Source organism: Rhinoderma darwinii, chromosome 2 (genome assembly GCF_050947455.1).
Source record: "Rhinoderma darwinii isolate aRhiDar2 chromosome 2, aRhiDar2.hap1, whole genome shotgun sequence".
Taxonomy (NCBI): domain Eukaryota; kingdom Metazoa; phylum Chordata; class Amphibia; order Anura; family Rhinodermatidae; genus Rhinoderma; species Rhinoderma darwinii.
This window is the reverse complement of record NC_134688.1, coordinates 177,669,048-177,957,405: the sequence shown is the minus strand read 5'-3', so window position 1 is coordinate 177,957,405 and position 288,358 is coordinate 177,669,048. Positions and strand designations below refer to the sequence as shown.

The window sequence follows — 288,358 nt, the reverse complement described above, 5'->3', positions numbered from 1 at the left end:
TTTTACAATTTATAATTTTGTAATATTATATAGTTTTGTTTTTGTTTGATGACACTGTTTTGTGCAAAGAATAAAAGAAGTTTATAGTTAATTATGTGTTTGTATTTATTAATATTGAAAAACATAATGAGGTATTGGTTTGCATTTCTGCCAAATGCAAAGAATCAAATATTTTTTTTTTTTAAATAAATAATTTTAAAAAAAAAGACAGAAATACATTAGCTCGCAACCCGCGTCAAGGGTCCTCATTCTCTTGCGAGTCCCTACTCTACTACTGCAACTTTAACTACTAACATTTGTAACATAAACAGGAAATACAACAGTTCATATTAAATTTTAAGGTGTTGGACCAAGCTTTTGACATCCAGCTTAAGTTTTTCTTTTTTTTTCATCCGCATTTTGCGGATTACATACGGATGAACTGCGGATGACATTTCACGGAACACGGTCCTGGAATTTGCGGACCGGAAAAACACTACGGTCGTGTGCATAAGGCCTTACTCCCAAACAACTGGGAGCCCTGCTATGGGTCAGGAAACCCTATTGAAGATACTCGTCTTCACATAGTCACAGCAAGTCTTTGCGAGTGATAAACAGATGAACTCTGGCCTGACGATCTCGTAACCAGATGAGTATATTATATGCTTATCTTCAACTCCTGCTTGCTGGCTATAACCTGGCTCCTCTACTTCATTACCCCTCCATATGTCAGACAGGCTTAGTGTGCTTACGTCCTCCTTGTTCTAAAAGGGTGATATTTACTCTTCAATTGTGCACTGCATATGTTTTCATTGGAAATGTTTATATAAAATTATGTGACCTTGTTTCCATGTATTTTTGGGTGATTACATTTACTGGTCACATTTGCATGAATTGTTATTATTTGTAATACCAATGTTCTCTTGTGCTTTATAGAATATTTTTCCTGGCCAGGTAGCTTTTTTTTATTGTGTCTTCTTAATCTAACTTTTTGGTATTTCCTCAAGGGAATTGGTCTGTGACATGACTATTTCCCTTTAACTACTTAATTAATAAAATTATTTATTTTTACTACATACCCATGTGAGTGCCGATATATCCTGGATGGTTTTTTTTTTGGGGGGGTTTTTCTTTTCTGCTTTAATTACTAGGATAGCACCGTGTGGCTTTTGGTCCACAACATTTCTTGGGTTATTGGATATCAAAACTTTTCTTTTTTTTCAAATTTTATTTGTGTTCTACTTTTTCATTTCTTCTCTGTATGTGTCGTTTAACGACACATACAGAGATGGAATACGGCACATACATCCCCATAGAGAATGCGAACGGGAGCCGTTCCATTCTCTGCAGCGTATGCCGTCTGTGTGGGAACGGCGCATGTGCCGCTCACACACAGACCAAAACGAAGCTAGTTAGCAGAGCGAAATCCGGCACCATTTTCATGTGGACCGGGAGCCCCTGCCCGACAGTAAGATGACGACTTCCGGCCGCGGCTTCCGGCCATATGTTGAAGGAAGCGAAGACGCAAGGAACAGGAGCGGAGGCGGCAGCAGGTAATTTATGTTTGTGTATGTGATGTGTGTATTATGTTCGTGTAATACTGTCTGATTAGCACTGTATCTAATCCTCCTACACTGTGCAGTCACTCAGAAAATGGCGGCACACAGTGTAGGAGGTTTGAAGATTCAAACCCCTCCTTCTCCTGGCACTAGTCGGAGTAAGGGAAGGGGGGATTGTGTGAGGACACTAAAGTGAGTGTGTCTACCCCAAATTTGCAGTATAAAGCAATGAGGTTGCTTTACCACATTGACCATGCTGCAATTTTGGGAACTGCTCCCTCTAGTGTCTAGTGACCAGCACATGGAAATTTTATATATTAGAATCTAATTTATAATATTTCCTGACTTGTGAAAAAATTAAAACAATGTGTAATCATTTAAATAATAACTGTTAAAAAAAAAATTAAAAAAAAATTCTAGTGACACATTCCCTTTAAGAGAAAGCAACCGTCAGTAAGAATCTGCTAGAAGGTCTGCAAGCCAGGGAGTAGTGCTTTTTCCAACAGGACAATCCCAACCAGAGGACAGGAAAACTGACTGGGTGTGTGGAGAGGCGTGTCCTTTTTTTTAGATCGGGCTTCCTGTCCAGCTAATGGGATGTTTCTCCAGGGGTGCGGTCATTGGTTGAAAGAGTAAAAAAACCCAAACAAGCCTTTTCAAATCCTGAACAACCCTCCTTTAGGTATTAACATAAAAAGCTTAATAAAAAAACTCACTAATCATCATTGCTTAGGCAAAGCATATTTTTGGATGTGCAGGAAGAATCACATAAGAAAAACGTAAAGAAAACTCTTTATTAGCATTGTTAAGGCAATGCAAACATTTCTTAAGTGTACAACCCCAACCAGGCATCAAGCAAGGCGTTTCGCATTTACATATCTATACTGTACACATGTGCAGAAAAATATCATCCAATCTAATTTCAAACTAAAAAGACAACATCCATTTTCCATTTTATTTTTTTTAGAAAATTAATAGCTCTGAAAAAGCAAACAAGATTTAAAAGAATTTAAATAGTGCATTGTTAATGCCCTGCCTGGCATTTACGGTCTCTAGCTGGCAGAGAAAATTAGGATCACAAACCAATAAACAAAAACACTACATACCTTTAGATAGATGTAAGTCATTCAGCTTTAAATCACAACCGCAGGAAGATGGGCAATACTTAGTAAAAGTAGAAATGAACAATTTCCCTTTGTGTATGAAGAGTTTAAGTAAGAAGTACTGGGTGCAGAAGTGGCGCATCCACATTAAAGAACTTTTTTTTTTTGCGCTGTTTAAAAGAACTGTGTTTCTCCTATTCTGATAATGACCCGCTTCCAATGGAAAGACATAATTGAGACCAATTTCTGGAAACGATACTCAGTGCAGTCGGTATATGCTTTTTAAATGGTAGTTTACATTAAAAACAGCAGAATCTCATGAAGCAATTTGTGTGAAATCTTTCCCACACAATAGAATCTCCCTAATCAGAACGGTCGGCTCACTGCAATTCAGTACTGAGCTAGTGGTAAATTAACAGAACACTAGAAGTTACAATTATATGGTTTGATATCCGGCATGACTTCTCTTCCTTCCGATGAGATAGGCGATCAGAACAATTAGAACCAGTCCAGCAAGCGCAGCTCCGACGACAATGGGCACCAACATGCCATTCTGATCCTCTGCACACGCCACAGCTACGAGAGAAAACATAGAATCAGATAATGTGAATGTCGCTGCAATACAAGTCACGGTCAGGTAATAGTCCGGGTTGTTGCTGAAGACAACATTTACTTCCCATTCTCAAAGATATTTATTTGCAGTTTTGTCAAAAAGGCCACTGAGGCGCTGTTTAACCTGGTCTCAAGATCACAGCGAGTGTCAATAAAATGGCCACACCGAGCATCTTCATGTGAGGTGGTGTAATATCCGGGGCATATTCTAGAGAGCCATGTCCGATATACGTACCACCGCCCTCTGCTACCACAATCTGTATAAATATATGCTTTCTGAATAGCTTTTATCAATTCTCTGAGCATATAACTAAGGCATAAGACAGTAGTGTCCAATAACTCAATCAATGGGGGAGCAGTTACTGGCACCTCAGGATCTTGTGAGCCAGCTCCATGCTGCTTCACCCTATAAATACGGCGGATGTCAGGAAGAGGTTCAAAGGGTTGACCTGTTTGGGGTGGTTTTTCATCGTTCTGATCTATCCACAGGATAGGTCATTGGTATATGATCGGTGGGGATCAGACATCCAGACCCCACACCAATCAGCAGCCTGTAGGCACAAGATGTTGGTGCCAGAAGCAGATGGCTCCGGTCACAGTATAGCTGCCACGCTGCCCCCTTTCAAGTGAATAGAAGAGCTGCAGTAGTCACTATACAGTGTACGGAGCCTTCTGCTTCTGACTACTGCATAAAACCTGGTGCCCGGACGGAACAGCTGATCGGTGCAGGGTCCGGGTGTCAGACCCCCAACGATCATATACTGATGACCTATCCCATGCCTGGACAACCACTTGAATATTAATCAATCTTACATCTAAGGACAGTCTGTTTATAAATAAAATGTGTTCTCTAAGTTAAGCCAAATTCATGAAAGCAAAAAGGTATTAACCATTTTTTAAATAAACTGCAGTCACCATAGTTTCTATTTGTATTATTTAAGAATACAATTTTATACGACAGGAATAGCAACATAAAAAAGGCAGATACTCTGCCACTGAACTTGAGATGTACATTAACTTTCGGCTTTTTGTGTAGCAAGCTGACATACATAGGTATGCAAACTATCTCTACAAACATTAGGGCCATCTGTTTGTAACAAAGTGCTACAAAGGGTTAACAAATGAGATGTTAACCCCTGGAGGATTAGGACAATTTTTATCTTGTGACTTTCACACAAGTGTAATACAGGTGTTTTTTGCCGCTGTATTACGGGAGCAACACCAGGACCTCCAGCGGTTCATCGAAAAACAGGTGTTAGTGCACCATAAAGCGCAAAACAGCACCCATATGAAAGCAGCACAGGGTCCAGAAAGACGTTCCTCTTTCCATTCTGGAAGTCAAAACTTTATGGTTTTTTCATCTTTGTTGTATGAGGCTTTGTTTTTTTGGGGAACAAGTACTTTATGTAGGTGCCATTTTTACTGCTACTTATACATTAGCATTTAATTTGTCATTTTTATTTCGGTAAAAATTCAGAAAAAAAAACCCCAGTCCTGTTTTTTTTTTTTTTTACAGCATACACCAATCATAAATGAGGCTTTGAATTTATTGTGCAGGTTGCAACGGTATGGACGGCAGCAAATGTGTATATTATTTTATGTTTTGGGACTTTTTAAATAAAGTTTTAAAATGCGCAATTGAGGATTTTTGCTACCAATTTTTAATCTTAGAGGGATTTTTCACTTAGCTTCTTTAACTATAAAATGTACTGCCATATATCTATTATGGAAGACCGCATTAGGGTCCTTCAATTTTTTGAAATACAGAATGGTTATGTGCATTGAAGTCACCAGGTGGCGCTCATGAACATGTATGAATGTTTGCCTATTCAATACAGACTAGATGGTTTCTAAACTTTTGGCCCAAAAAATTTTTTAAATAAATTTAAAAATATATATATAAAAAAAAAAAAAAAAAGTGAGGAGTAAAAATAAATAATAATTTCTTGGAAGTGCCCAATAAAAATAAAATACAGCGAATTCTATAAAAAAAAAAAAAAAAAAAAACTACAAACAATGAGTGCATAGCAATGCCCTTCTAGAAATGTAATACACAATAATGACAATGCAAATATAAGCTGATGTACAATACACATCGGCTTCTTACCAGGACCGAATTTCTTCCCGTCTATATCAAAGGCCTGAACTTGAAGGCTGTAGGTGTCAATGGAAAACTTGTCTGTAATCTGAAGAGTCTGCTTCGAGTTGCATTTGTAGGACTTGTGTGTTGTAGTCTGCAGGTAGGAAAGGTTGCCGCTATCTACATTAAAGATGGGATCTACAGAAACAGGTAAATTAACATACAATTAATGATAGCCTGAGCAGCCGAACAACGACAGAAAGGAGAATTATTGCCAGAAGTTCACCTTTTGCATCTGGGACAGTGGTGTTTACATGGACATGACCAAGGTAAAATTTGCTTTCTGTGACGTTCTGAAAAACAGAAAGAAATTGGTGCGATGAAACCCCAAGAACACATACATGTTAGTACTGTATGTCATGTGTACAAATATTAGGAAGATGCCCCTCATTCAGTGGGTGCGCTATACTCCGATACATTACCTATTAGGCCACACACACACACGGCGGGTTTTATCCATTGAATAGCCATGAAAAAAAAAAGTGGCAAATCCAGAAGAAATCCATAACAGACAGACCAGTCATACTGCAAGTTTTCAAATCCGCAGCATTCCCTGAAATACGGGTAGTTTTTTGTTTTTTTTTAGACCGCAGTTGAATAGAGTTTTGGATAACCTCAATTTTTGGTATGGTATTCCAGAACGAATATGATACGTGTGAACGAGGCCTTAGGCTTACCAGTGTGAAGTTGAACAGAAGAACGACTTTATCGGACGAGAGCTGCAGGACTGAATAATTGCTAGAGCAGATGCCACTGACTTTGACCTGTTGTGGATCAATGTTAAACAGATAAGATGTATCCTGGAGAAAAAAAATAAATATATATAAGCCAGAATGTGGGTAAATGAATGAATGGATCTTAAAAAGGTCATCTCCAGCTAAAACCATTTTTTTTAGGTCGTACAAGAGTTAAAATTATAAATAATTTATTCAACTCCATTAAATTCCAGGTAAACAGAGCCAGATTACTGGGAATCCCTCGGCTGAACCCCCGAACAGGTTGGATTGAGAGGAGAGGTGGCCCTGCATGTATCTCCAGTGAAAGAACATGTGGATTTCAGTAACTGCCATTCATTTCAATGGAGTAAAAACTTCCACGTACTACAATCTTTCTAATGAGAACAAGACCACCACTAAACCCAAACATAAGACATAAATGTAAAAGACCGACTAGAAAGCGCTAGAACGACGTGAAACACAAACCTTGTCATCCTTTTTCTTGTAGGTAACGTTTAGCTGCAAACCCATATTGGCCAAAATACAAACCCCCGTGGTTCCATTAACTATATAATTCCCAATATCAGGTGTTTTGGGGTTAACCGGTGCAGTAGTTGGAGCAGCAGTAGGAGCAGCAGTAGGGGCAACATCTTCTTTGCAAAGAGTAGCTACAAAAATACATTTAAAAAAAAAAAAGCTATTAATACACAGATTCTGTAAAATGACTAAGTGACAACGTTTTGGAACCCCCACTCCCTAAAAGTAAAGACAGATACATTCTGGAATTCAGTATAAAACAGTTTCATGAATCCGAACAATGAGCAAGGCACAATCTGGGCCGATGTAAAAGGTTTTTGCTACTCAAAACATGAGGCATCACTGCTTGGTAATGAGAGTAATAATAATAATCATCTTTATTTATATTTATAGTCAGCAGCTGGCGCTTTTCCTGTGATTGGAGGAAGAGCTGACCATTGAAGTGTCTATGTAAACGCTAAAGTGAAAAACAATGAATACTCACGGAGGGATTCTTAAATCCAAATAGTGCAATATGTAAAGCATCTAGCTATAATAGAATGATTAGACTGTATAGATGCATTTGCCGTAACGCGCGTCGGGTGCGGGTGTCTTCTCTATGTGCGACCGTGTCTCTTGGTATGTAACTTTATCTTATACTTGTCATTTACCCTACACCGGTATTTCCAACATGATTGAGCTTTTTTGCAGCACACTAATATGAATCTCCCTATTGTGCTATATTTGGCACAGTTACTAAACACAGTTTTGTACTATTAGATTTATTGCCATCCTCTACTAAATAACAATTTTTATGACACACTTGTGATACACAGTCTGATTGTCCGTATAAGATGTTTGTGTGTATATCCGGTCTGCAACTTGCTCCATAATATGTGTAAATAATCCATTTTTGGTCTAGCATAGGCTGACGCCTATCCATTGTGTGACTCATCTCTGTATTCCATATTTTTCAGAAGTTATGCCCCGTGCGGTCTGGTCCAGATGGCGCTCCCTTTCATAGAATGATTGCAGATGGAGGGGCATGTGACGAGACATCATTCAGCCTCCTCCATAGAAACACACAGGAATCTAGCACAGGTGAGGTGGAGGAGACAGAATGGCACGTCTCGTCACATGCCCCTCCATCTCTACCCATCTTTTGTCCGGAAGGCACTCACGTCTATATCAGAAGGCTGGACGAGAAAAGGGGCGTGACTTCGGAAATACGTATAACCAGAAAAACCTGGGAACTTAAATATATAGGCTACTTAAAAAGAAAAAAAAAAAAAAAAAAAAGTATATATAATTTGTATCAGTAACATACATTGGTTTACATTAACAATAAAGTGGTCAACCCCTTTCATTTTCCGATCTGTTACAAGTATTTCTTCATCTCTGAAAACTTTTTAGGGTGAATTCATCTGCTGCAGAAATACTGTGGATTTCCAGCGCAGTTTCTGTACTGAAAATCCGCAGCAGTTTACAGTTCCATATATGTGACTGGGGTTTTAAAAACCCTGTCCACACGTAGTGGGCAAACTCCACGCAGAATTGAGGGCATGCTGCAGATTTTCTAAAAAGCAGCATGTCAATTTCCTATGCATAAAGTAAAATCAGCACCAAAATCCACATGTAACAGAAGCAGATTTCAGCGTGGATTTGCTGTGAAAACCTAAACAGATAATAGCTTCAGCACCTAAAGATTACAGTCTTTCCAATTTGAGGTCCGATCAATAGGATTTACTGAAAGTTAGTTTTTTTTTTTCTACTATGGCCTTTATTAGATCTGCTAGCAGAGCCCCCTATAAAATAGGCATAAAATACAGTAAATTAAGTCTCCCGTACCATTTGTGCTGTAATTGTTTCCATTTAAATAAGCTTCCAATTTAACATTATGAAATGTTACATTTACATTTCCCATTCTGATGAGGTGTGAGCTGGAGCACTGATAAAATCGGTTGATTTGAGCGGATATTTCCGTTTGGCTTGATGACGCACGCTTTGTACCTGGAATGCAAAGAATAAAGTATGTAAGGCCGATATATATTTCTAGATTCTTTACTACTGGTGACTAATAGAATCTCACTCACCGTTTTCAGTTGATTTTGGGAAGAAAACCACGTCTGAAAGATTGTAAGTAAACATTAGTTCGTCAACTTGGTATTTTGCATCAGATTTGGTAAAATTTATGCTGAGGGAGTTGTTAGATCCAAATGCAATGACCAAAAGCGGTGTTGGGCCACAAGAACTTATCTTGTCGACTACTGCAGTATCGGGTAATGAAAATTGGCTTTCACCCTAGAAAAGTAAAAATAAAATATTAAATACATGTAAACATTTCACAGCAATATTACCAAAGACAAAACTAAAAAGTTCCAGTTAGGGACTCGCAAGTGTGGGGATCCGTGATGAGGATTGCGAGCGTGCGTTCTTTTGGCCAAAATTACCACCAATGCCCCAAGTATTTTCCATGGTTACTTGCATTATATTTATTACTTTTTGGACGCAGCCAGGTCTTCAATGCTAGGAGAGCATGGTGGTGTTGCCGTCTGGCATAGCAAGCAGGGCAGCCCGCTCTATGTACTATCATGGCGTTACAAATAGGCGGTTACCTGGCCATATAGGCTGTGCCTCATGATTTACGCATTATCCCTCCATGTTTTACACACTGCACCCACACTTCATGCATCACTCACATTCCTGACCCTTATGCACTATACTCAGTACTGCCCCCTATATTTTACACGTTATTCACCACTCACTATACTCAGTACTGCCCCCTATATTTCACACATATTATTACTACTTGCACATTATACACAATTCATTTATTTTTACTACACATCCCATGCACCACACGCCACTCCCCTCAAGGCTAGTGGGATTGGCTATTATTATGTAACACACCTGAGCACTTTCCTTCAGCAGCGTTTTTGACCTGGCTGCGTCCTGCTGGGATTATACCTGCACAATTTATGAGTATGGCCATTTTTGTGTTTTTAATGTTACCAAAGAGACAACTACAATGCAAATGGATCGTACCACACTATTCACATTGAGCTAATTTAAAGGATTTTTTGGGGGTTTCCATGTTCTATTATTGTGCTGTCTATACTACAGGATATGCCATGAATGTCCGACAGATGCAGGTTCCAGTTATCTCTAGAATGGGGCATCCTGACCGCCATTCTACCTTCTCTTCAACGACTTTCTGGCCACTGACTGAGGAGGTGATGAATGCGAGTTCCGGAAAACGTGTAGAATAGGGAGCTCGGATGTTTCCATAACACCTGGTCAGTCAGTGGCCGGAGAGCCAAACTAGGTAGGACAGGGGACAAGGGGTCCCGTTCTATAGATAGATGCAGGTCCCAGAGGTGGGACCTACATCTGTCAGACATTTATGGCATATTCTGTGGATTATTGAAAGAACACTGAAATGCATGATAAAAGTATTTTTTGTGTATGAACACCAAGGAACAACGGCACAGAACCTGTGTGTACATTTGGGTGCCCGTCTTATCAACCTTTCCCCGCAGTCAGGTAATAATTCAGCTTCCAATAAAAACAGAACTCCAAACTCAAACGCTGGCATACATTTATTCCAGGCATGTCGCCCCCCCCCCCCCCCCATAATATCAAAATGCAACATTTCGGGTAAGTACGGAAAGGACCTTTATGGGGCACATACAAGTTGAATAAATGTACACTACCATTTGATTTTGGAGTGTCGTCATTAGAAGCCCAAAAGCATTTTCTGCAGCTCCTGAAATAAACAGTCTCGTAGAAGATGTGGAGAGAATAGAGTGGTTACAGAGGTCTGATATTGGGTGTGGGGGAGACGCTAGTCCGCGGTGGGAAGTGCAGTTGCCAGGGCAATAATATGTCCCCTGAAGTGTATCATGCAGGGGTCCTATTAATTAGAACAGGGACACCAAGTTTCTCCAGATTCCTTCCTTTTTCAGCAGACAGAAAGGTTGTGTTTTAGTAAAGGGGAGGGGCTTAGAATTCCTAATGCGGGCTGAGCACTGGGGAAAGGCTTCTCCTGCCGCCAGTTGCCTTAAACCTTGTAATACGTCCTGACTTTAAACTCTTTCCATTTTGAGAATATGAGGACTAGAGATCAGATGTTGGTATCATATTAAAAAGGGGTTATTCAGGTTCTTTAAAATTTGCCAGGAATACGATTAGTCACAGCTAAACCCTCTGATTGGCTGTAGCAGTCACATGCGGCCCGTATGTAAACAGTCACCGGGAGGGCGGAAAGGGCATCAGCGCTGGATCGCCGGGGGAAAGGATAGGGGAGTACTGCTTGTGTTTTGTTTCAAGACATTTGCAAAAATTAAGAACCCTGATAACTCCTTTAAAGACCAAAATCTTAGCTTTCAAATACTACCAGAAACTAGGTGCAATATTTGGGACACAGCAGAAGAAAAGTTTTACTTCCTGGTTTTGTATCTGCGTAGGGGAGGGGGCTGCAAGTGAGAGCAAGAAGAAAGACCACAGCCTGAAAGTCATCTCTCTCTCTCTCTGTAAAGCCCCCCAGTGACCCCAGGGGGCTGATACAGGAACGTTTCTTCATGTTATCCCCCCGCTTACCAGAGAGGATATGTGCTCTCTGGTGGTCATATTTCTGGAGTCTTTTTCTTACTTATAGGGGTAAGAAGATGAAGTTACACATTTAATCATCCGCTGCGTCTAAACAGGTAATTTGTCGACTTCATGACTCCGTTGTTTACAGTCATCTGGATCACAGATTTTGGGTTTATTCAATTCATGGGATTTTGTGGAGATATGTGAATGTAGACACTGGTATTAGGCCAGGTACTTATTTCAGACTTGATCTTTCCCAGCAAAAAGTGCTGCAATGTATCGCTCTGGTTCCTTATTATTTTCGGTATGAAAAGTAGTTTACAAAATAGGTAACTTGTAATGGAAAGTTACAGTATGCATCACATAGTAGACCTGAGGGAGAATATTTCTAAAGCACAATATATCAAGATCTGCAACACCAGAACGATGTAAGATTATCTGTGGTCATTACCAGTTTGTCACCAATTTTATATTCAACTGCGAAATTAATGGAGAGGTCCGCCAATATACAGGTTTTATTACTGCCATCTTTCACGTCAAATCTTAAAGAGCAGCCAGACTGAAGAATGCCTAAGAAAAAAATAAAATACAGAATTACATTAAACATAAAGTGGAGCTCCAACATGTCAATATTAGGCTAGTTCACACGTTTGTTCACACTGTTGAAAGGCCCTATTTTTTATTTTATTTTTAAATCAGCCTTTCCTGTAACATCCTGTTGCTGTAAACTTGCATTAAAAAAAATGGATCGGTTGGGATCCTGTTTAAGGCCCCATGCACATGAACATGTTTTTGCGGCAGCAATTCACCCGCAAATCTGTGGGTGAATTGCGGTCCCATTCATTTCTATGGGCCCAAGCACACGACCGTGGTTTCCACGGTATGTGCATTGCCCAGGAGCCTGGACCGCAAAAAGATAGGACATGTCTTATTACGGCCGTGTTTTGCAGTCCAGGCTCATAGAAATGAATGCGCACTACGTTCGTGTGCATGGGGCCTTACAGGACAGAAAAATTATAGTGTCTCCGTTTGTCTGTCAAGTTGAGAAAATAGATACTAGCGGAAACTTGTCAAAGAGAGACCAACCATGACAACTTAACCAGAACAGAAAACCCATTGAAAACCTATTGAACCGTTAACTAATGTTTTAAGAAAAATAAACAAAAACCAAAGACGTTTGAACAGGATAGCCAAAACGTGAGGTGAACCTAGCCTTACTTGGTGATTTAATAGCATCAATACAGGCTACGAATTCAACCACCACTCATACCAGGCACGACTGAGTTTTTCAGTTTTGTGAGAGCTTGCATTAAATCGTAGAATTTCACACTTACCAATTGATTTGAGGGGCTTTGAATAGTAAAATATAAGCAGAAAGAAAAAAATCCAATAACCGCACTAAGACAGATCTTAGAAATACACTCACTTACATACTCTACTGTAGAGGCTCATTCACATAAGTCTTAGGGCTCATGCATATGGCTGTATTAAATTAAAAACACCTACTGGATGGGTACTTGTCTTTGAATCCCTTCCAGACATCCACCGTATGTGTGGCAGAAGTCGGAAGGGAAATTATGGAGCGGGCTCATGGGCTGAGCCCGCTCCATACACTGCGGGTGTTAGATGTGTATTATAACGGACATCCTTCAAGCAGGATCAGAGAGTACTTCGATACAGGTCGTTTGACCACCTAAATGTCAACAGTGACCACGGCATTTAAGCTATAATATAGAGGGACCCCCCAAGTCTGCCATATTAGTACTCCTAAAATAGGGCTTAACTGAGTGGGAAAAACGGCTGCGGTATTGCTGCGTCTGTAAATGTCCAAACTATTACAATATACATTTAACCCGCAAGGGTGAATGCACTAAAAAAACAAACATTAAATTAACACGCCAGAATTGCTGTTTTATTGGTCATCTTACCTCCCCCCAAAAAATGGACTATAAAGTGATCAAAAAGTCATCGTACCAATAAATACTGCAGCTTGCCCTGCAAAAAACAAGCCCCGACACCGCTCCATTCACAAAAAAAAATAGTTATGGGTCTCAGAATATGAAGTACAATTTGTTTTAATTTTGTAGAAGTAGTGAAAAAAAAAAAATATATAAAACAAGATATTACTGGAATCATATTGACCCAAATAATAAAGCTGAGGCCTCATGCACACGACCGTAAAAACTCCCGTTATTACGGGTCGTAATTACGACCCGTAATAACGGGCTCATAGACTTCTATTGGCGACGGGTGCCTTCCCGTTTTCTCACGGGAAGGTGCCCGTGCCGTTGAAAAAGATAGAACATGTCCTATTTCAGGCCGTAATAACGGCACGGACAAGTCCATAGAAGTCTATGGAGCTCTCGTAATGACGGGTGGCTACATGTGTGCACCCGTCATTACGGCAGCGTTGCTAAGCGGCGTCAGTAAATAGTCACTGTCCAGGGAGCTGAAAGAGTTAACTGATCGGCAGTAACTCTTTCAGCACCCTGGACAGTGACTACCGATCAGTATAAACCTGTAAAAAATAAAAGACGTTCATACTTACCGACAACTTCCTGCTTCCTCCAGTCCGGTCTCCTGCCCGTTGCCTTGGTGACGCGTCCCTCTCGACATCCGGGCCGACGTCCTGGATGACGTTTCAGGCCATGTGACCGCTGCAGCCAATCACAGGTCAATCACAGGCTGCAGCGGTCACATGGACTGCCGCGTCATCCAGGGATGTCGGGCTGGATGTGAAGAGAGGGACGCGTCACCAAGACAACGGCCGGGTAAGTATGAATTTCTTTAACTTTTATTACAGAAAAGGCTGTCCCTTCTCTCTATCCTGCACTGATAGAGAGAAGGGGCTGCCGATTAGTGCAGTGCTATTTTGCCGCCAAAAACGTGCTCGTAAATACGGGTGGAATACGTGTGGAATACGTGTGACACCGGACCCATATTTACGGGCACGGGTTCGTAAATACTGGTGCAAAACGGGTGGAATACGTGTGACACCGAACCCGTATTTACGGGTGGGAAAAAATACGGTCGTGTGCATGAGGCCTAACAGGTCATTTTTATTACTCGGTAATTGCCGTAAAAAAACAAACAATGGCGGAATTGCTGTTTTTTTCCCCTTTGAACCCCACAAAATATTTTTTTTAGAGGGGGAAAAAAAAAAAAAAAAAAAAAAAAAAACGGCAGCAGCAGGAAAAGGGCTAGAGGTGGAAGTAACAGTTCCCTCCTGATAAATGTGAACAAGTTCTTAAAGGGAACCTGTCACCAGCATTTCACCATTGAACTTTACTTAACGCTCACTAGCCGCTACTATAAAAAGTTCATTACCGTTATCCCCTCTCCTAAACTACTCCTCCGACTGTAAATAACGGTCTGCAAACATTTTGCTCTTTTTATCGTAATAATCCGGTGTCCCTTTGTGCGCACACCCCAGAAGACATCAAGGCGAGGAGCTGTCAATCAAAAGTAAGGAGGCGGGGTAAACTCAAAGACTTTATTTGACTCTTCTCAAACGAAGACATGACTCTTCTCAAACGAAGACATGACTCTTCTCAAACGAAGACATGACTCTTCTCAAACGAAGACATGACTCTTCTCAAACGAAGACATGACTCTTCTCAAACGAAGACATGACTCTTCTCAAACGAAGACATGACTCTTCTCAAACGAAGACATGACTCTTCTCAAACGAAGACATGACTCTTCTCAAACGAAGACATGACTCTTCTCAAACGAAGACATGACTCTTCTCAAACGAAGACATGACTCTTCTCAAACGAAGACATGACTCTTCTCAAACGAAGACATGACTCTTCTCAAACGAAGACATGACTCTTCTCAAACGAAGACATGACTCTTCTCAAACGAAGACATGACTCTTCTCAAACGAAGACATGACTCTTCTCAAACGAAGACATGACTCTTCTCAAACGAAGACATGACTCTTCTCAAACGAAGACATGACTTATGCTCATTAGCATACGGTGTGGGAACACTGAATACTAAAGCTACAGAGCCGACTAAGAAGATAATTATAGGTTATATAGAAATGATTTTTCACCCACTACCCCCAGGTATTGCTGGTTTAATAGGTGAAATGCTGGTGACAGTTTCCCTTTAAATCTTACTAAATCAATGTGATTATTTTTGAAGCTATATAACCAATTATGGCAATGGACTTAGAAAAAAACGCATAAAAGTCTGATACATTTTTATTGCAAATGTGAAAACATCATAGAAGTGAGATATTTTAAATCCTAAGAAAGGATTATTTGAAGTTAAGGGTTGTGCCACAATGGACATTTATCACCCTTCCACAGGACAGGTGGTAAATGTCTGATCGCTGGGACCCCCACTGATCGACAATGGGGTTGCCAATTGCACAACCGCAGCGAGGAAGGAGGAGTTGGAGTGGAGCGGTGGTCACGCATGCGCCCTGCCGCTTCATTCAATATCTATGGAGCTGATGGAAACAGCCGAGTGCTTTAGTGAAGAGGTGCTATGGCGGGCTGCCAGGGTCCATAGATGCATTACACAGCACCCATAGATCATGCATCGGGGAGGTGCAGATGAGAGGTAATTCTTTCTAAATGACGGTTACATTAAGCAAACGTAATAAACTAATCACGAGGCAACAAGTTTCCATTAAACACCAAATCTTCTTTACATGCCAACACCATTCATTGTTCTCGGACAAGGCTATTATGCTTCAAGTATTCTGTTACCACGTGATGCGAATCCTCCAGGCAAACCGGTTTTCCCGTTTATGAACAAGAGGGAAATAAAAAATAAATAAACTTTCTGAACATTACACAACTATTGGTTATGTTTGTTGCAGATAGAAGGGAGATTCCACTGAGCAATAAGGAAAAGCAAGTAAATAGCACGACAAGAACATGGCTGCAGGTGTGGAAAAGACAGAACGCGCCGTTCACTCCGCAATACATTCTATCAGCCGCTTCTTCTTCAGGTCTCTGGATCTGTGCTGTGCAATGCTGAAGAAGATTTCATATGCTGTACAGGAGCCTTGTAAAACTCCCACCGACTTGATGTTATTGGTAGAAAAACCCATTTAAAGTGTAACTAATCTTTTAAACTTTTGACATGTCACAGTGCCATCAAAAGTGTTGATCGGTGGGGGGGGGGGTGTCAGAGCACTGAGACCCCCACCGATCGCCAAAATGAGCGCTGTGCCGCTTAGTTTCTAATTGGCTTGCTCGTCTTTCTGAGGAGAGCCGATCAGAGAAGAAGCAGCACAGCACTCACACGAGAGCTTCTGCTGCTTTGTTTTAGCAATCAGTGGGGCCCCCAGTGCCCGGCCCCCCACCGATTAAAATCTCTAACATGTCACTATGACATGTAACTAAACTTTTAAAGCGTAACTAAACGTTTGATCAACTTTTTATTTTCTAGCAGCTTGTGTAATATAAATATATTTTGTAATTTACTTTATTAATGAATTTGGGCTCCTTTTTGTTAGAAATGGCCACTGACACTTTTCTACTGCATTTTAGTTCTTGTATTTCTCCTGTTGCTAGCAGAAATCCGTACACTGTGAATGTATCGGTGTACGGACTCGGCTGCCTGTGAGTACGGGTGGGTGGTGACATCAGATGTGCACGCCCCCATCTCTGCCTCTATGTACTATACAGTTCTCTATGGAGTAACTGGCAGCAGCAGAGCGCAGGGAAGAGATTGTGATGAGCTCTGCTGCTGTCCAGTCTCTAGTAAGTGAAAGGCGCTTCACTAGAAGCAGGGCAGGTCTGGCGGCAGCTCCTTTGTACCCCCGCTAGACCTGCGCTTCGTCTGCTACTGCCTCTCACACATACTAGAGACCGGACAGCAGCAGAGCTCATCAGTCTCTTCCCTGTATCTGCTGCTGCCGGTGACAGTACTGTAGACAGGGTAGTACTGGTTGCACTGCTGTCAGGGACCTGCCACATGCATGAAAAAAAAAAAAAAAGGGAGCCCGCCCAACTGCACCCCCTCCCTCCCCCCTCGCCGACCTGCTGTAACCTCTTTCTTTCCTGGCAGGCTGTCAGGAGAGGGAAAGCAGTATGTAATAATAGAACACTTTTTTTTCTCCAATATCTAGTGAAAACTGACCAGACTCTCCAACATGTCCTATCTTTCCACGGATCACGGATGGGACTCGTGCAGCACACACAGTCGTGTGCATTAGGGCTAAGGCTGAACGCACACATTACGTATTACGTGCGGACTTGCCGTGTGTATTTTCATGCAGAAAATCTGCAGCGTAATACAGTAGCAGCAAAGTAAAAGAGATTAAGAAATCTCAGCTACACGGTGTAGATTTTTTCTGCATGTAAATTGACCTCCAGAGCGTATTTTGAGGCTCAGTGCACACGATGCGTATTACGTGCGGGTTTTCCACGCATATTTGCGTGCGGCAAATCCGCAGTGTAATACAGTACCAGCATAGCCAATAAGATTCCAGGAAATGTACACACTGCGGTATTTTTCAGGAAGGAAATTGACCTGTGGTGCGTTTTTTAGAATCTACAGCATGTAAATTTATCTTGCGTTTCCGCTTGCGAATTGCATCTGCCTAGAGCTGTGGAAAAAGAAAAAACGCACCAGAATCCGCGCCGAAAAACTCATTTAAATGTAAAAACCGCACGATCCAGTGCAGTTTTTACCTGCAAACTTCATGCGCACTGCTGCGGTTTGGGTGCGGATTCTCCACAGCAAAATACACGTGTGTATGTAGCCTAAAGGGTACCTACACACATAGTGGATTTAGATGCGGAGAATCCACAGGTATACACACTGAAATCAGCTCAGAAAATTTGCCGGACTCTTGCATATTTCAGTTAGGATTTTAGTGGGTTGATATGAGTTTTTTGTGTTTGTTTGATCGAGTTTCACCCCTCGCATTGAGGTTCAATGCACGCAAAGCGTATAACGTGCGGCTTTGAAGCACGTATTTGTGTGCAGCAAAACCACATCGTAATACAGTACCAGCATAGTCCATGAGATTCCAGGAAATCTCATTACACGCTGCAGTATTTTTCCGCACATCTTAAAATCTGCAGCATGTCCATTTATCCTGTGTTTCTGCTGCGAATTGTGTATGCCTAGTGCTAAGGAAAATCACAAAAAAACCCGCAGCATAAAAATGCGATGAAAAACGCACAATTAGGTGCGGTTTTTACCTGCGAATTTATGTGGTTTTGGTGCGTATTTTCCCCAGCAAAATACGCATCGTATGCATGTAGCCTGAGAGAGGGGAAATACCCAGGGAACATCTGCACAAAAAAATAGGCATGCTGCAGATTGCAAAATCCACAGCTTGTCAATGTACCAGCGGACAAAACAGCAACGTGTACAGGAGATTTTGAAAAGCTCATTGTCTAAAATGCTACTATATGATATGTATCATATGATAAATCCAAGATGTCAGATGCAAAAGAACCTCTGGTTTTCCTGATTGGCTGGCTGTTTAGGAGCATGATGGGAACCATGGGCAGATTGAACATGGCACACAGTACTGGCAAACCCCACACACTGTAAGACACGCCCCTAGCAACAGGCCACAATCAGGAAGTGTGAGAATAGATGTGGACTTTCACTAGAAAAACAAAAGTAAAAAAGAAAGGTACTTTGAAGTGAGAAAAAATGCTGTAGAGGGACATAATAGCATTTTAAATATCTTCTTTTTTTTTAACAAAACTTGTTACGTTTTGACACTTTAAAGCTCCTATGGCGGCTTCCAAGTCCACACAGTTGTGTAATGTTTCTGTGAACTTCATTTTTTTCTTTTTATACTGTTCTGGTATTATGTCCCCAGACAACACTGCAGCCCCCTCCCCATGGACAATGCATTTAGCTTATATGGCTGCACTCACTATTTCCTGTGTATGTGACAACTAGCCTTGGTCAGTACTCCATGATATTCTCGATTATGGCTTCTCTCATAAGAGGTTTTGTTTCAGCTGAATTTTGTGGCCTTGGATGTTTTCCCGATGGCAATGTCCTGTATGTAGAAAGTCTCCCCATGACATGACTGGAAAAGAAGATGTGCATGACTGCTGCTTTCTTCCTCCATGATACAGAATTGGTGGGGAAGACCCCGTCAACATTAACTATCTTTTCATTCCGTTTTCGGGTTTCAGAATGTATAGTATTCAGTCAAAACCTGTCAAAATTCATTGTAAGTTCATGGGATCGGATTGGAAAAAAAAAAAAAAAAAAAAAAAAAAAACAAAAAAAAAAAAACAGCAGTGTAAACTGAGCCTAATATTTCAACAGGAGACCATGGAAGCGGACAGCTGAAAACTCAGCCTGAGCGATCCCTGAGGGACTGATCAGCTCTCAAAGACCTGGCCCACCCACGTATTATACGGTAACCCATTCATTTGAATGGGTCGCCAAATAACACCCCAATTCACCCGCAATGTCCACTCCAAGCGAAACATGTAGCCTGAAAAAACTTCCCCCAGTAAAATCAGCTGTTTGTCAGGGATTACGGAAGGCAGACCCAGATGGTCATCAAAGCCCTTTGTCAATCCATCCTCTTCTCCCACAGTGGTCTGGGAGTGTATTATAAGGAATGGTCTACCTCTACAATTAAAGGCTATATACATCTTTAAGCCATTTATGGAAAACAATAAAAAATGCCCTCAGTGTGTTTAGTGTAACTGTAATTCGTTTTTATAAAAAAATAGTTTTACTTTTGCAGATACAGCTGTTCTGTATTCTCTATATAGAACTGCTGTATCGTTCGCTTTACACTGAACCCGTCAGGTCCGCGGGACAGACGGGTTCAGTGTCGGCGGGTCCTTCGTCTGACACGCAGGACCCGCCAACACAGAACCAGTCAGTCCCGCGTTCCTGACAGGTTCAGTGTAAAGCGAACGACACAGCTGCTCTGTATGGAGAATACAGAACAGCTGTATCTGCAAAAGTAAAACTATTTTTTAATAAAAACGAATTACACTAAAACACACTAACTATAAAAAAAAGTCGTCAAAGGTGTCGATAGTCTTTAACCCGTTAGTGACAGCCAATACGCCTTTTCACGGCGGTCACTAATGGGCTTTATTCTGGTCAATACGCCTTTTCACAGCGCTGCATCAGAATAAATAAACAGAGCGGGGAGCCATTAAATCTCCCTACTCTCAGCGGTAGCTGGGGGCGTCCCTGCTCGAACGTGTGAGATCGATATAAGTATCAATCTCAACCGTTTAACCCCTCAGATGCGGTGCTCAATAGCGAGTGCCGCATCGGAGCGGTTTTGGAGAGAGGGAGGGAGCTCCCTCTCTCTCCAGACGATAACATCGCCGACTGCCTGTGTCTCCTATGGCAGCCGGGGGCCTAATAAAGGCCCCCAGGTCTGCCTGTAGTGAATGCCTGCTAGGTCATGACAGAGGCATGGCCTAGCAGATGCCGGTCCATACAAAAGTATTGCAGTGTATTCTAAAAGCAACCGGATGATCGCATATTAAAGTCCCCTAGTAGGACTAGTAAAAAAAAGTTTAATAAAAGTTAAGAAAAAAAATTTAAAAAAAGTGGAAGGAAAAAAAAACACAAAAACACTTTTTCCCCTTACAAACTGCTTTACTATTAAAAAGCCAAAACGGTGAATGAGCGAAATCCCGCTTGTTTTAGTGAAGCGTCGGCTGTAACAAACAGCCGATACAATGAAGTTACGGAGCGGGCTCAGCTCGATACTTTCCCTCCTGGCCTCCGCCACATATACACAGCGGATGTTAGGAAGGGGTTAAACAGGACCTGGTCACATGATCTATTAGGGCACATTGTGCCCATTGGTGGTTGGAGCCCTCTGTTTTACATAAAACCAAGGTGTACGGCTCGTTACAGAGCTGTGTCTTCTAACGATTCCAGCACCTGCGTGTCCATCACATGACCACAGACAGAATTACATCCACTGGAAGTAAACCATTTAACGTTGCTATTGAAATGGCAGCAAGCAGAGATCTTGAAAACCGTGAGGAAAAACAAAACAAAAAAGTATATTGTAAAATTGTATAACTTAAAATTATACAACAAAAAAAACTAAAACTTTCATTTGAGGAAACAGGACAACTCTTTAAAACCCGGATTTCACTGCAATATCTGCCAAGAAAACCAGCGCTCACACAGCAGTCCCGCCACAGACAACAGGAAGGGACCAATCCAGAGAAATCTTTAGAGCTAGTGCTTTTTAAGATATGAACCTTGTAAACCGCCCTGGTATTGGAGTCCTAATAGTACAGCACAGAAACAGCTGAATGAAAGCTATTATTCCCTGCCATCAGCCATGTCATGCTGGGGAGGGGGTGACCGGAAGGTGTCCTTCAACAGGGCAATGCCTGGCTCCACGATCACGATATACGGAGAACCCGTAGACGGCTGTCCGTACATATTCGGTAACAATGAAGACGTCGTGTGCAGCTCTGACTGAATAGAAATGGAGGAGGACAATGGGCTGAAAGCCCGGGCCGGGCAAACAACCAAAGAGTGCCCATCAAGCTGAAGTCTCCGGTCCCTGCGGGAACACGACCATCACGAGCCCGCCTCACTCCCCAGATACCGACCACTTACCAAACAGTAGCGCAATCCCCAGCGCGGCCTCCCCGAGCTTTCCCATCTTGCTGCCTGTTATTGTGTTTGCACACGAGTGACTCGTCCGCCCTGTGTATTCAGCGTGAGCTCCACTCTCCACCAAAGAATACTCGCGGCACCGGCTTTGCGGGATTCAGCAGGAGAGACCGCACAGTCCGGTACGAGAAAGCTCTCACACAGAAGTCATATGAAGTGACGTCATGCTATCACAAGACGAAGGCCCTTTTCTGTTTACAAGAGAGATGGCGTCGGCTTTGGGGATGTCTTAGCGACAGCGGTCGCCATTTTACCGTAGACTACTCTGCGCAGAACTGTACGTCTTGAGAGCACCCAAAATGGCCCTTATGTGAAGACACAAGAGAATGTGTTTAACCTGTTATGAGCCCCCGCCCCTTTCTAGCTCTTGAAACCTCCCCAGACAAGTCTACAATACAATTATTGACGGTTGTTTGTATTCATTGTATTTGTAAAAAGTGAACTGCAGATTCTATGCGAGTGTAACCTGACAGAGCAGTGTGCACGGTGTCACACAACGGGCGTGTCATAACAGAGGGTGTGGCTGTGGAATATTGGTTGACTGGAAGGGGGAGGGGTAGAAGAATAATAAGGAAGTAAGAAATACAACGCTGTCCAATATGCTTATCTACAGAATCCTTCTCTATCCCCCACTACCAGCCACCTTTGTCTGGTATTACCCCTCATGCACATGACCGTTGTGCCACTCGGGCTGTTTTTAACTGCATCTGAGTGGCACCCGATAGTCTTCACGGACCCATTCACTTTAGCGGGTGAATCGGGTCCGTGACAAAGGACCCAATTCTCTGATCCGAGGAAAGATAGGACGTGTTCTATCTTTCCTCGGATCACTGACTGGACTCGGGCGGTGCACACGGTCTTGTGCATTAGGCATTAGACTAGGCCACAGTGACGTTTCATCCAGAGTGACGTGACTTTGGACAGGAGGAGCCATTGGACGGTGCGATCAGTTGACTCACATGACCACATTACTATAGATGAGACGTCACTTCAACCTAATAATAGCACAGGGCCGTGGGATATTAGTGACAGGAAACTGACGAAAAATTCTAACATTAATATTAGTAGAATAAATTCCCTACAGCCTTATGGTTGCCTTCAAAGGGCCGATTGTAATTGTAAGGGTATGTGCACACGATAACTGCATTTATGTCTGAAATTACGGAGCTGTTTTCAGGAGGAGTTTTGCATGTACTGGCGTTTTTCGCCGCGTCTTTTACGGACGTAATTTGGAGCTGTTCTTCATTGAAGTCAATGAAAAACGGCACCAATTACGTCCCAAGAAGTGTCCTGTATATAAGTGTCCTGCACTTCTTTTGACGAGGCTGTAATTTTACGTGCCGTCTTTTGACAGCGACGCGTAAAATGACAGGTCGTCGGCACAGTACATTGTAAAGCCCATTGAAAGTAATGGGCAGATGTTTGCTGACGTATTGGAGGCGTTTTTTCAGACGTAATTCGAGGCGTAAAACGCCTCCATTACTTCTGAAAATAGGTCGTGTGAACCCAGCCTATGGCCTCATGCACACGACCGTAAAAACTCCCGTTATTACGGGTCGTAATTACGACCCGTAATAACGGGCTCATAGACTTCTATTGGCGACGGGTGCCTTCCCGTTTTCTCAGGGGAAGGTGCCCGTGCCGTTGAAAAAGATAGAACATGTCCTATTTCAGGCCGTAATAACGGCACGGACAGTCCATAGAAGTCTATGGAGCTCTCGTAATGACGGGTGGCTACATGTGTGCACCCGTCATTACGGCAGCGTTGCTAAGCGACGTCAGTAAATAGTCACTGTCCAGTGAGCTGAAAGAGTTAACTGATCGGCAGTAACTCTTTCAGCACCCTGGACAGTGACTACCGATCAGTATAAACCTGTAAAAAATAAAAATAAAAGACGTTCATACTTACCGACAACTTCCTGCTTCCTCCAGTCCGGTCTCCCGCCCGTTGCCTTGGTGACGCGTCTCTCTCGACATCCGGCCCGACGTCCTGGATGACGTTTCAGGCCATGTGACCGCTGCAGCCAATCACAGGTCAATCACAGGCTGCAGCGGTCACATGGACTGCTGCGTCATCCAGGGATGTCGGGCTGGATGTGAAGAGAGGGACGCGTCACCAAGACAACGGCCGGGTAAGTATGAATTTCTTTAACTTTTATTACAGAAAAGGCTGTCCCTTCTCTCTATCCTGCACTGATAGAGAGAAGGGGCTGCCGATTAGTGCAGTGCTATTTTGCCGCCAAAAACGTGCTCGTAAATACGGGTGGAATACGTGTGACACCGGACCCATATTTACGAGCACGGGTTCGTAAATACTGGTGCAAAACGGGTGGAATACGTGTGACACCGGACCCGTATTTACGCCAGTATTTACGGGTGGGAAAAAATACGGTCGTGTGCATGAGGCCTAAGACTGTATAAATGTAACGGCTCGCTTAAAGGGGTTTTCCCATCAGGGACATTTATGACACATCCACAGGATATGCCATAAATGTCAGATAGATGCAGGTCCCACCTCTGGGACCTGCACGTATCTCTAGAACGGGGCCCTCTAAACCCGATTCTACCGCTCTGCTCTCGCTGACATGTGTGATTCCTGACCATTAAGAAGAAATCAGCGTAGCTCTCTGAGCTATGCTGTTTCCGTAAGTCCCATAGTAGTGAATGGCAGTTCCGGAAACATCGTAGCATGCGAGCTAAGCTGTTTCCGTAACTACCATTCAGTTTTATGTGGGAGCACACCAGGGTTGCCAATCTCCACTTCAGTCATTTCTGAACGACTGAGCTAAAAATCACGGACAGACCAAAATTTTTATGGACACATTACAAAATCATTGCCTGTGCACTGTGCAGTGTGCTAGGAGTGACTCACCAATCACAGCTCCACTTGTAGCTTTCCCACGCTAACTTAGGTGATGTTTTCTCTAATTAGAGTCATTCACTTTTCCTTTTTTTCTCCATCCGGCCCAGACCACTGTGACGACTTATTCCCAATTAGTAGACCAATCAGTGACCAATCAGCGTCATACATTTCTCTCCATTCATTTACACTGCACATAGCGATATCGCTATGCGCAGCCACATACACAAACAAAATTATCAGTGTAGGAGGTATACGTTTAAATATATAATATACAATTTCACTGCCTGTCTAAGCGTTTAAAATAATTTTATTGACAAAACTTTATTAAAAATAGTAGGGCACTAAATGCCAAAGATCTGGGTACAGGCGTTGGCAACACAGATCATAGATGCACGGTGGAGCGTAAGCGATATGCACAGTCAAAGTGCACCAAGTATCAAGTGCCTAGGATAGCTGATATTAATTAACACATCGCCTCACTCCATACACGTGCTACCAAATATTAGTTGGTCTGATTGCCACAGGTAGACAAAATTCCCAACGCGTTTCTGCGCCTCTAAAACATAGGGGAGCGTCCTCAGGGGTATAAATTGCCTGATTGTACTAAAATGCCGTTCAGCACATATTATGCTGTTTATTTGATTTTACTGCTTGCACTAGACACTGATATTGGTCTAGCGCGCGCCGGGAAAACCCTAGAGCCTTATACAGCAAAGGCCCCACCTTCAATGATCGCGTCACAGAGGGCTGAGCAAATCGGTAAGTAACACGTCAAAACTGACGACCACCAAATGAGACGGCCCTATGGTGACGACGCGACCAATCAGGTTTGTCTTTTGTCCCCACCAATAGGTTTGATCTCTTCTCTTGGGTCAAAGACCTTAATTTATTCATCAGTAAATGAAAATGGAAAAAGTTCTTCAGTACACATGATAAGAGACAATGTGCTGAACTGGGGATTCAGGAGGAACATCTTCCTCATGTTAGGGTACTTCAGGAATTGTGGGATGAGGGGCAGAGAGGATTGGGTGAGGGCCCCTTCACTGATCTGAGGGCTCCCTCAACCACTAATCCACCTCTCAATGACAATACACTATTGGACGTTTTTTTGAAAGTTGTTACTAATCAACTGAAAAAATTTCAGGTTGATAAACATCTGCACTACAATTTGTCCCGGGAGGAATTGCTGGCGCTCAAGGCACTGGAGAATGACTCTGACATCATAATTAAACCCTCTTACAAGGGGGGAAACGTGGTCATTATGGAACGTATACAATATGTCACCATGTGTATGAGCATTTTGAAGGATAAACTTTGTTATCACATTATGGCAGACAATCCCACGCAAAACTATTTGACCGAGCTTAAAGTTGGTGGAGGCCAAGCGTGACAGGATTATTGATGCTAGAGAACTGGCATTTATTTTGGGAAACTGTCCACAGATGGCAACTTTTTACAGTCTACCCAAAATCCATAAGGGACTTAGACCATTGGAGGGCCGACCAATTGTCTCCGGGATTGGCAGTGTGTCACATAATGCCAGTATCTATGTGGATAGGATCCTTAGACCATTTGTCACGGCGCTTCCATCGTATGTGAGAGACACGATGGAGGTGCTGAGAAAGTTGGAAGGTATTCGAGTCGAATCCTATGTTCTCTTAGCGAGCCTTGATGTGGAGGCTCTCTACAGCTCCATTCCTCATTCTCTTGGGTGTGGAGCTGTGGAGTACTTTCTGAGTGGGAGAGGGACTCATTTTAGTGCACATAACCAATTTGTACTAACACTGCTCCGATTTGTATTGGAGCATAATTGTTTTGTCTTTGATCACAACTTCTTTCACCAGCTCAGGGGGGTGGCCATGGGCAGCCCGTGTGCCCCTACCTATGCCAACCTCTACCTGGGCTGGTGGGAGAAAGAATTTCTGTTCTGTGAGAAAATGGAGAAGTACACTTCTTTCATTTTAATGTGGCTAAGATTCATTGATGATGTTGTGGTCAGGCACAGCAATTGAATTCAAGGAATTTGTATCTATTGTTAGGGATCTGCCAGGTACTTCATCTAGGTATACTCCTGGGATTAATCAATCCACACCTGAGGCCAGACCTGTTCGACTGACACCATCTCCCACCAACCAGGGTGGCAGGCTCAGGAGTGGGAGAGCCTATCGCGGCCTGGTCTGTCGGAGTTAGCTCCGCCCCCTGTCCTTTATTACCTGCCCTGTTCTCTCCCTCAGTGCTTGTAATTCTTTTGGATTCCTGGCCCCACTGCTGCTTGCTCCAGCCTGCTTCTGCCGTGCTTCTGCCTTGCTGCAGTTCTGCTTGACCTGCCTTGCTTTGCCCCTGGCTTGCTTCTGTCTCCTTGCCCGCTTGGGTGTACTCACTTCGTCCTGGTCCTGACTGTCCGTTCGCCGCTCTGTTTCCTCGTGGCGTTCCGTGGCTACTGCCCCTTCCCTTGCATGTTCCCTGTTTGTTTTCCTGTGCACTTAGACAGCGTAGGGACCGCCGCCCAGTTGTACCTCGTCGCCTAGGGCGAGTCGTTGCAAGTAGGCAGGGACAGGGCGGTGGGTAGATTAGGGCTCACTTTCCCTTCACCTCCTTCCGGCCATTACATAATTACAAGCCCTTACCTAGTCTACCATTTCTCCTACGCTGACGCTATCATGGACCCCCTTGAGACCCTGGCCCAGCAGATGCAGGGCCTCTCCCTACAGGTCCAGGCCCTGGCCCAAAGGGTCAATCAGGGTGACGCTGCTTTAGTAGTACCCCTCACCTCACCTCTAGAACCCGACCTCAAGTTACCTGACCGGTTCTCAGGGGACCGTAAGACGTTTCTCTCCTTCCGGGAGAGTTGCAGACTGTATTTCCGCTTAAAGCCCCACTCCTCAGGTTCCGAGAACCAGCGGGTGGGTATCATCATATCCCGACTCCAGGAAGGGCCCCAAGAGTGGGCCTTCTCCTTGGCTCCTGACGCCCCTGAACTTTCCTCTGTTGATCGTTTTTTCTCTGCCCTCGGACTCATTTACGACGAGACTGACAGGACTGCCTTAGCCGAGAGTCAGCTGGTGACCTTACGTCAGGGTAGGAGACCGGTTGAGGAATACTGTTCTGATTTTAGGAAGTGGTGCGTAGCTTCTCAGTGGAACGATCCGGCCCTAAGGTGCCAGTTTAGGTTAGGATTATCTGACGCCCTGAAGGATCTGCTGGTTAGCTACCCCTCGTCTGACTCCCTTGACCAGGTTATGGCCCTAGCAGTACGACTTGACCGACGTCTCAGGGAACGTCAGCTAGAACGCTTCAGTGTGCTCCCCTCTGACTTTTCTGCGATCCCCCCCGAGGTCCCGTCTCCTCGCCCCTCCACGGAGGACTCGGAGGTACCTATGCAACTCGGGGCCTCCATGTCCCCTCGACAACGTAGGGAGTTTCGCAGAATGAATGGTCTCTGCTTCTACTGTGGGGACGACAAGCATCTACTGAACACCTGTCCCAGGCGCAAGAATAAGAAGCCGGAAAACTTCCGCGCCTAAGTGATCATCGGGGAGGTCACTTGGGCGCACAGGTATTTCCCGTTAATGTGAAACGCAATAAAATTTTGCTTCCCTTTCAGGTCTCGTTTGCTGGCCGGGCTGCCACGGGCAGTGCTTTCGTGGATTCAGGGTCATCTGCTAATATCATGTCTGCGGAATTTGCTATGTCTCTAAAGATGCCTTGTATTGATTTACCTTATCCTATCCCTGTAGTAGGAATCGACTCAACTCCCCTTGCTAATGGTTATTTTACTCAGCATACTCCTGTTTTTGAACTCCTTGTTGGCTCCATGCATTTGGAGCAGTGCTCTGTACTGGTGATGCAGGGATTATCGTCTGATCTGGTATTAGGTCTTCCCTGGTTGCAGTTGCATAATCCCACGTTTGATTGGAATACTGGGGATCTCACCAAATGGGGTAATGAATGTCTTATGTCATGTCTTTCTGTTAACTCTATTTCTCCCCGGGAGGAGGTAAACACGCTTCCTGAGTTTGTTCAGGACTTCGCCGATGTGTTTTCTAAGGAGGCCTCCGAGGTGTTGCCCCCCCATAGAGATTACGATTGCGCTATCGATTTGGTGCCTGGTGCCAAGCTTCCTAAGGGTAGGATATTTAATCTTTCATGTCCTGAACGTGAAGCCATGAGGGTGTATATCCAAGAATGCCTGGCCAAGGGTTTCATTCGCCCCTCGACTTCTCCTGTAGGTGCTGGCTTCTTCTTCGTGGGGAAGAAGGATGGTGGTCTTAGGCCGTGCATTGATTATCGTAACCTGAATAAGGTCACCGTAAGGAACCAGTACCCACTTCCTTTGATTCCGGATCTTTTTAATCAGGTTCAGGGAGCCCAATGGTTTTCTAAGTTCGATCTACGGGGGGCATATAACCTTATCCGCATCAAAGAGGGGGATGAGTGGAAAACTGCGTTCAACACACCCGAGGGTCATTTCGAATACCTGGTCATGCCCTTTGGGTTGTGTAATGCCCCTGCTGTCTTCCAGAATTTTATTAATGAAATCCTGAGAGAGTACCTGGGTAATTTTCTTGTTGTGTACCTTGATGACATACTGGTGTTTTCCAAGGACTGGTCCTCCCACGTGGAGCATGTCAGGAAGGTGCTCCAGGTCCTTCGGGAGAATAATCTGTTTGCTAAGACTGAAAAATGTGTCTTTGGGGTACAGGAGATACCATTTTTAGGGCAAATCCTCACTCCTCATGAATTCCGCATGGACCCTGCCAAGGTTCAGGCTGTGGCGGAATGGGTCCAACCTGCCTCCCTTAAGGCGTTACAGTGTTTTTTAGGGTTCGCCAACTATTACAGGAGATTTATTGCCAACTTCTCGGTCGTCGCTAAGCCTCTTACGGACCTTACCCGCAAGGGTACTGATGTCCTCCATTGGCCCCCTGAGGCCGTCCAGGCCTTTGAGACCCTCAAGAAGTGCTTTATCTCGGCCCCCGTGCTGATTCAGCCCAACCAAGAGGAGCCATTTATTGTGGAGGTTGACGCTTCCGAGGTGGGAGTGGGGGCCGTCTTGTCCCAGGGTACCAGCTCCCTCACCCATCTCCGCCCCTGTGCTTACTTCTCTAGGAAGTTTTCGCCCACGGAGAGTAACTATGATATTGGCAACCGCGAACTTCTAGCCATTAAATGGGCTTTTGAGGAGTGGCGGCACTTCCTGGAGGGGGCCAGACACCAGGTAACGGTCCTTACGGATCACAAGAATCTGGTTTTCCTAGAATCGGCCCGGAGGCTTAATCCTAGACAAGCTCGGTGGGCACTATTCTTTACCAGATTTAATTTCTTGGTTACCTATAGGGCTGGGTCCAAGAATATTAAGGCTGATGCTCTGTCACGTAGTTTCATGGCCAATCCTCCTTCTGAGAAGGATCCTGCTTGTATTTTACCCCCTGGTATAATCGTCTCTGCCACGGATTCTGATTTAGCTTCTGATATCGCGGCTGATCAGGGTGCAGCTCCCGGGAACGTCCCTGGGGACAAACTGTTTGTTCCCCTGCAATACCGGCTGAGGGTACTCAGGGAAAACCATGACTCCGCTCTATCTGGTCATCCTGGCATCTTGGGCACCAAACACCTCATTACCAGAAACTATTGGTGGCCTGGGTTGCCTAAAGACGTTAGGGCTTACGTCGCCGCTTGTGAGGTTTGCGCTAGGTCCAAAACCCCTAGGTCCCGACCTGCGGGCCTACTACATTCCTTGCCCATTCCCCAGAGACCTTGGACCCATATCTCCATGGATTTTATCACCGATTTGCCTCCATCTCAGGGCAAGTCAGTGGTGTGGGTGGTAGTCGACCGCTTCAGCAAGATGTGCCACTTTGTGCCCCTTAAGAAGCTACCTAACGCCAAGACGTTAGCTTCTTTGTTTGTGAAACACATCCTGCGTCTCCATGGGGCCCCAGTCAATATCGTTTCTGACAGAGGGGTACAATTTGTTTCCTTGTTTTGGAGAGCTTTTTGTAAAAAGTTGGAGATTGATCTGTCCTTCTCCTCCGCCTTCCATCCCGAAACTAATGGCCAAACGGAAAGGACCAACCAATCCCTGGAACAATATTTAAGGTGTTTCATCTCTGACTGTCAATTCGATTGGGTCTCATTCCTTCCCCTTGCTGAATTTTCCTTGAATAACCGGGTCAGTAACTCGTCAGGGGTCTCCCCGTTTTTCTGTAATTTCGGGTTTAACCCAAGATTCTCCTCCGTCTCCCCTGGTTGTTCCAATAATCCTGAGGTAGAGGAGGTTCATCGGGAACTGTGCACTGTCTGGGCCCAGGTTCAGAAGAACCTAGAGGCGTCCCAGAGCGCACAAAAGATTCAGGCGGATAGTAGACGTTCTGCTAACCCCCGGTTTGTCGTCGGGGATTTGGTCTGGTTGTCGTCCAGGAACTTGCGCCTTAAGGTCCCGTCCAGGAAGTTTGCTCCCCGATTTATTGGACCTTATAAGATCATTGAAGTCCTCAACCCTGTATCCTTCCGTCTGGAGCTCCCCCCATCATTTCGCATACATGACGTCTTCCATGCCTCCCTCCTTAAACGCTGCTCCCCGTCCTGGTCCCCCTCGAGGATACCTCCTGTTCCCGTTCTCACCCCTGAGGGGGTGGAATTCGAGGTGGCCAAGATTATGGACAGTAGGATGGTCCAGGGCTCCCTCCAGTACCTGGTCCATTGGAGAGGATACGGGCCGGAGGAGAGGACTTGGGTACCTGCCCGTGATGTTCACGCTGGGGTATTGATCAGGAGGTTCCACCTTCTCTTCCCCACTAAACCGGGTCCCCTTAGTAAGGGTCCGGTGGCCCCTCATAAAAGGGGGAGTACTGTTAGGGATCTGCCAGGTACTTCATCTAGGTATACTCCTGGGATTAATCAATCCACACCTGAGGCCAGACCTGTTCGACTGACACCATCTCCCACCAACCAGGGTGGCAGGCTCAGGAGTGGGAGAGCCTATCGCGGCCTGGTCTGTCGGAGTTAGCTCCGCCCCCTGTCCTTTATTACCTGCCCTGTTCTCTCCCTCAGTGCTTGTAATTCTTTTGGATTCCTGGCCCCACTGCTGCTTGCTCCAGCCTGCTTCTGCCGTGCTTCTGCCTTGCTGCAGTTCTGCTTGACCTGCCTTGCTTTGCCCCTGGCTTGCTTCTGTCTCCTTGCCCGCTTGGGTGTACTCACTTCGTCCTGGTCCTGACTGTCCGTTCGCCGCTCTGTTTCCTCGTGGCGTTCCGTGGCTACTGCCCCTTCCCTTGCATGTTCCCTGTTTGTTTTCCTGTGCACTTAGACAGCGTAGGGACCGCCGCCCAGTTGTACCTCGTCGCCTAGGGCGAGTCGTTGCAAGTAGGCAGGGACAGGGCGGTGGGTAGATTAGGGCTCACTTTCCCTTCACCTCCTTCCGGCCATTACATCTATCTTGAACATCAATGACCTGGGTCTGTATTTTACTTTTGAAATCAAGGATAAAGTGATAACATTCCTTGACATTAAAATAGAGAAAACGGACCAGGGCCACATTCAGACAGAAATGTTTAGGAAGAGCACCGCCACTAATAGCCTATTAAGTTGGGATAGTTGGTACCCTAAACCCCTGAAAATTGGCATATCGAAGGGCCAATACATCAGAGCCAGGCGAAACTGCACTACAATGTCAGACTTTTAGACGTCAGCCAGAGGTCTGACAGAGAGGTTTGAACGTAGGGGATACCCAAGTGGTGTTTTAAAATCAGCATATCAACATGCCCTGGTGGCGGATAGGAATTCTCTACTTAATCCTAGGATACGTCCAGAGAAGGACAACACCATCAGAGTAATAGGGACATATGATGCTGCACACCATGAAGTTAGGAAAATCCTTACCTCTTATTGGGATATTCTTAAAACAGACCCGGATGTAGGCAATTTCGTCGGAGATTGGCCCCAAATTACCTTCAGAAGAGGCCGAAATATCAAGGACCGACTGGTACACAGTCATCTGGAGGTTGGGAACACTACTACCTGGTTATCATCCAACATTTTAGGCTCATATCAATGTGGCAGATGCAAATCTTATATGTCCATTTGTAAAAGTAAAACTTTCAAGAGTAATGTAACCGGAGATGTCTTCCATAATAGATCTTTCATCAATTGCATCACCAATTGCGTGGTGTATTTGATTACTTGTGTTTACAAGACACAATATGTTGGTAAAACGAAGAGAGTTTAGGCGCAGAATCAGGGAGCATATATGCGACATCACTAGGAAAGTGGATACAACTGTCTCCAGGCATGTTTGGGAGTGCCACTATGGGGACCCATCGGTCATAAAATTCCAGGGGATGGAACATGTCAAACCACTAGTGAGGGGAGGGGATTGGGATAGGCGGATTCTGCAGAAGGAGGCCCAGTGGATTATCAGGATGCAAACCATCAAACCACTGGGCCTTAATGAATCAATATACTACCTTCCCTTCCTCTAATGACTCGGTGTAATAGACTCTATTCCATGGTGTTTCATTTTAAGCAGTGCCTTGATTCTAGGTAATACGGGTCCTTCATTCATCTATACACTGTTCCCGGTTTTAGGGATAAATCTCTCTTTAGTATCAGCATATTTGAGGTTTGTACTTTAGTGACCTATCTCCCCAAACTTTATCTTCCTACTTACAGCATTCGTGACAGTGTTGATCAAGCGTTTTATGTCCGGCCACCTGGTAACCATTAGGCACTTGTTACTTGGTGCACTTTGACTGTGCATATCGCTTACGCTCCACCGTGCATCTATGATCTGTGTTGCCAACGCCTGTACCCAGATCTTTGGCATTTAGTGCCCTACTATTTTTAATAAAGTTTTATCAATAAAATTATTTTAAGCGTTTAGACAGGCAGTGAAATTGCACATACACAAACACTAACATTACTGCAGTGTCCTGACAATGAATATACATTACCTCCAGCCGGGACGGGATGTGTATTCAGAATCCTGACCACTTCTGTAGCGTCTCTGTGATATTTACAGCAAGGCAAGGATAATCTCGTTTGAAATGACAGGTTACATCGTAATCTCGCGAGATTACGCTTGCTGTGCTGTAGTGTCGGGATTGTATTAGCGAAGTGTCAGGATTCTGAATACACATCACGTCCTGGCTGGAGGTAATGTTTGGACACTGCAGTAACGTTATAGTGTGTTTATGTGGCTGCACATAACGATATAGCTATATCGCTATGTGCAGTGTAAATGAATGGAGAGAAGTGCATGACGCTGATTGGTCACTGATTGGTCAGCGTCATACACTCCTCTGTACAACGCCCACTTGGCCAAAAAGGAAAACACGCCCAGTTGTCCATTGAGAAACTCATTAGCATAAAGCTGATATAGGTCATAACTCCGTCAAAAATGATCGTTTTCTAAATAAAAAACACTGCTGTAATCTACATTACAGCGCCGATCACATCATGTACAATATAGGCCACTTATAATGTGGTGACAGAGCCTCTTTAAGTCCCCTGTAGATAGCCCAACACAGACAGCCCCCTGTAGATAACACCACACACCCCTTATTGTAGATAGTGCCACACAGCCCCCCTTGTGCAGAGTGCCCAACAGCCCCCCCTTGTACAGAGTTCTCAACAGTCCCCCCTTGTACAGAGTTTCACACAGCCCCCCCTTGTACAGAGTGCCACAAACAGCCCCCCTTGTACAGAGAGCCACACAGCCCCCCCTGTACAGAGTATCACACAGCACCCCTTGTAGAGTGCCACACAGCCCGCTTTGTAGACGGTGCCACACAGCCCACCTTGTAGAGAGTGCCACACAGCCCCCCCTTGGTAGAGAGTTCCACACAGCCCCCCTTGTAGAGAATGCCACACAGCCACCCCCTGTAGATAGTGCCACACAGCCCCCGCCTGTAGACATTGCCACACAGTCTACCCCTTGTAGGTATTCCCACACATAGGGCCCAGTACGCCCCAGGCCATGTAGGCCCCAGAACGGGGAGCGGTAGCTTACCGCTACCACTTTCTGCCTGACGTGACTCGCATTAAGACCTTATTTACACGAGCGTATTTCACGTCCGTGATACGCGCGTGAAAATCACGCATGTTGCACGGACCTATGTAAGTCAATGGGGCCATTCAGAAACTCCGTTTTTTTCACGCAGCGTGTCCGCTGCGTGAAACTCACTGCATGTCCTATTCTTGAGTGTTTTTAGCGCATCACGCACCCATTGAAGTCAATGGGTGCGTGAAAATCACGGACATCACACGGACGCACATCCGTGTGCTGTGCGTGATTCACGCAACAGTAGCTCAAAAAATGATGAGAAAAAGAAAACCATCTCCTTCATTTCACTTTGCATACGAAAAAACCACTTGACATAAGGATGCCAAACACGCGAAAATAACAAAGACACGCACCAAACACTGATGACACACGGAACTGCAACGCACACAAAACGCGGCGTTTTTATACGCGCGCAAAACGCACACGCTCGTGTAAATAAGGCTTCAGGGTATGTTTACGGCTTATTTTCTGACATTTTTCGGGCCGTAAATGGACGAAAAATCGGAAGCAGAACGCCTCCCAACATCTGCCCATTGATTTCAATGTGGGAAAACACCTGCGAAAAAGAAGTGCATGTCACTTCTTGAGCCGTTTTTCATAGACTCGATAGAAAAACTGCTCCAAAAACGGCTGTGAAAAATGCGACTGAATAAAAAACGGCTAAAAATCAGGAGCTGTTTTCCCTTCAAAACAGCTCCGTATTTTCAGATGTTTTTGATTTTGTGTGTGCAGATACCCTGACATTAGCAGCAGGTCACACGGCGGTGGTTTGAGTGAGGTCAGTGTCAGCCCTGGAATGAACCAGTCCAGTCACCTGACCTCACGTCACTGACGTCAGGACAGGTGACTCAGGTCAGGTGACTGGAGTGGTCCACTCACGTCACCGACCTCACTCAGACTTACTCACTTGGCCTCGGCCTGCATATTTTCAGATTGAAAATATGCCCGCGGCCACCTACTCTTCCCTTTGCACTGCGCATGTCCTTTTTGGCGCATGCGAAGTGCAATGTTCCGGGAGAACGAAATCCTGGAGGGTGCTTTTTTCCGAACGGCAGAAAAAACTCTTGTTTTTGCGAACTTAGAAGTCCTGCTGTTGTGGCGCTGCATGTAAAACCTGATTCGGGTTTTTACATGCAGCGGACCTCGCGGGCCACATAAAATTAGGTTTTGCCCCGCGGGCCTTGTGTTTGACATGTGTGCCCTATAGGTTCCCTTAAAACCCCCACTTTTCTAATATTGTTGTCACGCTAGAGATTTTGTGCTGCTTTTATTCTTGTGGTTTGTCACTTATGTGGGAATGTAGGCATGCAGCTTGAAGCGGCGAGCGATGTGTTGCAGGAATCTGGCGTATTCATGAGCTACCGCTCCCCCCACCGATTAACAGCTTTCACCCTATGTACAGTAAGGCTTTCTCCCCACAGTGCAGATTTTGCTTCTTTCATGCCAAAACCAGGAGCAGAACCTAAATAGAAGATATACAGGGTGGGCCATTTATATGGATACACCTAAATAAAATGGGAATGGTTGGTGATATTAACTTCCTGTTTGTGGCACATTAGTATATGGGAGGGGGGAAACTTTTCAAGCTGGGTGTTGACCATGGTGGCCATTTTGAAGTTGGCCATTTTGTATCCAACTTTAGTTTTTTCAATGGGAAGAGGGTCATGTGACACCATTTTTTGAGCTAACACACAGTGTAGTAGGTTTACATACAGTAGTAATCACACACTAAAACACGTACATACACAGACCTAACTTACCTGCTCCTGCCGCTGCCGCTCCCCCCGGTCCGTCCGCTCGGTCTGCTCCCTCTGCTCCAAGTGCACAAGTCCGGAAGCCGCGACCAGAAGTAGTAGTCTTACTGTCCGGCCGCGGCTTCCGGTCCACAAGAAAATGGCGCCGGACGTCGCTCGGACGAAGACCTTCAATTCGGACTGTGTGGGAGCGGCGCATGCGCCGTTCCCACACAGACGGCGTACAGCATAGTGGATGGAACGGGCCCCGTTCGCATTCACTATGGGACTGTATGTGCCGTATTCCATGTCTGTATGTGTCGTTAATCGACACATACAGAGATGGAAAAAAAATGACAGCCCCCATAGACAAGAATAAGTTAAAAAATAAAAAAAAGTTAAACACAAACACACAAATAAATAAAACATTTTTTAATAAAACTCTAAAAGCAAATTGATATAAAAAAAAAATAATTTCGCGACACTCGTCCTTTAAAGGTCTGCTCTCCTGGATCTAATTCTGCTTTGGCAGCTTATGAATATGCCGTACTCCTTCCTCACAACACTCTCATCACACTGGAATGTTTAAACTGTAAGTTAACAAAAATCACATAACATTCCCACATAAGTGACAGCACGCTGAAATCTGAGTGACTGCCACACTTTATGCTGCCCTCAGAGAGTCACTGACAGGTTTTATTTAACATTGTAGGCAGATAAAATGCTCACACTATGTATAATGCTACAGAGTATCGGGGGAGAGGAAGAAAGACTAAGGCCCTATTCACACAGAGTATTTTGCAGGCAGAAAAAATCTGCCTTAAAATTCCTTTAGGAATTTTAAGGCAGATTTTGACCTGCCTGTGCTTTTTTGCTGTTTTTCGCGGTTTGCTGTTTACATTGCTGCTAATGCAAGGACAGCGGGCAAAAAAACACTGCTAAAAAAGCTCGGAAACTAGCACCGCAAGTTTTTTCTGCCTCCCATTGATTTTAATGGGAGGTCAGAGATGGAACCGCGGCAAGAAAGGGCATGCCACTTTTTATTCCCCAGAGTGGCCGAGAGTCGCCCATGAAAAAAAAAAAACGCCTCTGCTTTCCATTGAAATCAATGGGGGACGATTTTGGCACTCCACTGCCTCTGTCATTAGCAGGATTACCTCCCCATTTCTCTCAGTTTGCGGACGTCTTCACCAAGAAGGAGGCTGAGATGCTTCCTTCACACCGGTCTTACGACTCTCCAATTGAACTGGTTCAAAATGTTTCCCCTCCTCGTGGACGGGTATATCACGGGTATGCATTGACTACCGTGATCTCAACCAGATCACGGTCAAGAACAAATATAGCACGGGATACAGGTAGCAGGGCACGGGAACAACAGGAACAGGATAACACTAAGGGACCATTTGCAAAGACTAACATGGGTAAACACAACAACGCTCAGGCAATGATAAAAGGGCAGAGCACTTTTTATAGTCCAGGGTGATCATGGGCTAATTAGTGATTTTTTACATCCCCCCGTAGAGAGCATTACACACAGCCCCCTATAGATAGCGCCATACAGCTCCCCCGGTAGAGAGCACCACACAGCCCTCCCCCTCTTGTAAATAGCGCCACACAGCCCCCCCCTGTAAGGAGAGCCACACACATACGGCTGTGGATAGCGCCACACAGCCCCCCTTGTATATAGTGCTACACAGACCTCCCCTTTGTACATAGTGTCACACAGCGCTCCCCCCTTGTATATAGTGTCACACAGCGCTCCCCCTTTGTATATAGGGCCACACAGCGCTCCCCCTTGCATATAGGGCCACTTAGCGCTCCCCCTTGTATATAGGGCCAAATAGCGCTCCCCCTTGTATATAGTGCACAAAGTGCTCACCCCTTTGTATATAGTGCCATACAGCGCTCCCCCCTTGTATATAGGGTCACACAGCACTTCCCCCCTTGTATATAGGGCTACACAGTGCTTCCCCCTTGTATATAGGGCCACATAGCGCCCCCCCTTGTATATAGTGCACACAGCGCTCCCCCCTTTGTATATAGTGCCACACAGCGCTCCCCTCCCCCTTGTATATAGGGTCACACAGCACTTCCCTTGTATATAGGTCTACACAGCACTTCCCCCTTGTATATAGGGCCACATAGCGCTCCCCCTTGTATATAGTGCACACAGCGCTCCCCCTTTGTATATAGTGCACACAGCGCTCCCCTTTGTATATAATGCCATACAGCGCTCCCCTCCTTGTATAGAGGGTCACACAGTACTTCCCCCCTTGTATAAAGGGCTACACAGTGCTTCCCCCTTGTATATAGGGCCACACAGCACTCCCCCCTTGTATATAGTGTCACACAGCACTCCACTCCCCCTTGTATATAGGCCCACACAGCGCTACCCTCCCCCTTGTATATAGGGCCACCCAGCAATCCCCCTTGTATATAGTGTAACAGAGCACTCCCCCCCTCCTTGAATATATACACAGCGCTACCCCCACCTAAAAAAATAAATATATATTTAACTTAATTTGCCCCGTGGCGGCCGCTCCAGCTGGACGCATGTGAATCCTCCGGACTAGACGCATCCGCAGACTGGCGTGATGCAGTACCTCATCACGCCGGCCTGCGCAGGGAGTCTTCCCAGCACCTTATAGGCTGCAGGCCTAACGTGCCCTGCAGCCTATAATATTCATTTGTATCTGAGTCCTGATGACTCAGATACAAATGAATGTGGCTGCCGCTAGCACCGGGGCCCCCTCCGGTGCTAGAGATGCCATCGGGCATGAGGGGCGCATGCGATCATGTGCGGTTCGGGCGGCCTTGGGCCCCGGGCTGCCGCCCAAACCGCCCGAATGATGATCCGCCACTGCTTTTACCCAGTTCCAAACTGCCTCTGGAAGTGATATCAGCACAAGAACTGTGTGTCAGGAGCTTCATGAAATGGGTTTCCATGGTCGATCAGATGTACACAAGTCTAAGATCACTATGGCTGAATGGATGCAAATTCCAACAAACACACTAAAAATTCTGGTAAAGCCTTACCGGAGTGGAGGCTGTTATAGACACAAAAGGGGACCTAACGCCATATTAACACCCATGGGAATGGGAAGTCGAGCAAGCCCATATTGGTGTGAGAGTCAGGTGTCCACATACTTTTGGCCATATAGAGCAATACAGTTGCCAGAAACTGCCCTAAAACACACTGCAGCCTGCAGAGTGTGGTACCACATACAGTGCAGCTACCCTGGTCCTAAGTTTTAACTGATACTCTGCTGTGTCGTATCAGACTTTCTGATAGGACACTCTAAACAGTGTGTCTTGTCAGATTATACTGCCCCCATTACTGGGGCTCACTAATCTCCATTGTAAGGGTTACCCCGACATTCCGGGTGCCTGGAGTCCCAGGTCCGGGCATACAGCTGCCCGCACAGGTCAGCATGGAGTCTGGTGTAGAACACTATGGACGCAATGTCACTGGGGCCTAGCCGTTGCACTGGAGCACAGTATATCTGGTTAGCAATTACTAGAATAACAACATTTCTTCCTGACATGTCATTAATCACAATAAGGTTTGCATTGAATTCAAATGTTACATAATCACATTGTATGTGTGTATTTTATAAAAAAAATTGCAGTTTGATAAGAAAAAAAAACCACACAACACATCCGCCAATAACATATGGTACAACTATGTCTTTATCATTGCATGGTCAGTATGGCATGGATGGAGGGCCTCAGATAGCACAGCCCCACTAGGTAAACATTTGCTGGAATGTAAGACATTTTAGGTATTTGCTCCTAACACCTGTGTATAAAATTCTGAAAACATAAGCTATATAAATAAGAATTGTTTACACGAGATGTAAGTAAATTGGTTTCCCTAACCCTTGTTAAAACTCATTATTTTACATATTAATTGGTGCAAATACATAGCAGTGCCGTATAAAATATTTACCAGTGAGAAGAGCAGATTATTTCAGTGTACGTTCTTTGGAGTTAATTCATATAGTTTGTAGAGCTTTTATAATGATCAATATATGGTGTTACATAGGTTGAATCTCAAGTTTAGTATTATTGATGTAATTATTAATATACATATGTTTCTAGCAGGGGCGTAGCTAAAGGCTCATGGGCCCCAGTGCAAAAGTCCCTCTTGGTCACCACCCCAAGTTCTTCTCATGGCCGACGGCCACTGCTTTCAGCTGCATCACTGGGTCCAGTGGCGTAACTAACGCTGTAGCAGCCGTAGCGGCTGCTACGGGGCCCGCGGCATGAGGGGGCCTGTGTCGCCCGCAGGCACGGGCCCCCACCATGGCCGGAGGCTCCGCTAGCAGCCGCTATGGCTGCTACAGCGGGACGCCACTGAGCACTACGGCAGAGCATGGAGGTATCTCCCCGCTCTGCCATTAAACAAAAGACATTTATCCCCTATCCACAGGATAGGGGATACATGTGTGATCGCTGGCATTGATAGGGAGAACGGGGGACTGAAAGTCCCCTGAAGTTCTCCATCACAAACCTCGGACTTCTACAAAGGGGGCTGTATGGCGTTATCTACAGGGGGGGCTGTATGGCGTTATCTACAGGGGGGGCTCTATGGCGTTATCTACAGGGGGGGCTGTATGGCTTTATCTACAGGGGGGGCTGTATGGCGTTATCTACAGGGGGACGTATGGCGCTATCTACAGGGGGGGCTGTATGGCGTTATCTACAGGGGGGCTGTATGGCTTTATCTACAGGGGGGGCTGTATGGCGTTATCTACAGGGGGACGTATGGCGCTATCTACAGGGGGGGCTGTATGGCGTTATCTACAGGGGGAACTGTATGGCGTTATCTACAGGGGGGGCTGTAAAAAAGGCACTAACTACAAAGGGGGGGGGGGGTTGTGTGACACCCAGGGGAGGGGGGGCCCCAGTCAAAAGTTTGCTATGGGGCCCAGTCTTTCCTAGTTACGCCCCTGACTGGGTCTCCTAAGTGACCCAACAATGCAGCATTAACAGCCAGGGGCATAGTTATGTTTTTAAAATTTCAGGGGCAATAGCCCCAATATATATGTCCCCCCCCAAAAAAAATGTGTGTATATATATATATATATACACTACCGTTCAAAAGTTTGGGGTCACCCAGACAATTTTGTGTTTTCCATGAAAACTCACACTTATATTTATCAAATGAGTTGCAAAATGACTAGAAAATATAGGCAAGACATTGACAAGGTTAGAAATAATGATTTTTATTTGAAATAATAATTTTCTCCTTCAAACTTTGCTTTCGTCAAAGAATGCTCCATTTGCAGCAATTACAGCATTGCAGACCTTTGGCATTCTAGCTGTTAATTTGCTGAGGTAATCGGGAGAAATTTCACCCCATGCTTCCAGAAGGCCCTCCCACAAGTTGGATTGGCATGATGGGCACTTCTTGCGTACCATACGGTCAAGCTGCTCCCACAACAGCTCTATGGGGTTGAGATCTGGTGACTGCGCTGGCCACTCCATTACTGATAGAATACCAGCTGCCTGCTTCTTCCCTAAATAGTTCTTGCATAATTTGGAGGTGTGCTTTGGGTCATTGTCCTGTTGTAGGATGAAATTGGCTCCAATCAAGCGCTGTCCACAGGGTATGGCATGGCGTTGCAAAATGGAGTGATAGCCTTCCTTATTCAAAATCCCTTTTACCTTGTACAAATCTCCCACTTTACCAGCACCAAAGCAACCCCAGACCATCACATTACCTCCACCATGCTTGACAGATGGCGTCAGGCACTCTTCCAGCATCTTTTCAGTTGTTCTGCATCTCACAAATGTTCTTCTGTGTGATCCAAACACCTCAAACTTCGATTCGTCTGTCCACACTTTTTTCCAATCTTCCTCTGTCCAATGTCTGTGTGCTTTTGCCCATATTAATCTTTTCCTTTTATTAGCCAGTCTCAGATACAGTGAAGGAAATAAGTATTTGATCCCTTGCTGATTTTGTAAGTTTGACCACTGTCAAAGACATGAACAGTCTAGAATTTTTAGGCTAGGTTAATTTTACCAGTGAGAGATAGATTTTATATATAAAAAAAAAAAAAAGAAAAAAGAAAATCACATAGTCAAAATTATATATATTTATTTGCATTGTGCACAGAGAAATAAGTATTTGATCCCTTTGGCAAACAAGACTTAATACTTGGTGGCAAAGCCCTTGTTGGCAAGCACAGCAGTCAGACATTTTTTGTAGTTGATGATTAGGTTTGCACACATGTTAGATGGAATTTTGGCCCACTCCTCTTTGCAGATCATCTGTAAATCATTAAGATTTCGAGGCTGTCGCTTGGCAACTCGGATATTCAGCTCCCTCCATACGTTTTCGATGGGATTTAGGTCTGGAGACTGGCTAGGCCACTTCATGACCTTAATGTGCTTCATTTTGAGCCACTTCTTTGTTGCCTTGGCTGTATGTTTCGGGTCATTGTCGTGCTGGAAGACCAAGCCCCGAGCCATTTTTAATGTCCTGGTGGAGGGAAGGAGGTTGTCACTCAGGATTTGACGCAGTGGCATAACTACCGCCGGAGCGGCTGCTACGGGGTCCGCGGCATGAGGGGGCCCGTGTCGCCCGCCGGCACGGGCCCCCACCATGGCCGGAGGCTCCGCTAGCAGCCGCTATGGCTACTATAGCGGGACGCCACTGAACACTACGGCAGAGCAGGGAGGTATCTCCCCGCTCTGCCATTAAACAAAAGACATGTATCCCCTCTCCACAGGATAGGGGATACATGTGTGATCGCTGGCAGCGATAGGGAGAATGGGGGACTGAAAGTCCCCTGAAGTTCTCCATCACAAACCTCGGACTTCCGGGGTCTGTGTCGGCAGCTCCGTAAAATGAATGGAGCGCCGGTCGCGCTTGTGCGTATGCGTGACCAGCGCTCCTTTCATTTTTATTGAGCTGCGCAGACGCCAGAAGTCAGAGGTTAGTCATGGAGAACTTCGGGGGACTTTCAGTCCCCCGTTCTCCCTATCGCTGCCAGCGATCACACATGTATCCCCTAGGGGATGCATGTTATTTGTAGCACACACTGTAGTTCGCATTTTTTTGGGGGGTTGGGGACGCTGTATGGCGTTCCCTACAGGGGGGGCTGTATGGTGTTCCCTGCAAGGGGGGGCTGTATGGTGTTCCCTAAAGGGGGGGGGCTGTATGGCGTTCCCTACAGGGGGGGGGCTGTATGGCGTTCCCTACAGGGGGGGCGCTGTATGGCGTTCCCTACAGGGGGGGCTGTATGGCGTACCCTACAGGGGGGACTGTATGGCGTTCCCTACAGGGGGGACTGTATGGCGTTAGTGCCATACAGTCCCCCCTGTAGATAACGCCATACAGTCCCCCTTGTAGGTGACGCCATACAGCCCCCCCTGTAGATAACGCCATACATCCCCCTGTAGATAACGCCATACATCCCCCTCTGTAGATAACTCCATACAGCCCCCCCCTGTAGATAACGCCATACAGCCCCCTCTGTAGATAACGCCATACATCCCCCTCTGTAGATAACTCCATACAGCCCCCCCTGTAGATAACGCCATACAGCCCCCTCTGTAGATAACGCCATACAGCCCCCTCTGTAGATATCTACAAAGGGGGCTGTATGGTGTTATCTACAAAGGGGGCTGTATGGCGTTATCTACAGGGGGGCTGTATGGCGTTATCTACAGAGGGGGCTGTATGGCGTTATCTACAGGGGGGGCTGTCTGGCGTTATCTACAGAGGGGGCTGTATGGCGTTATCTACAGAGGGGGCTGTATGGCGCTATCTACAGGGGGGGGGCTGTATGGCGTTATCTACAGGGGGGCTGTATGGCGATATCTACAGGGGGGCTGTATGGCGCTATCTACAGAGGGGGATGTATGGCGTTATCTACAGGGGGGGCTGTATGGCGTTATCTACAGGGGGGACTGTATGGCGTTATCTACAGGGGGACTGTATGGCGTTATCTACAGGGGGGACTGTATGGCGTTATCTACAGGGGGGACTGTATGGCGTTATCTACAGCGGGGACTGTATGGCGTTATCTACAGGGGGGACTGTATGGCGTTATCTACAGAGGGGGCTGTATGGCGTTATCTACAGGGGGCTGTATGTCGTTATATACAGGGGGGCTGTATGGCGTTATCTACAGGGGGGCCGTATGGCGTTATCTACAGGGGGGCTGTATGGCGTTATCTACAGTGGGGCTGTATGGCGTTATCTACAGGGGGGGCTGTAAAATAGGCACTATCTACAAGGGGGGGGGGGTTGTGTGACACCCAGGGGAGGGGGGGCCCCAGTCAAAAGTTTGCTATGGGGCCCAGTCTTTCCTAGTTACGCCCCTGATTTGACGGTACATGGCTCCATCCATTCTTCCCATTGATGCGGTGAAGTAGTCCTGTGCCCTTAGCAGAGAAACACCCCCAAAACATAATGTTTCCACCTCCATGCTTGACAGTGGGGACGGTGTTCTTTGGGTCATAGGGAGCATTTCTCTTCCTCCAAACACGGTGAGTTGAGTTAATGCCAAAGAGCTCAATTTTAGTCTCATCTGACCACAGCACCTTCTCCCAATCACTCTCAGAATCATCCAGATGTTCATTTGCAAACTTCAGACGGGCCTGTACATGTGCCTTCTTGAGCAGGGGGACCTTGCGGGCACTGCAGGATTTTAATCCATTACGGCGTAATGTGTTACCAATGGTTTTCTTGGTGACTGTGGTCCCAGCTGCCTTGAGATCATTAACAAGTTCCCCCCATGTAGTTTTCGGCTGAGCTCTCACCTTCCTCAGGATCAAGGATACCCCACGAGGTGAGATTTTGCATGGAGCCCCAGATCGATGTCGATTGACAGTCATTTTGTATGTCTTCCATTTTCTTACTATTGCACCAACAGTTGTCTCCTTCTCACCCAGCGTCTTACTTATGGTTTTGTAGCCCATTCCAGTCTTGTGCAGGTCTATGATCTTGTCCCTGACATCCTTAGAAAGCTCTTTGGTCTTGCCCATGTTGTGGAGGTTAGAGTTAGACTGATTAATTGAGTCTGTGGACAGGAGTCTTTTATACAGGTGACCATTTAAGACAGCTGTCTTTAATGCAGGCACCAAGATGATTTGGAGCGTGTAACTGGTCTGGAGGAGGCTGAACTCTTAATGGTTGGGATCAAATACTTATTTCTCTGTGCACAATGCAAATAAATATATATAATTTGACTATGTGATTTTCAGTTGTTTTTTTTAAATATAATCTATCTCTCACTGGTAAAATTAACCTAGCCTAAAAATTCTAGACTGTTCATGTCTTTGACAATGGGCAAACTTACAAAATCAGCAAGGGATCAAATACTTATTTCCTTCACTGTATGTCTTTTTCTTTGCCACTCTGCCCTGAAGGCCAGCATCCCGGAGTCGCCTCTTCACTGTAGACTTTGACGCTGGCGTTTTGCGGGTACTATTTAATGAAGCTGCCAGTTGAGGACCTGTGAGGCGTCTATTTCTCAAACTAGAGACTCTAATGTACTTGTCTTGTTGCTCAGTTGTGCAGCGGGGCCTCCCACTTCTCTTTCTACTCTGGTTAGAGCCTGTTTGTGCTGTCCTTTGAAGGGAGTAGTACACACCGTTGTAGGAAATCTTCAGTTTCTTGGCAATTTCTCGCATGGAATAGCCTTAATTTCTAAGAACAGGAATAGACTGTCGAGTTTCACATGAAAGCTCTCTTTTTCTAGCCATTTTGAGAGTTTAATCGAACCCACAAATGTAATGCTCCAGATTCTCAACTAGCTCAAAAGAAAGGTCAGTGTTATAGCTCCTCTAAACAGCAAAACTGTTTACAGCGGTGCTAACATAATTGCACAAGGGGTTTCAAGTGTTTTCTAATCATCCATTAGCCTTCTAACACAGTTAGCAAACACAATGTACCATTAGAACACTGGAGTGATGGTTGCTGGAAATGGGCCTCTATACACCTATGTAGATATTGCATTAAAAACCAGACGTTTGTAGCTGGAATAGTCATTTAGCACATTAACAATGTATAGAGTGTATTTCTGATTAATTTAATGTTATCTTCATTGAAAAAAACTATGCTTTTCTTTCAAAAATAAGGAAATTTCTAAGTGGCCCTAAACTTTTGAACGGTATTCAAAAGAAGATCTTGCAGCACTCCAATAGGTGATAAAAAATTGTAGTTTATTCAGGCAACATCAGGCAGTGCAATGTTTCGGTCCTGCAATAGGACCTTTCTCAAGCTTAGTGATACACAGGCTCATAATGATTTATATAACATGTAATCAATTAGTATCATCAGCCTCATTATAATAAATATAAAACTTGTAAAGTGCAAATGCAGAAAATAAACAAAGATTAAGGTATCATATCTATTGTATTTTTTAGATGAATTTACTATGAAATGTTTGCACTTTATATAAAACACAAATATAGATATGAATTCCAACCCATATCAAAAGCTGGTTATTTAAACGGTACATTAAATAGGTTCTTGTGAATTGTTGTATGTACTTCCTAATTATACTTGACACTGTGTGTAGTGTGCTATAGCTTAGAAAGGTTCTGTGACGAACCGAAACGTCGCTCACTTGAGGTGAGAGAGAGAGAGCCCAGCTCGCTGACATTTCGGCTCCAGCGCTGGACCCAGGAAAGGTAAGTATATTAATTGTTTTGCTTTTTCATGTGATACTATTTTTTTTTAGTGTTCTTTTTACAGGTTCGGTTGTTGGGCTACTTCGGATTCGAGGACTACTTCGATGACAGCGTGTTTTTTTTTATTCTCATTAAAATGGTTAACTAGGGTTGTGAGTTTTTTTTTTAATTTCAATAAAATTATTTTTCTATGTCCTTGTATTTTCTTAAACTTTATTACTACCGCCTTAGTAATGGCCGTTGTCGGATTGACAGCATCCATTACTAAGGTGGGGCTTAATGTTAGCCAGTGAAAAGGCTAACACTAACCCCCATTATTACCCCGGTACCCACCACCACCTGGGGTACCAGGAAGAGCCGAGTGCAATCCAGTACCCAACCATCTGTAGTGATGGTCAGGAACTGGGGCGTCCGCAGGCTGGTATTATTAAATTGGGATAGGCCAGAAACCATGGCCCTTCCCACCCTGGTAATGCTAGCCTGATGCTGCTATGTTCTATCTGGTAGGCTTAGATACATGGCCCATGTGTGATCCTCTCTGTTGGGCCCTGTATCTAAGCCTACCACCTGGCCACAGACAGGGCTTAACAGAGTGTCAGATTGGGTGCGTGGACCCGCTGGGCCATACACCTTGACGGTATGGCAGCTGACCAATAGGGCGCAGGTCACAGTCTATAGTTCGTATAGTGTATCTGTGGCAGCTCAGACAGAAGCAATGACAGGCTCGGTTGTGACTTAGGCAGCAGGCAGACAGGCGTGGTGTAGCAGGACAGGCGTGGAATACAGTACGACTACAGCTCAGCACAGCACTTGACCAGGTAGCACGGGAGGAAGGGGCTGGGCCCTTATAGGCCAGAGTACTCATGGGCTAATTTTAACATTAACTTCAGGTGCACGCGCTGGCCCTTTAATGTATTACTATAAAGTACAGATCAATTATGTGTATGTGCCAAGGGCCCACCATCAGTCTGTTAAGAACAAGTGTACTTTTGCCCCCTTCCTGCCAAAGCTATTTTTTGTTTTTTCCTCCCCACATTTCAAGAACCATAACTTTTTTTATTTTTTCCGTTGTCATATCTGTATGAGGGCTTGTTTTTTTTTTTTTCCGTGACAAGTTGTAGTTTTTAATGGCAAAATTTAACGTACCATATAATGTACTGAGTTTTGCTTTTATAGTATCCACCGTGCGGAAAAAAAATGACATGTCAAATTTATTCTGCAGGTCAATATGATTACGGCGATACCAAATCTATATATATTTTTTTTGTTTTACCACTTTAATAACCATTTGTTGAAAAAAACATTCGCTTTGTGTCTCAAAAAAACAGCTATTCTGGCTTTTTTATGCTGTTCACTGTGCAGGATAAATAACGCTATATTGTAATCATTTTAACTTTTACAGACGACTTGATACTAATTATGTATTTGTTTTATTTTTTACATTACTATAGGTAAAAATATGGATTTTAATATTTTTTCCTCGTCTTAGTAATAACTTTATTTAAAGCCTATGGACACCTTGGCACTAATTTTATTTTTTTATTGTTTATTTGCTTCCTAAATGGAAAATTCATGAACTTTCTAAATAGTCTTCATTAAAAACGTCCTACCATTTGGCTTTTGCAGAGTCCGTGTAAAGCTTCATGCACACGACCGTGCCCGTAATTACGGGCACGGCCGGCGGTTTTTACGGGCCGTGCTCCCATTATATAGTATAGGAGCATGGTCCGTAAAATAAAAAAATAGGACTTCCTATTTTATTTTTTTCGTCAGGTTTCAATGACACGGACACCCTCCCGTAGACATACGGGAAGGTGTCCGTCAGCCATAGAAATGAATGGGGGCCCATAATTACGGGCGATTTTACAGGCGTGTGCATGGGGCCTAATTCAGCAGGGAGGAGGAGGCTGTACATGACAGATCAGAGAGTGGATAGGGGGGAAAGCATCAAACTAATATCCTGGGGGATCTCTTCCCCCTGCAGACTGCTGTACCTGTGCTTTTCTCCATATCTCCACTCTGGTACTGACAGCTTGTGTCATCTGCCCTCTCTGTGAACTTGTACGCTTTGCCCCTCTTCACATTCTGATCTGCTGTATACAACCTTCTTCCCATCAGGAGGATTTGAATCAGAATCAGCAGCACAGCCAGTTATCTAAAGGTGCTGCACAGACTCTACAGCAACAAAATAGTAGTACATTTTTAATGAAGACTATTTAGAAAGTTGCTTAATTTTGCATTTAAAAAGCAAATGAACATTCCAAAAAAATGTCAGTGAAAAGGTGTACATAGCCTTTAACTAGTTTTTACATTTTTAGTCCCACTAGGGGTCTTACACATGGGATTGTTCAATTGCTTATACAATACACTGCAGTACTAATGCCTCTGGAGGACCAAGGTGGCAGACCTGGGGCCCTTCAATAGGTACCCAGGCTGCCATGACAACCATCTGCACCCTACAATATCGAGGGGGCTTCCCGCTTTCTAACAGCTTTGATGTCACAGTTGCTATTGACCGCAGCATCTAAGTGGTTAAATGACTGGGATCGAAGTTATCTCCAATCCCAGCTCTTAGGGCTTATGTAGACGAACGTGTAATACGTCCGTGCAACGCGCGTGATTTTCACGCGCCTCGACGGACCTATGTTAGTCTATGGGGCCGTGCAGACTGTCCGTGAGTTTCACGCAGAGTGTCCGCTGCATAAAACTCAAGACATGTCTGATATTTGTGCGTTGCTCGTGCATCACGCTCCCATTGAAGTAAATTGGTGAGTGAAAATCACGCGCAGCACACGGAAGCACTTCCGTGTGACGCGCGTGATTCGCGCAACAGCAGTAAAAAGTATGAATGAAAACAGAAAAGCACCACGTGCTTTTCTGTTTACAAACATACAGTGTTATAATGATGGCGGCTGCGCGAAAATCAAGCAGCCACTCATCATACGCGGCTGACACATGGAGCTGTTAAGTACCTTTTGCGCACGCAAAACAGCGCTTTTTTGCGCGCGCAAAACGCACACGCTCGTGTAAATCCGGCCTTACGGCTTATTCAGATGAACGTGATATACGTCCGTGCAACGCGCGTGATTTTCATATACCTCGCACGTACCTATATTAGTCTATGGGGCCGTGCAGACAGCCAGTGATTTTTTTCGTATTGTGAGTCCGCTGCGTAAAACTCACGACATGTCCTACATTTGTGCGTTTTTCGCGCATCACGCACCCATTGAAGTCAATGGATGCGTGAAAATCACGCGCAGCACATGGAAGCACTTCCGTTGGACACGCGTGATTCGCGCAACAGCAGTGAAAAGTATGAATGAAAACAGAAAAGCACCACGTGCTTTTCTGTTTACAAACATAGTGTCATAATGATGGCGGCTGCGCGAAAAGAACGCAGCCGCGCACCATATGATCATGACACACGGAGCTGTTAAGTGCCTTTGGCGCATGCAAAACGCCACGTTTTTTGCGTGCGCAAAACGCACACGTTTGTGTGAATCCGGCCTTAGAGTGAGGTGTCAGTTGTAGCATATTGCAGACACCTGCTGGGTATGGAGCGGGCTGATTCCATGAGTCTGCTACATACTCCCTCTTTCCGGCTATCATAGCACTCCCAACTGGTTTGTCCCTGAAGCCCCAGTGTGTTGTCACTGATATCTTTCATTTTACATGGGGTTTCACTGTAACGGTTTCTTAAACCATCTAGTTATCATTGCACACAGTTCATATCATTAATATATTCTAATAGGTTATTTGTAAATCAACCCGTAAGCGAATGATTGGCTACAAATCAGTTTCAAATGGTATTGTTATCTACTGGAACGTTGCAGCCCATTAGGCCAGATTCACACAAACAAGTTTTTTTTACATCAGAGCTGCACCCGTTTTCACGGATCCCCATAGACTGGAGTCTATCGAGGCATCCGTGAAAACTGAAGAAAATAGGACAGGTTCTATTTTTCAATGGACCCTTTACACAGCACGTTGAAGCAACGGCCATGTGAACTTCCCCATTGAAATACATGCGTCCGTGTGACAGCCATCACACGGACATATACTATGGTCGTCTGAATTCGGCCTTAATGTGCTAGAACTTGGTACCGGAGCTAATCCTTCACGGTACGCAGACCAGTGGCTACAGATACTAGGTTAGGTCTAAGAGTAACTTCTGTTTTCAATCCTTACACTTTGTAAATTTGCAGACAGGTCTACAAACCTGCAAAACTAGATGTAGATTGAGCACACTTTTGAAATGATTTTGGCTTGTAAATAAGGAATACATTGCAATAGTAACAGCAAGATATGCAACAGTGTGTAGTGATTATCCAATTCCTTTAAGGGAATTTGTCGCTAGAGAAAAATTTTTTTCACAAGTCAGGAAATATTATAAATTAGATTCTAATTTATAACATTTACATGTGCTGGTCACTAGAGGGAGCAATTCCCAAAATTGCAGCTTTGGCATGTGGTAAAGCAACCTCATTGCTTTATGCTGCAAAATTGGAGACGACACACTCGCTCTAGTGTGCTCAAACAATCCCCCCTCCTTTATCCTAGCTAGCGCCAGGAGAAAGGAGGGGGTTGAATGTTCAAACCTCCTACACTGTGTGCCGCCATTTTTTGAGCGAATGCACAGTGTAGGAGGATTACAGTGGTAATCAGACAGTATAACACGAACATACACACACATCACATACACAAAGATAACTTACCTGCTCCTGCTGCCGCCGCCTCTGCTCTTAGTCCTTGCTTCTGAACATATGGACGGAAGCCGCGACCGGAAGTAGTCATCTTACTGTCTGGCTGCGGCTTCCGGTCCACATGAAAATGGCGCCGGATGTCTCTCTGCCGAAGACCTTCCTTTTGGACTGTGTGGGAGTGGTGCATGCGCCATTCCCACACAAACGGCGTACGCGATAGTGAATGGAACGGCTCCTGTTCGCATTCTCTATGGGGATGTATGTGCCGTACTCCATCTCTGTATGTGTCGTTAATCGACACAGAGATGAAAAAAAATAATGGCAGCCCCCATAGAGAAGTAAAGGAAAGAAAAAACTACAACACAAATAAATAAAATGTATTTGAATGACACTAAAAGCAATAACATATATAAAAAAAATTTTTTTTCGTGACACCTTCCCTTTAAATTGACATCCATCTACCACAGTTGTAGAGCCCAGTCCGCCTTGGCTCACAGTATAAGGATTATAATCATTGTTACCATGGTATAACCTGGAGCAAAGTCCAAGTTCTGTCAGCAGAAGTAAACATCAAATGAATTATCCCGGTTATATTAAATACACGCTCTTACATCGGGAATGGGAGGATCTCTTCTAGCGAACGTTCAATTAGGTATATACTACATTTAGCTTGGGAAGCCGATATCAAAGCATCCAAGTTGGCAGAACAAGACAAGATTGTTTTTAAAGGACACGTTTTACTCGCTTGAAGTAAATTGCATCAGGTCATAAAATGTTTTTGACATTAAAGCCTGTAAAATAATCATGATAAAATGTATAAAGGCAAACTAAAACCAGGAGTGATGTCGCAAAGAAGCCTTGAGACTACAGCGCCACTTCATTACAAAACCATCTTGATTGTAAGCACCAAGTTAAAAGAATCTAGTAGTTGTTACTGTAGGACTTCGGTATTAAGAAGCTGTTCTATAAAGTTTATCATCTATATTACAGGGTGTGCAGTCAGGAAGTAGGCCACCATTGTATAATAAAAATGGATCCCTTCCGTGGTGTAGGCTCTACACCAGTAGAACCAACACTCTGCGGCCTTTACGTTCACCATGCATGCCATCCGTTAGTAACGCTCCAAAATCTGCGTAGTGGAACATTGTATGCATGAGGCAGGAGAATGGTTGTAGTGAAGGGCTGCTCTTCTATGAGCAGACATTAGAAGCTGAGGGATGTTCTGACCCTCCTACAGCTCTGGCTCCTAAGGCTACATTCACACGAGCGTATCAGATTTACACGCGTGAATCTGGTCCGTGTGTGTTGCGTTATGCATCAGTGTGCTTTGCAAGTGGCATGCGTTTTTCACGCACTCGCAAAGCATTTTTTTTTTCTTCAAACGAATTGATGCGCAAATCATGCACCACGTGGTGCGGGGTTTTCACGCACCCATTGACTTCAATGGCCGCGTAGGTGCGTGAAAACGCACCAATATAGGACATGTAGTGAGTTTCAGCCAGTGGACTCTCGCTGCATGAAAAGTGACGCATGTGTGAACGGCCCCATTGAAATCAATGGGTACATGTGCTGTGCGTGATTTCCATGCGCAGCACACAGACGTTATTCACGCTCGTGTGAATGGGCCCTAATGAATGATGTGTCTTTGCCTCTGTGACAGGTACACCACTGTAACTGCTCAACTGTAAAATTGGAATTTCATGTGCCTGGTGTATTGCCCATGAAGGAATAGGTTCTTGTTCTAGATATTCCGTGACCTCTAGACCTTTTTTCTAGATGTTTTTGGAGCCGTTTTCTATTGACACAATGAAAAACCGCTCCAAAAGTGACATGCTCCTTTTTACGGGGCGTTTCTTTTTTTTTTTTTTAAACGGTAGCGTAAAAAAATCCCCGTTTGAATTCAATGGGAAAAACTGCGTTACGTTCAAAGGGCAGATGTTTGTAGGCGTTTTGCTACTGTTGTTTCAGCCATATTTTGAGGCGTTTACGCACTGAAATATGCCATCAGTGAGTACAGTATGATGCTTTCTGGCTGACAGACAGGAAATGAAGCAATGCATGCAGTCAAACTGGAATGTGGAGAGAAAATTATGAATCTTAGACCCCATGCACACGTCTGTAAAAATTCTCCGTAATTGAGAACCGTAATACGGTCCGCAATTACGGACCCATTCGTTTGCTACAGATAGGCGTTCGTGGCGTAGAAGTGTACCGCAAAAAATAGGACGCGTCCTATCTTCTGCTTTTCACGGGCCCTGCTACCATACAAAGTGCCGAAAATGCGGGTGGCCGTGCCTGCAAGCGCGGCCCGTAATTACGGGCACGGCCGTGTGCATGGGGCCTTAAGCTGGGTTTACACACACAAATTTCCCATCGATCAACTTGATCTTACAGATGTTGAAATTGGACTGAATCAGTCATATACACACTTTCTCATTTTAGATTCCTAAAATAAAACCTTCCTATTCGCTATGATGTGGTTTACACGGTAGAATTATGGTGACTGGTAGATTTGTAATCATTTCAGATCAGTTTCTGGAATAGACAGATTTCAAATCAGATCAATTGGCCATTTACGCACATCAATTTAGATTACTAGTCTGATTGGATAGAAATCTGCATATGCAAAGGCCTTTTATCTTTTTGTTGTTTTTAGGTCCAATATTCTATTTCAATTAATTTCTTAATATAGCTTTATAGGTGTTGGAGGTCTAAATCCCTAGCATAGATATATAGATTTAAAGGGGTATTCCCATTTTAGGCATTTATAGAAAATCCACAGAATGTGCCATAAATGTGTGATCGATGCGGGTCCCACCTTCGTGACCCGCACCTATTTTCAGAATGGTAGCCACTGCCTGGAATCACATATAGGTATCATATATAGGTAATCACGCTTATTTTTCTACTAGATAAAAATGTAGTCCCAGAAAACTCTTTAAAATGAAATGCCAGGTGAAAACTTGAGAGTAATTTATAAGCCCAGACAAAGCCCATGGGCCCAGTCTCCAAAATGGAACTTATCTTGGTCTTTTGATACAGAAAACTCAATTTCTTAGTTTCTTCCATTTTGTGCAGATGCCGTGGATGGCTCATGACAATGCAGCTCCGTAGTCATGAGCGGCAGGAAAGATGTTGAGAGCACCCGAGCTCTGCATATCTCTCTAATACACAAGATGAGACTAAACAGGGAATGGGAGAACAATCCCGTCCAATTTGGGAATTTGAAGGTTTTGCCCAGTTCTAACATTGTCACAGCCATTCTTGTCCCTCTCTTGTATCAGTAATAAAACCTCTTAAAATGCAAGTAGTACTTTGAGTTTTGCATATCTGGAATAGATGTTGGGACTATTGATGTTGTGTATTGTAGGGGTTGTTCCACCATATAGGTGGGTCCCCTGCTTGGGACTCCCTTCAATGAGCCAGAGGGGAGAGACGCGAATAAGCAGCGGCTCTCACTCTGGCAGTCTCAGGCATCCATACATTACATGGTCATTCAACTCGGTTGCGGCCATGTAATGCTACAATGTATGGTTGATAGCAGACTGGCAGCCGTCATCCGAGAGCTGTGGCGAATTTCACAATAAAGGACTTTACAAAACAGTGTCCCAATCTTTTTTTTTTTTTTAGCTTCACAAATTTAGAAATAATAGGCGTAGCTTTATGTAAAATAAAGTATATCAAATACTAATAAATGTACTAACAATTTACAACACAAGCCCAACTAAACAGAAAATGTCAAATTGTAATGATGCTGAGCTAATGCAATGTCAGGTTCTACAACATTGACAGTCATCCAGTGCCTGTTCTTCTGACCCAGTGACAGTGGGAAGGTAACTGCCAATGATCTAGTTATTACCCTAGTGTTGAGCTCAGTGATCCATTGACATCTTGGTAGTAGGACTCCATAACTACGGACTGTTGCTGGTAACAAATATCTGCACCTTCCTACGGCCTGGGAGCCACATGCAAGGGGGCCCACTGGTTGACAAACTGGGAATACTATTTTATCTTTCCACTTGAACACAATACTCACGCAATTGCATATTGTACATGGTATAAATCTTAATTTACATTCTAAACAAATGCAAACAGACATTTGTGCCTTAAATAATTTTATTAGCAAATGCAAATACCCATATCTTTTTACATTGTTTACAGTGTACAAATGTCCTCATTCAAATGTCATTTACGCTTAGAAATTGCATATTGAAAGCTCTTCTGAAAACGGCAGCAATAACTTATTTGTGATGAGGATTTTCTTTCAAAAACCCACCTAAGTGCTCCAACAGGAATGATTAATGAAGGTCAATTACATCTCAAGGCGGCAATAACGTTCACTACATTTTATGTGCAATGGTAAGAGACCTGTTAAAAGAGCACCCAGAATGCTCTAGTGCAGTAATATGAGTGACCTTGATTAATCACCCGGGTGAAGTAGACTTAAAGAGGCTCTGTCACTAGATTCTCAAATCCCTATCTCCTATTGCATGTGATCGGCGCTGCAATGTAGATAACAGTAATGTTTTTGTGTTTTTTAAAAACGTTCATTTTTGGCCAAGTTATGAGCTATTATATATATATATATATATATATATATATATATATATATATATGCAAATGAGCTTTGAAATGGACAACTGGGCGGTTTTTTTCCGTCATGTCCAACTGGGCGTGTATTGTGTTTTTAACTGGGCGTGTTTATGTGTATGACGCTGACCAATCCGTGACCAGTCAGCGTCATACACTCCTCTCCATTCATTTACAAGCAGACAGCGTTCTTACTAGAACGATGTGCAGCCACATACACAAGTGTCCTGATAATGAATACACATGATCATCCAGCCTGGACGTCATGTGTATTCAGAATCCTGACACTTCTGAATCTTTTCTGTGAGATTCCAGCTAGCCACTCGTAATCTCGCGAGATTACGGAGGTAAACGAGATTTCATTTCTCTTGCTGGAAATCTCAGAGAAAAGAGTCAGAAGTGTCAGGATTCTGAGTACACATGACGTCCAGGCTGGAGGTCATGTGTATTCATTATCAGGACACTTGTGTATGTGGCTGCACATCGTTCTAGTAAGAACGCTGTGCTGCTTGTAAATGAATGGAGAGGAGTGTATGACGCTGACTGGTCACGGATTGGTCAGCGTCATACACATAAACACGCCCAGTTAAAAACACAATACACGCCCAGTTGGACATAACGGAAAAAAAACGCCCAGTTGTCCATTTCAAAGCTCATTTGCATATATATATATAAAATAGCTCGTAACTTGGCCAAAAATGAACGTTTTAAAAAATAAAAAAAAAAACACCACGTTACTGTTCTCTACATTGCAGCGCCGATCACATGCAATAGGAGATAGGGATTTGAGAATCTGGTGACAGAGCCTCTAACTGAATTCTAGTAATCTTCACCAATGGCTACTTGCAGTGTTATGACATCAGAACGAGACAATGGCAAGTCAGTCAGTCCGGGATAAAGATGTCCTGATTCTAGAGAAGGGGGTCATTACACAGGTGAAAGTTGGGCAAAATCACTGGGTTATACGTTAATCAGCGGATAGACATGGAGAAGCTGTTAGGCACGTCACAGATTGTCCAAAAATAGAGTAAATGATACTGAACGCAGAAATGGTTCACCCTACATTACAGATGTAGACACCAGCAGCATTCCCCCACACTACATCTTCACTTATGCCGACATTCTCCCATGATCACATATACATTAAGGATGAGACTGTAAAGTAGGTGGCCAGTAAAAGAGCTAAGATATACAGTTGTTAGTTTAGTTGTAGGTCTATATTTAGAAGAACTCCGTATATAATTGCTGGGTCTCCTGTATTGTAATTCATCTCTCAGACAATAATAAGGATTGCAGCATTAAGGGCATATTTGTTGTTGCAATGGTGATGTGTGTGACAAGCCAAAACAATATGAAAGAATTCGAGGAAAAAGAAGATATATGCCACTGCAGATTGGGGAAACAGAAGTTTACATGTTATTACGCGTTTATGCCAAAACAACTAAAAAAACATTCTTTAAACAGTCACACATTAACAAAAAAAAGTTACCTAAAACGCTAATTGAATATTACTAAGTCTTATGGATGCTGTGATGTCAAACAACTGCTGCATTATTCTTGCCAATAAACCTTAGGTGAGCACTTATTGATGTTTATCTACTTCTTCATTGCACTACAACAGCTGTAGCAAGTTCCTCATGCCAGATAATGGTACTGCTTTGAGTTTTCTTTGTCCCTTTCCATGTAGTCTCTATCTATTAATGATTCAATTCTCTTCTTCAGGTCTCCAGGCTGGAAAATGACAAATTCATTTAGTTACTGAGAAATATAAATGGAAAAATAACGGTTACAATTTCTCCCCCAAAAAATGGACGTTGCTGCAGATTGCAGCAGAAGACTGAATGTATACCCTATAAACATTTGAAAGTATAATTATAAAAAAAAAACAACCCTTTTTGAGTAGTCCCCATAACAAAAGTGCCAGTCACAGATATTCCATACCAGTATACTTAAATATTTCAAAAGTATAGAATGAAGAAATTTGATAGTTCACTGTTGAAGATGGTACACTTGGCCTAATATAGACCTATTTCCATAAACTTTTAGAACCATACCCTCAAAATACAATGCATTTTCACTACTCTTTATCTTCATTCTATCAGGGCTTTACAAAAACAAGCTTTTTGCACTCACTGTGAAATCCATTTCTCGTTGAGTTCATTGGGGACACGGCACCATGGGTATAGACTCCTGGAACTAGGAGGGGACACTAGGTAGAAAAGAGTCTTGGCTACGCCCAGGCAGGCTATACCCATCTCACAGACACTGGCGAATTCAGTTTGTAAAGGAGTAAGAGGAGAAAAAACAAACATGGCCACGAACCCAAGAGAAAACTTAAGAAGAACAACAGGTCCCTGGTTTAGAACAAACAAAATCAAGATGATGTGATCTGTGTCCCCAAAGAAATAGATTTTACGGTAAGTACAAAAATCTTGTTTTCTCGTTAAGATCATTGGGGGACACAGCCCAATGGGACGTCCTAAAGCAATCCCAGAAGGTGGGAAGAATAAAGTAAAAGTACAACCATGCAACACGCCTAATACACAGCTGCCTGCAACCCATAGTTGATGAAATACTTCTGGGTAAAAATACCACTCTTGGATTTAGTCTTTTTCGGCTGAGAAAATATGCAACCAATTATCCACTCCTGGTATGTGGACCCCTGACCGTGCTGGAATATGCTGCTCCACCAACAGTAGGATTTGAGACGACTGCAACAAAATTGCCCAACTCCTGGTGCCGCCCTGGTGATCCAGAAAAGTAACTGCCGTGGAGTTGTTGGTCTGGATCATAATCGCCAACCTTGAAGAAAAAGAGTCTAATGGGAGTAAATTGCCCTCAATTCCATAAGGTTGATTTTTAAGTACGTCTTCTTCTGCGACCAAGTGCACTGAACCATGTCGTGACCAAAAACGACACCCCACCCGGACAGACTGGTATCCGTTGAGATGACCAGCCACTGGAGAGGAGGAAAACAGCCGGTGAGGGTTCCCACCATCGCAACTCCTGACGGACTTGGAGAGGGCAGGAGATTCAACTTGTCCAGTGAGTCCTGAGAATTGTCCCAGTGTGAGAGGATTGCCCCCTGGAGGGACCCGAAGAGGAATTGCGCATATGGAACTACCTGGAAGAGGGAGTATTCTGGTGAAGGGCCACCTTGGCTCGAATGAAGCCTACCTGGTCCACTAGAAGGAGGACTCTTGCTGCTCTGGTATTGAGGATCATTACCAAAAACACCATGATCTGAGTTGGGACAAATGAGGATTTCTCTTCGTTGATGATCTACCCGAACCTCTTCAAGAGTGATGCGGAGACTGGAATGATTGTCCTCTCTGGAGGGGGCCTTCACCAAGAGGTTGCCAGGTAAAGGACGCCTGCGACTGCACTGGTGTAGAGAAGCGCCATGAGAGTCACAAGGACCTTGGTGAAGGCCCGAGAAAACGTGGTCAGCCTAAAAGGAAGGGGGAAAAATTGGAAATGCAGAAAACATTGGGTCTTTCAGATGGGGATATGGAGGTATAAATCGCAAATGTCGATGGAGGACAAGAATTCTCTCTGTTCCAGCAATGCCAACAATTAAAGATTCCAAGCGAAGAATGCAAACAAAGAAGTTCAGCCTCCTCAAGTCCAGTAAGGTGCGAAGAGATCTGTCTCTGGGGACTGTGAAAAGATTTGAGTAGAACCCGTGAGGGACTGAGGCAATAACTTCCCGTAGAAGAATCTGGTGGGTGAGGAAAAACCTTCCAAGAGAAAGCTTTATAAACTCTATCTTGTATCCGGTTGACACCACCTGCCAAACCTCCAAAAAGGCTGCATACAGTGAGGGCGACTCTGAAGCAAAAGAGCGCGCTTAGCCTCAGAAAAAATCCCATCCAGATATTTACCAAAAAGCCTGCCACCAACAAAAGGAAGACCAACCAAAGCTGTCTGGGAAGCCAGATCGACCACGTAAGATTACAGCCAAATAGAATGCCGAATATCAGTCAAATGAACGGATGCCCAGGCATTGAAGTGGGCTGACTTATGGGAAGCCTCAAATATAAATTTTAAAGCGTGGAACACCAGAGAGACAAGCTCGGCTAAATCCTCCTGCGGCGCACCCACCAGGATACGAAATCCTCCTGCAGCTGCTTCCCCCACGCCGTACAGGCCTACTCACCAAGGTGCAAAGCAGGACCCTGCGGCCATAAACTTAGACTTAGTTTGGGAATCCGAGTAAGAGGATACATAGGAGGAAGGAGACTGCTCTATATTGGAAGCGATATCACCTTTGAAAACGTTAATGGGAGAGCCTGACAAGGAATGGGAGCTATCTCTGGCACTTCTACGTCTCTTATGGGATCTACCATGAGAGGTAGACTGAGCATTGCTCAAAGGAGGGCCCAAAAGCTCGGTCACAATTTGGAAAAGCAAATGCTCCAAAAGACTGGGCCATGAACTTGGGTAGTCTGGAAATGTCCCAGACGATGCCAGCTCCTGAGGGGGCGAAGCCCTCTGGGGGGTCCTGGATTGCAAGTTCTGTGGGCAGAATGGGGTAGACTGGCTGCAGGAAAACCTTAGATTACAACCGCCACAGGCATAGTATGTAGCCACACCACCCTTTATAGGCTGCTTGGTAGAATCCTCCCGAGGAGAAGTCATGACAGAAGGGAGGAAGAAAGAAGAAAACAAGCAGCAAGTTCTAAATTAAAGTAAACCCCTGGGGAAAGTTGCACAAAAAACAAAAAAATACAGCGAAAAGGCTGGTCTACCAGACCCCTGGAGCGGTGTACTATCTTTAGACCAAAGCAGGTGAAGATAGTTCCAAAAGACAAGCTGAATAACAGATATCAACTCAGATTGTTTGAAAATGGTGCTGGCTCCATGAGATCACAGTCCTCTCTAAATGTCCGCCTGCCCCCAATTAACTAGGAAAACCTCTCTCCAATCAAAGTTTGACGCAGAAGAGGGAGGTGATCGGTCAAAACCCAACATGTGACAGGCAAGCAGTTGAAAGGGGAATGGGAAATAAGCTACTCATTCTCTGGAGTCTTTTGGTGTACACCGGATCACCTCATCAGTAACCTCACACGTAGAGAGGGGTTGCTGGCAGTCTATCTGCAGATGCAGAAAAAACAAGTTAGGTGCCCGGTGGAGAGGGCAAAGGGTGCTTGGAACCCGCAGGGTATGACTAGGCTAAGAACATGCTGACAACCAACCTGCAGCTAAGCAGAGAATATAAATAAAACTAAAATAAAATTGAAAAAAGCAACAGACCTGACCATCATGCTATTATGCTAAAAACTAAATTAGCCAGTGTCTGTGGGAAAGGTATGGCCTGCCTAGGCGGAGCCGAGACTCTTTCCTACCTAGTGTCGCCTCTTAGTGGCAGGGGCCTATACCCATGGTGCTGTGTTCCAAAATGATATTAACGAGAAAGCAGGGCTCTCATTTTTAGTAGGTTCAATAGTACCAATACAGAACTGACACAGTAAATCAATGTTGTGGCAACTTACTAATTCCAGGTTTGTTTTGCCATAAATATTAGTGATAATGTGTGTTCGTCTGCTGATCACTGTGATTGCAAGGTTTTAATACATTTATAATTTGAAAACTTTATTAACCCCTTCCTGCCCACACCGCATATATTAATGGGCTGCAGCCACGTCATACATTACACAATGTACACACGTTTGACATCACAATGTGCGGGTGAATTAGAGGAGTAAATATCACTCACTAAACAAACCTTAAAAATAGCGTGACATTTTTATTTTAAAAAAAACACAGTATTTTCTTTCCTGTTTCTGACAATTTTTTCAATACAAAAGACCTCCAAAATTAATTGATAGCGTCTCCAGTTTTAAATTCTAACAAAGCCCTGTTGTCCCACAAAAAAAACAAACAAAAAGTTTGGGGTAGACTAAGAAATCAAAAACATTTTCACCTTTAGAATGCAGCATTCAAAAAGGTGAAAATTTAGCTCTGGTCAAGTAGGCCCAAAAACACCCCCGATCATGAAAGGGTTAAACTTTTTTGCACCGTTTTTTTAGTCCCACTAAGGGATTTGAACACGTGATCGTTTGATTGATTGTATAATACATTGCAGTGTAGTGTCTTTTTAACGTTATCCTATTCGGCCACTAGAGCAGGGAGCCCGCACCATACATACACGGACGATATCTGCTCTACATATACGGCAGAGGTTACCAAGGAGGTGTCCCATAAAGGATAGGTGATAAAATGTCTGATCGCTGGGACCACCAGTGATCACTAGAATGGGGTTCCCGATTTTGAATGTGGTGGTGGTCACGCATGTGCTTTGATGCTAAAAATTCTTAACCCCTTCCCGTCGTAAACAACTTTCAGATTTAAATTTTTTCCTCCCCACTTTCCAACAGCCATAACTTTTTTTATTTTTCCGTCGATATAGTCCTATGAGGGTTTGATTTTTGTGGGACAGGTTGTAGTTTTTCGTAGCACCATTTATTGTGCAATATAATGTACTAGGAAACAGGGGAAAAATTATTTGTGGGGTAGAAAATGAAAAAACAGCGATTCCTCCATTGTTTTTTGCGCTTCGTTTTTACGGAATTCACTGTGCAATTAAAACAACATGTGAACTTTCTTCTGTGGGTCAATACGATTACGGCGATACCAAATCTATATCGTTTTTTTTCTATATTTTACTACTTTTACAAGTAAAAAATGTAATTTATTTTGGGTCGCCAAATTCTGAGAGCCATAACTTTTTAATTTTTCCATCGATTAAGTGGTATGAGGGCTTATATTTTGCGGGATAAGCTGTAGTTTTTAAGGTTACCATTTTGATCACTTTTTATTCCAATTTTTGTGGGAGATGAGGTGACCAAAAAATAGCGATTCTGGCGTTAATTTTTTTTTTTTATGGCGTACACCGTGCAGGATAAATAATGATATATTGTGATTGTTTTTTTTACTATGCTCTAGGGGGAAAATGTTTTTTTGTTTAACTTTAAATTTATTTATTTTTTACATAAAAAACAACAAATTTATTTGACTAATTTTTACTTTTTTTATATTAGTCCCCCAAGGGGACTTCAACCAGTGATCGTTGGATCGCTTGCACGATATACTGAAATACCAATGTATTGCAGTATATCGTCTTTCTGACAGGCTTCTATTAAGCCAGAGGCAGGGCTTAATAGGTGTACAAAGATGGCAGACCTGGGGGCCTTCATTAGGCCCCCAGGCAGCCATAGCAACCATCGCCACCTCACGATTGCATTGCGAGGGGCACATTGTGCTGCTAGGGGGGGCGGGTCACCTGGCTCTTTCTAACGATTTAAATGCCGCGGTCGTTATTGACCGCGGGTTTTAAACGGGTTAAACGAGCGGGATTTAACGGGTTTAACGAGCAGGATTTAACGAGCAGGATTTAACGAGCGGGATCGCGCTCGAGTGCGATTTCGCTTGTTACTGTGAAGTGTCGGCTGTAACATACAGTCGACACCCGCATCGTATAAAGCGGGTTCACTCCGTGAGCCCGTTCCATACTTCCCCCTACCCAGCTATGACGTATGGATATGTCAAATGTCGGGAAGGGGTTAATCTGAGGGCCTGAGGGAAACAGCTTTGCTGTGGATAGGTTATAAATGTCCTCCATGGGACAACACCTTGAATGATGGAAGAATAAAGCATTGCTAAGTTCCTGACCATTCTAAGTGTCAATTGTGCAGTGTCCTTAATATTTGAATAAACAGAAACAGGGGGGTTTCTCGGGACAAACTGCCCCACAATCCAACTTGCTGCTAGTCATGGTAAACCTAGGACCCGGGCCGAAATGACCAGTGATCAGCTAACGGCTGGATTGCCACGGACAGCATATTGTACTGACAATACTAAACATCTCTTCTCTGAACTGCATAGTATCGAGACAGAACAAACAAGCTCTAACCATTTTGTACGTTAACTAAAACAAAAAAAAATTCTTACATGAAATATAACAAAAGCCGATGGAAACTACACACGCAGCTTTATTTACCTTTACAGGGAATTTCAGCTGATTATATAGTTCTGAGACCAGGAGGTTATGTGTAAGGGTTTTTCTCATTTTCATAATGCGTACAATTGCTGCATCTATCTGGTACTGTCTGTCTTGGAAAACTCTTTCGGTCGTGGTAACCTGTTCTTCCACCTGCAAAGACAATATAGTTATTAACAATCTGCCAGACCTGTTAAAAGAAAAATGGAGGCAAAAAAAACCAGATAAATAAAAACCACTAAAGCATCTCACCGTTTCCTTCATCTGAATTTGGTTGATCTTAATTCGATATAATTTGTGCTTAAAGTCCTCGTTAAAGTTAAACTTGTCTCCATCTTCAACGTCCTTACTCTTTGGTGTTTTGTTTAGCACTCTTGCTTTTCCACACGCGAGTGACTGTAGAGTCCGTCTCAGCTCACTGTCCTCTGTTGAGGAAACAAAATTGCCACAACATGATCATAATAGAAACTAGTAACCTTGTAAGGTCTAGAAAAGGGAAGACCCTATTTACAACTGCGCTTGCCATTCTGTTCTATTGCTCCGTCAGAGGAGCAGAACAACAAAAATACCGGTTCTGTTGAACAACGGAGCCAACCGGCGCCCAACAGAACACAATGACTTTAATGGGTTCTGTCGAGGGGTCTGATTTTACCAGAAACAATAGCGCAGTTTTTGGTATTTTCGGCGGAAACTGTAACGGGGGCCCTAACAGAGCCTCCAATGCAGATGTAAACAGGAACTAACTCTGTAGTATCAATAATGGTGGTACTGCTCATCTTTATGACATCTGAGGTTTACTCATTTATTTCTCGACATGATGTGTTTGTATTGTATCACAAGGGGTTGTAAAATCTTGGTCACTTTCCCCTGTGAGGTCAAATGAAATAACAATTTTTCCCTTGAATCCTAGCTGCACAAGAATGCGTATACCTTAACCCTTTCATGACCAGGGGGGTTTTGGGCCTTCAAAGCCAAAGCAAAATTTCACCTTTTGGAATGCTGCATTGTTAAGGATGGGGCCAATTTTAGTTTTTTCCTCCCAGCCTTCCAAAAGCCATAGCTTTTATTTTTTTGTCGACACAAGTGCTCGTTTTTCAAGGCATCCTAATGTGCCACATAATGTACTGGGAAACGTCAAAAAAATATTTGTGGGGTGAAATGGGGGAAAGAAAAAGCGATTGTGGCATTCTTTGGGGAGTTTCGTTTTTACGGCATCCATCAGGCGGTAAAACGACATGTTCTCTTTATTCTACGAGTTTATACGATTATGGCGATACAAAAGTTATGTTTTTTTTAAATGTTTTATCACTTTCATAAAAAAAACTTTTTTGCAAAATAAAAAAAACTTTTTGTGTCGCCACATCCTGAGAGCCATAACTTTTTTTTATCTTTCTGTATATTTTGAGGTGCATGAGACTTTTTGATCACTTTTAATAAAAATATTTTGGTGACCAATTTAACAGTTTTTTTTATGGCGTTCACTGAGCGGATTACACAATGTCATATTGTAATAGTTCAGACTTTTACAGATGCGTCGATACCCGTTACGCTAACTTTCATTTCTTTTTTTTCTTTACATTACTTTAGGGAAAAATTAGAAGGTTTTAATATTTTTTTTTGGAATATTAAACTTTTTTTTAATTAGTCCACCTAGGGAACTTGAACAAGCGATCGTTGGATCGCTTACACGATCTACTTCAATACTAATGTATTGCAGTATATAGTTTGTCTCCTATGAAGCCCTGCTGGACGCCATTAGCCCGTTAATTTACGCAGGGAGGAGGGGAAAAGGGGTTAACAGAACATATAGCAACGCTTCTGTAAAGCTTCTATATTCCCTATGAAAATAACTATGTACTTGTTCCTGACGATTTCATTTGACTATGTAGACAACCAAACGTGTCCAACCCATATTTTTAAGCATAACCATTACTATCTGTTTTCAATTACGATTTGCGAATGAATAAACTTTTGAATGAATTCATAGTGGATTCCGCAGAGCAAAGCGTAAACACTATGGGGGTACCTTAAACACTTGGTTAAGATATGTAGTCATTCTTAAAATAATCCATAATAAAGGTTCTCTCACCTATTCCTGTAGCCAGTTTAATTTCTTCAAAGCTGAACTCCTCTCCCTCATTGAACATGAGTAGCACCAGTGTCTGAAACAAAGATACCTGAAGTTCTTTCTTCTCCTAGAGATCCGCAAAAAAAAAAAAAAGGAAAAAACACTAGATCAAGAAATAGAAGTAATGAAATCCCCGGCTGTTGTTTGTCTAAAGAACTGCCGATAACCAAATGGAATATTCTTATCTACCCTTAAAGGATTGTGTGAAGAACCGGATGTTGTAAAAAACACAAAAAACCTTGTACCAGTATAAAATACAAAAAACAGCAATTTACTTATAAGTCCTTTTATCCACTGCTGGTCTTTGTTCTGCATTTTGATGTAAATGCAACATTACTGCGGCCTAGTAAAAGCACGTGGCCAACGGAGACAAGTGGTGGGGGAATAAAATGCATATGGTAAATACATTACTATCATATTTTACGGGTTTTATTTTTTATTTATTTTTTTAAAGACCACACACTCACCAGATTTCTGTCACTGTCACGATGCGCATGTTAGATTCTATCCTTTATATATTCTAATAAAGGAAATCTCTAAGTTACGGTTCTTTACAGAGCCTATTGGGAATCAATAGGGGTTATTTTTATCCCTATCAAAAGTTGATTCTTGTCCAGTAAACAGCAGAGCAGATCTTAAAATGAAGGGTTGTTCAGTCCTATGGAAATAAATCTCAAGGCTTCAGTCACATGGAACAGAAGGACAAAAAAAGGAAGTGCCGGGGCCATTGTCAGAACCCGTTCACTTTACCCATTGGGTTTTCGTGAGGTTTACCAGAAGTAATTTTTTGGGCCATTTTTCACCGGAACTGTGATGGAACATCCGCGGCAGATGTGAACAGAGCCTAACTCTAAAGCTGCACGTGAGAGCACGAACATAGAACAGTCTGTTACTTCCATCTCTCTCTAGTCCGTTTTTGCGGACCCGGCGCCCATTGAAGTCTATGGGTGCGTGAAAAATCACAGACAGCACACGATTGTTATCTTTGCACTTTCCGTGTTTCACGCAACAGTTGTGAAAGAAAGGCTGAGGAAAAAAATGTGCATCAACACGGACATAAAAAACGGACGCCACACGGAACAAACACGGATGGCACACGGAACTGAAACGCATGAAAAACTGTGCATTTTTTGCGGACACAAAACGGACATGTTCGTGTAAATCTGGCCTTATAGTGTTAACGGCAAATTTCAGGAAGGGCATTTGCTAGCTGCTAAACCTCTAATACAAATGTATTTTTAGACATTAGCTTGAGAAACTAGTTTGACCAATCTGGTATGACTAAGCAGTGGTTAAAGCAACGAGATGCAATCCCTATCACATGACAGGGTGTTCAGAGGTTGGCAAGGGCTGAAACAAAAAACAAAACAGAAAAGGCGGCCAGGAGCAGCGAGCATTAAAACACATGCTTATGTCTTATCAGATGGCAAGGTACACAAGACTGAATATTTCAGACTTTGGACTCCTAGAAAAAGGTTAAAAGCAGCAATAAATATTTTATTAAAAGGGACACTTCCATCGATATTTTTTTATTATTATTAACAAGCTATATGTGACTATTAGGGCCTGTTCACATCAGCGTTGCCCTTCCGTTGAGGGGCACCGTCGGGTTAACCCCTCAATGGAAAGGCTAAGGCCTCGTGCAGACGACCGTAGTGGTGTGCAAGGCCCGTGATTTGCGGCTCGGACGGCCGCAGGGTGTCACGCACGGCCGCCCGCAAATCACGGGCCATGCACATTGCCATGTGCATTAATTTCAACAAGCGTGGACCGAAATATGCGGCCGTAATCAGACATATCCTATCTTTTTGCGGTCCAGGCACCCGGGCAATGTAAACTGTAAACCAGTCGTGTGCATGGGCCCATTGAAATGAATGGGACCGCAATTCACCCGCAGATTTGTGGCCGCTTTCTCATGTGCGGGGCCTAACTGAAACCTTAGCTTCTGTTTCCCTCAACATTGATCTCAATCGTGCCGGAAACATTGCTAAAGGTTTCCGTTTGTCACCTTTGTGACAGTTTCGTTGTTTTGACGGAATCAATAGTGCAGTAGACAGAAGGGCAACGCTGATGTGAACACAGCCTAATATGTATTTTCTCTTAAAACAAAATTGGTGCTAGGTTTTCTGGATATAATTTTTTTTATTTACTCCATTTTAACGACTTCCTGCCCTGTCCCTTTTTGCGTGGACTATTGGCACGCAGACAACGTTACCACTCTGGTCGACCAGCAGTTTGACGAGGGAGGAGTTAAAGGTGGTGACAATATTTGGTGGCCACACCTTCCCTGTGTATAATGCTTCTTACATTATACCTCGGGGGGCGCCGTGTTATACACAGGAGTTCCCAAAGATAGCGCGCATTAGAGTAGTATAATTTAAGACGCACTTAACGCCTCTGTACCAATGTCTCCTATGCTTTATAATGTATTTGAACGAGCCGCTAGAGAATGACTTTCCCTTGGACTTAGTTTCATTCAATATTTTTGTGGAGGTGGAGACGCCGCTGTGGATACCGGCTGCTGGTGAAGTGGGAGACGCCGAGCTTAGTGTAGTCGGGAAATAGAGCGTGTAGTGGTCTAGCAGAAAGGGGCATGGCTTAAACACGCAGTCATGCCCCAATTTCGGCACAGAAAACTGGCATAAACTAAGCCGACAAAGATGTAGTATAAGGACGAGAACAATGTCTAATGTGTCTAGCAAAATGCGCCACTTTGAGATGTTTGGCAGCATTAGTAAATTTGCCCCACTGTGTGCACAGAGCCTGAGACTCAAATAGCCCTATTTCCAATGTATATTAGTATACTTATTAATATTGGTTAACCTGAAAGCAGGTCTGCCAGTCAAAATGGACAATATAATGTGAGACATATTCCTCATCTAGGTACAGGCCTATTGGAACATATGGAACACAGTACTAAACAGCGCCAGTACTATTTCTTGTGTTTAGAATAGAAAAGTGGCATGAAAGCTTTAAAGGGACATTTCTGTCAAACATTAACAAGCTATATGTAACAATTAGGTGTTATTTTTGCGTTTCATTTTTTTTTAAATTGTTGGTTGGATTTCTGGATATAATTTATTTTACAAAGTTGCCATGTAAACGGCTTCCTGTCCAGTGTCTTGAACTTCTGCTAGGTGTGTCTAGTTTTAACATCCTCGGGTTCCTTTTACATGGGCAGATAAATTGCCCGTAACGAGCACCGATAAAAGACATAGCCCGTCGTTTAGACCTGCAAGCCTCGTATTCTACATAGCCCTGCCCATACATGAAACAATCGTGAGGTTCCTTGTTACATGCAATCGTTCTTGCGCTCCAAGTCTCCTCCTCTCCCCCTGCCTGCACTACAAATACAGGCAGATGCCTTTTTACACGCATGCATGCCCTGCCAACAAACTAGGATTTTTAGGACATCCTAAAAGATGCGATCAGCAACAAACTAACAAAGTATCGAAGCTGATTCTATACTTGGTCTCTTTTTTTTTTCTCTAGTCATTGTCCCTGTCTGTCTAGGCCAAGTTTATCTAGACCTATAAACAGAACAACACGGCTGTCATTCTAATCCTCCACCTACTATTATAATGAGATTACAATGATAAACTCGTTCCTGTGAAGGAAATTGAGAAAGGAGATTAGTCTGCACTGCCAGTCAGAAGTTTTAAAGAGGCCCTGTCACCAGATTCTCAAACCCCTATCTCCTATTGCATGTGATCGGCGCTGCAATGTAGATAACAGTAACGTGTTTTTTTTTAAAAAAAAACGTTCATTTTTGGCCAAGTTATGAGCTATTTTATATATATATATATATATATATATATATATATATATATATATATGCAAATGAGCTTTGAAATGGACAACTGGGCGTTTTTTTTTTTCGTATTAACAACTGGGCGTGTATTGTGTTTGTAACATCTGGGCGTGTTTACTTGTTTTACTAACTGGGCATTGTGAATAGAAGTGTAAGATGCTGACCAATCAGTGACCAATCAGCATCATGCACTCCTCTCCATTCATTTACTCAGCACATAGTGTTCTTACTAGAACGATGTGCAGCCAGATACACAAGTGTCCTGATAATGAATACACATGACCTCCAGCCTGGACGTCATGTGTACTCAGAATCCTGACACTTCTGAAGCTTTTCTGTGAGATTACAGCAAGCCACACGTAATCTCGCGAGATTACAAGGTAAACAAGATTTCGTTTCCCTTGCTGGAAATCTCACAGAAAAGATTCAGAAGTGTCAGGATTCTGAATACACATGACGTCCAGGCTGGAGGTCATGTGTATTCATTATCAGGACACTTGATTCTGTGTATGTGGCTGCACATCGCGTTCTAGTAAGAACGTGATGCTGCAGTGTAAATGAATGGAGAGGAGTGCATGATGCTGACTGGTCACGGATTCGTCAGCATCATCCACTGCTATTCACAACGCCCAGTTAGTAAAACAAGTAAACACGCCCAGTTAAAAACACAATACACGCCCAGTTGGACATACGAACAAAAACACGCCCAGTTGGACATTTCAAAGCTCATTTGCATATATATAAAATAGCTCATAACTTGGCCAGAAATGAACGTTTTTAAAAAAAAACAAAACGTTACTGTTATCTACATTGCAGGGCCGATCACATGCAATAGGAGATAGGGATTTGAGAATCTGGTGACAGAGCCTCTTTAAGACAATACTTTGTATTAAATTTGTAATACTAAGTTTTTAAAAAAAAAACACCCTTTTCTGACATAAGTGTCCCTGTAAAATCAGCGGTGGTCAACAATTTGTTTTCATATGGGTAGCTACGTTATATTAAAACAAGGACACTGAAGTCCCCTTGTTTTCTACTGGCTAAGGGGTTTCAAGTGAGTGTTCCTTGCTGCGGCTTTATTTTTAAACAGTTATGTCAGGTGACAGACGCTCTTTAATTTCAAGCGGAACATCTTCATTTTTATACTATGAATATTTTTTTAAATATTGCGCAGACGTGTAAAAAGGCGTAACAAAACCCAATAATATTTTCAAATGTCATTGGAACAATTCTATATTTCTGATGAACATACTGCAGGCTAAATAATCATATAATAAAACATCCAGACAAATAACTGGTAACTAGATCTCTGCAGGAAGACATGAAAACTGATAACAAAGCACATGACGGTAAAACGCAAACATGGGTAAGATAAGCAGTCAGTCACTTACTTGTTTAAACTCTGCTTTTAAAACGGCATGACCCAGTGTTGACTGCCACTGTAGTCTTCTGCCACTGTGTTTACCAAGATAAAACGACTTAAATATTTCCTGAAGTTTCACCATCTGAAAGGGAAGAAAAAGACAAATGATAAAATATAGACTTGACCATGTGAGTAAAGAATGATTAGTAATGGAAACAAACTGGAGGCTGAAACAGACCTATATAGTACTATAAATAGAATTCGAACAACAAAAGCAACCATGGCTATGTCTACAAAAGAGGAAAAAACAGATTGATATTAGTCAGTAAATACAGGCATGGCTATGTAGATTGTGGTCAATGTACAACACACATCCGTACTGTCACGATCTGTGGGTATGTGGGACCCACTGGGCCGTACCGCCGTAGCGGGATAGCAGCTGGCCAAACAGTGTACCGAGTCAATGTAAATATAGTCCAAGCACAAGGGTACCTGTAGTAGTTCAGACAGTAGCAACGGCTAGGCTCAGATGGGACCTTGGCAGCAGACACCAGGCGTGGTGTAACACATCAGGCGGGACCGGTGGCACAACAGGACTCCAACTTTCTGAGGCAGAGGAACAAGGTAGCACGGGGATACAGGTAGCAGGTACGGGAGCACTGGGAACAGGTTAACACTAAGGGACCATTTGCAAGACTAACACGGGTAAACAGAACACTCAGGCGAGGAGTAAATGGACAGGGCCCGTCGTATAGTCGAGGGTGATCATGGGCTAACAGATGATTATGTGCGCGCGCTGGCCCTTTAAGACTGGGCACGAGCGTGCGTGCACACCCTACGGGACACAGCAGAACGGAACGGAAGTGAGCGCTGGTGTCTCCTAGGGAGGAGATGCGGACCATCGCTCACAGATCCATTGCGGCGGCTGTCGGGGGTTGAGTAATCCCGACGGTCTGCGGCCGTGGACGCTACAGTATCCCCCCTCTTACGCCCCCTCTTCTTGGGACCAGAGCGAGAGAGGAACTTCTTAATGAGGGTAGGAGCATTGAGGTTCTCTTCTGGCTCCCAGGACCTCTCCTCTAGACTAAACCAATTCCAATCCACCAAATCAAAAATGTAAGAGGAAGAACTTTTTAAGTCCAGTAACTTCTTAACTTCGAACACGTCAGATGAATCGCTGGGAGCCACTGCAGGACCACAAATCTTACTACAGAGGTTCAGGACCACAGGCTTCAGGAGGGACACATGAAAGGAGTTCGGGATTCTGAGGGTAGGAGGCAGATGAAGTTTATAGGAGACCGGGTTTATTTGTTGTAGTATCTCAAAGGGTCAGAGGAACCTGGGAGCAAACTTGTAGGAAGGTACCTTTAGACGGATATTCCTAGGGGACAGCCAGACTTTGGTACCCGGCAGATACTGAGGCGGCTCTCTTCTCCTAGTATCCGCTTTTCGCTTCATGCGATCGACTGCCTGCAGAATAGAGGACTGGTCTGCTGCCGGACCTGTACAAAGTCTCCAAATGCAGAGTCTGCTGCGGGCACCTGTGACGCAGCTGAAACAGGAATTCGTGGATGTTGGCCGTACACAATGAAGAACAGTGTAGAGGCAGTGGACTCACTTGTGTGGTTGTTGTATGAGAACTCGGACCAAGAAAGAAGCTGTACCCAGTCATCATGCTGCATGTAGATGAAGTGTCTTAGATAATTCTCCATGATTTGGTTAATACTCTCGACTTAGCCATTGGACTGGGGATGGTAGGCTGAGAAAAAGTCTAACTTCACATCTAGGAGTTTACAGAGGGCTCCCCAGAATTTCGAGGTAAACTGAAACCCCCCGAGATCAGACACAATATGAAGGGGCAGGCCATGTAAATGGAAGATATGCTGGATGAAGGGCTTTGCTAGTTGAGGAGCAGAAGGTAGGCCAGTCAGTGGAATAAAATATGTCATCTTAGAGAACCGGTCCACCACCACCCAGACCGTATTGCATCCTGCTGAGGAAGGAAGGTCTATGACAAAGTCCATTGCTATATGCTGCCAGGGAGCGTTGGGACAGGCAGAGGCTGGAGCAGGCCAGCAGGCTTGGAGTGAGCAACTTTGTTGGAAGCGCAAACACAGTGTAGGAAGCGACAAAGTCCACAACATCTTTTGGCAGCGTGGGCCACCAGAAATGACGAGCAATCAGATCTCGCGTTTTACGAACCCTCGCCAGTTTGGAGCTGTGTCCCCAAAGAATTCTCCTCTGTCTGCCAACCGCACAAACGTCCTCCACGGAGGGATGTCTCTAACTTGCAGAGGGTTAGCAGGAATAATTTGGATCAAATTGTAAGCCCCACACAAGCCTAATTTAGAAAGAATCTTGGCTTCTCGTATGTGGTCAAATAATTCGGAAATTAGTGGCAACGGATATTTGTTCTTGACCGTGATTTGATTGAGACCACGGTAGACAAAGGGGAGGAGGATTTTTGTATGAAACCCCTCTCCAGATTCTCCTTGATATAGGCCGACATAGACAGTCTCTGGCAAGGAGAGAGGGTACACCCATCCATGGGGAGGGGACCTATTTGGAACCAGTTCAATGGGGGCAGTCATAAGCCCAATGTGGACGAAGCGTCTCAGCCACCTTCTTGCTGAAGACATCCGCAAACTGAGAGAAATGAGGGGGTAATCCTGCCAATGACTGCGGCAGAGGAGGCTGGACAGGATGGATCTGTAACAGACATCGACTGCAACATTTGGAGCCCCATTGGAGAAACTCTCCGGAATTCCAGTTCAGGACTGGGGCATGTAGTCGGAGCCAAGGCAGGCCCAGTAGGACAAGATTGACGGATTTAGGCAAAACAAGAAACTAAATTAGTTCAGAATGAAGGGCTCCAACTTGAAGCTTCAGCGGCTTGGTTTCAGATACGATCGGGTCGGGCAGAGGCAGTCCATTCACCGAGGCAACAGCCAAAAGAAGTCTCCAGAGGGACTGCCGGCAACTGGAGAATATCCACTAGGTCTTTTTGGATGAAGTTTGCTGCGGACCCCGAGTCCAGATAGGCAGAGACCCGGTGCGTCTTTTCACCAGACACTATGGTCACGGGAATGGACAGTTTAGAGGAGAACTTTCTATTTTGCGCCGTTCCATCTAGAGTTGTCTCTCCAACCAATGCTAGGCATTGTAGTTTTTTTAGACTCCTGAAGGCACAAACGCACAACATGCCCTCCGAGGCCGCAATACAGACAAAGTCCCAAAGTGCGTCTGCGGTGTTTCTCCTGGGCAGACAGTTTGAGCCGGTCCACCTGCATAGGCTCCTCTGGTGGAACAACTGGTGAGGGCAACAGAGATTGCTGGAAGGTAGGAGCCAGTTTAGGGAATCTTCTCTCCCAACGAACCTCTTGGGATCGCTCCCGGATCCTCATGTCAATCCGGGTGGCTAGAAGAATGAGATCATCCAAGGTAGGTGGCAGATCACAAGCGGCAAGCTCGTCCTCAATTTTAGACGACAGTCCCTGCCAGAATGTAGCCACCAAAGCATCGTTGTTCCAGGACAGCTCTGCCGCCAGGGTGCGGAACTGAATGGCGTACTCGCCCACGGAGGTGTCCCCCTGGCGAAGGATCAGAAGAGATGCAGCTGCTGAGGAGACTCATCCAGATTCCTCAAATACCGTGTGAAAAGTCTGTAGTAAACACTGTAAGTCATGGGTCTCCGGTCCCGGACGTTCCCAGATAGGATTCGCACGTGCTAGGGCCCTGCCAGTAAGGAGTGAGACTATAAATACGATCCTTGCACCATCAGAAGAAAGTGCTCTGGCATGTAGACTAAAGTGGATCTGTTTCAGAAATCCCCTGCAGGTCCTTGCGTCTCCGTTCTAGCGAAGAGGTAGTGGCAGCGAGAATCAGGAGTCAGCACTGGTACTGACAGAAGGTGTAGCAGGAAGAACAGTCGGAGCAACAGGAACGGGTGCTGTGATGACTGCAGCTTGCGCATCCAGTCGATGTGTAATGGCGTTCACCGCCTGGAGGAGTTGGTCCTGTCATAATTGGCAAACTAGCATATCCGCCTGCATGTCTTGTGATGTCGTCAAGGTCTTGGGTTGACCCAGCGGGGTCCATGGCCTAAGCGTACGGTCACGATCTGTGGGTATGTGGACCCACTGGGCCGTACCGACGTAGCGCGATAGCAGCTGGCCAAACAGTGTACCAACTCAATGTATATATAGTCCAAGCACAAAGGTACCTGTTGTAGTTCAGACAGAACAAAGGCTAGGCTCAGATGGGACCTTGGCAGCAGATACCAGGCGTGATGTAACACAGCAGGCGTGACCGATGGCACAACAGGACTCCAACTTTCTAAGGCACAAGAACAACGGTAGCACGGGATACAGGTAGCAGGTACAGGAACACTGGGAACAGGATAACACTAAGGGACCATTTGCAAGACTAACACGGATAAAAACAAAAATGCTCAGGCGAGGAGTAAAGGGGCAGGGCCCTTCTTGTAGTCCAGGGTGATCATGGGCTAATAGATGACACAGCAAAACGGAGCGGAAGTGAGCGCTGGCATCTCCTAGGGAGATACGGGCTAGCGCTCACAGATCCATGGCTGCGGCCGTCAAAGGGGGGTGTGTGCGTGTGTGTGTGAGAAATCCCGATGGTCCGTGGCCGTGGACGCTACACGTATAAAGGCTTGGGTGTCAAAACATAGGCACAGTACAGCAGTGTGAACACTGGGTTGGGTGTGCTCAATGCTTTTCTCTAACAGTATAGAACCCCTTCATTATACTACCAAAAATTAACAGGCCGGCTTGGATTTTGCAGATGAATACACATACAAAAGAACTTATACAATCTTTGTATGCTACCTTTTGTTTACTGGACAGCACATAAAAGTAGTATTCTTTCTAATATACAGTATATGCATTTAAAATTCAGCAGACCTACCTTTTTTATACCAGTGTACCTCTGTCGCAGCACAATGTAATGGTATAGTATAGTACAGCGCTTGGCTGTTTCCGTCAGTCCCATAGACATTAACCCCTTAGTGACCAGCCCATTTTAGGCCTTAATGACCAAGCTATTTTATTCGTTTTTCTATAGTCGCATTCAAAGAGCTATAACGTTTTTATTTTTTCGTCTACATAGCTGTATGAGGACTTGTTTTTTGCGGGATTAGTTGTGCTTTTTAATGGCACCATTTTTGGGTACATATAATTTTTATATTAACTTTTATTAACCTTTTTGGGGGGGATTATAAAAAAAACCTGAAATTCCGCCATTGTTCTATGCGTTTTTAAATTGACGCCGTTCACTGTGCGACGTAATTAACATGTGACCTTTATTCTATGGGTCGGTACGATTACGGCGATACCACATATGTGGAGGTTTTTTTATGTTTTACGACTTTTGCACAATAAAAACACTTTTGAACTAAAATTATTTGTTTTTGCATCGTCGCTTTCCAAGAGCCGTAATTTTTTTATTTTTCCATCAATGTAGTGATTTTTTGGGCTTGTTTTCTGCGGGACAAGACGTAGTTTTGAATGGTACTGTTTTGGGGTACATGGGACTTATTGATTCATTTTTATTATGACTTTTTTAGGGGGCAATGGAAAAAAATTGCAATTTCGCCATAGTTTTTTGCGTTTTTTTTTTTACGGTGTTCACTTTGCAGTTTAAATTACATATTAACTTTATTAATGGAGTCATTACGGTCGCGGCGATACCACATATGTGTACTTTTTTTTTTTTTTTACACTTTTACTAAATAAAACCACTTTTTATGGAAAAAAATGGTTATTTATTTTTTTACTGTACTTTTTATTAATAATCTTTATTTCACTTTGATGACTGATTTTATTAGTCCCACTAGGGGACTTTACTGTGCGATGTTCCGATCGCTGCTATAATGCTCTGGTATACTTCGTATACCAGAGCATTATTGCCTGTCAGTGTAAATCTGACAGGCAATCTGTTAGGACGTGCCTCCGGCGCGTCCTAACAGGCATATGTCCAGGGCAGACCTGGGGGCTTTTATCAGTCCCCCGGCTGCCATGACACCCCATCGGAGACCCGCGATTGAATTCGCGGGCCGCCGATGGGTGACAGAGGGAGCGCACTCCCTCTGTAAACAAAGTTAAATGCCGCGGTCGCTATTGACGGCGGCATTTAACGGGTTAAACGGCCGCGATCGAAGTAAACTTCGATCGCGGGCGTTGGAGCAGGAGCTCAGCTGTCATCAGACAGCAGAGCCCCGGCTCCTGCCTGCACGGGAGACCCGTGCAGGACTTAGACTAGGCTGACATGAAAAGGCGTCAGCTTAGCCTAAAGCCCAGTAGTGAATCACGTAAAAAGGCGTATTAGTGGTCACTAAGGGGTTAAATAGAGCGGCAGGCACATGCTCAACCGCCAGTCCATTCAAGCTTTTTCTCACTGTGTTGAGGAGGAATAAGGGGTCCAGGACCCCCGTTTTCACAATCCGTAAGGGGTTCCAGTGGTGGGGTCCCCAGCGATCAGACAATTATCCTGTGGACAGGTGATAATTGTCGATTCTAGTACAACCCTAAAGGACATATGATGTGTGCTGCTAACTGAATTCCTGAGGTGAATTGGCATGTGTGGGTCAAGTAACTGTAACCATATTTACTCTGTTTACGTCCTTTAGAATGGTATAGCCCATAGATCTGTCCTTTGTAGTATATACATGCGCTATACTATTCGACAAACAAGAGTCTATTACACTGGTATAAGAAAGGTGTATTAGCAGTACTGTGAAATAAATACGTTAATTCAATAAAAATGTAATACCCCTTCAACCTTACACGTGAAAATAAATGTATAGCACTAGACACAAGGTTATTTGCAATGGAAAAATCTTTACGCTTGCCTACCTCTGCTGTTAAGTGGACATCCATTGGTGTATAGGTTGGCCAGTAACCCATTGTCAGTATATTGACTGTCAAGTCTATGTTGCCAGGGTCACTGTGATTCTGCATAAACTGTATAAAAAAAAAACCAAGCATATAATTTATTATAGTGTAATATGTTGTTGATATACTGTATCTTATGTTTCTATGTAGCACTTGTACGCAATCGATAGAGCGAATAAAATTAAAGCCATAAAAAGATTTCTTAGCACCAGCCGATAGTCCCCTTGTTAAACGTTTCCAGGTAGCAACAGATACACCGCACACATGCTAAACGCAGATACTGGATTTCACATTTGCTTACAGTGTAGACTATGTTAACTAATGTTAGACCTTCACTTGAAAGATAGAAAAGAATGAACGTGGGAAGATTACAAGGCTGAATCAGGCATGAAATAATGCCTATTATTGTAAAATTGAGATTATCCAGGTTCCCCAGAATAGCTAGATTTCTGAACGACTGGACATTTGGAAGTCATGGCAGCAGTCCGTGATGCCCAGAGCGGATTCGCTTGCAATGACCGTTGATGTAGACTCGCTACATGAAGCATTGGACTATCAAGTAGATTTTTTCTAACCCAGAATGGGGCTATTTTTATCAGGTTCTAGGCAAATGGAATCAGTAAAAATGTATTGAACGTTAAAGAAGCACTCCCTCGATGAGGTTTATCTTTGTCTGCGTTTGTACTGAGGCTGATAAATGGGGACTAAAGCAACCAGTAGGATTTTCAACTGAACAACTATGTAGCCGATGTCCATTACAAACGGGGGAAGAGAGAAAAAAAGATTTGACAAGCGTGCTTCTTCATTCTTTTATCCTGTATTAGAAGTGCTACAGGAAATGTAAAGATTTACTAGATTGCAACAATATAGAACTTTGCCATGATTTATTTGAGCACATATCACAACAAAATCAAAAGCACAAATAATTCGTTTTAAAAAATGCAGACCGTTTATATTTATAAACATTTCAGGACTTGGGTGCTTTTTAGGCTCTTTTTACATTTGCTTTTTTTCAGCTGTCGGGAGTTCTGTTGCTTTTTAATGCCAAGAACAACAAAGTGTACTGTGTTATTTTTGCCATAAAAGAAACAGGAACATCAACCGACCCATTAGAAGTCAATGGGATCCATTGGGATATGTTTGAAAACGGACCCATCATGGCTGTCATGAGGAAACCATAAGGGTAGTGTGAACAGAACCCTAAACAAAAACATACATGACATTACAATGAAATACACATGACCCGACAAGATATAAAATCAATATATTTAAAGGTGTTTTCCGAGCTTATGAAAAAAAACACAGAAAAGTACCTATGTGTATGTGAATGATCACCAGATAATGCCACCGTAACTCTGAAGTATTTATTTTATAGTTTCATTATGCTGCCCAGCTCAGTTTTCTTGTTTTCGTTTTTGCTAGGGCTTGCTATGAGAAAGATAATCATGTAAAGGACTAGTTTCCATGATTCCTCTTCTCTCCCACAGACAGTGTCTATATTTACAGCTTCCTCTATAAGGCTGTGTTATCACCGTTGCCCTTCCGTTGAGGGGTTCCGTCTGAGGTTTCCGTCGGGTAAACCCCTCAACGGAAAGGCAACCAGAAACCTAAGCTTCCGTTTGCATTACCATTGATATCCATGGTGATAAAGGTTGCTAAAGGTTTCCGTTTATCACCGTTGTGACAGGGTTCTGTCGTTTTTGAAGGAATCAATAGCGCAGTCGGCTGCCCAGCTTTTGAAACACAATCCCTCCAGTTACAGGAAGGGATGGGGAGAGCAGTAGTGATACTAGGCATGTGATGTGTGACATCATGTACTACAGGGAGGAGTAAGAGGGGAGATAACGAGGGGGCGTGTCCTGGGAGCCGATGGAGTGAGTCGCATAGTCCGGAGCTCCTCTGATCATCAGCCGTAACACAGCGTTTTTTACTCGGTGTAGCCTCCCGAGAATCTAATAAAGACTTACCGATGATGGTGAGACGGTCAGCCAAGAGGATGGAGTCCAAGCAGGTACTCCCCGGAGCCCCGAGGAGCGGCACTTTGGATGCCTTCTTCTCTGATGCGCCGACAGGACAGGCGCCATTACTGCCGGCCTCACACGAGGAGGCGTCGCAGTCCTCCAGATCCCCATCGGTCATAGAGGATCAAGATGTGGTCAGATCACAGCCGCTGACCGACGGAGAGACACTACAGCCGGAGGAGGATCTGCAGGAGGAGCAAAGAGAGGGATGGCCGCCATCTTCGGAGCCAGCCTCACACGTGGCTGGTGAGGAGTTGGAGACGCCATACACTGCGGAGTCACCCTCCCCCACAAGAAGGAACATGCAGGTTAGTGGCTCAACATTAAGGGTTGGGAAACACCTATTACCCCCTCAGCCACCCTTACCCTGCAGACTGGACACTGCTATGTCAAAACGACCTAGGGACATAATAACAGCAGGGAAAAATTCTGAGATGGAAACGCTCCCTATAGCAGGCCATATACAGCCATATGCTCAAGGAGAGGATGCACAGCCGTGGCTTTCTTCCTCTGACTCTGAGAGCCCCGCTCCTAAACGTCAGGAATGGAAGTCTTTTTTGCAGCAGCTCCCCACCCGAGAGGACTTTAAGTCGCTTATAGCGGAGGTGAAAGATACCTGCAACACGGCTATTGCAACAGTCAGGCAAGACATACAAAAAATGTCCCACAGAATAGAGTCACTGGAAGATGACCATGATTGCACTCGCCAATATGTATCACGACTACAAACCACAGTAGTGGCACAGCATGCTGCTCTTTCTGATTATCAAAAGCATTTGGAGGACCTAGATAATAGAGGCAGAAGACATAATATCAGAGTTCGGGGTGTCCCTGAAGCTACCCAGGACGAAAACTTAAAGGAGCTATTGGCGACCATTTTTAATGAAATCCTAGATGCTCCACCTGATCATCCTATCAAGTTAGATAGAGCCCATAGAGCTCTCAGACCTAAAGGAGCTTCGCCGTTACCTCGTGATATTATTTGCTGTGTGACGGATTACGAGCTGAAAGAAGCCATTATGAATAAAGCCAGAGCTCATAGAGTCATTCAACACAAAGGAACCACTGTCCAACTGCTACCGGACTTATCCTGGATCACACTTCATAGGCGCAGACAATTGCGCCCTTTACTTGCTTCTCTGAGAGAAAATAATATCCTCTACAGATGGGGATTCCCGTTTAGCCTTACAGCCAGACGAGATGGTCGCTCGGCGGTTCTGAGAACATCGTCGGATATTCGAGCTTTTTGTGACACTATGGACATTCCAGTCCCGAAACTGCCTGAGTGGGAACTCACCCCGCCTCCACCCCCTCCGTCACCTGTCTGGCAAAAGGTCCCTTCACAAAGGAAGACCGGGAATCAGCGAGGGTCCATGTCTGAACATGGACCTAAGCCAACATTTCAGCGTTAATGTATTGAATAAGGGAGGCTCATAATCTTTCTTACATGTTTATATGCTTAGATCGCATTAATAGTTCATTGTATGGAAAAAAGAAAAAAAAAAAAAGGGGGATTTTTATGCCCTGGATTATTTTTTATAGGCTGCAGAGGAGTTTTGTTTGTACGGAATGTACAGAATTGGCCTGTCTCAGTTATTGGGTCTGTTGGCTATGTTCCTGACGGAATTGGCTCTCGGTGATTCTTCTCCCTTATGGAGACAGTATACCCTCCTAGTGCAGTCGAGGCATCTAGGGGTTGACGCGATATCTAAATGTGTAAATTGTTCTAATATACTAGTCTCCACATGGAATCTAGATTCCATTCATTGTCGTTCGACCGACTTTATGCTTCAAGTATGTTTTTTGATTTATTTTCTGTCTGTAGTTGTCTGTTTATGTCTTCCCCCTCCCTCCCCCTCTTTCCCTCCCCTTACTTCCGTGAATAGGAAACCAGGTGTGTGGACTGAGAACATATCACCGAAATGGCGACGTCCTTCCTGGACAACACGAGCTATGCCCAACTTGATAGATCATCTGGGTACGTTGTACATACTTGCTTTCAGGCCTAAAGAATTGTCATGGCGCGCATAGTATCTTTGAATGCTAAGGGATTAAATTCCAATGTTAAGAGGCGGCTAGCACTTAGAGAGTTGAGACACCTGAGAGCAGATATCGCCTTTCTACAAGAAACGCACCATGACAGTTCGGGGTCTTTCAAATTTGCACTACCCCATTTTCCTAAAGCATATGCAGCTATACACTCTAAGAAAAGCGCAGGGGTGGCTATTCTAATTTCAAGGGATTGTCCACTACAAATAACAAGATCAATAGTAGACCCACAGGGGAGATATGTCATCCTCGCAGGGACCCTGAAAGGTGTCCCGATTACTTTATGCAACCTATATGCACCAAATACATTACAAATTGCTTTTTTGGAAAAAGTCTTCTCCAAAATTTCCCGCCTGCCGCCAACTACTTTGTTCATAGGGGGGGATTTTAACCTCCCTTTTTCAGAAAGCATGGACAGACACTCGCTTAGTGCTCCCTCTCCGCCCACGGAATTGCGACAACGCGCTTCGGCATTTCGACGCTTGATTCGCAAGCACAATCTTTATGACCTATGGCGTATCTCAAATCCGTCGGCTAAACAATATACCTTTTACTCACACCCACATAAAACACATACTCGGATAGATCTATTCCTTGGCAACGTACCAGGACTTCGTTCAACCTCATCGGCTGAAATAGGGGCTATTACATGGTCAGACCATGCTCCAATTATGTTGGACCTGCTTTCTGACTTACGAACGACCCGGATATGTCACTGGAGGTTGAATGAACGACTGATTAAATCTCCGGAGCATAGGGACACACTTAAAACACACATTGAATCCTACTTTGCCCTTAATAAAGACTCAGTTCCTTCGTTGGCCACAATTTGGGAGGCGCACAAAGCGGTAATTAGAGGGCAATGTATCTCTCTCGCCTCACATATTAAGAGGGATAAAGCTCAGCAGAGATTAGAGCTGTCGGCGGCCCTTACTAAATTAGAACGTAAAATGAATCTATACCCCTCGACGTCTACTCTTCGACAAATCATTGCCACGCGGGGAAAATTAAAGGATCTTTCTATTGCTAATGTAGAGAAGATGCTTCTATATACCAAACAAAGATATTATGAGAGAGGGAATAAAGCGCATTCTTTACTTGCTGCTCAGCTAAGAGATAAAAAGGCTCAGTCGACCCCATCTGCTCTCCGTGATACAGGAGGTCAATTGATCTATGATCCCAATTTGCAGGCGGACATGTTTTACCAATATTACTCAAAATTATACTCTCTCACATCCCAACTTTCTACAGATCCTTCCATTCGGGAACAACAAATATTGGAATACTTAAAGTCCTGCCCACTTCCCACTATCATGCCGGATGATGGCCTTATGCTCAATGCCCCCATCACGGAAGAGGAATTACAGAACACCATACAAGACTTGCCTAATGGAAAATCTCCAGGGCCCGATGGATTTCCATATTTATATTATAAGGTCTTTAAAGATGTATTAACACCACATTTAGTAACCCTTTTTAATTCCTTTCTATCGGGAGCTGGCATCCCCCCTTCCATGCTTCATTCTTTCATCACGGTTATTCCCAAACCAGGGAAGGACCAGTCTGATTGTTCTAATTATCGGCCAATTTCTCTGTTGAATGCAGATCTCAAAATATTCACTAAAATACTGGCCGATAGACTTGGCTCATTGCTCCCGGGCCTGATTCACAAAGATCAGGTGGGCTTTGTCATGCATAGGCAGGCAGGAGACAATACTAGACGGACTATTGATCTGATCGAAGTTCTTAACAAAACAGAGTCTCCTGGCCTGCTCCTCAGTTTAGACGCTGAAAAAGCCTTTGACCGATTGGACTGGTCCTTCCTCTTTGCCACACTAAAAACAATAGGTATTTCAGGGCCCTTCCTCACCGCTTTACATTCATTGTATACCTTACCAAATGCTGTAGTTAAATTACCACATGCGATTTCTAAACGATTTGATATTTTTAATGGGACTCGTCAGGGCTGCCCCCTCTCCCCCCTGCTTTACGTCCTATGCATAGAACCTCTAGCGGCCCGTATCAGGAGTAATCCAGATATCCAAGGTTTTTTAGTGCGAGATAGGGAATTTAAGATCTCTCTATTTGCAGATGATGTTCTTTTGACTTTACGCAACCCGCAAGTTACCCTACCAAACTTACATACAGTATTGAAAGAATATAGTCTGTACTCGGGATATAAGCTTAATAACTCTAAGACGGAAGCTCTGCCACTTAATATTTCCCCGCAGCTCATTTCGACACTACAAACAACATTTAAATATACATGGAAAGAGGAAGGGATCAAATATCTAGGTGTCCAGATCACCCGCACATATGCCTCCCTCTATAAAAATAACTTCTCCCCATTTTTTCAAGAAATAAATACGCTACTGTCTAAATGGTCTTCCCTCCCGCTGTCCTTCTTTGGTAGAATATCTGCAGTGAAAATGACTATTCTACCAAAGTATTTATACCTTTTGGAAACTCTCCCGGTGCCTATACCACGTAGCGAAATTCGTAGGTTCCAAACAGCCTTATTGAAATACATCTGGGCAGGGAAGCGTCATAGAATACCAAAAGCAGTCCTACTTTCTACTATGACAGTAGGAGGCCTGGCTGTCCCTGATGTGTATCGGTACTATTTAGCAGTACATCTTCGTAGAATTCCTGGCTGGACTTCAAGGTGGGCATATACTAAATGGGCAGAGATTGAGAAGCTGTGGGTAGCTCCTATTCACCCGAATTCGCTACTGTGGTCTGGAAAGGTGGAGACTTGCCCAAAATCCCTATTAGGTCCCATGTTGTTCACCAAAAACATATGGAAGCTAGCTAACACCTTATACCCCCTGTCTTCTCCCAAATCTCCCATGACTTCTTTTCTATTTAACCCGGCTCTACCGGATGGGCTCACTGCGAGGATGACTAGACCGTGGGCAGAAGCTGGATTGTTCTACTTTGCAGACATAATAGACCCCTGTTTGAGAACGGTTTTGCCATTCTCGACGCTGCAGTCTAAATATAAGTTACCGCCCAATGCACATTTTAGTTACCTACAGATCACCCACTTTGCCAATTCTCTCCCTGGAGATGGCAGCTTTACTAAACCTACGCACTTTGAAGTTCTCTGCAGGAATACTGCCTCCACTAGGGGATTAATTTCGGATATATACAGTATCCTCTCATCTCCAGGGGGAAATGAGATCCCAAAACATAACTATATGACCAAATGGGAGACGTACATGGAGAGGGAGATACCCCTATCGCTGTGGCAAATTATATGGTCGCAAGCCGCGAAATCTTCTCTTTGCGCTGCATATAGAGAGAACCAATATAAAATTTTGATGTATTGGTATCATACCCCAGACTTTCTCCATCATATATATCCCCTTGTTTCGGATAGATGTTGGAGGTGCTGCAGCGAGAGGGGGACACTTCCTCACATTTTTTGGGACTGTCGGTTAATTCGCCCCTTCTGGAGAGAGGTTGCGGGTTTACTCCAGACACTGCTGGGGGTCAGGGTTCCATTGTCTGTGCTAACTTTCCTGCTTAATGTACCGCCGAAAGGGCTCAGTAAGGTCTCCTCTAGATTATTATTACATGTGCTCACAGCAGCTAAGTGTCTCATTTCGGCGCGATGGAAGAGAACTGATCCCCCTGTAGTTGCTGACTTATATTTAAGAATAAGGGAGGTCAGAAGAATGGAGTCTTTGACAGCCTCTATGAATAATAGCTTAACACGATTCAAAGAAGTCTGGTCACCATGGGATACATTTGATTCATCTAGACCACCCTGAACGCATAACACTAGTTCATAACTGCGCTAGTGCACCCAGATCAAACCAGGATACTGTTCTGTTTTTTTTTTTTCTTTCTTTCCCTTCCCTACAAGTGCAGTGTACGGGCCGTCACACAAGCAGGAGATAAACACCAGGAGAATGGTCATGTGACTGCATGTAAGAATGGCCTACAGGGGGATTTTAGCTACAGACAGCACATTAGGAAGACTAATCCTACTGCAGTTAAACCACCTGCATACAATTTTTAAAGACTGCAAAACTCCTTAAAATGTCACATGCAGGTTATGGCTTTGCTAAAAAATAAATTCAGATGAAGAGATGAAAAAAAACAGACAAGATGATTTTACCTGCTTGAATTGAATCATTACATCTTTTGATAGCTCCATGTCTTTAAACATTCCCTCCAGTTTACTGGTAAACGCTGCACCACACTCTGCAAGTAGCAAAACAAGAAGTCAGAAAATAAACGAGAGATTTCTAGGACTTCTAGAATAAAACAACTTTTTACTAAAACTTGAAGTTAAATATTACTAATAATGTGCCTTATCCATTCTTTTAAAAGGTTTGGATTTCAGGAATCAGAACTTTTTATTCAAAGAGAAGTTCCACCTTGGAGCTTCTATAACTAATCTATTGAAGAGAATCTCCAGCAAACATATAGAATGTTTCCCACCACATCATAACTTTGTTCTTTTTTCCCCCATGACACCTTTAACTTTCTTTCTGGAAGAGAATAATCCGCCTTTTCTCAGAAATCTTGACTGTAGAACTCACTCTTTGCAGCCAGTATCTCTGGTAACTACATTTCACATGCTACATTCCCCAGGCACCACATAGGAAGGAGCTGCAGTTCTATAGATCATTCCAAATCGTAAGCAGGATGCTGGAGAGCCACAGAAACAGGTCTAAAGCATTGCAGATCATGCCCTATGCAGCAGCATTCAGGTCAAAGGAAGTGTGCCAATCCCAGCCCACTGCATGGAGCGACAGAGAAGATTGGTTGGCAATAGCCTTAGGACCCTTGTACGCGGGCCAATTATCGGGCACACGAGCGTTCACAGAACACTCGTTCATCGGCTGATTGTATCATTTATGCTGCAGAAAATATTATCGTTGTCGACAGCATATCTCCCTGTGTGAACAGGGAGAGGTGCTGCCGACATGATAAATATATGAGGACGTCCCCATGCATTGCTCCTTGTGAAAGGAGCAAACGAGTGCCGATCAACGAGCTGTCTCATTGATCGGTGCTCGTTTACACGGCCCATGTCGGGCAAAGTAAGAGGACCCTTCCTTGCACGATCTACAGGGAAAAGGCTGGAAAATGTTCAGTGATGAATTCAGAATACACAGAGCTAAGCAGACTCATGGTTGTCGCTATGCAACAAAGCCATACTGCCGGATAGATTTTTGCTCAAAAATGTATAAAAAAAAAATATATAAAAAGGACAGCTGTGACATCATGATTACAGGCAAGAATTTACATGGGAAACTGATATACTGATTGTCTAAGAAAAAAAGTGAAACGCCAATGGGCCAATTTACACAGTCGTTTCAAAGACTGGGTTCCCTTTATTTTTGTAAAAAAATAATTTCAGCAGAAAGAAGGGAAAGATAACTTCCTATTAAAAGAAACACGTAGCAGCTTATTGATGAGCTCAGCTAAACCGTTACACACAGGATATTCCTATCGTTCAGTAAAATGTTTCACATGACAATCGTGAGACACGGTGATCTACAAGTTTACTCTTACAACGGAAAATGTAATGGTCCTAGGAGTAGTTCATGGTAGCGAATGACATCTGTATTAGAAACATAGGACAAAGGGCATGTAGCCAAATGGTCATTGAAAAGTTTAATTTCGTATCTGTATGGTGCAAGTCCAGAATACAGGATGCAGAACTCGTACTGCGAATATGGATCATACACGTTTGCGTGTGAAAAGCAAAAAATAGAACCAACCACATCCTTTATAGTCACACATCTGGGGTGTGTCCCACTACAAGCCTTAGTACATACCATGTTTAAGTTTAGATAACATTGATTTCTCCGAATCAACAGATGCACTTTTTCCCACCAACAGTCTTTTAGCAAGGTCTTTTTTATAAAATGCCTCAAACACATCTTTACCTGCAAGAAAAATGAAAATAAACTGTACTTAAATGATAGGATGAAATCAGAAAGAAATAGTTGGAGTTCAGATATTTTCATATTTGTCATATGCATCGCATATCTGTTTATGAAAAGATTTCCCATACCAAAACCAGCTTCTGAAAATCTGCATTGTGGTACTACATAAAAAACGGCACTCTCAATTTTTCCATGCAGTTTTACAGATCTGCAGTTTTTCTCATTGAAGTTAAGGGTGTTAAACCAAGACATGACCAATAGGGCTTGCTGTGGCTCATAAAAAAAATGAAGAAAATCTAAAAGATGAGTGGTTACACAGTTATTTAGGTTTAAAAAAGTTCAACCTTTCGCAGACATAGATGTTTGACCCATAGAAAGGCAAAACACTAATTTTAGTCCAACTGTTGCCAACTTTGAGTGTGTTCACACCAGCCTTAGGGTTCCGTTGATGGGTTCTGTCAGACCTTTCCTTCGGAGGAACCCATCAACGGAAAGGCAAACCATAGCTTCCATTTGCAATACCATTCATTTCAATGGTAATGCTTCCGATGCAAATGGTTTCAGTTTGTCTCCATTCCTCAGCTTTCCTGAGGCAGAAACAATAGCGCAGTCGTAATTCTTCCTACCCCATCCTACCACTCTAGACTGTCATGTCTCCTCAGTCACTGCAGCCTGCTGTGTGACATCTTAGAGAAGATGCAGCTGTAGGATCAATAGCTAGACAGAACAATCTGGGACGTCCCTTTAGAATGAATAAAGCATGCTTAGTAGAAGTGCTGGGAAGCCCAAGGGTACCTTCTACTGATAGAATCTGACTACAGAAGAGACTATTTGTGGTCAGGATCCACTAGTTAACCATAGAATTCTACACACCTTTACAATTTATTAAAAGATGAGCTTATTAAAGCAGAAATTAGCATAGCTTATAGCTTACTTCCATTACATGGTAGATCAGGACAAGAATTAATCAATGAGTAATACAGAAGTGTCTTAATATTTTATGAGCAAGCAAAATAAAGGAGAGAATCTGTTCAGCTTGTTAATAAAGAGTAGAACAATGTTTATTGTGTATAGTAACCAACATACCATGGATGAATCTAAAAATTATCATAATTTTATCAAGACATCGCTCCAGTTCTTCATCGGTCGCTTCTTTATTTCCAGAACGTAGTTTAGAATCAACGTATTTGGCTGTAATGAAAATGAATTGGACATGTAAAACATGAAGTCAAGCAGATGAAACATTGCGAGTTTATTATGTTCATGATACCGTATATAGTAGCTTTATGGCTACGTGCGAGGTATATATTTATATGGTAACATTTTTGAAACAAAAAATATTTAGCAAAGAAAAAAAAACCCTGTTAGCATACACTACTTTTACAAAAGAAATAGTATGTCTGGATGTTTTTTGACAGGACAAAAAAATTGTAAACCTGCAGCAATTTTTTGTCCTAAAAAAACAGAATCCGGACAGGTTTACAATGGAAGACCATGTCAGTATACGTTTTTTATTGCAGTATAAGTTTTTCTTTATGGCAAACACCTGAACTGTTAGGTAAAAGCATTGATGTGAACTATAAAAAAAAAAAAGACAACAACCCTAAACTGCATGACAAAAGCATGATGTGAACCTAGCTTTAGGCATTAAAAGGTTTGGCCAACCTCGGTTTAGAATTGAGGTTGGTGTAAATAATGTTGAACTCCTCTAAGCCCCCACTGTCATCTTGGTGTGGGTAAAGTTGCAGTAGATCGAACAGATATCGTCCCTAAATGTATACTGCCCCTCATACTCATCATCAGCACAGCACAAGTCTCCATCCAAATGTGAATAGAGAAGTGGCAGAGGAACCTCAAATCTGACCCCTGTCTAGTATATGGTGTGTGCTGCATCGCTACACCGCTGGGAAGTATTTCAGAGATTCAGGGGAAAGCAGTCAGATCTTATTTTTTTCTCTCTCAAGTAAACATGTACATAAGTGATATTGATCTGTCCAGTAACAGCTTCAATTTCAATACTAAAGATATTTAGCAAATGTATCCATCTTTTCTTTCTGAATGGAAATAAGAACGACCATTAAATAAAGAACGCGTTGAGTACCTATCAGTTCTGCCGGCTTATTTGCTCTCCTGTTAATAAACGTTTCAAATGATTCCTTCATAACATTGACAAACTTCTCATTTTTCTGGAAGCAAACGTCAATGATATGGTCCACTTTATCCTTGAAATCCAGCAACTCTTGCACCATGTCCTTGTCTTTTTCTGGATTTACAACGATCGCGCTCCCAAAAGTCTATAAGAGAGAGAAATACATAAGACATTAATCTCAATAAAAGGCAAGCATCAAACATGACAAATTATATAAACATGGTTTATCTAGCCGATTAGCATTTAGTTTCCCATCACAAAGTATAGACTGCTAAAAGAGAACCTGTCACTTTGAAAATTCAGTCCAATCTGCAGGCAGAACACTATAGAGCAGGAGGAGCTGATTGATATAGATTTATTGTGAAAAAGATTCAGTATAACCTGTAATTTTTCCATTTAACTCCCTGCACATTCTGGGCTTAGGAGTCAAGCAGGCGGTCCTTCTCATTGATTGACAGCCTTCCCTCTATAATTGAAATATATCAAGTCCAGAGTCAGCGCAGCCGTCCACCAGGAAATTTTAGAGCACTTCATGCTTCCCTCTGCTGACAAGCTTTATGGAGATGCGGATTTCATTTTCCAGCAGAACTTGGCACCTGCCCACACTGCCAAAAGTACTAATACCTGGTTTAATAATCACAGTATCGCTCTGCTTGATTGGCCAGCAAACTCGCCTGACCTAAACCCTATAGAGAATCTATGGGGTATTGTCAAGAGGAAGATGAGACACACCAGACCCAACAATGCAGACGAGCTGAAGGCCGCGATCAAAGCAACTGGGGTTTCCATAACACCTCAGCAGTGCCACAGGCTGATCGCCCCCATGCCACACCGCATTGATGCAGTAATTCATGCAAAAGGAGCCCGACCAAGTATTGAGGGCATATACTGTACAAACGTTTCAGTAGGCCTACATTTCCGTATTAAAAATCAGTTTAGAAATTGGGCTTATTTAATATTCTAATTTTCTAAGAGACGATGTTTTGGCTTTTCATTAATTGTTACCATAATCATCAACATTAAAATAAAAAAAAGCTGGAAATAGATCACTCTGTGTGTAATGAATATATATAATATAGGAGTTTCACTTTTTGAATTGAATGACTAAATAAATGAGCTTATTGATGACATTCTAATTCATTGAAAAGGACTAGTATATCAGGCACGGTTATTTTTAATATTACTGTGGATCGAATACAAAGTAAAATTACACAAAACTGTGTAGAACACTTAGAAGTCAGCTTGATTGTAAAATATATAACAAAAATACATAACAAAAATACCTTTTTACAAACTGGCAGGCCTCAGGCGCTTTACACGCTGGCAGACCATACAGTGCATAGAACTATCCACTTGTAGAAATATATTTAGATGCATGAATAGAAGATGACATGTAGATCAGGTGGTATTTTGCTTTACAATTGTGCAAATATGATAAAATAATTGGTTTCATACTTTAATGTACTCCCCCCAGTGCTGCAGCAGGATCAACTGACCACCTCGGACCCGACTGAAGAGTTGATACATAAGAGTCAGGTCTGGAACTCTGTTCTCATCCAGCATGTTCTTTAGACCTGCGTGTAGAAAACCATGCACAGCTATTACAATCAAGCCCGTGTACACAGGTACAATTTTCTAACAAGAAGGTCTGTGTTCATAATTTACTATATATATATATATATATATATATGTGTATAAATATATAAAATGGCAAGATAATACACTCAGGATACAACTTAAGAGGCCTGTTGTGTAGGGTGAACAAGAGAAGCGTTACAACATAGAAAAGGTGCTGTCTCATGACATCCCCTTTCCATTTAGCCTATTAGGGCATATGGATGTCATAAAGTGAAGTTCCTGCTTCGAAAATGCCCTGCGTGAGCCAGAACATAAAGCCGCAATATAAGAGCTGCTCCCGCTCTGGCAGACCCAGTGCATTCATGCAATACATGGTTGGCATTTATTTGAATGGCCAGAATGTAATAACGCACACATTTCCTCTGCAGCGAAAATGCATGTCCAGAAGAGACTTTCCCTGGCGACAACAGCTAATCGACATGAGACTTTAAGGCCCCATGCACACGAACGTGCGGCCGCAAGTCCCCCGAAAATCCACGGGACAATTGCGGCCCCATTCATTTCTATGGGGCCATGCACACGATCGTAGTTTTTACGGTCCGTGCATGGCCCGGGAGCCCGCACCGCAGAAAGAATGGACATGTCTTTTTACGGCCGTCTTCTGCGGTCCGGGCTCATTGAAAATAATGGCCGCGGCCAAGTGCATTGCGGGCGGCTTGCGGCTGACAGTCTGCTGCCGGCCGACCCGAAAATCACGGCCGTGCACATGGCTACGGTCGTGTGCATGAGGCCTAACACCTTCCCGACCGCCCACTGTCTTTTGACATCAGGCGGTGCAGGTGCTTAGTCTGCAGCGACGTCTTTTGGCGTCACTGTAGGAGAGGCTGATGAGCACTCGTGTGAGCGCTCATCCTCTAAGCAGGAGCTGTTACTAACAGCTCCTGATCTTAGAACAGCCTCCTGAACAACGCTGGGGTCGGAAAACATTCGGACTCCAGCTGTTTAACCCTTTGTCGCGGTCCGTGACCGCGGCATGATCAAAGAGAATTCCCCTCTTTGATCGCATCACCGGGATTCCAGTGATGCAATCAAACACCAGGGAATCCCTCTGCAGTCAGTCCTGGGGACCTACAAAGGACCCCAGGGCTGTCTGTTCCGTTTGCCTACTGTTCGGGCACACTATGTGCTGCCCGATCAGCAGCCTGTGTCATAGTGACACAGTGTAATGCATTAGCATACAGAAGTATGCTAATACATTGCAAGTAAAAAATAAAAGTTATCCCTTGATGAGATAAAAAAAAAAAAGTAACAAAAAAATAAAGAAATAAAAAAGTCCCATAAAAAAGTCATTATTTTGCATAAAATACATTTTATTGCCCCTACACTAAATAAAAACAAAAAAACTACACATATTAGGTATCTACACGGCCGTAATAACCTGAATAATTAATCTAATGGGTTATTTAGCGTGAAACGTGAACGGGATAAAAAATAAACAAGAAAAGCAATGTCGAGAATCGCTTTTTCCTATATTCACACCGTAAAAAAAGATTTTTTTTACCCCCCAAACTGTGGAAAAAAAAAAATACTATTTCTCTCGCATAAAACAAGGCCTCATACAGCCACGTCAATGAAAAAATAAAAAAGTTATGGCTGCTAAAAGGCAGAGAGGCAAAAACAGAAACATTTAGCTGGTCATTAAGGTATTTTCAGGCCCGGTCATTAAGGGGTTAAATAAGGACATTTCGAGGATGCACATTAAGAGTTAAACCAGTGGCACAGCCACCTTGAAATCTAACTGCATGCCACTTCCGATTTGTGAACTGGATGGGCCAGCAGTGGATCCTGTAGAGAGCCCAGTCACTAGCTCTCCTCAGATCAGAATTGCTAAGAGGACCTTGTGTAAAGTCTCACACTCTCATGACAGTATCACTTTAAGATCATCTTGCCGATTACTTTTACTCTTGAAAATCTTATAAACAAATATTTATTTGCTTAGTCAGGAGACTACCGCTATCCAAATGCCCTATTAGGACCCCCCTCTATGAGCCAGAATGGAGAGCCGCTCTGTAAGAATGGGCGCCATTTAATACTACATTCCCCCTGCATCAACCAGAGAAGGTTCCAACAGGCAAAATCAGCGGTTTGCTGGGGCTGCCATCAGGAGGGTGTAGTTTATTTATTTTGGTGTTTCTGTGCATCGCCTCGTGGAACATGCCAGTACGACCGCACACAGCCCACTTCCAGCCTCTGCTCTGCTTCAGTCCCAGTCATTGGGGATTACAATACAGTTGCTGATGCTTCTGTCTGAGTAATACAGCTACTGATACAGCAAATAGAAAAGTTTTCTGCCCCATTGTTGTCGCAGGTACTGTACCCGGGGGCTCAGCATTTATATTTATGAGAATGTTTGCAGCTTAAAAAGGGGTATTCCACTCTCTTGCATTTTCAACGATCCATTGGATAGGTGAAAAATGCTAGACTGGTGGGGGTCCGACCACTGGGACCCCCACCGTTTGCCAGAACATGGGAACCCTTTCTTCATCCCCCTCCCAGCCGCAACCTGCATGAAGGAGGCAAACAATTTTGTTATACCACTTTAATACTCCGAATTTGAGCCAATGAAAACTGGAAGAGGGCTATGTTGTTGTTGTTGTCAGGCTGTCCTAGCACATGTAGTACTTCAAAAGAGGACAATTCAAATTTATAACAGGTGTATGTTAATAGTTTTATTATTATATCATTTCCAACCACTTTGAACTTGATGGACCTGTATCTTTTTTCAACCTATGTAAGTATTGCATTACCCCAGGAGGTAGTAATGGCAGATGCCACGTCAGCACTTTAAAAAGAGTCATTCATTTACAATGTTACCACTTTTAATATACTTCTTATTTTTTCTTTAGTATTTTAAGCAAAGTGAAATATTTTATCTAATAGGAATCTAATGATTTTACTTAATTGGTTGATAGAAAAGAAGATTACATAAAAATGCGTTACAAAACGTCACAACTATTTCATGTACCCTCACTTAGTATAAACAGGATAATGAAGAGGTAAAATAAACACACCGCTAGATGGACAGAACATCCACATATAGCATGTAAAGAGTTCTTGAGAAAGCTATTTTTACATATGTTGTGTTATATTCTGTCTAGACTCTTCTGCTATATTCCAGCACCTAAGGGCGATGACTACGGGCGACAGGATCCTCCTCTACACAGCCCACAGGATATCTGGACATAGAATGTTCTCATATTTACTATAGCAGAGCAAAATGGAAAATAAGCAGAGTTTATGTGACAATTTTAGGAAGAACAAGGAGTAGAAAAGTAGGATTTGGGGCGCTCTCATCATCGTTTGTTTTGCAAGGTGGCTATTGAATAGTACACCGTCTATTTAAGGGGGCTTTTTGAACTTTAATAATTTACCAATAAAGTTGCACTTCAGTTTACTTTGTCAAAAGACACCAGGGGGGGGGGGGAGGGGGCTGTAGTTCGAGCAGCTTGGGTGATAGCGCCCCTTCCAAACTGCATATTCCAGAATAGGGGCACAAGCACAGCCTCTGTCTCGATGTGAGGACACAGAGTACAAGGTGGTGCAGTTACGAGATAAAGTGTTGTGATGTGGGTGCTGGCAGTAACCCAACCTCTTCACCCACAAACACAGTGACGTCAGTGGAGGAAACCACAAAAACCAGCCAGCAAAACTATTTGTTTATGTGCCAGGAAAAAAGTTATGGATTAGAGAAATTTTGCAGACATGAAACACAAGATATATGAGAAAGTAGTTTAACTTTATTTTATGGTAATAGAGATTCATTTCCTAAATCCCGGACAAGCGTTAAAAAAAGAGCAGGTCAAGAACCACCACATTTCTTTATTGATTTTACCATTGATCAAGATCTTCCTCTGAATATACGAATGCACTTGAGAAATGAAATATAAAATAGGCAATCTTACATTTGCTGAAATAAGTAGGGCTTACCTTTTTGTAAGATGGCAACCAAGTGTTCTCCCAGTAGCTGTTTCTCCACACAAGCGATCAAAGGTTTACTGCGTGATAGAATATAGGACGTTACTTCTTGTAGCATATACAAATGATTTCATACAAGCCGTTTAAAAGAATATCTGATAATCCTATTTTAACTGCATCTGTTCCCCACATATAGTATATAAGAGCCCCACACCTACCACGTACAATCATTATTCAAGGGGTACACAGCCGTTTTACTCACAATTGCACATGGTTAATGTTAGAAGTTCTGTAGCATTTTATGCAAAGTAACTCAAAGGCGTAGCTTGGGCAATCCATTTGCTTGAATTTTACCCTGAAGATGTATTGATCATGGGAGCAGGGAGAGGGGTAGATCATCTAGCGGTCCGCTACTGTCCATTTCTCCACAGTATCACTGCATAAAGCAATGCACGGTGCACACGGACATTAATGCAAGGAAAAGGCGAGTCCTCCAGATGGAAAACAGCTTTATGTAGCAGCTCTTGACTTTGGCTAATAAGGGATCTATCCTATATTACATTCAGAAGTCCTAACAGGGTATATAAACACGGGATGTCTTGGGGAGACAACCCTTTTAATAATAATAATAATAATAATAATAATAAGACAATACTTTATAAAACTTACTGCGTCCCATGGTCCAAATATGTAATGACTCTGTCAGCCTCTTCTTCTAAGCGCCTATTCACATGATGTAAGTACTCAGGAATCTAAATATTGTGGCATGAAAGCAAATGACAGTTTATGTCAAAATTGTTACAACAGGTATATATTACCACGCATTATTGGCATCCAGGCTCGTTTTCTAGCGTACACTCTCAGGCCTCATGTACACGACCGAAAGGATTTTTACTGTCCGCAAACACGGATCTACAAATACAGGTGCACATTTGTAGCCGTCCGCAGTTGTGGAAGCGACCTCAGACTTCTATGGGTGAACCCGTGCCGCAATTGTGGACAAGAATAAGACATGTTCCATAGTTTGCGGATCATTTCTTACGGCCCGGACACACATTCGTAAATATACGGGAGGGTGTCTGTGGCCTATAGAAATGAATGGGTCCGCAATTTCATCCGTAATTACCTGATCCAGAATTACGGGTGAAAACTACGGTTGTGGCCCTCATAGTAACAACCAGCACAATACCATATTAACAGGAAAACCCAAAGCATACTTAGAAATAAAATTGCTACTTGCTAGTATGTTCAAAATTCAACTTCATTCAGATGAGCTGCTCTTTAAAGGTGTTTTCTGCTTTTAATAATCTTTTTTTGTTAAAAGGGCCCCCTGGACACGGTGTCTTGTACCGAGTCCTCCAGAGACAGGGATGCTCTTTATAGCCAGTTTCTACTCTATAGAGGTGAGAGTCCAGAATGTGGGACCTCCCTCTATTAACTAACAATTCCTCAATACTGTATCGGGAAATAGGTTTTGTAAACCAGACAATCCAATGAAGCCCATCATTAATTATTCTCCATCACAAAATCAGGTCAGTCACCGAACACATCTTTATACGTCATATTGGTAACTACACTTCTGAAAATGCAATGCATTTAAGACGCCATTTTTAAAACTTCTGCACAAAGAAAACCCATCAATCCACAAGGTTACCATCTAGCCATACCCACCTCTCTCTCTTGCATTAACCTCTGCCCTTCAGCCGCATACAAGCAACTTGTATCCTCCAAAAACCTTCCTTCAAATGAATCTTTATAGACCTGCACAAATGAAGTAAAACCAGAAGAAGTACAGAAAAGAAAATAATCAATGCACAAATTGGCTCCACAACAAAATAAGGTTTAAGCTTACATAAAAAGGATATAAAAGTTCTCCATTAGACCATGTTTACAAGGCACAGGTTTGTCATAGGCTGCTGAAACTTGGACTTCTGCTACGGATTGAACAGCGGATCCCTACGCGAATTAGCCTCATTATAATTCAATGGAGCGAATCTGCAGCTTTTTGTATCACTGCGCGGATATTTTCCAGATTGTGTGTACAATTGAAATACCCCATTTATATTCATTGCTGGCGTAATATTAGCGGATTCTGTCGGAATTTAGGTGCAGAATCTTCGCCTAAAGTGTGACAGAATCCTCAATGTGTCTATATGAACTTATTGTATTATTCATGCTTCACCGGTTGTAACTTGGTCCACCAAGCGAACACACTAAGTGCCTGTTCACATCAGCGCTGGCTTCTGTTCATCTGTTCCATTCAACCTATCTGTACAGGAGCAGATGAATGGAAAGCCAGGTCGCTTCTGTTTGCATTACCATTGATTTCAATTGTATTTTTTCTCTATTAGTTAGTATCAGTTTGCTTCCACTAGTCGACTACGCTATTGTTTCCGTGGAAAAAAAATAGAAACCTAGCGGAACGGGGGCAAACTGATACCAACTGAAAGAGAATAAAATACCATTGAAATCAACGGTAATGCATACGAAAGCGACAGTTTACGTTTGGATTTCCGCTCATCTGTTCCTCTGAGCTGAGACGTCACTCCAGCACACTGACAGATTCGGCTGAAAGCGCCGTGATGCAGCTTCTATGTAAAGTGGATGCAGAAAAGCTGCAACTCTAGCGCCCCTTTCAAACTGCATTTTCTGCCTTCTGTCGGAGGTATGCGTCAGGGACTCCCGATGTATACCTTCAACAGAAGGCTGCAACGGGGACTCCTGCCTAGTAGATAGCACCCCTCCATGTAAATAGCATCCCCCTGCCTGTAGATAGCAACCTCCCCATCCCCCGTAGATAGCACCACTGTAGCTCCCCATAGGACCCCGCTCTGGCCGGATTCCGCTCCTGGAGGAGCCCCTGGCATCACTATCTATACATGGACAGTTACGTCAAGGGGTTACTCCTGGAGCGGAATCCCCGACCCACTCTGGCAGGGGATTTCGCTCCTGGAGAAATCCCTGGCGTCACTATTCATATATGGACAGTGACGTCAAAGCGTTACTCCTGAGGCGGAATCCCCGGCCCGCTCTGGCAGAGGATTCCGATCTCCTGACGTCACTGTCCATATATGGACAGAGACGTCATAGGCTCCGTCTATGAGCGGAATCCCCGGCCCGCTCTGGCAGAGGATTCCACGCTCTGTCCATATATGGACAGAGGAGTCCGAGGCTCCGTCTATGAGCGGAATCCCCATCCAGAGGGATTCCGCTCCTACAGAAACAGTGGACATATCTACAGGGGAGGCGGGTGATGCTATCTACAAGCAGGGGAGGTGCCATCTAAAGGGGGGTGCTAATTACAGGGTGGGTGGTGCGCCACTATCTGCAGGGGACACTGTGGCACTATCTACGTGGGCACTGTGGCGCTATCTACATGGGCACTGTGTGGGCTCTGGCACTTCGTATGTGGGCACCATGTCATTTAATATGTAGGCACTGTGGCACTATCTGCATTGGGCACTGAGGCACTATGTGGGCACTGTGGTACTATGTGTATCCTGGCCCAATGTTTGCATTATCTACAGCACTGTGGCACTATATACAGGGACATTGCGGCACTATCTATATGGGCACTGTGGTGTTTTCAAGGGGGTTGGGACCAAAAAAAACCCTGACAAATGAAATCCATCCTTTTTTTTTTAATGGCCATGAAATACGCATGGCAAACGGGTGACAAACGCCCATTAAAAGCGGACAGACGGATTAGAAATGGATGAAATTTTGAGAACACACTGTTGCAAAATGGCCATGAAAAACTGACAGTTGATCAGTTTTTAAAGGCCATTTTTTTCACTGTTGTGTGAATGTAGTCTAAGGCTTCGTTCACATCTGCAGCAGGGCTTTGTTCCAACGTTCCGTCTGAGCTTTTCGTCGGAACGGAGCCCTGACTGACACAAACTGAAACCACAGGTTTCCATCACCATTGAATTCAATGGTGACGGATCTGGTGCCAATGGTTTCAGCTTGTCTACATTGTGCAAGGGTTCCGTCGTTTTGACCGGATGAATGCCGTAGTCGACTATGTTGGAACGGAGCCCTAACGCAGATGTGAACATAGCCTAAGAATGTAAAAAAACCTAGTGATGTATTCAGCCAACATTTTGCAGTGCGACGTTTCAATTCCACACTGGGATTTTTTTTCTCAGCTTGTCGCACTGCACGATGTTGGCTGAATAAATCACAGTTTTTCTCTTGTTTGAATAATCTTTGGATCGGGATTACTTGCAGGGCACCCGCCTTTTCTCTACACTTTTGTTTGCTGATATATATATATATATATATATAGCTAGATATAGAAATAATGTATTGCGTGATACACTGTATTCTTCTGGCAGCGATTCTCTCTTCTTCTCCTCCTCACACTGAAAGAAAGTGTAAGGAGAAGAAAAGAGGCAGGAGATTCCCTGCTAGAAATTTTACAAACAAATATATATGGGATTGCTGTGATAGGTTCTCACAGCAATCACAGGATCAGGGACCACACAGATTAGTCCCTGATCACTGCCCAGTGCTCTTGGCAACAACCAGGGCACAGGTCTGAGTGTACGTGATCGCGCATGCATAGTGCCTGAAGCGCAGCCATAATTATGCTATACGGCGAGCTCCAGAGGCCAGGGCCGTCCGCCATAAATCTACAGCAGGTGGTCCGGAACCAGTAAAAATCAATGTCCTATTGCCAGGGTTAAATTTCTCTGTAAGATCACTCAAAACATTAGACGTTTTCAATTAGGATCATTTTAAAGAAATGCTTCTGTGTCTATATGTTGCTGATACATACGTCTAATGGCGCCTTCTGCGGTTCTTTTGATTAACTCTCAGAACGTCCACCTAATATGTCCAGTGCCGGTGGACACAAATGGCCGGTAGCTCAGTCTCACCATCCAAATCCTGCTATTATGCCAGCCAGCCAATAAGAATCAGCGCACTAGAAGTGGCGTCTTCTCACCAGAACTAGGCGGACTCTGAGATAAAATCAGAAGATCACCAGGCAGCGCCATAACAAATATATAACAGCAATATCTAGACACAGGAGATTATTTTATTTTTTTTAAAGGATTCTACTTCAATAAATGGTTATGTTTTGTGTGAACTAACAGAGAAAGTTTTAATCATGGAAAATTCCCTCTAACCAAAACCAGGATAGAATTCAAATAAATAGGAGAAACATAAAGCGTCCATTTATAGTTTTCTCTTCGGGATCCACCTTTGAAAATGGTTAAAAACAAGCCTGGCCTATACAATCCATCGATACCTCCATAGATAGACTTCTATTTAACTCTCCTTTTCACAGTGATACATATGTGGTATCGCCGTAATCGTACCGACTAAAATAAAAGGTAACATGTTATTTACGCCGCACTGTGTCCATTTAAAATGCATAGAACAATGGCGGAATTGCTGTTTTTTTTATTCCCCTCCCAAAAAAAGTTAATAAAAGTTGGTGCCATTAAAAAATACAACTCATCGGGCAAAAAAACAAGTCTTCATATCGCTATGTCGATGGAAAAATAAAAAAGTTAGAGCTCTTTAAATGCAACGATGAAAAAACAAAAAACATTGCTTGTCATTAAGGCCTAAAATAGACCGGTCACGAAGGGATTAAGATACTTACTTGTAAGTCAGAGAGCATGCCAAGTAAACTTCTCAACAGGCTTCGGTCCACAGCCTCTCCGGAGCGCTCTTTCTCAATCAGAAGGAGGATGCCATCTATTGTTTTTGTCTGAACCAACTTGTCACTTACAACATGACAACGGAACAACTCCAAGCCCATATCCCTACACAGAAAGAGGGAACAAAAGATAGGACTGTCTTTTAAACGTCTGGTTTACTACTCAAGCAAGCCCTGCTTTATAGAGGAGCATGATCACATGAACTGGATTTGGAGTTGAGAATAAGGGCGGATTCACACGAACGTGAGCGTTTTGCACGCGCAAAAAACGCTGCGTTTTGCACGCGTGGCAGCAGCGTGACAGCTCCGTGTGTCATGTTCATATGGTGCGCGGCTGTGTGCTTTTCGCACAGCTGCCACGTGGTGCTTTTCTGTTTACATTCATTCTTTTACTGCTGTTGCGCAAATCACGCGCGTCCCACAGAAGTGCTTCCGTGTGGTGCGCGTGATTTTCACGCACCTATTGACTTTAATGTGTGCGTGATGCGTGAAAAATGCCGAAATATAGAACATGTCGTGAGTTTTACGCAGCGGACTCACGGACAGTCTGCACTGCCCCATAGACTTGCATAGGTCTGTGCGACCCGCGTGAAAAGCACGCGGGCTGCATGGACGCAAATCACGTTTGTGTGAATCCCCCCTAACAGTGTAGTAAATGGTGTGCATGTATAAAAATATAAACTGAAAATGGAAGCATAACCGTAAAACAATAGTGAAATATTTAAATTCAAGTGAAATACATAAAGAGAATGCAAATAGTTTCGTTCTGGTCCGGTGGCCACCAATACATCCAGAATCATTTATGTACGGTACATGGAAACCATGGTTTCTGAGTTGTAGGGCTAGTGATGTACCAGTGCAGGTTATCATCTAATCCTACATTGATCACGACATAAAGGAAGCATGTCATGTCCCTCGACTTAGGTTTCTATTCATTGTCATGTTATGTTATATGCTCCTATTGCAGTTGCTTTGCTTTATTTAGTTTGTCCCTGCTATCTCCCTGTAGCTAGGCTCTGAGGTAATAGCTCCTCCCTTCTTTCTGTGCTTAGTTGTCTTTCCTCATGGTTCCCATACTGTGTAGTCATCTCCTGCTCAACTCTGGCAAAATATCATCTTTTCACCTGCTGGTTTGTGTACATTACAAGTATTTCAGCCTGAAAATAAACTTCTCTGGAAACTTCCCACGTGCCTCTTCAGCTGAGTTGACGCTATCTGACAGTGTCTTGGTGTGAGTACCGGTTCAATACAGACATATACAGTGAGATTGTCTCAAGGGCCCTACAACTTACAGCCTGGTCATGGAGTCAGAATAGTGAAAAGATGCTTAATATATCTGCCAGATCCTGCTGTATAGTCAGTGTGCAGCTCCTGCAGAGATAGTCACAGACAAGCAACTGCCTGCAGAAGAAATCATCAGTGTGTGTGACCCCACAGCATAGACCCTTCTAGCAAGCTAGCACCCCCACCTCTGTATTATCCACATCCTGTCTGTGAGGTGTCATGTCTGAAGAGAACATTGCACAGTCTTCTCAAGGTGAACAGTACCTACAGTCCGAAGAAAGTATGGATCCTAGTCTGCAGTACAGTGAGAGAGCTAAACGCTCTGCTAAGCCTACATGGAAGGTTACAGAGAATCTAGAAGGTGCAAAACATGAACTTTCTTCTGCTGTCTCAAACTTCTGGCAAAGATTGCTGAGTCACATCTCCACCATCTCACAGCCTGCTCACAATGTTTCACCACTAGAGGGAGCTCTAGAACAGCTTTGTACAGCATATGAACATTATTCACTGAAAAGCCAGGAATATGTTGGCATTTTGAAGAAACTTAATACAAAGGATTCTTTAGAAGAATTTGAAAGCTTCCAGAAACTTAATTTGGAACGAGACAGCCTAGTATGCAAAATTAAGTCTAACACAGAGGCAAGAATCGCGCAATTACAGGAAACGTCGTCTCGCATTTCTAAGTTTACCAGTCGTTCAAAACTATCTTCTAAGTCAAGATCTTCAAAATATTCCACGCTCAGCGAACAGCTCATAAGAGCGCGGGCTGAAGCAGAGGCTACTAAAATACAGGCCGTCTTTGCGCAAAAAAAGGCAGATATGGAAGCCGATGCAGCGCGCCAAAAGGCGGAAATAGAAACTTTAAACAAACAATGCGAGCATGCCACAGCTATGGCAAGGTTAAAGGTTTTAGAAGAAGCTGCCAGGGGAAGTGAAAGAGACAGCATCAGTGTATGTGAAGTGGAGGTAGAAGATCCTCTTAAGCGCACAAGAGACTACGTACTAAGCCAAAACAGTGAACCTGTGATTGCTGCTAATGATCCTGACAGCGCAAATATTTCTCCAGAGCAACGGGGCACAGATTCTTCTGCAGCATTCTGCATCCAAGGTCAGTACAATGCATTACCAATTTGTCATCCTTACCTTTCTCCACATACCACATTGCACCAGAACCCTGCACCTCAGCAAGCTCATTACACAGACGCCCAGGTGAAATCCAATATGCTAGCAAGTCACCAGACTCCTGACAACCACATAGTTCCAGTTCCATGTGTAGCTAAACCTATGGACTTTAAACTATCTCCTGGATTGAACGCCCGTGCAGACCCGTATTTCCCTATGTCTCTTAGCCAGAACACCGCAAATAATATGATCAGCACTACTCAGCCAGCAATACTCTGCCCAAAGTCAGAGAGAACTGACATGACAGAGTTTGCAAGATACATGGTTCGCCGCGAACTTACTAAAACCGGCCTCACAAGGTTTGACGACCAGCCTGAGAACTACAGGGGCTGGAAATGTGCCTTCAGAACCGTTATTAGTGACATTGGCATTACTGCTGCTGAAGAACTAGATCTGCTGATCAGGTGGCTCGGTCCACAGTCTACAGAACGTGTCAAGAGATTGAGATCTGTCCACATTGAGAATCCAACTGCAGGCCTCATCGCTGCTTGGGAGAGACTGGAACAAAGCTTTGGCAGTCCTGAAGCCATAGAGAATGCTCTGTTTAAACGGCTGCAAGGTTTTCCAAAAATATCTGGCAAAGACAATGAAAAATTCCAAGAGCTCAGCGACCTACTCTTAGAGCTCCAGCTGGCCAAGGCAGACCCACACCTACCTGGCCTCAGTTACCTAGACACAGCTCGTGGGGTAAACCCAATAGTTTCCAAGCTGCCGTACAATATTCAAGAAAGGTGGACTACACTTGGGTCGAGATACAAAAAAGAAAAGCAAGTCTCCTTTCCTCCATTTTCTTACTTCTGTGAATTTATCAGGAACATTGCAGAATCCAAGAATGACCCAAGCTTTACCTCCAGTGAGTCCAGTGGTCCTGGTTCACCCCATCCTAAGTACGACAGCCCACGTTCTAACTATAGAAACCACAGAGGTCCAGTGTCAGTGAAAAAGACTGATGTCCTTCCCACACCCTCATCAGCTCCAGACAAGTACAACCAAGGTGAAAAGATTGAAAATCCTAATCGCCTATGTCCTATTCATAAGAAGCCACATCCTCTCAAGAAATGCATTGGCTTCAGAAAGAAACCGCTCCAGGAACGCAAAGAGCTTCTAAAGAAATTTAGGGTATGTTACAGATGTTGTGCGTCTACTGAACATTTCGCTAAAGACTGTAAAACTACTATTAAATGCATAGAGTGCGGCTGTGAGGACCATGTGCAAGCGCTCCATCCATCTCAATTCAGTCCTGCACCACCTGCACATTCCACTCCTGCGATAAATCATGGCGGGGAGAATGCAGAGCAAGCAGCAAATCTTACTACTGTATCTTCTTCATGCACAGAAGTCTGCGGAGACGACCTTTGCGACAAGTCCTGCGCAAAGATATGTCTAGTCAACGTATACCCCAAGGGTCAACCGGAAAGGGCCGTAAAGGTGTATACCATCCTGGACGATCAGAGCAACCGTTCACTCGCAAGATCAGAACTCTTTGACCTGTTCAACTTAAAAGGAGATGCTTACCCTTACACCTTGGGTACTTGTAGTGGCATTACAGAGGTCTCCGGAAGAAGAGCCAGTGGACTTATAGTGGCTTCTCTCAACAATCAGGAGATACCCTTACCCACACTTGTTGAGTGCAACCAGATACCATCCAACAAAGATGAGATTCCTACGTCAGAGGCTGCTCTTCATCACACTCATCTAAGGGCTATAGCGAAAGAAATACCAGCCCTTGACAAGAGTGCAGAGATCCTACTTCTGCTCGGTAGAGACATTCTCAGGGTACATAAGGTACGCCAGCAAATCAACGGACCACATGATGCTCCGTTTGCCCAACGCCTTGATTTAGGTTGGGTTATCATAGGCAACGTCTGTATAGACAAGATGAAGAAGCCTACCAAGATTTCCTCATTTAAAACTCACATTTTGCCAAATGGTCGCAACACTTATTTTCAGCCATGCCCACACCATTACTGGGTGAAAGAGAAGCTGAGCAACAGTAAGTGGCAGCTTGACCACCAAGATAATATGAACACATTCCTGTCCTGGGATGACAGTCTTGGAGCAACAGTGTTCAATTCTACAAGTGAAGACAATAAGTTGGCACTTGCAAGAGAGGATAAAGAATTTCTCAAGGTTATGGACAAAGAATTTGCTCAGGATGAGTCTAACAGCTGGGTAGCACCTTTGCCTTTCCGTTCCCCAAGACCAAAATTACCAAACAATCTACAGCAAGCAGTTTCGAGATTTTCCTCTTTAAAACGCACCCTAAAGAGGAAACCAGAGATGGAAAAACATTTTGTAGACTTCATGCAAAATATATTTGATAGAGATCATGCAGAACCTGCACCACCACTAAAGGAAGGAGAAGAATGCTGGTACCTTCCATCCTTTGGCGTGTATCACCCTCGCAAGCCTAATCAAATCAGAGTGGTGTTTGATTCCAGCGCTCAGCATGAAGGCGTTTCTCTAAACAACCTGCTCCTCACTGGGCCTAACCTAAACAACAACCTCATAGGAGTACTCATCCGCTTCAGACAAGAACCTGTTGCAGTAATGGCTGACATCCAGCAAATGTTCCACTGCTTCATTGTCAAGGAAGACAACAGGAACTACCTCAGGTTTCTATGGCACAAAGACAATGATGTCAACAACAAGGTCACAGATTACCGGATGAAGGTACATGTCTTCGGCAACAGCCCCTCTCCTGCTGTAGCAATCTATGGATTGAGAAGGACAGCCCAGGAAGGTGAGAAGGGGTATGGATCTGATGCTCGTCAATTTGTTGAGAAGAACTTCTATGTAGACGATGGACTTAAATCCTTACCCACAAGTGAAGAGGCAATCGATCTCCTCACCAGAACGCAGGCAATGCTGTCTGTAGTAAATCTCAGACTTCACAAGATTATCTCTAACAGCCAGAAGGTAATGAAAGCGTTCCCCTCTGAAGATCATGCAACCAACTTGAAAGACCTCGATCTTGGTTCTGATGTTCCTCCTATACAACGAAGCCTAGGTTTGCTGTGGGACATTAAGCAAGACACGTTCACCTTCCAAGTGTCAGCCAGTGACAAACCTTTTACCAAGCGAGGAGTTTTATCTGTTGTGAACAGCATCTATGATCCTCTTGGCTTCATAGCCCCCGTCACCATTCAAGGCAAGAAATTGCTGAGACAGTTTACCACTGAGAACATAGACTGGGATACTTCTCTGCCTATTGAGAAACAACAAAGGTGGAAGATATGGAAGGAGTCTCTGAAAATATTAGAACAACTCCAAGTCTCACGTTGTTACGTTCCCAGCTCTCTTTCAGCTGCCATCAGAAGAGAAATACACATTTTCTCTGATGCGTCTATCGAAGCCATAGCTGCAGTAGCCTATCTGAGAATCCCAGGAACCAACAAGCCTCACTGTGGATTTGTCCTGGGTAAGGCCAAACTAACCCCAAAACCCGCACACTCTGTGCCAAGACTTGAGCTTTGTGCAGCTGTGCTAGCAGTAGAGATTGCTGAAGTTATTAAAAACGAAATGGACATTGCAATTGATTCATTTGCTTTCTACACAGATAGTAAAGTTGTGCTTGGTTATATATACAACCAAACAAAACAATTCTATGTATATGTCAGCAACAGAGTAGAACGCATTAGAAGTTTTTCTACTCCTGGGCAGTGGCAGTACATCTCCACTGACCTTAACCCAGCTGATCGTGGAACAAGACCTGAACCGGCAGCAGGCCTATGTGACATGTGGTTGTCACCTCCAAGATTCTTGTATGAGGATCCCTGTTTAATTCCTACCAACACCACCTATGAGATGGTGGATCCCGAGTCTGACAAGGAAATCAGGCCTACAAATACCACGCTCTTCACTTCTGTAATTCCAAAATTGAAGCTGAAGTCACATCGCTTTGAGCGCTTCTCAAATTGGTCATCTATTGTGCGAGCTGTTGCTCACCTAATTCATATCGCTCACTGCTTTGCTAAGGACACATCAGAGTGTCATGGCTGGCATATCTGTAAAGAACACCCTACTGTCGCAGACATCGAACATGCTGAAGAAGTCATTACCCGTTGTGTGCAACAAGAAGTATACAGTCAGGAGATTGACAATATTACAAAGGGTATCAATCTTTCCAAGAGCAGTGCACTCTTTGAACTGAATCCAGTGCTTGATCATCACAAATTGCTGAGAGTGGGCGGCCGTATAGTGAGATCTGATCTAAGTAGCAAGGAACAAAATCCTGTCATTATACCAGGTCGGCATCATATTGCTACACTATTGGTCCGACACCATCATGAAAGAGTGCAGCACCAAGGCAGACAGTTTACGGAAGGTGCCATCAGGTCAGCCGGCTTGTGGATCGTAGGGATGAAGAGATGCATCTCTTCCGTGCTCCATAAATGTGTCAAGTGTCATAAGTTAAGAGGAAGACACCATCAACAACAAATGGCAAATCTCCCAGCAGACCGACTAAGTACGGAACCGCCCTTTACTTATGTTGGGGTGGATGTCTTTGGCCCATGGTCAGTTGTTACACGAAGGACCCGTGGTGGAGTCGCAAACAGCAAACGGTGGGCTGTGCTGTTTACATGTCTCAGCATCCGAGCAGTACACATCGAAGTGATTGAGTCTATGGATTCTTCTTGCTTCATCAATGCCCTCCGAAGATTCTTCTCTATCCGAGGACCCGTCAAGCAACTGAGGTCTGACTGCGGCACTAACTTCGTGGGAGCCAGCAAAGAACTGCAGTTAGACAATTTCTTGTCTAACAATGGGTGTTTAACCCTCCACATTCGTCTCACATGGGAGGATCATGGGAACGCATGATTGGAATTGCACGCAAAATCCTTGACTCCATGTTGCTGGATCACAAGTCTTTGCTTACTCATGAGATCTTGGTCACCTTTCTTGCAGAGGTGTCCGCCATAATCAATGCAAGGCCACTAGTCCCAGTATCCTCGGACCCTGATTCCCCAGTTATTCTTACCCCAGCTACGCTTCTTACCCAGAAGATCGGGACTGCTGCAATCCCTCCGGGAATCTTTGACCACAGCGACATTTACCGACGCCAATGGAAACAGGTACAATACCTGTCCAACGTGTTCTGGCACCGCTGGAAGACAGAGTATTTGCACATACTTCAAAGCCGTCACAAATGGCAGACGTCGAGACCTAACCTCCAGGAAGGTGACCTTGTTCTTCTAAAGGATAAGGAAGCCCATCGCAATGAATGGCCAATGGGTCTTGTTACCAAGGTTATGCCTAGTGATGATGGAAAGACTCGAAAGGTAGAGGTCAAGGTGACCAAAGGAGGCTCAGTGCGAGTTTTCTTCCGCCCAATCACTGAACTAGTGCTTCTTCTTCCAAAGAAAGAAGGCACATAAAGGACACAGCCCCCAGCTGGCTGCTAGCTGTGTTATATTTGGAACACCTTACCATTTGGAATATACAGTGGGTTGGTGGAAGTATTGGCAAGTTGCGGCTTCCCCGATCCGAAGATGGGTTTCTTACTTGGAACTTGTACAAGCGGATACCTACTGTTGTGGACTATCGGCAACAGACTTGGACTATAACTATTGTCATTGTTTGCATGTTCCTTTTGTCTTTCAGGTTCCAGGATCCACTACTGGACATTATTCAAGGACATTCTTTCAAGTTTGATTTTATTGTGAAATCTAAAGATTTCAGACGGGGAGTGTCATGTCCCTCGACTTAGGTTTCTATTCACTGTCATGTTATGTTATATGCTCCTATTGCAGTTGCTTTGCTTTATTTAGTTTGTCCCTGCTATCTCCCTGTAGCTAGGCTCTGAGGTAATAGCTCCTCCCTTCTTTCTGTGCTTAGTTGTCTTTCCTCATGGTTCCCATACTGTGTAGTCATCTCCTGCTCAACTCTGGCAAAATATCATCTTTTCACCTGCTGGTTTGTGTACATTACAAGTATTTCAGCCTGAAAATAAACTTCTCTGGAAACTTCCCACGTGCCTCTTCAGCTGAGTTGACGCTATCTGACAGTGTCTTGGTGTGAGTACCGGTTCAATACAGACATATACAGTGAGATTGTCTCAAGGGCCCTACAACTTACAGCCTGGTCATGGAGTCAGAATAAAGCAGAAAGCCATTTTGAATATTTTGCTGTGCAAAATGTAAAGAACATATTCACTCAATATTTTCCCAATTGTTTTTTTCAGTAATCAAAGCTTCCTCAGAACGAAGGATCTGCTGAGCGAATGTGACTGCTTTTAGGTACAGTCAGCAATATTTCAGTACTGACTTTCACTGTTCGTTGCAAAACAATAAAATAAACCTAGTTATATTTTTACAGTGGCACTGGTATTAAAGTTGGAGCAGGAGCGCACAAATGTAGTAAAGGACCCTAGGCAGACAAGACAAATTGCGCTCACCCCTCCCAATACACATACTCAAAGTGTGCCCCCATACAGTGACAGCCACAGTGTGCCCACCATACATAGACAGCTACAGTGTGCCCCTAAAATGCACTTCAGTGTCAACCACAATATTTACCCTTTGGCAGCCACAATGTCCCCGTGTCAGTTACAATGCCCTACTATTGCCTGCCACAATCCCCCTATTACCAGCCCTAATGTCCCCTATTATCAGCCACAATGCCCAGTGTCAGCCAGAATGACCCCTTATTTCCAGACACAATGCCCCCTCACAATCGCTACAACGCCCCAAATTTTCAGTCATAATTCCCCCTATTAATTTCAACAATTCCACTTATTGCCAAGCCAAATACCCCGAATTGTCAGCCACAATGCCCCCACTGTTAGCAACAGTGCCCTTATAATCTAAGGTACAATGCGCCAAAGTCTCAGCCTCGTATAGCAATCTGCAATAACCCCTATTTTAGCCACAGCCCTTCCGAATACATTATTTGTTCACCCTTATTCCTTCTGTGCCGCAGTCCTCTTCTCTGTGTGAGTGACTGGTCCACATACACTCACATGTAGCTTCCTCTTCCTGTGCTAGAGGTCGGCATAGGACGAAAAACTACTGGCAGGAGCGATCTGTAACCGACCACTTTTGCTGGGTAGAGGAGAGCAGCACATATGTATCACCGCTCATCTCTGTATAATTGGTGCATTCTGAAGTCAGAAACAACGATTATACTTTTATAATTGCCATGCACAATTGAGCCCTTCATGCCATCAGCAGTCAGTACAGTAACTCTGATCCTGGCCGTTTAGCCCATTAGATGCCATGGTCAAGAAGACCACGGCATCTAAGCCATTAGACAGAGTGGGCCCCCCAACTGTGATTCGATTGGCCCCTCACAATCGCAATTGTTTTCCATTCTACCCACCAATTGTTTTTTTTTTTTTAACGTTTTTCAGTAAATTATATAGTACATTAAATGGAGTCATTAAAAAATACAACTTGCCGTCCAAAAAAGAAGCTCTCATATGGCAATGTCGACGGAAAAATTAAAAAGTTATTGCTCGGGATGAAAAAACGAAAAAGAAAAAAAAAAAAAAAGACTAAAATGGTCTGTTGAGGGAAAGGGTAAAATAATTAAACAACTGTGCTATGTTTGTAGTCTGATAACATGAAACTTCTACTGAAGAGTGAGCGTAACTAGGACACTTACCATATAGAAGGAAGCATAGAGTTTTGCAAGACGTAGGTTCGGTCCAAAAATAAGAAAATGCTCCGAATCATGATCTAAACAAATAAAAGACAGATCTTTTTCAGCTCTCTTAACGTACAGAACCTCTCTAAAAGCAATGCACTTCCTGTGGATCAAACCCAATCTACATGATAATCACATTTCTGGCCACCAAAAAATGAGAGACAATCTACCAGATCACTAAGGGCTCATGCACACATACTTTTGTATTGCAGTGTATTACTGCCTGTCCATGTAAAACGGAAAGGCATCTGCTAGGACATGCCTCCGGCATGATCTAGCAGGCATTCACTACAGGCAGACCTGGGGGCTTTTATTAGGCCCCCGGCTGCCATCGGATACACAGACACTCCGCGATCTTATCACCAGGTGTCGGTGGGAGAGAGAGGGAGGGAGCAGATGCGGTGCTCGCTATTGAGCGCTGCATCTGAGGGTTTAAACGGGTGAGATCGATACTTATATAGATCTCACACGTTCGAGCAGGGACGCTCCCAGCCCTCAGCTACTGAGCAGCTGAGAGCAGGGACATTTGACAGCTCCCTGCTCTGTTTACTTATTCTGATGCAGCACCGTGAAAAGGCATATGCATCAGAATAAAGCCCATTAGTGGCAGCCGTGAAAAGGCGTATTGGCGGTCACTAACGGGTTAAATACTTGTATTTCCCATAAAATAGCCATTCCAGAGCATCTTGTATTCCTCCTTGAAATGTATGAATAAATTGACAAATGGGTGTTACCATTCCCCTTGTCAAAGGGGGGTGTCCCTATAATATCATTTTGTCAGCACTGATTGGACAATCTCTGTAGGAACACACCCCCAACTGGTCACACCTAGTTGCCAATTTATTCATACATTTCTAGGAGGAATACCAGAGAAATGGCACAACGTAGAGTTCTAAGGGAAGATGCTCCAGAATTGTTATATTATGGATAATACAAGTATTTGCTAAAAAGAACATGTCAGGAGAGGTGACGGCCCTCTTTAAATGAATGGACAAGGATGAATGACTAAGCTAAGCTTGTAGGGATGTGTTCGACAACCAGCTTTCTGACTGTTTCCAGTGTTCAGTAGAAGAGAAGTAGTGTATTTACAATGTATTTCCGGTTTGTATATATCTACATATAAACTACATGTAATATGGTATGAGCATGCCCTCTAAATCTGTATAGAATTCAAGCAGCTAGGTAAACTTACCATTTGTCTACAGTGATCTTTCCAGCACAAGTTCACCTTTTTTAAAAACAGAAAGCTGTCGAGAGATTCTGTACAAAATCACCCAAGTTAAGGAAATGCAATGAAAAACAAATGGTAATTCAGGGAGAACATACAGAGTGATTCAATATAATACACAACTGTTTAATTCTGACATACAACAGCATACAATCTAGAGAGTGATGAAAAAAGCTACAATGATACAATGTGAAACCGGACATCCACCATCTCTGTACAAGTATACACCTGCTAATAAAGGATATTCACTGAACTGGTGGATCTGAGACTTCATATGTTCCTCACATACTTGGCGGAGTTGTTTATATAATGTATGTGAAACTTTATAAGAGCAGAGGTTTTCAACAGCCTAGAAAAAAAAGGAGATATAGAATTAATGCTGCAGAAAAAAAAAAAAAAAGACACTCCGCACATCCACCTACTATTCTAGGCTGATAGACTGAACCTACAGGAATGGTCAACTAGATAACCTTCACTTCTAGAATTCTTATCCCAGGAGAGTATAAAGTAAAAGTAATAAGTGGCTACATAAAAAACTTACCACTAATCTGCAAAACATTAGAATGCCCAAATCTCTAGCATTATGTATCCCATAGGCCTGCAACCTTTTTAATCTCATGAGCCATAATAAACTGTAGATCCAGGTACCTAGAACGCCAGCTCTCGTGCCCAAAGTTTAGACATTTGCAGAACTTTACAGATGAGGCATCGATGAGACAGCTAGCATCCTAAGTAACTGGAGCTACACTTTAAACTGGGATATCATTTCAGAGTCACATCATCTTAGGATAAAATATGGTTCCAAATTTTGTGCTTTACTTTGGCGGCAAAAATTCCCCAGTGCTCCTTTTCTGCGTTTCCCCTGTGCAAGCCGGTATTCACACAGTGGTTAATGAGAGATGCACACAAAGGGGGAGATGTATTAAGAAACGCCATTTAAAAATTTGTCGCAACTTTGGCTGTCTGTGCGACACTGAATGAATCCTGGCAGGTGCAGTTTCCGCCTTAAATAATAGTAAAAGCTTTGGGTCGTGCCTGCTGCTAAGCTCCGTACGGGGTAACTATTAGCTGTAAAGGGAGGGGCACCGCAAATGAAGAGGGGTGTCATACCTGATAAAGTTCTTCCAAGTTGTACTTTATAGAGGTGCTGCTCTCTATGGCGTTTACGGCTTCTTGAAGCTTCTGCCACGTGTCCTGAGTGTAATTATCAGGCAGCTTTGGTTTGTCTGGAAAAACGAGAATGATTGTACATGGAAACTGGAGCCAGGGGGCAATGTCACAATAATATTTCATGGGTTGTGGTTCACATTCTGAGCATGTGAGGAGCTTAGTGGAGGGACAACGCCATCCGCGGTCCCACACATTTACTATAAATTTACGCCAGAAACTGGCATAAATTATAGCGGAAATCTACAGCCTTAAAAGCGACAAATTTATTAAGAGGTGTGCACCTCTTAATAAATTATTTGCATCTTACTGCAGCTTGTTTCCTAATAGGGTTCAGGCATACACGGACGATATTGTTCCATTCGTGTGAATAGGGTTTTTTCTGCCGCCGGTGCATGGATTCCTGCAAGTTCCATTCAGATAAACAGAACAGATTTTCAGTAGCAGAAATTTCCGCAACAAAGTCTGCCGCGTGTGACTGCACCCCAACACCGTCAGTCTTTTTTTTTCAAATATATTTTTATTCAAAACCAGAACAGTTACAAGTATGCAATGTGTATCACACATACAATAATATATACACCAAATAACAATGTGTTCCAGCTTCAAAATTCTTTTTCATTTTACTTGTCATCATTAAGTTGCAAGGTATGCAGTAAAACAAAACACAACCAACAATTCCCTTCCCTCCCCCCAACTCTCCCCCATCTCGGTGAACATTTTCTTAACTGGCCACCAGCATGCCTAGCGTGCCCTGGATACTCTGTGAACTATACCATGATGTGTGTCGAAATGTGCGCATGAACATCCCTATCTCTGCTGTGGGATAATGTTGCTCTATGAATTTACGCCAAGTTTTAAAAAATTGTTCTGTAGACCTTTCTTTGTGTTTCTCTAGGTCCGTCTTATCATACCCCAATAAAGTCTTGAGAGTAATCACGACCTCCGCAATTTCCGGGACCGATGCCTGTAGCCAGTGACGCAAGATGCACTTTTTGATAGCCAATAAAGCCATATGCACTCCTTTCCGGGCCACTAGAGGTGGTCCCTCCCCCCCTGGATCCAAAGGAATATAGTGAAACAGCACTGCCTGTGGGCTTGCGTGCACCTCCTCCCCCCAGGTATCTTTAATAAATTGTAAAGCCCGATCCCAAAACGTGCGAATTTGTGGGCACAACCACATCCCATGAAGCAAATTGGCTTTGTGCAAGTCGCATTTTGGACAATTACGCAGATAATGTGCTGGAGCGTCCCTGTAGGATAAATTAAAGGCGTATGTCGCTCTGTGCATTAGCCTGAAGTGCATCTCACGCCACTGTTCATTCACCATGACCTTCCTCACCCTCTCCCATCCATCTCGTATCTTGCTGGAGATGTCTGGATCCTCCAGCTCCAACTCCCACGTTCTAAAGCAGGAAGTACTAAAGGAATCAAGATGAGCATTCCGAAGTTTACCATATAGACTTGCAAGGCTTCTCCCCGCACCACCCTGCGGCACCATCCCATCAAATGCTCCCCGTATCTCTACTCCATCAATATTGCGGACTTTGTTTTTACATAACCCCGTTATTTGAACATATTGCAAATATTGATTTTCCCTCAAATTGTATTTGCTAGAGACCTCCTGCCACGTAAGCCATCTCCCCTCCTCAACATTCATGAGTTGGCCCAGGACCTTGATCCCTTCATCTTTCCACTGCGAAAACAATTTATTCTGACTCCCCTGTGGAAACATAGGGTTATCCCACAACGGCCAGAATTTAGAAAGACCATACGGAAGACCAAAAAGCTTCCGCACCGCCTTCCAGGTGCCGATTGTATCTTTCAGCAACAGACTTGCCTTAACGTTATTAGGCAGTTGAGCATATGACATGTGTAGCAGGGCCTGCAGCGGAACCGCTCCCGCCAATTCCTGTTCCAGCTGAACATTGGAGTACATATTGGTGTTATGTATCCAATCCCCTATGTGTCTGCAGATGGCCGCTAAATTGTAGTATCGTATAAGTGGCAGCTGAATACCTCCATCCACTTTGGGCAGTGCCAGTTTTTTATATGCAATCCTAGGTCTCTTCCTTTGCCACAAGAATTGTAAAAATGCTGTCTGTAATTTCTGGTTATCTAGGTGCTTGATCAATATGGGTATGGTCTGCATTGGATATAACAGTCGAGCAAAGCTTATCATTTTTAAAAGAGCAGCCCTCCCAAACAACGACAATGGCAATGACGCCCATCGATTTAGTTCCTTATGGATTTTTTCAAACAAGGGTGAATAATTTAGTTTATAGAGAGAAGAGGGAAATTTGCCTATTTTAATCCCCAGGTATGTAATATACGATCTAGCTATTTCCACCGTGCCCTGCAAGGGTGGTCTTACCCCTGATTCCTTCAAGTAAAGTAATTGACTCTTTTGCGCATTGACTTTATATCCTGAGAAGGACCCAAAGTATTTTAGCTTCTCCAGCACCCCCCCCAAATGATCCCCAGGCGATTTCATAAATAACAAAAGATCATCAGCAAAACATGTTAGCTTGACCTCCTGGCTGCCAACCTTAATCCCTTCAAAATCTCTGGATGACAAGAGATGTCTCGCTAGCGGTTCCAAAGCCAAGTCGAACAGCAACGGAGACAAGGGGCATCCCTGCCTTGTTCCCTTCTGTAAATGTATCGGTGCTGACAAAAAACCTGCAGTGAACACCCTAGCTAGAGGTTCTGAATATAATGCTTCCAGGTAATTCCTGAACAATCCTTGTATCCCAAATCTATCTAAAACTAACCTCAGCCAATCCCAGTGTACATTATCGAAGGCCTTTTCGGCATCTAACGTTAAAAGTGCTGGCGAATCATGACCCTCCATATTAGAATTCCTCATTGCGTCTTGAACCGCCAAAACCGTGCGTATGTTTTTGACCGCCGACCTCCCCTTGACAAAACCCACCTGGTGTGGCCCGATCAAATTAGGGAGAAACATAGCCAACCTATCTGCCAGTATCTTCGACAATATTTTAACATCCTGATTTATCAAAGAGATTGGTCGATAGGACCCCGGGTTAGCCGGGTCTTTCCCATCCTTGTACAATACTTTAATATAAGCTACATTGCCCGACTTCAAAAATTCCTTATTTAACAGCATACGATTATACACCGGCAATAAAATGGGCGTGACTTCCTCCCTCATAAGTTTGTAGAAATCACTAGAAAATCCGTCTGGCCCTGGCGCTTTGTTATTCGTCAATGATTTAATGGTCGATATTATCTCTTGTTCCGTGATCAATGCGTTTAATGCTTCTCTATCAGAGTCCGAGAGAGATGGTAACGCTACGGAGTCCAGGAAATCCCTCCCCTCATTCCTCTCCGAAATGTCCTGTGCATATAGCGCAGTGTAATAATCTCCCAGTATATCATTGACGACTTTTGGATCTTTCTGTACTTCCCCATTCCCATCTCTCAACCCCCCTATGTGAGTCGGGCGAAATTGTCCTTTCGCCATTTTAGCCAGCAGGGAGCCTGATTTGTTCCCATATCTGAAAAAATGCGCAGTTGTTTGCTCTCTCTGGAACCTTTCTTTTTTATCCAGCCACCTTTCAAACTCTGCCTTTGCCGTGAGCCAGTCCCCCCTAAGCGCTAATGTCGAGTTTGCCAAGTACGCTGTGTATTTCATGCGAAGGTTTCTGCTAGACTCGTTATAATGTTTGTTGGTTTTCCGTTTAAGCGAAGCAACATAAGAAATGATCCTCCCCCTCAGCACTGCCTTGGCTGTGTCCCAAAACAAGTGGCTGTTTTCTCTATGAGCTTGATTTTCCTGACTATATTCCCCTACCCAGCCCTTCAAGCAGGATTGAAAGGATTCATCAGTTGCCAGAAATGACGGAAATTTCCACAATATATCCGACCCCCTTTTAAACGTATCTGCCAGGATCAAAGAAACCGGTGAATGATCTGATATCACTAAGTCCTCTATTCGAGCACTGAGGATCCTAGAGAGGAGCACCGGAGAAGCCATAAGATAGTCAATACGCGACCATGCGGTATGCGCATGAGAAAAATGAGTGAATTCTCTACCTAATGGAAATTGTGTTCTCCATACATCTACCATGCTCGTGGAAGACAATAATGGGGCCAAGACTTTATCATGTGTTCTTTCCACCAACATCCTACCATCCCCCCTTCTCCTGTCCTCTGTTGTACATAAGACCGAATTAAGATCCCCTCCCAGCAGAATCTGAGGTTCTTTATCCGCTAAAAGTTTTCCTTCCAGAAATTTAAAAAAGACCCGATTGTTGTCATTTGGTGCATATATACAGTACAGACTCACTCTCCCCATGGCACCCTCCAAGATCACATGCAAATATCTACCCCCCTCATCCCGCTCAAAAGTAACCACCGAACATTCAATTCTTTTGTGTATGAGAAGTAAGACGCCCGCCTTGCCATTAACTGCTGGAGAACCCATTACCGTGCCCACCCATAATTTACTCATTCTCTGGAAATCACGTTCCAATAAGTGGGTTTCCTGTAAAATCGCTATATCCGCTTTCAACTTTTTCAGGTGGCGAAGAACCATCATGCGTTTATGTGGGGACTGCAGTCCCTTCACATTCCATGTAATTACCTTAGGCATCTCACAGTAATGGCAAAGCAAACCTCATTCACCGAGACAGTCCCCCCCCCTCCTTCCCCCTCCCTAAACATAAAACAAAATTGAAACCCCAACAACAGATCATTATTACTTTCAGACTTCTCTTTTTTCGCACATTTTGGCGTGGAATCTCTGTGCATTCCACCTCTAGAAACTCTTTGGTATACCATGAACTCCCTGTATACCCTTAAAATATCAACATCACCTTACACTCCCACCCGACTCCTTGCAAGAAAAATTTCCTCAAGCCTCACTTCAGCTGGACCCTCCCCTGCCATTAACATCAGTAGACCTCAACCCCCGATGCAACGATAGGTATAACAATTCTATCTCAAACAATGTGGAACTTTAAAATAACATGAGATTTCTTCCATCTCCGCCTGGACAGTTCCCTTCAATCCGGGGAAGAAGAGGTGAGACCCCTCCTGATACTCCTGTTTCTGGAACGTCCCCTGCGAGGCAATCCGTCCCTGTGCGTCTGGCTACCACCATTATTGTCTTTAGACAAACTTTCCACAAATTTAGCCGCCTCCCCTGGAGAAGAAAACGATTCCATCCCACCGCCGGGTTCGAAGATCCTGAGAATGGCGGGAAACATCAGAGAGAACCGAATGCGTTTCTGGACCAGTAGAGAGCACACCGTGCTAAAAGCCCGCCGCTTACGTGTAACCTCAGCCGAGTAATCTCCAAACATTAAAATTCTGTTGCCTCGTACTCTCACTTGTGCCGATGACCTTCGGTATGCCTGTAATACATTCGTTTTATCCACATAGTCCAGGTACTTCACAATGACTGGTCGCGGTCGTGCTGGGGCGCCATCTTGGGTCACACTTCGCATCGGTCCCACTCTATGAGCTCTCTCCGCTCTCAGCGGGGCTGGCAATCCCAGCGCCTGAGGCAACTCCACCGCACACAACTTTAGCAGCTGTCCTGCTGGTATAGACTCTGGGAGCCCAATAATACGTAAATTGCTCCTCCTCGAGCGATTCTCCAGGTCATCCACTTTATCAACCAGTTGTAGATTGCAAGCTATCACCTTCTTCACCTCCTCCTGTGTTCCCGCTAGCTCATCCTCCAATAAACTGAACCGTTGTTCCAAATCGTTAAGCCTTTCCGCCTGAGCTGAAACATCCGTCTGAATTTGGTGCAATAATTTCGACACCGTCGCCTCCAGAGAAGCTGTAATATCTGGGGCTATAAGTTTCGCTACTTCCCTGGCCAAAACTCGACATGAAATGTCCATATTGTGAAACATAGTCTCAGGCTCACCTTCTTCCCCTTCTGGCTGCACCATAGGAGGTTGTGATGCCGAGCGCGAACTCGTACTCCTCGTGTTCCTGGCCGGCTCAGGCGCCATTTTCCCCAGCGGCATCATGTCGTCAGTCTGCAGGGCCTGTGATTTTAATCCTGGGGTCCCGGTTTTCACCAGATATCTCTCCATACGCCGGAGAGAAGCCTGTACGTAGGGTTATCGGCCAGCGGCCTCAGGTTAGGTAACCAAGCCTCGGGACCCCGGTTTTTGAGTCGGGTTAACGGAGCTCTCCTCACTCACGTCTACTCATGTGCGCGCCGGAACCGGAAGTCTCAACACCGTCAGTCTTAATAAATTCCCACTTATATATTTTGTACACGGAGGCTTCAACACAAACAGTAGTAGAACAATCATTGCAAGTATTTCAAGCAGATAAATAAATGATTAAAGGGGTATTCCTGTCCCTTGTCAGATTGAAGTAATTGCGCTAACCCACCATGATTAGCGGCAGAGCAAGAAGAAATGTAGTATAACATGCTGTCCATTATAAAGGAATGGTGACTAAATAAGGCCCTGGTAACATCTCGTTTCTTTTCCCTACGTATAGCGAGTCCATAGGGCTCCGTTAGCCCGACAGAGGCCAAAAACATATCCTTTTTGCCTCTGTCGTTATCATTTTGTTTTTATTCTTTTTGGTATAGCATAGTAGACTTTGCTATTACATATATACGTCGGGGGCTTTTCATGATGTATACGTTAAACACATTCTATAATAGCCTATGGGTGAAGGACGCCTCTGACTGAATCCCTTTTGGCAAATAGATGAGAATTATAGAAACGATTCTCCCATTGTATTCTCTATACCAGCGAGCCAAGAACAATGGCCAATTGATTTGTTTACGCCTAGTTCCGAACTAACCCTAATATAAATGTACTTATTAGATGGGCTACAATAAAACACACTTTATAGAAATCCAAAATCTTACCTTTAAAATTTTTAATGATCAGTTTTTTTGAAGCGGAGGGTTTCTCAGCCAATGCGGAACTTTTGGTCAGTCCGTTGGTATGGCTAACTAGTGTTGAAAAGTTTGCTTTTCTCTGAGCGTCTTGTTCCATGGCAGCGCAGTTCGGCACACCGCAAAAGTCGATTTCAAGTAGGTGCCCTCAATCAAGTGATTATCATGAACCACTTAGTTAGACTCTAGGGCATATAAAAGAGAAGGAAAACAGAACACAGCTCATCAGAAGACATTCTATACATATTAGGAGCATTCTTGATCTGTGGGTGCTCGGTAAAAAACTGTTCCTTATTCTTTTTGAGAGAACTTCAAAGTATCTATGATTATGATCTATGTGCTCAAGAACAAGTAGTAGCCTGGAAAGAAACCTACTTAGGCTGGTTTCTGTGGGCCGTGATGTGGATCACAGAAATGCATGAAGGGTACAAACGTTTTGCCTTAGGGTCCATCATTTCACTAAGTTCTAGGTGAATACAAACCCTAAGCTGGAACAAAAAGTTCACACTGTGTTAACCGAGTTAATATTAAATCTTGGTCAAAGTGCAAGCATGGCCAATAGAAAATAATATGGTTCTTAGAACCTTTACCTCTGATACCGAACGTTAGAAGAATTAACAGAATACAAAACAGGGACACAATGTGGAAATGCCTTCCCTCCCTTTAATATCAGCAGAATCCAGCTGTGTTTCAGGGAGATTGCGTTGCAGTTGTGACAACCCTTCTCTCCATAAGCGGCATCTGTATTCTGCTGCTGGTGAAGGGGGGAGAGCAGCTGCAGGGAATTCGAATGCCTTGCAAATTCTCTCCAGGTTGTAAAAACAATTATTTGGGTAAGGCCAGGGCCCTAAACAGACTTTTAGTAGTAGGGTATGTTCACACACACTAATTACGGACGTAATTCAGGCGTTTTTGCCCCGAATTACGTCCGCAAAAATGCGGCTTGAAAGCGTTGACAAACATCTGCCCATTGAAAGCAATGGGCTGACGTTTGTCTGTTCACACGAGGCGTATATTTACGCGCCGCTGTTAAGTGACGGCGCATAAATAGACGCCCGCGTCAAAGAAGTGACCTGTCACTTCTTGGGGCGTAATTGGAGCTGTTATTCATTGACTCCAATGAAAAGCAGCGCCAATTACGTCCGTAATGGACGCGGCGTTCAAGCGCCTGCACATGCCGTTACGGCTGAAATTACGGGGATGTTTTCTCCTGAAAACATCCCCGTAATCTCAGCCGTTACGGACGCTGTCGTGTGAACATACCCTTAGACTATTTTTCTTTAGGCCTCCTTCACACACTGGCAATTTAAACTGCATAAAAAAAAACAACAGTTTTTGGTAAAACGTAACAGTGATTTTTATGATGTTTTTATTGCCATTTTTGGAGGCGGTTTTCATTTACCGTCATTTTATGCATGCTTTTTTTCTGGCGGTTTTGAATTCCTATAGAGAAGTCTATGGGAAAAACGCCATACCTATGGCATGCTGCATTTGGAAAAAAAAAAAAGCCACTGGCCACAAAATTGCTTTACAAACACCACAAACCAAAACGTTGTATGTAGTGCTTTTGATATTTTACTAAACGTAGTGAGTAAATCCGGCCATTGCGTAATCGAAAACCTTAATGAGCAATTTTCAAGCGCTTTTCATGTTACTCTATGGAGGAAAAAAGTAGCGAATCCTTTTTTTTTTTTTTAAAGTGATTCAAAAAATAAATGATAAAAAAAAAATATTCCTAGCAACTCTTGACTGAAGCGATTTTGAAGAAATGTTCATGCTACTAAATGCCTTTGTAGGGAATTTTTTTGTAGTGAGGGATTAAAAGTCTAGAAGTAGCCCTAGCTTTAAAGGTAAATATGAGGGAATTGCTCACAATGCAATCCCCTAATATTTTAGTACAAAAAGAACTACCAAAAATGTTACCTAAAAACTACCCTTTAGGCCGGGATCACACATGCAGTTTGAAACAGTTTTTTCGAGAAAAGCCAGAAGTCGATCCAAAAGGAATGAAAGGTATAAAGAAAAGACTGATGTATGTTTATTTGGTGTACACTCCTGTGTTTGGCTCAGAAAACAAGCCAAAAACTGCATAAAAAATATGTGTGTGATCCTGGCCTTAGAGCACATGAAAAAAACCATGTGAACCCAGTTTCAGCTGCTTACTTCATTGCAATGCTGATGAGAGCTTCAAGTTAGGATGAATTTGAACGGACATTTGGAAAATCCATTCTCCTGTCATAATTCCCCAAAATCAGGAAGGGATCCTGAAACAAGGAAGAAGGGAAATGTTCCCATAGAAAGTATTTGGGAGCACTTCCCTTCTTGCTATCAATTCTTGTTTCTGGGGAACAACAATGGACGGGAGAACAGATTTGTCAATGTGATTCGAAGCCAAAGCCACGTTACTCCTATATCCTTCCAACTCTTCCAATTCTGTGCTCTGGCTTTGTTATAAGGACACAGTGTGGATCTAAATCACCATCCACATTAACGTACATGTCACCTGTAACTATTCAAGTCATTTAGGATTTGGACTATTATTTGGTACCACAAAAGGTCCTTATGAAACAGCTGATCAATGACAGGAGACAGACAGGAAGGGTTGTCAGGGGGACATAGGAGTAGAGCAGCTGCAGGCCTGTAAACGCAAGAAATGGCAATGATTTAAACCAATAAAAATGGAACATTTTGCATATACAATAAAGGGGCATACATAACATTCCTGGTAGGTTTCATTTAAAGTAGTTGCAATGGTGGAGCTTCACCTTCATATTCCATTAAGACTAAGTAGTATAAGATAAAAGGAAATGTCAGTATCTATGTGGGAGAAACTGAAACAGAAATGAACAGTAAGATTGGTGTCATAACGTTGGATAAAGCCACCACTTAAAACTGCATAATAGATCAATAAATCATCCATTTTTTCCCTTAGTAAAAAAAAATTTTTGGGTCATTTTTGCCATTGACAAAAGATTTGTTTTAGTTTCCGTTATTTTTTAAGGCTCCACTTACCTGATTCCCCCCACCCCCCCTCTACAAAAAAAGTGTATATGTTTGATATCCATTTGGGTCTGTCGCAGGGTCTGTTCCTGCAGGCTCTGCTAGATTGGTGGGTGTCTAAGGGCCCGGGCCTCCACCAATCCCAATTTTTGACATGTCCCTATGACAGGTTCGAGGTTAGTTTAAATGACAGTGTAGACTGGGCTTTTTGTCTCCCATCACACAGATCCAATACAAGTAAATCAAAACGGATTCAGATGCTACACATTTGGATCCATTCACATTTACATTGTGGCGGATAAACTGCAAGACCGCCCCAAGCAGCAGCCGACCGCCCCTTATTGACTTACTTATAATGGGGTCTGTCGGGTTCCGTGCATGCCGACTGAGCCCCGGATGCAGATGTGAACAACGAGTCTGATACTTTAAGATAAATGCGTTTGTGGCATAAAGTGTGAGAACAAATGTCAAAAGTGAGGCCTCATGCACGCGGCTGTGACCGTAATCATAGCCCGCGATTGCGAGCATGGCCAGCCACCGACGCCCGCGGGCCGAATTTTTGTGCCGTGCTCCTATACAAAGTATGGGAGCACAGCCTGCAAAATCCGAAAAGTAGGACATGCTCCATATTTCCCGGCACGGTTCTAGGGCACGGACACCTTACCATAGCGCTACAGAAAGGTGTCCGTGGCCAATAGAACCAGGCGGGGCCGGAACTGCGGACCATATTGCGGTCCTCAATTCCGGAGTTTTCCCACGGTCGTGTGAATGGGGTCTGAATGTGTATAGGGGCTCTATTCACACCACGTTTTGGCAGTATGTATCAGGAATATATATTTATACAGCAGATTACTTCCACAAGAGCTATGCAGAACGGACACAACCTTATCGCTATGAAAACAAAAAGACTTGGCCCTGTCAGTGTCCGCCCCTCCCGTATATCTGTAGCAGAGACAGATGCAGGGCGATGGGGACAATCGGCACCTGAAAAAGGGATAAGCAGAAATATTGCCGCAGCCTCCCATACGTCATGCCTAGAGCCCTGGTGGGGAGATCCCCTAACAAAGGCTACACAACAAGTAGATCCCATACGGAGAAATGACAAGAACTCTGATGTGACATTTGTGCGCAATTCTGAAAAGAGCTTCAGAAACACACGGCGGGATATTTATCAAAACTAGTGGAAAGAAAAATGGCGCAGTTGCCCATAGTAACCAATTAGGCTCCTGCTTTCACTTTCCAAAGGGCCACAGAGAAATTAATTTCTGCCTGGTTGCTATCGGCAACAACCCCACCTTTCCCTTGCGGCAATTTTGATCAATTCCCCCATTTTCCCGTGTAAAGCCGAGAGTAAATAGGAAAGTGACAAATGCAGAAGTGGGGAATTAGGCGCAGGTGACCTTGTAACCCATTAACTTCCAGCGGCCAGTACTGACACTGTGATACAGGTGCCCAATTGTGTCTACACTAGGGAAACTAGAAAGTGGATTGCTTTATGTGCCATAGGCATAACGTGGGTGCATCACAGCAAGCCGTGTATGCCTCCCCGTGTTTACATACAATACCACTACATGACATAGGAGAAGCCGGAGCAGGTAAGCAGCGAGGGGCACTAGGGTGCCTACTACTAGTAACCACCCGGTGCACGACTGTCACCTACTCCACCTTATAGTGCGGGGGAACAATATTACCATACGACAGGCCTCATGTGTGAGAGCCTTGGCACATTACTGACAAGCACGCCACTGGTGAGATATCTGGGCATCCCCAGGCTACACTGACTATGTGTGGCGACCCACTCTTCCGGTAACACCGGGACCAAGCACCGCTACATCTCGGGGACTCACCAAGCAGGCATCGCGCATGCGCCATGAAGTCTCTCACCGCCAGACATTACTGATGACGCGTGAGTTCGATGCGCAGGCGTACTCGGTGTCAGGTAGTACCAGATTAGGAGGTTCTACGTCATCAGTAGTCGCCGACGGTGAATATTCGGGGCATGCGCTGTCCTATAGGGTAAGTTTAGTTGTATGGTCGATGGTGATCTATCACTCTGGACTTGTATTTTGTGAACAGTTTATGGTAGTCACATGGGCAGTGTGTTTTAGTGGCACTGACATTCATTCATTGCTCCCTATGCCTTCAGCTAGGCATTTAGTTTGGGCATTGGCCAAGAGCCCATTACCGCTGAACCATAACAGCCTAGGAAGCTGTGCACCCATCATTGTAGGAGATCAGGGATATACACCCCCAAGTAGTACTCTTTTCAAAGGGTCGTGTCCTTCCAAAGTCACAAGCTCCCCCCCCCCAGAGCCCAGCAAGCTCTCCCCCCCCCCCAGAGCCCAGCAAGCTCTCCCCCCCCCCCAGAGCCCAGCAAGCTCTCCCCCCCCCCCCCAGAGCCCAGCAAGCTCTCCCCCCCCCCCCAGAGCCCAGCAAGCTCTCCCCCCCCCCAGAGCCCAGCAAGCTCCCCCCCCCCAGAGCCCAGCAAGCTCCCCCCCCCCCCAGAGCCCAGCAAGCTCCCCCCCCCCCAGAGCCCAGCAAGCTCCCCCCCCCCCCAGAGCCCAGCAAGCTCCCCCCCCCCCAGAGCCCAGCAAGCTCTCCCCCCCCCAGAGCCCAGCAAGCTCTCCCCCCCCCAGAGCCCAGCAAGCTCTCCCCCCCCCAGAGCCCAGCAAGCTCTCCCCCCCCCAGAGCCCAGCAAGCTCTCCCCCCCCCCCCAGAGCCCAGCAAGCTCTCCCCCCCCCCAGAGCCCAGCAAGCTCTCCCCCCCCCAGAGCCCAGCAAGCTCTCCCCCCCCCAGAGCCCAGCAAGCTCTCCCCCCCCCCCCCAGAGCCCAGCAAGCTCTCCCCCCCCCCCCCAGAGCCCAGCAAGCTCTCCCCCCCCCCCCCCCAGAGCCCAGCAAGCTCTCCCCCCCCCCCAGAGCCCAGCAAGCTCTCCCCCCCCCCCAGAGCCCAGCAAGCTCTCCCCCCCCCCAGAGCCCAGCAAGCTCTCCCCCCCCCCCAGAGCCCAGCAAGCTCTCCCCCCCCACCCAGAGCCCAGCAAGCTCTCCCCCCCCACCCAGAGCCCAGCAAGCTCTCCCCCCCCCCCAGAGCCCAGCAAGCTCTCCCCCCCCCCCAGAGCCCAGCAAGCTCTCCCCCCCCCCCAGAGCCCAGCAAGCTCTCCCCCCCCCCAGAGCCCAGCAAGCTCTCCCCCCCCCCCCAGAGCCCAGCAAGCTCTCCCCCCCCCCCCAGAGCCCAGCAAGCTCTCCCCCCCCCCCCCAGAGCCCAGCAAGCTCTCCCCCCCCCCCCCAGAGCCCAGCAAGCTCTCCCCCCCCCCCCAGAGCCCAGCAAGCTCTCCCCCCCCACCCAGAGCCCAGCAAGCTCCCCCCCCAGAGCCCAGCAAGCTCCCCCCCCCAGAGCCCAGCAAGCTCCCCCCCCCAGAGCCCAGCAAGCTCCCCCCCCCCCAGAGCCCAGCAAGCTCCCCCCCCCCAGAGCCCAGCAAGCCCCCCCCCCAGAGCCCAGCAAGCTCCCCCCCCCCAGAGCCCAGCAAGCCCCCCCCCCAGAGCCCAGCAAGCTCTCCCCCCCCCCCAGAGCCCAGCAAGCTCTCCCCCCCCCCCAGAGCCCAGCAAGCTCTCCCCCCCCCCCCAGAGCCCAGCAAGCTCTCCCCCCCCCCCCCAGAGCCCAGCAAGCTCTCCCCCCCCCCAGAGCCCAGCAAGCTCCCCCCCCCCAGAGCCCAGCAAGCTCCCCCCCCCCCCAGAGCCCAGCAAGCTCCCCCCCCCCCAGAGCCCAGCAAGCTCCCCCCCCCCCCAGAGCCCAGCAAGCTCCCCCCCCCCCAGAGCCCAGCAAGCTCTCCCCCCCCCAGAGCCCAGCAAGCTCTCCCCCCCCCAGAGCCCAGCAAGCTCTCCCCCCCCCAGAGCCCAGCAAGCTCTCCCCCCCCCAGAGCCCAGCAAGCTCTCCCCCCCCCCCCAGAGCCCAGCAAGCTCTCCCCCCCCCCAGAGCCCAGCAAGCTCTCCCCCCCCCAGAGCCCAGCAAGCTCTCCCCCCCCCAGAGCCCAGCAAGCTCTCCCCCCCCCCCCCAGAGCCCAGCAAGCTCTCCCCCCCCCCCCAGAGCCCAGCAAGCTCTCCCCCCCCCCCCCCCCCAGAGCCCAGCAAGCTCTCCCCCCCCCCCAGAGCCCAGCAAGCTCTCCCCCCCCCCCAGAGCCCAGCAAGCTCTCCCCCCCCCCAGAGCCCAGCAAGCTCTCCCCCCCCCCCAGAGCCCAGCAAGCTCTCCCCCCCCACCCAGAGCCCAGCAAGCTCTCCCCCCCCACCCAGAGCCCAGCAAGCTCTCCCCCCCCCCCAGAGCCCAGCAAGCTCTCCCCCCCCCCCAGAGCCCAGCAAGCTCTCCCCCCCCCCCAGAGCCCAGCAAGCTCTCCCCCCCCCCAGAGCCCAGCAAGCTCTCCCCCCCCCCCCAGAGCCCAGCAAGCTCTCCCCCCCCCCCCAGAGCCCAGCAAGCTCTCCCCCCCCCCCCCAGAGCCCAGCAAGCTCTCCCCCCCCCCCCCAGAGCCCAGCAAGCTCTCCCCCCCCCCCCAGAGCCCAGCAAGCTCTCCCCCCCCACCCAGAGCCCAGCAAGCTCCCCCCCCAGAGCCCAGCAAGCTCCCCCCCCCAGAGCCCAGCAAGCTCCCCCCCCCAGAGCCCAGCAAGCTCCCCCCCCCCCAGAGCCCAGCAAGCTCCCCCCCCCCAGAGCCCAGCAAGCCCCCCCCCCAGAGCCCAGCAAGCTCCCCCCCCCCAGAGCCCAGCAAGCCCCCCCCCCAGAGCCCAGCAAGCTCCCCCCCCCCCCAGAGCCCAGCAAGCTCATGCCTGCTGCCTTTATTTGTGGGCATAGAATCCTACTCCTCTCGCTTTCATGCATCAAATAGTAAAGTTTGGATATTTAGATGCATTTTGGGGCAATGAGTAAATGAAAAAAAAAAAACAATTAGAAAATATGCACATATGTGGAAAGATTGCTTTCTTTTTGCCTATCAGGGTATGGAAACAGGGAATCTTCTTCCCCATGATATCTAATAACATCTACTAATAATGTAGCCTTTGCTTCCTTGTGTGTACCCAGCCTGAGTTCCCAATCGACCATGTGAAATGTTGGGCGGTATCAGGATATAGTCTCCAAGTCTTTTCTCGTGCTGCACCAGTACTCTGGATTGCATTACCCAGGACAGTCAGATTCATTCCTAACATCCATAGTTCAAAAGCTTGCACTAGAAACACGTTTTTAGGCAGAGCCTACCATATTCCATAAATTGACCGCTGTCCTTTTCACAGCACTATTCCTCAATACCTGACCTCCTCATTCAGCAGTATCCCCCACACTCCTTGCACCCTAATGCACTTCATATCTGTCATACACAGATACTGGCTGGTGACCGGCTCCTGCAGCTTTATTTCTACTACCCTATGAGTATAAAAAATGGCTGGACTGTTGTACTGCGCAAGCACTTTTTTACATTTTGTGTTACCTCCTATTTCCTCACAGATTGTAGGGATGGTCCTCTTGCCAGCAGGGCCCACATGTTCTCTCTGAATTGTAAAGTGCTGTGGAATATGTTTCCGACATATAAAGATTTTTTTATTATTTTTACTATAATAAGGAGATAGGACTGTGAAACGGGATTCTTTTTTTATGGAGCAATCTGTAGTTTGGCCACTAGATGTCACCACATGTGAAATAACAATATTTCATGTTAAAATGGCAAATTATGCCTATGTAGTTATGCAAACACCAATACCAAAATTATGGCACAATTATGCCCTATAACTGTGCCCACACTCTTACAGGTTCACACGTAGCGTAAATACGGCAGATTTTTCCCAACGGTCTTAATCGCAGAAAATCTGCAGCATAATACAGTAGCCGCAAAGTGGATGAGGTTTGAACAAATGTCATCCACACGCTGCGTAAATGATAAGTGCAAAAAACGCTCAAAGAATTGATCTGTGGTGCATTTTTTTTAATCTGCAGCATGTCAATTGTATTTGTGTAATTGCTTCTTTTTTGTTGCTGGTTTTCCCCATTGAATTCAATGTGGAGGTAAAACCCGCAACAAATAGCAGATGTTGCGATTTTTTTTTTTGCAGCAGAAAAGCTGCAGCATAATTTGGTGCGGTTTTTCGTCCGGAATTCCTTGAGGCTACCAGGATGGAGGCGCTATGTGCTTTTGCGCAGCGTATCCGCCCTATGTGAACATAGCCTAATAGTGCCATGTAAGAAACTCTCCTCATTCTAGTTCTTTTATAGTTACATAAAATGTAAAGTACTTTTGTGGATACTGTACCTATTATTTTGTACTGATTATGAGTTGCATGATGTTTTCTTCCCCTTTTACATTCAGAGCGAAATACCAACAAGCGAAAGGGGAATACCAACGTTTTCTGTCTAGTTCATAAACCAGCGCCACTTTTCAGAATTGAGCATTAATAGGGTTTTGTACGTCTTCTGATTAAAACGTAGCACATCACATTGCAAAATCGTCTCATATACAACACATGCTTCACACACTGCACAATATTTTTGTGACTATTTGTTATGGTTGCGATATTTCTGTGTAGTTCCCTACAGATCTATTACGTTTCTGCCATTTTTTTCTAACAGGACCTGTGTTTCTTAATTTGGAGGAGAACAATGGCACATATTACCATCAATCAATATTTACAACAGGTACCATCATTATAATTTTTTTGCATTATTATAACAATGGGAAAAAATGAATTGTGTTTTGAGAAAATGACTTACCAGTTTCGATTGCTGAAACAAAGCAGCAGAAATGTCCAGGGTTGCCAACTGTCCGTAAATTTACCAACACTCCGTAAAACTAGAAGGCATTTTTCCAGTGTCCGAGAAAATTAAAGTTATTGCGTCCATGATTTATTAATTCTTTTAAGCTGGAGGAGCTTGTGCAGGTTATTGAGATTATCATCATTTTACAGTACATGCCCCTAATGTGTTCATATTAGTATCTGACCTATTGACGTGTATCATGTATTGTATTTGTCATTTATTTTTTTCTTTTCCAATTTGTCCGTGAGAAATGTTGACTGTTTGTTTGGATAAGTTGTCCAGAAAATAGAATAGAACAGTAAGGCTAAGTTCACACTTGCGTTGTATAATCCAATACTTTGATCGGTTTTTAGATCAGAGTAAGGATAAAAATGTTTAGTTAATTTTTAATTGCATCCATTTGCGTCCGTTATGTTAGTGATCCGTTTTTTTGTGACGGAGATAAAAGTGTAGCGTACAGGACTTTTACTCCGTTCAAAAAACGAATGTTTAACAGATGGGTTATTTTTGTCATTGGTGTCAATATAAAACGAATACAAACAGGTTGTAATCCGTTTGCATCTGTTATTTTAATTTCAATAGGATTTTTAGCTAATCTGTATTTATCCTTATTCTGATCTAAAAACGGATCCAAGTCACGGATTATACAATGCAAGTTGTGCTTCGCCTTAGCAACCCTAGCTATGTTCCTTAGGGCTTATTCAGACGAACATGTAATACGTCCCTGCTACGCGCGTGATTTTCACGCGCGTCGCACGGACCTATATTAGTCAATGGGGCCGTGCAGACTGTCCATGATTTTCACGCAGCGTATGTCCGCTGCGTAAAACTCATGACATGTCCTATATTTGCCCGTTTTTCGCGCATCACGCACCCATCGAAGTCAATGGGTGCTTGAAAACCGCACACGGACGCACTTCCGTGTGCCACGCGTGATGCGCGCTACAGTAGACAAAACTATGAATGAAAACAGAAAAGCACCACGTGCTTTTCTGTTTACAAACATACAAACAGAGTTTCATAATGATGGCGGCTGCGCGAAAATCACGCAGCCACGCATCATATGCTGATGACACACGGAGCTTTTATGGACCTTTTGCGCGCGCAAAACGCCGCGTGTTAATCCGGCCTTAGGCTGAGATCGACTTTGCTCAGCTAGGCAAGGCAAACGTAATCTCGCGAGATTACGCTGTAAATTGTAATTTAAAACGAGATTACGTTTGGAAATCTCACAGAAAAGATTCAGAAGTGTCAGGATTCTGAGTAAACATCACGTCCAGGCTGGTAGTGATGTATATTCATTATCAGGACACTACAGTAATGTTAGGGTTTGTGTAAGTGACTGCACTAGCGATATAACTATATCGCTAGTGCAGTGTAAATGAATGGAGAGACGTGTATGACGCTGATTGGTCAGCGTCATACACTCCTCTGTACAACGCCCACTTGGTCTAAAGTAAAACACACCCACTTGGGCATTAAGAAACTCATTAGCATAAAGCTAAAAATCGTTCATAAAGTGGTAAAAATAGATCTTTTTTTAAAATAAAAAGCATTACTGTCACCTACAATACAGCGCCCATCTCCTTATATAGGAGATAGAGCACTTATAATGTGGTGACAGAGCCTCTTTAACTGCACTTTATGAATAGGGTTTCATATAATCCTATGCACTACAGTGTAACATCTGGTTGCAGAACCGCTGTGTATGTACAAGTTTCCTAAGAGTTCTGGTTGTACTCCTTTTCCAGATTTTCCAGATCGTGTAAGATTTTTCTAACAGCAAAAATTACATTAAACTAATAGAATAATAAGCAATGATTGGCGCTGTAATGTAGATAACAGCAGGGGTTTTTATTTTGAAAAACGATAATTTTTGAGCAAGTTATGAGCAATTTTAGATTTATGCGAATTAGTTTCTTAACAACCAACTGGGCGTGTTTTTACTTTTTACCAACTGGGTGTTGTACAGAGGAGTGTATGAGGATGACCAATCAGTGACCAATCCGTGACCAATCAGCGTCATACACTTCTTATTGTTCCAGCCCAGCTTCTTTCACTGCACAATCACACTGTAACAATAAGAAGTGTATGACACTGATTAGTCACTGATTGGTCAGTGTCATACACTCCTCTGTACAACGCCCAGTTGGTAAAAAGTAAAAACTAAAAACACGCCCAGTTGTCTTTTAAGAAACTAATTAGCATAAATCTAAAATTGTTCATAACTTGCTCAAAAATGATCATTTTTCAAAATAAAAACCAATGTTGTTATCTACATTCCAGCGCCGATCAGATTATGTAGGAGATAGGGAATTTATAATTTGGTGACAGAGCCTCTTTAAATCTCCTTGCTGCAGCGATGGTGTGCCCATATACCCACGTGACCGCTGCCGCCAATCAATGGTTAACCCTAGCTTAATAAACACTGCCCTTCATATCAACTTGGCTATTTATATTGCATATCTTGTCTACACTACAACATTTTGTGCAATTTTTATTAGGACAAATCACATTTATAATCTTACACGTTTCTATAAAAATCTCTATAAAAACTGGTCTTGATGATAAAGGGTTGTCTGGTGAGAAAAAATTGATGGCCTATCCTCTGGATGGGCCATCAGTATCTGATCCGTGGGAGTTTGATCCATGGGAGATCAGCTGTTTGAAGGGGCACTTCTCCCATTCACTTGCATGGGAGGAAGCTATAAAGCTGTGAATCGCCGCTACAAGTGTCACAGGGGTTTACAGTATGGAGTAGCATAGGCAGCACAGGCCGGAGCGCTGCATCCCCTTCAAACAGCTGAACGGCGGGTGTGCTGAGAGTCGGACCCCCACTGATCAAATATTAACCCCTTCCCCCTGCTTGCATTCTGGGCCCTAATGTCCAAGCCATTTTTTACATTTTTCCATTGTCACATTCGAAGAGCTGTAACTTTTTTATTTTTGCGTCGGCATAGCTGTATAAGGTCTTGTTTTTTGCGGGACGACTTGCAGTTTTTATTGGTACCATTTGAGAGAAGATGCGACTTTTTGATCACTTTTTAATCACATTTTTTTTAAGTCAGGATTAACAGAAAACAGCAATTTTTCCATTGTTTTTTATTTTATTTTTTACGGCGTTCACAGTGCGGGTTAAATAATGTAATAGATTTATAGTCGGGGTCATTACGGACGCGGCGATACCAAATATGTGTAACTTTTTTGCTTTATTGTATTTTTTTTTAATAGTAAAGCATTTTGTAAGGGGAAAAAGTGGGTTTTTCATTTTATTTTTTTTTTCACTTTTTTAAAAAATTAACTTTATTAAACTTTTTTTACTTTTATACTAGTCCCACTAGGGGACTTCACTATCCTCCGATCGCTATTATAATACACTGCAATACTTTTTTATTGCAGTGTATTATTGCCTGTCCGTTTAAAACGGACAGGCATCTGCTAGTTCATGCCTGCGGCATGATCTAGCAGGCATTCGCTCCAGGCAGACCTGGGGGCCTTTATTAGACCCCCGGCTGCCATAGAAGACACTGACACTCGGCGATTTTATCGCCAAGTGTCGGTGGGAGAGAGAGGGAGCTCCCTCCCTCTCTCCAAAACCATTCAGATGCGGTGCTCGCTATTGTGCACCGCATCTGAAGGGTTAAACGGGTGAGATCGATACTAATATCGATCTCACCCGGCACAGCAGGGACGCCCCCAGCCCTCAGCTGCCTCTGGCAGCTGAGAGCAGGGAGATTTGACGGCTCCCTGCTCTGTTTACTTTATTCTACAGCAGCGACGTAGAATAGCGGCGCTCTAGAATAAAGCCCATTAATGACCGCCGTGAAAAGGCTTATCGGCGGTCATTAAGGGGTTAATAGCCTATCCTGTGGATAGGTCAACAATTTAATCTCACCGGACAAACCCTTTAATTGTGTCTATAGTGTGAAAATGGAATCTTTTCGCAATATAAAATATTTTTTTCTTTTATTTGATCTGTTGGTGTATCCTAGAAAGTGCAGGTTTTAACCATTCCTATGATATTTATTTTGACATTAGAACATTTTGAATAAAACAGAATTGATTTCTGTGTATTGTGTAACAATATAGGTGTCAGAGGTTATTGAAGCGAAAGATGGCAGTACGTGTTCGGAGCTGGCTTCATTTAGACATGCACACATTGCAAACCCACGGCTACAGGTAAGAAACCGTCACTGTTGTAACTTTAGCATATTTCCTTCTGTCGTATTTAATACTGGCATTTTTTCCCTTTTCTTTTTTCTTATTTCATTATGATATAATATTGGGGCTAATTACTTTATTATATTCCCATGTTGCCTTTTTACTTCATACAATGGCTGCTGCACAAATAGTTGCGAGAATGTCTGCAGAAGAAGTTTTATACTTTACATGACATTGTATTGGACACATTAACAGTCAAGTATCTTTTACATTTTCATCATTCAGTTGTCGGCTCCAGAAGACAAATGTCAGCAGATGTTGGAACCTCCCTATGATGAAATGTTTGCGGCTCACTTAAGGTAATGAATATAGGGCCACTTTCACATGGCAGTATTTTGGTCAGTATTTTGCATCGGTATTTGGAAGCCAAAACCAGTAGTGGGTCCAATACACCCAAGAGGTGCAAATCTTTCCATTATACTTTTTCTCTGTCTAGATTCCACTCCTGGTTTTGGCTTCCAAATACTGAACAAAATACTACCATTTGGGGCCCCTCCAATACCCCCACCTCGTTCCCGATCATCGGCCCATATAAAACAAGCACAGCGATAAGCCGACAAACTAAAAAATGCTCGTTTGTTGGCTGATTGCATCTATGATGCGGCAGTAAAAATCTTCTTTGCTGACCGCACATCTCCCCGATGTGCTGCCGACAATCATGCAAACTGGATGGGGATGATCATTGTCATTTGTCCCCTTACAAATGGGGCTCCATGTAAATAAAGCTAACCAAGTATCGATCAATGTCCTATATCGTAGATCAGTGCTAATTTACTGGTGTAAAAGGGGCCTTATCTAGAGTCCATACAGGTAGTCTGAAATCCACCTCCTGACTCATCATCGGTTCTGACTGCTGCTCTATCTCTGAAAGTGTGATCTGCCCTCATGCAGCACTGATAGTCAAAATCAGGTGACAGCTTTCTAAACTGCGAATGGAATAGCCTATTTTGCTTGCAGAGGTATATATTTCTTATACAGGTTGCAGGATAGAGCATGAGGCTGGATTCACACGAGCATGTTCGGTCCGTAAAGGACGGAACGTATTTCGGCCGCAAGTCCCGGACCGAACACACTGCAGGGAGCCGGGCTCCTAGCATCATAGTGATGTACGATGCTAGGAGTCCCTGCCTCGCTGCAGGACAACTGTCCCGTACTGTAATCATGTTTTCAGTACGGGACAGTAGTTCCACGGAGACGCAGGGACTCCTAGCGTCGTACATAATTTTGATGTTAGGAGCCCGGCTCCCTGCAGTGTGTTCGGTCCGGGAATTGCGGCCGAAATACGTTCCGTCCTTTACGGACCGAACATGCTCGTGTGAATCCAGCCATACAGTGAGATTCTGCCTGCTATCAGTTCTTCACACACCAGATCTGGATAGGGAAGGACCCCACTGAGGTGTGATGGGTGAAGGAAACGCACTTCCTTTTATGTATACTGGACATTTGAATAGTAATGAGTTCTTATTAGGAGTGGATCAATAATCTGTAGGTGGCTGGACTGTGTGTGGGCAACAACCAGCATATTGAAGCACATTTTAGCTGTTGGTTTGTATTGGAGTGAAAAATGTGACAACCGCTTTGCATTGATTGCTAACAAAACGAGTAGTCGTCGCAGATAAGTCATCACATGTAAAGGCATCACACGTATAAGTGAAGTGTCAAAAACCTACAAAATAGTCAGAGCAAAATGTCCTCTTTTATTAAATATATCATTAACAACATATGGTAACTAATGCATCGCAAAAAAATACGTTCAGAGCACTGAAAAACTATAGTAAACCATCTACTGTATATCAAGTAGTGTATATTTTGCAAACCAATAGCTTCACTCACTTAGGAATACGCACAAAATAGTTATATAGTTCACCTGTGGTACAGCGGCCTGATGCCAGTGGTGTTATACCTAGGTATTTGTGCCTGAGCCGCATGCTAGTGACTAACGCCCACAAAACACTTTCCATTTCATCCCCTATGACGGAACCACCTGTAGGTTGAGCCTTGAACCCTGAAGGAGCAGGAAACGGAGAGGTTAAAAGGCCCCTCCCACAGATTTTCACCAGTGTTTCCTGGCGCTATAGCGGCCAGGTTCGAGAGGGAAGTTTCCCTGGGTCTCCTGGGGGGGTGACTTTAAGACACGGAGGACTATAAATGACATCAGATATCAAATTTTTCTGGCACGGCGCTAAATATGTCCCCCTGTATAGTCCTAGGAAAGAGGTCTCATACTTATATATGTATATTCATGTCTTTTTAAGATGGTTGCTCTTCTTTTCCCTGTCTAGGGATAATAGGATAAAGCTCATAATTCTAAAACAGAAAGCAAGTGAATTTTTACTGCAAAGAAGCTTGCTGACATAACTTTTTTTTATATATGTCAGAATTGTGTTATAACCCCTTTAGGACGCAGTCTGTTTTGGCCTTGTGGCACAGCCGATTTTTCAAATCTAACATGTCACTTTATGTGGTAATAACTTGGGAATGCTTTTACCTATCCAAGCAATTCTGAGAATGTTTTCTCGTGACATATTGTACTTTATGATAGTGGAAAAATTTGGTCGATAAATTTAAATATTTATTAGTGAAAAACAACCAAATTTTGAGAAAATTTGCAAAAATTAGCATTTTTCTAAATTTAAATGTATCTGCTTGTAAAACAGATAGTAAATACCACACAAAATAGTCGCTAGTTACCATTTCCTATATGTCTACTTTATGTTTGCATCGTTTTTTGAACGTCCTTTTATTTTTCTATAACATCACAAGGCTTAGAACTTTAGCAGCAATTTCTCACATTTTCAAGAAAAATTCAAAAGGCTATTTTTACAGGTACCAGTTCAGTTCTGAAGTGGTTTTGAGCGCCTTATATATTAGAATCCCCCCATAAATCACCCCATTTTAAAAACTGCACCCCTCAAAGTATTCAAAACATCATTCAGAAAGTTTCTTAACCCTTTAGGCGTTTCACAGGACATAAAGCAATGTAGAGGGGAAATTTTAAAATTTCATTTTTTTTTGCCGAAATTCATTTGTAATAAATGTTTTTTCTGTAACACAGAAGGTTTTACCAGAGAAACGCAACTCAATATTTATTGCCCAGGTCCTGCAGTTTTTAGGAATATTCCACATGTTGCCCTAGTGCCCTAATGGACTGAAGCACTGGCCACAGAAGCAAAAGAGCACCTACAGGATTTTGTGGTCTGCTTTTTTTTTAGATTACATTTTAGGCACCATGTCAGGTTTGAAGAGGTCTTGTGGTGCCAAAACAGTGGAAACTCCCCAAAAGTGACCCCATTTTGGAAACTACACCCCTCAAGGAATTTATCTAGTGGTACAGTTAGCATTTTGACCCCACAGGTATTTTGCTCTATTTATTGGAGTTAGTCTGTGAAAATTAAAATCTACATTTTTTTCTGAAAAAACATAGAAATTTTTAATATTTACAAGGAATAAAGAAGAAAATGCACCCCAAAATTTGTAAAGCATCTTCTCCCAATTACGGAAATACCCCATATGTGGTAATAAACTGCTGTTTAGAATCACAGCAGGGCTCAGAAGGGAAGGAGCGCAATTTGGATTTTGGAGCGCAGATTTTGCTGCATTGGTTTTCAGTGCCATGTCGTGTTTGCAACGCCCTAGAGGGACCAAAACAGTGGAAACACCCCAAAAATTACCCCATTTGAGAAACTACACCCCTCAAGGAATTTTTCTTGGGGTATAGTGAGCATTTATACCACACAGGTTTTTTGTAGAATTAGGCCATGAAAATGAATATCAACATTTTTGTCCACTAAAATGTTGAATTTTTTCATTTTCACAAGGGATAAAGGACAAAAAGTCACCCTAAATTTGTAACGCAATCTCTCCGAGTATGACAATATCCCATATGTGGTAATAATTGTTTTTTTTAATAGAAATTAATTAACCTTTGCAGGACTGATCCTTTTTTGCTTTTCCATTTTAGTTTTTCACTCCCCGCCTTCCAAACGCCATACATTTTTTATTTTTCCATCAATAGAGCGGTGTGAGGGCTTATTTTTTGCGGGAAGAGTTGCAGTTGACACCGTTTAAAGTACCATATAATGTACTGGGAAGCGGAAATTAAAATTCTTTGTGGGGTGAAATTGGAAAAAACGGATTCCTCCATTGCTTTTTGGGTTTAGTTTTTACCGCTTTCCCAATGCGGTAAAAACAACAACTTAACCTTATTCTGCGGGTCAATACGATTACGGTGATGCCAAATGTATATAATTTATTTTATATTTTACTACTTTTATAAAGAAAAAACTACTTTTGTATCAACACATTCTGAGAGCCATAGCTTTTTTATTTTTTGGTCGATTGAGCGGTGTAAGGGCTTATTTTTGGCAGGACGAGCTGTAGTTTTTATTGGTACCATTTTTTGGTACATACAACTTTTTGATCACTTTTTATTGCATTTTATTTAGAGCTTTGGTGACCAAAAAACAGTGATTTTGGCGGTTTAAATTATTTCTTACGGCGTTCATTATGCGCTAAAAATGACAGTTTTACTTTATTCTGCGGGTCGATACGATTATGGCGATACCATATGTATATAGTTTTTTTATGTTTTGCAGCGTTTGTACAATAAAATCACTTGTTTATAAAATAATTTATTTTCTGTGTCATCATATTCTGAGAGCCATAACTTTTTTATTTTTCAGTCAAAAAAGCTATGTAAGGGCTTGTTTTTTGCGGGACGGGTTGTAGTTTTTATTGGTAGTATTTTTGGGTACATGCGACTTTGATCACTTTTTATTCTATATTTCGGGTGGGGTGGTGACCAAAAAATAGTGATTCTGGCATTGTTTTTAGTTGTTTTTTTTTCGGCGTTCACCGTGCGGCAAAAATAACATTATAGTTTTATAGATTGAGTCGTTACGAACGCGGTGATACCAAATATGTGTACTGTTTTTTTTAACGTTTTCATTTTTTTCCTATAATAAGAGGCTTATTATAGGAAAAAAAAATCTTTTTTACACTTTTGTAACACATTTTGAATAACTTTTTTCTTTACTTTTTACACTTTCTTTTTCTACCTGCAGCTCTGATCGCTGCTAGAATACATTACACTACCTAGGTAGTGTAACATATTCCAACTGTCAGTGTGACGTCACAGTCACTCTGACAGTTAGTCTACGAGGAACAGCCAGAGGCTGATCCTCATAGGCTTCCATACATGGCAGACCTGGAGGCCGTTGTCTGGCCTCCGGGTGCCATCACAAGCATCAGCAGCCCCCACAATAGCATGGGGGCTGCCAATGTGCTACAAACCCCCTAAATGTGGCGATCGCAATCGAACGCCGCATTTAATGGGTTAATTGCCGAAATGAGCGGCGATGAGCCGCTGATCGGCAACAGTGGATTGTCAGCTGTCAGGGTCAGCTGAACTCCCGGTTCCCGATGCACACTGTCACCAACAGTGTGCATCGCGAACGACAGTGACGTCCTGTGACTCTGACAGGAAGTCTATCAGGAGGCTGGTCCTGATAGGCTTCCGTACATGGCAGACACAGAGGCCATTAGTTGTCCTCCGGTCGCCATGCTAGCCATCTGCAAACCGCACGATTTCATTGTGAGGTCTGCCGATGTGCTAGAACCCCCTAAAATGCGGCGATTGCAATCGATCGCTGCATTTAGGGGTTATTTGCCGAAATCAGCGAAAATGAGCCGCTTATCGGCAACAGTGGAGTGTCAGCTGTCGGGCACAGCTGGCCTACGACCGTGTTTTCCATGGGAACCGCGCAGTAACTGTATGTCCTGGTGCGCTAAGACACTGGCCACCCGGTCGTACAGTTGCGTCGTGGTGCGCCTAGGGGTTAAGTTATCAAAATGAACAGCCATAAATAATGGATACATTGTGTGTTATGATACGCAAAGTTAAATCTTCCTTGGCCTCGTTCTCTGCCAGGACAAGGCCATAGTATCCAAGCCACAGGTTTCTCTTAACTCAACCAGACGGGTACTTTTGATGAAGGCCTGGTCTGGGAATAAAGACCTTTGCATTGCAAGAGAAAAAGTTTTCTTTTAGGATAGCCCCGTGAGAAGATAGCAGCCCTTTTAAGGGTATGTTCACACGGCTTGGCAAAATACGTCTGAAAATACGGAGCTGTTTTCAAGTGAAAACAGCTCCTGATTTTCAGACGTTTTTGTAGCAACTCGCGTTTTTGGCTGCGTATTTTATGGTCGTTTTTGGAGCTGTTTTTCAATGGAGTCAATGAAAAACGGCTCCAAAAACATCCCAAGAAATGACCTGCACTTCTTTTTATGCGGCGTCTTTTTACACCCCGTATTTTGATAACGACGCGTAAAATTACGCCTCGTGGGAACAGAACGCCGTAAAACCCATTGTAAGCAGTGGGCAGATGTTTGGAGGCGTAATGGTGCCGTTTTTTCAGGCGTAATTCGAGGCGTAAATGGCCCGAATTACGTCTGAAAACACATCGTGTGAATATACCCTAAGAGTTTAGGCCTTATAAGGTGGAGTATAAAGGAAATCATTCCATACCTGACTGAAAAGGGACTCCATGTCAAACATGAAGTTCCAGAAGAAGTTATCTTGCAATAAGAGAAGCAATGGGTTTATGCCAGATGACTGCATACATACAGTCTGTCTCCTGGAACTAGTCCCATTTCAGGAAATTACAACAGTGGATACTAAATGTTTGGAGCAGAAATCGGACATCTTTGGACAACCTAGTAAAGATCGCTGTTATGGCAGACAACAGTGAAAAATCTTCAGGGGTGACATGGGTATTAGAAACCAGTCATCTCTGTTCAGACAAAAGCCAGCAGATCAGGCTGGGGAACCTATTTCCAAGACAAGTTCTTTAGGGAACCTGGTCTCAAAATGGCATACTAAGGTCATCAAGCTACCGGGAATTGAGAACAGTCTGTTACGTGCAGCTCTGTTACTCACAGTTTCCCTGGCAGAATATAATTTGATCCCGGTGACCTATTCAAGTCTGCATTTGTTCCTAACTTACTCCTGTGTCATTCTGTTTGCATTGCATGATCACATTCTGCACCAGCAAGCCAATGGTTAACTCTTCCATGTTCTCAGCTGTTTTCATGCAGCTGTTTCTGGTTCTGCTCACCAAGGCTTGCTATTTTAACCCTGTCTGGACTCTCACTCATGACCTGAGTGTCCATGTACTATGTTTATGTACAAGTACAGCGTCAGTTTCTGACCCTGGTCTCGCCCAGCCACTGACTGTGCCTCAAGCCACCTTGCCCCAGTTTTGTTCTAAGTCTACTCCTGGTTTCAATCCGGCCTGCTTCTGGATTATACCTTTGTCTTCTCTTTGTATACCAGGCTTGGTACTTGTAGCTCTATGTTCCTGTCTCCATATTCTGGTCCTGTGATTCCGTTCCTGTGTCTACGTTCCAGCTCCTGGTGTCCATGCGTCTGGTTCTCCTGTTATCTGTTGTCCCACTTTGTTCCGGTGTATATGCTCACAGTCTGTGTTTACACTCTATCCCAGTCTCCACGGCCTACTCCATTTAATGAAGTAAAGTTGAAACCGTTACAACAGTTTGGATCCAAGTCTGTCCATGTAACTTCTATAGTCATACACTTGTGCTGTTAAAGTAGTACACATGGGGAACACACTCCTACTTTGGATAGGAATGACTATATTATATCCAAATTCACCCGATAAACTAGGGATGCAAACTTCTCTTAGGGTTTGACTTTATTTTTCAGACTTCTTCAGTCGAAAACATCTAGATACTGGAAAATTATCCCTAAACCAAGAAGTCTTTCAAGAACTAGTTCCGCGCTGGGGAAATCCCCAGAACTCTTTGCCTTCCAGAAAAATACAAAGAGGATTTTATTCCTGGGAATAAAAGCTCTTTCACAGTGTTGGAGCATGGAACTGGCATATAATTTTCTTCTAATCCTGCTGATCCAAAAGATTTTACAAAAAATCTATCAGGAAACAGCGAAATCGGTATTAACTGTTTCTTATTGGCCAATTTTTAAGGGACTAGCACTCAGAACCCGTCATTCTACCAATAAGGTATGAGCTTCTTTTCCCCAGGGTCCTCTTCTACATTAGAGTCTATGGAAATTTTGGCTTTTCAACCTGGATACTGAAAGGACACTATTAAAACACAGGGGATTCTCAGACAAGGTAATCTACTCCTTACTTAGGCTAGTAAACTATCGGCAATTTGACTTAAAATCTAGAAGCGAGACTGTTCCTGGTATGATGAGGACGTACCAGATCAATCCAGGCCTGTTCTGTAGAACATTTTTGAGTGCATTTTTGATACCCATGTGGATTAAAACATTTATGAGGGCAGCCACTAGATTAAGACCATCTTTGAGACCCCTCACTCCATAATGGAACTTAAACCCTTTGAACTGCTAGAACTCATAAGCCTCAAATATCTGTCATTAAGAAACAGCCTTTTCAGATTCAGGAAATCATCGTATTATCCTTGTGTGAAAATTCCAAAACAAAAAAAGTTCCATACTTTGGATGTAAAGATAATTGTTCCAAAATATCTTGAAACTACTACAGATTAGTCCTTTCTCCAATCTTTTCGTTCAGTTCCACAGGGAAGAATGAAAAAGTAATACGATTTAAAAAAAATACCATGGCCAGATGGATCAGAGCAACTATTGCGGAGTTCTACACTCTCCAAGTACTAGAAGTACTTAAAAAAAAAAATAAAAATCTCATTCCACTGGAGCTATCTCTTCCTCATGAGCTAAATAAGCGCTAGCCTCGTTCGACAAGATGCTGCCATTGGTCCAGTTTACGTACTTTCAGCAGATATTCCAGACAAAAGACTGGACTTACAGACAAAAAGTGATTTGCCATTTGGTAGTCCAGTATCTCTAGCCATTGTTCCTTCATGAATCTATTCATCTGGTAAATCTGGTGGTGCCATCATGGTGGATCCATGGAAACTGAATTATCGGCAAAACGAATTTCTTATCTTCTAAAGGATAAATCAAATAGCAGTGGGAGGAACTGTTACAACATTAAAAGGCAGAAGCTTATATGTAAAACCGCCCCAACGCATGTTTCGCCGCAGCTTTGTCAGGAACTCATGCACTTTGGCACAAACGTGCGTTGGGGCACCAGGACACTCATCATTGGGGTGATGCCTCTTAATTTTGCTGCAGCTCCTGTCACTGTTACTTGATTTATCATTTAGAAACTATATTGTAGACACTAGCCACTAGCATATAAAGCTCAGGTGCACGCGTACTACCTCGGTATAACACCACTGCCATCAGACTGTTGTACCACAGGTGAACTATATTACTACTATGTGGCTATTGTTACTTGATGTGCAAAATATACATCCCTTGATATAGAGTTTATAGTTTACTATAGCTTTTTAGTGCTCTGAATGTAATTTCTTCTAATCCATCAGTTACCATATGTTGTTAATTGATATATTTAATAAAGATGATTGATGTCGAGATCTTGTGCTCAGACTATTTTCGGAGTTTTTTTTTTATATAGAATGAGAGCAGTCTTTGTTATAAACAGGCTGATTGGTCTTTTTTGGTGTTTTGATATAAGCCGTGTTGATAAAATGTAGAATTCATCTATTCTGCTTCTAAGTTAAGACACATTTCACGATATTCTGTCTGAAGAAGGGGCCTCTGTGCTCTGAAAGCCTGCATATAGAACTTTTATAGTTAGCCAATAAAGGTATCATTCTTACTATACTTTTGTATTTTTTGACACAAAAGTATTTAACATTGCATACGATATTCTGAGAATATATTTGGCCTTTACAATTATGTTAACATCTGACAAACTCTTTATTTTTAGGTGCACTTATGCTGTTTCCAACCATGATTTTGTGGAGGCATACAAATTCCAGACTGTTGTTGTCCAATATCCTTTTTGAGTGGTAAAAATGTACCAAGGTAATAGTATACTATGTCTTATCAGACATCTATACCGTGCAAAACTGTATTTCTATATTTCCACCCACTGTTGCTTTTCCTTTAGATCTAAATGTTTGCCTTAACACAGTTTACATCATTTTTGAAAATTTTCCAGGCCCATAAAGAAGAAAATTGGTGAGTATCACTGTAATAGCTTGTCATGTATTCAAAATGGTGGCAGATCTGCTGGAAAGAGTGGCTCCTTCCATGGAAGACTTAGTGTAACTGTGAAAAACATGGTCATCAATGCAATGACACTGCGGGGTAAAGATGTGTCCTTCGGCAGCTGCTTTTACGAAGCAGGGTACAAATTCTTTTCATATGCTCTATTTGGCTAAATGGACATCACAGAGTTTGAGCGTGGGGTCCCCTATTCCAGACCTCCCTCTATTAGTCAGAACAGAGGACTACTGCAAAGAGCCGCACCCTCTCTGGAGGTATTACATGGCTGCCAATTAATTTGAGTAGGTGCCCCAGCCATCACCCAGTCATAACAGCTGATTGTTGGGGCTTCAATAGCAGGACCCGCAGGGATCTGCTGATTCTACTCAGGTCTGCAAAAAGGGTGCATCCTTTTAAAGAAATAAAGCAGAAAAATAATAATGGGCCACTATAAGTAATTGATTTATGTAAAATGGGAGGTTATGGGTTCCCCTTATATTATTCTAGATGCTTTGATAGTGACCTTAGTACTGTCTTGTGTTTTGTTTTGTTTTTTTGTTAGAGCTTCACAAAAATGTATAGCCCTAGATAAAATAATTCTAATATAAAATACACTACTACACAATACTGATTTCCATTGTATTCATCTGTATTTTGAGCTTTTGAAGTTAGTATTGATTATTTATAGCATATAAGCAATTAGAGGGGTTCTCCAGAATTTTACATAGGTGGCCAACTCCTGTCAGCAGAACGAAGGGGTAGCAATGTCTATACGAGTGCCTGGTATTGCAGTTTAAATGGGCTTGCTTACCAGGCACAGCCACACTCGTATTGACAACGCTTTGAAGGGCTGCGATGGTCCAGTGAGAACCGTGTTCCCTTTATCGGATTGATTGGTGGGGGTCCCAGGGATTGGATTGCCCCCAATCATACATTGATCACATTTTAAAGGGAATCTGTCAGCAGTTATCAGGTCTCAAAACTGCTGACAGAGCGATATATTGTAAACATACCTTTTATCTCGGTCATGCATGACTACGAAAACAATGTTTAATTCCACTGGCCCCGTGACAGCAAGTGCCACTAGGGCTCTCTGCTAACTCTGCCCCTCTTCTCTGAGTTATGGCTCTAGCGGTCTCCTGGCCCCAGATCAAAGAGTGGCACTTGCGACCGCCGGGGGTATCAAACTTTGTTTTCTCGTCATGCAACCTGCATGACCAAGACAGAGGGTATGTTTACAATGCCCTCCCCTATATCACTCTGTCAGCAGTTTTGAGAATAAACCATCAATGCAAAATCCAGGGACAAACACTTTAGGCACATTTTATATGTTCAGAGGGTTTTCTTTAAAGAGGCTCTGTCACCACATTATAAGTGCCCTGTCTCCTACATAATCTGATCGGTGCTGTAATGTAGATAACAGTGGTTTTTATTTTGAATAACGATCATTTTTGAGCAATTTTAGATTTATGCTAATTAGTTTCTTAATAGACAACTGGGCGTGTTTTTACTTTTTACCAACTGGGCGTTGTACAGAGGAGTGTATGACCCTGACCAATCAGTGATGAATCAGTGTCATACACTTCTCATTGTTCCAGCCCATTCTTACAGTGTGATTGTGCCGTGAAAGAAGCTGGGCTGGAACAATGAGAAGTGTATGAGGCTGATTGGTCAGCCTCATACACTCCTCTGTACAACGCCCAGTTGGTAAGAAGGAGCATAAATCTAAAATTGCTCAAAAATGATAGTTATTCAAAATAAAAACCACTGCAGTTATCTACATTACAGCGCCGATCAGATTATGTAGGAGATAGTGCACTTATAATCTGGTGACAGAGCTGCTTTAAAGAGGCTCTGTCACCAGATCGGCGCTGCAATGTAGATAACAGTAACGTGTTTTTTTTTCAAAAACGAGCATTTTTGGCCAAGTTATGACCATTTTTATATATGAGCCTTTCTTATGTACAACTGGGCGTGTTTAAAGTTATGTCCAACTGGGCGTGTATTGTGTGTGTACATCTGGGCGTTTTTACTTGTTTTACTAGCTGGGCGTTGTGAATGGAAGTGTATGATGCTGACAAATCAGCATCATCCACTTCTCTTCATTACCACCCAGCTTCTGGCAGTGCACAGACACACAGCGTGTCCTCGCGAGATCACGCTGTGACGTCACTCACTTCCTCCCACAGGAACTTCATCGCGTTGGACGAGCGAGGACAACGCTGTGTGTCTGTGAACTGCCAGAAGCTGGGTGGTAGCGAAGAGAAGTGGATGATGCTGATTCGTCAGCATCTTACACTTCTATTCACAACGCCCAGCTAGTAAAAGAAGTAAAAACGCCCAGATGTAACGAACACAATACACGCCCAGTTGTACATAACTTTAACCCCTTCCCGACATTTGACGTACATGTACGTCATGGAAAGTACTGACTTCCCGCATCTTGCCGTACATGTACGTCAAACGTTTGGCACCGGCTCAGAAGCTGAGCCGGTCCCATCATCACCGGATCTCAGCTGTATCTTACAGCTGACATCCGACTGTAACGGCGGGGACCGAAATTAGCTTCGATCCCCGCCATTAACCCCTTAAGTGCAGCGCTCAAACGCGATCGCTGCACTTAAGGTGTTTGCAGCTCATCGGAACCCCAGTAATGAAATTGCCGGGGTTCCGGTGGCTGCAATGGCAACCGGAGGCCTAATACTGGCCTCCCGGTCTGCCTAGCACCGAAGCCGGTCAAGATCCGCCCGGCGGCGGAGCCTGATCGGCTTCCGTAGCTGCCGGCAAGATGGCGCCGGGTCAGGAGCTGATCCGGCGTCATCAGCGGTGGAAGTCAGCTGTACTGTACAGCTGACATCCACCTGTAACGGCAGGAACCGGAGCTAGCTCCGATCCCTGCCATTAACCCCTTCGATGCAGCAATCGAAAGCGATTGCTGCATCGTAGCGGTTACAAGCAGATCGCCAGCCCTGACAGGCAATCGGGACTGGCGACTGCTGTTATGGCAACAGGAGACACAATGGTCTCCTGCTCTGCCATTACGGAAGCCGATTTAGGCCCCGCCGGGAGGCGAAGCCTAAACGGCTTGCTGTCAGTGAATGACTGACAGATCTAATACATTGCACTACATAGGTAGTGCAATGTATTAGAAAAAAAAAAAATCTGACCGTTGGACCTTCAAGTCCCCTAGTGGGACTTGAGAAAAAGTGTAAAAAAAGTATAAAAAAGTGTAAAAAAAAGTGCAAAAAATAAAAGTTTGAAAACAATAAAAGTTTCAAGTAATCAAATAACACACAATCCCCCTTTTACTCTTATCAAGTCCTTTATTATTGAAAAATAATAATAAACCATATGTATTTGGTATCGCCACGACCGTAACGACCGGAGGTATCAAAATATTATATTATTTATTGCACGCGGTGAACAGCGTAAAAAAAACCCGTAAAAAACGTTACCAGAGTTTCTGTTTTTTAGTCACTTTGCCCTACAAATATTACAATAAAAAGTGATCAAAAAGTCGCACGTATCCAAAAATGGTACCTATAAAAACTATAGCTCGTCCCGCAAAAAACAAGCCCTCATACAACTCCGTCGACAAAAAAATTAAAACGTTATGGTTCTCACAACTTGGCGACAGAAAAAATACATTCTTTTTACAAAAGTAATTTTATTGTGCAAAAAGTTGTAAAACATAAAAAAGTTCTATAAATGAGGTATCGCCGGAATCGTACTGACCCGCAGAATAAAGGTAACATGTAGTTTATAATGCGTGGTGAACTCTGTATAAAAAAAAAACAAAAAAAGCTGTGCCAGAATTGCGTTTTTTGGTTTACCTGGCATCCCAAAAAATAGGATAAAAGGTGATCAAAAAGTCACATGTACCCCAAAATGGTACCAATAATAACTACAGCTCGTCCCGCAACAAACCAGCCCTCATACCGCTACGTCTATGAAAAATAAAATTAGTTATGGCTCCAATAAGTCAGGAAATAAAAAAATATGCAGTTGTGCCCGAGGAGAACATTTCTTCTGTTTCAAGAGGCGATTTATCAAGGACCTAAAATTAGGGAACCAGGAAGGGAGGGCCCAATCATATCCGATGGAAGCGACGGTGCCCGTATTATACCAGGATAATACTTTCCCAGCAAAATTCCCCAAACTACAAAGGCGCGGAGTGTGGACCAAAAGGGGGATAAGAAATGACACCATTTATCAGTGCGACACCGGCCTGTGCAGAAAGGATTGCTTCACAGCGTAACACACATCTATGGATTATTTTTATTTTTTTATACCACCTGACTATGCCCCTTATATACTCCGCCCCGCTTACATGTACCCCCACATTATAAAACACCAGCAATACTCAAACAAATATAGTACCAAGCAAAATCCGCTCTCCAAAAGCCAAATGGTGCTCCCTCGGCCCTGAACCCTACAGCGTGCCCAAACAGCAGTTTCCTTCAACATATATGGCACCGTCATACCCGTGAGAACCCTTTTAACAATTTTTGTGGTGTGTGTCTCCAGCGTCATAAGCTGGGCATGACATATTTGCCACTGAATGGCATATCTAGGGAAAAATATAAATTTTTAATTTGCACCATCCGCAGCGCATTCATTTATGGAAAAGACCTGTGGGGTGAAAATGCTCACTACACCCCTTAATAAATGCCTTGAGGGGTGCAGTTCCATAATGGGGTCACTTATCAGGGGTTTCTTTTTATTATTTCACATCTGAGCCTCTGCAGTTGTGAACCAATACTTTGTAAATCGCCAAATTAGGCCTCCACTCCGCATGGTACTCTTCACTTCTGAGCCCTGTCATATGTCCAGACAAAAGATTAGGGCCACATGTAGGGTGTTTCTAAAACCGGGAAACACCGCATAATAATTAGAGAGCTGTCTTGTTATGGTGGCACAAGCCGGGCACCACATATTGGCATATCTATGGAAAAAAATCCCATTTTCACTCTGCAACATTGAGCGCACACTAATTTCTACAAAACACCTGCAGGGTTAAAATGCTTACTACACCCCTTGGTAAATGCATTGAGGGGTGTAGTTTACAAAATGGGGTCACTTCTGGGGGGTTTCCACTGTTTTGGGCCCACAGGTGCCCAGAAACCAATCCAGCAACATCTGCACTCCAAATGGCGGTCCTTCCCTTCTGAGCCCTGCCGTTTGCCCAAACAGCAGTTTATGACCACATATGGGGTATTGCCGTACTCGGGAGAAATAGCTTTACAAATGTTGGGTTCTTTTTTTCCTTTATTTGTTGAGAAAATGAAAAAATTTGCGCTAAAGCTACGTCTTATTGAAGAAAAAGGACTGTTTTTATTTTCACTGCCTAATTCTAATAAATTCTATGAAACATCTGTGGGGTCAAAATGCTCACTACACCCCTAGATGCATTCTTCAAGAGGTGTAGTTTCCTAAATGGAGTCCCTTTTTGGGCGTTTTCATTGTTTTGTCCCCTCAGGGGCTTTGCAAATGTGACCTGGCCTCCGCAAATCATTCCTGCTAAATGTGATCTCAAAAAGTCAAATAGTGCTCTTTCCCTTCTAAGCCCTGCCGTGTGTCCAAACAGCCGTTTATTACCTAACATGTGGGGTATTGTTTTACTCGGAAGAAATTGCTTTACAAATTTTGTGGTGCTTTTTCTCCTTTAGTCCTTCTGGAAATGAGAAAAAATTAGCTAAACCTACATTTTCTTTGAAAAAATGTAGATTATTATTTTCAGGGCCTACTTCCAATAATTTCTGCAAAAAAACTGTGGTGTCAAATCGCTCACTATACCCCTAGATAATTTCCTCAATGGGTGTTGTTTCCAAAATGGGGTCACTTGTGGGGGGTTTCCACTGTTTTGTCCCCTCAGGGGCTTTGTAAATGTAACATGGCCTCCGCAAACCATTCCTGCTAAATTTGAGTTCCAAAAGCCAAATGGCGCTCTTTCCCTTCTCAGCCTCGCCGTGTGTCCAAACAGCCGTTTATTACCACATGTGGGGTACTGTTTTACTCGGGAGAAATTTCTTTACAAATTTTATGGTGATTTTTCTCCTTTAGTCCTTGTGGAAATGAAAAAAAATTAGCTAAACCTACATTTTATTTGAAAAAATGTAGATTTTCATTTTCACAGCCTACTTGCAAAAATTTCTGCAAAAAACCTGTGGGGTCAAAATGCTCACTATACCCCTAGATAATTTCCTCAAGGGGTATAGTTTCCAAAATGGGGTCACTTGTTTGGGGTTTTCACTGTTTTGTCCCCTCAGGGGCTTTGTAAATGTGACATGGCCTCCGCAAACCATTCCTGCTAAATGTGAACTCCAAAAGCCAAATGGCGCTCTTTCCCTTCTCAGCCACGCCGTGTCTCCAAACAACCGTTTATTACCACATGTGAGGTATTGTTTTACTCGGGAGAAATTGCTTTACAAATTTTGCGGTGCTTTTTCTCCTTTAGTCCTTGTGGAAATGAGAAAAAAAATCGCTAAACCTACATTTTCTTTGAAGAAATGTTGATTTTAATTTTCACGGCCTACTTCCAATAATTTCTGTAAAAAACCTGTGCGGTGAAAATGCTCACTACACCCCTAGATAATTTCCTTGAGGTGTCTAGTTTCCCAGATGGGGTCACTTTTGGGGGATTTTGACTGTTTTGGCACCGCAAGAGCCCTTCAAACCTGACATGGTGCCTAAAATATATTCTAACAAAAATAAGGCCCCAAAATCCACTAGGTGCTCCTTTGCTTCTGAGGCCGGTGTTTCAGTCCAGTAGCACGCTACGGCCACATGTGGGATATTTCCTAAAACTGCAAAAACTGGGCAACAAATATTGAGTTGCATTTCTCTGGTAAAACCTTCTGTGTTATAAAAAAAATTGTATTAAAAATGTATTTCTGCAGAAAAATATGAAATTTGTAAATTTCACCTCTACTTTGCTTTAATTCCTGTGAAATGTTTAAACGGTTAAGACATTTTCTAAATGCTGTTTTGAATACTTTGAGGGGTGAAGTTTTTAAAATGGGGTGACTTTTTTGGGGTTTCTAATATATAAGGCCCTCAAAACCACTTCACAACTGAACTGGCCCCTGTAAAAATAGCCTTTTGAAATTTTCTTGAAAATGTGAGAAATTGCTGCTAAAGTTCTAAGCCTTGTGAGGTCATAGAAAAATAAAAGGATGTTCAAAAAACGATGCCAATCTAAAGTAGACATATGGGGGATGTTAATTAGCAACAATTTTGTGTATTATAACTGCCTGTCTTACAAGCAGATACATTTAAATTGAGAAAAATGCTAATTTTTGCAATTTTTCGCTAAATTTTGGTGTTTTTCACAATTAAATACTGAACATATCGAGCAAATTTTGCCAGTAACATAAAGTCCAATGTGTCACGAGAAAACAATCTCAGAATCGCTTGGATAGGTGAAAGCATTCCGGAGTTATTACCACATAAAGTGACACATGTCAGATTTGAAAAATGAGGCTCTGTCAGGAAGGTCAAAAATGGCTAAAGAGGGAAGGGGTTAAACACTATTATTAGACAAGACAGTCTCACAGGACATATGAATGTAAGGGTGGGAAACAGAGGTAGCAACCACCCACTTTATTGAAGATAAAGACTCCAAATCATTACTATATAAACAAATCATTACTATATAAACAAGAGAAACAAGAAGTCCATAGATATCAAAAGAAGTTGAAAGTAGAAAATCTTTATTACAAGTCAAAAAAACACGCCCAGTTGTACATAAGATAGGCTCATTTGCATAAATATAAAAATGGTCATAACTTGGCCAAAAATGATCGTTTTTAAAAAAAACAAAAACGTTACTGTAATCTACATTGGAGCGCCGATCTGCTGCAATAGGAGATAGGGGTTTGAGAAACTTTTCATGATACTTTGAGTTATAATAAATATATATAAGACACTTCTGGAGTGCTGGAGTGGCAAGTACTGTATGTGAGTGTATACATACATATTCTTTTTTTTAATTATGTTTTTCTCTTATTACAGGGCGTTGCCTATTATGTATGCTATTACTCTGGATTTAAGAAATTTTGCCAACAGTGTAAGTAAAAGAAATAAAAATAATTTATTATGTAGTCTTCAAATTAGTCCTTTTTATATTATAACTAGTTTCCACTTTCCACTAGGCCCCATGCACACGACCGTGCCCGCAATCATGGCCCGCTGCTGACTGACAGCCGCATTTTCGGGCCGTGCTCCCATACAAAGTATGGGAGCACGGCCCGCAAAATCCGAAAGAACGGACATGTTCCATAATTCCCGGAACATTTCCACGGCACGGACTACGGAAAGGTGTCAGTGTTCAATGAAAGTGAATGGCTCCGTTTTTGCGGACCGCAATTGCGGTCCGCAAAAACTGAGGTTTTTTACGGTCGTGTGCATGGGGCCTAACAGAGAGCATGTCATCCAAAAAGACACTATAACCCCAAAGTTTAAAGTCACTACATCTACTGCCATCTGGGGTGTCATCCAAGTGTCATCTGAGTTTCAGAACATACTCAAAAAGAGTAATTGACCCATTCTGGTCTTGATGGGGTTGTTCAGTTTAAATAGATAAAACTTTTTTATTCTATAGAGAAATGTTAATATACTTGTATTAATGATGCATCATTGAATAGGCACCTCTGCGCTTCCTTGCTGAGAATTAAAATCCGTTCTAGTCCTGTGATGATCACACTGGTGCGCAACGTATGACAAGGGCGAGCTCTGATAACTGAACTGAACTAAGTCATATCACATGACCAGGACAGATTCTTTCCCTCTAGAAGCAAACAATAATTGATCCGATACAATGACATTAAGGAATCCATACACTCTTTTTATATGATATAACTTTTTATTATACAACGAATAAGCTTTATTTTACTTCATATTTTATCTTTAGGCCGACCAACAGCTGGTGAAAAGAGGCAAAGGAAAAATTGGAGATATGCTGGAAAAAGCTGCAGAACTGTTAATGAGCTGTTTCAGAGTGTGTGCTAGTGATACGTGAGTATTTCTGTCTCCTTCACTGGAGAATAAAACAAGCTTTGTAGCAAAGATGTTTACGAGGACATATTTTGTATGATTCTGTGCAATACTTAATATAACAAAGAGGTTAAAATATCATGTACCACCAAAGAGGTTTTCCGATCTAGCCTGCAAATGGTTTAAAGTGCAGCTAAACGCTTGACAAACTTCTGACATGTCATAGTGACATGTCAGAAGTTTGCATTGGTGGGGGTCCGAGCACTGAGACCCCCACCAATCACTAGAACGAAGCAGCTGAAGCACTTGTGTGAGCGCTCAGCTGCTTCGTGTCTGTTCGGCTGTTTCCAGAAAGCCGATGTATCGGAGTACGGGCTCATAGACTGTCTATTTATTTCCGGAAAAAGCCGAACAGACACTAAGCGACTGAGCGCTCACACGAACTCTTCAGCTGCTTCGTTCTAGCGATTGGTGGGGTCTCAGTGCTCGGACCCCCACCAATCCAAACTTCTGAAGTGTCACTATGATATGTCAGAAGTTTGTCAAACGTTTAGCTACACTTTAAAGGCTATGTACACCTTTTGAATGCTTTTTTTTTTTTTTTTTTTTTATTGTTTTTTTTACTACATTTACGAATCAAACAGATTTGCAATCGTTTTTTTTTTCTCCTGTTTGGCTTCTGCAGCTTGCATGTATTACATTACAATGCAAGCTGCTCGATCCCTTTCTGTGCTCATTTAGTCAGATGGCTCTCTGTGGGGTCAGTCTGAAGCCCCACGCTCTTCCCTCTAGAATGGTAATCTAACCTTAAGTCTTATTAAATTAAATCTACTAGTCTTTGGGCTTAGACTAGCATGTGGGGAGGAGAGAGGTGCTGTAGATTGAGCAGTCAGAGTCGTCTGACAGAATGAGTACAGAACTGGATTGAGCAGCTTTCATAGTATTGTAATACATGCAAGCTGCAGAAGCTAAACGGGAGAAAATGTTTAATAAAAACCAATTGCAACTCTGATTTGTAAAAGTACATGCAATGCAGTAAAGCAAGCGCTATCAAAATGAAAACAACTGTGCTGCACCGACCTTGGCAACATAAATAAAATGAAACATTTTCACTGAGGTCTTTTTTAGCTTTAACTTTGTGTTTAGTTTTGAAATGTTTGTCGATTCTTTGTAACTGTGTAAAACTTTTTTTTAATAACAGCCGCGCGGCCTTTGAAGACTCAAAAAAGTGGGGAATGCTGTTTCTGGTCAATCAGCTTTTCAAAATTTATTTTAAGGTAAGTTTCTAGACGTTGCGGCTTCTTCTTCTTTTCTACTTCTCCCACCAATAACATGTATCACTTATCCCCAGGAGATTGGTAGGGGTCATAGCTGGAAAGGGGGAATCACCATATTTGCTCACCAGAGCGACGCAGTGGGGAGAAGCTGTATGGATTGGTGGCCGAGCGTGTGTGCTGCTGTAGCACCATACAACTCTATGGCAGATACAGAAAAGTACTTAACTGTTTCTGCATCTTTCTGGGGATAGTTGGTAATTCTTATTACTGGGAAAACCCTGTTAAAAGGGGTATTTCCATCTTCGACAGAATTTCCACAGGAAATGCCAGAAATGTGTGATAGATGCGGGTCCCAGCTATGCTGGCCGCTGCATACAGATGGGCACTCAGGAGAGAGATAAATGGGTTTAGGGGGAAAAACTAGCTCGCTGGGCTATGAAGTTTCTGTAACTCCCATAGAAGTGAAAGGGAGTTCCGGAAGGAAACAGCGTAGCAGTTCCACAAACAGCGGAACATAGCCTAGCCACCTCTCTCATGAGTCTCCGTCTGGATGCGGCGGACACCATCAGTTGAGGATGGGGTTGGATGACCCCCGTTTTTCGAGATGGGTTCATGCCCGAGACCTGGGACCCACATCTATCAGACATTTGTCAAATCCTGTGGATAAACCATAAATGTTAAGATAGGAATACCCACCCAGGCATCAGTGGTGCGTGAATAAAGAAGTTAATAATCACTGGCATATATACATTCAAAGAGGATCATGTAAAATGCCCTAGACTGTCGCTTTCGCTTGACTGGTTAACCGATTGCTTTATAAGAAATCATGTTTTAGACGTATACTTCTTGTCCACCTCCTGATCAGGACTTCGGTGGGTTCCACATATGCGGTTTTTTGTATTTATAGATCAGTAAACTTCACTTATGCAAGCCCTTGATCAGAGCAATTGAGAGCTCCAACTTTAAAGAAGATTATTCGATTTCACAAAAGGTCACTTACAAATATTATGTTGGTCGGAAAGCCATGTTTGACAGTGAGTTCAAAAAAGGTACGTTATCTAGAAACAATCACCCAGTATTGATGTTTGGGTTGGTGGCGCTGGTGGCGCTTGGTGCTCTGGTATTGCGGAGCATAGTGTCAGTTGTTGCAGAGCAGAATAAAGGAGCATAAATCTGGGATATTCCAGCCTTATATTGTTTGTTGCCTTATTAAAAATATATTATTGTATTAAACGTGGTTTCATTAAAAATAAAAAAAAATACACATATTTTCTTTTTTGTCTCTTTAGCTGAAGAATATCTTTCATTTGCCTTTAGGAACTGTCTCCGTTCCTGCCAGAAAAATAAAAGGATGATTCTCATATATTTGCTACCTGTAAAAATGCTCCTGGTGAGTCCCTGGTGTTTCTAGCTTCATTTTACAGCTCAATACATTATGCGAACATCTACATTTGTGTGTAACCTAAGTTCACTTTCCTTTTAACTCTGAAATCTAACGTGCTCTGTAGTCCTTACTTTATGATGTTCATGCCATTTTTAATATTCGGTTACATGGGTGGTTAGTCCCAGCTTACTTCCTGCGGGAGGATCTGGCACTTACACGCTGGGTAAACCTGCACATGACAAGCAAACCTAAAGTCCCTGTCACAATAACAGTAACTCTGCTTTGGCACAGATTTTCCCAATGACTTGTTATTTTTTTTAGAAACCGCTGCAAATGTGCTTAAAGAAAATAATAATCTTTACTTTCTGACGGTAATCCAGCGCTGGCGATCCGGCGGTCCCTGGGGGTTTGTTAAATGCGGCTAACATGTGACTGCTGCAGCCGATTATAGGCCTCAGTGGTCACGTGACATTTTCCTGGCTTAGCGCCAATCGCTGAGCGTTCATTCCAGGAATATGTTCGAGACTGCTGAGGCCTCTAAATGGTTGGCTGCAGCAGGAGGCCTGACGGAGCATCCGCGCTGGATCGGCAGGTAAAAAAACTAGAGGAGTACTGATTTTTTTTCTTTTATGATATTTGCAGCTGTTTCCATAACGTTTTAATAAGTCGGGTAACCCCTTTAAAGGAAATTCCCAGCTTCATATAGATTTCCTTCACTAGTATTTAAAATGTCCGTAGTTGCTACTTGATAACTGTCTATGGTACTGATGGCATTTATTGTATTGCTAATCCGTTAGTTTCTAAGTCACAGGAGGGCTATGGTTAACCGCGACAGATGTAGGACAGCTATATTTGCAATTTAATATTTTTTTTGGTCTGTGTACCTTGAGTTAAAATGATTAAGTATATTTACCTGTAGCCTTAAAGAAAATGACACAATAAGCTCTGTTAACAGTCTCGGGATGCTACATTGACAATCTTGGCTCTGTTACTTCTGTATATGTGTAGTTAGTTATTTATATATAACATCTAATCTTTTCCAAATGTATTTTGTGCCCTGCATTACATAAATACAAAATATGTCACTAGTTTTCCTTTCAACCCTTAGGGTCACATGCCAACCATTCAGCTTCTGAAAAAATATGACTTGATGCAATTTGCAGAAGTGACCAAGGCTGTCCGGTATGTACACTGTGGTGTCTTTATTCTGAAATGCATAAGTCAATGTTGGCCAAACAGATCTCAATCTACCGGTAGACCTCAGTAGAACTTGGTTAGGTCACGAGCCTCTTTTCTTGCTGGCTTCATTACAGAAGTTGGAAACTTTTCATATTTCAGTGTGCCTGTCACCAACATTTTCTGGTGAAATGGCGAATCATATAGGTACGCCCTCATGGCTAATGAACACTGTAGTACAGAGCAGGGGCAGAATGGATGAGCAGCATGGTCATTCATGGCTGTGGAAAAAGTAACTAATGTGGCTCCTATTATTATTATGTGGGCATTAGGGCATCCAAAAAAAATAAAAAAGGGGGAGCATGCAAAAGATTGCATTAGTGTCCTCTGTGCACTACATGTGCCTCTCTTTGGTCCCCCTAGAGGATCCCCGAACTCAGGCTCCACAAAAAGTAAATCACATACTGAAAAAGTTTGGCATAAGTAAAAGTTTGACATTTCATAAGGATGGACCCAACAACGACACTTTTCTGCAGCATAGTGGACCGTATCATCTCCACAGGAAAGCATGACTTGGGCAAGCACGGGGCCTATTCATGCTTTAAATGATTTTCCAGATTTATGTAAATAAAGCTTAATCATCATATAATTAAAAGTTTCTAACTTGTTTTGTGTTTCAGCTCCTTACCATGTTTTAGATCTCTGCTTGCAGTGAATAGAAACATTCATATACAGACAGCGGCTGTAAATCTGTCCTGATAATGATCTGCTCACATTGCTGCACAGGCTGTTACAAGCTCTAATACACTTACGGCTAAATTCAGACGAACGTAGCTAACCTAGGACGTGAAAAGCTGCAGTTTTTCACGTCTGAGGTGCACCTGCGCGGGACGCATCGTCACGGATCCCCCCATAGACTAGTCTATGGGGGGATCCGTGACACGCAGGAAAATAGGACATGTCCTATTTTTTCATGGATCCTTCACACGCTCCGTTAAAACAATGGTTGTGTGAACGGCCCCATTGAAATATACGGGTCCGTGTGACGGCCGTTGTTTGCAAAGGCCATCACACGGACGAGATAAACGCTCATCTGAATGAGCCCGAAGGCTTACATCACACACACTTTTTTGTTGTTGGGCTTGTAAAAAATGGCCATGATATTTATGAGATTTTTTACAAGCTATTTTTTTTTGGTGTCGTTTTTTGTAGCCACACATATTTGACATGCGTTTTTATTAAGGCATTTTTTATTTCCTATAGAGAAAATTATGTGAAAATGCCTTAAAAAATGCCAAACCCACCCCTCGCTGCGATTTAAAAAAAAAACAAACATGCCACTCTTTGTAGTGCGGTCAATATATCACTATAGACTTCCAGCTAACGTCTAGCCGCAGAATTTTTTTGCCAACAAAAATGCTTCAAAAAACGCCACAAAAAACGCTGCATTTTTCCTAAAAACGATTTGTGTAAAGCTGCCCTAAATCTGGTTTACGATTCTATCCAAATAAGGCTTAATCACTATATAAATGAAAAGTTGTAAAACTTTGTAATATTGTTCGTTACGATTTCTGACAATTTACAAGAAATTGTATATTTTGTTTGCTGGCAGTTATTGATAACATTCTTGTTTAACTGGTTGCCGACACAGGACGAGTATGCTCGTCCTGAGCAGCGAGCACTTCGCGCATTAGGACGAGCATACTCGTCCTGTGTGACAGCAGTCTCTGCCGTCTCTGTGTGTGCGATCGAGAGCGGGGCAACGGCTGTAATACACAGCCACGGCCCCGCTCTGACAGCGGAGAGGAGAGAAACATCTTCTCTCCGCTGTTAACCCTTTGAACGCCGCGATGACAGCTGATCGCGGCGTTCAAACAGAGGGGACTGCACATTGATCGCGTCACAGAAAATAACTGACGCGATCAAAGCCCACAACTCGTATGGCCAGACAGCCCAGGGTCCAGTGAAGGACCCCAGGGCTGTCTGAACATATTTCCTGTTGTTAGGGCATACTGAGGTATGCCCTAACAACTGCCTGTGTACGATCAGTAACAGGCTAATGTACTGGCATATAGATCTATGCCAGTACATTACAGTTACAAAATCAAAATGATAAATCCCTTTATGGGATTAACAAAAAAAGTTAAATGAATGTAAAAAAAAAATAATGGTAAATAAATAAATAAAAAGTAAATAAAATACAAAGAAATACACATTTTTTATAATAAATAAACTTTTTAAAATATAAGTCCCAAAACATGAAATAATATAGACATATTTTGTATCGCCACGACCGTAACAACCTGTACAATAAATGTATAACATTATTTATGATGATCGGTGTGTGGTGTAAAAAAAAAAATATTAAAACTGCTGCACAACTGCTTTTTTTCTGCATTTTAATCTAATTACAAATTTATAGAAATTAAACGATAATGTATTTGTACCAAAAAATGGTACGTACATAAAGTACAACTCGTCCCGCAAAAAACAAAGTCTCATACAACTATGTCGTACAAAAAATAAAAGCGTTATGAGCGTCGGGATGCAAAGAGGGAAATGTAAAAAAAATTGCTCTGTCCTCAAGGCTAAAATTGGCCGTGTCCTTAAGGGGTTAAAGCGACACTGCTGTCAAAATTAGAAAGCAAAAATATTCACAAGGTTTATGATACTATTATATGTCATTTTAAACATGTATGTTTTAAACAACAGGAGTGTCCTGTCCCTTTAAAGGGGTTATCTGGTATTTTAAAATTGATCGCTATTAGTAATCGATTGGGGGTTTGACTCTCAGGACCCCAGCTGAACTGTGTCTGTTTGTACTTGCACTCACCTTTACTTTCGTAGCAGCTGTGCACGATATTGCATCGTTGTCCCATTCAAGTGAATAGGACAGCGCTGCCATACTGTGTACAGCTGATATGAAAGTTTCTGCTGCTCTGTCACTCTCCCCCAAGCCGTCCCGTGCATACTTCTACCATAGACATTCTAGGTCGTGACGTTCACCATGCTTTCAGTTCATGAGTTCACTTTCTTTCCCTTGCGATAAAGGATAAGTCACGCTGTATTGGTACACTAAACTCCCATGTTATGCAAGCATTTATCCTAGTAGCGGTCATGTCATCTTTTTTTTTTTTTTTTTGCCGCACCTACCACAAAATCACGGCAAAATGCAGCCATTTTGCAATAACCATGGCATTTTTCCACAGTTTTGTGGTATTTACTTCAGTAAGCCGCGACATGACCGCTACGCCTCAATATAATCAAGCTGCACTAATATCCAAGTAGCAAAGTGTCAGGCAGGGTTTTTGACGCTGCGGTTAAGGTGTGTTTTGTTTTTTTGGTCGAGATTACTGCAAAATTGTTGCAAATAGCTGCGTTTCTGGTGATGATGTATTTTTTTTTATGCGGTTGTAATAATTGTGGTTTGTTCTTAAAATCGCGAAAATAAAAAAATCGACACTAAAACCACAGAGTGAAAACCCTGCCTCACAGACAGGCTGGGTTCTCACAGCGTGGCAAAATGCATTTTTTTGCAGCGAACCAGCAGGATATAGAAACTGGCAGGGGATCATGGAGTGTATGGCTCAGTAATAGGGAGCTTTATGGCCTCCGTACACTGCCATACAGGCTCTATGACATGGGCCTTAGAATATTAGAACTAGAATAGTCCTGCAAAAACTGATCTCCTGGATGAGTACAATAATAATAAAACCACTAAGGCTTTGTTCACATCTGCATCAAGGTCTTCCATTGTTCTAAAAAAAATGTTTTTCAATGATGTTGTGTTAGAAAGAAAAAATCCCCTTTCTGACCAAAGTGTCCCTTTAAATTTAGAGGTTGGCAACCTGTAGTCCTGCTCTCAGCTGAAAAGTCCCTAAAATTGTATCCAGTGTAGGCAATGATCTCTGAGTTAAATATATCAGCAACAGCTGCTACAATGTATCAGTCTAAGGCCTCATTTACACGAGCGTAATATACGCGCGTGCTTTTCACGCGTGTCGTACGCACCTATATTACTCTATGGGGCAGTGCAGACGATGCGTGAATTTTGCGCAGCGCGAGTGCGTTGCGTAAAACTCACGACATGTTCTATAATCGTGCGTTTTTCGTGCATCACGCACCCATTGAAGTCAATGGGTGCGTGAAAACCACGAAGGTCGCACGGAAGCACTTTCGTGCGAACTGCGTGATTCGCGCAAGAGCTGTCAAACTCTGAATGTAAACAGAAAAGCACCATGTGCTTTTCTGTTTACAAACATCCAAAAGGAGTGTCTTAGAGATGAGCGAACCGAACTTCACCGGGTTCGGCCGAACTCGTTTTGACCGAACCCGGCAAAAAATGTTGCGGTACGCGACGTCAGGAGACAGTCACTGTCCAGGGTGCTGAAATAGTTAAACTGGTTCAGCACCCTTCACAGTGACTTCCGATCCCAATATACGTGAACGTGTAAAAAAAAAAGAAGTTCTGACTTACCGATAAAACTCCCGGCTTCTTCCTCCAGTCTGACCTCCCGGGATGACAATTCAGTCCAAGTGACAGCTGCAGCCAAGCACAGGCTGCAGCCAATCACAGGCTGCAGCGGTCACATGGACTGCCGCGTCATCCAGGGAGGTGGGGCCAGATGTCAAGAGAGGCGCGTCACCAAGGACGCGTCACCAAGGCAACGGCCGGGAAGTTCTCGGTAAGTACGAACCTCTTTTTTTTTTAAGCAGGTTACTCGATATGGTGATCGGAATTCACTGTCGAGGGTGCTGAAAGATTTACTGCCGATCAGTTAACTCTTTCAGCACCCTGGACAGTGACTGACGTCGATTAGCCTCATCTCTATGATGGCGGCTGCGCGAAAATCACGCAGCCGCGCATCATACACTGATGACACACGGAGATGTCAAGTGCCTTTGGCGCACGCAAAACGCTGCATTTTTTTGCGTGCGCAAAACGCACACGCTCTTGTAAATCAGGCCTAAAATCCAGCCTGCTCAGCCCACATAGCCATGTCTAGACTCCTCACTTCTGCTACAATGTATCAGTCTGAAATCCAGCCTGTTTAGCCCACACAGCCTTGTCTAATCTCCTTACTTAAGGGCCCTGTTAACATCAGCGTTGGGCTTCTGTTCATGGGTTCTGTTTGACTTTTCCGTCGGAGGAACGGATGAACGGAAACCATAGCCTCCATTTGCATTACTATTGATTTCAATGCTAATGCTTCCCTTGTAGTTGGTTTCCGTTTTTTTCACAGAAACATTAGAGCAGTCAACTACATTATTGTTTCCACAAAAGAACGGAAACTTTACAAAATGGAAACCAAATGCAGCGGAAGCATTACCATCGAAATCAATGGTAATGCAAACAGCAGCTATGGTTTCCGTTTGGCTTTCTGTTCATCAGTTCCACAGACGGAAAGGTCGAACAGAACCGATGAATGGAATCCAACGCTGAAGCGAATACAGCCTAAAGCAGGTAAGCACTAGGTATGTACAGGTTTGACAGCAAACAAATATCTTGGAAATAGCGAGCAATTAAAACGCAAAGGGGGAAATTTTATGTGCCAGTTATCTGTGACTTTTGATCCGTTTCCGCCGCTCTCGCCACTTTTCTAATAGTCGGCAGAGCTTAGTGGAAGGGCGGGATAGCCCATGCATTTCCCGTAATTTGCAATAAATTATAGCAAAAAATATATTTTACTCAGTGGCGCACGGACAGCCGAAGATGGGACAAACTTATTAAAAATGGCGTGCGCTTCTTATTAAAATGGTTGCATCTTACTCCAGCTTGTTTCCTATTAAATAATGATAACCAACCCGCCCAAGTGTATAAGAAAGTTGTCTAACGTTTCATTTATACAGTACATTATGCATAAAACCAGAAAAACCCTTTAAAGAGGCTGTCACCAGATTAGAACTTGACTAACTCCTACACAATCTGATCGGCGCTGTAATGTAGATAACAACAGTGGTTTTTATTTTGAAAAACGATCATTTTTGAGCAAGTTATGAGCAATTTTAGAGTTATGCTAATTTGTTTCTTAATAGACAACTGGGCGTGTTTTTACTTTTTACCAACTGGGTGTTGTAAAGAGGAGTGTATGAGGCTGACCAATCAGTGACCAATCCGTGTCCTACACTTCTCATTGTTCCAGCCCAGCTTCTTTCACTACACAATCACACTGTAACAATGAGAAGTGTATGACACTGAGTGGTCACTGATTGGTCAGCGTCATACACTCCTCTTAACAATGCCCAGTTGGTAAAATATAAAAACACGCCCAGTTGTCTATTAAGAAACTAATTAGCATAAATCTAAAATTGCTCATAACTTGCTCAAAAATAATAGTTTTTCAAAATAAAAACCACTGCTGTTATCTACATTACAGCGCCGAGCAGATTATGTAGGACAGGGGTCTCAAGCACGCGGCCCGCGGGCCGCATGTGGCCCCTGGGTCTGTCATTTGCGGCCCGCGGGACACAGAGCCGCTAGTATCGGCTCTGCTCCGAGACGCTGGAATTCCCTGACATCGCTGTCCACATATGAACAGCGATGTCTGGGGCTTCCCCAGAGCCGGAGTCCCGGGCAGAGCGCCAGTACAGGCTCTGCTCCGGGACTCTGTGGAATTCCCTGACATCGCTGCCCATATATGGACAGTGTGTCAGGGTCTTCCCCAGAGCGGAGTCCCGGGCAGAGCGCTATTATCGGCTCTGCTCCGGGACTCTGGGGAAGCCTCTGACATCGCTGTCCATACATCGACAATGGTGTCAGGGGCTTCCCCAGAGCAGGAGTCCCAGTGATTTCAGGAGCACAGCTGGAGTCCCAGGAAGAGCCTACTAGCGCTCTGCCTGGGACTCAAGCTCTGGGGTTGCCCCTGACATCTCTGTCCATATATGGACAGTGATGTCAGGAGCAGAGCTGGAATCCCAGGCAGAGTGCCAGAAGCGGCTCTGCTCCGGGACTCCAGCTCTGGGCAAGCCCCTGACATCACTGGGGCAGCCTCTACAGAGGGCACTGGGGCAGCCTCTACAGAGGGCACTGGGGCAGCCTCTACAGAGGGCACTTTGGCAGCCTCTACAGAGGGCACTGGGGCAGCCTCTACAGAGGGCACTGGGGCAGCCTCTACAGAGGGCACTGGGGCAGCCTCTACAGAGGGCACTGGGGCAGCCTCTACAGAGGGCACTTTGGCAGCCTCTACTGAGGGCACTTTGGCAGCCTCTACAGAGTGCACTGTGGCAGCCTCTACAGAGGGCACTGTGGCAGCCTCTACAGAGGGCACTGTGGCAGCCTCTACAGAGGGCACTGTGGCAGCCTCTACAGCGGGCACTGTGGCATTATCTACAAGTGGGTGTGTGGCAGTATCTGAAGAGGACACTGGCATTATCTAGGGGTGTGTTGCATTATCTACAGAGGGCACTGTGGCCTTATCTACAGAGGGCACTGTGGCCTTATCTACAGAGGGCACTGTGGCCTTATCTAGGGGTGTGTTGCATTATCCACAGAGGGCACTGCGGCAGCATCCACAGAGGGCACTGCGGCAGCATCCACAGAGGGCACTGCGGCACTATCTAAAAACGGGCTGCCCAATCTTGACATGTGTGCTAACTGAGCCGCCGGACTGCATTTAGCGACACTTAAACTGGAAAGCTGGATTGTTGAAATAAGCATGTGGAGAAATATCTAAAATTTTAAACCTAGCGCTATTATTATAGTAATGTAGTATTATTATTCTAGTAATATAGTGTTATAGTAGTTCAAATAACTAATTGATTAACAATAATTTTGTATTGTATCAAATTTGAAAGTAATGCGGCCCGTCAACTTCCCATTTTTTCTATATGCGGCCCACTTACCCGGCCGAGTTTGAGACCCCTGATGTAGGATATAGGGCACTTATAATCTGATGACAGAGCCTCTTTAACAAATTGTGGATCAGGAGAGGCTTTCAGTCTCCAGCTATAAACAAGAATATTTCCATTTACTGACAGAACGCAGAGATCTTGAAAATGTTGAGGACTTGAAACACCAAGTATATTGTAAAGGTGCAAAATGTTTCATTATACAATGTTTAAGCTTTAGTTTCTTACATCTAGAAAACCCCTTTAACAGCCACACAAGCCAATCTGCTATTCTCTGCTGCGACAACCATTCTGAATGCCTCCCTCTTAGCTTTTCTGCATGCTGCTCCCAGATTTGGTCATCTGGAAGAATTTTGATGAACTTTAGTGCCAATTGGTTAGTCCCAGACATAGTATGTCATAGTATTACTGTGTCAAGTCCAGTATGCTATATTACGTGTATTATTACAGAAGTGAATAGTGTACATTGCTCCCTATTGTCGGAGGGGTTCATAAACTAAGGCCTGGCTCCCCAGAAATATACTGATCTGCTTTGAGCTGCGCACTTCTTTTCTTAAAGGCGCTGTACACTTCTTTCTAGGTGCTATGTTGTATTGAGAACGTATTCTTGGAAGTCCGTTTTGAGTCACAAGTAACCTTTGCATTTATGTTTTCAGTGAAGGGAATCTTTTATTGCTGACTGAGGCTTTAACCAAACATGAAACTTTTTTCATCCGTTGCGGCATCTTCCTGATCCTGGAGAAACTGAAGATAATCACATACAGGAATCTTTTTAAGAAAGTGTAAGTTTAAGCACGCCAGTGTTTAAATTTGTGTCATATGCAACATAAGGTTACAACATCACAGCAGAAAGAGGTAAAAAAAACGGGCCATAATTTGCGGGGAAAAAACGCCCGTGGTGCAAAACCACTTTAAGGCCATGTTCACACAGAGTTTTTTGCAGGCGGAATTTCTGCCTCAAAATTTTGTTTGGAAGTTTGAGGCAGATTTTCCTCTCCCTGCACGCTGATTTTCGCTGCGTTTTTTGCCCGCGGCCATTGAGCGCCGCGGACATAAAACACAGCGAAATACGCTTTCTCTGCCTCCCATTGAAGTCAATGGGAGGTCAGAGGCGTAAACGCCCGAAGATAGAGCATGTCCCTTCTTTCTCCCGCGAGGCGGTTTTACCGCTCGCGGGAGAAAACTGCCCCCGCCTCCCATTGAAATCAATGGAAGGCATTTTAGGGCCGTTCTTGACGAGTTTTGTGGCGCGGTTTCCGCGTCAAAAAACTCATCAAAAAACTCTGTGTGAACATAGGCTAAAAAAACCGGAGCAGAATTTTCTGCCTGCAAAAAAAACCACAGTGTGAACAGGGCCTACATGTTAACATTGATCCTGGTGCTATCATGACCTATTGTGTATGCAGCACAAATGTATTACCATAAGGAATGATGATCTCATCCAAAAGCAGCACTAGTAAAGGACTTTTTACTTTCTATCTTGCTACAGTTGCTTTTATCACACGCAGTACAATTGTCATCACTCATTAGATATACATTATATCAGTGCAACCAGTCCACCGTGAGAACTTTTACAGACAGTACAATGATCTGTCGAATGTCAAATTTTAATGTTTAAACTTTTTTTCCCATAAAAAGCTTCTCCTGAAAAATGTAACCTAGGTTTTAAATGTCATAACAAAAAAAAAAAAAAATCTTAAAGGAAAACTCCTTATTTACAATTTAAATGTACATTGAAAGATGAGTAAGAACTCATGCACCTGACCGTGAATTTGCGGCCGTATAGTATGTGCAATTGCGGAGCAGCGATTGCGGATAGTATACACATGTTAACCTATGGGCCGATGCACACGACCGTGGTTACCCGGAGTTTGGATTGCAAAAAAAATAGGACATGCCATTATACGGTCCACATTTGCGGTCTGGGCTCATTGAAATCAATGCACATTTTGTGTGTGCAAGGTCTGTGATTGCGGATGGCCAACGGATGACACTCCGCAGCCCGTCCGTGCTGGAATCACAGACCGTGCCCACAGCTACGGCCGTGTGCATGAAGCATCATACTTTGCATTGCGAAAACCCCTGTCCCGATGTCCTACTGGGCAGCGGCATGCAGCAGTCCTTTTGCTCTGGCAGACTAGGGCCATCCATGAATTACATGGATAGCCATTCATTTATTTTGGGGATGGGGTGTTTATATTTTTATACTTGACCAAATGCTTTACCTGTTCTGCAGATATTTGTTACTTCGGACACATCAACTTTCTCTGGATGCCTTTCTGGTTGCTCTGAAACTTATGCAAGTGGAAGATGTGGATATCGATGAAGTCAATTGTATCATAGCTAATCTGATCTACATGGTAAATTAATGAATATTTTCAACATTTATTTAGAGAATGACTCTCGACAGGTCCAATGATGTGTCTGTATTGAATTACTACATATTTCTTTATTTATTGTTTTAAAGGAAAATTTTGATCATTTGGAAAAAGCATTTTATTGATAATGTTTACAATGTGTCCTCTCACATGAAGGTTGCATCATATTGGTGAGATAAGGGATATTAAGCCAAGAAAAACAAATCGAGATTGAAAACCCCATTTCCCTAAAGAGGTGGTCCCATTAACATCAGAGAGAGATCAGACAGAGTAGAGAGAGTGGCTATGGCAACTAGTCAATGGGGGGTTTGCTGTCTGATAAAACTGAGGGTTGAAAGACCAAACTTCTCACCCACAAGTCGTCTTCCTTTAGGACAGGACCACATTCACAGTTTTGATGCAGTTTTTGCCTTGGTTTTTTGAGCCAAAGGCAGAAATGGATCCAAACGGAAGAAAAGGTATAAATAAAAGACTGATGCATCTCCTTTCTTTTGTGTCCATTTCGTGTATGGCTCAAAAACTGCATCAAAAGCGTGCGTGCGTGCGTGTGTGTGTGTGTGTGTGTGTGTGTGTGTGTGTGTGTTTTCCTGGCCTGATCTCCTGCTGTGTGAGTTCATAGTGCATTCATCAAAATGCACTTTTCCATAGAAAGAGTGTTATCTATATTTTTTGACTGTTATGCACTACTATGTAAAGAAGTGAGATCACACTAATGTGAAAATGGGTGACCGTGTAGTGGTGTTAATATTTTTTCAACACAGAAGTTGATGTAAGGGGGAATCTATAGACCCCGCTCTGTTGGGGCCCGTAAAGACTAACCTGTTTACATAGAATTCAATGTAAGTAGTTTTGTCTTTTGAGCCGCAAGCAAGGGTGCCGTATAGACTGTTTCCCTGCTCCCCTGTGCTCCAGTGTAGTATTACACCATGTAACCTTGTTTTACAGAATTTGTCGACTCTTAAAAAGGTAATTGGAAACAGATATTTTTTTATTCTTCTATAAAGTGACTTGTGCTATTTCCTTTATAGGGACACATTAAAGGCTACATCTCTCATCAGCATCAAAAGCTTGTGGTCAGCAGGCAAAATCCCTTTCCTCCCCTGTCAACCATCAGTTAACAACGGTCACACTAAGGTTGATGAACGATCAGCAGGACACGGGACCCAGACACTGGTTTTCTTTTCTTTTTCTGCAATGCCATGTTTTTAATATCATCAATTCGTACAAGTAACTTTCTATATTTCTTTCTAAGTTGTACATTACTTTTGCTCTATATGTAAAGTGTTCACTGTTCAATAAAACCATTTTTTTTGTATTACCTGCTTCAGATTCTGTTCTGACTGCTGGGAACCCTAACAATCCCTAGAATGATAGGGAAACATTGCTAGGTAAAGCAAACGACCCCATAACATTTCTTTTCTCTGCACAACACTACTGACTAGTACAGGACTTCTGCATTAACGTACAGCTTTTATAAAATTGCATTTAAGTAATATCAGCGTGCCCTTGATGTGTTGTGTGCCCATTGACATCAATAGAAAAGAAAGGAAACTACAAACCGCATGTTGTGTTCTTATAGTCACTAATGCACATTTTATTTTCTGTAAAAACATTTAAAGGGACATTTTCAGGAACTATTTCTCAAAAGGGGTTATCCGACTGAGGGCTCAGAGGATATGTGTTATTTTCCTAACATCATAGCTCCCGGCGCTGAGAGGTGATGGCAGGAATATGGCACGTGACCACTGAGCAATCTGATTGGCTGCAGTTGTCACATGCTCTCGGCTTGTAAACAAAGACCGTGAAGACTTCCAAAGTGTCCGCACTTGATCGCCGGGGAAAAGAAGCGGTGAGTACTGATTCTTTTTTGTTTTATCAAACTTGCAGCTATTTTAAAACCTTAAAAACAATCCAGATACAACCAGCCATCAAAGAATTCCTGAAAAAAGAATTCACAAGTCGGATAACCCCTGCAACTTAACCCCTTAATGACCGGGCCATTTTGCACGTTAATGACCAAGGATTATTTTTTGTTTTTTCACGGTTGCATTCCAAAAGTCGTAACTTTTTTTTTATTCCGTCGACATAGCCATATGAGGGCTTGTTTTTTGCAGGACGAGTTGTATTTTGTAATTGCACCATTTTTAGATGCTTATAATATATTGATTAACTTTTATTAACTTTATTTTAGGAGAGAATTGAAAATAAGCAGCTATTCCAGCATTAATTTTCACGTTCTAAATTTACGCCGTTTACTATGCAGCGTAAATAACATGTTCACTTTATTCTATGGGTCGGCACGATTACGGGGATACCAAATATGTAAGGGTTTTATATGTTTTCCTACGTTTGCACAATAAAAAGCCTTTTAGAAAAAAATTACTTGTTTTTGCATCGCCGCGTTCCAAGAGCCGTCATTTTTTTATTTTTCCGTCGATGTGGCCGTATGTGGGCTTGATTTTTGCGGGCCAATGTGTAGTTTTCATTAGTACTATTTTGGAGTACATAGGACTTATAGATTAACTTTTATTTTATTTTTTATGGGGAGAATGGGAGAAAAGAGAGAATTTTGCCGTTGTTTTTTGCGTTTTTTTTGGACGCCTTTCATCCGGCGGTTTAATTAATGTGTTAATTTTATTGGTCAAGTTGTTACGATCACGGGGATACCATATATGTGTATGTGTGATTTGTTTTGACACTTTTACTGAATAAAACCACTTTTTGGGCAAAAAAAGTAGTTTTATTTGATTTTGACTGTAATTATTATTATTTTTTTCTACAAACTGTATTTAACTGATTGACATTTTTTTTTTAGTCCCACCAGGAGACTTCACTATGCGATGTGCCGATCGCATTTATAATGCTTTGGTATACTTAGGCAATAATGCTTTGGTATACTGTCAGTGTAAAACTGACAGGCAATCTGTTAGGTCATGCCTCCGGCATCGCCTAACAGGCAGATGCTGAAGGCAGACCTGGGGGTCTTTGTTAGACCCCCGGCCGTCATGGAAACCCGACGGCGACCCGCGATTTGTTTGCGGGGGCGCCGATCGGGTGACAGAGGGAGCTCCCTCCCTCTGTCAAACACATTAGATGCCGCTGTCACTATTGACAGCGGCATTTAATGGGTTAAACTACCGGAATCGAAGCGCGCTTCGATTCCGGCAGTTGCAGCAGGAGCCAGGCTGTGTATAACAGCCGTGCTCCTGCCGCTGATCGCGTGGGTACAGTCTCAGTACCCGCGCCATCACAGGACGGATATATCCGTCCTCCTGCGCGAACTAGCAGCTGCTGAGGACGGATATATCCGTCCTTCGGCGTTAAGGAGTTAAAAACAATCACACCACTAAAATTTTTTTTAAAAAAGGACATCAAAATGAGCATTTTTTTTTTTTAAATACTAATATCCAATGCCGGATTTACATGTTAGGAGCCTGTAGCCACAGGTAGTCTAATACCTTGGTTTCTGCCGATGTAGGTGCAACATAAAGCAGAACATTGTGATGCCCTTCTCAATATTTAGCGCCCCCTGCAGCCTTCCCCTTGGGATGTGAGTTCCAAATAACCTATAGATACACATATACACATCATTTTAAATACGATCGCACTGTTTCAGTGTATTCATATGTAAATGTTTTCTTCACTGAGCACCCGGTAGGCCTCGGTGCCTGTAGGAAAATTTGGTCCTGGTCATATTACAACTTGTGTTTCTTCTAAAAATGAAATGTTCCTGAACTTTTATTCAATTTTGTTAGAAAACGTGTTTGATTTAAATTCAGATTTGTGTTCACTTCTGCGAAATTCTTATTTACATATAACTTGATTTTTTTTAATCTATAAAATGGTCTTTTGAATAGTAAATATATATTATAGACAACTTGACATATAAACTGACAACTAAAGCATATATATCAGCATTTGCATTATTAACAGTAATACATTAGCTACTGTTCTGCTTTAACCACATGATATATCTGGATATTTTGGTAAATGGAAACAGATTTGTGTTCCGTGATTCATGATTTATTGATCCCATCATCCCGGTCAAGAACCATACACCATTGTGTTGGATAGAAAAATGGCTTCCATCAGCCAGTGCAGAGTCTATGTTCTTGTTTGATGATCCACAAAACATTCGGTTCGTTTGTGTTACATTAAAAGCAGCTTCACAAGTTGCCTTGTCAGTCTCTGTTACAGTAAATTGAATGGGCATCGTTCCCATGCCATGCTCCCCTGAGTCCAGCGTCCAGCCACTCACTGTACCTGGGACACGTGGAATCAGCACATTCTCTGCAAAGTCTTTCTGGGGGATGCAGATGGGTAGAATATGTTTGTGGAACTTGATACCTTCTTCGAGTTTAAGCAGAGCAACGTTATTGTCTCCATTGTCCCTGGAATATTTTATGTGGATACGATAGCTTGCCACCTTGATCTTTTGCATATTCTCAATATCTTGGTTTCCTGTAAAATTTCATACAGATTTTAGTCAAGATTAGATCATGCGCCTTCTTATATTTAAAAAAATAAATAAAAAATAGCTACATAAAGAGCCTCAAAATCCTGTATGAAGTCAAGTATTAAAACCTTTCCAATCAAAATAATGACAAATATGATTGGTTCCTACCCGCAACAATGAAGATTGGACCCTGCTGACTTATGCACTTTGCAGTTGTAAGTACCAAAGACTGGTTGATTATGACTCCACTGCAGTAAGGCATCCCTTCTGAATTCAATAGTAGTACCTAAAAGAAAAATAAAATAAATTTTAAGTAATTTACTCTTGTGTAAGTTCCTAGGGTCACAGTGGAAACAATAGTTTAGTAAATTAAACTGAATCGTTAAAACAAATTGTAAAGGTATACAACTCTGTAATATACTTTGTGTTTTAATTCCTTACCACTTTGAGGGCGTTTATGAAAACTATTAAGGGCATTAAGAGGTGATAAATATCTGATCGGTGGGCGTCCAAACGCTGAGACCCCCACTGATCCTGAGAACGGGCTTACCTTGCCGTCCCCGTGCGCCCCATATGAACGGAGTGGTATGGCACGTGCTCAGCCACCGCTCCATTAGTTTTCACTCACTACGGGGCTTCTGGAGATAGTAAGTGAATGGAGTGGTGGTCAAGCATGTGCAGTATCGCTCCATTCACATGGGGCGTAAAGGGATGGCAAGGTAAGCCCATTCTCAGGATCAGTGCGGTTCCGCGCAGTCAGACCCCCACTGATCAGATATTTATCACCTTTCCTGTGGATAGGTGATAAATATCGATTATGGGAAAATTCCTTTAATCTCCTAATGCCCTTAATAGTTTTTATAAATGCCCTGATCATGATATATTGTATGGGGTACCTGGCAAGATGACCATACAAAAAAATTCCTGAAAGTAAGGGCTCATCCCATGTACATAAATTCCTTTAAGAGGTCCTCCGCTTTGAACAACCCCTACTTGTTAGAAGTGTCCCTTGATAGTAAGCTGATGACAGTCTTTTCCTGCTGGAACCCCCAGCGATCAGCTGTAATCTGTAGGGAAACCTGATAGTAAGTGTTCAATTGCCCTGCAGCACCACCACAGTAGAAATTAAGCATTACACTGTCTATTCATATGAATGGGCTGTCTGTGTAATGCAGGACAAAACAGGTCCTTCGGCATGAGAGACTATTTTTGTAACCGCTCTCAACTCTGGCCAAGAAATGAGGATCCTCAACATAGGACCCCCTTTATTAAATCAGAATTTCCTAATAGTGTGTATGACAATGGGTTTTCTAAACTAGACAACCCCATTAATTGATAAGGAATTTGGGTGTGTAAGGCTGTTCTGGGGAATTGCACTGGTTAAACAATAACTCTGGTTTATAAAAAGATAGTCATTTAGAATAGACGTCTTGAGACCACACACTACCTTGTAGTTTGTATTCCTGGGTCATTGATTCACGACAGAGCTTCCCCAGGATTGAACCAAAGTAACTTTTGATTATTCTTATTTGCGGCTTGATTTGCTTTACTTGTTTGCTTGCTTATTTGATGCTCCTTTATGTGCTGATGCTTGATGTTTTTCATGAATATATCTCCTCACTAATGCAAATAGTCTATGTACTGCTTTATTTTGTTTAATATTAAGTAATGTCATTTGTTATTCTCTTAAGCTATTGTGTTTGATTTCTGTATTCATACAATCCTTGAATCCACTGTAATATTCCACATTTGGTGCCTGTAAGTGGGATTGTATTGTATAAAAATGTTTGCTAAATTTAATATATTTGCTAAGAATAGAAAAGTGGAATTGAGTAGTAGTAGTTATTCCCGTCCTTGAGTGGGTGCCTAGTTCCGGACCCTTGACTCCTATAGCATTGTAATAAGTGTATGGAAGGACAGGAATGAGCAAATCCCTGGGAAGCTGTTCTCAGTTTGCAGGTTCTTCTAAGCCAACAGGAGGAGATTGATACTCTGCTCTGCAGCTCTAAGATAAAAGAGTGATACTCCAAACAGCCCTGAGAGATCATATGAAGCATCAAGATAATGCTGCACATGTCAGGACCATGATTACATCTGAGAAATGGTCACAGGAGAGTTTTTACAGTCCGGACGAGGATGCACAGGCTAGACAAATTGTCATAACAAAACTAAGGTAGAGGTAACCCAACGTACTGGAGGCAGGGCAGACAGTATCTGATGCAGCAGATGCTATGACCCAGGAGACCAGTTGTAATGGCCGCGGTGGCGGACCGCCAGCATCACTTACCCTCCAGCGACCACAGACCAATGTACTCCTGCCAGCATCTCCCTCCCTGGAGACGGTAGCACAAGCGCCCCCTCTGCTCCAATGTCTCTCCTACAGTGTGCGCGTGCTCTCGTTTCCGGCCTGAAGGGACCAGCGCACCTGTAAAATGCTCCCTATCCAAACTCAACGCACCCTGGACTATAAAATGGACTCTGCCCTCTTCCTCCTTGCCTGAGCGTTATTTTGTCTGCCCATCTTAGTTGTATCCTCTGTTCCTGTATCCAGTAATTGTGTTTGTACCAGTGCGAAGTCTAGTGTCGGCATTGAGTTCATCATCTGTGCCAAGTGTCATCTACGCCAGGTGTCTGCTATGCCAGGTGTCTGCTACGCTAGGTGTCTGCCAAATGTTCTATCCAGGTACTCTTGTCCTAAAGACTATCAATGAGTGTTCTTCGGCCAGCTACTACTACGCTACGGCAGAGCGGCCTAGTGGGTCCACATACCCCATAGTCGGGACAGTAGGCTCAGGCCATGGATACCGCTTCGCAACACAAAACCGCGGTCCAGATTATGCTAGCGAAAACGCGTGACCTTCACGCACACCGGGATCAACTCCTACAGGCTCTAAACTCCATAATTAGCTGTTTGGATCTTCCTTCTGTACCTCCTCTGGCTGCTTCTGCTGCTCCACCACCTGCTATCCCTCCTGGCTGTCCTGGGTCTGCAGTTTCATTGCCTCTACCCCCTTGATACGACGGGGATCCTAAGACCTGTAGAGGCTTCATCAACCAGTGTACGATCCACTTCAAGTTACGTGCCCATCTCTTCCCCTCTGATGAGGCCAAGGTCGCTTTTATTATTTCTCTCCTCTCTGGCAAAGCCCCGGCATGGGCAAAGCCCATCTTGGAAAGATAGGGCCCGGAATTCTCCACTGTTTCTAGAGACTTTCTGCACAGTGTTAGAGGAACCGGGTCGGACATCCTATGCAGCTGCCTCACTGCTTACCCTCAAAGGAATATGCCATCTCCTTCTGTATGCTGGCGGTGGAGTTGGCTTGGAATAATGAGGCCTTAGTGTCAACTTTCTGGCAAGGCCTTGCCTCTCAAATAAAGGAATAACTCGCAGCTCGAGAGCTTCCTGCTACCTTGGATGCCCTAATACTTCTGGCAACCCAGATCGATATGAGGATCCAAAAGCGCACTCTGGAAGTTCGTCGGGAGAAAAGGCCCTCCGGAGGTGCCTATGCAGGTAGACAGACTTCGACTGTCCGACCAGAAATGGCAATGCAGACGTTCGACTGGGTTATGTCTGTACTGTCACCACAAGGGACATTTTGTGCGCCAATGCCCTTAAAAGCTGAGAAACTGCAGCTCCTAGGCTTGATTAGAGAGACAATCCTAGGTGAATCTCCCTAGACCACTAAATTCTCTCCAAGACTTCGATTACTGTGTCTATCTTCATCGGTAAAGGATCGCACTCTGTATCCGCTTACTTGGCTTGTGGAGCAGCTGCAAACATCATCCAGCAGGACTTAGTAGACCATCTCTACTTGATCAATGTTCCTTTAGAAAAACCTCTGGCAGTCGCTTCTGTTGATAGACAGGATAGGGTCCGGCACGGCAGAGGTTGTCCATCACCAAACCTCTGAGATTACAGGTAGGAGTCCGTCACTCTGAACTAATAACTTTTTTTTCGTGAAGAAAAAGGATGGATTACTGTGACCGTTCATCGTTTACCATGGGTTAACCCCTTAATGACTGGGCCTGTTTGGACCTTAATGACCAAGCCAGATTTGTTAAATCTGGTATGTCTTACTTTATCAGAGAATAACTCTGTGAAAGTTTTGAATATCCAAGTAATTCTGACATTGTTTTTTCGTCACATGTTGTACTTTATTTTGGAAGCACTTTTGAAAAAAATAGAGTAAAGAGATGGAAATATATATTTAATTTAAAAAAATTGTACAGTATGTGTGTACATATGTGACATATTGCAATTCAAAATAGGGAAACATTTTAATTTTTACAAAATTTCTTCCATTTTTTAATTCATTTCCACAAATTTTATCAGTCTACTTTTACCACTAAAATAAAGTACCATATGTGACGAAAAAACAATGTCAGAATTACTTGGATATTCTGTAGTAGTAGCAGCACATTAAAACAGACTGGACAGTCACAGGACAAAGCCCTGTGGTGGGGCAGGCCTCAGGCCTGCTTTTAGCAGACGGCAGTGGAGGTGTATTGGTGGTAGTAGAGGTAGCCAACAGACAGCAAGGGTGGTAGTAGTAGTAGCAGCACATTAAAAGAGACTGGACAGTCACAGGACAAAGCCCTGTGGTGGGGCTGGCCTCAGGCCTGCTTGTAGCAGACGGCAGTGGAGGTGTATTGGTGGTAGTAGAGGTAGCCAACGGACAGCAAGGGTGGTAGTAGTAGCAGCACATTAAAAGACACTGGACAGTCACAACTCACAGGACAAAGCCCTGTGGTGGGGCAGCCCTGCTTGTAGCAGACGGCACTGGGGGTGGATTGGTGGCGGTTGACTGGTAGTAGTAGTGGTGGTGGTGGACTACTGACAGCACGGGTGGTGGTGGTAGTAGTAGCTGCATCAACAGCACAGCAGCACATTAAAAAAGAGTGGACAGGACAAAGCCCTGTGGTTGTTTTTCTGAGACTTGTCAGAGGTACTGCGGATGGTGCTGTCACTGCTGTGTATGAGGACCAGCGTCGGTTACTAGGCAGACACAGACAACATGGAATATCAAGCCAAGGCTTCCTTTGGAACAAAAGATGTGGAAAATAAACTGTGGCAGAATTTTACAATCCCCAAGATAAAAAGAGGACACGGCATGGGTGTTTTTTCCTCTACCCCGTCCTTTCACAACCTTTTTTTTACCAGACATTTCACTGCTGGAGTGCAGCAAGTTGAATCAAAACCCCGGGGATGAGCCCCTTCTAAAAGCCTATTCACACACTGGCTTGGCAAATGGCAATGAATGAGAATTTCTATCAGCCACTGCACTGACTCAGGGAATGCTGGGCGTTGTAGTACTACAAAGGCTGCCTCAGCTGCCTGTATTGCAAGTTGGATGCAACGGGGATGAGCCCCTTCTAAAAGCGTATTCACACACTGGCTTGGCAAATGGTAATGAATGAGAATTTCTATCAGCCACTGCACTGACTCAGGGAATGCTGGGCGTTGTAGTACTACAAAGGCTGCCTCAGCTGCCTGTATTGCAAGTTGGATGCAACGGGGATGAGCCCCTTCTAAAAGCGTAGTCACACACTGGCTTGGCAAATGGCAATTAATGAGAATTTCTATCAGCCACGCCGCGGTGCACTCAGGGAATGCTAGTCGTTGTAGTACTACAAAGGCTGCCTGTATTGCAAGTTGGATTGTTATGTTAACGGCCGGGGATGAGCCCCTTCTAAAAGCGTACTGACACACTGGCTTGGAAAATGGCAATGAATGAGAATTTCTATCAGCCACTGCACTGACTCAGGGAATGCTGGGCGTTGTAGTATTACAAAGGCTGCCTGTATTGCAAGTTGGATTGTTATGTTAACGGCCGGGGATGAGCCCCTTCTAAAATTGTATTCACACACTGGCTTGGCAAATGGCAATGAATGAGAATTTCTATCAGCCACTGCACTGACTCAGGGAATGCTGGGCGTTGTAGTACTACAAAGGCTGCCTCAGCTGCCTGTATTGCAAGTTGGATGCAACGGGGATGAGCCCCTTCTAAAAGCGCATTCACACACTGGCTTGGCAAATGGCAATGAAAGAGAATTTCTATCAGCCACGCCGCGGTGCACTCAGGGAATGCTGGGCGTTGTAGTACTACAAAGGCTGCCTGTATTGCAAGTTGGATTATTATGTTAACGGGGATGAGCCCCTTCTAAAAGCTTATTCACACACTGGCTTGGCAAATGGCAATGAATGAGAATTTCTATCAGCCACGCCGCGGTGCACTCAGGGAATGCTGGGCGTTGCAGTACTACAAAGGCTGCCTGTATTGCAAGTTGGATTGTTATGTTAACGGCCGGGGATGAGCCCCTTCTAAAAGCGTATTGACACACTGGCTTGGCAAATGGCAATGAATGAGAATTTCTTTCAGCCACGTCGCGGTGCACTCAGGGAATGCTGGGCGTTGCAGTACTACAAAGGCTGCCTGTATTGCAAGTTGGATTGTTATGTTAACGGCCGGGGATGAGCTCCTTCTAAAAGTGTATTGACACACTGGCTTGGCAAATGGCAATGAATGAGAATTTCTATCAGCCACGCTGCGGTGCACTCAGGGAATGCTGGGCGTTGTAGTACTACAAAGGCTGCCTGTATTGCAAGTTGGATTGTTATGTTAACGGCCGGGGATGAGCCCCTTCTAAAATTGTATTCAAACACTGGATTGGCAAATGGCAATGAATGAGAATTTCTATCAGCCACGCCGCGGTGCACTCAGGGAATGCTGAGCATTGTAGTACTACAAAGGCTGCCTGTATTGCAAGTTGGATTGTTATGTTAACGTGGATGAGCCCCTTCTAAAAGCTTATTCACCCACTGGCTTGGCAAATGGCAATGAATTAGAATTTCTATCAGCCACGCCGCGTTGCACTCAGGGAATTCTGGGCGTTGTAGTACTACAAAGGCTGCCTGTATTGCAGTTTGGATTGTTATGTTAACGGCCGGGGATGAGCCCCTTCTAAAAGCGTATTCACACACTGGCTTGGCAAATGGCAATAAATGAGAATTTCTATCAGCCACTGCACTGACTCAGGGAATGCTGGGCGTTATAGTACTACAAAGGCTGCCTCAGCTTCCTGTATTGCAAGTTGGATGCAACGGGGATGAGCCCCTTCTAAAAGCGTAGTCACACACTGGCTAGGCAAATGGCAATGAATGAGAATTTCTATCAGCCACGCCGTGGTGCACTCAGGGAATGCTGGGCGTTGTAGTACTACAAAGGCTGCCTGTATTGCAAGTTGGATTGTTATGTTAATAGGGATGAGCCCCTTCTAAAAGCGTATTCACACACTGGCTTGGCAAATGGCAATGAATGAGAATTTCTATCAGCCACTGTGCACTCAGGGAATGCTGGGCGTTGTAGTACTACAAAGGCTGCCTGTATTGCAAGTTGGATTGTTAGGTTAACCCATGCAACGGGGATGAGCCCCTTCTAAAAGCTTATTCACACACTGGCTTGGCAAATGGACAATTTGTATTGCAATTTGGATGTTGAGAGTAGACTCCCGCTGTAGTGGATGAGCCCCTTCGATTGCTGGATTCCTGGCTTTTAGATTCCTAAAGCTTTCCCTAACTGCACAGAGATGCTATCCCTACAGCTCATGTCTTTAAAATGGCCGCTGAGCTCCGTGCATAGACTTTTATTGCAGGCTTGAGCCCGCCCCAATGCTGCCTCCCGATTGGCTGGGAGAGCCGTTTGCATCTAACATGTGGCAGGCGCCAAAATGTAGCCGGGTTCGGTCAAAACGGGTTCGGCCGAACCCGGTGAAGTTCGGATTCGCTGCGAACCGAACTTTTCCCGATGTTCGGACCGAAACCGGGTTCGGTTGTCCCGGTTCGCTCATCTCTATTTACAAGGAATAACGAAGAAAATGCACCTCAACGTTTGTAAAGCAATGTCTCCCGATTACGACAATACCCCATATGTGGTAATAAACTGCTGTTTGGACCCACAGCAGGGCTCAGAAGGGAAGGAGTGCCATTTGGATTTTGGATTTCTGATTTTGCTGGAATGGTTTTCGGTGCAATGTCGCATTTGGAGGGACCAAAACAGTGGAAACCCACCAAAAGTGACCCCATTTTGGAAAAACCTTCAAGGCATTTTTCTAGGGGTATAGTGAGCATTTAGACCCCACGGGTCTTTTGCAGAGTTTATTAGAATTAGGGGGGATTCACACGAGCGTGATTTTCGTGCGTGCAGGCCGCGTATTTTTCGCGCGCCACGCACAGCCCTATAGAAGTCAATGGGGCAGTTCAAACAGTGCGTGATTTGTGCGCAGCGTTTGTTCGCTGCGTACAAAATGCGACAGGTTCAATATCTCCGTGTATTTCGCGCATCACGCATCCATTGAAGTCAATGGGTGCGTGAAAACCACGCAGGTCGCACGGAAGCACTTCCGTGCGAACCGACTGAAACAGCGCACCAGCTGTCAAAAGGATGAATGTAACCAGAAAAGCACCACGTGCTTTTCTGTTTCCAAACATCCAAATGGAGTGTCTTTGAGATGAGCGAACCCGGACAATCGAACCGAACTTCACCGGGTTCGGCCGAACTTGTTTTGGCCGAACCCGGCAAAAAAATTTCCGGTACGCGACGTCAGGAGATAGTCACTGTCCAGGGTGCTGAAAGAGTTAAACTGTTTCAGCAGCATGGACAGTGACTACCGATCCCAATAAACATGAACCTGTAAAGAAAAACGAAGTTCTGACTTACCGATAACTCCCGGCTTCTTCCTCCAGTCTGACCTCCCGGGATGACAATTTAGTCCAAGTGACAGCTCTAGCCAATCACAGGCCAAGCACAGGCTGCAGCGGTCACATGGACTGCCGCGTCATCCAGGGAAATGGGGCCCGATGTCAAGAGAGGCGCGTCACCAAGGACGCGTCACCAAGGCAACGGCCGGGAAGTTCTCGGTAAGTACGAACTTTTTCTTTTTTTTTAACAGGTTTCTCGATATTGTGTTCGGCATTCACTGTCGAGGGTGCTGAAAGAATTACTGCCGATCAGTTAGCTCTTTCAGCACCTTGGACAGTGACGGGCGTCGACTAGCCTCATCTCTATGATGGCGGCTGCACGAAAATCACGCAGCCGCGCATCATACACGGATGACACACGCAGCTGTCAAATGTTTTTTGCGTGCGCAAAACGCAGCGTTGTTTGCGCGCGCAAAAACGCAACGTTCGTCTGAATCTGCCCTTAGGGCGCGAAAATTAATATCAATTTTCTCATTTTCACAAGGGATAAAGGAGGAAAAAAACAACCATTTTTTATAAAGCAATTTCTCCCGAGTACGGAAATACCCCATGTGTGGTCATACGTTTTTTCATTAGAAATGAATTAACCCTTTCAGGACTGATCCATTTTTTGCTTTCTTATTTTAGATTTTCACTCCCCGCCTTCCAAGAGCCATAACTTTTTTATTTTTCCATCAATAGAGTGGTGTGAGGGCTTATTTCTTGTGGGGGGAGCTGTAGTTTTTATTGGTACCATTTTTTGGTACATAAAAAGTGATTAAAAAGTTGTATTACATTTTTTTTTTTTAGAGCTAAGGTGACCAAAAAAAACAAACAGCGATGTTGGCGGTTTCAATTATAACATTTTTTTAAGGTGTTCACCGTGCGAATTAAATAATGGTATATTGTAATAGTACTGACTTTTACGGACGTAGCGATACAAATTTTGTTCATTTTTTTATATTACTTTACAAGAAAAATGGGAAAAGGATTTTTTTTTTTAACTTTAAAAAAAATTCTCTCTACTAATAACTTTAATTCTTCTACACATTTTATTAATCCCCTTAGGGGACTTGATCCAGCGATCATTGGATCGCTGGTACAATACACTGCAATACTAATGTATTGCAGTATATTGTTATTCTTACAGGCTTCTGTAAAAGAGCGATCGCTGTACCTGTCCGTTAGTCCCGGGTGTCAGCTGTAATACACAGCTGACACCTGCTCAATATGGAGCAGGCTCAGCATGTGAACCGGCTCCATGCATCAACCCCCGCACCATGACGGGCAATTAAGTCATAGTGCGCAAAGGGGTTAATGCACAGCGGATGGTTCAAAGTGAAAATTGAAATTTTACACTGATATGCCATTTTAGTGCTTAATATGTTGTGCCCAGTTTGTGCCACGGAAGACAAATACCTCATAAAACGTTAAGCGGGTTCTGCCGGGTATGGCGATGCTATATATGTGGGAGCGCAAACTGCTGCTTGGGGACGCTGCAGGGCTCAGAAGAAAGGGAGTGTAATTTTGCTGTTGGAGCGCAGATTTTGCTTGGCAGTAGTTTTGTTTGGGGTTTCGCTGGTATTTCAGTTTATACTGTGGGGGCATATGTAATCTGTGAGGGGTACATCAGGGCATAATAAGAGGGTACAATAATGGGGTAAATAAATTATATTTCATAGATCTGTGGCCGGTGTCGGAGTGATAAATGGTGCCCGATCTTATCCGCTTTTGGACACTCTTCACATTTTTCACCACTTGAGCCGTGCAAGGGCTTTAATTGTTGCGGGACAATCTGTAGTTTTCATTGGTACCATTTTGGGGTACATGCAATTTTTTTTATCACTTTTTATTACATTTTTTTGCAATCCTGACAAAAAACCAGGAATTCTGACAACGTTTTTTAGGTTTTTTTTTGCGGTGTTCACCGTACGCTATAAATTACATTTTTACTTTATTCTGCGAGTTGGTACGATTACGGCGATAACATATGTATATAGGTTTTTTCCTTTTTTTAGCGTTTGCACAATAAAATCACTTATTTATAAAAAAAAAAAAATATTCTGTGTCACCATATTCTGAGAGCCATCATTTTTTTATTTTGCAGTCAAAAAAGCTGTGTAAGGGCTTGTTTTTTGTGGGACGGATAGACGTTTTTATTGGTACTATTTTTGGGTACATGCAACTTTTTGATCACTTTTTATTCTTTATTTTGGGAGGGGTGGCGACCAAAAAAATTGCGATTCTGTTGTAGTTTTTAGTTTTTTTGGGGGGTATTCATCGTGCGGTGAAAAATAACATTACAGTTTTATAGTTGGGTCGTTACGAACGCGGTGATACCAAATATGTGTACTTTTTTAACGTGTTCATTTTGATCGCTGCTAGAGTACATTACACTACACACGTAGTGTAATGTACTCTAAGGGTATGTTCACACGACAGCGTCCGTAACGGCTGAAATTACGGGGATGTTTTCAGGAGAAAACATTCCCGTAATTTCAGCCGTATCGGCATGTGCAGGCGCTTGAACGCCGCGTCCATTACGGACGTAATTGGCGCTGCTTTTCATTGGAGTCAATGAATAACGGCTCCAATTACGCCCCAAGAAGTGACAGGTCACTTCTTTGACGTGGGCGTCTATTTAAGCGCCGTCATTTGACAGCAAGAGACCAATGTGCCAGAGGCACACTGAAAACCAATTTCCCAACTACTAACTGAAAGGGTTAAAATTTAACTTTTATTATTTAACATTAAAGATGTCCAAGGGGACACGTACAGTTAAAATTTTTAGCCACTGTTAATTTAGCAGCACACGCTCTTTAAGACTCTGTCTGCACTGTTGCTAGACAGAGTATAGGGTGATTGAATTTTAAATGTGTATGTCAAAGCAGCAGCTGCAGACTGCCGAGTCTGCATGTATACACTGTAGTAAGCGTGCTCTGAATGCTGATTGAGCCTGGCTCTTAAAAGGATGAATTTAGCCCCCCCGACATGTTTCGCTGTTAACACAGCGTCCTCAGGGGATCACAACGGGGCGCGTAAGGATTGTCACTCCTTTTAAAGATTGATTGAGATATACGTCAAACAGGATTCTCCTGTGTGGCAACCTATAGGGAATCAGTCTGCCGACCAAACCCCCATGTTGGATGACAGGCATATGAATTGTCCAATTCCAAGGGTGTATTATAAAGCCAATTAGAATGTGCCGGGCGCGCATGCGCATTGTAGTCTCGGCTGAACTTAGCCGACTTATTGATGATAGTGGTCTGGATATATACGGGGCGCATGCGTACACCGTGCATTGCTATACTTAGCCGATTTCGGCATTGCAGGGAATGAGTGCGCATGTCTGGGCACTTTGTGAATTTCAATATACGAGAGTGCCGGGCGCGCACGCGCACCAGAGTCATGGCTGTACTTAGCTGATTTTTCAGTGACAGATTGCATGTATCGGGGGCGCATGCGTACTTTGAACACGGCTATACTTAGCCGATTTTCACATTAATAAAGGTAAGTGCGCATGTCTTGGCACTTTGAAAATACACCAAAGTCACGGCTGGACTTGGTCAGTTTTTTGTTTTTTTGTGGTAACAATCTGGATGTGTAGCATGCGTTTGCGCATCCTATTCACAGTTGGACTTAGCCGATTTCGAGGATTGTGAGGGCAGATGTACACGTCCCAGTACCTTGGAGCTGTGGCAGCAACGGACTCCACTAAAGGTAAGGTAAGTATTCCCATCTATGTGTGTACAAACAATGCTCACTGGAGTTAAGATGTCTCTAACAAATGTAGGGATAAAGGCTATAGTGTTTATAAAGGGTGGTGACCTTTCCACATGCATTCCAATGCAGTACCAGATGGTGTTACAAAATAGTATAATATAATATATGGACCCCTAGGGGTCCCACCTGGACAGCCTGTCAGGCTTTGAGGGGTGAATAGTTGAGCAGCAGATATATCTTCTCATGTAGTATATTGGTTTATTTGAAAAAGGAGGAGACAGAAAGTCCATATGGACGTATCTAGTGACAGTACATTATAAATAAATGCATACATAAAGAGATATCATGTCATTGTAGAGGTGGGGATATAGTTGAAATCTTTCAGGATGACAATACTGTCAAGAAGTAGTATGACAGAGTAAGTCAAAATTAGGCAAAGGGCTATAGAAAGGCTACAAAGGTAAAGCCTTCGTTAAGTCCATTGGGGCTTAAAGATCTAAGCCTATGAATCCATTTGGCTTCTTCCTGCAGCAATTTTTTATCTAGATTGCCAGCTCTGGGGCCCAACTTAACTTGGGTAATGCCCCAAAATTTTAGGGCTTTGGTATCACCTTGATGGTGGAATCTCATGTGTTTAGAGAGAGGTGTATCTTCTTTTGTGTTGATAGTGCTTAGATGCTTAGAAATTCTTCTACGAAGTTGTTGAATGGTCTTGCCCACATATAATTTTGGGCAGGGGCATTGCGCAGCATAAACAATGGCACTTCTTTGACAATTAATAAATTGTTTGATGGTAAAGATCTTACCATCGACTGGGTTAACGAAGGTTTTTGTCATTGGCATTGATGGACAGAAAGAGCATCTACCGCACGGGAAGGATCCCAGTGTTGGGGGCGGAAGACAACTTTTTAGTAAAGTTGCTGGTCTGGAGTAGTGGCTGTGTGTCAGGTATTCACGAAGGTTCTTCGTGAATATCTCCGGTATGTGATGTTGGGGACATTGGAGATTGTGTCACAGAGGTCAGGGTCTGTCTGTAAGATGGACCAATGTCTCTGTAAGATCTTTTTGATTTGATGAGAGCAATTGTCGAAATTCCCTATGCATCTCGTGAGGGGAGATTGTTTGTTGTTATTGGGATTGGATTTGTCGTTCTCCTTTCTGCTGTAAAGTAGATCGTCCCTAATTGTTGCCCTGGCTCTGGCATAGGCTCTATGCAGAGTTTTCTTTGGGTATCCACGTGCGAGGAATTTTTTATATAGTGTGTCGCATTCTAGTTGGAAGGCAGTTTCTTTAGAGCAGTTTCTTTTGGCTCTTAAATATTGTCCAATTGGGATGCCTTTTTTAAGGGGCGGTAGATGGAAACTTTTCCAATGCAAGAAACTGTTTGTGGCAGTTTCTTTTCAATAGATATTGGTTTGGACAGCCCCACCAGGATCCAGGGAGATTTTTAAATCTAAGACATTGATTTCTTTAGTGTGTATAGTGTAAGTAAATTTCATCCAAATGTGGTTATTGTTAATAATATCCATGAAGTCAGTGAAGACCATGTAGTCATTTGACAGCGGCGCGTAAATATACGCCTCGTGTGAACAGACAAACGTCAGCCCATTGCTTTCAATGGGCAGATGTTTGTCAACGCTATTGAGGCGCATTTTTCGGACGTAATTTGGGGCAAAAACGCCCTAATTACGTCCGTAATTAGTGTGTGTGAACATACCCTAACTGTCATTGTGACGTAACTGTCACTCTGACAGGAAGTCTCAGAGGACCGGCCGGAGGCTGCTCCTCCGAGGCCTCCGTACATGGCAACCCGGAGGCTATTGTCTATCCTCCGATTGCCACAACAAGCATCGGCAGCCCCCACAATCACGTCATGGGGGCTGCCGATGTGCTTCAAACCACTTAAATGCGGCGACGGCAATCTGTCGCCGCACTTAAGGGGTTAATTGCCGAAAGCAGCGGCGATGGTCCGCTGACCGGCAAGACTGATGTGTCAGCTGTCTAGGACAGTTGTCAGTGCGGCCTTGTCACTTTGTGTTTACACAGAGTGACAGTTTGAAATACTGATGAAAATTAACGTCATGATGCGCGATCTAGCAGCCGACCATGACGTTCATTTTCGTCATCGGTCGGGAAAGGGTTAAACCTAATCACGGTAAATAACAAGTACCCCTTGCCACCTATCTCCGTGCTCTTCAACAGGACTCATGGAGCCAAGATTTTTTATGAACCAGGATTTACGCTGTGCCTATAACCTGATCCGTATTCGCCAGGATGTCTAATGGAAAACCGCATTCAAAGTCCGAGACGGTAACTATGAGTATTTCGTAATACCCTTGGACTGTCTAACGCTCCAGCGGTGTTTCAGGAGTTTGTAAACGACATCTTCTGTGATCTTCTCTATGTCTGTGTGGTGGTTTATCTGGACGACATCTTGATCTACCCACCTGATCTGACGACGCATCGGAAGCACGTCCGCCAAGTCCTATTGCGGTTAAGGGGTAACAGCTTATATGCTAATCTTGAAAAGTGTGTATTTGCAAGAAAATCTTTGAACTTCCTGGGCTATATGATCGGATTAGATATAGGGCTCAGCTCTCTGACATTGCGGCTCCAGCGCTGGACCCAGGAAAGGTAAGTATAAGAATTTTTTTTGCTTTTTTATGTGTTACTAATTATTTTTGTGTGTTTGTGTTTTTTTTACAAGTTCAGTTATTGGACTACTTCAGATTCGAGGACTACTTCGATAACGGCGTTTTTTTTATTCTCAATAAAATGGATAACGAGGGTTGTGTGTGGGATTTTTATTTATCTACTAAGGCGGGGCTTAATATTAGACATGAAGAGGCTAACACTAACCCCCATTATTAACCTGGTACCCACCACCACCAAGGTTATCGGGAAGAGCCGGGTACGATCCAGTACCCGACCATCTGTAGTGACGGAGGGGCACTGGCGTGTCCGCAGGCTATTATTATCAATCTGGGAAAGCCCAAAAACAGTGGCCTTTCCCACCCTGATAATGCTAGCCTGCTGCTGTGTTGTATCTGGCTGGTTATAAAAATGGGGGAACACCACATCGTGCTTTCAAATTATAATTTTTTTTTTAAACTGACAGATACCCCCCATTTTTTAAACCAGCCAGATACAACACAGCAGCATCAGCATCAGCAGCAGCAGCAGCCTAGCATTACCAGGGTGGGAAGGGCCACTGTTTTTGGCCTTTTCCAGCCTAATAATACCAGCCTGCAGCCGCCCCAGTGCCGGACCATCACTACAGATGGTCGGGTACTGGATCGTACCCGGCTCTTCCTGGAACCCCTGGTGGCGGTGGGTACTAGAGTAATAATGGGGGTTAGTGTTAGCCTTTTCACCGGCTAACACTAAGCCCCGCCTTAGTAATGCAGCCTGTTCGCGCATTCCCACGTGCATGTACGTGATGGAGATCACGTGGGCACAGAAGCTGTGCCCGCACGATCGCCGCGGGAGCCCGGCTATGACTGACAGCCAGGCTCCAGGTGCAACTGCCGAGATTGAAGAAACCTTCAATCTCAGCCGTTTTAACCCATTAAATTACGCAGTCAATAGCGACCGCGGCATTTAAATCTATTGACAGAGGCCGCTAACGGGTTGCCATGGCAGCCGGGTGCGTAACAAAGACCCCCAGGCCAGACCTGGCTGTATGCCTATTAGGCCGTGCCAGAGGCATGGCTTAATAGATTGCCTGTCAGTTTTAGGGTATGTTCACACTGCCTATTTTCGGCCATTTTTCGGGCCGTAAACGCTCGAAAAACGGCTGAAAAATCGGAAGCAGATGGAAGCAAAAAACAAGCCCTCATATGGCGATATCAACGGAAAAATAATACAGTTATGGCTCTTGGAATTTTACTTTAATAAGTTTTTTTATTGTGCAAACGTAGTAAAATATAAAAAACCTAAACATATGTGGTATCGTCGTAATCATACCGACCCATAGAACAAAGGTAACATGGTATTTATGCCACATAGTGAAAGGCGTAAATTTAAAACGCAAAAAACAATGCAGGAATAGTGTTATTTTTTAATTCCCTTCCCCCAAAAAGTTAATAAAAGTTAATCAATATAATATATGCCCCAAAAAATGGTGCCATTGAAAAACACAACTCGTCCCGCAAAAAACAAGCCCTCATACGCCTATGTTGACGGAAAAATAAAAGAGTTAGAACTCTTCGAATGTGAAGATGAGAAAAATAAAAAAGAATGCTTGGTCATTAAGGTCAAAATAGGCCTGGTCGTTAAGGGGTTAAATAATTCCGTCAAAGATGATTCTGTCACGTCAGCTGAATTGATGGCTCAGCTGACGAAGAAATTCCTGAAAGTAAGAGCTTATCCCATGAACACAAACTCCATAACCATTAAGAAATTTGTGTTTGACATCTTTAAGGTGCTTTAAATGGTCCGATACTGTCCGTTTAAAACGAAAGTTGATCGATGATACAGCACGTCGTTCGGCACTCATTTAGCTCCAGTGACTAATACGATTGTTTATACATGTACATTTGCAATAATGTTTTATTTTGTTTTTACCTGCCAAGGGAAAGGATTGGTGTAGTTGTCCTGGATACTCAGCAATGTAGTATTCTCCTCATTCAGCATTTGTCCACAAGAATAGGGATCTGTCAATGAAGGGATAAAACAGCTAGTGGCTCAATATTCTTTTTCCTAATTACTTTCTATTGCATTACAATATCATTTAGTTTAACTGTGCCATACTATTGTACATTGGACTGTTTGTGTTAGACATTTCAAGGAGTAACAGAATATTGGTTATTTAAAAAAAATAATAGTAGCGATGAGAAATGTCACCTAAGTGCGTCCGATTTGTGTCGCCCGTTTATTTTTCTGGTTTTCTCTTCTGAAAGCACTTCCTGGTTTTATTTTTCACTTTATTTTTCTGCATTTCTTTAGCAACTGATCAGTGAAAACAGCACACGGATGTCGTCCATGTGCTGTCCTATTTGTTTCACGCACCCATAGAGTTTAATGAGCGAGTCTGTTCCGGAAAAATGGACCGGAATAGGATATGCTGTGAATTTCTTGCAACGGACACATGCTTTGACTTGTATGGGTTAGTGTGCTGTCCGTTGTTATAAAAAGACAGCACACGGTCGTGTAAATAAGGCCTTACAGGGGTTGTACTTTTCAGACCAACCTTTTTCATGTATTCTATTTGGATGTTTGTGGCTTATAGATGGAGGGATTTTTCTTGGGAGTTTAATATTAAGTAGCTTCAATAGCTTTGTGACTTTCTGCACTGGAGGACTACAGGTATGCACCGAAAAGAGTGGCTGCCTTTATTTAGCTTTTTTTAGTGGCCCGTAAATACTGGCTGCCAAAAAATAGGACATGTCCTATTTTTGGCAGTTTTCATGGCCCGACGGCCCCCATTGAACTCAATGGATCCGTTTTTAACAGACGTTTTTCAGAAATCAGTCTTGTGACGGCTGTAAAAAACGGATCCAGGCCCTCACAAGAGGACTCCCCAGGCACAGCGCTACTTAAACGCTGAGCTCTGGGAAGCCCTTGAAGTCACTGTCCATATATGGACAGTGATATCAGGGCTTTCAACTATGGAGTCCCTGGCCATCGCAATGCTCTCCGGCCGTGGACTCCTGTCTTGGCAATGCCCTTTATGTCACTGTCCATATATGGACATTGACGTTAGGAGCTTTGAGATGCGGGTATCCCCGGCCACTGCGTTGCCGATGCTCTGGGTATTGATTCTGGAATCTCAAAGCCACTAACATCACCGTCCATATATGGATAGTGACGTCCGGAGCGCCTCCTGGAGCGGAATCCCCAACCAGGACGTTAACGATGACGCTCTGGTCTGGGATTCCGCTCCTAGAGGGAGCCCCTGACATCACTGTCCATATATGGACAGTAAAGTCGGGCTCCTCCTTTAGCGGCATCCCTGGGGATTCCGCTCCTAGAGGAAGCCCCAATGCTACTATCTACGGGGTGGGGTGTGTGTGGCGCTACCTACTGGGTGGAGTGTGTGGTACTATATACAGGGTGGGGTGTGTGATACTATCTACAGTGGAAGTGTGGCACTTTCTGGGGGAGGTGTGGCATTATCTACATGGGCACTATATGGACACTGCCTAGAGGGGACACTGGGGCACTATGTGGGCACTGGCACTATCTATGCAGGCACTGGCACGATCAATGCGGGAATTATCTACAGGCATACCACTCCCAACTGTCCCGGATTCAGCGGGACAGTCCTGAATTTCGGGCAGTCTCCCGCTGTTCCGGGCAGCCAGTGGTATGTCATGGACTCCCGGTGTCAACTGTATCTGTGTCCTCAGGACACAGATACAGTTGAACCCAATGCTGAAGCAGGGAACTTTCAGCTCCCTGCTTCAGCATTAGTACAGGGGACACCCTGGGCACAGTGCTACTTTAAGCGCTGAGCCCGGGGAAGCCCTTGACGTCACTGGACGTCATATATGGACAGTGACCTCAGTGGGTCCATAGCGGAATCCCCTGCCAGAGCGGTACCGACGCTATGGTCGGGGATTCCGCTCCTAGAGGGAATCCCTGACGCCACTGTACAAATATGGACAGTGACATCAGTGGCTCCTCCTGGAGCGAAATCCCTTACCAAAGCTTTGCAGATGCTATGGCCGGGGATTCCCTGATGTCACTGTCCATATATGCACAGTGACGTTAGTTGCTCTTCCTGTAGTGGAATCCCTGGCCAGAGCGTTGCCGATGCTATGGCTGGGGTTTCTGCCCCAAGTGGTAGTCCCAATGGCTACAGGGGGGTATTGCTATCTACAGGGGGGTGGCACTATCTTTAAGAGGGTCTGCCACTATCTACATGGGCATTGTGGCACTATCTACAGGGGACACTGGCGCTATCTACATGAGCACTGTGTGTGGCACTATGTGGGCACTGGCACTATGTGGGCACTGGCACTAGTACATTATACTGTATGGGGCAGCTAGAGAGGCATTATACTCTATGGTGGCAGCAAGAGGAGCATTATACTGAATGGGGTAGCTAGGGGGCATTATACTGTATGGGTCAGCTATGGGGGCATTATGCTGTATGCTGGCAACTATCGGGCATTATGCTGTATAGGAGCAGCTTCGAGGGCATTATACTGTATGTGTGCATCTATGGGTGCATTATACTGTGTGGGAGGCACTATGGGAGCATGATACTGTGTGGGCTGAAGCGGGTGTGTATGGGCAAGATTAGAGGCGTGGTTTAAAATAGAAAAAAATTGCAGCGGCGCACTATACTATGTTGTCCCTCTATGATATTTGACAGTTATAACCCCTTTAGGACGCAGTCTGTTTTGGCCTTGTGGCACAGCCGATTTTTCAAATCTAACATGTCACTTTATGTGGTAATAACTTGGGAATGCTTTTACCTATCCAAGCAATTCTGAGAATGTTTTCTCGTGACATATTGTACTTTATGATAGTGGAAAAATTTGGTCGATAAATTTAATATTTATTAGTGAAAAACAACCAAATTTTTAGAAAATTTGCAAAAATTTGCATTTTTCTAAATTTAAATGTATCTGCTTGTAAAACAGATAGTAATACCACACAAAATATTAACTAGTTAACATTTCCCATATGTCTACTTTATGTTTGCATAATTTTTTGAAGGTCGTTTTATTTTTCTAGGACATTACAAGGCTTAGAACTTTAGCAGCAATTTCTCATATTTTAAAGAAAACTTCAAAAGGCTATTTTTTCAGGGACCAGTTCAGTTCTGAAGTGGCTTTGAGGGCCTTAAATATTAGAAAGTCCCCATAAATCACCCCATTTTTAAAACTGCTCCCCTCAAGGTATTCGAATCAGCATTCACAAAGTGTTTAAAAATTTTAGACGTTTCACAGGAATTAGAGCAAAGTAGAGATGAAATTTACAAATGTAATTTTTTTTTGCCGAAATTTACTTCTAATTAAAAAAAAATTCTACCGCAGAAGGTTTTACCCGAGAAATGCAACTCAATATTTTATTGCCCAGATTCTGCAGTTTTTAGACATTTTCCACATGTGGCACTAGCATGCTAATGGACTGAAACACAGGCCTCAGAAGCAAAGGAGCACCTAGTGGATTTTGGGCCCCCTTTTTTTTTAGAATATATTTTAGGCATCTTGTCAGGTTTGAAGTGGTCTTTGGTGCCAAAACAGTGGAAACACCCCAAAGGTGACCCCATTTTGGAAACTACACCTCTCAAGGAATTTGTCAAGGGGTAGTTAGCATTTTGACCACAAATATATTTACAAGGAATAACTAAGAAAATGCACCCCAACATTTGTAAAGCAATGTCTCCCGATTACGGCAATACCCCATATGTGGTAATAAACTGCTGTTTGGACCCACAGCAGGGCTCAGGAGGGAAGGAGCGCCATTTGAATTTCTGATTTTGCTGGAAAGGTTTTCGGTGCCATGTCGCATTTGCAACGCCCTGGAGGGACCAAAACAGTGGAAACATCCCAAAAGTGACCCCATTTTGGAAACTACACCTCTTAAGGAATTTATCTAGGGGTATAGTTAGCATTTTAACCACACAGGTTTTTCACTAAATATATTGGAATTAGTCTGTGAAAATGAAAATCTACTTTTTTTCTGAAAAAACAGAGACATTTTAAATTTTACAAGGAATAAAGGAAAAAAAAGAACCACAACATTTGTAAAGCAATTTCTCCTGATTACGGAAATACCCCATATGTGGTATTGAGAGCTAAGGTGACAAAAAAAACAGCGATTTTGGCGGTTTAAATTATTACATTTTTTTACGGTGTTCCCCGTGTGAATTAAATAATGATATATTGTAATAGTTCGGACTTTTATGGATGTAGCGATACCAATTTTGTTCATTTTTTTACATTACTTTAGAAGAAAAATGGGAAAAGTTTTTCTTTTTTGAATTTAAAAAAATAATAATTCTCACCACTAATAACGTTAGCACAGCTGACACACAGCTGACACCCGCAGTGTATGGAGCGGGCTCAGCACGTGAGCCCACTCCATACATGAACCCCCGCACCATGACATGCTATTAAGTCATAGTGCGCAAAGGGGTTAATGCACAGCGGATGGTTCAAAGTGAAAATTGCAATTTTCCACTGATATGCCATTTTAGTGCATAATATGTTGTGCCCAGTTTGTGCCACTGAAGACAAATACCTCATAAAACATTAAGAGGGTTCTCCCGAATATGGCGATGCCATATATGTAGGCGCAAACTGCTGTTTGGGCACGCTGCTGGGCTCAGAAGGGAGGGACACCATTTTGCTTTTGGGGAGCAGATTTTGCTTGGCAGTAGTTTTGTTTGGGGTTTTACTGGTATTTCAGTTTAGAATGTGGGGGCATATGTAATTTGTGCGGGGTACATCAGGGCATAATAAGAGGGTATAATAATGCGGTAAATAAATAATAATTCATAGATGTGTGGTAAGTATCGCACTGATAAATGGCGCCCAATCATATCCACTTATGGAACACTCTGCCCATTTTGCATCGCCATATTCTGAAAGCCAGAACTTTTTTATTTTTTTAACTTTTACACCACCGAAGCTGTGTGAGGGCTTATTTGTTGCGGGACAATCTGTAGTTTTAATTGGTACCATTTTGGGGTACATGCGATTTTTTTGATCACTTTTTATTCCATTTTTTTGCAATCCTGACCAAACACCAGGAATTCTGACAATGTTTTTTAGTTTGTTTTTTTGCGGCGTTCAAAATTCTGTGTCCCCATATTCTGAGAGCCATAACTTTTTTATTTTTTAGTCAAAAAAGCTGTCTAATTGCTTGTTTTTTTGCGGGACGAGTTGTAGTTTTTATTGGTACTATTTTTGGGTACATGTGAATTTTTTATTACTTTTTATTCTTTATTTTGGGAGGGGTGGCGACCAAAAAATAGCGATTCTGGCGTTTTTTATTGATTTTTTTGGGGTGTTCATCATGCAGGAAAAATAACATTATAGTTTTATAGTTTGTGTCGTTACGAACGCGGTGATACCAAATATGTGTACTTTTTTAACGTGTTCATTTTTTTCCTATAATAAAAGTCTTATAGGAAAAAAAAGCATTTTTTGTTTATGTAACTTAGAACTTATTTTTACACTTTTTTTTTTTAAAACATTTTTATTACCTTTTTTTTACTTTTTTTAACTTCTCCCACTAGGGGACATTTAGACTTGCAGCTTTGATCGCTGCTAGAGTACATTACAATACCTACGTAGTGTAATGTATTCTAACTGTCATTGTGACGTGACAGTCACACTGACAGGAAGCCTCAGAGAACCGGCCGAGGCTGCTCCTCCAAGGCTTCCGTACATGGCAACCCGGAGGCCATTGTCTGGCCTCCGATTGCCACAATAAGCATCGGCAGCCCCCACAATCACTTCGTGGGGGCTGCCGATATGCTTCAAACCCCTTAAATGCGGCGATTGCAATCGGTCGCCGCATTTAAGGGGTTAATTGGCGAAAGCAGCGGCGATGGTCCGCTGACCGGCAAGACTGTCGTGTCAGCTGTCTGGGACAGCTGGCAGCGCGGTCTTGACGCTCTGTGTAAACACAGAGTGACAGTTTGAAATAGTGACGAAAATGAACGTCCTGGTGCGGGAGCTAATACCCGACCATGACGTTCATTTTCGTCATAGGTTGAGAAAGGGTTAAAAATGGTCAGACGGATTTAAAATGGATGAAAATTTGGAGACACACTGATGCAAAACTGACAGTTGATCAATTTGTAATGGCGATTTCTTTTTCACTGTCGTGTGAATTTAGCCTGAGTGATTCCCCTATTTCTTTTATAGTATGCTCTAAAGATTGTTCTTGAAGGAGGGTGAAGCTAAACTGATATAGGCTTGCCCCCTCCAAGTTGGTGGCAGTTGAGTTAGAGGCAAGGCTGTGAGGAGATTGTTGCAGGCTCAGGGCCCCACAGCTCAGGCCTGGCTTAGCAACATTGGCAGCAGACATTGCTGCATATTTTTGAATATCTGCACTTCGCCGATAGGAACTGCAGAAAATACTTGTACAACCCTCAGTGAACTGCATATTAGAGGAATCACTACTTGAGTAATTGCATCAGAGAAACCGATTACTACATTCAAGAAAAAACTTAAGGTTTGGGAAACCTTGCTCTAGCTCCAGTACAACAGCCCATTGTTGGAAGACTGTTTTATAAGAACTGGAGGCACCGATCTTAGAAGAGTTCTGAAATTTGCTGACAAGTAAAGAAACCGTGAGTTTATTTGTTCAACTTTACTACAGTCTCCTGCCTATCATTTTCACTACACCATCAAGGGCACCCCACCTTCCACCGGTCAGGAGATATTTACAAAGGGGGTGCCCCGGGGAACAACTACCACCATCTAAGTGCCAACTACCACTAAGTGCAATACCCCTCATCACTGTACCAGCCCTTGGAGTATGGGAGGTCTAGTGGAAGCAAGCCACGGCCACTGTGAACACCGTGACCAGACCGTGATAGAGGACTACTACTCCCAACGTCCTGACTGCCAACTGTCCCACTGGGATGAACCAAACTCCCCCTGGGTTGCTGCGCATGTGCAAAATGACGCCAAATTAAAAACGCATGTTACATTTCAATAACAGGCGTTTCGAGAAGCATTTTTGATGCAGTTAAAATTGCCATTAAAATTTCTGTATGAATTAACAGGTAGGCTATTGAAAATATACTGCCGCAAATTTGTTTTCAGTATTTTTCTCACTTGTTGGGTGACATGACTTTTCATCTTCACCAAGCCTGTAGCCAGATGCACAAGAACAAATATAAAGGTCGAGACCGTATCTTGGTTCACAGAAGTGCTGGCATCCATCTTCGGCATCAGGGTGGCATTCATTTGTCGCTACAAGAACACATAATAAAATAGAATGACTAGAGAAGAAATGTTTAGACTACAACCATTGAAAATCGTGGCACGCACAAATACCACATGCTATTTATAGTTCCACTGTCCTCCTATGTAGGAGAGGGGCTTTTGGGTCTCTCTTGGCTCCATGTCCCTAGGTCAACTGAAACATTTTCATCTCCTATAACTACACCACACATTTCTTTAACATAAAGTAAGATAGACGTAAGATAACTGTCATCCAGCTGCTATACTGCCTGAATCTTCCATAAACATGCATGCTCAGATCGACCGAGCATGCGTGTTTATTTCAATAATGGACAAGAATAAGCAATTGCCTGATACTTTTAGCAACACATCTTCCGGGTGAAGATAATATTGGGCAGGTTGAAATCCTGTCCACCTGGTAGGCACCATAGACATGAGATTTGTACTCTCATGAGAGCTCAAATAGGGTTTGGAAAAGCAAAGGCTTAAAGCTAACTTACCACCCCAAGGAAGAGCCACAAAACAATCGTAAGCCTAAACTAGAACTGGCTGAATAAAATGTCAACAGAAGGGGATATCTCAAAGCCTCTTTAACGTTTTCTTGAAGAGTAAATTCATTCAGTAATCTATACCTAGTTGTATTGTAATTATAGTGCTATTACTTTATACTACATCTTTTCACATTTTGTTATGTACATTTTGGTCCTGCTTAAATATCACTGACACCCCAAAAATAAAGCAAATTACAACTTCTACACATTTCTTACCAAACTGGCATTTCTTTCCTTTGTAACCTTCAAGACACGTGCAGGTGTATCTTCCAATATAATCTGTGCACACACCATCGTTCTTGCATGGGCTGGAGGAACATGGTCTGCCTTCTGCGGATATGAGTAAAATCATATTTTTTATCATCAAATTTCATTCTAAATAAAGTGGAATTCCTTTAATCCTGCATCCAATAATCCGGAGTCTGATAATCTGATATTTATTTCCAGCAAAAAGATATTTATTTTTTTAGAGCAAGTCCCTCAGTCAGGAGCGGGGAGAGGTAAGTAAACAGAATTATTTTTTCTGACCTGGGGTGTGATTTAATGTAGGGGGTCTGGTCTGGGGTTGGGTCTGGTTTGGGGTGTGATTTAGGGTGTGATTTAATTTAGAGGTCTGATCTGAAGTTTTAATTAATTTAGGGGTCTTGTCTGGGGTTTGAATTAAATAAGCAATCTGGTCAGGGGTCTGATTTAATTTACGGGTCTGGTCTGGGATTTGAACTAATTTAGGGGTTTGGTCTGGGGTCTGATTTAAGTTTGGTGTGTAAATTAATTTAGGGGTCTGGGTCTGAATTAATTTAGGGGTCTCGTTTGGGGTCTGACTTAATTTAGCGGTCTGGTCTGGGGTTTGATTTAATTTAGGTATCTGGTGTGGGGTATGATTTAAGGTAGGTGTTTGATCTGGGGTTTGGTAATTTAGGGGTCTGGTCTTGTATCTGAATCAAGTTTGGGGTCTCATCTGAGGTCTTATTTAATTTTGCGGTCTGGTCTGGGGTTTAATTTAATTTAGGTATCTGGTCTGGCGTCTGATATAATTTAGGTGTCTGGACTGGAATTTGAATTAATTTAGGGGTTTAGCCTGGGGTCTGAATCAAGTCTGGGGTCTGAATTAATTTAAGGGTCTGCTCTGGGGAATGAATTAATTTACGCGTCTGGTCATTTGAATAATTTAGGGGTCTGAATTAACTTGGGCATCTATCTTGTCTGGGGTCTGATTTACTTTAAGGGTCTGCTCTGGGGTCTGAATTGAATTAGGGTTTGGGTGTTAAGTCTGAATTCATTTAGGGGTATGGTCGGGGGCCTGATTTAGGGATTTGGTCTAGGGTCTCATTTAATTTAGGGGTTTATTTATTGGGTGCACTATATAGCATAAATTTAAATGGGACATTATTTATTGCACAACTTTATATGGGGCACTGTTTAGGGGCACTATTTATGGCAAAAACTTTATATAGGACACGATACATGGCACCATTTTATATGGGGCACTGTCTATATGGTATAATTTTATAGAAGAAAGGCAGAAATTGAATCCAGCGCTGAGTCTTTTTGGGTCTGTTTAAAATAAGAAGCTTCTTCCAAGTTTTATTAACAAAATAGTAAAAACAAATGCGGTGATTGCGGGTATTCCCAGAGTACAATGGAGGGATTATGGCAGTGTGAGCGAGCGGTGCCTACGCGTTTCTGATGCCTACTGCGTCCTTAGTCATGGCTTCTAGAAGCCATGACTAAGGACGCAGTAGGCGTCAGAAACGCGTAGGCACAGCTCACACTGCCATAATCCCTCCATTGTACTCTGGGAATAGAAGCCATGACTAAGGACGCAGTAGGCGTCAGAAACGCGTAGGCACCACTCACACTGCCATAATCCCTCCATTGTACTCTGGGAATATCCGCAATCAGCGCATTTGTTTTTACTATTTTGTTAATAAAACTTGGAAGAAGCTTCCTATTTTAAACAGACCCAAAAGGACTCAGCGCTGGATTCAATTTCTGCCTTTCTTCTATGTTCATACGTGTGCCGACACGAGGACCCGTGCGCGAATGATACTACACATCTGTGATAAGGTGAGCTGGAGGAACCCTCCCATTGTTTGTATAATTTTATATAGGGCACTATCTCTGTTATGGGACTATTTACAATAGGGCAATATCTGTATGCCGCTATTTATTGTTTCGACACTCTGTATGGTGCTATTAACTGTAGGGCACTTTAAGGGGCTCACTATGTCTATGGTGCTTTTAATGATGGAGCATCATTATGGCGCTATTTATTGTGGAGTACTATGTGTATAGCATTCTTTACTGTGAGGCACTGTCTTACTGAAGTACAATATTTATGGGCACTGAGCAGCACAGCAGACACATAATTAGATGTAACAGCAGGATGGCACTATTAAAGGGGACAGCAGGATGGGGAGTTTGTAAAGAGGGAGGGGATGTGCTGAGAAAGCATGGAGTCAAAGATGTTTGTGTAGCAAACTCTGCAGAAGAGAGTCATAGCTGGAGGATGTCAACATGATGGTCTGGGCAGGACGGAGGAGCCTGGAAAGCGAAAAACTTTAATCAGAGAAGACGACATTGGATTTTATTGTTTATTCTGACTTTGTTTGCGTCTGACCAGTATTTTATTAATTTGTCTGGTCTGCAATTTGGGGGTACTCTGCAGACCACCTGTGTGATATCTGGCCACTATATGATCACAGTATTTAGTCTCAGTATGGTGGTAATATTCAGTTACACTATGGTCATAATTTTGTTATCTCCATAGTGTTTTTTATTCAGCAACAGTATGGAGGTTTTATTCAGTTACTGTTTGGTGTTGTTATCCAGTCACGGTATGATGGTGTTATTCATATTAGTCATGGTATGGTGGTATTACTTAGACACTGTATGATGGTGTTATTCAGTAGATGTATGGTGGTGTTATCCAGTCACGGTATAGTGGTGTTATCCAGTCACTGTATGGCGGTATTATTAATTTACCATATAGTGGTGTTATCCAGTCTTGGTATGATGGTGTTATCCAGTCACAATAAGCCAGTATTATCCAGTCACAGTATTAGAGTTTTATCCAGTCATGGTATGGTGGTATTATTAATTTATCATATAGTGGTGTTATCCAGTCACGGTATGGTAGTGCTATATAGTAACATTATGCTAGTATTATCCAGTCATGGTAAAGGGGTATTATCTAGTTATTGTATGGTGGTATTATTCAATCAGAGTATAGTGGTGTTATCCAGTCACAGTATGGCGGTATTATTAATTTACCATATAGTGGTGTTATCCAGTCATAGTATGGTGGTGTTATCCAGTCACAATATGCTAGTATTATCCAGTCACGGTATAGGGGTGTTATTCAGTCACATTATGGTAGTGTTATCCAGTCATATATACATATGGATATATCAGCAGGTTTTGGGTTATATTTTGAGCTTTTTCCTTGAATGTGTTCTACCCTTACAAGTGAGTTTTATATGCTTTTCTGAACTTTCGTTTCAAATCTGTCATGTTACTTTATGTGGTAAGCTTTTATCTATTCAAGCGATTCTGAGATCGTTTTATTATGACACATTGTACCTAATGTTAGTATTAAAATTTGGTCGATACATTTAGAGTTTGAGAAAAACTCTAAACTCCACTATAGGTTTTCAGAGGCCTCAAGATGCCAAAAAATAAGAAATACCCCACAAAAATACACCATTTTGGAAAAGACACATCCTAAGGAATTCATCTATGGGTGCAGTGAGCATGTTGACCCCACAGGTGTTTCATAGATTTTATTAGAATTAGACCATGAAAATGAAAAAATTAAATTTTTGCCAATTAATGTCATTTTAGCTTAAAATTTTTTATTTCCACAAGGAATGAAGGAGAAAAAGCCCTGCAGCATTTGTAAAACTATTTCTGCTGAATATGTTGTATGTTGTTGTAGCACCCCAATATGTTGTATTAAAGAGGCTCTGTCACCAGATTCTAAGTGCCCTATCTCCTACATAGTCTGATCGGCATGGAATGTAGATAACAGCAGTGGTTTTTATTTTGAAAAACAATCATTTTTGTGGAAGTTATGAGCAATTTTAGATTTATGCTAATTAGTTTCTTAAAGACCAACTGGGCATGTTTTTACTTTTGACCATGTGGGTGTTGTAAAGAAGTGTATGAGGCTGACCAATCAGTGACCAATCAGCTTCATACACTTCTCATTGTTCCAGCCCAGCTTCTTTCACTGCACAATCACACTGCTGTAGATCATGTTGGGCTGGAACAATGAGAAGTGTAGGACACTGATTGGTCACTGATTGGCCAGCGTCAGACACTTCTCTGTACAACGCCCAATTGGTAAAAAGTAAAAACACGCCCAGTTGGTCTTTAAGAAACGAATTAGCATAAATCTAAAATTGCTCATAACTTGCTCAAAAATGATCGTTTTTCAAAATAAAAACCACTGCTGTTATCTACATTACAGCGCCGATCAGACTATGTAGGAGATAGGGCACTTATAAACTGGTGACAGAGCCTCTTTAAGGTTGTGCCACTGTGAAAAGACAGCTTTCCAATTCCATGTTTGCTGATTTTAGAAACACCCTAGAGATGAAAAGACATTTTGGAAACTACACCCCTAAAGGCATTTACCAAAAGGTGTAGTGAGCATCTAAACCCCTCATGTGTTTTCCAGAAATTAAGGTGCAGTGAATGGTGCAAAGTAAAAATTGAATTTTTCCACTAATATGTCATTTCAGTGCGCAATATGCTATACCCAGCTTGTGCCACTGGAAATTCATACCCCATAAATTGTTAAGCGGGTTCTTCCGGGTATGGCAATGCCATATATGTGAATGTAAACTGCTGTTAGGACACAGTGTAGGGCTTAGAAAGGAGGGAGCGCCATTTGGCTTTTTGAGCGTAGATTTTGCTTAGCGGTAGTTTTTGTTTGAGGTTTTACTAGTCTTTCAGTTTATAATGTGGGGGCATATGCAATGTTAGCTGAGTACATCAGGGCATAATAAGATGGTATAATAATGGCATAAATAATAAAATTAATAATCCATTGATGTGTGGTTCGCTTTGAATACTTCCTTTATGAACAGGGCAGTGTCGCATTGATAAATGGTGTCCAATCCTATACCCATTTAGGAACACACACTGCACCTTTTTGGGGTCCTATTGTCCTTTTTAGTTTGGGAAACTTTGCTGGGAAAGTGTTGCCCCGGTATAATACGGGCACCCTTGCTTCTAGCAGATGTGCTTGGGCCCTCCGCTTCCTGGATTCCAAATATTAGGGCTTTGCTAACCACTTTTTGAAACTGAAGGAATGATCACCACTGGCACCCAGGTCAGGATGTTTTTTCATCCCCGCATTACTAGAGCCATAACTTTATTTTATTTTTATATTGACATAGTCGTATGAGGGCTTTTTTTTTGCAGAAGTTTTTATTGGTACCATTTTGGGGTACATGTGACTTTTTGATCTTTGTTCATTCCATTTTTCAGGAGGCAAGGTGACCAAAAAACCGCGACATAGTTTTTTATTTAATTTTTACAGCATCCGCTGTACAGCGTTAATAAACATTTAAAATTATACTTACCACGGTCTCCACTGTCATGGCGACGCATCCCTCTGTTGTCCGTGCAGTCCGACCTCCAGGGATGACGCTGCAGTCCATGTGACCGCTGTAGCCTGTAAATGGCTGCAGCAGTCTTATGGGATGAAACATCATCTCAAGAGGCGGGACTGCACAGAGAAAAGACGGAAGTGTCGCTATGACAATGCCCGGGTGGTAAGTATAAATTGTTATTTTTTTTTCTGAATTGCGATTTTTGTGTCGAAATCGCAGCTTTTTCTCTGCAAAAATCGCAACATTTGCTATTTATTGCAAGTTTTAACTCCCCATTGAATTCAACGGGGAAAACCCGCAACAGAAAAGAAGCGATTCCGGAACATACATTGGTGTGCTGTGGATTAAAAAATACCGCAGGTCAATTTTGAACGGTTTTTCGGTTGTTTTCTTTTTTTCCAGCAGGTGGAAGAGATTTGTTCAAATCTCATCCACTCTGCTGCTACTCTAATATGCTGCGGATTTTCCTTAATGAAATCCATTGCGGAAAATCTGCAGTGTTTATGCTGTGTGTGAACACATCCTTATAATGCATTGTACTACTCTTGTAGCGCAATGTATTATAACTGTCAGTTTTACACTGACAGGCACCCTATTAGGCCCTGTCTCTGGTAGGGCCTATAAGACTTCTGTAAATGGAAGACCTCTAGGCCATTGTTACGCCTCTGGTTGCCATAGGAACCATCCGCTATTGACTGCGGCATCTAATGGGTTAAGCAGTCGGGATCAGACGTTACAGAAGTTTTTCTGCTTTAATAACTGACAAACGCTGGTAATGGCGTGGGCTCAGCTACTGATCCCAGACCATCACCGGTCCATAACCGTAATGCCGTTTGTGAGAACCCCTTGCCGACAGCGCCTTCAATATATATATTACTTGTATTCTGTTCCATATATATATATATATATATATATATATATATATATATATGAGGAACAGGAGACAAGTAACAGCACCAGGACTTCAAAGTTGGTGAGATGTTGGTTTATTCACCACCAGGTGGAAAGAATGCGCAACGTTTCGGTTCACACCTGAACCTTTCTCAAGCTAATTCAAAAAGTGCATAGTGCCAAATATATATAGGAATACACAGGATATACAGTATATAATGCAATTAACAATACATTTATTATAAATCAATCCATATAAAGACATGATCATAAAAACAGTGGAAATATGTGAATCAATATGACATGATAGTACAACATCTCTCAAAACTAAATAGATATTGCAAGATATGGATAAGAAAGATTATAACTATCTCAATCAGTAGCATTAACTCACAATGAAGGGGAGGAGGAGCAGAGGCAAATAATGTATTAAAAAATGATTGTACCTTGCCTGATCCACAAAGTTCCTTGGTCCCCTTTAGTGTGTAATGGTATAATTTCGTAGTACTCTGCTCCACCGGTTTAGCCCTTAGCTGAATGTAAAAGTGATGCAGTATTTTCACTCTCTGTCCTGAGGCCTTTCTGGGAAACCATCTATTACAAAAAAGTTAAGTGGAATGTGCACTGTGTGTTTAGTCCCTTTTACACAAGCCGATTATCGTGCAAACGAGCGTTTATATGAATGCTCGTTCTTGATCATTGCCCTATGTAAACAGGACAACGATCAGCCGATGAACGAGAAAATGCTCGTTCATCGGCTGATCGAATAGTTTAGGCAGCATAAATTATTATTGTTATTGACAGCACATCTTCCTGTGTAAACAAGGAGATGTGCTGCTGACATGATGGAAATGCATGGGGTTAAGCGATCGTAGTAACGATCGCTCGTTCACATACATTACTGATCATAGTTCCTTGAGAAAGCAACAAACGAGCACCAATCAACGAGGTGTCTCGTTGATTGGCGCTCGTTGTTACGGCCAAAATTGGCCGGTGTAAAAGGACCCTTAGGGCTTGTCCATTGCTGCATATTTTCCGTCCGGAATTGCACATGGAAAATATGCAGCAGAATACAGATGCAGCGAAGTGGGTGAGATTTAACAAATCTCATTCACATGCTGCGTAAAATTTCCGTCCAGAAATTGACCTGCGGTGCGTATGTTTTTTGGACAAGATGTCACCATCTCTCAACATTGAGAAAAACGCAGCACCATTTTCTGCAGTAAAAAAAAAGCAGTAAATGGTGCGAAAACTTCTGCAGTAATTCCGTTACGTGTGGGCAATCCCTTACAAATGCTTTGCTATTTGTCCTTCTCTATTTTGGACACAATAGGTTTTTATGTAGACCCTTTGAACAGGAATGCAATTCTTTTCATTTCAGTTCCAGAAGCAGCCAGCCGTAGTCTGTGGCACTGACCTTTATAATCTAAATTAAGTAATAATTGCCTAGGAAAGATTAAGTGAAAATATAGAAAGAGCCAAGCAGCCAAAGCATATATCACCAGATTCATGTTTATAAACCCTGGCTCCCAGATAACAGGGACCATTATCATGTCAAAGTATTCTTTCTGGGTTATTGTACTATTTTCCAATGAAGAAGTAGCAGTTCCAATAAATGGAAAAATCAATAGGCCTTTCAACTTACCATAATAAGTCTTCCAAAATGTGTCCTGTAGAAATACAGTAGATGTTAGACTGACTGACAACATAGTAAAATACTTCCACTTGGTATTAACATTTGAACATGTCCATCACAGGCTCAGAAGTAAGGTCTGGGGGATATTTTATAGACCTATGCAGTTATAGCTATAGTGTATCAAAACTGGTGAAAAAGCAAGATTCAGATGGCCACCAAAGGACAATCATATTATTATTCTAATACGTCTATATTTCCCAATATATTATCTTTGAAAACCATAATAAAGCTAAGCTGAGCTCCATTCTAATATTTATGTTATTACCACATTACAAATGGACCTTATCCCTTTCTGGGAAGTCTCATAAGTTACAGATCCACACAATGTGTTTATCTGTGAAATCAAGATATTTAGAAGGGGTTAAAGGAGTTGTCCGGGCACAGGACTATTTTTCATACTGATGACCTACCCACAGGATAGGTCATCAGTATATGATCAGTGGGGGTCCGACACTCAGACGCGGCTGTGCTGCAGTACTGCAAGGCCACGTCAGGTTTTTTTTAGCGCCGTGTGAACATGCCCCAACTCTGCTTCTATTTACTTGAGTAGGATCAGAGCTGAAGTACTGCAGCATGGCCGCCATACTGTGATGGGAGCCAGGGCCGACCTTAGGGGTGTGCGACCTGTGCCATTTCACAGGGCGCATCATTACAGCAGGTGGAAGGGGACACTGCGCTGGCCCCCGTCCCCTGCTCGTGTTTCAGAAGTGCCCAGGCCCGGCAACTTAGCAACTGCCTTTCCGCCCGGATGCTTCTTCTCTCAGTGGCGTCGCTACTGCTGTAGCAGCCAAAGCGGCTGCTAGCGGCGACACCGGGCATGAGGGCGCCCGTGTGACGCCACATTCAATAGTATCTTCGTCCTAAGCACGCAGATACTATTGAACACTATAGCAGAGCAGTGAGGTATCTACTTGGCCAGTGGTTTCCAACCGGGGTGCCGTGAGGACCCTCCAGGGGTACCGCGACACTACCCTGAACCACACGGCCGTGCTTTCTCTCTGCATGTGAGGAAGAGGAGATTTTTTGCAGCCTCCGTAGATGACACCCACCCCCCCTTCCTGTACATAGAGCCACTATAGCTCCCTTAAAGGAACAGTGTCACGAAAAAAAGTTTTTTACATCAGTTTGATTTTAGTGTTTTATTAAAAACTTTTATATTTATTTGTGTGTTTGTGTTTTACTTTTTTTTATTTTTTCACTTTTTCTTCCCTATGGGGGCTGCCATTTTTTTTCCATTTCTGTATGTGTTGATTAACGACACATACAGACATGGAATACGGCAGCTACAGTCCCATAGTGAATGCGAACGGGGCCCGTTCCATCCACTATGCTGTACGCCGTCTGTGTGGGAACGGCGCATGCGCCGCTCCAACACAGTCCAAGTTGAACTGTGCGCCGTCCGGCGCCATTTTCCTGTAGTCCGGAAGTCGCGGCTGGACAGTAAGATTACTACTTCCGGTCGTGGCTTCCGGACTTGTGCACTTGGAGCGGCGGTAGCAGACGGAGCGGACGGACCAGAGGGAGCGGCGGCGACTGGAGCAGGTAAGTTATTTCTGTTTATGTAAGTGTTTTACTGTGTGTTTACTAGTGTATGTAAACCTACTACACTGTGTGTTAGCTCAAAAAATGGCGACACACAGTGTAGGAGGTTTGACCGTTCAATCCCCTCATTTCTCCGGCACCAGCCAGGATAAAGGAGGGGGGGATTCTGAGAGCACACTAGAGCGAGTGAGTTTTCTCAAATTTTGCAGCATAAAGCAATGTGGTTGCTTTACCACATGCAATGCTGCAATTTTGGGAATTGCTCCATCTAGTGACCAGCACTGGGAAATATTATAAATTAGAATCTAATTTATAATATTTCCTGACTCGTGAAAAAAATTAGAACAATGTTTAATCACCTATACACTAATTGTTTAACTAAAAAAAAAAATACATTTTTTTCTAGCGTCACATTCCCTTTAAGGAGGGGAATCCCCCTGTGGCTGGGGATTCTGCTCCTGGGTGGAGCACTTGTTGTCTCTGTCCATATATGGACAGTGACATCAGGGACAACTCCTGAAGCGGAATACCCATCCACATCGTTGCTGGCACGGTGATTCGGCTCCAAGAGAAGCCCCTGATGTCACTGTCCATAAATGGACAGAGAAGTTAGGGGCTTCTCCTGGAGTGGAATGCCCGGTCACAGCGTCAGCAACGCTGTGGACAGGGATTCTGATTCAGGAGTTGCCCCTGATGTCACTGTCCATATATGGACAAAGACATCAAGCGCTCCGACCAGGAGCGGAATCCCCGGCCACAGGGGGATTCTGCACCTTCAGAGAGCTACAGTGGCGCTATGTACAGGTAGTGGGGGTGCTATCTACAAGAGAGTTGTGTGGCACTACCTATAAGAGGGGCTGTGTGGCACTACCTACATGGGGGCAGTGTGGCACTACCTACACGGGGGCAGTGTGGCACTACTTACACGGGGGCAGTGTGGCACTACCTACACGGGGCAGTGTGGCACTACCTACATGGGAGCTGTGTGGCACTACCTAGACAGGGGGCTGTGTGGCACTACCTAGACAGGGGGCTGTGTGGCACTACCTACACGGGGGGCTGTGTGTGGCACTACCTACATGGGGGGCTGTGTGGCACTACCTACAATGGCGCTTAGTGGCACTGTCTACAAGGGGGAGGAGGGGGCTGGATGGCACTGTCTACAAGGAGGAAGTGGCAATTATGGCACTGTCTACAGGAAGGCTGTATGGCACAATCTACAGGGAGGCACTATCTACTAGGGGGGGGGGCTGTGTGGGGCAGCCAGCTGGGTGATTATACTGTGTGGAGGCCACTAAGTGGTCATTATACTGTGTAGGGGCACTACAGGGGGCAATATACTGTTTGTGGCAACTAGGGGGCATAATACTGTGTAGACACAATTAGAGGACATTATACTGTATGGGGGCACTAAAGGGGAATTATACTGTGTGTGGGGCACTAAAGGGGCATTGTACTGTGTGAGGGCACTATATAGGGCATTATACTGTGGGGGGGGGGCATTATTCTTTTTTATGGGGCTTTGTCTTATAATGGGATGGGGCGCCAAAAGATAATTTTGCACGGGGGGCCATCTATCAAAAGGCCGGCCCTGACCACATTACAAATGGACCTTATCCCTTTCTGGGAAGTCTCATACTTTACAGATCCACACAATGTGTTTATCTTAAGGAAATCAAGATGTTTAGAAGGGGTTAAAGGGGTTGTCCGGGCACAGGGCTGTTTTTCCTACTGATGACCTATCCAAAGGATAGGAGCCATCTCCTTTGGGCACAGACATCCGGTGACCTGAAGCAGCTGATCGGTGCGGGGTCTAGGTGTCGGATCCCCACTGATCATATACTGATGGCCTATCCTGTGGATAAGTCATCAGTATAAAAAACTGCCCCGTGCCTGGACAACTGCTTTAAGTACATACACACATTGCAGATTTGTTGCAGAATTTTATGCGACTGTCCCATTCATCTGAATCGGTCTTGCAGAAATCCATGCGCATGCTGCAGAAACAGCTCTATAAAAACAGATTTCTGCAGAAATTTTTGCAATAAATCTGCCATGAATATACCCTTATAATAAGGGGCAATTATAAAGCTGAGGGAACACTTCTGGTGCTGCAGTTTAATAAAACCACATCCGTAACAACCTGGAATGAGCGGACTTGGTGCTGGTTTGCGCCATCTCCTTTCCATGATCCTTGGCTTGATCCCACATACCCGTAGGAACTGTGGAGTAGGGATCACTGCTCAGGTTCTCATTACCCAGGGGTCTCATAGCAGGAGCAGAGTTGCAGGTGGACACCTCTACTTAAGTATCAGATATAAATTCAAATAGGAATTTGCTTCATATTCTTGATATAGGAGGAAATTAAAACAACTCTTTAAGAATTCCAAGACCAACAAGGAGTAATATATATGATTTTTACAGCAATTTTTCCCTAGAAATTTACAAAGAATTAAAAGAGTAAATACTTGTATTCCCCATGAAATAACAGTTCTCCAGAGTTGTTGTTTCCTTGGAAATACAATTATTTATTAAAACATGTTATACTACATGACAACTTCTGTTTAAATGTGCACTAATGTTCAATACCCATAAATTGTCAGTAGCGTAACCCACAATGAGAACTCACAGTTTTATCTGTGTCTTCAAATGTTTCTCTTGCCTCTTCATATGTGCATATTTCTTCTAGGCATTCTCTTTCTAAATTTCCTTTCCGAAGTTCCTCAATAATCATAAAGTTGGCCCTCTTGGTTCTTTGTATTACTTGGTTAGCATTTTTACTAGATAAGAAAACTGTAGAGAAAATATCATTGTTATGCTAGATATTTTTGCCAGAAGTTATTGTACAAACTACATAATAGAAAGCAGGAAGCACATGCTATCTCATAGAAAACATACACGTTCCACTCATAGTGCTGTAAACGTTTTCCAAAATGCAACTTTTGCTTCATGACCAGTCCAAAAATAGTGTCAAATACATTAGTATTTTAACCAGTAGGTGGCATTAGTTCTTCTACTACACATTAAAATCATAAAAGTGGCCTTTTTAAAAAAGTAACTGAAATACTGACATCTGTTGGGTAAACTGAGGTACAGCAGTCAATAGAAAAAATTCAAACAGCAAAGATTGGGCTACACAGCCACTGTTGTGGGCGAGTCAAAGGACTTTTGATGATAGATGTCAGTGTTCATTTGACTTGCTGTCTAACCCTGGCTAACAAGGGTATGTAAATATGTGTCGGATCGAACATGAAAATTGACACATATTTACTAGAGGATCTGCGGCTGACACTCGGATTTCTGACACAGATGTGCGGTCTTATGTCCCGCAGATCTGCACTCTAATTAGCCCCATTCAATCTCCGAATGGAGGGATTTCTTGCGGAATCCTCGAAAATAAGTAACATTCAACATGAAATCCGTACAGAAAATTTCCGGAACAGCTGAACGGTGTCACGGATTTCCCATTGACTTGAATGGGAAATGGATTTAATCAGCGCCAAAATCTGTGTGAAATCTAACGTGTGAAGGATGCCTAAGGATAGTGCTTTAGTGCGGCAATGTCTTGTCTATGTTCAGGTCCGGCCTTAAGATTGTGCGAGAGCACAGGGCGCTGCACCTTCCCAACATGTAGGGGCGCCACTGGGCTCTGCCTCTGCTCTGTCCTCTGCTCTTAGTGACACACACGGAGTAAAGAAGAGCCGAGGAGCAAGTGCAGAGGAGGAAGCTCCACCCACAGCCCGACCCTGCAAGAAACCTGTGATCGTGTTCAGCAAGGAGAGATGGTAAGTGTCTATGTGTGTATATGTGTCTCTGTGATTGTATGTGTATATGTTTCAGTAGTTGTGTGTGTGCGCGTGTGTGTGTGTCTATATATATATATGTGTCTGCATGTGTTTCTCTTTGTAAGTGTGTGTGTGTGTGTGTGTGTGTGTGTGTGTGTGTTTTCAATATTAAAGTAGAACAGATAAAATGAAGATATCTGTGCTGCCCTTATATACTATGCTGCCCCCTATATACTTTGCTGCTCTTATATACTCTGCTGCCCTTTTAGGGAAACACACATATATTGCAATCTATAAAACTTTAACCAATTCATGGCAATTACTTCAATGACATAATCTTTTTAAAGTGTATCTCCAGTTTGGAAGTGCACTGCATGGTATAATTGTGGTATATATATATATCACACAAAATATATATGTGTCTCTGTGTGTGTTTATACGTGCCTGTGTGGGTATAGTTATCAGAGTGTGTTATCTGTGGTGTTACATAGGACTGCAGGTAACATCTACTACATTATCTGTATTCCGAGATTTATCACTGTGTTATCTGTGGTGTTACATAGGACTGCATGTGAAATCTACTACATATTCTGCACTTTGTATATATGTGCCTGTGTGGGTATATATGAGACTGTATGTGAATGTGTCTTTGTGCTTGTAAATATGTGCCTTTTATGTATTTGTATATGTTCCGGTCAGTGTATTTATGTGCGTGTGTGTCTGTATATACAGTATATGTCTGTATGTCTATATATTTACTTTATGTATGTATGCATATTTTTCAGAATGTGTGTATATATATATTTGCCTGTTTGTCTAAATATCTGCATTTATGTATGTACAGTATATATGTTCCAGTATGTGCGTGTCCATATATGTGGTTCATTTTTGATTTGTGGAGGGCAGCAATAGAGTCCCGCACAGGGCGCCATCCAACTTAAGTCCGGCCCTGGTTAGGTTTATAAATAAAATATTCTGGCCAGAGACAGGTTTATGGAAATATCCATGAGCACAAGAAAACAGAAATCTCCTTAAGAGGGATATAACTCAAGCTTGCTATAGACGTAAATATACACCACCAGATCCTGTGAGCGTTTCTGTATTTTTGTGATGGGAATGCTTGTTGGGAAAGAAGTATATACAAATCGATATTTCCCATGATACGATCTATTTTCCCAGTGGCAAATTATTTGCATTGTGTGACTTACTGTATCTTTGCATTGACACCCATACAGTATGTAGCCTTATCTCGAAAGTAAAAATTACGACCATAGAGTTTACCATTTAACAAAAACATTAAAGCTGATGTTTGGGCAGATTTACATTGGTTGGAACCGCTTCTAGCACCAGAGATATAACAATTGTTATTGTTTTTACTTTTTTGTTAATATTACATAAAATTTTTATTAACAAAAATCAAAGCAATCTAAGAACTTATCAAGAATAAAGAATAAAATCGTACCTGTTTGTTCTGCCTGCTGGATGAGTATAAAGAACATGCACAATATCTGCACAGAATTTGCCATTTTTCTACCTCGTTCAAATGGGAACAATGTTGTTTTAAAAAGGTGGTAAATAGAAGAAAACTTTTTTTGTAAAGTTCAAAGATCAGGGTCCAGTGAAGGTACACTTTGAAGGCAAGGGCTTTGTTTGCCTAGTGGGGAGGACACTAGTACATTTGTTAAATGATCACATAAAATATATAATGGCACATATATTTATTATTTGGATTACTATTTATGAAGATTTATTAGCTTTATAAAGTATTCACTCTCTTGGACTGTTTTAATGTTTTATGGCATCACGGCACTGAATTACAGTGGATTTACATAGGCTTTTGTAAAACTGAACTATAGAAAATACTTTCTGATGTCAAAGATCTGTGCAAAGTGATTCCCATCTTATTAAGTTACGGCATATTTCTTAAATATGGCATCACTTTATAATCACGGGGTCCGACCTCTAAGAACCCCACTGATCCTGAGAATGAAGCGGCCACAGCGCTTAATTCAGCGCTTCGTCCCCTTCACTGTTTTTTTGCTGCCATCTGCTGTTTAGGGAACTACGGCATGGCCACACTCAAGTGAAGACACAAGTATTATAAATGGCATACGGTAGGTGTTACAAATCTTGTATTAGGGTCGAGCAGGAGTGGACACAGACAGCAGAGGGGGCCCGTGTGCATGTACACTATATAAGCCCCATGCTCTATGATAGCTCATCATAGAGCACCCTTTTATGCTTCTTTAACAATCCACCAGTAATTGTGAGCTATAGACATAAGCAACTTCCTACAAAGGTGACAATGGGCCCCCGGCCCTAACCTACTGGGCCCCTGTGAGGCTGCACGGGTTGCACCAATGGTATAGCCACCCTCGGGGTCCAGGAGCTTCAATTTACGTTTCTGCAGGAGATGGGTTTAAGAAAATTTCACAATTCACACAGTATTTCCATGTGTACTGTTATGTCAATCCTTAAAGGACGAGTGTCACGGAAAAAAAAAATTTGATATCAATTTGCATTTAGTGTTCTATTATAAAATCTTTTATTTATGTGTGTGTTTGTGTTTTACTTTTTTCTTTTTTCAAACTTTTACTTCACTATGGGGGCTGCCATTTTGTTTTTGATCTCTGTATGTGTCGATTAACGACACGTACAGAGATGGAATACGGCAGCTACAGTGCATAGGAGTCAATGAACGGGAGCCGTTCCATTGACTTTGCTCTATGGCTCTGTACTGCGCAGACGCAGGTCAGAGTCACACAGAGCAGAGCAGCTGTTTGCAGGGAGATAGCAGGCTCCATCTTGAAGACCAGCTGCACTGCAGGTAAGATGTGTGTCTCTGCATGTCCCACTCTCTATCTCACAGACCCCCGCTCTCGTGACCCCCGACGGGCCCCCCCTTGTATGAAGGACACATGATGAAACTGTACTGGGAAAGCCCTGAACGATAAATCTCTAGTTGTGCTGAGACTGTTTGGGAATGTGACTAATGAACCTCTCAGTCTCAGCACAATTAGAGAGATTTATCGTTCAGGGGTCTGGGAAAGCTGGGTGACCACCATTACCCCTCCTACTGGAGTGTGAGAGGTTCATTAGTCACATCCCCAAACACACTCCACTAGGAGGGGTAATGGTGGTCACCCAGCTTTCCCAGACCCCTGAATGATAAATCTCTCTAGTTGTGCTGAGACTGAGAGGTTCATTAGTCACATTCCCAAACAGTCTCAGCACAACTAGAGAGATTTACCATTCAGGGGTCTGGGAAAGCTGGGTGACCACCATTACCCTTCCTACTGGAGTGTGAGAGGTTCATTAGTCACATCCCCAAACACACTCCAGTAGGAGGGGTAATGGTGGTCACCCAGCTTTCCCAGACCCCTGAACGATAAATCTCTCTAGTTGTGCTGAGACTGAGAGGTTCATTAGTCACATTCACAAACAGTCTCAGCACAACTAGAGAGATTGACCTTTCAGGGGTCTGGGAAAGCTGGGTGACCACCATTACCCCTCCTACTGGAGTGTGAGAGGTTCACTAGTCACATCCCTAAACACTCCAGTATGAGGGGTAATGGTGGTTACCCAGCTTTCCCAGACGCAGATATAACCAGGAAAGGGCTGGATGGACGGGCTGAGGGTGCACAGGGTTTTTGGTGATCCCCCTCTGTCATGTGATCGGACCTAGGTTACCGATTCATCAGATGGGGTTCATTTGACTATAAATCTGTCCATAACAAGAGACAGTGCACTCAGGACAAGCCCTGCCCTCATGCCGTAGTTGTGTGGTTCTGTCTGCAGTGATGGCGGTGGGTGGCTCTGACACCCGCCTCCCCCGTTGGGTCATCTCAGGACAGAAGGGGTGTCCGGCTTGGAGACACAGCGCTGCACCTGTCCTCAGGTTGTGTCTGGTATTGCAGTTCACCTCCATTGAAGTGAATAGGACAGAGCTGTAATACCACACACGACCTGAGGACAGGTGCGGCGCCATGTTTTCCTGGACGACCCCATTAAGACTTTTCCCGTGTGTGTGTGGCAGAGCGGAGTGTGCACGGACGCCGCTGATACTTCATAGCCGCTTATCAGCTGTTTTGAAGAATCAGCGGCGAGCACCCCCCCCCCCCCACACACACACACACACACACAAATCCCCCAAACACGCAAAATCAAGTGTAATCAAGCGTTTTTTATGTGTTTTTTTGCACTTAAAATGTGCAAAAAAAAACATGTCAAATACACGGCGTGTGAACCGGTCAACTGAAAAGTCATTCACTTCACTTTCATCATTCTAAGGCTGGGTTCACACAACCTATTTTCAGGCGTAAACGAGGCGTTTTACGCCTCGATTTACGCCTGAAAAGACGGCTCCAATAGGTCGGCAAACATCTGCCCATTCATTTGAATGGGTTTGCCGACGTACTGTGCCGACGACCTGTAATTTTACGCGTCGCTGTCAAAAGACGGCGCGTAAAATAACAGCCTCGGCAAAGAAGTGCAGGACACTTCTTGGGACGTAATTTGAGCCGTTTTTCATTGAATTCAATGAAGAACAGCTCCAAATTACGGCCGTAATTGACGCCTCGCAAAACGCGAGTACGAGCAATTACGTCTGAAATGACGGAGCTGTTTTCTCCTGAAAACAGCTCCGTCATTTCAGACATAAATGCAGTTAGCGTGTGCACATACCCTAAGGGTATGTTCACACAATGTTTTCAGCTGAAAAATCGGAAGCAGAACGCCTACAAGCATCTGCCCATTGGTTTCAATGGGAAATACGGCGTTCTGTTCCGACAGGGCGTTTTTTACGTGGTAGTTTTCCAAAAACGGCACGTAAAAAGACGCCCGACCAAAATGAAGTGCACATCACTTCTTGGGACGTTTTTGGAGCCGTTTTTCATTGACTTTATAGAAAAACAGCTCCAAAAACGGCCGTTAAAAAACGCGAGTTTGATTAAAAAATGGCTGAAAATCAGGAGCTGTTTTCCCTTTGTTTAGTAAGCATGTGAACATACACTTAGCCTTTTGGTGTGTCCTATAACTTCTTCCAGCTGCAGAATCACACCCAATTGGCTGCCGGACACTGCTTAGCAATTTGAAGACACCTTTTCCTGGCTTGTGAGAGGGGGGGTGAGGTTCCCTCCCACATTTACAGCAGCTGTGAGTCAGGTTGCTTTGCCTTATTCACCTTGCTGTAATTCTGGGAAGTGCTCCCCCTTGTGGCCAACATTGGAAAGCATGTCAAATTATTATTTAATTTTTAATACTTTCCACAATACGGAAAAAAAAAAAAATACAGCAAATAACTAAAAAAATATAATAGAAATAAATAACGACACTTAAAAAAAAAGGTTTAATTTGCAACACATTCCCTTTAAATAGAATGGAGAGATTTGGTACATCTGTCCTCTGCCTTGTCATGAAACACTGGGTAAACATGCAAGAACAGCACAAGTGAGGGAGGACTTCAGGAGACCGAGGACAACTGTGAAGATATTTCAAGCTTCTGTGACTGATATTGGAGAGATTTTGTCTAACTCTTTGGCGACATGTCACGTATATGTACATGACAGTCGCCAAGGTAAAGTATGGAGCGGAATGACAGCTGAGCCCTCTCCATACTGAGCGGGTGTCGGCTGTATATTATAGCTGGCACCTTACTGCAACGGGCTAAATCGAAGATAACTCCGATCCCGCCGGTTTATGTACTTATCAATAGCAATTGCAGAATCTACGCTGTTAGAAAGAGGGGGCGGCCCCTTCCAACAGCCCTTCGCCCGCCCCACAATGCGATTGCGGGGTGCCGATGGTTGTCATGGCATCTTTGTGCAGGGCTTAATAGGAGCCGGTAAAAAACAAAATATACTGTAATATATTAGTATTGCAGTGTATTGTGTAAGTGAATCAGCGATAACTGGTTGAAGTCCCCTAGGGTGACTAAAAAAACTTGTTTTATTAATGTACAAAAAAATATTAAAAGTTAAAAAAAATGTTTTTGTAATTGGGAAAAATTAAAAATTAGCATAACTGGTATCGCCGCTTTAATAAAAATCCAAACATTCTAATATAATGCTACTTAACCCTTTCGGTGAAGGCTGTAAACAAGCCTAAATTTAAAACTGCCAAAATAGTTATTTTTTTTGTCACCTTAGCTCTCCAAAAAAAGAAATGTAAAGTGATCAAAAAGTCTCATGTAGCCAAAAATGGTGCCATCAAAAACTACAGCGCCCCCCGCAATAAATAAGTCCTCACAACAATTATTTAATGGAAAAAAATGTAAAGTTATGGCTCTCAAAATATGGCGACAGAATTATTCTTTTTTTTTAATAAATACTTTTGTCTTTGTAATAATAGTAAAAAATACATTTGGTATTGCTATAATCATATAGCCTCGCATAATAAATTTAACAAGTTGTTTTTACCGCATGGTGAACGCTGTAAAAACGAAATCCAAAAAATAATGGCAGAATTTGCCCATTTCACCATACAAAGAAGATTTTTTGGGTTTCCCAGTATTAGAATGTGGGGAGGAAAAAGAAATGAAATTGAAAAACATAAATTGACTATGGTTACAAAGGGTTAAAATAATTGTTGACCAATTGCAATACTAGTTGGAGGCTTTAAAGGTAATTTATCATTAGAAAATGACCTATTGTCAGGAGTGGATCAAGAGCCCGTATTTTTTTCTATTGCTTATGTAACACCAACATATTTTGCGGCGCTTTACAGAAGGTACCAGTCACTGTCCCCAGTGGGATTCACAATCTACATTCCCTATCTGTATGTTATGGAAATCAACATACCCTGATTAAACCCACGCAAACCATTTTAGCCTCAGGCAGGGGGTTCAAAATGCCCCCCTCCCCACAACCCTGGTTCCACATGCTATTTCAAATGGTTAGGCTCTATTAGCCAAACAACACAATATGTTTTGGTGCCGTTTGGGCTAATAGTACAAGAAACCTGTATTCATACTATAATGCCCTTAAACAGGTTAGCATAGTATGGTGACAGATCTGCCTAGTATAATGTGTCTTCTCTTCATTAAATAGAGGGGCAATGTACAGGATAATGTGGCAGCTGAACTCCTTTTACTCTTTGTTCCTGTTTGCGTATTGATCTGACTCTAGTTACTCTTGTACTGAGCTAATGTGCTCAGCCAGTCCATGACCTTAGGTTGTTTTACATTACAAATCAATGTGTCCGACGTGATATTTGAAGTTGGGATATGAGTATGTGTTGAGTTCGTCAGTATCTTAATATTTTCCAGCTATTATCCAGCAATTTCCTGTAGAGCTGCGCCTCACGGAGCATTGTTAACACACTGTGTTTTGTTTTAAATGGCACATTTTACCACATTTTTTATATTTTTATTTTATTTCTTTTTTTTTTAATTTCTTTTTCTGGAGTTCAAATGCACATTCAATCATACTAGGAAGACAACTATTAATATGTGCCATTTAACGAATGATAATAAGTTCAATAAAATTTTATGTATGACCAATTTTCATCAATGTACATTTACACTTATAAATTATTATTCTGATTGCTTATATTCATTTAAATGATAATAATAAAGAGGCTTAATTTCTACCTCCAGTTATTGAGTAGCACTGTCTCCCACCAGAAGTTTTAAGTGGTGGGCAAAGAATGGAACTATATTGACAAAAGAATAGTGCAACTTAGGGCACAATATGGCTACTTATCGGGCTTTATGGGGGCAAAGTATGCCACTATTTAAGCACTGTTTAACTCTATGTGGTCAGCGTATGACACTATTTGGCATTATGTTGGCACTGCATGACACTGGGTATAGTATAGCACTCTGGATTATGTTGTGTGCATTCTGTATGATGCTGTCTGGCATAATATGGCAGTATATTTTTACATAAATATGGATATTATAGGCATGTGGCTGATGCTGATATGAGAATATCATTTAAAAGAAATCCACGGTCACGTTGCAGTTATTGATATGTAGATTTATTTATTAATCATAACAAATTTGTATATCATAATTCATCCAAAGCACAATAATCATATGCTATAGCAAATCAACAACATTTTGGTCCATCCTGGACCTTTCTCAAGTTGTATCTGCAAGGTAGAGCAGAGTAGGGCAAAATAATTAGGGTATGTTCACACGGCTTATTTACGGACGTAAACCGGGCGTTTTACGCCTCGATTTACATCCGAAAATGCGGCTCGATAGCGTTGGCAAACATCTGCCCATTCATTAGAATGGGTCTTATGACGTTCTGTGCACACGGTCATTGCCAAAACGCGGGGCGTAAAAAAGACACCCGTGTCAAAGAAGTGCCTGTCACTTCTTCAGACGTAAATGGAACCGGTTTCCATTGACTCCATGGAAAAACAGCTCCATTTACGTCCGTAATGGACGCAGCGAAATAGCGCCTCAACATGCCATGACAGCTGAAATTACGGAGCTGTTTTCTCCTGAAAACAGCCCCGTAATTTCAGCCATTACGGACGGTGCCGTGTGATCATACCCTTACAGTGATAAGCAGATATGGAGGCATTGTTGTTGTCTTTTTTATGGCGACTTTATTAAAAATAACTGTCTACATGTGCCTCAAGAATAAGACATTTCTCCTTCTTTCATTACCAAAAAATTAAATATGGTCACAGTCTTATGTTCAGGCTGCCTCAGGTATTACTCAGTCCATCATCATCCATTGTGACATGGAGACAAATTATAAACAGACAAAGCTTACAGTTTGTTCTGTGATTAAACATTAATCCATTGGGCTCTTCTGTTACAGAGCTCTGATTTGTTATGACCCCCCTTTTTTTCTAAATAAATAAAAAACGAAGCAATGATAAAGGATAGGGGTGCAATCAAATTAATGCCAGTTTACATGATCCACTGCAAGGATTTTATCTAAAATAGTATATATAAAAGTAATTTGGACAGCACACTAAGTATGCAGCTTGAAAAAAAGAAGTTATTTATTTAACGTGATAACACAGACTTCAGTATTAATACTTGAAATCCACTTTAGGTAGTGAAAATATTATGTATATTTCCATACAAAATTCATATTATTTGACTAGCATTTTTGCACGAGCCTTATAATAACATGTCTCAGTTAAAGGGGTTATGTGGGGACCGAAAAGTATTAGCAGTGTAGTCACTGCAGTATGTGAGTAAACTCGCTAATATGCATTCCGATCCCCCGTCACGCTGATTATGAGATTTTAATAGATTTTTATAGTTCTAACGGGGACCGGAAGTCTAGCGGCACAGTCTTACTTCATGATGACATGACTCTTCGTCATATGACTGGCACTGCTGTACTACTGCTACATCGATTATATAGAGTATAGCTTTGGCTGTCACATGGCAAAGAGTCGTTTCGCCATAAAGGAAGACTGTGCAGTTAGACTTCCGGTCCCCCGCCAGCACTGTAAAAATCTATTAAAATCCCAGAATTAGCACGACCGGAATGTATATTAGCGAGTGTACTCACATACTGCAGTGAGTAGACTGCTAATACTTTTCAGTCCCCACATAACCTCTTTAAAAAGTATTACAAATGATCCAAAAATAAACGTTTGGTCAGACTTATCTGCTATGATAAATGTAGGCAATAAGTATAGGTGACTCTCTGCTTGAGCGTTCCTACGCCTGTGTCCTCGTAGTTCAGCAGTATTGCATTGAAAATGCTGTTGTGCTTTCTCTCCCTGTATCTAGTAGACCAGAGGCTCACAAAAGAATCCAAGCGTCTTGAGTTGCTGCAATACCACGTCTGGTGAGTGAATTTGGCAATGGTCTTAGATTTATAGACTTTCATATGAGGATTAAAAATACACTATATTGCCAAAAGTATATGGACAGCCCTCTTAATTATTGAGTTCAGGTGTTTCAGCCACACCCATTGCATATTAGTTACATAGTACGGTCGAAAAAAGACTTATGTCTATCAAGTTCAACCAAGGGATGGGAAAAAGGGAAGGGATAGGAGAAATTATACAACTTTGTTTTACCCCTATTCCTGGATCAGAGGAAGGCTTAATACGACTGGATGAACATTCAAACAAGGATTCTATACATTGACATAGGAGCTGATAAAATGAAGCACAAAGCCATACAATCTCCATAAACAAGCATGTCTCTGATGAAGCCAGAATTGGCGAAACTTGTCAGACGTATACGCTAAGGATCAATTGATGTAGCCTGCAGGTCAGGCTGATATGCTTTTATTCAAGAAATGATGTTGTAAATTTTAAATAAATGCAGGACAAGTAACTGGTTAATCGGTTGGTATGGCTTTTTTTTTTTGCTTTTCTCTCACTGCAATTCCTTTGGAGAAAAGAAACCATCTATCAGCTTCCCAGAGGATCCAAGGATCAGCTGTTTGTCCATCAGTCTTCTGATTAGGAGGAAGTTTGAACAACAGCACTATCCACAGAGCTGAATGAAGGGGAGCGAGCGCTTCTGACAGACGCCGAAGCGATAAGAAATCACCTGAAAAATGAGGCCGAATTGTACTGGACAGTACCCTATTGCAGTATTCATATGGCTACTTAAAAGTATATTTATGAGCAGTGCTGATCTTTTCAGAGTTTATTATTGTATTTTTTTAAAATGTTATACTTGTTCATTATTTCATGCAGCTCCGAGACAAACCACATTGCTATCCACTTTCTTTACAGCTGGGATACAGGACTCCATTTTGTCTCGTTTGTTTGAGCTTTTGTTCTGAAGTTGCTCTATCATTACATACTGTAACGTCCGCGGCCGCAGACCGCAGACTCCTCTCATCCTGCCGACGCCTTCCTTACCGGAGATGCCAGCACATGCGGCCGTCCTGCCTCCTGTGACCACAAGGGTACGCGTGCGCGAGCCCAGTCCCGGCGTTAAAGGGCCAGATCGCACACATGTTTACAATTGTCTAATCACCCTGGACTATAAGAAGGGACCTTCACTCATTGCTTGAGCGTTGTTGTGTTTTCCCGTGTCAGTCTAGCAAATGGTTCGTTAGTGTTTTCCTGTACCCAGTGTTCCCGTTCCTGCTACCTGTATCCCGTGCTACCTTCTCCCTGTGCCTTAAAAGAGTTGGAGTCGTGTTGTGTTACACAACGCCTGGTTCCTGCTGCTAAGGTCCCATCTGAGCCTAGCCACTGCTACTGCCTGTACTACCACAGGTACCCTTGCTCGGACTATAGACTTTATTTGGTACACTGTTTGGCCAGCTGCTATCCCGCTATGGCGGTACGGCCCAGTGGGTCCACATACCCACAGATCATGACACATACATTATTCAGTTTGTGAGATTTCTGATCTTCTAGATCTGCACCGGTTAACTGTAAATGTCATTATTGTGAAGAGGAAGCATCTATGAGTTACAACAGCTCAGCCACGAAGCAGTAGACCATGCAAACTCACAGAGGAAGACTGCCGAGTGCTAGAACACAGAATGCAGTGGCGTAACTACCGCCGTAGCAGCCGTAGCGGCTGCTACGGGGCCCGCGGCATGAGGGGGCCCGTGTCGCCCGCTATGGCTGCTACAGCGCGACGCCACTGAACACGACTACGGCAGAGCAGGGAGTTATCTTCCCGCTCTGCCATTAAACAAAAGACATGTATCCCCTATCCACAGGTCAGGGGATACATGTGTGATTGCTGGCATTGATAGTGAGAACGGGGGACTGAAAGTCCCCTGAAGTTCTCCATCACAAACCTCGGACTTCCGGGGTCTGTGTCGGCAGCTCCGTAGAAATGAATGGAGCTTCTGCGCATGCGTGACCAGCTCTCCTTTCATTGTTATTGAGCTGCGCAGACGCCGGAAGTTAGAGGTTAGTCATGGAGAACTTGGGGGGACTTTCGGTCCCCCATTCTCCCTATCGCTGCCAGCGATCACACATGTATCCCCTATTCTATGGATAGGGGATACATGTCTTTTGTAGGACACACTGTAGGTCGCATTTTTTTGGGAGGGGGGACGCTGTATGGCGTTCCCTACAGGGGGGGGGTGCTGTATGGTGTTCCCTACAGGGAGGGGGGCTTTATGGCGTTCTCTACAGGGGGGGGCTGTATGGCGTTCTCTACAGGGGGGGCTGTATGGCGTTCCCTACAAGGGGGGGGCTGTATGGCGTTCCCTACAGGGGGGGCTGTATGGCGTTCTCTACAGGGGGGGGGCTGTATGGCGTTCTCTACAGGGGGGGGGGCTGTATGGCGTTAGCGCCTTACAGCCCCCTCTGTAGATAACGCCATACAGCCCCCCCTGTAGATAACGCCATACAGCCCCCACTGTAGAGAACGTCATACAGCCCCCCTGTAGAGAACGCCATACAGCCCCCTCTGTAGATAACGCCATACCTGGTCGCGCACTGTGCTGTGCCAAAGTCGTGTCGTGCTGTATTCCACGTCTACCTGCTGCCTAGTCCTAGCCGAGCCTGCCCTGCTGTTGTCTGAGCTGCCACAGGTACCTATACAAACTATAGACATTTACCGCCAAGGCGGTATGGCTCAGTGGATCCACAGACCCTTCGTGACACCAACTTTGTGACAACAGTTTGGGAAAGGCCCTTTCCTCTTTTAGCATTACTGTGCCTCGTGTACAAAGTGAGGTCCATAAAGACATGGTTTGATGAGTTTGGTGTGGAAGAACTCGAGTGGCCAGCACAGAAACCTAACCTCAACCCTATCCAGCACTTTTAAAATGAATTAAAATGCTGATTGCGAGTCAGACCATCTCGTCCAACATCAGTGTCTGACCTCACAAATGCTCTTTTTGGCCGAATGGGCACAAATTCCCACAAACCCCTTTAAAATCTTGTGGAAAGTCTTCAAAGAAGAGTGAAGGCTGTTTTAGCCGCAAATGAGAACCTAAATCCATATTAACATCCATGGTTTTAGAATGGGATGTCCAACAAGCTCATATAAATGTAATGGTCAGGTGTCCACATGCTTTTGGCCATGTAGTGTCAAGGGCTGGAAGCAGATACAGAGTCCACTGGCTGAAAGAATCTGGAAGGTTGGGGTTAATAGCAAGAGTAGTCAAGTAACAGTCCAGGTTCGGTACTCAGATAACCAACAACAGCTTGTAGCATAAGATAGGGACATGGTTAGGAAATAATCCAAGTTCAGTACACAGATTAGAGGCAACATTTTGTAGCGTAAGGCTGGGTTCACACGAACATGTTACGTCCGTAATGGACAGAACATATTTTGGCCGCAAGTCCCAGACCGAACACACTGCAGGGAGCCGGGCTCCTAGCATCATAGTTATGTACGACGCTAGGAGTCCCTGCCTCTTCGTGGAACTAGTGTCCTGTACTGAAAACATGATTACAGTACGGGACAGTTGTCCTGCAGCGAGGCAGGGACTCCAAGCATCGTACATAACTATGATGCTAGGAGCCCGGCTCCCTGCAGTGTGTTCGGTCCGGGACGTGCGGCCAAAATACGTTCCATCCATTACGGACGTAATATGCTCGTGTGAACCCAGCCTAAAGCAGAGACATGGTTAGAAAAACAATTCAAGTTTGGTACACAGATAAGTGGCAACAGATTGTAGCGTAAGGCAGAGACGTAGCCAGGAAACAATCCAAGTTTGGTAGACAAATAAGCAGCAGTTGTTTGTAGAGTAAGTCATCAAGGAATTAGACTAGAGGCAGGAAGCTCAATAGTCTGGAAAGAAGGAAGTAAAATGGCCAGGCTTATACAGGAAGCTAAAAGGGTGACACTAATCAGGCAATCAAGGTATGGAATCTGCCATACACTTTAGACAGCTTATATCTCCCGACTCATAGCTGTGTAATCAGTTATTGAATGCATACATTGAAGTTAGTTTAAGCCATGTTTTTGGTTTGGGTGGAGGTACAAGTGAATCTGAATGCAAACTGTATGGTATGGCTATTGAGGTATCGCTATGGACTGAATACCGATTTGGAAAATAAAAAAGCTTTCTCATACATGTCTGGCCTCTACTGTCAAAAACCTTGGTACAGAAGAGAGAGAACAGAGATGTTGCCAGATTTGATTCAAGAATTTTGCAATCTATGATTGATCTACAATTTTCAGGGGTGAAATTATCCCCCAGACTGCAGATGTTCCTACTTAGCTACCTAACCTGCTCATTCTTCATCCAAGCACTGTTTGTGGATACTATCTATAATAATTGACAAATACACTTGTAGTCCATCACCAGTGTTTTCAAACTGCATTTCTTAGCTTTTCAAAAATGAAGATAGAAAAGAAACAAGGGAAAGAGCCAAGGGCTCATTTTAACAATGTTGGAAAGATGGCGCTATATTACATTGTAAAAACATTAAATGGAGATTGGATAATGTGACTCATAATGTTGTTGAACCTGTTATATCGGTATAGGTATCTGCTTTCAGATATTGTCATATTTTGAACAAGTATGTATTAGCCTTTGCCAGAGAACAGACACATTAAAAGCTTTAGTAAGTTTTATTGATGCTGTACACATATCAATATTACCAAATTGCCATGATAATGCAAAAGCTAACCGTGATACATGTTTATTTGTACTATTACATGTTCTGAACACAACGATACTCCTGGAGTTAACAAGACCAGCATGTTTATGATTTACCAACAAGACCACCAGTTTATGATTACTTATATCTTGCTGCTTCTGTTTCTTCCTTATTACATATAAAAAGCAGTGCACTATAAGGAGTTTTGGGGCTGTAGACGCAAAGTCTAAAATCTGAGCTAGTATAATTGCCACTTTCTCATTAGATATGCAGAGTCTGTAAAGTTATTTTGATAATTAAAATAGCTACAAATCTATTTTAATATGCATGTATTGCAAGTTGTTATAAAGAGTGAACCATCAAGAAACCTTTTGAGAAATTGTAACACCTTAAAAAGTAAGTTGGTGGAGTATATTGGTAAAGCTTCAATGAAGCTGGGTAGGTAGGTGGGGTTCTTCTTGAATTACTGGTGTCGTTTCAATACCCCTCTAAGCCATTTATTTAAATTGGACACTTTTGTGTATACACCATATTTGCCTTGTTTTGCACAACCTTCTCCCCAACTAACAATTCCAGTAACAAAATAAGTGTCTTTGTATGGGGTGACATGTGGTCCACCACTGTCTCCCTGACAAGCATCTTTCACCTCTTTGTCATAGCCAGCACAAAACATGTTTTCTGAGATGGTGAACTTACTGGACTCTTTGCAAGTTTGTCTACTGATATAGGGTACATAAAGCATCTGAAGTTTTGTGGCCTGAGCCCCTCGCTCATGAAGACGTCCAAAACCGCTCACCATTGCCTGTCTCTCATTCATCAGGACTTGCTCAGCAAAATCAGGATCAGGAAGGCATGCCGGAATGATATTATCAGTGAAGTTAACCGCTTCTTTCAGCTTTACCACGGCTATGTCAAAGTCGTAGGTTAACCTGACAAATTTAGGGTGTATAATTATCTTATCCACCTTGTGTATTGATTCAGTACCATCCTTCTTACGTGTATTCATCTCTCCTGTAAAATGATACAAAATAGAGAATGTATTTTTTTGTCTCAAATACAAAACTGTTCACCTCACCTCGGTGCAGGGTGCTGGTGCATTCAGACACCAACTTGAACGTAGAGAAATTTATTTCAGTAGGTGGAACCAGCACTCGTTTGCTAAAAAGTCCTTTTTATTTGTAACAAAGTAAGAACATCAATACAAAAAACACAGAGCGCCCACAAAGAATTAATCCAATTGACGTGTTTCTGACTCCGAGTCCTTAGTCATAATACACAAGAAAGTGAAAACATGCTCATTTAAATGTCCTACACACACTTCCCAAAACACAACAAAATAAAAAGGTGGGGGGTCCTCAGATGGGTAAGATAACAATTAGAGACAAAGATATATCTCGCAGGATATTCAGTTACCAGCTATATTATCCCATACACAATACTTATACAAAAAACAATGAATAATATGATACAATTTCAAGAATATAGTAATAACATTCAAAAGTTTAAAATTAAGTCCCTTCTGAAATTTAGGCCCATAGGAAAACTGGTGTTCATCATAAGTATCCAAAACCCTTCACGGTTTAGAAGAGATCTCCTCTTGTCTCCACCCCTGGCAGGTAAAATAACCCTTTCAATGCCAGAGAAACGAAGACCTGAGAGATCTCCCACAGCAGATTTTCCACAGTTAACGTTTGCTGATTGCATGGCAGTTCAGAACCTGCAGGAATTACAAGGGGACTTGAACATCGCAAGGGAAAAGAATGTACAAAAAGCGGAATATTTTGATACAAAGAATCCTTATTTTTACCCTGTACAATCCCTTCCAAAAATCCTGGATAAGTTTCAGGCCCTAGTTCAACAGGAATTAATGGAGTTGCATTCTAGGGTAGAGATAATAACTAAATATGTCTAAACAGGAATACAAGGCAATTTTTCTGTTAAAAAATAACTAAGAGTTCACAGTGAGGTCTGCCAATAAAATCAACTTTATCGACAGACCTCACTGTCTGTTATTGCTCTTTTAAACACCAGTTTAACCCCTTAGTGACCAGCCCATTTTAAACCTTGATGACCAAGCTATTTTTTAAGTTTATCCATCGTCGCATTCCAAGAGATATAACTTTTTTATTTTTGCGTCGACATAGCTGTATATAAGGACTGGTTTTTGAGCGGGACGTTATATTTTTTAATAGCACCATTTTGGGGTACATATAATTTGTTGATTAACTTTTATTAACTTTTTTTAATTTCGCCACTCTTATTTTGCATCTTTAATTTACACAGTTTACCGTGTAGTATAAATAACATAATAGCTTTATTCAGCAGGTCGTTACGATTGCGATGATACCAAATTTATATGGTTTTCTTATGTTTTACTACTTTTACACAGTAAAAACAGTTTTTTCAAAATTATGTGTTTTTGTGTCTCCATAATTGAAGAGCCGTAACTTTTTTATTTTCCCGCCAATGCAGCTGTATGAGGGCTTTGTTTTTGCAGGACGACTTGTAGAATCTATCGGTACCATTTTGGAGTACATGCAACTTTTTGATCACTTTTTATCACATTGTTTTGAAGGCAGGATGAACAGCAATTCTGGCATTGTTTTTTATTTATTTTTTTACAGCGTTCGCCTGGCCGGTTAAATAACATAATGGCTTTATAGTTGGGGTTGTTATGGACGTGGTGATACCAAATATGTGTAACTTTTTTACTTTTTTTTTTTCATAATAAAGCATTTTATAAGCGGGTTTTTAATTTTTTCCCCCACTTATTTATATATTAAGAATTTTATTAAACTTTTTTTTTACTAGTCCCACTAGGGGACTTCACTATGCAATCGTCCGATCGCTTTTATAATACACTGCAATACTTCTGTATTGCAGTGTATTACTGCCTGTCCGTTTACAATGGACAGGAAACTGCTAGGCCATGCCAGAGGCATGACCTAGCAGGCATCCAGTACAGGCAGACTGGGAGCCTTTATTAGGCCCCCGGCTGCCATAGAAAACATAGAAGACACCCTGCAATCTCATAGCAGGGTGCCAGTGGGGTGAGCTCCCTCCCTCTCTCCAAAACCACTTAGATGCGGCGCTCGATATTGAGCGCCGCATCTAAGGGGCTAAACAGGTGGATTTCGATCTGCCCGCTTGGAAGTAGCTGAGAACAGGGAGTTTTAACTGCTCCCGGCGCCACAGATTCTGATGCAGAGCTGTGAAAAGACGTATGCATCAGAATAAAGCCCGTTAGTGGCCGCCGTGAAAAGGCGTATTGGCGGTCACTAAAGGGTTGTATATTTTATTAAATGAAAGAATGTTGGAGGATAAGAGTACCTATACTAAATTAAGTCATAACCCCACAGGGAGCATAAATATTAAATTAAAAAGTATACTGGACGAAGGCTTGCCTTTGGGGGCAATAAACAGTAAAGAATATGAATATCTATTGCCAGAATGTCCAGTGGTGCCTATATTACACTCACTCCCTAAGATACATAATGACCGTTTTCTGCCCCCTATGAGACCTATTGTGGCGGGGATCGGTTCTGTAAATGAAAAACTTGGTGAGTGGGTGGATTCTGTACTCCAACCCCTTGTCGTCCATTGTTTTGGATATCTTAATGATACTAAACATGTATTGGAGAATTTGAAAGGTTTTGTGTGGCAGAAAAATTATAGTTGGATGGTTTCCGATATAGAATCATTTTATGCCTCCATTCCACATTTTCTAGTGCGTACAGCAATTTTATTTTCATCTTCAAAAGTATTCTAATTACTCTTTAGATTTATGCAACTTCATACTTATGGTCATAGATGATCTACTTTCTAACAATTTCTTTATGTTTAAAGACCAATTTTTCCTGCAGCGAACGGGAGCAGCAATGGGGACGAAATTTTCTCCCTCGCTTGTTAACCTGTTCGTTGCATGGTGGGAGGAAATGTATATATTTTCAGATGTAAATCCCTTTTGTAACGACCTTGTCTGGTATGGCCGCTACATGCATGTACATGTATGATGTGACGGCCATACCAGACTTTGTCCATTACATTAATAACAATCCCTGTGGATTATTTTTCACCTACACTTGGGATAAATTGAAGGTTTCCTTTTTGGATTTAAACATTGTAGCTCATATTGAACAGGACTCTGTTCACACAGGCACTTATAGAAAAAATACTGCAAGGAATGCCATACTCCATTCAGGTTCGTGTCATGCATCTCATGCAATTAAAGGTACTCCACTAAGGGAGCTAGTTCGAACAAGACGCAATTGTTCTACAACAGAACAATATAAAATGGAGGAACATAATATAAAACAAAGATTGCGTTCAATCAGAATTGGGCCACCACTATAGCTGATAAAAAGAATGGAACAGATCTTCCCAAAAATAAAATCAGAAATAGGTACAGAACTAAAACTAATAATAATTAAATAATTATTGTCCCATTCTGGTAACCACATATAGTGTAGAGTCTAATGAAATAAAAAATATTGTGGATAAATATGTTCCTATGCTTATGCAGGATGACAGCCTACGATACAGTCTGCATAAAGGGTATAGATTTTCCACAAGAAAAACACCCACCTTAGGTTCACACCGGTCTCCAAGTCTTTTACAAACGAAAAAACTAAGGGCATGTTCACACGCAGTGTTTTCAGACATAATTCTGGCATTTTACACCTCGAATTACGCCTGAAAAAAACGCCCCTAATACGCCTACAAACATCTGCCCATTGCTTTCAATGGGATTATGGTGTTCTGTTCTGACGAGCTTTAATTTTACGCGTCGCTGTCAAAATACGGCGCATAAAAAGACGCCCGCGAAAAAGAAGTGCATCCATTGAAAAACAGCTCCAATAACGGCCGTAAAATACGCAGCGAAAAACTTCTTATTTTCAGACATTTTTGGTCACTGCGTGTGAACATACCCTAAATAGTACCTGGTTAAATATGCAAGGCTTCTGTAAATGTGGCGGTAGATGTTTATACTGTAAATATGCCAAATAACAGAAATTACTAGTAAAGTTGATGGAATTGTCCATAAAATAAAAGGGTTAATTGCAGCACACGTAATATCATTTATAGACTGTACAATCTGTACTTTTAGTTACATCGGCTGCACTAGCCGCCAATTAAAAGCCAGAATTAGGGAACATATTAACGGTTCTGTAAATCCTCAAGTTAAAAATCCATCAAATGTGGCCAAACATTTTTCTGGTACTCACGGGGGAGATCTCTCCGATTTTAGTTTCTCTGGCATTGAAAGGGTTATTTTACCTGCCAGGGGTGGAGACCAGAGGAGATCTCTTCTAAGCCGTGAAGGGTTTTGGATACTTATGATGAACATCAGTTTTCCTATGGGTCTGAATTTCAGAAGTGAATTAATTTTAAACTATTGAATGTTATTACTATATTTTTGCAATTGTATCATATTATTCATTGTGTTTTGTATAAATCTTGTGTATGGGATAATATAGTTGGTAACTGAATATACTGCGAGATATATATTTGTCTCTAATTGTCATCTTACACCCCTTTTTATTTTTGGGGTGTTTTGAGAAGGGTGTGTAGGACATTTAAATGAGCATGTTTTCACTTCCGTGTGTTATGACTAACCCCTTAATGACCAGCATATTTTAGACCTTAATGACCAAGCTATTTTTTACGTTTTTCCATCGTCGCATTCCAAGAGCTATAACTTTTTTATTTTTGCGTCGACATAGCTGTATAAGGTCTTGTTTTTTGCCGGACAAGTTGTAATTTTTAATAGCACCATTTTGGGGTAGATATAATTTATTGATTTACTTTTATTAACTTTTTTGGGGGGGGATCGGGAAAAAAAAATTCACCACAATTTTTTGCGTCTTAGATTTACGCCGTTTACTGTGTGGTATAAATAACATAATAACTTTATTCAGTGGGTCATTACGATTGTGGCGATACCAAATTTATATAGATTTTATATGTTTTACTACTTTTACACATTTAAAAAAAAAAAATATTTGTTTTTGTGTCGACATGTTTTAAGAGCCATAATTTTTTTCTTTTCCCGCCGATACAGCTATATGAGGGCTTGTTTTTTGCAGGACGACTTCTAGTTTTTATTGGTATCATTTTGGAGTACATGCAACTTTTTGATCACTTTTTATCTAATTATTTTGAAAGCAGGATGAACAGAAAACAGCAATTCTGGCATTGTTTTTTATTTGATGTTTTACGGCGTTCACTGTGCGGGTTAAATAACATAATAGCTTTATAGGTGGGGTCATTACAGATGCGGCGATACAAAATATGTGTAATGTTTTAATTTTTAAATATTTAAGTATATAATAAGGGAAAAAGTGGGTTTTTCATTTTTTTAATTTGGGATTTTTATTTATTTATTATTAACTTTATTATACTTTTTGATAACTTTATTTTTAGTCCCACTAGGGGACTTCACTATGCGATCTTCTGATCGTTTTCATAATACATTGCAATACTTACGTATTGCAGCGTATTATTGCCTGTGAGTGTAAAACTGATCTGCTAGATCATTGCCAGGCATGGCCTAGCAGGCATCCACTACAGGCAGATCTGGGGGACTTTGTTAGGCCCCCGGCTGCCATAGAAGCCATCGGCACCCTGCGATTGCAATTGCAGGGTGCCAGTGGGGTGAGAGAGGGAGCTCCCTCCCTCCAAAACCATTTGGATGCTGTGCTCGCTATTGAGCGCCGCATCTAAGGGGTTAAACGGGTGAGATCAATGTTGAAATCGATCCCCCCAGTTAGAACAGGTGCCCGGCTGTCTTAAGACCGCCCGACTCCCACTTTAGCCCGCACAGGACACACGTACCGGGCTTATGACACAGGAGTACCCTTAATGGTCGCCGTGAAAAGGCATATTGGCGGTCATTAAGTGACTAAGGACTTGGAGTCAGAAACACGTCAATTGGATTAATTATTTGTAGGTGCTCTGTATTTTTTGTATTGATGTTACAAATAAAAAGGACTTTTTAGCAGATGAGTGCTGGTTCCACCTACTGAAATAAATTTCTCTACGTTCAAGTTGGTATCTGGATGCACCAGGACCCTGCACCAGGACCCTGCACCAAGGTGAGGGGAGCAGCCTTCAACCCCTTTTTTTTTTTTGTTATACCGAAGTTTAATTAGTAGAAATTTTTTAGTTTGGTAATATTGTTATTATTGTTATTATTATTATTACTAAGCCAATTATGTTGGCAAGAGTAGCCAAAAAACAGGGAAAACCACAGAAACATAAATAAATGTTGTGCAGATGGTGTTCTTGTGGAAACTGGGTCCATAGGTTATTAGCTTGTTGCCTTACGCCTTTTGACTGTGCTGCTATTCCTGAGGTTTCCAACTTTTGATGTGGGACTTAAGGGCCACATTGCAATGCTGCATTCTATTATCTTACACAATTCTACAGGGTACGTCACTAATGTAATCTATGAAGGTTTCAGTAGCTCTATGAGACTGTATTTTGGCACAGAGATTCTATATACACTGTATATGTACTGCCATATGTAAAAATATACAATAAATGTATTTTATTAAAAATTGTAGCTGGACTGCAACTGGATGACCATCTATTCTAGTATAATACATTCTTATTTAGGATAGCTTGTTAAGCTCATAGAATCTTCCACTTGTCTTATCTTTCTTTGCCTTTTTCTATTTAGAAGGGCCTTGACGTCCACATTAATGATATATTTATCTAATGACAGTTTATAACCTCTAAGGCCCCATGCACACGACTGTAGATTTCATCCATAATTACAGAGCCATTCATTTCTATGGCCGAGGGAAACTTCCCCGTATATTTACGGGATGGTATCCGGACCATAGAAACGTGCATACTTTATAATGGGAGCATGGCCTGCAAATGCGGACGGCTGTCCGCGGTTGGCCGAGCCCGTAATCACGGATCGTGATTACGGGCACGGTCGTGTGCATGGGGCCTAACTGTATGGAATTGTCATTGGACCTTCCACGACACAAGCATAGGAGGGAAACCGACTAAAAGGAGTCAAGAAAAGTTTACACAATAAGCCATGCGTATCAAAACTGACTCAGTTTAAATGTCTCCTTGTTCCTCATAGCATCCAGAGACGTTTTTATTTTCACATTACAATTTAACGTATATTTGCTGACCAGGAAACGTACCCATAATAACTTTGAAGTACTTTGTCTGATTCATGCAATGTGCTGCAGTGAGGATGAACTGCTTGGACAGGATCGTCCCTCCACAGAATGGTTCATCATCTTCACCCAACAAGACGGCCTGCAATGATTTACCAGATTACATTAAAGATATATATGGGTTCCCGGAATGAGTAAAATTGAGCAAGCTTTGCACAAACTGAAGTTATTTCATAAATGTGTGAATAATTCAGACATCAGACAGGTCATAAAATGCCATCAGTGCTGGGAGCCCCACTGAGGCAGAACAGGCGCCAATACAGTCCTAGTCCGGAATAAAGAATGAGATTTCTCAGAGATTTCCCTTTCATAAATGTGTTGCGATAAACATGTTAATTAAAGCTCTTCTCAGGACACTTGAGGTTGTGTGGCGTCAGTCACCAGTTGTATAAATCCATATTTAATTCATTTCATGTTTACTAGTTACCTGCCATGGGCATTCACCGAATTTGCAGTCCTTTCCACCCACAATTCTCTCATTTGGATTATAGTCAAAGTCAGATTCTGATAGAGGAGGATCAGGAAGGACATCTTCTCGCTGGATGTTTTCACCCAGTGTTGAGGAGTCAGCAGGACTTGCTGTAGCGTTGCTTATCTGAGAACCATCTGTATGATTTGTACGATTTTCCGCATCCTCTGGTACTGACCTCTTGACTCTGAAGCCAGCTCTCTTCCCGCAGGGATATTGGTCTGCACCACACAGTCAAGATTTATAATGTTATGGAAGTGCAACAATTCTAACAATGAGAACACACTGGCAAATAGAGGAAATATCCACCCAATTTTATTTTACAGATATACTAAATGTTCACAGATAACACGAGTTCATGCTGTAATAGAATAAATGTGTATAGAACGTATTTCAGTGTTCATAGCGCAGTGGCTAAAGGGATTGTCTGCTTTAGGTAACAATTTGTTCTATGCTATGTTAGGACATGTTAAGCTAAAAAAATATGAGGGGTCCTTAGCAGAGCGTGTTGAGAGAGTGCCCATTAAAATCAATGTATACAATGGAAGTCTATATATTCTAATTAGGGCCCTATAATGCAGATGTTTACTTATGCAGCATTCCCCTTTAACCTGAAAGACTATGTACAATTCTGCATCAATTTATTGCTGCTCCTATGTATTCAAAATAAATAATGAGGCAACTTTGCAAATAGTCCTAATTAAAAATATATTGCCGTTTTCTGTTTACAGCTCCCATGAAGATCTATGTGTATCCATAGTTGCAGACTACAAACAAACAAACCCTGTCTAGTCTTATACTGCAGTCATATGTTACTTCATTTCCTCTGCCCCCTTTTTTCCTTACCTACAGCCAGTAAAAGAGGAGCCAGAGGGAGTAGAGTAACACATGACTTCACAATCAGACTACTGCATAATGGGTTACTATCCCCCTTATTAAATGAGGGGTGACATTGTCCCATCAGTGCTAACAGTGTCAGACTGTGTTTGGGCACATCCAATTTACAAGGGCAGTGCATTTATACATACAATTATTCATACATTTCCAGCAGGAATAACAGAGGAATGAAGAAAAGATGCTCTGGAATTGTTATTTCATGGCAAATACAAGTATTTACTAAAACATACATGTCAGTAGAGCTGACAGGTCCTCTTTAACCCCTTAAGCCAACGTGACGTAACTGTACATCATGGTACAGTAAGCCAACATGACGTACAGTTATGTCATGGAGATCACGTGGGCAAGGGAGCTGTGCCCGAGTAATCACTGCGGGAGCTCGCCGTTGACTGACAGACGGGCTCTTGTTGCAACGTAAATGCTGCTGTAAATAGTGACCGCGGCAGTTAAGTGGTTTGACAGAGAAAAGAAGCTCCCCCTCTGTCACCCATCGGAAGCCCGCAAACGCAATCATGGGCAGCCCATAGGTTATCATGGCAGCCGAGAGCCTAATGAAAGCCCCCTGACCTGCCATGACTGTGTGCCTATTAGACCATGCCAGAGGCCTAAAATCAGTTTTATTCATTTGAATGAGGTTGTTTCTGCAACAAGCATATGAATTTATGCACGTTCCCTTCAGATAAATGGGTCAGTCACAGAAATTTCTGCAACAAATCTGCCGTGTGAGAACTAAGGCTGGAATCACATATGCAGTTTTCATTGCAGTTTTTATGCCAAAGCCAGGATTGCATCCAACAAGAAGAAAAAGTATAAAGCACAGACTAAAACTTCTCTTATCTTTCGTATTCAGTCCTGTGTTTGTCTCAAAAAAACAAAGCCAAAAACTACATAAAAAATTATGTGTGTGATCCTGGCCTACATGGATTATTTTACATTTTATTTCCTTTAGAAACAGTACCTCTTTTGTCCTTTTAAACAGAGTTAAGCTGCAATACCATACACAACCCAAAGAATAAGAGTGGCACTGAGAATAGGAATGGACTGCGCTGCCAGCCATAGCCCGTGGACAAGCAAACCCTTTTCTAATCTCATCCAACCTCTTTAAGTTTCAATAACATTTCAATCAAATATTACATAACAAGCTCCTCGGTTATCAGCTAAATGGGCCATTCTACTACTGTAAAAGGAAGAATTAATAAATACATTTACAACACTATCTGATAAATTTGGAGTTTTCTAGACAGTTATTACCAGTTGGAACACAGGACTTCCCGTCATCTCCAAGCTTATATCCAGTGGTGCAGGAACAGACAACATCTCTGTTTTCTACTTTACAGTACTGGTCACAGCCGCCATTGTTCAGACTGCACATCTTAAGTATAACTAGAAAATAATTTATATATATGTAAGACTCATTTCACATTGTTCAGACTGCACATCTTAAGGATAACTAGAAAATAATTTATGTATATGTAAGACTAGTTTCACATTATGTTTGAGCCTTCTGTAATAGGTATGTCAGGAGGATTTTCTGATATATATCTCAGACGGAAGGCTATGGCATATACCACTGTATAATCATAAAGTGGCATACGTCTCCAATAGCACCCCATAGTAAAATCCCAGTGAGACCGGACATCTGCCCAGATTTTGCTGGTGCTGAAGCTGACCATGCTTTTAACCTACTAGAGGATAGCACACAAGGGTCAGTCATGATTTTACAAGTGTCATAAATTACCCTACTACTTTCCTCTCTTTTGCAACTGCCTGACAGCAGAAGTGCCACCCTGAAATGGGCGCCCCATTCATCATCTACTATTGTTGATCCTGAACTATCCTAAATGTTATCTCTACTTTCTCACTTAGGTCAATCAGGGACTTTCACTAACCAGAAGATGAAGCGATGGAACATATAGATAAACATGTCCCATGCTTTTAAAGGATGATACCTTGATGCATGGCAAATAGATGAAAGGAATAGGGTTAAGTGTCCTCTCCATATCCCCCCAGTTATAACGTTCCTTACTCCCTCTCCTGCATGAATTGCATGGACCAAGGATATTGATTGAAAGGGCCATGGGAATTCCAATAAAGCCTGGAGTGAATTCAAGTCGGCTCGAAAACAAGGTACTTATATAGCAGTAAAACGGGAAGGATGTTGGACAACATCCAGTTTTACATTGCAAACATAATATATATGCAAGTCAGTGAAAAAGGCTGCAGTGCGAGTTTCACAATAGGGATTTAGGAACTAAAGTTGAAATGCGTCCTGTAATGGTGTGACTGGTTACTCGAAACTAAGATTTTGCTACTGACTCCGCATTCTGTGGCTTGCACATAATAGTTAGATATATCTCAATTTAAAAAAAAGGCTTACCTATTTCACAAGTTTTGCCCTCAAATCCAGAATTGCAGAGACATGTGAATTCACCAACTCCATCTTTGCATGACCCACCATATTGACAAGGATTAGTTGTACACTGGTCACCGTCTAAAATAGAAAAAAAAAAAAAAAAGAGCTATGAAGTGATACCAAGCACAAGTAATCATGGCTTCCTTTAATTTCACTTTTTTGCCTGTCTTATGGTCTTGCTAACCGCCCCCCACCCAAAAAAACCCCAAACCAACAGAACACTACTGTGTAACTGAGCCAAGTGCTGAATGTCTCGGGGTTATTTTTGACTCAGATCTTTCCTTTACTCCTCACATACAATCACTTTTACGCTCCTGTCATTTTCACCTCAAAAACATCTCCAGAATCCGCTCTTTTCTTACGGAGGAAACCGCCAAAACTCTCAATGTTGCTCTGATTCACTCTCGTCTTGACTACTGTAACTCATTACTAGTCGGTCTTCCCCTCACTAAACTCTCCCCTCTCCAATCTATCCTCAATGCAGCAGCCAGGCTCATCTTTATGACCAACCGCTACACCAACGCCTCTAATCTGTGCCAGTCACTGCACTGGTTACCCATCCCCTTCCGAATAAAATTCAAACTTATTACTCTCACCCACAAAGCTCTCCACAGTGCTGCACCTCCTTACATCTCCTCCCTCATCTCTGTCTACCACCCTACTCGGGCTCTACGTTCTGCCAACGACCTTAGATTAAAATCCTCCATAATCCGAACCCCCCACTCCCGTCTCCAAGATTTCTCTCGTGCGGCACCCGTCCTCTGGAATGCGCTACCCCAGACAATCCGATTAATTCCCAAAATCCACAGTTTTAAACATGCCCTGAAAACACATCTATTTAGACAGGCCTATAACATTCCCTAATCTGACTCCTTTCCATGGCCCTCCTTTTAGATTAGTCATCAGAATAAGATTCCCTCACACTCCTTCTCTTCATGTCCGTCATACACGGATATTGGCTGGTGACCGGCTCATGCAGCTTTATGTTACCACCGCATGTGTATAAAAATGGCTAGACCATTGTACTGAACCAGCACTGTTACACTTTGTGTCTCCCTTATTTCCTCATAGATTGTAAGCTCTTGCGAGCAGGGTCCTCACTCCCCAGGTTTGAATTGTAAATGAACTTTGTCACTATGTAATGTCTGATATTGTTTGTTTCATGTTCCCTCTAAATTGTAAAGTGCTGCGTAATATGTTGGCACTATATAAATAAAGATTATTATTATTATATCTTACTTGTCACATAACCCTTTGCCCTGTGTTGTGATCCTGCCCATGCCATCTTGATGAGTAATTGGTTGTTTACTTCATGCATTGAAAAAAAGCTTAGAGTAGTGTATTCCTACTGGATGACTTGGAAGTTTGGTTTTCCTATATTTTTTTCGAGATCCAACCAATGCGCTAAAATGTAGAAAATATCCATAGTGAGGGATAATACCTACTCTTCAAATGAAGGTATGTTAGTCCAGCTACAAGTTTTTTATTTAATATATTAATTTAGCTTAATATGAAGTCCCTATAGCTGCGTCTTTATTTTATAATAATAAGAACTCTATAAGGTTCGGTGCCTATATTTGTGATTAAAAAGTACCGGTCAGCTGTTTTGAGGCTTCAAAACTGCTGACAAAGCCATATAGGGGAGGGCATTGTAACGATACCTTTTGTCTCGATCATGCAACTTGAATCAATGTTTAATTCCCTGGCACCGTAGTCGCAAAAGCTACTGAGGCAAGCACTTGATGTGCTCTTTGGCTCTCCTCACTGCCAGTCCTCCGTCAGTCCTCTGCTCTGAGCGGTAGTTTCCTAATTGGTCGCTAGAAAGGTCACTCAGAGCAGAGTGGCAATTGCGAATTAAACATCGGTTTCTTTTTACAAACTGAGTAACTTGAGAATAATATTCTGATTGTGAAACTTGTTATTATGGAAAATGCATTTGCAAAACTATATGACATACTTACCAATATACTTGCTCCAAAATTCTCTCTGTTTCAAAAGACACAATATAAAAAGTTACAACTAAACATCCTTTTAATGATCCAAATCATTTAAAAAAGAACATTTTCTAGGTTTAATTATTGTAGTTTTTCACGGCTGATTTGCACCCGTGCGGGACCTGTTGTCACTTGACTTGAGTCTATTGAGGGATCCAGCAAAACAGGCAAAAATAGGACATGTTCTATTTTTTCCTAGGCCGTTCACACGGTCCATCACTCTATCCCTGCCGTCTGGATAGGGCCTTAGGTTTCTTTAGAATTTGTTCCATCCATCCAGGTCAGAATACAGTGAGCTAACATTATAGAACAAATCATGTTTTATCACTTCACTAATCATTTGCAATTCTCTGGATCAGGGAAGCACAACGCATGCTTGTCTGCCTCCCGATGGTACAGAATGCTGCAATAGTCAAAAAACAGTCACATTTTTATGATGCAGAAGTTTCAGTAGCCCGTTCTCTCTTCCCTAAACGGCAGGACGTGGTAAATGCATGTGAGACACCAGAGTTATCGCACATGCATCTTCCAGGTCCTGCACTGCCAGCCAGAGGAGTAGTGTGGACGCTGGGAAGGGTAATTTTTAATGGTGGTCACTGAGGGTGGTGGCACTAACATGGGTTGACTGTCACTGTTATGGGGGCACTGTGGCTGTCATTGTTATGGAGGTATTTTTGGGAAAGCTTGAGAAAGGTTCACATGTGGACCTAAATGTCGCTCATTTTTCTCACTTTGTGGTGAATAAATCTACAATTCTCCTTTGAAAATTGAAGTCCTGGTCCTGTTACTTGGTTCTATTTTTTGCCTATATACATATATATATATATATATATATATATATATATATATGCATACACACTTATATATACACTACCGTTCAAAAGTTTGGTGTCACTTAGAAATTTCCTTATTTTTGAAAAAAAAGCACAGTTTTTTTCAATGAAGATAACATTACATTAATCAGAAATACACTCTATACATTGTTAATGTGGTAAATGACTATTCTAGCAGCAAACGTCTGTTTTTTTATGCAATATCTACATAGGTGTATAGAGGTTCATTTCCAGCAACCATCACTCCAGTGTTCTAATGGTACATTGTGTTTGCTAACTGTGTTAGAAGGCTAATGGATGATTAGAAAACACTTGAAAACCCTTGTGCAATTATGTTATCACCGCTGTAAACAGTTTTGCTATCTAGAGGAGCTATAAAACTGACCTTCCTTTGAGCTAGTTGAGAATCTGGAGCATTACATTTGTGGGTTCGATTAAACTCTCCAAATGGCTCGAAAAAGAGAGCTTTCATCTGAAACTCGACAGTCTATTCTTGTTCTTAGAAATGAAGGCTATTCCATGCGAGAAATTGCCAAGAAACTGAAGATTTCCTACAACGGTGTGTACTACTCCCTTCAGAGGACAGCACAAATAGGCTCTAACCAGAGTAGAGAGAGAAGTGGGAGGCCCCGCTGCACAACTGAGCAACAAGACAAGTACATTAGAGTCTCTAGTTTGAGAAATAGACGCCTCACAGGTCCTCAACTGGCAGCTTCATTAAATAGTACCCGCAAAACGCCAGTGTCAACGTCTACAGTGAAGAGGCGACTCCGGGATGCTGGCCTTCAGGGCAGAGTGGCAAAGAAAAAGCCATATCTGAGACTGGCTAATAAAAGGAAAAGATTAATATGGGCAAAAGCATACAGACATTGGACAGAGGAAGATTGGAAAAAAGTGTTATGGACAGACGAATCGAAGTTTGAGGTGTTTGGATCACACAGAAGAACATTTGTGAGACGCAGAACAACTGAAAAGATGCTGGAAGAGTGCCTGAAGCCATCTGTCAAGCATGGTGGAGGTAATGTGATGGTCTGGGGTTGCTTTGGTGCTGGTAAAGTGGGAGATTTGCGCAAGGTAAAAGGCATTTTGAATAAGGAAGGCTATCACTCCATTTTGCAACGCCATGCCATACTCTGTGGACAGCGCTTGATTGGAGCCAATTTCATCCTACAACAGGACAATGACCCAAAGCACACCTCCAAATTGTGCAAGAACTATTTAGGGAAGAAGCAGGCAGCTGGTATTCTATCTGTAGTGGAGTGGCCAGCGCAGTCACCAGATCTCAACCCCATAGAGCTGTTGTGGGAGCAGCTTGACCGTATGGTACGCAAGAAGTGCCCATCAAACCAATCCAACTTATGGGAGGGGCTTCTGGAAGCATGGGGTGAAATTTCTCCTGATTACCTCAGCAAATTAACAGCTAGAATGCCAAAGGTCTGCAATGCTGTAATTGCTGCAAATGGAGCATTCGTTAACGAAAGCAAAGTTTGAAGGAGAAAATTATTATTTCAAATAAAAATCATTATTTCTAACCTTGTCAATGTCTTGACTATATTTTCTAGTCATTTTGCAACTCATTTGATAAATATAAGTGTGAGTTTTTATGGAAAACACAAAATTGTCTGGGTGACCCCAAGCCTTTGAACGGTAGTGTACAAATACACATTATATGGATAAAAGTATTGTCATTGAATTTAGGTGTTTCATTCTGTCACATTGCCACAGGTATATAAAATCCAGCACCTAGCCATGCAGTCGCCTTTACAAACATTTGTGAGATAATGGGTTGTTCTAAAGAGCTCACTGAATTGCAGCGTGGCACGTTAATGGGATGCCACCGACGCAACAAGTCAGTTATTGAAATTTCCTCCTTCCTAGATATTCCAGGATGAACAGTAAGTTGTAATATTGCAAAGTGGAAGCGTTTAGGAACTACAACAACTCAGCCACAAAGTTGCAGACCACGTTAAGTTACTGAACAGGTTCGCCAAATGCTGAGGTTCATAGTGCATAAAAGTTGCCAACGAGTTCCAAATCTCCTCTGGCATTAACATTCGCACAAAAACTGTGCTCCGGGAGATTCATGGCATGGGTTGCTATGGCCGAGCAGCTGCATGCAAGCCATATGTCACCAAGCACAATGCCAAGCGTCAGATGGAGTGGTGTAAAGCACGCCGCCACTGGACTCTGGAGCAGTGGAAACGTGTTCTGTGGAGTGACGAATCACGCTTTCTATCTGGCAGTCTGATGGACGAGTCTGGGTTTGGCATCACCAGGAGAACGTTGCCTGCCTGACTGCATTGTGCAAACTATAAAGTTTGCTGAAGGAGTGATAATGCTATGGGGTTGTTTTTCAGGGGTTGGCCTGGGCCCCTTAATTGTAGTGAAGGGAAATCATAATGCTTCAGAATACCAAAACATTTTGGAAAATTGTATGCTTCCAACTTTGTGGGAACAGTTTGCACCAAGTGCACTAAGCAGGGCCATCAAGACATGGTTGGGTGAGTTTAGTGTGGTAGCCCTGACATCAACACAATCAAACACCTTTGGGATGAACTAGAATGGAGATTGTGAACCAGGCACTTTCATCCAATATCAGTGGCTGACCTCACAAATGCTCTTCTGGATAATTTCCCACAGACGCACTCCAAAATCATGGATAAAGTCTTTCCAGAGGAGTGTAGTGTAAGCTGTTGTAGCTGCAAAGTGGGGACCAACTCCATATTAATGCATACCGATTTAGAATGAAATCTCATAAAGCCTCCTGTAGGTGTAATGTGTAAGTGTTCCAAGACTTTTTGTCCATATAGTGTGTGTATGTATATATATATATATATATATATATATATATATATATATATATACACACAGTACTGTATGTGGTAGTAGGTCACAAAAACAACAGTGTGTAAAGCTGATCATAGACATGAGATTTTAACTGCCCATCCGACACATGACCGTCATCTGACCATACATTTGACCGATAGCTTCACAAATATGTAAAATCATGCACATAGATCACCACATAAGGTAGGGAGAAAAATGTAACAATTAAAAGAATAACTCTTGTGACATTCAATTGGCTTACAAGAGTTTGGGTAACGTCCATTTGTGAATGGCAAATTTTATCTAGAACTGCTTAAAGAATGTTGTGGTAAACTACTTAAAAAATGCCTTTTAATTTATAGATTTTTAGAGAAATGAATGTGCACTGCTGCATTTAATAACTGCACATTATGACCATGAGCAGAGCCCTTTGTCAAATGTTGGTTTTTATCATCGAATAAAGGATCGCAAAACTTTTAAGCCTCCCAGTAAATGTTGAGTGTTGGCAGGCCTGCCCATAGAAACCAATCATTCCTTAGACAATGAAAGCTCAACTATATTTGGTTACTATGGAAAACAATGCCACCTTTCCTGCGAATTCTCTTACATGATGCCTAATATGTCTTGTTAGTCTGTACCATCCAGTTAATGATCATAACCCAAAACCTGCCCCTGTCTCTTTTCATAGACACATTGAAACATGGAGGACTTACAGTTTTTTCTTCATCCTCAAACACTTCCCGGGCTTCCTCATGGCTGCAGTTTTCCTCATAACACTCTCTTTCCAAGTTCCCCTTTTTGAATTCTTCAAATGCACTATTTGCACGTTTCCACCTTCTTAAAATGCCATTTGCTTCGTTATGGGTCACAAAAACTGCAATTCAAGAATGGCAGTCAGTATTATTCTGGTGCACGTATTTATTTCCAACATATTGCACAGCACTCTCCACAGATTCTAACGCCCCCAGTACGGCAAGGCAACAGTGCTAACCACTGAGTCACCATGAATAGGGCCGACTGTTCATGATGCCTCTTATTAGGGCATACTTGGGAATTACTTATTAGTAAACAGACTAATGTCCTTAAATATATGTACATTAATAAATAAAAATACCATTATAGGATTTTAAAAAAAGTGAAATGTTTGAAAAATATATGAAAAACAAAATTAAAGAAACAGGCAAACACAATATTTTTTACATGTAATTAATTTTATTATGTAGTGGTTACAAAGCACCAAATAATATACACATATTTGGTATCGCCATAACTGTAATAAACTATTCTATAAATCAGTGGTGGTTGCAGGGCCTTAGTACAGATTTTACGTGACCCAGGAGCTTCAAGCTACGCCTCTGAGACATTGACATCAGTTTACAAATTTTATAATCAAAAGTTTACAGTAGGGGAAATTAAGAAATGTTGCTGCAGTAACACCAGGTTTTACATTCTACAAAGTAGGGATTTTCCATCATCATCATCATCATCATCATCATCATCAGTCATCTCATATTATTAGGTATCACATTTTATTCTGTATCTGATATAACAATTCGCTCAGCTCAGACTGTGAAGTTTTAATTCTATCAATGTTTTAAAGAAAAATATGTTTCATAATAATGGGCACAATAAGACAACACTTTTCTATTTCTAGGACATGTTTAATAGTCACTATTTCTCTGGGATACAGCGCACAGTGTGTCAGTATGACTTGGTGATGTTAGACACAGCTAAATAATGACAAAAAACAGGCTCTAGATTTACAGTATTTATGCAGAGTTGTATCATATCTTGTATTGATGTGTACTTTCCAAGAAGATCTATGCACCTCATAGATCTATAGTACAATTCCCAGGACAGGAGCATAGCTCTCTGGAATAGTCACTCTGCCTAGGGAAAAGATGCAGGGACAACTTAGAAATCTTCTCACTTCCAAATGACACATCATACAAACAGCAGATAACCAGATCGCTTACCATTTTCTGCGGGTTTAAGGACGACGACGGGGAGCGAAATTAGAAGTATGAGATACGTCTTTCCAGCCATGATGTTGTGTTATTGAATGAAATGGTCTTATTCCCTTTTGGGCGGCTAATGTGACAAAAAGAGTCAAGAGTTCAAGCTGCAGCTTGAAAGGGAAATTAGGAAATTCCTGCTTTGAGCGCAAAATACTGGAAAGTGACCTGGACCGTCCCTGAGCTATAGCCACATGTCATTAAGAATTGTTTACTGGCTAAATGCTTTCTTAACGAGAAATATAGAACTGTACTTTACAGATGTACAAGTTAGGACTGAAATTTACAAAAGAAAGTGTTTGCTTGTCTTATGCAATATGTCCCTCGGAATTCAGATACGCCGTATTTGCTTTGTTTACATATTAAAAGGACAAAGAACAAAGTGTGTACTGACAAATGAAATGGCTACTGTCCAGATTAGCTTAGCTATGGATCTTCTGCCACCCCACATGAAAAAACACCAATGTATATACACATTCATATTATGGTCATATGTATAGAGTAGAGTTTGTCATTTGGCACAGCATATTGCCATATCACAATCTGTATTCTTTGGCTTTTCATAAGACTGCAGGTAAATATACTACATATTTAACTCAAATGCACAAATTAAGCAAATACTAGTATATATGTGTAACAAGTCATAATTTTTTCTACATTTTTTTTTTTATATATTCACCAGAGGGAACCTAAACTTGTAACTAAGGTGAGCTTCCTTATTATGTCATTAACTGGGGTGAGGAAACATAAAATTAAGCGTGTGGTATGGCAACATCAGCCATAACATAACATTAAAACCACCTGCCTAATATTGTGTAGGTCTCCCTCGTGCCACCAAAAACAACTCTGACCCATTAATACATGGACTTCACAAGCCCTCTGAAGGTGACCTGTGGTATCTGGCACCAAAATGTTCGCAGTAGATCCTTTAAGTCTTGTAAGTTGGGAGGTGGGACCTCCATGAATCTGACCTTGTTTTTCCAGCACAACTCACAGATGCTCGATCGAATTGAGATTTTGGGAATTTGGAGGCTAACTCAACACCTTGACTCTTTGTCATGTTCCCCAAACCATTCCTAAACAATTTTTGGAGTGTGGCAGGGGATGCTTTGTTGCTTAAAGTGGCTGCAGCCATTTGGGTGCACCATAGCCATGAAGGGGTGTACATGGTCTGCAACAATGTATAGGTAGGTGGTACGTGTCAAAGTAACATCTACATGAATGCCGGGATCCAACGTTTCCCAGGAGAACATTGCTCAGAGCATCACACTTCCTTCTTGCCGTCTTTTCCCCAAGTAAACAACACACATGCACCTGTGCATCCACATAATGTAAAAGAAAATGTGATTCATCAGACTAGGTCATCTTCTTCTATTGCTCCATGGTCCAGTTCTGATCTCACATGTCCATTGTAGGTGATTTCAGCAGTGGACAGGGGTCAGCATGGGCACTCTGAACGGTTTGTGGCTATGCAGCCCCAAACACAACAAGCTAATGTCTTCTAACACCTTTCTATCAAAGTCAGGATTAACTTTTTCAGCAATTTGTGCTACAGTAGCTCTTCTGTGGGATCGGACCAGATAGGTCTGCCTTCGCTCACCATGCCCATCCACGAGTCTTTGGCACCAATGACCCTGTCGCCAGTTCTCCAGTTGTCCTTCATTGGACCACTTTTGGTAGTTACTAACCACTGCATACTGGGAACACCCTACAAGACCTGCCGTTTTGATGATGCTCTGACCTAGCCTCATAAGCCTTTATAATTTGGCCCTTGTCGAAGTCGCCCAGATTCTTACTTGACAGGCGCCACTGTAACGATATAATCAATGTTATTTATATGTTATGGCTGATCGGTGTTTACTTTCATATTACATCATATTCTGAGAATGTTTGTTTTGTAATGATTTGCAGTTTAAGTGAACATGTCCCCTAAACTGAATCTGTTTTATTTAATAGCACCTTCATTTTTTTATGTACTTTGGCTAATATATTAGCGAATTGCATTATGTGCGTGGTTGAGCAACATAAAACACTAAAAAATAGAGAACAATCACAGAATGCAAACATATTGGAAAGCTATAGGCAAAATATTATATGAGATTTATTTTGAACAGCAGCTTTCTCTTCACCACTTTCCTATTAAGTTGAGATGAGTGAAGCACTGGGCAGCAGTTTTCTTATGCATAGTCTTTCCAGCCCAGCCACAGAAGCTTGTAACTTCTTATCATAAATCTCATAGATGTCATGTTGGCCCTAACAGGGGCGGGACAAGGGGCATAATAAGGTGGTATAATAATGGGGCAAGGCCTAATAGACTTAAGTACATGACAGACCAGGAGGTCACTGTTAGGCTTCCTGGCTGCCATAGCAACCATCGGCATCCCGTGATACTTAAGATACAGAGGGAGCCCCCTCCCTGTCAACCACATATATGTCATAGTCTCTATTAACTGAGGGGGTTAAATGACTCGAATTGGAGGTACCCACCGTCACCCGCTGCGGATGACCTGGACACAGCTACTGTGCTCGTTCCATCCCATAAATGTAACTGTACATGGGATCACGGTGAAGCACTCACAATCCCAACATGCAGTTTTGTGGTTTTGCAGGAAGGTGTTAAAGAGGAGAATTAGGTGCCTCCTGGAGGTACCATATGTCAGCACTCAGTGTATTTACGAGGATGTATCATGGACTCGTGGGGACCCTTTGCATGCAGGGCCCATGCATGCAACCATTTTGTCTGCATGGGCCTTAAATAAATCCGCTGTGTTTAATGTTGTAACAGAAAAAATTTAAAGTCGGTGAATACTTTTTATAAGCCCTGTATTTAATAGGCACTGCACTTTAAACAAATTCTGAATAAATCAATAGTACAAGCGAATATAAGACATTTTGTTGTGATATATCTTATTAGAGAAACATGTCTGTTTCTCGACTTATCAGGCCCCCCAACTGTTCACTCAGGGTATGTTCACACGATGAGAGGCATTTACGTGTGAAAAGACAGACTGTTTACAGCTGCCTCGTTTCACACGTAAATGCTCCTCCTCGTAATTTACGAGGCGTCTGAGACGCTCTGAGACGCTCGTAAATCTTGAGCTGTGCTTCATTGAGTTCAATGAAGAACAGCTCAAATTACGTGGCAAAGAAGTGCCCTGCACTTCTTTGCCCAGGCAGTCCATTTACGCGTCGTCGTTTGACAGCTGTCAAACGACGACGCGTAAATTACAGGTTGTCTGCACAGTACGTCGGCAAACCCATTCAAATGAATGGGCAGATGTTTGCCGACGTATTGCAGCCCTATTTTCAGACGTAAAACGAGGCATTATACGCCTCGTTTACGTCTGAAAATAGGTCGTGTGAACCCAGCCTCACTCTTTACTACCAAATCCATTTCCTCAAGACAAGAGAGACTTTCAGCTCACTGAAGGCAAGAGCAGAGTGAAAGACACACACACACACACACACACACACACACACACACACACACGCTGCTGCAGCTTCTAGTAAGTGTTCATACCTCCCAATTTTCAACAATAGTAAAGAGGGACAACACTTTTTTTCATATTAAGCCATGCTTCTAACTCCGCAAAAATCCCTGACCATACACACCCAGTCCCCAATAATAGGGCCCGCCTTTGGGTAACAGACAGTAATAGTGCTTCTTTGTGCCGATAATACTTTTGCCCTCTTTGTTTGGCATACAGTATTAGTGTCCCCACACAATGGTGATGCCTTACTAGTGCCCCCTCACAGTAATCATGACCCCCTTAGTGTCCCCCACACATTATCAAGCCCCCATAGTGCCCCCACACAGTGTTATTTCCCTATAGTGCCCTACACAATATCATGCCCTAATAGTGCCTTACACAGTTTTATGTCCCATAGTGCCCCAACACAGTATAATGACTCCATAGCGCCCCCATACAATATAATGCCCCATAATGCCTCGCAAACAGTATAATGCCCCTATATTGCATCCTCACACAGTATCATGCCCTCATAGTGCCCCCACACACAGTATATTGTTCCCATAGTGCCCTCACACACAGTATAATTCTCCAATAGTGCCTCCCAACACAGTATAATACCCCCATAGTGCCTCCCTACACAGTATAATGCCCCATAGTTCCTACTGACAGATTTTATTGTGCCCATCCCATCGCATAATACCCCCATAGTGCCCCCGGCACACAGTATAATTCCCCATAGTGCCCCCACACACAGTATAATGAACCATAGTGACTTCTCACATAGTATAATTCCCCCATAGTGCCTCCTCACATAGTATAAAGCCCCCATAGTGCCTTCTCAATATAATAAAATGAATACCCACCTAGCCCAATTCCCACTGTGAATGGAGATCCCCCTGCAGATCTCCTTCAGTCTATACTATGTGTGGCTTGGCGCAAACAGGCGTGAAGCTGCTCAAGGCAGGCGTCACAGGGTGAATGGTGAAGCAGGGTGCTGACGGCTTACTGCTCCCCAATTGTTTTCAACTGTATTCCTCAGGACATAGATACAGTTGGGACTAGGACATGCCACTGGTTTTCCGGGACATCGCCCGAAGTCCTGCTGGAACGGAGGCGGTTGGGAGGCCTGAGTGTTATATCTCAGCCCAGTGCTGGATTCTCAGCTGCACTGCTCATTACTGCGGCATAATCTCCTACATGTTGCTGCTTCTCCTCTTCTCTGTATACAGTGTATAGAAGACATGATAGCCATTAGGCTCCACCCACTAGTCCAGAGAAAACTGGGAATTAGAGATAGAGCTTGCTAAGGGGAAAACTGCTAATTTTTTTTAGATATAATTGCCAGAAATAGTGATAGCTTATTCCGAAAAGTCTCCAGAAACGGTAGGTACACCTTAAGCCAATAGTGTGGGTTAACATGCTGCATACAGACTAAATCTGCAGTAAATCCACTTGTATTCGATCCGAATTAACATTAAAATTTTACTGGGGAGTTGCGGAGGATTTCCCCCTCACAATGATGGGGTTAGGTTAAGGCATGTGGTAACATTTTCTTGGAGAGTCTCTTTAAAGTCACTCTCCGGGCAGACAGTCACTTTCAGATAAAAAGTCAAAGCTGAATAAATTTAGCTCTAGCATTCAATTTTCTATAGGATTCTCTAGCAACTGAAAATTGGAAGCGCACTTTCGGCAATAGTTATGGCAATAGATGTCACCATTAATTCAGACTACGGTCTACTACTGTAAGACATTGTACATTTATTCTTAGTGAATACGTCCTTCTAAAATCAGTTAACCTACTGTATATTATTTCCCAGAAATATATTTATGTTACCAATGGGAAAGAGAATGTGCAGGGAAATGAGAGAAGCACTGAGCATTGTTTCCTGCTAACAATCCAGTTACATTTTAGATTTTAATGCAGTTCTATTTGCATTGTTTAAAAAAAAAGAGTTCAAGTGCATTTATACTGAGAACATGGTTGATAACCGTGTCGAGCAGCACTATTGGCAGTTGGTTAATATAACAGTCATTGCTTTGTGTCTCCTGTGAAAACACATGAATGTTGTTCTATTTATTTAATGAGTATTAAGAGTTCCCTCCAGATAATCTATTATTCTATAATCATCACTTACTTTCTAGCCAGCATTTGGTTGGCAGCCACTTTTCACATTACAACACCCCAAATTATGGGGCTAATTATGGGAGAGGTCATTTAGCTATGGAAGCAAGCGAAGGACAATGGGGGTAAATTAATATTACTGGTGCTTCATAAGATTAAACTCAAGTGCGCTGGAGAACAATGCACTCAATTTATTTAGAGGCACACACCACTTAATAAATCTTGTACATCTTTGGTTGTGCCTGTGGCAGAAATTGCAATCTACAACTGCTATAAGCAAGTGTAGATTTGTGCCATAATATACACCAATTTCTGTAGTAAATGTGTCGGTCTTCGGGAGGCCCCACTCCTCCCACCAAACCCTGCTCACTTTTCTTGCCACTTTTGAAAAATAGCGAGAGGTATGAAAGTCGCAAATTATATTCCAAATATGTAGAGTGCCATAATCTGCGACTTTTCGACACCGTAAAGCTTTTAATAAATTCCCCCCAATGTGTCTATTGGGATTGCTATCTAATCATTTCTAGAGTGGATATTCCAAACAAACAGGAACTTCAATCGGCAAACTGGTGGATACTGGACAGGATTGCTGAAAGGGCCTGGGAGTTTATGGGATGCTGGCTATATGAAGGGGTTATCAGAGATTATAAAAAATACAGAGAAATACTTGTATATGTCTGAATTCTCACCATAGCTCAGAAGTAATTATTTTCATTATGGCCTCTGTGTAGTACTGATGTTTTGATGCTGACACAGCGTTCTGCAGACAGGATTACCATGTAAAGGACTACAATTCCCACGATTCCACTCTCCTCTCACAGACTCTTTACAGCTGCCTGCATACCCCTCTATTACAGTGTGTAAGGTAGTGCTGTAATTACTCACTGACTGCTACTGAAACGCAGTACTGTACGTAACCTGCTGCCCAGCAGGAAGAACAAAGTCTTCCAGAGACAGGGATGAAGGGGGGAGAGCAGGGAGCAGAGAAGATAAGAAGCATGTGATGTGTGATGTCCTGTACTACAAAGAAGGGGGAGAGGAGAGATAACCATGTGTTCAGTGTACAGAATGTTACACAAGCAGGAGATAAACACCAGGAGCATGGTCATGAGACTGCATATGAGATTGGCTAAAGGCCCTTCCACACCAGGCCAATGATCGGGCAAATGAACACTCCTTCCTGATGAATTATTGACTATAGCTTGTTGTGAAAGGAGCAGATGAGCGCTTATGCGCTGATCAACGAGCTTTCTCTCGTTACAGACAAAATTGGCTGGTGTAAAAGGACCCTTACAGAAGCATTTCAGCTACAGACATTGCATTAGTAAGATGCTAATCTTACTGCACTTAAAGGGGCATTCCTATCAAAGACATTTATGGCACATCCACAGGATATGTCATAAATATCCAATAGATGCGAGTCTCACCTGTGTGACCCGCAGCTGTCTTTAGAATGGGGCCATCTGACCCCATCTTACCGTCTACCCCTGGGCTCCAACCACTGAGCTACGAGGTCGCTGGGTTTTCTGGAAACAGACGCTGTTTCTGCAACTCCGTCACTTTTAGGCTAGGTTCACAAGACCATGTTACGTCCGTAATGTACGGAACGTATTTCGGCCGCAAGTCCCGGACCGAACACAGTGCAGGGAGCCGGGCTCCTAGCATCATAGTGATGTACGATGCTAGGAGTCCCTCCCTCGCTGCAGGACAACTGTCCCGTACTGTAATCATGATTACAGTACGGGACAGTAGTTCCACGCAGAGGCAGGGACTCCTAGCGTCGTACATCACTATGATGCTAGGAGCCCGGCTCCCTGCACTGTGTTCGGTCCGGGACTTGCGGCCGAAATACGTTCCGTACATTACGGACGTAACATGGTCGTGTGAACCCAGCCTTATAGTAATTTTGAAAACAGCGTAGCAAAACATACTCGACTATAATTGAAAAACCTGGCCACACCTTGTAACTCAGTGGATGGAGCCCAGCAATGTCAGTGGGTCCCGTGCTAGGGAGAAGTGCAGGTCCTGTGGATATGCCATAAATATCGGAGATCGGCGAGGTCACGGGAGCCAGTGTACCTTATAGCAGGTGGGAGCCTTGTGAACGCTCCCAGCCCTGCTATAGGAAGATTGCTATTGAGACCTGCTTGTGGCAAGTCTCAATAGCAATGCCCTCATTTTGCCATAGACCGCAATATTGTGATATTGCGGTATATGGCATAAGCGATCTAATGATCTTAGGTTCAAGCCCCCTAGGGGGGCTAAATAAAAGTTAAAAAAAAATGTAAAAAAAGTTTTAAAAAATATATAAAAATTCAAATCAACCCCTTTCCCTAGATCACACGAAATAAACTAAAATAAACAAACACATAAGGTATCCCTGCGTCCAAAAATGGCCGAACTCTAAAAATATTTATCGAATACAGTAAACGTCGTAGCGGGACAAAAGGTCCAAATGGCCAAATCGCTGTTTTTTTGCCACTTCAACCCCTACAAAAATTTTTATAAAAAGTGATCGAAATGCCAGACATTTCCCCAAATAGTATTAATAAAAATTACATCTTTCCAAGTACAAAAATACGCCTTACAAAGCTCTGTACACAGAAATATAAAAAAAAAAAGTTATGGGGGTCACAATTTGGCGATGCAAACTATTTTTTGTTTCTTTCAAACTTTAATTTTTTTTTTAAAAGTACTAAAACTTAACAAAAACGTTATAAATTTGGTGATCGTACTGACCCACAGGATAAAGGTAATGTGTCATTTTCACCGTACAATGTTATTTCCAATCCCACCCCATTCTGAATTTTTTTCCAGCTTCCCAATACATCGAACATAATATTAAATAGTACCATTAGAAAGTACAACTTGTTTTTTCGCTTCTGCTGTTGATGCTTTATGTTGGCCTGCGTGCCGATGTGTGTGCTTCCACATGTATGTACTTTATTATCTTTTGCTTGATATTGAAAATGGAAAATAAAAGAATTTATAAAAAAAAGAAAAGTACAACTTGTCCCGTAAAAATTAAGCCCTCATATGACTGTGTCAACAAAAAAATAAAAGAGTTTCAAATGACTTTTTAAAGGCGGGGAGAAAAATACAAAATCATAAAAACTAAAAATAGTCTAGTCCTGAAAGGGTTAAAACATCTGCATATAATATTTAAAGACCGGATAATCTGTTACCTGGAGTAGCTTTCTTGATCTTTTATTTCATCAGTATTAGGCTTAGAACATTGTTCAGGAGCACACATGAGTTGTCGCAGACCAAAATGTCAGACCAGCTCACCAACTGATTTGGCGGACAATGGCGTTCTGCAGCTTCTATATTTACAGCGATACATATAGCTGCCGAAGTGAAACGGTATAAATTTTTTTAAGGAAAGTATATTGCAAAGGTTCTTTTTATGCTAAAATATATACACATTTTATTTACCACTCACACACTTGGCACATGTTGCACTCAGGCCACTCACACACTGGACACATACAGCACATGTGCCACTTACAAGATTGACACATGCCACACACATATGGAACACACGCCACTCACATATCGGACAAGTGCCACTCACAAGCAGTTACACTTCATGCCAATTACTCAGTTACCAGATTTCTTTTGCCCAGTGCTGACTATAAGTGCTGACTATAAGTAAAGTCCTTTCAGACAAGTGGGAGACATCTCCTGCGGAGATAAAGGCACACCTATATATAGCTAAGCCACACCCCTATATAGCTAAGCCACACCCCTATATAGCTAAGCCATATGTCACTGCTAAACCACACCCCCTCATGTGGCCACAGTAACTTCCCTGCAGCCAATAGCCAGCTCCTGTTCAAGTCTTACAGTAGCAGAGAAAGCCCCCACTCACCCCAGGGCCCCTGTGCAGCTGCAGTGGCAGTCTGTATATCCCTGCATAGTGGAATACTCACCATCAAGAATAAATTAAAAAACCGTTGTACAAAATTTTGTATCAAAAGTTTTATATCAAAGATATTTATGGAATGGTTAATGCCCATGAATGATAGTTAAATCTCACTCTAAAAGTTCTTGTCTCCATGTCTTTGCTTTTGGGTGAATTGGTAAACCTAGCAAACGGAGAGGTGCACATGTAACTAGGTGTTAGGCTCTGTTAACCCCTGCACTAGGTTTTCCGTTATTCTGTTCCTTCCTAGGAACAGAATAATGAGAGAAAGGATAGCACCGCATTCGTCACACGGACACCAATGGCTCTTGACAGAACCCATTGACTTTACTGGCTTTTATTGGGTTTCCGTCATGGTATCTCCACTATTTTGTCCGGCAGAAATTAAAGAATCTAACGGAGCCTCCAACGCTGATGTGAACATAGCCTTAGCTGCAGTCATAACCACTAAAAACACAATGAAGAGTTTTTCAAAATCAGATAAGCCCTACAAAAACCAGAATGCAGTTGCACAAGTTGACTATATTCAAAAGAAACAACAAGGGAAACTCAAATAAGGGCAGGTTCACATATGCGTTGGTCTTTCCATTGTTCTGTCTTTAATGGGCTACGTTGGGTTTCTGTCGAGGTGTCTGCGGTTTTACCGAAAACAATAGCGCAGCATGTTGCGCTATTGCTTCTGGTATTTTTGTCCGATTCCGTGATGGAGGACCCTAACTGAGCCTCCAATGCAGATGTGAACTGTCCCTTACACAAAAAAACTGTATTTAAAACGACATGAGACATTTAGTGTTTATAGAACGTTCAGGTTAGTGAGAGTATACAAACTGCAGGCATTTGAAAAGCTCTAAAGATCAGAAGTTTTGAGTATCAAGTGTCTAGACTTTATTCGACCTTTTGGAAAACCCTAGTATAATGCTGCATATGGCTAGAATTAAAAAAAATAGGCACTAACTTCCCTTTTAAATCCCCAGTCGCTTCTGTGGTCCCCCATCTGCTTTGTTTACTGGGCTTCAGCGAAATGTCATACTTGACACTTGACTATGGCAGCCAATAAGGCTATGCGCACATCATGATTTTGGTCTATGCTTAACTTACATATAAAATGGAAAAAGTCCCCAATGTATACGTTAAATGTAGGCTGTGACGGATGCCTTATCAGTAGTATCCGTCACCGTAGAGTTTAATGGTGTACGTTAAACGTATACTTCATGTACTCTTATTCCCTGTTCATGACGTATATGTTAAATGGATACCTGTATGGTCTATGGGTGATGGAAGCCACTATTAGGCATCCATTTAATGCATACGTCACCCATAAGCTATAGTGGTATTCATTTAACTTTTATGTCACGAAAGGCTATTGAAAAGCCCATGACGTATAAGTTAAACATAGACCTGTGACATATACCATACAGTGACCCATAGGCTTCCATGTTAAAAAAAAAAAGTATACTACCTGGTATATGTTCTTTTGCGGGTTCCCTCGGGTAGGAAAAGCGTAGTTTACTATGATATTCATCCTCCAAAAAAAAAAAAAAAAGGGGATAATTACCTATACCAGCACGATGGAAGTCACACTTTTGGTCTCCGTTGAGCTATTGGAGCCCTATGGACACGTTTAGCGTGTACCTCGGATGCTCTCCCAATGTACATATTAAACGTAAGGGCAAAATGTGATGCGCACAAAGCATAACTGACAACAACAGTGAGATCAGTATGGACAGGACATCACCGCTGAGGCCAGTGACTGGCTGCCACGGTCACGTGTTGAGAATGACCCAGCAGGGAACCATCGAACCATCAGTGAAGTAGCCAGGGTGGTGGTGGGGTGCTTGAAAGGCGTGTACGTGTCTGTTTAAAAAAAAAATTGCCCATATTCAACTTATAGTTGGCTTTTTCAAAAGGTTGCAAAACATCCATAATTAACCCTTTAAATGAAAATCTGCAAGTGTTTATTTTTTTCGTATTATAAATCATATGCATTGAGTTTTCATTGTTTCATAGGTATCCAGAGCCAAAGAAATTCAATTAGTCTACAATTATTAAAGGATGTCTAACATCAGAAAATAAGAGAGTGCGTTAAAAATGTAGTTGAAGTTACAGGCCCAAAGTCTGAAATTCTGACGACAACATTTACTGTTCTGACTCTTTCCAGATTTAGTGTTGTCATGGAGACCATGTATGGATCTCAATCAACATATACAAACACCACTATTCAAGCCAGGTTGGGTGATGTGGATCCCCAGAAGATCTCAATGTCAACACTGCAACTGACAGAAATCAGGAGACAAGTCATTAGAATCTCTCTGAAGTGCAGCCTCAGGCTTTGGGCCTGTCACATCCCAGCATAGTAGTAAGATATTGAAAGCCATTTTCAGATTTTTAATGTTCAGTAAACAGCATTTTTTGTTTTCTTCTGGTCTTCTTTGATTCTAATGATTAACTGGAATTTTGTTTCATTTTCTCCATTAACCAATCTGCATATCGAGACACTCTTGTATACACCCCATATAAATTTACTCTGGCACACCCCAAACCCCAGCTGACAATACCAGTGAGGTAATAGGTTTCTTTATATTTTGTGGCATAAGGACCACCACTGTCCCCCCTACAAGAATCCTTGCTGCCATCAGTGAAGCCTGCACAAAACATGTTGGCAGTAATATTCATCTTGGTCTTCTCTGTACATTCTTGAGTCATTACTCGAGGCAGGATTACCCTCCTAAGGGTGTCAGGAGTTGCCCCACCTTCCAAAAGGCGACCCCAACCGCTGACTACAGAGAAAGAGCTTTTGTGCAACAGTTCATTTACAGCAAACTGGATGTCAGGCAGGCATAAGGGAACCACATAATCCGTATAGTTTACTGTGCTGTTCAATCGGAGGAGAGCTATATCATTATCATTGTTTGTTTTAAGCCCAACAAACTTTTCATGAATTATGATTTGAACAACTTTGCGCACTTTTTCTGTTCCTTCATCTTTACTAATCTTATGGTCACCTGTAAGGTAAAATAACAACATCACCATAATGGTCATCATCAAAGTTATAGACTGTATGTTAATATTGCTTTTTAAATATTCATAATAAAAGTGAATGTTCACCTTTTAACATCATTGAATTTTTTAGGCCAACATTCTGTGTTGCTTAGCGTCTTAAAAATTCTTTATAGGGGGTCATAGCCTGGTTTTTCGGACAGAGTTCCAAATTCTCTGCATGGATATAGGGGAGATTAAGATTGGCGTTTCATACGCCAGTCTTAATATAAAGAGAACTGGGGGAAAATGCGCCTAATTTAATCAGAGGCACACACCTCTGATTAATTTAGTGGCATCTCTGGCTGCTCATGTGCCTGGAAGACAAATCTACTCCAGCTACCAGCTAGCATAGATTTCCGCTATCTTCAGCTGTGAATAATAGTAGCGTTGTCAGGCTGTAGATGGCCACGCCCCTTTTATGAAAATGTTACGTGGGTGGCCTAAATGCATCAAAAGTCGTATTTTTTTGCGCAAATTGCAACTATTGATGCATTGTGACTTTTCTTTGCAAGAAAATTTAATAAATTCCTCCCATACAGTAAAACAATACAATACCGGATGTTTGCAGCCGCCACTAGGGGAGCTTAGTGCTGCTTACTACATACTGTTTATACATTGAAATCAATAATAAAACAGTATGCAATAAAATCCTAAACTACTCCTAGTAGAGTCTGTAGGAAATGTTTTCATCCATACTTTAGGTCCAAACCTGGATCTTATTACTGTAGTAAGATGAAGTGGCAAATTTTCCTCCATACCTCCCAACAGTCCCATTTTTCGAAGGACTGTCCCACAAATGGGATCACAAAGAGGTAGGGTCTATGTGGATTTGCATAAAAAGTAGAGTTTCTATATAGTTTTTGGGGGCATTTGGATGCAACAAAGCAAGGTGTGAAATCTCCTATGATTTGGGATTCAAATGTCGGTGCACATGCTTGTCTTTACTGTTTTCTATGGACACTATGACAATGAGATAAATCTTTCTTATTATTATTTATTATTAATAATTTATGATTAATGCAAATTCTATTCTGTTCAGGTTCTTTCAATGCACATTTATACAATTAAAAATGTTGCATTAAATACATTATACACTTGCCTTAGGGCTCATTCAGACTTAAAACTCGTCTGTGTTGTGCGTGAAAACCACACACATCACACTGACCCATTGATTTCCATGGGGCCATTCACACATGCAGGAGTTTTCACGCAGCGTGTGTCTGTTGTGTAAAACTCACTGCATGTCCTATATTGGTGCGTTTTTCACGCACTCATTCACCCATTGAAGTCAATGGGTGCGAGAAATTCACGCACCGCACACAGATGCACATAAGTGTGCGGTGCATGATTTGCGCATCAATTCCATTAAAAAATAAAAAAACTCGCAAAGCACAGATGCAATAATGCAACGCGCACAGACCAGATTTACGCGCATATTTCACGCGCGTGAATCTGATCTGCTCGTGTGAATGTAGCCTTAACTATACGTGTGTTATTTTTTTACTTACCAAGTACAACTGTTAGTTGGTTTACAAAAGCAGGTTTTAAACAATGAGCGGCAGTGACTACCCAGTTTGGTGCAATTAATGTCCCGCCACAGATTGTTGTGGATGTTTTGTCTAAGACGAGTCTAGCCTGAAAATATATTTAATAAAAAAATCATATTTCGTTTTTAATCACTCATTTTAGCACTAGTCAAGTATTAATTACCTATAACCTACAAGGAAGTTGATGCTACAAATAAAAATAAAAAATGAATATAAAATTGAAAAAATCTTTATTGAAATCACCATAAAAAGCTACAAAACAATACAGTTAAAAAGAGTCCACAGACCTACAAAAGAAAGACAGCTCACTATGTGACTCGAAAAATAAAAATTAAGTCAGACCCCATAACTGGCTATTGATTCCGTCAAAACAACGGAACCCTAGCACAACTGAGACAAACGGAAACCATTGGCACCGGATCCGTCACCGGATCCGTCATCACTTCAATGGTGATGGAAACGGAAACCTATGATTTCCGTTTGTGTCAGTCAGGGCTCCATTCTGATGGAAACCTCAGACGGAATGTCAGAATAGAGAACTAACGGATATGTGAACGAAGCCTAATGCATTTTGTGCTGAAACGCACGTTGGGGTGGACGCTCCCTGTGTTGGTACTCCTTAACAACGCATTATGGGTATGTGATATGCCTTTATATTTGTTTGAATAGTTGATTCATATTTGTTCTGTTATGCACTGACTGCTTCTTACACTTTTTATACCATTTGATACCTATATATTATCTATACTGCGTAGGTCTATGCAGTTATGGGGTCTGACTTAATTGTTATTTTTCACACAGTGAGCTGTCTTTATCTTTTGTAGATCTGTGGACTCTTGAGTTGTATTGTTATGTAACTTTTTATGTTTTTTTCAATAAAGATTTTTTCAATTTTCTATACTTTTTTTTGTAGCATCAATTAGGAGATACGTGTGTGTGTGTGTGTGTGTGTGTGTGTGTGTGTGTGTGTGTGCGCGCGCGTGTTCTGGACTTTACCCTGTATTCAGTGGAAGGACACAAAGATCAGAACCAGGAAGGCACTTTGGGCACAGCTATGGGGGGCATTATACTGTGGAGGCAACTATGGGGGGGGGACATTATTCTGTGTGGGGGTAGCTATGGGGGACATTATACTATGTGGGGGCAGCTATGGGGGGCATTATACTGTGGGGACAGCTATGGGTGGCATTATACTGTGGGGGCAGCTATGAGGGGCAGCTGTGTGGGGCATTATACTGTGGGGGCAGCTATGGGGGCATTATACTGTGGGGGCATTATACTGTGGGGGCAGCTGTGGGGAGCATTATACTGTATGGGGGCATTATACTGCGTGGAGCATTATACTGTGGGGGCTGCTATGGGGGGCAATATATTGTGGGGGCAGCTATGGGAGACATTATACTGTGTGGGGCAGCTATGGGAGGCATTATAGTGTGGGATCAGCTATGGAGCACATTATAGTGTGGGGTCAGCTATGGAGCGCATTATACTGTGGGGCAGCAATGGGGAGCATTATACTGTGGTGGTCAGCTATGGGTGGCATTTTACTGTGGGGGCAGCTATGTGGGACATTATACTGTCTGGGGCAGCTATGGGGCATTATACTGTATGGGGGAATTCGTTTGGGCATTGTACTGCATGGGGACATCTTTGTTGGCATTATATTGTATGCGGGCATCTGTGTGGGCATTATTCTGTATGGGGACATCTATGGCTCAGTATACTGCATGGGGGCATTATACTGTGTGGGGGCACTATGGGAGCATGATACTGTGTGGGCTGAACATTCTTTTATTTTTCTAGGACGTTACAAGGCTTAGAACTTTAGCAGCGATTTCTCATATTTTCAAGAAAATTTCGAAAGGCTATGTTTTCAGGGACCAGTTCAGTTCTGAAGTGGCTTTGAGGGCCTTATATATTAGGAAGTCCCCATAAATCACACCATTTTGAAAACTGCACCCCTCAAAATATTCAAAACAACATTCAGAAAGTGTTTTAACCCTTTAGGCGTTTCACAGGAATTAAAGCAAAGGTCAAATTTACAAATTTCATTTTTTTTTTGCCAAAATTCATTTGTAATAATTTTTTCCTGTAACACAGAAGGTTTTACCCGAGAAATGCAACTCAATATTTATTGCCCAGATTCCGCAGTTTTTAGAAATATCCCACATGTGGCCCTAGGGAGCTAATGGACTGAAACACAGGCCCCAGTGTATTTTGGGCCTCCTTTTTTTTTAGAATATATTTTAGGCACCTCAGGTTTGAATAGGTCTTGTGGTGCCAAAACGGTGGAAACACCCCAAAAGTTACCCCAGTTTGTAAACTACACCCCTCAAGGAATTTATCTAGGTGTATAGCTAGCATTTTGACCACACAGGTTTTTCGCTAAATATATTGAAATTAGTCTGTAAAAATTAAAATGTACTTTTTCTCTGAAAAAACAGACATTTTTTATATTTACAAGGACTAATGAAGAAAATGCCCCCCAACATTTGTAAAGCAATGTCTCCCGATTACGGCAATATCCCATATGTGGTAATAAACTGCTGATTGGACCCACAGCAGGGCTCAGAAGGGAAGGAGCGCCATTTGGATTTTGGAGCACAGATTTTGCTGGATTGGTTTTCGGTCCCATGTCGCGTTTGCAACGCCCTGGAGGGACCAAAACAGGGGAAAACTCCCAAAAGTGACCCCATTTTGGAAACTACACCTCTCAAGGAATTTATCTAAGGGTATAGTTAGCATTTTGACGCCACAAGTTTTTCGCTAAATATATTTGAATTAGTCTGTAAAAATGAAAATAGACTTTTTTTCTAAAAAAACATAGACATTTTTAATATTTACAAGGAATAATGAAGAAAATGCACCCCAACATTTGTAAAGCAATGTCTCCCGATTACGGCAATATCCCATATGTGGTAATAAACTGCTGATTGGACCCACAGCAGGGCTCAGAAGGGAAGGAGCGCCATTTGGATTTTGGAGCACATATCTTGCTGGAATGGTTTTCGGTGCCATGTCGCATTTGCAACGCCCTGGAGTTACCAAAACAGTGGAAACACCCCAAAAGTTACCCCAGTTTTTAAACTACACCTCTCAAGGAATTTATCTAGGGGTTTAGTTAGCATTTTGATCATACAGGTTTTTTGCAGAATTTAGTGGAATTAGGCCGTGAAAATGAAAATCTACTTTCTTTCTGAAAAAGCATAGAAATTGAAAATTTTGACAAGGAATAAAGGAAAAAAAGAACCACAACATTTGTTAAGCATTTTCTCCCGATTACGGCAACACCCAATATGTGGTAATAAACTGCTGATTGGACCCATGGCAGCGCTCAAAACGGAAGGAGTGCCATTTGGATTTTGGAGCACGGATTTTGCTGGATTGGTTTTTGGTGCCATGTCGCGTTTGCAATGCACTGGAGGGACCAAAACAGTGGAAACCCCCCAAGTTACCCCATTTTGGAAACGCCCCTCAAGGAATTTTTCTAGGGGTATAGTGTGCATTTAGACCCCACGGGTCTTTTGCAGAATTTATTAGAATTAGGCCACGAAAATGAATATCACAAAATCACAATTTTTTTCCACTAAAATATTGAATTTTCTCATTTTCACAAGGGAAAAAGGAGAAAAAACCAACCAATTTATGCTTTGGTGGTCAGCTATGGGTGGCATTATACTGTGGGGGCAGCTATGTGGGACATTATACTGTATGGGGCAGCTATGGGGCATTATGCTGTATGGGGGAATTTGTTTGGGCATTGTACTGCATGGGGACATCTTTGTGGGCATTATACTGTATGGGGCATCTGTGTAGGCGTAATACTGTATGGGGACATCTATGGCTCAGTATGCTGTATGGGGGCATTATACCGTATAGTGGCATTATACTGTGTGGGGGGGGGCACTATGGGAGCATGATACTGTGTGGGTGTGTATGTGCGGGAAATGGGTGGGATTAACCCCTTCAGGACTGAGCCTGTTTTGACCTTTCAAATCTGGAGTGTCAATTTATGTGGTAATAACTTCGGAATGCTTTTACATATCAAAGTGATTCTGAGAATGTTTTCTTGTGACATATTGTACTTTATGTTAGTGAAAAAAATTGGTCGATAAATTCAATATTTATTTGTAAAAAACACCAAGATTTGGAGAAAATTTGCAAAAATTAGCATTTTTCTAAATTTAACTGTATCTGCTTGTAAAACAGATAGTAATACCACACAAAATAGTTACTATTTTACATTTCACATATGTCTACTTTATGTTTGCATCGTTTTTTGAACATTCTTTTATTTTTCTAGGACAAGGCTTAGAACTTTAGCAGCGATTTCTGTTATTTTCAAGAAAATTTCGAAAGGCTGTTTTCAGGGACCAGTTCATTTCTGAAGTGGCTTTGAGGGCCTTATATATTAGAAAGTCCCCATAAATCACCCCATTTTGAAAACTGCACCCCTCAAAGTCTTCAAAACAGCATTCAGAAAGTCTTTTAACCCTTTAGGCGTTTGACAGGAATTAAAGTAGAGGTCAAATTTCAGGTTTGACCCGAGAAATGCAACTCAATATTTATTGCACAGATTCTACAGTTTTTAGAAATATCCCACATGTGGCCCTAGTGTGCTAATAGACTGTGCTAATGCACAGGTCTCAGAAGCAAAGGAGAACCTAGAGGATTTTGGGGCCTACTTTTTTTAAAATATATTTTAGGCAGCATGTCATGTCATGTTTGAAGAGGTCTTGTGGGGCCAAAACAGTAAAGACCCCCAAAAGTGACCCCATTTGGGAAACTACACTTCTCAAGGAATTTATCTAGGGGTATAGTTAGCATTTTGAATCCACAGTTTTTTTGTTACACTTATTTTAATTAGTATGTGAAGATGAAAATCTACTTTTGTTCTGAAAAAAACATAGACATTTTTAATTTTTACAAGGAATAAAGGAGAAAAAACACCCCAACATATGTAAAACAATTTCTCCCGATTATAGCAATACCCCATATGTGGTAATAAACTGCTGTTTGGACCCACAGCAGGGCTAAGTAGAGAAGGAGCACCATTTGAATTTTGGATTTCTGATTTTGCTGGAATAGTTTTCAGTGCCGTGTCGCGTTTGCAATGCACTGGAGTGAACAAAATAGTGGAAACCCCCTAAAAGTGACCCCATTTTGGAAACTACACTCCTCAAGGATTTTTTCTAGGGGTAAAGTTAGCATTTTGACCCCACAGTTGTTTTGCTGAATTCATTGGAATTAGTCTGTAAAGGTAAAAATTACTTTTTTTTCCTGAAAAAACGTAGCCATTTTTAATTTTTACAAAGCATAAAGGAGAAAAAGCACCCCAACATTTGTAAAACAATTTCTCCCGATTACAGAAAAATGCCGTATGTGGTAATAAACTGTTGTTTGGTCCCACAGCGGGGCTTAGAAGGGAAGGAGCGCTATTTGGCTTTTGGAGCTCAAATTCAGCTGAAATGGTTTTCGGGTGCCATGTCGCATTTGCAAAGCCCCTGAGAGGCCAAAACAGTGGAAACCCCCCAAAAGTGACCCCATTTGGGAAACTACACTACTTAAGGAATCTGTCTAGGGGTATAGTGAGCATTTAGACCCCACAGGTCTTTTGCAGAATTTATTAGAATTAGGCCGTGAAAATGAATATCAACATTATTTCCACTAAAATGTTGAATTTTTTCAATTTCACAAAGGATAAAAGGAGGAAAAAGCCGCCCAACATTTGTAAAGCAATTTCTCTCGAGTATGGCCATGCCCCACATGTGGTCATAAATGTTTATTAGAAAGTAATTAACCGGACTGAACCATTTTTGGTTTTCTTTTTCGTTTTTCCCTCCCCGCTTTCCAAGAGCCATAACTTTTTTATTTTTCCGTCAATAGAGTGGTGTGAGGGCTTATTTTTTGCGGGACGAGCTGTTATTTTTATTGGTACCAATTGGTATAGTATGGTATGGTACATACAACTGTTTGAGCTCGTTTTCTTAAATTTTTTGGTAGAGCCAAGGAGACCAAAAAAATAGCGATTTTGCCTTTATACATTCTTTCTTTTTCATGGCATTCACCGTGCGAGTTAAATGGTATATTATAATAGTTCTGACTTTTACGGATGCAGCGAAACCAATTTTGTGTATTTTTTTACATTACTTTAGAGAAAAAAATGTGAAAAGGTTTTTTTGGGGATTTTAAATATTTTTACTAATAATAACTATTTAATTTGTTTTTACACATTTTATTAGTCCCCCTAGGGGACTTGAACCAGCAATCAGTAGATCGCTGGTACAATACACTATATACACAATACAGTATATTGTCATTTTTACAGGCTCCTGTAAAAGCGCGACCGCTGTTCCTGTCCGATAGTTCTGGGTGTCAGCTCTAATACACAGCTGACACCCGCAGCATATGGCGTGGGCTCAGCGCGTGAGCCAGCTCCATACATCACCCTCCACACCACGACATGCTATGTTGTGGTGCGCAAAGGGGTTAATGCGTAGCAGATGTTGCAGAGTAAAACTTACAATTTTCCGCTGATATGCCATTTTAGTGCACAATATGTTGTGCCCAGTTTGTGCCACTGAAGAAAAATACCACATAAAATATAACAGGGTTCTCCCGTGTATGGCGATGCCAGATCTGTGGGCGTAAACTGCTGTTTGGGCACGCTGCAGGGCTCAGAAGCGAGGGAGCGGCATTTGGCTTTTGGAGTGCAGATTTTGCTTGGTAGTTCTGTTTGGCGTTTTGCTGGTATTTCAGTTTAGAATGTGGGAGCGTATGTAGGCTGTGCGGAGTACATCAGGGCATAATAAGAGGGTATAATAATGCGGTAAATAAATAATAATCCGCAGATATGTGGCCAGTGTTGCACTGATAAATGGCGCCCAATCTTATCCGCTTTTGGAACACTGCACATTTTGCATCGCCATATTCTGAGAGCCAGAACGTCTTTATTTTTTCTTCACTGGAGCTGTGTGAGGGTTTATTTGTTGCGGGACAATCCGTTGTTTTCATTGGTACCATTTTGGGGTACGTGCGATTTTTGTTGTTCAGTTTTTATTCATTTGTATATAGTTTTTTTTATGCTTTGCAGCGTTTGCGCAATAAAATCACTGATTTATAAAATAATTTATTTTGTGTCACCATATTCTGAGAGCAATAAGGGCTTGTTTTTTGCGGGACAGGTTGTAGTTTTTATTGGTACCATTTTGGGGTACATGCGACTTTTTGATCACTTTTTATTGTATATTTTGGGAGGAGCGGTGACCGAAAAAAATGTGATTCTAGCGTTGTTTTTTTACGGCGTTCACCGTGCGGGAAAAATATTAGTTTTATAGTTGGAGTCGTTACGAACGCGGTGATACCAAATATGTGTACTTCTTTTTAACATGTTCATAAAAGACTTATAGGAAAAAAAGAATTTTTTGTTTATATAAATTATAACTTTTAATTTTACTCTTTTTTTAAAAACATTTTTATCTTTTTTTGACTATTTTTACTTGTCCCACTAGGGGACATTTAGACTTGCAGCTCTGATCTCTGCTAGAACACATTACACTACCTACGTAGTGTAATGTGTTCTAACTGTCATTGTGACGTGACAGTCATTCTGACAGGAAGCCTATGTGGACTAGCCTCCGGCTGGTCCTCATAGGCTTCCGTACATGGCAGCCCGGAGGCCATTGTCTGGCCTCCGGTTGCCGTGACAAGGATCGCCAGCCCCCGCAAATGCATGTGGGGGGCTGTCGATCTTCTCTAAACCTCTTCAATGCGGCGATCACAATCGACCACCACATCGAAGGGGTTAATTGCCGATTTCAGCGGCGATGGGCCGCTGATCAGCAATGGGGAGAGCAGGGCAGACACACTGCACAGTTAACCGCCGATGCGGGGTAACGCCGTGCAGCGGTTAAATGGTAAAGCACGGACATAACTGCACGCCCAGGTGCGCAAAGTTACTGCTCACCTGGACGTGCATGTACGCCAAGGTGCGGGAAGTGGTTAAAGGCGTGGCTTCAAAGGAAAAACAATTTACGCTGCGCACCACATCGATTGTCCCTCTATGTGATACTTCAAAGTATAGCACTGTCTACAGGGAGGGCTGTATAGCACTGTCTACAGGGGGGGCTGTATAGCACTGTCTACAGGGGGGGGCTGTATAGCACTGTCTACAGGGGGGGGCTGTATAGCACTGTCTACAGGGGGGGGGGCTGTATAGCACTGTCTACAGGGGGGGGGCTGTATAGCAATGTCTACAGTGGGGGGGGGCTGTATAGCACTGTCTACAGGAGGGGGCTGTATGGCACTATTTACAGGGGGCACTATCTACAAGGGCGGGCCCTGTGTGGCACCCAGGGGAGGGGGCCCAGTCAAAAGATTGCTATGGGGCCCAGTGTTTCCTAGTTACACCCCTGTCCCCCAGTTGTAGGTTTTGACAGAAGTGATCAGAAGCTGCACAGACTGGTAAGGTCCCAGTAGAAGATTGAGAATCCCTGCTGTAGAGCAGGTAAGACTATTGCCAACCAGTCATCTTTGCTCTTCTCCACTACTGCCTCTTCACTGAAGCTTATTCTGACTATACCAGAAGCGAAAACACTGGAGACTGCAGAACCCATCCTGACACCCTAACTAGAGTTGTTTTGGCTTCACCCAACCTAGAAAGGTAAGCATCCAAGCTATTATTCTCTGGCATCAGCCTCATCCTTATTTTTATACATATTGCCCTACATTTGTATTTTCTAGTTCTCTACCACTTTCATGCAGAGGGCTGGGGTTTGCATGCTGACTTTGATATGCATGGGCACAGTTTGAAGCCTCTCTATGCCTTAGACCTGCATCTGTGGCTCTCCAGAATCCTGCTCACAATTTAGAATGATGTATACAACTATAGCGAATTTTAGATGTGATCTGGCTACATCTTCCCTTGTAGAGTCTGGGAAATGTAGTTAACAATGCAAACAGCTGTAGGCAGTGATTTCTAAAATCAAGATGGTGGTCAAAAGCTCAATTCATAGCTTTTGAAAAGAAAGTTACCGGTTGCTTGGGGGAAAATAGAACACTATTATAATGTGGGCTAGGTTAAGGGGTTGGTGGTCATGATTTCTTGTATCTGCTGGACTTTCTCTAAACATTAAGATGGACTACGGACACACAACTGTCCAAAGAACTTGCACACCCAATGTTAATAATACCTGCCATGGACACTCTCCTTTTGGGCACTCTTCACCTCCAACAATTCGACCTTTTGTTATTTTCTTTTTCAACACTGGTATCTGTCCACATGGATAGTCCACTGGTAAACAAGCATTGAAAACATATGAGTGAAATATAGAAGAAAATGCAAACAGTTGTTTTAAATTACTTGTATTGTACTATGTAATGTTAAATACTTTTGTGTCAAAAAAGACAAAAGTATATGTATGATACCTTTGTTGGCTAACCATAAAAGTTCTATATGCGGCTTTCAGAGCACACAGGCCCCTTCTTCAGACAATTTACAAATGAATGACATTTAGATGTTTCACAAAGACAATTAGTACATGAGGTGATACATCATTACGATAAGCCGGGGCAATAAAACTGAGGTCATAGGGGTGATGACTTAGGAGATAAGGCATCTGGAGTCAGTCTGATGGGGGATGTGACGTGTGTCCATATAGTGGCTCATAAATCCAGGAGTTAGATTGAGGCCTTGTGTCAATGACTGGAATTTTATCATCAGCTTGAATTCCCAAATTTTTCTTTCTCTGTTTCTAAAATGACCCCTCAGAATTAGGACCTTTAAATCTGCCAAACTGTGATCAGGTCCAGAGAAATGTTTTCCCACGGGTGTATCCACCTCCTGTTTTATTGTAGGTCTGTGAAGATTCATCCTGGTTTGTAGTTTTTGTATTGTTTCTCCAATGTAGATTCCTTTATTGATGCACCTTGTACACAGGATCATGTACACTACATTGGAGGATGTACAGGAGAACGTGCCAGTGATTTTATAGTCCTGCTGCGTGTTTGGTATCTGGATGGTGTTTGATGACAAGATGTTGGTACAGGTCTTGCATTTTCTACTGTTGCAAGGAAAAGTGCCAGTCTCTGATGGTGATGAGAGGGCACTTCTGACCAGGAGATTCCTTAGGTTTGGTGGCTGTTTGTATGCAAGGAGAAGTAAATCCGGGAATATTTCCTTCAGTTTATTGTCTTTGTTAAATATAGTTTGGAGATCAGCAGCAATTTTCTTCAAGATGTTCATTTGTGGGTTGTATATGACCACTAGGGGCACCCTGCTGTTGTCTTCCTTCTTTTTGTACTCCAGAAGATTGCTCCTTGGAATTCTTGTTGCTCTGTAGATCTGATCATCTATAATCCTTGGATGGTATCCCTGTTGTAAGAATGTATTCCTCACTGATAGCAGGTGTTGTTTTCTGTCTTCATTGTCTGAACAGATTTGTATGTACCGCAGAGCTTGGCTGTAGATGATGGATTTCTTTGTGTCTCCGATGAAAGCTGTTCCATCTCAGATATGCTGGACAGCCTGTAGGTTTATGGTAGATTGTTGTTTGTATGGTATTGCTTCTCATGTATATGGTCATGTCCAGGAAATGTATTTGAGATGTTGAGTAGTTACATAGTTCGTACGGTTGAAAAAAGACACATGTCCATCAAGTTCAACCAAGGGATGGGAAAAGGGAAGGTAAACATTTCTACAAATAATATCAAAGGGGAGAGAATAGACATGGACCGCACATCCACTGTATACTATGATCAATGCGGCTAGGCAAAATATTTAAATATGAACGAGAGGTTCTTTGTAACATTTTGATCAAATTGTATGCAAGCCCACTTGCCACTTCACGGCGACCTCTAAAAGTTGGTCCCTACTCTAGCGGTTGCAGCACCGCATGGCGGCTACCGCCACCGCAGCACCGCTCCTGCAGAGGGAGCAACCCAGGGGCCCAAAAGCACCCATGCCTTCAGACCGTGCCAAGCCTCCTTGGCTCTGGGCCACGTCCCCCCACAAGTGCAGCACTACAGTAACAGACACCACCTCACAGCACCACAACATGTGAACAGATGGAATGAGCTCACCTTGCCATGCGCCCCCAGTGGCCGACTGAGAGTACAAGCAGGAGCAGGAACACTTATGAGGTCATTCCTAAATTAAAATCAGCTGGGCCAAAAGTGTGGAGTGCTGGTACCAAGTAAAACAAAACAACAGAGGGGATAGACTCTGTATCTACAAATAAGAGCTCATATTTTTTTGTTCTAGGAAATTATCTAAGCCTTTTTTAAAGCCATCTACTGTCCCTGCTGCGACCAGCTCCTGCGGTAGACTATTCCATAGATTCACAGTTCTCACAGTAAAGAAGGCTTGTCGCCTCTACAGGTTGAACCTTTTTTTCCCCAGACGGAGGGAGTGCCCCCTTGTTTTTTGAGGGGGTTTTACATGGAACAGGATTTCACCATATTTTTTGTATGTGCCATTAATATATTTATATAAGTTAATCATGACCCCCCTTAGTCGTCTTTTTTCAAGGCTATAAATAGGTTTAATTCTTTTAATCTTTCCTCATAACTTAGATTCTCCATGCCCCTTATTAGCGTCGTTGCTCTTCTTTGTATTTTTTCTAACTCCAGGGCATCCTTTCTATGAACTGGAGCCCAGGACTGAACTGCATATTCTAGATGAGGCCTCACTAATGCTTTGTAAAGTGGCAATATTACATCTCTGTCCCGCGAGTCCATGCCTCTTTTGATACACGACAATATTTTGCTGGCCTTTGAAGCAGCTGATTGACACTGCATGCTGTTATTGAGTTTATGATTTACAAGTACACCCAGATCCTTGTCAACAAGTGACTCCCCCAGTGTAGCTCCCCCTAGGACATATGATGCATGCAGATTGTTGGTACCCAGATGCATAACTTTACATTTATCTACATTAAACCTCATTTGCCAAGTGGATGCCCAAACACTTAGTTTGTTTAAATCCGCTTGCAATTTACGAACGTCTTCCATAGACTGAACTCTATTACATAGCTTGGTGTCATCTGCAAAAATAGAAATAGTGCTATTAATCCCATCCTCTATATCATTAATAAATAAGTTGAATAATAGTGGTCCCAGCACTGAACCCTGTGGTACACCACTGAGGTTGAGAGTGAGTTTGATAGTAGGATGGAACTTGTTGAAGTTTTTATGGAAAGAAAGCAGTTCATGTTCAGAGCCTGTCCAGATTATCAGCAGATCATCAATGTACTGGAAATATGCTAGAGGTTTAGTTGCGCAGGTTGATATAAACTCGTCCTCTAGTTTGGCCATGAACAGGTTAGCATATTGTGGTGACATTTTGCTACCCATAGCGCTTCCCATACACTGCAGATATATGTCTTTGTAAAATAAAAAATAATTGTGATGGAGTACGAACCTGATGAGTTGTAGGGCTGGCTCTGTCGCTGGATTGTTCTTTTGAAGAAAGTGTTGGCATGCGGCTATGCTATCCTCATGGGGGATGTTAGAATACAGAGACTCCACAGCCATAGTTGCCAATATTGTTCCCTCTGGTAGTGGACCCAGGGCTGAGAGTTTGCAGAGGACGTCTGTGGTGTCCTGGACATAACTGGGTGTGCACCTCACCAAGGGCTTTAGAAGATTTTCCACCCAGCCAGAAATATTCTCAGTTAAAGTCCCAACACCAGAAATGATTGGTCTTCCTGGATTGCCTTCTTTATGTATTTTAGGTAACATGTAGAATGTACCCATTTTGGGATTGTCCGGTATAAGGTCCATTAAACTGTCTGATACAGCGTTGAAACTATTGAGGATATGGACAAGTTCCTCTGTGTATTGTTTGGTGGGATCTTCTTTAAGCAGGGTGTAGTATTTGTTGTGTGAGAGTTGTCTGTGTGCCTCCATCATCTACAGCCAGGCTCTGCGGTACATCCGAATCTGCTCAGACAATGAAGACAGAAAACAACACCTGCTATCACTGAGGAATACATTCTTACAACAGGGATACCATCCAAGGATTATAGATGATCAGATCTACAGAGACACAAGAACTCCAAGGAGCAATCTTCTGGAGTACAAAAAGAAGGAAGACAACAGCAGGGTGCCCCTAGTGGTCCTATACAACCCCCAAATGAACATTTTGAGGAAAATTGCTGCTGATCTCCAAACTATATTCAACAAAGACAATAAACTGAAGGAAATATTCCCGGATTTACCTCTCAAACAGCCACCAAACCTAAGGAATCTCCTGGTCAGAAGTGCCCTCTCACCACCATCAGAGACTGGCACCTTTCCTTGCAACAGTAGAAAATGCAGAACTGTACCAACATCTTGTCATCAAACACCATCCACAGACCAAACACGCAGCAGGACTATAAAATCACTGTTACGTTCTCCTGTACATCCTCCAATGTAGTGTAAATGATCCTGTGTACAAGGTGCATCAATAAAGGAATCTACATTGGAGAAACAATACAAAAACTACAAACCAGGATGAATCTTCACAGACATACAATAAAACAGGAGGTGGATACACCCGTGGGAAAACATTTCTCTGGACCTGATCACAGTTTAGCAGATTTAAAGGTCCTAATTCTGAAGGGTCATTTTAAAAACAGAGAAAGAAAAATTTGGGAATTCAAGCTGATGATAAAATTCCAGTCATTGACACAAGGCCTCAATCTAACACCAGGATTTATGAGCCGTCTGGGGAAAAAAAGGTTCAACCTGTAGAGGCGACAAGCCTTCTTTACTGTGAGAACTGTGAATCTATGGAATAGTCTACCGCAGGAGCTGGTCGCAGCAGGGACAGTAGATGGCTTTAAAAAAGGCTTAGATAATTTCCTAGAACAAAAAAATATGAGCTCTTATTTGTAGATACAGAGTCTATCCCCTCTGTTGTTTTGTTTTACTTGGTACCAGCACTCCACACTTTTGGCCCAGCTGATTTTAATTTAGGAATGACCTCATAAGTGTTCCTGCTCCTGCTTGTACTCTCAGTCGGCCACTGGGGGCGCATGGCAAGGTGAGCTCATTCCATCTGTTCACATGTTGTGGTGCTGTGAGGTGGTGTCTGTTGCTGTAGTGCTGCACTTGTGGGGGGACGTGGCCCAGAGCCAAGGAGGCTTGGCACGGTCTGAAGGCATGGGTGCTTTTGGGCCCCTGGGTTGCTCCCTCTGCAGGAGCGGTGCTGCGGTGGCGGTAGCCGCCATGCGGTGCTGCAACCGTTAGAGTAGGGACCCACTTTTAGAGGTCGCCGTGAAGTGGCAAGTGGGCTTGCATACAATTTGATCAAAATGTTACAAAGAACCTCTCGTTCATATTTAAATATTTTGCCTAGCCGCACTGATCATAGTATACAGTGGATGTGCGGTCCATGTCTATTCTCTCCCCTTTGATATTATTTGTAGAAATGTTTACCTTCCCTTTTCCCATCCCTTGGTTGAACTTGATGGACATGTGTCTTTTTTCAACCGTACGAACTATGTAACTACTCAACATCTCAAATACATTTCCTGGACATGACCATATACATGAGAAGCAATACCATACAAACAACAATCTACCATAAACCTACAGGCTGTCCAGCATATCTGAGATGGAACAGCTTTCATCGGAGACACAAAGAAATCCATCATCTACAGCCAAGCTCTGCGGTACATACAAATCTGTTCAGACAATGAAGACAGAAAACAACACCTTCTATCACTGAGGAATACATTCTTACAACAGGGATACCATCCAAGGATTATAGATGATCAGATCTACAGAGCAACAAGAATTCCAAGGAGCAATCTTCTGGAGTACAAAAAGAAGGAAGACAACAGCAGGGTGCCCCTAGTGGTCATATACAACCCACAAATGAACATCTTGAAGAAAATTGCTGCTGATCTCCAAACTATATTTAACAAAGACAATAAACTGAAGGAAATATTCCCGGATTTACCTCTCCTTGCATACAAACAGCCACCAAACCTAAGGAATCTCCTGGTCAGAAGTGCCCTCTCATCACCATCAGAGACTGGCACTTTTCCTTGCAACAGTAGAAAATGCAAGACCTGTACCAACATCTTGTCATCAAACACCATCCAGATACCAAACACGCAGCAGGACTATAAAATCACTGGCTCGTTCTCCTGTACATCCTCCAATGTAGTGTACATGATCCTGTGTACAAGGTGCATCAATAAAGGAATCTACATTGGAGAAACAATACAAAAACTACAAACCAGGATGAATCTTCACAGACATACAATAAAACAGGAGGTGGATACACCCGTGGGAAAACACTTCTCTGGACCAGACCACAGTTTGGCAGATTTAAAGGTCCTAATTCTGAGGGGTCATTTTAAAAACAGAGAAAGAAAAATTTGGGAATTCAAGCTGATGATAAAATTCCAGTCATTGACACAAGGCCTCAATCTAACACCAGGATTTATGAGCCACTACATGGACACACGTCACATCCCCCATCAGACTGACTCAAGATCCCTTATCTCCTAAGTCATCACCCCTATAACCTCCGTTTTATTGCCCCGGCTTATCGTAATGATGTATCACCTCATGTACTAATTGTCTTTGTGAAACATCTAAATGTTGTGCTTTTTTCTAAGTCATTCATTTGTTAACAGACCTGAAGAAGGAGCCTGTGTGCTCTGAAAGCTGCATATAGAACTTTTATGGTTAGCCAATAAAGGTATCATACTTACTATACTCTTGTCTTTTTTGACACAAATGAATTTGACATTACATATTGTTTCTGGCTAACATGGTGCTGCACTATTTTTTTTACTGTACTTTGTATTGTAATAGAATTTTGTACTGAGAGACCATCAGTACACTCCATGGTTTTGCAGAATGGTATAAAATATTTGCCAATGACTTTTCCAATTTTTTTTATCCCCCTCCACTAAAATAATAGACTTGCCCAATATTAGACTTGTATTATTTCACTGACCTGTAGCAATGCATGATGTTTCATCTTCCCCGAGAGCATAGCCTTCCATACATGAGCAGCGTCGTATTGTGAGCGTGTCATGGCATAACTGCTCACATTGTCCATTCTCATATTCACACTTGAGTGTGTCATTTATATCTGTAGAAAAGTACAACATTTTATTTTCACAGAATACACCACACCAACTTTACAATGTGCTATCTTAGGAGATGCCAACAGGAATGTTTATGGTGGAGTCGAGAGATGCCATCTCATTTCGAAGGCCAGATTTAGCCCTCCTAAGCTAAGCCATGTGCTTACTGAGGGGATGTTTGGTCTCCCCAACGTACCATGAACTCTTTATTAAAACACATTGCTTCTTTTGAATATACAATTTATGTCTCGATATGTTAGTTTAAAATTTCTAAGAGCAAATACTGTTGAGTACTAGTCTCCACCTAAAAGATAACTTTACCTGGCATGATCTCAACAACAAAGTGTGGATTCACCTGGCCAAAGGTCTGGAAAACGTGACAACCACTGCTCTGAGATAAGACCAGTTAAATGTTCTTTTAGCCTATGGAAAATGCCTCAAAAAATCATAACTCCATATTTCAGCAAATTAAAAACATCAATAAGGGCTGATTCAGACGTGTGTGGCGTTTTTGCGCACGCAAAACACGCAGCGTTTGGCCTGCGCAAAAGCCACTTACCTGCTCCGTGAGGCAGCATCATATGATGCGCGGCTGCGTGCTTTTCGCGCAGCCGCCATCATTATGACACGCCATTCGGATGTTGGTAAACAGAAAAGCACGTGGTGCTTTTTTGTTTACATTCATCCTTTTGACAGCTGTTGCGCGAAACAGGCAGTTCGCACGGAAGTGCTTCCGTGCGACCTGCGTGGTTTTCACGCACCCATTGACTTCAATGGGTGCGTGATGCGCGAAATACGCCGAGATATTGACCATGTCGCGCTTTTTGCGCAGCGGACAAACGCTGCGCAAAAATCACGGACTGTCTGTACTGCCCCATAGACTTGTATTGGTGTGTGCGTGGCGCGTGAAAACCACGCTGAGAAATCACTGTAGTAAGAGGACATGCAAATGCAAGCATAAATTGATTAAATCCGCAACTTAATATGGGTTTTCAGTAGAACATTATATTAGACCTAAAAATAGAATGGGGTGTAGCTCAATATTTATGCGATAGTGGTTGTGGTGCTAGTGATTTACTTTATCCCGAGAATACAAAAGTATTTACTGTATATAGATGCAATGTATACAAAAAAGTAAACCACTGTAGGTATTTTTATACGAAATGGGTAGCAACAAATACTATGACAATGTACAAGCTAACATTCAATCCAGTAACTGTCAGTGTGGGAATCAAGTCTGTTGCTTCTAGTTATCATAGTTATACCGCAAGGGCCCTGGACTAGGATACATATACTATTTTATAAGCACTGTTATTTTGTTGTTTTTACATTGTGGCTTTATTTTTGGTGACTGAGGCCTCATGCACACGAACGTATTTTTGTCCTCCCGTAAATACGGGTCCTTGCTCACACGTATTCGACCCGTATTGCACCAGTATTTACGCACCCGTGCCCATAAATACGGGTCCGGTGTCACCAGTATTCCACCCGTATGTATGGGCACGTTTTCGCTGCAAAATTGCACTGCACTAATCGGCAGCCCTTCTCTCTATCAGTGCAGGGTAGAGAGAAGTGACAGCCGTTTCCGCAGTAAAAGAAATTCATACTTACCCGGCCATTGTCTTGGTGACGCGTCCCTCTCTTGACATCCAGTCCGACCTCCCTGGATGACGTGGCCGTCCATGTGACCGCTGCAGCCAGTGATTGGCATGTGATTGGCTGCAGCGGTCACAGGGGATGAAACGTCATCCCGGGAGGCCGGACTGGAGGAAGAAGAAGAAGAAGAAGAAGAAGAAGAGTTATAGGTAATGTGGGGTTTTAGCATCAGGAGAAGTTGGTACAGCGGTTTCTGAGTAGCCAGAGACAGGGACACCGTGCATTAAAGTTCATAACAGGGCTTTGCCTGTGTTTTATTCTTGTCAAAGAAACAGCCTCTCGTACAACAAGGCAAAATACAAAATAAATCCTGCTCGTCTGAGCACTAACTAAATAAGATATTATCTAACTATACCAAGTGCCTTCCTACCAGGCACTGGACACAAAGTAACACAGGTCTTTACTCACATAGAATACAGGCTACTCCAGACTTAGTAGTCTCCGGTCTGAGTCAGGGGTGAGAGATCACACACTGTGTCTGCACCTTTTTATATACCGGCTGCAGGTGCAGCTAATTGAGCAGCAGCCTTGTCCTACAAACAGAGATGGACTAGGGATTGGGGAACCCGCCCTGCTCTTCCCCAATCCAACTCCAGGCCCTTTTTCCGGCTTTTCCTTAAGCCGAGATTGGAAAGCTAGAGCTTTCTATTGGAAAAAATACTCATTCCCTGGAGTCTAGGATACATATGACAGGATTCTAGGGGAAATGTACCTTCCCTCAATGACTTTACCTGTCACTGTCTCACAGCAAGTTAACTTTTAATACTATTAACTCCAGCGGTAGTCACTGTCCCGAGTGCTGAAAGTTACTGCCGATCAGTTAACTCTTTCAGCACCCTGGACAGTGACTATCCCCTGACGTCACCTAGCAACGCTCCCGTAATTACGGGTGCACACACGTAGCCACCCGTAATTACGGGAGCCCCATAGACTTCTATGGGCCTGCCCGTGCAGTTATAACGGCCTGAAATAGGACATGTTCTATATTTTTCAATGGCACGGGCACCTTGCTGTAAGCATACGGGAAGGTACAAGTGGCCAATAGAACTCTATGGCCCTTAATTACGGGCCATAATTACGGCTCGTAATTATGGGCGTTTTTACGTTCGTGTGCATGAGGCCTTAGGTATTTAGGGCCTGTTCACAGTTGGTTTCTGTTTGCTTTTCGTTCTTTACAGTTTCCATTTGTTCTTGCGGAAACAATAGCGTAGTCGACTACGCTATTGTTTCCACAAAAAAATGGAAACTTTACAGATGGGAAACAAACGGAAACCAACTGCAACGGAACATTACCATTGAAATCAATGCTAATGCAAACAGAAGCTATGGTTTCCATTTGGCTTTCCGTTCCGAAGCCCACGATGATGCAAACACACCCTTACTTTGATATTAGTACATTGTCATAGTAGTTTTTTCTACCCATTTGGTGTATACATGTCTATGTTAGTCTATAATTTTTTTACATTGCTCTACCATTTTTTTACATTGCATCTATATAAATACCTTTGGCTAACTTTATTTTCTTTTTGTGGTGTCTTGAGTGTCTGTATATATTTTTTAATGTATTAGAACTATTTACATAAAAGGCAATATGGAATGAGGAAAAAGTAGCGTCTCTCCTGGTTGGCTACAACCATGTTTAACCCCTTCATGTATCCGCCGTATATGTGCAGCGGAAGTTGGAAGGGAAAGTATGGAGCAGGCTTGCGGGCTGCCGGTGTCAGCTGTGTGTTAAAGCCAACAACTCTCTGTAACGGCCAAGGTCAGAGATAACTCTGCTGTTTAACACCTCATATGCTTTGATCAATAGCGACCCTGACATCTGAGAGGTTAGAAAGAGGAAGGGGGCTCCCCCTGTCACCCAATTGCCCTTCCCACCGCGACGCAATCGCAGGGTGCCGATCGGATGCCAAATGTCAGCCAGTGGCCTATTGAAGGCCTCCAGGTCTGCCATCAGTGTCCTATTATTAAGCATTGTCAGAGGCAAGGCTTAATAGTAGATCACAGATAAAGATCACAGATAAAGGCAATACATAAGTATTGCAGCGTATTGCCTGAGCGATCTCTTAATCGCATAGTAAAGTCTAAAAAAAAAAGACTAAAAAAAAGCTTCAAAATGTTTCATTTATTTTTTAAATATATATATATAAAAATTAGATATATTTTCCTATTTTTTATAAAAAATTATGTAAGCAATGAAAAAGTAAACATAATTGGTACTGAGCTCAGCGATCATGTCTTGTATTTCTGGCATTATGCCAGAAATATGATTAGTCACCACTGAGCTCTCTCATTAGCTGCAGCGGTCACATGTAAATAACCACCGGGAGTGCTGCTGGAGGGCCAGCGCTGGATCACCAGGGGCAAGGATAGGGAAGTATTTCTTTTTTTGCTCATTTAATTCCCAGCCCTTACACAAAAATTTTTACAACCAGAATAACTCCTTTAACAAAACCCGTAAAAACAATACTCAAGAAACAATTTTTTTCAGCTTTTCAGTACAATGTGTGGTACAATAAAAAACTACTCGTCGTGCAAATAAAAAGCCCTCATACAGTTATGTCGACAGAAAAATAAAAAAGTTATGGCTTTTGGAATGCGAAAGGGGTTAAAGATATTGTGGTAAATTCTCGTTACATTACAAAACATAAAAGACTAACAAATCTCACTAATTTAGCCTTTAAAAAAAAATTACTTACTTGTTTCACAGTTTCTGCCCTCATACCCATCAGAACATAGACACATATATTGCTGAAACTCATCATAGCAGGTTCCACCATTATTACATGGATTGGAAAGGCATTGGTTCTCATCTGCAAAGAGTTGACACTTTGTTATTAGCATGTAAATAATACAAATGTTTATTTTTCTTTGTTCCACGTTCCACAATTAGCATAGCTTGAAACCTACCTGTGTATATCCTCCAAAATTCTTTCTATGGAGGAAAAAGATTTCATTTTCATTAGCCCTTCTTAAATATATTGATCCTTTATGTACAGTCATTATATCAACATGGAAACGATAGAATTTACTGTAAATGTTTGAGTAGTAATTGATGAAGTGCATGATTTCAATTACAATCAGTTACTGTTAGGCCTCATGCACACGACCATAGCCATGTGCACGGCCATGATTTTCGGGTCGGCCAGGGCGGAGCGTCACCCACAAATCGAGGGCCGTGCACATGGCGGCGGCCATTATTTGCTATGAGCCTGGGCCATGCACGTACCATGTAAACCACGGTCGTGTGCATGGCCCCATAGGAATGAATGGGGCCGCAATTCTCCCGTGGATTTTCGGGGGAATTGTGGTCGCAAAAGCACGTTCGCGTGCATGCGGCCTAGGAGCTTGGTGAACCTATACATACATATTCAAAGCTGCATACACAGAAATTACCTACATTCATATACTCTGCGTTTGCTAAATAACATTACACACTTTTAACATAGATTTAGGGGTTAATGAGAATGAGTATTCCTGTCATTCTGGTGGTTATGAGTTAAAGGGATTTTATGGTGGTTATGAGTTAAAGGGGTTCTTAGGATAGGCCATCGATAGCTGATGGGTCGGGGTCCGATTCCCGGGACCCACACCGATCAACTGTTTTGATGGGGCCACATTGCTCAAGACGAACGCTGCTTCCCGTTAATTTATTTTTGTTCACTGTGAATCTTCGACACACATTTAGTCTGAACTATTACAATATATCATTATTTAACCCCCGCACAGTGAATGGCGTAAAAAAAAAAGTTGTAAACGCCTGAATGTCTATTTTTTGGTCACCTAATCTCCCACAAAAAATGAAATAAAAAGTGATCAAACTGTCGCATGTACACCAAAATGGTATTATTAAAAACTACAGCTTATCCCGCAAAAAATAAGCCCTCATACCGCTTAATCGACGGAAAAATAAAACAGTTATGGCTCTCGGAATTTGGCAACGCAAAATAAATTCTTTTTTACACTTTAGGTTTTTACTTATAAAAGTAGTAAAATATAGAAAAAACTATATAGATTTGGTATCGCCGTAATCGTATTGACCCTCAGAATAAAGTTAACATGTTGTTTTAATTGCACAGTGAATTCCGTAAAAACGGCGGGCAAAAAAACATGGAGGAATCACTGTTTTTTTTATTTTCTACCCCACAAATAATTTTTTTCCCGTCTCCTAGTACATTATACGGCAAAATAAATGGTACTACGAAAAACTACAACTCGTCCCGCAAAAATCAAGCCTTCATAGTACTATATCGACGGAAAAATAAAGACGTTATGGCTTCTGGAATGTGGGGAGGAAAAAACGAAAATGAAAATCTGAAAGTTGTTTACGACGGGAAGGGGTTAATATCTTATATCCCTGGATGTCTAGTGATTTACACTTGATATTTTATAATAAAATAATACAGTATATTTCTATTATATTGTTTAGGATGGTAAAGAGGTTTAATCTAAATAAGTGCAGAGATTCTTATAGGGGCTGACTTCTGGTTTTCAGCCAACATTGATCTCCCAATTATATACAGTGGGCCGCAGAAAGAATTTTAGCACGAACATGTTTTATTCTGAACTGCTAGGAGGGCCAGTGGGCCCCTGAATAATGTGTCTTCTCTCTGAAGATCATCAGCAAACATAAAGTAGGCTGTTTCACTTAGGCAGGATATAGTTGTGGTTCATGGCAATTTAATCTTGAAAGGAACCTGTCACTTCACACATGCAGTCCAATCTGTGGACTGCATGTTATAGAGCAGGAGAAGCTGAGCAGATTGATATATAGCTTGTATGTAAAAGATCGAGGATAACTTGTAATTTATTGACTTAAATCCCTGCTAACTCTAGGATTAAGAGTCAAGTGGGCGGTGCTACTCAGTGATTGGCAGCTGTTTCTGCATTTACATTCATACTGCGAAGGCTGTCAATCAATAGTTGAGATCGCCCACTGGACTCTTTAGCCCACAGTGAACAGGGATTTAAATGAATAATTTACAGGTTGTCCTGAATCATTTTTCACAAAACCAATACATAAATCTTCTCAGCTCCTCCTGCTCAATAACATACTGTCTGCAGACAGGACATCATGTTTAATGTGACAGGATTCACAGTTTATCCTTTACACAAGCAACTTTAAACATTTGTGTGCACATTAAAAGATTGAGACAAGTACCTGTGTTAGTGAGGAGAATAAATTTGTGACCACTAGTTCTTGTTATTGACTCTCTTATTGGCACAGTCTCCTTTTTTGTATATGTCCATGTACTATCTTTTTACAGATAGAGTCCTTTATGCTTACTAATAGAGATTGTTACCTCTCAAAATTATCTTAAAGGGGTATTCTGGTTCTAACAAACGATCAAATATACACTGGATTAATGATAACTGCTAGATCGGTGGGGATCCAATTTTTGAGACACACACTGATCACCAGAACAGGGGTCCCCAGTCCACAAGACCCCTCGCCAGAAAGAGTTGAATAGGGTGGCGGCCAAGCATGCGCCCCTCCACCCCACTCAAAGTATATGGCATTGGTGGAAACTGCTGTGCAAAGCTTGATCGCTGCTCTATTCAACTCTTCCTGGCAAGCGGTCTGCAGATGGGGGAAATGGGGGACATGGAACACACATTCTGGCAATCGGTGGGGGCCCCAGTGATTGGACCCCCACCAATTTAGCAGTTATCACCTATCCTAAGTGACTATATGTTATAACTGGAATACCCCTTTAAACTTTCTCTTGTTCCTAAAAACTTCCCCAGTCTGTGTCAGTTTAATGCACTTTGCCATGGCTAACGGCAGCGCATTGTTTTGCATAGTTGATAAGAAAACATTTCCTTTAGGCCTCATTTACACGAGCGTGTGCGTTTTGCGCACGCAAAAAAATGCAGCGTTTTGCATGCGCAAAAGGCACTTGACAGCTCCGTGTGTCATCAGTGTATGATGCGCGGCTGCGTGATTTTCGCGCAGCCGCCATTATAGAGATGAGGCTAGTCGACGTCAGTCACTGTCCAGGGTGCTGAAAGAGTTAACTGATCGGCAGTAAATCTTTCAGCACCCTCGACAGTGAATTCCGATCACCATATCGAGTAACCTGTTTAAAAAAAAAGAGGTTCGTACTTACCGAGAACTTCCCGGCTGTTGCCTTGGTGACGCGTCCTTGGTGACGCGCCTCTCGACATCTTGCCCCACCTCCCTGGATGACGCGGCAGTCCATGTGACCGCTGCAGCCTGTGCTTGGGTTGTGATTGGCTGCAGCGGTCACTTGGACTGAATTGTCATCCCGGGAGGTCAGACTGGAGGAAGAAGCCGGGAGTTTTATCGGTAAGTCAGAACTTTTTTTTTTTTTTTTACACGTTCACGTATATTGGGATCGGACGTCACTGTGCAGGGTGCTGAACCAGTTTAACTCTTTCAGCACCCTGGACAGTGACTGTCTCCTGACGTCGCGTACCGCAACATTTTTTGCCGGGTTCGGTCAAAAACGAGTTCGGCCGAACCCGGTGAAGTTCGATTCGCTCATCTCTAAGACACTCCTTTTGGATGTTTGTAAACAGAAAAGCACGTGGTGCTTTTCTGTTTACATTCAGAGTTTGACAGCTCTTGCGCGAATCACGCAGTTCGCACGGAAGTGCTTCCGTGCGACCTTCGTGGTTTTCACGCACCCATTGACTTCAATGGGTGCGTGATGCGCGAAAAACGCAAGTTTATAGAACGTCGTGAGTTTTACGCAACGCACTCACGCTGCGCAAAATTCACGCATCGTCTGCACTGCCCCATAGAGTAATATAGGTGCGTACGACACGCGTGAAAAGCACGCGCGTATATTACGCTCGTGTAAATGAGGCCTTAGCAACTATATCAAGTATCTAAAACGTATGTTGTTTTTGTGTTTCTTTGCACTCATTGTAATGACATATACTGGCCTGTGGGCCGATGTCAGTGCTGCACATGTCTGCACCATTATATTTGTGTTTTGGAAAACGGACAAATAAAAGAATTTGAAATCTAAAACATCATGCTTTTTTTATTCATAGCTCATAGAATAAAAAAGAACAACCAGAATTACCGTACGTCTGTCATCCTTAAAAATTTCTTTGGCTTCTTCATATGAACATTTTTCTTCATGGCACTCTCGTTCCAGGGAGCCTTTCTTAAACTCCTCAAAAAAACTGTTAGCTCTCCTTATCCGACTCCTCAGAAGACTATTGGCCTCTTTATTCTGTATGAAAACTATAAAGGACAATGTTAGACCCACCAGTTATACTCCACTATTCGGCTAAGGGTATGTTCACACGCTGAGAGGCAGTTACGTGTGAAAAGACAGACTGTTAAGGGTATGTTCACACGGCCTATTTACGGACGTAAATCGGGCGTTTTTGCCCCGAATTACGCCCGAAAATAGCGCCTCAATAGCGCTGACAAACATCTGCCCATTGAAAGCAATGGGCAGACGTTTGTCTGTTCACACGAGGCGTATATTTACGCGCCGCTGTCAAATGACGGCGCGTAAATAGACGCCCGCGTAGAAGAAGTGACCTGTCACTTCTTTGGCCGTAATTGGAGCCGCTATTCATTGACTCCAATGAATAGCAGCGCTAATTACGGCCGTAATTGACGCGGCGTTCAAGCGCCTGCACATGCCGGTACGGCTGAAATTACCGGGATGTTTTCAGGCTGAAACATCCCCGTAATTTCAGCCGTTACGGACCCCCGCCGTGTGAACATACCCTAACAGCTGCCTCGTTTCACACGTAAAAGCTCCTCCTCGTAATTTACGAGGCGTCTGAGACGCTCGTAAACCTTGAGCCGTGCTTCATTGATTTCAATGAACGGCTCAAATTACGTGGCAAAGAAGTGCCCTGCACTTCTTTGCCGAGGCAGTAAATTTACGCGTCGTCGTTTGACAGCTGTCAAACGACGACGCGTAAATGACAGGTCGTCTGCACAGTACGTCGGCAAACCCATTCAAATGAATGGGCAGATGTTTGCCGACGTATTGCAGCCCTATTTTCAGACGTAAAACGAGGCATAATACGCCTCGTATACGTCTGAAATTTGGCCGTGTGAACATACCCTAAAGCTGGCCATACACATTAGATAAAAGTCAGTAAAATAGGCTAATTTCGGTGGAAACTGCTGACGATTTAATGTATATGGGAGCCTCCTGAGTGGATTTCAACATGCACAATCCTTGAGATAAGCTGCTGTTAGATGTGTCTACCATCGGCTCATTACCCTCTCCCCATTGAAATAAACATACACACTTGGATGTGTTTGCATGTTTATAGTATGGCCAGCTTAAAGCGTACCTAACCTTTCAGGTGACTTTTCAGAATATGCTGTCAGATGTGTGTACATGAGCAATAACACTATTTGTGGTCATTATATGACCTGCATGCTGCATTTTTTAGCAGTTTTACCCTCTGCAGGATCTTTCTCAAATTCTTAGTTTTGTCTGAGCTAGTGGGCCGACCTAACTTCTATCATGGGTCCCACACACAGCACACATAGAGAAGGGAACACCCTGCTCCCCAATCTCTTTGTAGCACAACCTTAGCAGCAGCAGCAACTTGGATGACATTATACAGCATTAATAAACATGGTAGCATTGTGCTGAGATATGCAGCACTGGGGTTAAAATATAATACACTTAAGTCTTGTTCACACGACGCTCCAAAAAAACGATGTATAAACATGTCAGAACCACTAGCGTTTTTGTAAAGTGCTTTTTAAACTACAGGCGTTTGTCACGTTTCAAAGCGTTTTGTAAAGTGCTTTCGGCGTGTTTTTTTGGCACGTAATTAGGACTCCCATTGACTATGGGAATTAGGTGCGTTTTCAGCGCATTTTACGCACAAAAGAATTGACCTGACGCTTCTTTTTTATGTGACATTTTGTCGACTGCGCTATTGATTCCGTCAAAAAAACGGAAACCTGCCGGAACGGTGACAAACAGAAACCATTAGCAATGTTTCCGTCCCCATTGATATCAATGGTGATGCAAATGGAAGCTAACGTTTCTGGTTGACTTTCCGTTGAGGGGTTCCACGACGGAAACCTCAGATGAAACCCCTGAATGGAAAGCCAACGTTGATATGCACAGGCCCTAACATATACTATTTTCAAGAACTATAGAGCACCGAAAAAGCCCTTGCCACTACTCAGAGATTGATATCAATGAATATCTCTGACACAACATTGCCATTTATTTAGAGTATTGTGTCAGGGATTTCCAGTAGAGAGGTGCTGAAAAAGTTTGAGGTTTCTAAGAAGCACTACAACCCCATGGTTTTGGAAATTGGTGGTGGTCTAAACTCATGGACTGTATTAATCCTATCTTTTAGATTTCTGTCATATCAAAATATACATTTTTGGATACATTTCCCCTTTAGTATATTAAACTAATTGTTGACATTAATCTGTGGGGGTCAATTGAGTTTATCAGGGACACATTAATGGAAATGTCACTCCATCCAAAAGGCTTTTTCTCCTATTAAATTGTTAATCTATCCCTGGTTTGTGCAATGATACGTAAACTAAGGCTAATACGTAACCTAATCAGGCAGAGAACACCACTATTTTGAAATACCCTACTTGTGTCCAGTACATAGCATGAATTTCCAGACTTAAAGGGGTTGTCCACTTTCAGCAAATTAATGTTGTTTTTTTTTTAGAATTAAAAGTTCTACACAATATAACATATGTATTAATTCCTCATGGTTTTAAAGATCTCTGCTTCTTGTTATTCAGTAGTAATATTCATTATTTACTTTCAGTGGATAAGATTCTATCCATGGTCATGTGATGGACACACAGGTGCACGGCTCGTTACAGTATGTGTATCAGAGCTGTGTCTTCTAACGATCCCAGAACTCGTGTGTCCATCACATGACCATGGACAGAATTTTATCCACTGGAGGTAAACAATGAATGTTCCTACTGAATAACAACAAGCAGAGATCTTGAAAACTATGAGGAATTAATACAGATAGTATATTGGAGAATTGCATAACTTTAAAATTATACAAAAACTAATATTCATTTGCTGAAAATGGACAACCCCTTTGAATTCAGATATAAGAAAATGGTGGCTAATTCAATTTAATTTAAATAAAATGTGCACTGTAGCAAATTTGCAAATAATCCTAATTAAAAATAAACCATTTTGTTACAATAAACGATACTTTTAGGCTGTATAAATCAATCCAATAAATAGCCCTTTTTTTTAATAAAAAAATGTAACCTTTATTTCAACTCCATCCAAAGTGCATTGTCCCCTATTAAATTGTTAATGTATCCCTGTTCTGCACAAGGAAAGGTTAACTAAGGCTAATATGTAGGAGAACACCACTATATTGTTATGCTCTATGATCTAAGACTTTGTACATAAATACTTTCTAGGGTACTCTGTCTGTATTCTTGGATACCACATGTTATAACTTACCAGCAAATGTTAGGAGAGGCAAAAACATCACAATAATCCAGAAACATGTCGTTTTCTTCTCTTGTGACCCCATGATAGAAAAACTTTCCTATTCCACCACTATCTGTATTCAAGGGAACACAGCTGGTCCAAGGTTCATTGTTTAAATAATTGGATATGGGGGAGGGGACAGGCTGGAAAGTATTTTAGAGACAGCCATGACAAATCAATGCTGGAGTGTGCGGGTTAGATTTGTAACTCGGTGTATCATACTCAGTAGGCTCCTTTTACACTAGCAGATTTTCTGCCTGTAACAAGCAGCGATTGATAATATAGCAAGTCGATCTGCGCTCGTTTAGCTCCATTTACATGGAGCGATCATAGATTCTTCCGGCACATAGTTTCATTATTGTTGGCAGCACATTCCTGATTACATGGGGAGATGTGCTGCTGACAACCAATGATTTTTTTGGGCTGCATAAAATATTTGATCATTCAACAAACGAGAGTTTGCT

General features: G+C 42.8%; 6 protein-coding genes and 1 long non-coding RNA gene across 11 annotated transcripts; 1 reads left to right on the top strand and 6 right to left on the bottom strand.

Annotated features, from left to right (window-relative positions):
• Window positions 1-2,318: 2,318 nt before the first annotated feature.
• Window positions 2,319-22,038, bottom strand: LAMP1 (lysosomal associated membrane protein 1). The gene is made up of 9 exons (XM_075852533.1): window positions 21,785-22,038; window positions 11,670-11,788; window positions 8,719-8,926; window positions 8,474-8,635; window positions 6,596-6,777; window positions 6,071-6,193; window positions 5,620-5,686; window positions 5,361-5,531; window positions 2,319-3,217 (listed from the first exon to the last, which is right to left on the bottom strand). Exons 1-9 carry the CDS (start codon window positions 21,828-21,830, stop codon window positions 3,078-3,080), a joined length of 1,218 nt encoding a protein of 405 aa, XP_075708648.1. The 5' UTR covers window positions 21,831-22,038; the 3' UTR covers window positions 2,319-3,077.
• Window positions 22,039-57,096: 35,058 nt separating this feature from the next.
• Window positions 57,097-126,368, bottom strand: CUL4A (cullin 4A). 4 transcript variants are annotated; one of them, XM_075852534.1, is made up of 21 exons: window positions 126,267-126,368; window positions 121,390-121,604; window positions 114,459-114,574; window positions 113,594-113,697; window positions 113,313-113,382; window positions 112,079-112,152; window positions 101,951-102,113; window positions 98,008-98,097; window positions 97,006-97,088; window positions 96,349-96,416; window positions 92,239-92,357; window positions 90,736-90,928; window positions 89,721-89,825; window positions 88,524-88,634; window positions 86,852-86,937; window positions 78,617-78,724; window positions 71,773-71,886; window positions 66,532-66,637; window positions 64,695-64,867; window positions 64,443-64,595; window positions 57,097-58,171 (listed from the first exon to the last, which is right to left on the bottom strand). In XM_075852534.1, the coding sequence occupies exons 2-21, from the start codon at window positions 121,517-121,519 to the stop codon at window positions 58,076-58,078; spliced, it is 2,262 nt and encodes a 753-aa protein (XP_075708649.1). In that variant the 5' UTR covers window positions 121,520-121,604; window positions 126,267-126,368; the 3' UTR covers window positions 57,097-58,075. The 4 variants fall into 4 exon arrangements, with proteins under 4 accessions (XP_075708649.1, XP_075708652.1, XP_075708650.1 ...); XM_075852537.1 differs by lacking the exon at window positions 126,267-126,368 and adding an exon at window positions 126,202-126,231; XM_075852535.1 differs by lacking the exon at window positions 126,267-126,368 and adding an exon at window positions 126,111-126,192.
• On the top strand, window positions 126,331-169,783 carry PCID2 (PCI domain containing 2). The gene is made up of 15 exons (XM_075852539.1): window positions 126,331-126,435; window positions 131,018-131,083; window positions 135,293-135,382; window positions 135,650-135,723; window positions 145,243-145,308; window positions 145,455-145,496; window positions 153,537-153,591; window positions 154,435-154,538; window positions 155,719-155,794; window positions 156,702-156,843; window positions 157,084-157,184; window positions 158,287-158,360; window positions 166,859-166,984; window positions 168,439-168,562; window positions 169,609-169,783. The coding sequence occupies exons 2-15, from the start codon at window positions 131,048-131,050 to the stop codon at window positions 169,696-169,698; spliced, it is 1,200 nt and encodes a 399-aa protein (XP_075708654.1). The 5' UTR covers window positions 126,331-126,435; window positions 131,018-131,047; the 3' UTR covers window positions 169,699-169,783.
• Window positions 169,784-170,145: 362 nt separating this feature from the next.
• PROZ (protein Z, vitamin K dependent plasma glycoprotein) lies at window positions 170,146-213,035 on the bottom strand. Its single transcript, XM_075852538.1, has 8 exons — window positions 212,927-213,035; window positions 210,309-210,472; window positions 206,087-206,111; window positions 198,146-198,259; window positions 197,250-197,387; window positions 190,066-190,154; window positions 173,205-173,322; window positions 170,146-173,041 (listed from the first exon to the last, which is right to left on the bottom strand). The coding sequence occupies exons 1-8, from the start codon at window positions 212,988-212,990 to the stop codon at window positions 172,521-172,523; spliced, it is 1,233 nt and encodes a 410-aa protein (XP_075708653.1). The 5' UTR covers window positions 212,991-213,035; the 3' UTR covers window positions 170,146-172,520.
• Window positions 213,036-219,425: 6,390 nt separating this feature from the next.
• LOC142740874 (uncharacterized) lies at window positions 219,426-220,579 on the bottom strand. The gene is made up of 2 exons (XR_012880902.1): window positions 219,951-220,579; window positions 219,426-219,905 (listed from the first exon to the last, which is right to left on the bottom strand). It is a non-coding gene; the product is annotated as an uncharacterized LOC142740874 (long non-coding RNA).
• Window positions 220,580-225,882: 5,303 nt separating this feature from the next.
• Window positions 225,883-245,877, bottom strand: F10 (coagulation factor X). Its single transcript, XM_075852532.1, has 8 exons — window positions 245,540-245,877; window positions 244,277-244,437; window positions 239,872-239,896; window positions 237,875-237,988; window positions 236,749-236,880; window positions 234,559-234,821; window positions 234,096-234,213; window positions 225,883-226,941 (listed from the first exon to the last, which is right to left on the bottom strand). The coding sequence occupies exons 1-8, from the start codon at window positions 245,607-245,609 to the stop codon at window positions 226,394-226,396; spliced, it is 1,431 nt and encodes a 476-aa protein (XP_075708647.1). The 5' UTR covers window positions 245,610-245,877; the 3' UTR covers window positions 225,883-226,393.
• An 11,153-nt stretch (window positions 245,878-257,030) lies between these two features.
• Window positions 257,031-287,991, bottom strand: F7 (coagulation factor VII). 2 transcript variants are annotated; one of them, XM_075852530.1, is made up of 8 exons: window positions 287,865-287,991; window positions 284,487-284,650; window positions 280,342-280,366; window positions 280,131-280,244; window positions 275,643-275,780; window positions 268,876-268,976; window positions 259,646-259,772; window positions 257,031-258,100 (listed from the first exon to the last, which is right to left on the bottom strand). In XM_075852530.1, the coding sequence occupies exons 1-8, from the start codon at window positions 287,935-287,937 to the stop codon at window positions 257,541-257,543; spliced, it is 1,302 nt and encodes a 433-aa protein (XP_075708645.1). In that variant the 5' UTR covers window positions 287,938-287,991; the 3' UTR covers window positions 257,031-257,540. The 2 variants fall into 2 exon arrangements, with proteins under 2 accessions (XP_075708645.1, XP_075708646.1); XM_075852531.1 differs by lacking the exon at window positions 280,342-280,366 and having other exon boundaries at window positions 284,492-284,650.
• Window positions 287,992-288,358: the final 367 nt, after the last annotated feature.

What these genes read in the sequence shown, in the direction of transcription:
- LAMP1 (XM_075852533.1), bottom strand. Translation starts at nt 21,830, where the DNA reads ATGGGAAAGCTCGGGGAGGCCGCGCTGGGGATTGCGCTACTGTTTG. An exon ending in AAACAATTACAGCACAAATG is followed by an intron (nt 6,778 to 8,473) that starts GTACGGGAGACT and finishes GTATTTTTGTAG; the next exon opens with CTACTCTTTGCAAAGAAGAT. An exon ending in ACAAGAAAAAGGATGACAAG is followed by an intron (nt 6,194 to 6,595) that starts GTTTGTGTTTCA and finishes TTTTTTCTCCAG; the next exon opens with GATACATCTTATCTGTTTAA.
- CUL4A (XM_075852534.1), bottom strand. Translation starts at nt 121,519, where the DNA reads ATGGAACAAGACGCTCAGAGAAAAGCAAACTTTTCAACACTAGTTAGC. An exon ending in CAGATCCACCAGTTCAGTGA is followed by an intron (nt 113,383 to 113,593) that starts ATATCCTTTATT and finishes GTGATTTTGTAC; the next exon opens with AGAATCTCTCGACAGCTTTC. An exon ending in TATTTGGACCATGGGACGCA is followed by an intron (nt 96,417 to 97,005) that starts GTAAGTTTTATA and finishes TCTATCACGCAG; the next exon opens with TAAACCTTTGATCGCTTGTG.
- PCID2 (XM_075852539.1), top strand. Translation starts at nt 131,048, where the DNA reads ATGGCACATATTACCATCAATCAATATTTACAACAG. An exon ending in AGAGTGTGTGCTAGTGATAC is followed by an intron (nt 154,539 to 155,718) that starts GTGAGTATTTCT and finishes TTTTAATAACAG; the next exon opens with CCGCGCGGCCTTTGAAGACT. An exon ending in GAAGTGACCAAGGCTGTCCG is followed by an intron (nt 158,361 to 166,858) that starts GTATGTACACTG and finishes TTATGTTTTCAG; the next exon opens with TGAAGGGAATCTTTTATTGC.
- PROZ (XM_075852538.1), bottom strand. Translation starts at nt 212,990, where the DNA reads ATGGCAAATTCTGTGCAGATATTGTGCATGTTCTTTATACTCATCCAG. An exon ending in CCAGCAGGCAGAACAAACAG is followed by an intron (nt 210,473 to 212,926) that starts GTACGATTTTAT and finishes TTTTCTCTACAG; the next exon opens with TTTTCTTATCTAGTAAAAAT. An exon ending in TCCAATCTTCATTGTTGCGG is followed by an intron (nt 173,042 to 173,204) that starts GTAGGAACCAAT and finishes GAAATTTTACAG; the next exon opens with GAAACCAAGATATTGAGAAT.
- F10 (XM_075852532.1), bottom strand. Translation starts at nt 245,609, where the DNA reads ATGGCTGGAAAGACGTATCTCATACTTCTAATTTCGCTCCCCGTCGTC. An exon ending in ATTTTGGAGCAAGTATATTG is followed by an intron (nt 237,989 to 239,871) that starts GTAAGTATGTCA and finishes TTTCTATTTTAG; the next exon opens with ACGGTGACCAGTGTACAACT. An exon ending in GTACTTCAAAGTTATTATGG is followed by an intron (nt 226,942 to 234,095) that starts GTACGTTTCCTG and finishes ATCATTTTACAG; the next exon opens with GAGAGATGAATACACGTAAG.
- F7 (XM_075852530.1), bottom strand. Translation starts at nt 287,937, where the DNA reads ATGGGGTCACAAGAGAAGAAAACGACATGTTTCTGGATTATTGTGATG. An exon ending in TTAAGGATGACAGACGTACG is followed by an intron (nt 280,367 to 284,486) that starts GTAATTCTGGTT and finishes TTTCCTCCATAG; the next exon opens with AAAGAATTTTGGAGGATATA. An exon ending in AAGGAGAGTGTCCATGGCAG is followed by an intron (nt 259,773 to 268,875) that starts GTATTATTAACA and finishes ATATATTTTCAG; the next exon opens with GCTAGACTCGTCTTAGACAA.